At 40.2% G+C, this 265,933-nt stretch overlaps 1 protein-coding gene across 2 annotated transcripts; it reads right to left on the reverse strand.

The window, feature by feature from the left end:
* Positions 1-39,957: 39,957 nt before the first annotated feature.
* Positions 39,958-241,772, reverse strand: LOC145536040 (dedicator of cytokinesis protein 11). 2 transcript variants are annotated; one of them, XM_081564420.1, is made up of 53 exons: positions 241,582-241,772; positions 189,772-189,888; positions 189,606-189,695; positions 188,884-188,966; positions 187,648-187,717; positions 185,952-186,047; positions 171,232-171,366; positions 168,662-168,839; positions 168,178-168,257; positions 166,620-166,703; positions 161,903-162,043; positions 160,480-160,692; positions 150,638-150,760; positions 148,964-149,046; positions 145,813-145,935; positions 145,534-145,610; positions 142,535-142,719; positions 142,378-142,443; positions 140,571-140,663; positions 138,455-138,578; positions 133,602-133,723; positions 132,926-133,012; positions 130,695-130,784; positions 125,263-125,381; positions 123,652-123,721; positions 123,446-123,571; positions 122,315-122,386; positions 121,386-121,532; positions 118,294-118,377; positions 114,309-114,420; positions 111,488-111,666; positions 104,138-104,254; positions 102,457-102,532; positions 101,535-101,644; positions 99,629-99,740; positions 91,169-91,235; positions 89,835-89,882; positions 87,813-87,955; positions 86,481-86,596; positions 83,363-83,500; positions 79,599-79,781; positions 75,762-75,875; positions 73,065-73,280; positions 72,919-72,976; positions 64,080-64,186; positions 56,424-56,546; positions 53,550-53,663; positions 52,867-53,013; positions 48,316-48,526; positions 47,751-47,941; positions 47,211-47,311; positions 45,609-45,747; positions 39,958-40,445 (listed from the first exon to the last, which is right to left on the reverse strand). In XM_081564420.1, the coding sequence occupies exons 1-53, from the start codon at positions 241,681-241,683 to the stop codon at positions 40,323-40,325; spliced, it is 6,225 nt and encodes a 2,074-aa protein (XP_081420546.1). In that variant the 5' UTR covers positions 241,684-241,772; the 3' UTR covers positions 39,958-40,322. The 2 variants fall into 2 exon arrangements, with proteins under 2 accessions (XP_081420546.1, XP_081420547.1); XM_081564421.1 differs by having other exon boundaries at positions 45,605-45,747.
* Positions 241,773-265,933: the final 24,161 nt, after the last annotated feature.

A 265,933-nucleotide genomic window follows, 5' to 3' on the forward strand; every position in this document is an offset into this window, starting at 1 on the left:
TTGTGTCTCTTCCTAGAGAGGATGGCCAGATCCTGGCTGTCTGCTTGCGCTCAAGAAGTTGTCCCGCTGTGAGAGTGTGGGTGTCACCACACTAGGAATTTGTGTATGTACTAAGCAGAGCCTGGAAAGAGGAACCATTTGTACTCAAACATATTGTGGTCAGAAGAAAACTTTGTCATCATTGTTATGACAGAACTGCAACTAAATTTAGCAAGCTACATGTTTTGTGTGTGTGCGTGTGCGTGTGCATGTGTGTGATGCCTTGAGAAAGTAACGCATTATGTTTCCAAAACCGAAAACTCCCCAGACCAAAAAGAAAACCTTCTTCTCACCTGGTATTTGATTGCCATGATGATTCCTCACCTACTTACTTCATATCTTTGCTTTTTCTGTGTCCTGTGTTCAGTTCAGTCGTTCAGTTGTGTCCGACTCTTTGCGACTCCATGGACTAGTGCACACCAGGCTTCCCTGTCCATCACCAACTCCCGGAGCTTGCTCAAAGTCATGTCCATTGAGTCGGGGATGCCATCCAACCATGTCATCCTCTGTCATCCTCTTCTCCTGCGTTCAATCTTTCCCAGCATCAGACTCTTTTCCAGTGAGTCAATTCTTCGTATCAGGTGGCCAAACTATTGAAGTTTCAGTTTCAGCATCAGTCCTTCCAATGAATATTCAGGACTGATTTCCTTTAAGATTGACTGGTTGGATCTCCTTGCAGTCCAACGGACTCAAGAGTCTTCTTCAACACCACAGTTCAAAAGCATCAATTCTTCGGCACTCAGCTTTCTTTATAGTTCAACTCTCACATCCACACGTGACTGCAGGAAAAACCATAGTGTTGACTCGATGGACCTTTGTTGGCAAAGTAATGTCTCTGCTTTTTAATGTGCTGTCTAGGTTGGTCATAGCTTTTCTTCCAAGGAGCAAGCATCTTTTTATTTCATGGCTGCAGTCACCATCTGCAGTGATTTTGAAGTCCCCAAAAATAAATTCTCTCACTGTTTCCATAATTTCCCCATCTATTTGCCTTGATCTGATGAGACTGGGTGCCATAATCTCAGTTTTCTCAATGTTGAGTTTTAAGCCAGCTTTTTCACTCTCCTCTTTCACTTTCATCAAGAGGCTCTTTAGTTCCTCTTCACTTAGCATGACATTCTTTCAGGAGAAATTATGTCACTAGGGGAACACTGGAACTTGGTGGAGTTTTGCATGTTTTTCTGTTCTCTGGTGGCTTCTGTGCTTGGATTGAAATAAACTGCGGTGTTGAACATCCATATTTTGAATGAGCTTCACACAAATATGTGTGTCTAATCTTTTTTAAAATTAATTAATTTATTTTAATTGGAGGAAAATTATGATACTGTGATGGGTTTTGCCATACATCAACATGAATTGGCCATAGGTATTGCATGTCCCCCCCAGTCCTGAACCCCCTTCCCACCTCCCTCCCACCCTATCCCTCTGGGTTGTCCCAGAGCACTGACTTTGGGTGCCCTGCTTCATGCATCGAACTTGCACTGGTCATCTGTTTTACATATGGTAATGTACATGTTTCAGTGCTATTCTCTCAAATCATCCCATAATCTTTTGATAGCAATTTTGTATATACTTTTATTCTTCACAGTAAATGTTAAATAGATGCTCTCAGTATTTTTTGAAATTTGTTCCAAAATTGCAATATCAACTTACAATGTGAATGAAATGCTATACATCCCTGTTAGCATGTACAGTAACAAAAGGCCTCTCTGTGATTCATAAGTTCTAACACTAAAACTATATATAATGTATTATAACTATCTTCACCAAAGAGAATGCTTCTGCCAGTGTGGAAAACAGGAGCAGTTTAATTTCTTGAAATCCACAGAAAAGATGTGGAGAAGAAGATGAGATAAACATATGCTGGAGGGGACTTCCCTGGTAGTCCAGTGGTTAAGAATCTTCTTTCCAATGCAGGGAACGTGGGTTCCATCTTTCGTCAGGGAATTAAGTTCTTAAGTGCCCTTAAGCAACTAAACCTGCATGTTGCAATGAAGACCCAGTGCAGCCAAAAGCAGTAAAACCCCAAAATATATGCTGGAGACCTGGTGCAGGGTGAAACACACCTAGAAACGTGAGACAGTTTTAGGAAAAAGTAGGAAAAGGAATGGAAGAGAAAGAGGGAGGAAATGGGAGAGTGGGTATTAGAATTTTTTTATATTTTTAGGTGCATCAGGTTTTAGTTGCAGCACTTGGGATCTCTGACCTTCATTGTGGCATGCAGTTTTTTGTTTTTTTTTTTTTATTTTAGTTGCAGCAAGAAGGATCTAGTTCCCTGACCCGGGATTGAACCCAGACCCCCTGCATTGGGAGCATGGAATCTTAACCACTGAACCACTAGGGAAGTCCTGGGTCTTCCAGTTTTAGTAGTCAGGTAAGAATTTGATTTGAAGTGACTCTGAGGGGGTTTTACTTCCCCTAATATGTTTTAGGCCTGTGGCTCTCAAATTTTTTGATCTCAGGACAACTTTAAACTCTTAAAAATTATTGGGGACCCCAATTCAACTTTGTTTCCCTGTGTCCCACAGGTGTTCATCCCAAGGGCACTCCTTCCTTAACAGCCTGCACTCTGAACCTCCTCAGGAGCTTAAGCTGTTACAAGTGTCGAGTTCACTTCCTGGGAAGCTTAACCTGTGACCAGTGTCCAGCCCAGGATCTCTCATATTTATGCAATTTCGTTTCCTCAGTTACAGATATACTTGACTTTAAATAAGTAAATTTAATAACATGTGTGGGGATTATTTGTCTTGTAAACAGATTTTTTAAATCTCTTGAGATAGTTCTTAGATAATACAACTTATGAAAAATATGGCATAATCCTTAGAAAAATGCAAATCAGAACCACAAAGAAGTACCACTTCATACTCATTAGGATGGCTATAATTTAAAAAGAAAGGAAAAGAATGAGTTTTGACAAGGATCTAGAGAAGTTGGGATGCTGGGACACTGCTGGTAGGAATACAAAATGGTGCAGCTACCGTGAAAAACAGTTTCGCAGTTCCTGAAAAAGTTAAACATATAGTTGTCATTTGATCCACCCATTTTACTTCTAGATATAAATCTAAAAGAACTGAAAGCAGTGACTTTAACAGATATTTGTACATTCATGTTCATAGCAGCATTTTTCACAATAGCTGAAACATGGAAGCAGCCTAAACATCCCTTGACTGATGGATGGACCATCAAATTTGGTATATCCATACAATGGAATATTATTTACTCTTATAAAGGAAGGAACTTCTGACACATGCTAAAACAATGATGAACACTGAAGACTTTATGCTAAGTGTAATAAGCCAGTAATGAATGGACAAATACTGTATTATTCCTCTTATCTGAGTTATCTAGAAGAGTCAGATTCATAGAAACAGAAAGTACAGTGGCAGTTGTCAGAGGCTGGAGGAGAGGGAAGAGTGGGGAGCTATTAGTTAATGCACACAGCATTTCAGTTTGGGATGATGAAAAAGTTCTGGAGATGGATATTAGTGATGGTTGTGCAACAATGTGAATATACTTAATGTCAACGAATTGTATACTTAAAATGGTTAAAATAGAAAGGCTTGTGTTACGAATACTTTATTATGAAATTGTTTTTTAAAATTAAGTATAAATATGTCTGGAATCTTGCAATACATAAGTAAAGTGGTTGCATAAAAGAGTTAATGAGTCATACCTTTTTATTGCCAAATAATAGTTTGTTGTAGGCATATTCATTGGAAGGACTGATGCTAAAGCTGAAGCTCCAATACTTTGGCCACCTCATTCGAAGAGCTGACTCATTGGAAAAGACCCTGCTCATGGGAAAGATTGAGGGCAGAAGGAGAAGGGGATGATAGAGGATGAGACGGTTGGATGGCATCACCGACTCAATGGACATGAGTTTGAGCAAACTCCTGGAGATTGTGAAGTATAGGGAAGCCTGGCATGCTGCAATCCATGGGGTTGCAAAGAGTCAGACATAACTGAGCGACTGAACAACCGCAACCACCTTAAAAGTATTAAGCTAAGTGAGAGAAGTTAGTCACAAAAAACCACATATTGAAAGATGTCTGGAAGATGCAAGTCCTTAGAGACAGAAACTAGTTTAGTGCTTGCCTAAGGCTGAGAGGAGATGTGGGAGGAAAAGAGGAAGGGCTGCTAGTGGTGTTAATGGACACAGGGGTTTTGAGACAGGATAATGGTAAGGTTTTAAAGTTGATTGTGGTGATGATCATACAACTCAATGGCTATACTGAAAATCATTAAATTCACTTTATATCTCATTAAAGATTTTGTTAACAAAAAGATTAATGAAAACCAAAATCATAGAAAAGTCTCTTGAGGAATATCTTTCCTGATTAACCTAGGAAATTAACCTTTTGTGCCTCCGTGTGGAAAGGTTCATGGATTTTCTTGTATTTCCCTTCAATCATTCAGTAAATACTTATTGCAAATTTTCTGTGGGCAAATAACACTATTGAATGACATAGTGATCTATAAAAAAAATATTGTCTTAAAACATGGTGTCTGCCTTTCAGAAGCTTTCTCTCTGATTAAGGAGACAAGCCATACACATGCGAAATGAAATTAATTAAAGCAGGGCCACATTGGAGTTCAATTATTGACTCATGTCCATTTGCCACACACAACAAACTGAAAGCATTATTCCTGTAAAATTAGCGATACTGAAAATAAGATTTCACAGTGGTTAAGAGCAAGGGCTCTGGAGCCAGACTGTCTGGCCTGAATCTTGGCTCCATCTTTTACCAACTGTGTGAACTTGTGCAAGTTACTTAACTTCTCTGTGCCTCAGCGTCCTCCTGTTGAAAATGGGATGATTATAATAATAACGGCGCCTACTTCAGAGAGTTATTGTGAGGATTAGATGTGTTAATACAGATAAAGTGCTTAGAACAGATCCTCACACATAGTAAATGCTCAATGAAAGTATTAGGTACTGTTATTTCCAGAAAACTGTGGGTAACCTCTTTGATGAATATTGAATATTTGTGTGGTGAAAAGCTTTAAACCTACATTTTAAAGATATTTCTTAACAGAGCTGCAACCCTATGCTGGAGATTTTGGCAACACATATGGCAGGGTGTCATTCAGGATGCCATACTTTTATTGGTTCCAGGCATCTACAATGTCCCGTATCCTGACTGAGCATGAAGTACAGGCTCAATAAATATTAGAATTCAAAGAAAAATTTAGATTAAAATGTTAACATTTTGGATGAGGCAATTATGTAATTTTTTAGCCATTTTTAAATTTTTTTCTCAAAATGACTGGATTACTTTTCAGTTCAGTTCAGTTGCTCAGTCATGTCCATCTCTTTGTGACCCCATGGACTGCAGCACACCAGGCTTCCCTGTCCATCACCAACTCCTGGAGCTTGCTCAAACTTATGTCCATCAAGTCGGTGATGTCATCCAACCATCTCATCCTCTGTCATCCCCTTCTTCTCTTGCCTTCAATCTTTCCCAGCACTCTTTTCCAATGAGTCATTTCCTCACATCAGGTGGCCAAACTATTGGAGTTTCAGTTTCAGCATCAGTCCTTCCAATGAATATTCAGGACTGATTTCCTTTAGGATTGACTGGGTTGATCTCCTTGCAGTCCAAGGAATTCTCAAGAGTCTTCTCCAACACCAGAGTTCAAAACCATCAATTCTTCAGCACTCAGCTTTCTTTATAGTCCAACTCACACATTCATACATGACTACTGGAAAAACCATGGCTTCGACTAGTTGGATCTTTGTTGGCAATGTCTCTGCTTTTTAGTATGCTAAGTTGGACATAGCTTTTCTCCCAATGAGCAAGCGTCTTTTTATTTCATGGCTGCAATCACCATCTGCCGTGATTTTGGAACCCTGAAAAATAAAGTCTCTCACTGTTTCCATTGTTTCCCCATCTATTTGCCATGAAGCGATGGGACCGGATGCTATAATCTTAGTTTTTTGAATGTTGAGTTTTAAGCCAACTTTTTCACTCGCCTCTTTCATTTTCATCAAGAAGCTCTCTAGTTCTTCTTTGCTTTCTGCCATAAGGGTGGTGTCATCTGCCTATCTGAGGTTATTGATATTTCTCCCAGCAATCTTGATTCCAGTTTGTGCTTCACCCAGCCCTGCATTTCGCATGATGTACTCTGCATATAAGTTAAATAAGCAGGGTGACAATATACAGCCTTGATGTACTCCTTTCCCAATTTGGAATCAGTCTGTTGTTCCATGTCCGGTTCTAACTGTTGCTTCTTGATCTGCATACAGATTTCTCAGGAGGCAGGTAAGGTGGTCTGGTATTCCCATCTCTCAAAGAATTTTCCACAATTTATTGGGATCCATACAGTCAAAGGCTTTGGCATAGTCAATAAAGCAGAAATAGATGTTTTTCTGGAACTCTCTTGCTTTTTCTATGATCCAGGGGATATTGGCAATTTGATCTCTGGTTCCTCTGCCTTTTCAAAATCCAGCTTGAACATCTGGAAGTTCATGTTTCACATACTGTTGAAGCCTGGCTTAGAGAATTTTGAGCATTACTTTGCTAGTGTGTGAGATGAGTGCAATTGTGCGGTAGTTTGAACATTCTTTGGGATTGCTCTTCTTTGGGATTGGAATGAAAACTGATGTTTCCAGTCCTGTGGCCACTGCTGAGTTTTCCAAATTTGCTGGCATATTGAGTGAAGCACTTTCACAGCATCAGCTTTCAGGATTTGAAATTGCTCATCTGGAATTCCATCACCTCCTCTAGCTTTGTTCTTAGTGATGCTTCCTAAGGCCCTGTTGACGTCACATTCCAGGATGTCTGGCTCTAGGTGAGTGTTCACACCATCATGGTTATCTGGTTCATGAAGATCTGTTTTGCATAGTTCTTCTGTGAATTCTTCCTACCTCTTCTTGATATCTTCTGCTTCTGTTAGGTTCATACAATTTCTGTCCTTTATTGTGCCCATCTTTGCATAAAATATTCCCTTTGTATCACTAATTTTCTTGAAGAGATCTCTAGTCTTTCCCAGTCTATTGTTTTTCTCTATTTCTTTGCATTGATCACTGAGGAAGGCTTTCTTATCTCTCCTTGCTATTCTTTGGAACTCTGCATACACATGGGTATATCTTTCCTTTTCTCCTTTGCCTTTCACTTCTTTTCATAGCTATTTGTAAGGCATCCTCAGACAACCATTTTGCCCTTTTGCATTTCTTTTCCTTGGGGATGGTCCTGATCACTGCCTCCAATACAATGTCACAAACCTCTGTCCATAGTTTTTCAGGCACTCTGTCTATTAGATCTAATCCCTTGAATCTATCTGTCACTTCCACTGTAAGGGATTTGATTTATGTCATACCTGAATGGTCTAATGGTTTTCCCTATTTTCTTCAATTTAAGTCTGAATTTTGCAATAAGGAGTTCATGATCTGAGCCACAGTCAGCTCCCGGTCTTGTTTTTACTGACTGTATAGATCTTCTCCATGTTTGGCTTCAAAGAATATAATCAATCTGATTTCGGTATTGACCATCTGGTGATGTCCATGTGTAGAGTCTTCACTCGTGTTGTTGGAACAAGTTGTTTTCTACGACCAGTGGGTTCTCATGGCAAAACTCTGTTACTATTTGCCCTGCTTCATTTTGTACCCCAAGGCCAAATTAGCCTGTTATCCAGGTATCTCTTGACTTCTTACCTTTGCATTCTAGTCCCCTATAATGAAAAGGACATGTTTTTTGGGTGTTAGTTCTAGAAGGTCTTGTAGGTCTTCATAGAACCATTCAACTTCAGCTTCTTCAGCATTACTGGTCGGGGCATAGACTTGGATTACTATGATATTGAATGGTCTGCCTTGGAAACGAACAAAGATCATTCTGTCATTTTTGAGATTGCAGCCAAGTACTGCATTTCAGACTCTTTTGTTGACTATGAGGGCTACTCCATTTCTTCTAAGGGATTCTTGCCCACAGTAGTAGATATAATGGTCATCTGAATTAAATTTGCCCATTCCAGTCCATTTTAGTTCACGCCTAAGATGTCAGTGTTCACTCTTGCCATCTCCTGTTTGACCACTTCTAATTTATCTTGATTCATGGACTTAACATTCCAGGTTCCTATGCAATATTGCTCTTTACAGCATCAGACTTTACTTCCATCACCAGTCACATCCACAACTGGGTGTTGTTTTCACTTTGGCTCTGTCTCTTCTTCCCTCTTTCTGGAGTTATCTCTCCATTCTTCTCTAGTAGCATATTGGGCACCTACTGACCTGGGGAGTTCATCTTTCAATGTCATATCTTTTTGCTTTTGTACTGTTCATGGGGTTCTCAAGTAAAGAATACTGAAGTGGTTTACCATTCTCTTCTTCAGTGGACCACGTTTGGTCAGAATCTCCACCATGACCTGTGCATCTTGGGCAGCCCTACACGGCATGGCTCATAGTTTCACTGAGTTAGACAGGCTGTGGTCCATGATCAGTTTGATTAGTTTTCTGTGATTGTGGTTTTCATTTTGTCTTCCCTCTGAGGGATAAGGATAAGAGGCTTATGGAAGCTTCCTGATGGGAAAGACTGACTGTGGGGCAAACTGGGTCTTGTTCTGATGAGGAGGGCCATGCTCAGTAAATTTTTAATCCAATTTTCTGTTGATGGGTGGGGCTGTGTTCCCTCCCTGTTGTTTGACCTGAGACCAAACTGTGGTGGAGGTAATGAAGATAAGGGCAATCTCCTTCAAAATGACCCATGCACACACTGCCCCACTCAGTGCCCCCAACCCTGCAGCAGGCCACTGCTGATCCACACCTCTGCCGGAGACTCCTAGACCCTCACAGGCATGTCTGGGTCAGTCTCCTGTAGGGTCATTACTCCTTTCTCCTGGGTCCTGGTGCAAACAAGGTTTTGTTTGTGCCCTCCAAGTGTCCGCTTCCCCAGTCCTGTGTAAGTTTTGTAGTCAAATCCCTCCAAAGTCAAATTTTCTGGGGGTTCTCAATTGCTTTGCCAGATCCCCAGGTTGGGAAATCTGTTGTGGGTCCTAGGATTTTCTTAACAGTACAAGAATTTCTTTGGTATATGTTGTGCAGTTTGTGGGTCATCTGCTCGGTGGCTGTATGGTGGGGTTAATGGCGATCTCCTTCAAGAGGGCTTATGCCACAAGCTGTATGACCCAGGACTACTTTTATTTGTTATATACTTTATTGTTAATATTTCAAGCCCACGGAAATATATAGAGACACATGTGGTGAGTGCACATATACCCATTACTTAGCTTTATTAAACTGTAACCCTAGGAACTTCCCCAGTGGTTCAGTAGCTAGACTCTGTGCTCCCAGTGCAGGGAACCAGGGCTCAATCCCTGGCCGGGGAATTAGATTCCACATGCCAAAACTAAAAGTTCAAATGCCACAAATAAAAAAAATCACACATGCCGCAACTGAGGATCCTGCATTGCACAACTTAAAGAAAGAAAAAGATCCCTTCTGCTGCAATGAAGACCAGGCTCAGCCAAATAAATAAATTTGAAAATCTTTTTCAAATACAATAAAAAGTATGGCTGGAGCTTTTAAATAAAAGCAACTCATAAATAAAAGGTCACTTTAAATAAATAAATAAAAATAAACTGTAACCCTGTGCCTTATTTACCTGAGTTTCCTTTCTTAAGAATTAAAATGTTACAGAGTTGACACCCTGTATGCACCTTTCTCAGTCTCTCAGACACCATCTCTTCCAGAAGTGCTGTTATCTTGAGCACTTTTGTATTACTACTACAGTGAGGGTATTCATAAATAATATAGGGTTTTCTGCATATTTTAAACTATATACACAGAGAATGAACTTATGCTTGGAAGGGATAGTTAGGGAGTTTGGGGAATGGTATGAACATACTGTTATATTTAAAATGAGTAACCAATAAGGACCTACTGTATACATGGAACTCTGCTCAGTGTTATGTGGCAGCTTAGATGGGGGGGGTGGAGTTTGGATACCTGTGTACATATGGCTGAGTACCTTTGCTGTTCACCTGAAACTATCACAATGTTGTTAACTGACCATTTCTCAATACAAAATAAAAAGTTAAAAAAACTATATACAAATAGTAATCTGTACATGTATCATTCTGAAACACTTTTTTCATTCAACACTTTCTGAGACTACTTCATGTTGATACATGTGTCATGTTGATACATTTTTCTTGCTGTAGAGAATTCCAGAGTGTGTATGTTTACTTATCCTTTCTCTTGATGAAGGACATTTATATCCTTTACATCTTTTCCCTATTACAAATGGGGTTGCTTTGAAAATTCTTGGGTATCTGTATAGATTTCTCTAAATGTCCATCTAGAAGAGATATCTGCATCTTCAACTTGACCAGATGTTGCCAAATTGCTCTGTAAAGTACTTCTATTCTCACCAGCAATGCATGGAAGTTTCCATTGCTTTAATCTTTGCCAAAAGTTGATATGTGTTGTGCTTTTAAAAGTTTTGCCAGTTTGATGGATGTGAAATGATATCTTATGTAAAGCCCTTAGAATGTTGCCTGGCACATAGCAGGGTCTCAGTAAGGGTGAGTTACTATTTTAATGACCATATCCATAATCAGTATGATAATCAATATGGGTTGGGCACCTTTTCATTTGTTTGTTGGTCATTAAAAGTTTTCTGTAAGGTATCTCTTCATGTCTTTTTCCCATTGTTCTACTAGATTGCCTTTTTCTTATTGATTTATAGGATTATTTATATTTTCTTGCACTAATCCTTTGTTTCTTATGTATTCTACGGCATGTCTTTACCTTCATTTATGGTGTTTTTAGTCATTCAATTATGTTTTTTAATTTAATATACTCAGATTTATCATTTCTCCCTTTGGGTTGTGCTTTTTATATGTTATTTTTAAAAATCCTTCCCTATTAGTGGGGCCTACCAGGTGGCAATAGTGGTAAAGAATCCACATGCCACTGTGGGAGATGCAAGAGAAGAAGGTTTGTTCCCTGGATCGGGAAGATCCCCTGGAGAAGGAAACAGCAATTCACTCCAGGATTCTTCCCTATTAGTGGTTATGAATTCCCAAGGGAACTCTATTTTTCTGGACAGAACCCAGGCCTAGGTAGGCAATCTTTCATTTAGTCTCCTCTGCCAGTGGACACATGTTTTTCTCTAATTTTCCATTACACTGAGGGAATAACTAATTAACGGTCCAATGCTAGTATGAGGGTCTTGGACCCAAAGCCTTGGCTCCTCTCTCTGTATGTACGTTGTACTAAATAGTATTAGGTTCAGCTGAGAGCTGAACCTGATACTCCAAAATAATAGAGTCATCAGTAAGAGGAAAATTGTCTCATATACCAGTCCAAACAAAGGCAGTCCATGCTGGCATAGAGTGTTTATCTTCACCATGTCCTTAGGTACCCAAACTCTATCTTGTTGTTCCAGTCTATGTGGCCTCTGTATCTCAGGTCACTTCATAGTCCAAGAAGGCTCTAGCTTTCACTTTGACATTCCAGCCAGCAGAAAAGAGCAAGAGGTCAAGAAAAAGGGACATGGCAGCTATCTTTGAAGGAAGATTCTCAGTAGCTTCCAAATGACATTTTCTTTAATATCCCATTGGTCAGAACTTAGTCATGGTGGTCTTTATTCTGGGTGACTCTGTCCAACTAAAAAGTAAGGAGTTCAGTATTATATACAGAGGAGAATGGATATTGGGGACCTAAGTCTTGGCCACAGAGATCAAATCTCAAGTCATTAGATGACAAGTTGCCCATATACTACTCTAGTTTTTAGTTCTCTCATCCTTTCTGGTACCTTATTTTCTTGTACTCTCAGCTGTGCCTTTCAGACAGTCATTCAATAATTATTGATTGAGCATCTACTATGAAGCCAGGAACTGTTTTCAGAGCAGGACTTTTGTGAAGAAGACAAAAGCCCTGCCTGCATGAAGCTTACATTCTAATTGAGGGAGGCAGACCCCAAGCAAACCAGAAAATGCAAGACTGTAATGTCAGAGGGTATGAACTGGGATGGAGAAAAGTAAAGCGTGTTTACTAAGGGGATGAGGACTGCTGGGAGTGGAGCGAGTGGTTATTATTTCAGGGAAAGCTGACATTTGGGTAGAAACCCTAATGAAATGAGGAAGAAAGCTATGGTGTTATTTTGGGTGAGAGCATTTCAGGCAGAGGTAAGGCCAAGTGCCCTGAGGTGTAAGTGGACACAGTATGTTCAAGGAACAGCAAGAGGGCATGTGTGGCTAGAGCTTGGTGGGAAAGTGGAGAGAGAGAGAGAGATCAGTGGTACACCAAAGATGCCAAAGCACCAGATCAGCCAGAGCATAGCAGGCTTTTGTTTTTATTGGAGTGAGAAGAGAGATCATTGGAGGGTTTAATCAGAGGGGAATGCCACGATCTGACTGGTGTTTTATTTATTTATTTTGGCCTCACCACACCTCATGTGGGATTTTACTTTCCCAACCAGGGATTGAACCTGCACCCCCTGCAATGGAAGAGTGGAGTCTTAACCACTGGACCACCAGGGAAGTCCTTGTCTTAAGTTTTATGAAGGCCACTTCAGCTGTAGAGTTGAGAATAGACTCTAAGGTAGTAAACGGTGGATGGGGGAGATAAGTGAGAAGACTACTGTGGTTGGCCAGGTAGGAGATGACAGTCACTCTGATTAGGATGGTAGTAATGAGGTGGCATCCCTGGTGGCTCAGTGGTAAATAATCTGCCTGCAATGCAGGAGACAGGAGACCCGGGCTCAATCAGTGGGTCAGGAAGATGCCCTGGGAGAGGCCATGGCAACTCACTCCAGTATTCTTGCTCAGAGAATCCCATGGACAGAGGATCCTGGTGGGCTACAGTCTATTGGGTCACAAAGAGTTGGACACGACTGAAGTGACTGAGCAGAGCACAGCACAGCACAATGGAGGTGGCAAGAAAGGGTAAAATTAGAGGTATATTGTGAAGGTTCAGCCAAGAGTATTTGCTGAAGTATCAAGACAAGGTGTGTGTGAGACAGAGAGAGGTGGTAGAACCAAGTCTTAGCTTTCTGGCCTGAGCAAACATTGAGTGGTGATATCATTTACACAGAAGAGGAATTCTGGGAAACAAACAGGTTTGGGGGATGGAAATCAAGAGCTCTGGTTAAATTTCAGATACATAAGGGAAGACATCATGGTACAGTTGAGCATAGGATTTGCACGTGTAGAGATATCTGGGTTGGAGATACGCCTGTGGGAGTCATCTGCAGATACATGGCCATGAGGAGGGAAGGAGATCAGGAGGAAAGGCATCATGGAATTTGGGAGAGTTGGTAATAGGGAATATAGGGACATCCTCTTCTGATTCATATTTTTTCAGTGAAATCAGGAGAGAAGTCATTTGCTGACAGTGGTAGAGAAGAAACTGGAGGTTTGAGGAGAGGGAGAAGTGAAAGTGAAAGTCGCTCAGTCGTGTCCGATTCTTTGTGCCCACAGACTGTAGGCTACCAGGCTCATCTGTCCATAGAATTCTCCAGGCCAGAGTACTGGAGTGGGTAGCCATTCCCTTCTCTAGGGGATCTTCCCAGTGTGAAATATCTATGTGTGATGTTGTATTTTATACAACATTTCTAGGTGTTTCTTGTGGGAGGGAGTTTTGTGTTATCCAAGGAGCAGTTTGCTGTCATAGCTCACTTTTATAAAGAGAGGAAAAGGTCATTTAAAAAGACATGTAGACATTTTAAAAGACATTCTAATCATCCTATCTATCCTTGGCAACATAGAAAAAAGAAACAATCAGAAATCGAAAATGTTTCTTGCAGACTTTCAGTTGCCAAGAGGGAGTGGGCTGGGGGAGGGAAGTCTGGGAGTTAGGGATTAGCAGAGGCAAACTATTATATATAGCACGGATACACAACAAATTCCTACTGCATAGCACAAAACTATTTTCAGTATCCCATGATAAACCGTGTGGAAAAGAATATGAAAAAATATATATGTGTGTGTATAACTGAATCACTTTCCTATACAGCAGAAATTAACACAACTTTGGAAATCAATCACACTTCGATAAATACTTTTTAAATCTAAAATGTTTCTTAAATTCCAGCAAATGAATAAAATCAACCAAAACCAAGCTTCAACCAAGAGCCAACAAGTTCCAGTACAAGATACACCATGCTAATTCTCCAGCAAAACAGGAACACAATCCTGAACATTAAAAGGTGGGTTGCCCGAAGCCATGATAAACCCATAGACACCCCAAAACTCACTACTGGACACTTTATTGCACTCCAGAGAGAAGAGATCCAGTTCCACTCACCAGAACACAGACATAAGTTCCCCCAACCAGGAAACCTTGACAAGTCATTAGTCCAACCCCACCCACAGGGAGCAGACTCCACAATTAAGAGGAACCATGAACTTCCAGCCTGCAGAAAGGGCACCCCAAACACAGAAATCTAAACAAAATAAAAAGGCAGAGAAATATTCAGCAGGTGAAGGAACATGATAAAAGCCCACCAAACCAAACAAAAGAGGAGGAGATAGGAAGTCAACCTGAAAAAGAATTCAGAATAATGATAGTAAAGGTGATCCAAAAAATCTCGAAAACAAAATGGAGTTACAGATAAATAGACTCGAGACAGGACTGAGAAGATGCAAGAAATGTTTAACAAGGACCTAGAAGAAATAAAGAAGAATCAATCAATAATGAATAATGCAATAACTGAGATCAAAAGCACTCTGGAGGGAAACAACAGTAGAATAACTGAGGCAGAAGAGAAGATAAGTGAGGTGGAAGATAGAATGGTGGAAATAAATGAATCAGAGATTAAAAGAGAAAAAAGAGTTAAAAGAAATGAGAACAACCTTAGAGAACTCTGGGACAATGTTAAATGCCCCAATATTTGAATCTTAGGTGTCCCAGAAGGAGACAAAAAAAAAAAGGGCATGAACAAATACTTGAGGAGATAATAGTCGAAAACTTCCTTAATATGGGGAAAGAAATAGCCACCCAAGTCCAAGAAACTGAGAGAGTCCCAAACAGGATAAACCCAAAGCAAGACACCCCGAGACACATATTAATCAAATTAACAAAGATCAAACACAAAGAACAAATATTAAAAGCTGCAAGGGAAAAGCAACAAATAGCACACAAGGGGATCCCCATAAGGATAACAGCTGATCTTTTAATAGAAACTCTTCAGGCCAGAAGGGAATAGCAGGACATACTTAAAGTGATGAAAGAGAAAAACTTACAACCAAGATTACTCTACCCAGCAAGTATCTCATTCAGATATGAAGAAGAAATCAAAAGCTTTACACAAGCAAAAGCTGAGAGAATTCAGCACCACCAAACCAGCTCTTCAACAAATGCTAAAGAATCTTTTCTAGACAGGAAACACAGTAACAGTTTATAAAAATGATCCAAAAACAACAAAGTAAATGGTAATGGGGTCATACTTATCAATAATTACCTTAAATGTAAGTGGGTTAAATGCTCCAACCAAAAGACAAAGACTGGCTGAATGGATACAAAAACAAGACCCCTATATATGCTGTCTACAAGAGATCCACCTCAAACCTAGGGACACATACAGACTGAAAGTGAAGGGCTGGAAAAATATATTAGATGCAAATGGGGACCAAAAGAAAGCAGGAGTAGCAATACTCATATCAGATAAAATAGACTGAAATAAAGACCATGATAAGAGACAAAGAAGGACACTACATAATGATCAAAGGATCAATGCAAGAAGAAGATATAACAATTATAAATATTTATGCACCCAACACAGGAGCACCTCAATACAAAGGCAAATGCTAACAAGTATGAAAGGGGAAATTAACAGTAACACGATGATAGTGGGGGACTTTAATATCTCACGCATACCTATGGTTAGATCAACCAAACAGAAAATTAGTAAGGAAACATAAGTTCTAAATGATACTAAGGACCAGTTAGACCTAATTGATATCTATAGGGCATTTCATCCCAAAACAATGGCATTCACCTTTTTTTTCAAGTGCACACGGAACATTCTCCAGGGTAGATCACATCCTGAGCCATAAATCTAGCCTTGGTAAATTAAAAAAAATTGAGATCATTTCAAGCATTTTTTCTGACCACAATGCAGTAAGATGTCAACTACAGGGAAAAAAACTATTAAAAATACAAAAATATGGAGGCTAAACAACACACTTCTGAATAACCAACAGATAATGGAAGAAATCAAAAAGGAAATAAAAATATGCATAGAAACAAATGAAAATGAAAACATGACAACCCAAAACCTATGGGATTCGGTAAAAGCAGCGCTAAGAGGGAGATTCATAGCATTACAAGCTGACCTCAAGAAACAAGAGAAACATCAAATAAACAACTTAACTTTACATCTAAAGTAACTAGAAAAAGAAGAACCCCAAAGTTAGTAGAAGGAAAAAAAATCATAAAAATCAGAGCAGAAATAAATGAAAACAAACAAACAAAGGAACAAAGGAGACAGTAGCAAAAATCAAGAAAACTAAAAGCTGGTTCTTTGAGAAGATAAATAAAATAAACAAACCATTAGCCAGACTCATCAAGGAAAAAAAAAGAGAAGAAGCAAATCAATAAAATTAGAAATGAAAATGGAGAAGTCACAACAGACAACACAGAAATACTAAAGATCATAAGAGACTACTGTAAGTATATGCAAACAAAATGGACAATTTGGAAGAAATGGACAACTGCTTAGCAAAGTATAACCTTCCAAAACTGAACCAGGAAGAAATAGAAAAATCTTAACAGACCCATCACAAGCACAGAAATCAAAGCTGTAATAAAAAAAATCTTCCAACAAACAAAAGCCCAGGAAGATGGCCTCACAGGTTAATTCTACTAAAAATTTAGAGAAGAGCTAACACCTATCCACCAGGGCTTCCCTGGTGGCTCAGACAGTAAAGAGTCTGCCTGCAGTATGGGAGACCCAGGTTCAATCCCTGGGTTGGGAAGATCCCCTGGAGAAGGAAATGGCAACCTACTCCAGTATCCTTCCCTGGAAAATCCTGGTCGCAAAGAGTCGGACATGACTGAGCGACTTCAATTCACTTCACTTCACTTCACTTCACTTCAACACCTATCCTACTCAAACTCTTCCAGAAAATTGCAGAGGAAGGTAAACTCCCAAACTCATTTGATGAGGCCACCATCAACCTAATACCAAAACCAGACAAAGGTGCCACAAAAAAGAAAACTACAGGCCAATATCACTGATGAAGAACATAGATGCAAAAATCCTCAACAAAATTCTAACAAACAGAATCCAACAATATATTAAAAACATCACACATCATGACCAAGTGGGTTTTATCCCAGGGATGCAAGGATTCTTCAATATTTGCAAATCAATCAATGTGATACACCGTATTAACAAATTGAAAGATAAAAACCATATGATTATCTCAATAGATGCAGAGAAAGCCTTTGACAAAATTCAATACCCACTTATGATTAAAACTCTCCAGAAAGCAGGCATAGAGGAACATACATCAACATAATAAAAGCTATATATGACAAACCCACAGCAAACATTATACTCAATGGTGAAAAATAGAAAGATTTTCCTCTAAAATCAGGAACCAGACAAGGGTGCCCACTCTCACCACTACTATTCAACATAATTTTGGAAGTCCTAACCACAGCAATCAGAGAAGAAAAAAAAAAATAAAAGGAATCCAGATTGAAAAAGGAGTAAAACTCTCACTGTTTGCAGATGACATGATCCTCTACTTAGAAAACCCTAAAGATACCATCAGAAAATTACTAGAGCTGATCAGTGAATATAGTAAGTTGCAGGATATAAACATAATATACAGAAATCCCTTGCATTCCTATATACTAACAATGAGAAAACAGAAAGAGAAATTAAGGAAACAATAACATTCACCATTGCAATGGAAAGAATAAAATACTTAGGAATAAATTTACCTAAAGAAGCAAAATACCTATATATAGAAAACTATAAAACACTGCTGAAAGAAATCAAAGATGACACAAATAGATGGAGAAATATACCCTGTTCATGGGTTGGAAGAATCAATATAGTAAAATGAGTATTCTACCCAAAGCAATCTATAGATTCAGTGCAATCCCTATCAAGCTACCAATGGTATTTTTCACAGAACTAGAACAAATAATTTCACAATTTGTATGGAAACACAAAAAACCTCGAATAGCCAAAGCAATCTTGAGAAAGAAGAATAGAACTGGAGGAATCAACTTGCCTGACTTCAGACTATACTACAAAGCTACAGTCATCAAGACAGTATGGTACTGGCACAAAGACAGAAATATACATCCATAGAAAAAAATAGAAAGCCCAGAGATAAATCCACGCACCTATGGACACCTTATCTTTGACAAAGGAGGCAAAAATATACAATAGAGAAAAGACAATCTCTTTAACAAGTGGTGCTGGGAAAACCAGTCAACCACCTGTAAAAGAATGAAACTAGAACACTTTCTAACACCATACAGAAAAATACCCAAAATGGATTAAAGATCTAAATGTAAGACCAGAAACTATAAAATTCTTAGAGGAAAATATAGGCAGAACACTCCCTGACATAAATCACAGCAAGATCCTCTATGACCCACCTCCCAGAGTAATGGAAATAAAAAAGGAAAATAAACAAATGGAACCTAATTAAACTTAAAAACTTTTGCACAACGAAGGAAACTATAAGCAAGGTGAAAACACAGCCTTCAGAATGGGAGAAAATAATAGCAAACGAAACAACTGAAAGAATTAATCTCAAAAATATAAAAGCAGCTCATGCAGAAAATAAAGGAGCCAATCAAAAAATGGGCCAAAGAACTAAACAGACATTTCTCCAAAGAAGACATACAGATGGCTAACAAACACATGAAAAGATGCTCAACATTACTCATTATCAGAGAAGATGCAAGTCAAAACCACAATGAGATACCATCTCATGCAGGTCAGAATGGCTGCCATCAAAAAGTCAACAAACAATAATTGCTGGAGAGGGTGTGGAGAAAAGGGAATCCTCTTACATTGTCGGTGGGAATGCAAGCTAGTACAGCCACTATGAAGAACAGTGTGGAGATTCCTTAAAAAACTAGAAATAGAACTGCCACACGACCCAGCAATCCCACTACTGGGCATAGATACTGAGGAAACCAGAACTGAAAGAGACACATGTACCCCAATGTTCATTGCAGCACTGTTTACAATAGCCAGGACATGGAAGCAACCTAGATGTCCATCGGCCAATAAATGGATAAGGAAGTTGTGGTACATATACACAATGGAATATTACTCAGCCATTAAAAAGAATATATTTGAGTCACTTCTAATGAGGTGGATGAAACTGGAGCCTATTATGCAGAGTGAAGTAATCCAGAAAGAGAAACACCAATATAGTATATTAATACATATATATGGAATTTAGAAAGATGGTAACAATGACCCTATATGCAAGACAGCAAAAGAGACACAGATGTAAAGAACAGACTTTTGGATTATGTTGGGAGAAGGCGAGGTTGGGACGATATGAGAAAATAGCATTGAAACATGTATATTACCATATGTGAAATAGATGACCAGTCCAAGTTCGATACATGAAGCAGGGCACTCAAAGCCAGTGCTCTGAGACGACCCAGAGGGACGAGGTCGGGAGGGAGGTGGGAGGGGGCTTCAGGATGGTGGGACACATATACACCCGTGGCTGATACATGCCGATGCATGGTAAAAACCACTACAATATTGTAAAGTAATTAGCCTCCAATTAAAATAAATTTTTAAAAAATCTAAAATGCTTCCTGAATTCCAGCAAGTGAATAAAATCAAAACAGAATTGGTTTTCCCCTTTCTTTATATGGGAGGCGTGACATCAAAGAGTGATTTGCCTAACGTCTCTTGCTCCCACCAGGACTTATTGACTGTCACCCTACAGACAGGGTGAACTCCAGGGATGTTTGGCTACTGGTCTCCTCTCCAGGGAAGAACACTGCTGTTCTCCAGTGCCGCACTGAAAGCGTAGACAGGACAAAGTACTAGAAAGTGAGGAGCAATGCCTCAGCTGTCTTGGTCAGATTAGCTGAGTCCTAGCCACCTAAAGATGGTATGGCTCCGAACCAAAGCAGGCCTGAGTGTCCCAGTATGGAGCCCAGTGGAGATTAGGGGCCGACGTTGGCCAGGTGGCCCTTGAGGTTAGACAGAGCCATCATGTACTCAGGAGCTCTCTCCCATTCTCTGCTTCATAGTCACTTTCACATGGACTAGATTACAGAGCATCATTCCCCCTCTCCCCCCAGGCCACCTCATGAAACACTGACAGACATTAACAGATTTTTTTCTACAGTGCCAGATGTAGGAAGAGACAAACTCTTCTTTAGCTTATCTTTCACACTATGAGGAACTTACCCTGGAAAGGACGTGTACTTCTGCTTACCATAGTCATGAAGGATCTTTCTTTGCTGTCTTCAATTTTGTTTAATTGTCCATGTCAGGAAGCCATGTGGACAAGTGGTGTAGATATGGACAAAGATCTCACATGGTGTACATATGGATGAAGATCCGAGACGTGTTCAGGAAGTGAGTTCTGTAAGACTTGCCTGATTAGAGGTGGGAAGGAAGGAGCGTGAGGTTTCTAGACCAACCAAATCCAGCCCATTTATTTCTGTACGACCCAGACCTAAGAATGGATTTTACATTTTTAAATAGCTGGGAAAAAATCAAAAGGAACCTATCATTTTGGAACCTATGAAAATTATGTGAAAACTTTTTAGTGCACCTAACTGAAGATTGATTGGAACACAGCCCCACCCATTTGCTACATGCTATCTAATGACTGCTTTCATTCTGCAATGGCAGGGCTGACTAGTTGTGACAGAGATCATATGGCTGGCCAAACCTCAAGTATTTCCCATTTGGCTTTTTACAGAAAAAGTACGCTGACCTAGGTGACTCGTGGGTTCCTGGCCTGGGTAACTAGATGGGAGATATTGTCATCACTGAGACAGGGAACACAGGAAGAGGAGCAGGTGTCCAGGGAAGAGCAGGAGGTCAGGTGGGGGCATGGTGACCCTGAGGTGCCCATGGGTCCCCAAGGGGAGAAGTGCAGCAAACAGCTGGGTATAGGCTCTAGGACTTAGGAGAGAGGCCAGGGCTGGACACCAAGCCAAGAAATATTGACACCCTTCCTGTTCTACCTACTGAAGTATTTGTGCCAAACCCCATAGTCTTCTTCCCACTCTTTGGGTAAGGAGCTGAGAGTTCCAGGTTTGTTCTCAGGGCCAGTGTTTGCTTTAGCCATAAAGCTGTCATTTCTTTTAGAATCCTAAAGATGTGTGGCATGATGTGGGTGAAGACTAGAGGGCTTCTAAGAATTTATTTGAGAATTGGAATGATCTTCAGTTTAGTCTCCAGTCTTCCTAGGATGTAAGGCTTTTTCTTGTTGAAATTACAGCTATATAGTGAGGAGGGCATAAGTGGATCTTTGGATTTTGTTGGTCTGGGTTGTGCTTTGGCAGAGAGGAGGAAAAAAAACCAAAATGTGGAATTTTTGCATTCCTGAATTCACATGGATTCTTTCTGAAAACAGTTGCTTTTTTTTTTCCACAATAGATAAATAACATTAGAATATTACTCAGCCATGAAAATGAAGAAAATAATGCCATTTGCAGCAACACGAATGAACCTAGAGATTGTCATATTGAGTGAAGTGAGTCAGACAAAGACAGATATCAGATGATACTGCTTATATGTGGAATCTAAAAAAAATGACATAAATGAATTTATTTACAAAATATAGTCACAGATGTAGAAAACAAACTTATGGTTACTAGGGGGGAAACCAGGGTTGGAAGAAGGAAAAATTGGGAGACTGGGATTGATGTAGACACACTACTATAATAGATAACTAATAACTAATAAGGATCTACTGTATCACACAGTGAAATCTACTCAATACTCTGTAATGACCTATATGGGAAAAGAATTCTAAAAAGAGTGTATACATGTATATGTATAACTGCTTCACATTGATGTACACCTGAAACTAACACAACATTGTAAATCAACTGTACTCCAATAAAAAAATTTTAATGAAAAAAATCATTGATTACTCTGGGCACCATTTATTTCTTTGGTTTGAACTCTTATCCAAGGCAGATGAACTTAGGCAGCTTGGTAACAGGGACAGAAGTGGGTTTTGCAAGGGCCTGGAGAAGGAGGCTGGGTACCATCTAGCAACTGCCTTCCAATGTCAAGGAACTGAAGATTTCCTCCTCCTTCCTTCCTCATCATTTTATTCTCCTGCATCTCTCTTTTTTTTTCTTGATTCATCTCCATGTGGTGGCTCAGAGTGTGAATTTTTACACCAGATTCTGTGGGTTCAGATTCCAGCTCACCACTTGTTAATTGTGTGATCTCAAACAACTTATCTAGCTTCACTGTGCCGCAGCTTTCCCAGTCATAAGACAGTGGGTGATATTAGTAATTGCCTCACAAAGTTGCAGTGAGCATGAAATGAGCCCGTGTATGCAAAGCACTTATAACAGTGCCAGGCAGACATTTAAGTACCGTTTGAGTTATTATTAAGGCCATCATTCCTTTCTACATGCTTTTTTGTCCTTTCTTCATTATTTACTGTCCTGCAATCCTCTCACTTGGATAACTGCTTAGGCATGGGTTTTCCTTCAAGAGTGTGGCAGTTGTGATTTTCTTTGATGTGGAAACTCACAGAGGAGAGTCCTCACCTGAGTAAGTCAGTTTCAGGTGTCAGTGACCTTGGTAAGAAGCCAGTCTCTCAAACGAAAAAGAAACAACCGACTTTAACTCGGCTGGAGAAACTTCACTGGTATATCTATTGGGACACTGACTTTCCATCTTCACCAAGAAGATGTTACAGTGGCTAGGAGGGACCTCCTGGGGTGAGAAGTAGGTTGTGGGTGGTGAGAAGCAGGCAGAAAAAGCGAGGACCACAGGTTAAGTTGTCCCTGAAGTTGTGCCAGTCTTTTTTAAACCTAGATATCTCAGATGTGTACTTCCTTCTTGCTCCTTCTCAGAGTTTAACAAAGATATCCCCTCCTCCTCCTTTGATTGGCACTGTTTTAATTTATGTTTCTTTCATAAGAAAGTTGAACATTTGTTCATATATTTATCAACCACTTGCATTTTCCCTTCTGCAGATTGCCTATTTGTGTTCTTTACCCATTTTCCTAGTGGAAAATTCATCTTATTGATTTGCAAGAATGCTTTTTATATTAAGGATATTTATCTTTAATCTATCATAGAGCTGCAAATATTTCACTGTTATTTTTCTTTTGACTTTACTCACAATATTTTTAATTTAAAATTAATTTGTTGCTTCTCCTTTTCAACTTCTGAATTCTGTCTTCCTCGGAAACATCTTCCCAATCTCAAGATTGTACACATAGTAGTACATGTTCAATTCTAGCACTTTAAGGGTCTTGTTTTTGGACCCTTAAATCTATGATCAATTTGAAATTTAATTTTGTGTAAATAGTAAGGTGCGTGCATGCATGTGTGCTCAGTCATTTCAGTCATTTCCAACTCTTTACAGCCCCTGGACTGTAGCCCTCAAGGCTCCTCTGTCCATGGAATTTTCCTGGCAAGAATACCGGAGAGAGGTGCCGTTTCCTTTTCCAGGGGATCTTCCTGATCCAGGGATCAAACCCGCATCTCCTGCATTGCAAGCGGATTCTCTACTGCTGAGCCACCAAGGGAGTGATCCCTTAAATTTTGTGCAGATACTTAGCTGATTTTTCTAACACTGTTGAATAATCCCAACATCATTTATTGATTTATTTTTTGAAATTAAGCCTTTGTCATATAGATTTTTACATGTATTATTCTGTACATCCTTCTGCCTGCCTATTTCCATAGTAGTAAGTTTACAGTTTAAAAAAAGTATTGACTTTTTAAATTTTTTGAACAGTTTAAAGTTCACAGCAAAATTGAGAGGAAGGTACAGAGATTTCCCACATACCCCCTCCCCCAACACATCTATAGTCTCCCCCATTATCAACATTCCCCACCAGAGTGGTATATTCTTGGACAATCTATAATGATATATATCCATCATTATAATATCATATGGAGTATTTTCTCTGCCCTAAAAATCCTCTGTGCTCTGCCTACTCATCTCCCTCTGCCCATCTTCCAAACAGCAACCACTGATGTTTTTACTGTCTCCATAATTTTGCCTTTTCCAGAATGTCATATATTAGAGTTGTACAGTATGTAGCATTTACAGATTGGCTGCTTTCACTTAGTAATATGCTTTTAGGGTTCCTCCGTGTCTTTTTAGGGCTTGACAGCTCACTTCTTTTTAGGGCTGAATAACCTTCCATTGTCTGAATGTACCTCAGTTTATCAGTTCTGCTACCGAAGGACATTTTGGTTGCTTTGCAATGATGAATAACTATAAACATTCCTGTGCAGGTTTTTGTATGGACATAAGCTTTCATTTCCTTTGGGTAAATTACTGGATCGTATGGTAAGGGGATGTCTAGTTTGCAGAAATCTGTCTTCCAAAGTGACTGTACCATTTTGCATCCTTATCAACAACGAATGGAGTTCCTGCCACTCCACAGCCTTGCCAGCATTTGTTGTTGTCAGTGTTCCAGATACTGGCCCAGTCTAACAGATGTGTAGTGGTATGTCGTTTTAATTTGCATTTTCTTGATGAGATATAATGTGGAACGTTTTCGTAAGTGTTTCTTTTTTTGCAAATATGTTACCCCAGTCCGTGGCTTGTCTTATCATTCTCTTGACATTGTCTTTTTACATTTACATTTACAGACTTTTTACATTTTAATGAGGTTCAGTTTATTAATTATTTCTTTCATGGATCTGTTTTTGGTGTTGAATCTTAAAAGACATCACTATACTCAAGGTCATCTAGATTTTCGGGTATGTCATCTTCTGGGAGTTTTGTGGTTTTGTATTTTACATTTAGATTTGTGATCCACTTTCAGTTAATTTTTGTGGAGGGTGTAAGGTCTGTGTCTGGGCTTCTCCAGTGACACCAGTGGTAAAGAACCCACCTGCCAATGCCGGAGATGTAAGAGACAAGAGTTCGATCCCCCGGTTGGGAAGATTCCTTGGAGGAGGGGCTGGCAACCCATTCCAGTATTCTTGCCTGAAGAATCCCATGGATGGAGGAGCCTGAAGGGATACACTCCATAGGCTCGCAAAGAGTCAGACATGACAAAAGCAACTGAGCACACACACGCACATACATGCAAGGTCTGTGTCTAGATTTGTATTTTTTCCTTGTGCATGTCCAGTTGTTCCAGTAGCATGTGGCAAAAAGACTATATTTACTCCATTGATTTTGTTCCTTTGTCAAAGATCAACTGACTATATTTATGTGGGTCTATTTCTGGGGTCTCTATTCTGTCCCATTGATCCCTTTGTCTATTCTTTCATTAATGCCACAGCCTTGATTATTGCAGCTTCATAGTAAATCTGCAAATCAGGTAATTAGTCCTCCAACTCTGTTTTTCTATAAATGTCCAGTCTTAATTAGGTATATTATTCTTTTTAATGTCTGCTAGGCCAAGCCTCTGTTTCTTATTTCTCTTTTTCCAGGTAGTCTCTTAGCTATTTTTACATCTTTATTCTCTCTGATTGGCTTCCCTGGTGGCTCAGACAGTAAAGAATCCGCCTGCAATGTGGGTAACCTGGGTTTGATCCCTGGGTTGGGAAATTCCCCTGGAGAGGTAAATGGCAACCCACTCCAGTATTCTTGCCTGGAGAATCCCCATGGACAGAGGAGCCTGGCGGGCTACAGTGCACGGGGTCGCAAAGAGTCGGACATGACTGAGCGGCTAAACACAATGCATTCGCTCCAATAAACTTTAGAATCAGTTTTTTCAAGTTAAAAAAAATCCTTTTGAGATTTGCATTGGGGTGACATTGAATTTAGATATTTAGGAGAGAAGCCACAGCTTTGTAATGGTGACAAGGAAAACACATGCACCTCCAGTGATTCAGTAGATGGTCTTCCCCACCTAATGCTTTTTCCCTTCAGGGCTAATATCTTAGATACCTGGGGTTTTTTAGAGGAATTAAACTGCTTTATAGGTGACAGCAGTGATACAACTGGAAATGTTTGGCCAAGTTAACAAGTTGGAGGGTCACTAGTATTAAGAAAGACTTCACCAGGAAGTGCAAGGGACAGCCACAGAGATGATGAGGCAGACCAGGAGCATCCTCAGATTCCTAAGTACACTCCACCTGTACACCAGGTGCCAGGTTAGAAATGAGGGTCAGGCAGCCCACTCCTGCTTGTGGTATGCAGGCACGTGGGCGTGTGTGCTAAGGTGCTTTCAGGCATGTCCGACACTTTGGGACCCTATGGACTATAGCCCGCCAGGCTCCTCTGTCCATGGGGTTCTCCAGGCAAGAATACTGGAGTGGGTTGCCATTTCCTACTGCAGGGGATCTTCCTGACCCAGGGATGGAACCCGCATCTCTTACGTCTCCTGCATTGGCAGGTGAGTTCTTTACCACTAGCGCCACCTGGGAAGCCCAGTGTGCAGGAACACAAGCGGGTTAATAGTTGCAGATGAAGGTAAAAACGTCCCTAGTAGGAAAGAGATTTCCCAGTGGACTTACTGATGGGATGACCAGGAAAAGGGTCCTTGAGGATGAACCAGCCAGTGGAGCAGCCTTCAAGGAGTCCAGTAAGGCAGGCGGTAGTGCAACTTCCGCACTCCTGACCATAGAGGCCAGGTACATTTTTGTTGTGGGTGGCTGCCTGTGCACAGTAGGGTGTATAGCAGCATCTCCAGTCTCTATCCCACTTCCCAAAATGTCTCCAGTCATTGCCAAATGTCTTCCTGGGGAGGTGGGCAGGGAGGATCAATCCCAATTAAGAACCACTCTTCTCAGATCTAAGGGACCAGGGAGCAAAGGAATAACCAAAGAAGTGAGCATGTGTGAGGTTGGCCAGCAGGGTGTTGGTGGGGAAGGTCAGGGTCTAGGCAATGCAGTCTTGGCCTGTAGGCCTCCTGCAAAGGGGAAGTGCAAGATACCCACCCCACTCTGCTACCTCCTGGAAGAGGGGGTGGGATGATGAGGTAGCTGACCTCCTAGGGATGTCCCAACATCGGATCAGGAGGAGGAAGCAGAGCAGGGCCAGGGACTGATTTGCTGAGAGCCATCCAAAGGAAGCGGAGAAGGCAACGGCACCCCACTCCAGTACTCTTGCCTGGAAAATCCCACGGATGGAGGAGCCTGGTAGGCTACAGTCCATGGAGTCACTAAGAGTCGGACACGACTGAGCAACTTCACTTTCACTTTTCCCTTTCATGTACTGGAGAAGGAAATGGCAACCCACTCCAGTATTCTTGCCTGGAGACTCCCAGGGACGGCGGAGCCTGGTGGGCTGCCGTCTATGGGGTCACACAGAGTCGGACACGACTGAAGCGACTTAGCAGCAGTAGCAACAGCAGCACCCAAAGGAAGAAATCCGTGCTGCAGAATACCTGGCAGGGAGGGAGCCTGAGGGTAGAGAGGTATCCATCTGCGAGATCAATTTCAGATTTGGGGTGAAGAGAGGGAAGCTACAGCCAGTTCCATCTCAAGACATTTCCCTAGCGAGGCTTGTCAGATCCTGACTAACTAAATGCCAGTTTCCCCCAAGTTGCAGTGGCTGCAGAAACTTGCTGAAATGCCCTTCAGTGAGATGAGCTGGAGTTATGGGTCATGGTTGTGGGAACTGATTCATCCAGACAGCGAGCACTGAGCAGCTAGTGTGAGGAGAGCACACAGCGCAGAGAGGTGGGGAGCTCTTGGAGAGAAGAAGAGACTGAGCAGAGGAGGCCAGGATCCAGAAGGCACTGGGAGGGAAGGGCCAGCACTTGACTGCTAGACACAGAGACTGTAGACCTCCACTTCAGGTCCCATCACCCGAAGTGAGGATGAAATGTCTTTAAACAAGATTGGTTGGGCGAACTTTCCCCTAAAGGATTTCTCTAGCTGCAGAGAAATGGGTAGGAAATGGGGAAGGGAAACTGAAGACTTTTTCATCTTTTTTAAGAGAGCTGGTTATCTGTGAATGTTGACAGAAGAAATCCAAATGAAAAACATACATTAAATTCAACTGAAGGAGGCTATGGCTTTAGAGACTCTCTAGAGAGGAAATACTGAGAGAGTAACTCATATCAGTTCAATCGGAAACCAAAAACCACTTCTGTGTAATTCTGATAGTGGAAGGAAGCCCGAGGAGAACAGCAGAGAGGCCCAAGAGTTTGGGGGCATAAGAGACGGATGGCTGATGCTCAGATGTGTGTGGAAGCTACAACGATCAATAACTGGCTACTGTTCAGGAAGAAAGACACAGGGCAGGGTTCATATGCAGTCAGCATGTGCCAGTATGGCAGTGTTGATCGCTATCAGCCAGCATCTTTGTATATTTTGTCGGTAGGCTTCCGTGGTGGCTCAGATAGGTAAAGAATCTGCCTGCAATGCAGGAGAGCCCGGTTCGATCCCTGGGTAGGGAATGTCCCCTGGAGGAGGGCATGGCAAAACACTCCAGTATTCTTGCCTTGAAACTGCTGTGGACAGAGGAGCCTGGTGGGCTACAGTCCATCGTGTTGCAAAGAGTCGGACATGACTGAGTGACTTTCACTTTCCATAACAAAGGAGGATGTGGTGGTGGTGGTGGTGGTGGATTACCTTATTTTCAAAAACAAAACATTGTGTAAATACCCCAGATTACCTCTTTGAACATAATTTCTCTTGCATGTGACCTGAATTGTATTCAGCTAACCCTGTCTGTACCTACTTGGGGCTCCGGTGGAACAAAGTGCAGCCTAGTTTCCTCCCAGAAGCCTTTCACTTTCACTGTACTTGTTCTGGTAGGGATAATTCTGTCCGCTCAGCCCTTTCCCTTCACTCAACCTTTTTCATTTTGTGTGTTTGTGTATCTAGATTTAGTTTGGGCTAAGGAGGGGAGATCTAGTACTATTATCATGATATGGAAGCATCACTATTATCATGCTTCTGAAGCATCTCAAATCTTGATTATGGCAAGGAAGAATTATGGAATAATTCAGTGCGTGAGCACTATAGGACCTGGTCAGCTTTGCACTGAACAGAACTCCACGTCTATATTAGCTCTGCTTTTGCTTCTCAGTATCAAACATCCAAATATAACAGTGCCAGGCACTATGACTTACATCTCTCAAACGGATACAGAATCCAAGACCCGGTCCAGTTAATGACAGAAAAAGGCCACCCTTGGAATAACTACTAGATTATAATTATAATCTCTTACCTGTATATCCCAGGTGGCTCAGTAGGTAAAGAATCTGCCCACAATGCAGGAGACGCAAGAGACTTGGGTTGGATCCCTGGGTTGGGAAGATCCCCTGGAGGAAGGGATGGCAATCCACTCCAGTATTCTTGTCTGGAGAATCCCACGGACAGAGGAGCCTAGCAGGCTGCTGTTCATGTAGTCGCTGCATGAACATGAGCGGCGGCTGCGCGCTGCCGGAGCGGCCGAGAGGCGATACCCCACGTCTAGCGGCGGCCGAGAGGAGATACGCCACGTCAAAGGTAAGGAGCAGCGGCTGCACTTTGCTGGAGCAGCTGTGAAGAGATACCCCACGTCAAGGTAAGAGAAAACCAAATAAGACGGTAGGCACTGAGAGAGGGCATCAGAGAGCAGACAGACTGAAAACCACAATCACAGAAAACTAGCCAATCTGATCACATGGACTACAGCCTTGTCTAACTCAGTCAAACTAAGCCATGCCGTGTGGCGCCACCCAAGACGGACGGGTCATGGTGGAAAGGGGTGACAGAATGTAGTCCCCTGGAGAAGGGAATGTCAAACCACTTCAGTATTCTTGCCTTGAGAACCCCATGAACAGTATGAAAAGGCAAAATGATAGCATACTGAAAGAGGAACTCCCCAGGTCGGTAGGTGCCCAATATGTTACTGGACATCAGTGGAGAAATAACTCCAGAAAGAATGAAGGGATGGAGCCAAAGCAAAAACACCCAGTTGTGGATGTGACTGGCGATAGAAGCAAGGTCTGATGCTTTAAGAGCAATATTGCATAGGAACCTGGAATGTTAGGTCCATGAATCAAGGCAAATTGGAAGTGGTCAAACAGGAGATGGCAAGAGTGAACGTAGACATTACAGGAATCAGCAAACTAAAATGGACTGGAATGGGTGAATTTAACTCAGACGACCATTATATCTACTACTGTGGGCAGGAATCCCTTAGAAGAAATGCAGTAGCCATCATAGTCAACAAAAGAGTCCGAAATGGAGTACTTGGATGCCATCTCAAAAACGACAGAATGATCTCTGTTCGTTTCCAAGGCAAACCATTCAATATCACGGTAATCCAAGTCTATGCCCTGACCAGAAACACTGAAGAAGCTGAAGTTGAACGGTTCTATGAAGACCTACAAGACCTTTTAGAACTAACACCCCAAAAAGATGTCCTTTACATTATAGGGCCTGGAATACAAAAGTAGGAAGTCAAGAAACACTAGGAGTAACAGGCTAATTTGGCCTTGGAGTACAGAAAGAAGCAGGGCAAAGGCTAATAGAGTTTTGCCAAGAGAACGCACTGGTCATAGCAAACACCCTCTTCCAACAACACAAGAGAAGACTCTACACATGGACATCACCAGATGGCCAACACCAAAATCAGATTGGTTATATTCTTTGCAGCCAAAGATGGAGAAGCTCTATACAGTCAGCAAAAACAAGACGGGGAGCTGACTGTGCCTCAGATTATGAACTCCTTATTGCTAAATTCAGACTTAAATTGAAGAAAGTGAGGAAAACCACTAGACCATTCAGGTATGACCTAAATCAAATCCCTTACGATTATACAGTGGAAGTGAGAAATAGATTTAAAGGACTAGACCTGATAGACGAGTTCCTGATGAACTATGGACGGAAGTTCATGACATTGTACAGGAGACAGGGATCAAGACCATCCTCATGGAAAAGAAATGCAAAAAAGCAAAATGGCTGACTGAGGAGACCTTACAAATAGCTGTGAAAAGAAGAGAAACAAAAAGCAAAGGAGAAAAGGAAAGATATAACCATTTGAATGCAGAGTTCCAAAGAATAGCAAGGAGAGATAAGAAAGCCTTCCTCAGGGATCAATGCAAAGAAATAGAGGAAAACAACAGAATGTGAAAGACTAGAGATCTCTTCAAGAAAATTAGATACCAAGGGAACATTTCATGCAAAGATGGGCTCAATAAAGGACAGAAATGGTATGGACCTAACAGAAGCAGAAGATAAGAATACACGGAAGAACTATACAAAAAAGATCTTCACAACCCAGATAATAATGATGGTGTGATCAGTCACCTAGAACCAGACATCCTGGAATGTGAAGTCAAGTGGGCCTTAGGAAGCATCACTACAAACAAAGCTAGTGGAGGTGATGGAATTCCACTTGAGCAATTTCAAATCCTAAAAGGTGAAAGTGCTGCACTCAATATGCCAGCAAATTTGGAAAACTCTGCAGTGGCCACAGGACTGGAAAAGGTCAGTTTTCATTCCAACCCTAAAGACAGGCAATGCCAAAGAATGCTCAAACTACTGCACAATTGCACTCATCTCACACACTAGTAAAGTAATGCTCACAATTCGCAAAGCCAGGCTTCAACAGTATGTGAACCGTGAACTACCAGAGGTTCAAACTGGTTTTAGAAAAGGCAGAGGAACCAGAGATCAAATTGCCAACATCCACTGGATCATCGAAAAAGCAAAAGAGTTCCAGAAAAACATCTATTTCTGCTTTACTGACTATGCCAAAGCCTTTGACTGTGTAGATCCCAATAAACTGTGGAAAATTCTTCAAGAGATGGGAATACCAGACCACCTGACATGCCTCTTGAGAAACCTGTATGCAGATCAGGAAGCAACAGTTAGAACTGGACATGGAACAACAGACTGGTTCCAAATAGGAAAAGGAGTACGTCAAGGCTGAATATTGTCACCCTGTGTATTTAACTTATATGCAGAGAACATCATGAGAAACACTGGCCTGGAAGAAGAAACACAAGCTGGATGCAAGGTTGCAGGGAGAAATATCAATAACCACAGATAGGCAGATGACACCATCCTTATGGCAGAAGGGAAGAAAAACTAAAGAGCCTCTTGATGAAAGTGAAAGAGGAGAGTGAAAAAGTTGGCTTAAAGCTCAACATTCAGAAAACTAAGATCATGGCATCCGGTCCCGTCATTTCACGGCAAATAGATGGGGGAAACAGTGGAAACGGTGGCTGACTTTATTTTTGGGGGGCTCCAAAATCACTGCAGATGGTGATTGCAGCCATGTAATTAAAAGACACTTACTCCTTGGAAGGAAAGTTATGACCAACCTAGATACCACATTAAAAAGGAGAGACATTATTTTGTCAACAAAGGTCCATCTAGTCAAGGCTATGGTTTTTCCAGTGGTCGTGTATGGATGTGAGAGTTGGACTATAAAGAAAGCTGAACGCCGAAGAATTGATGCTTTTGAACTGTGGTGTTGGAGAAGACTCTTGAGAGTCCCTTGGACTGCAAGGAGATCCAACCAGTCCATCCTAAAGGAGATCAGTCCTGGGCGTTCATTGGAAGGACTGATGTTGAAGCTGAAACTCCAATACTTTGGCCACCTGATGCGAAGAGCTGACTCATTTGAAAAGACCCTGATGCTGGGAAAGATTGAGGGCAGGAGGAGAAGGGGACAACAGAGGATGAGATGGTTGGATGGCATCCCTGACTCAATGGACATGAGTTTGGGTAAACTCCGGGAGTTGGTGATGGACAGGGAGGCCTGGCGTGCTGCGGTTCTTGGGGTCGCAAAGAGTCGGACACGGCTGAGCGACTGAACTGAAGTGACTTAGCATGAACCTGTGTATCTACCCACTGAATACAGCCTTGATTGTCCATATAGCTGGCTTACAATGGTAGATCAAAAAATTGTGACAGATGGTCGACAATTCCCAGATTGTAGCCCTTAACAGTTCATATGACTTACAATGGTAGATCAAAAAATTGTGACAGATGGTCGACAATTCCCAGATTGTAGCCCTTAACAGTTCATATGATAGCTTCCCTTGGTTTCCTATCAGAGGCACACACTCACCATGCCAGATAAGGAGTCCAGAGCATGTAAGACTCTCAGCCCTAGGCAATCTACAGAATCAGTGATTATTACAAAATGCTGCAATATGCAAAGAACAAGACTTGTTGTTCAGAATTTGACTGAGGTTAGCTTCAAAATTTTTCTAACACGGGGATGAAGCAACTAGAGTGCAAATGTTCTGACAAAAAAATAAAAAGCTGCTTTACTGAGTTTGAGTCTAAGGCAAAAAGATAAGGGGATCAGAACCAGATAATGTTACTTGCTTTTATATGCACTCTATTATTATTTTTCCTTTGCATAGCTTATTATAGTGATTGGTTCTAATGGTCAGCATTCATGTAATAGTTAAAATGAAGTTTTTAACTTCCTATTAAAAACCCTGCCTAGGGTCCTTCCTTCACACACACATGCTCATTCCTACCCATCCTTCAAGGTTGTCCTCCTTCAGGAAGCCTTTTGTTTTACATCTACAAAAGCTCTGCCTATTCAAGCAATTGTCATGACCAGTGATTTGCTATCAGCAGACTGTCTCATATCTCCTTTTGTGACTGTCTTATCTGCCTCTACCATAATCTCTTTAAGGGCTGGGATATTGTCCACACTGCCTTGCCCATACTAAAAGCTCTAGAAGCATCTGTTTGTCTAAATTGGCTTTCTTTCCCTGAGACTGCTCAAGTACTTATTCTTTGACAGTTCTTTTGGGTTTCAGAGAAACAGAGATGAAAAATCAGAAGATTCCCTGGTGGCTCAGGCAGTAAAGAATCTGCCTGCAATGTAGGAGACCCAGGTTCAATCCCTGGGTTGGAAAGATCCGCTGGACAAGGAAATGGCAACCCACTGCAGTATTCTTGCCTAGAGAATTCCATGGACAGAGGAGCCTGGTGGGCTATAGTCCATGAGGTTACAAAGAGTCAGACCCAACTGAGAGACCAACAATTTCATGCTTAGCTGACTTACCTTCTTAGTAAAAAAGTGGAAGAGAGGAAACTTTTTGGGTCTCTGTACAAAGCTGCAGCAGGAGAGTATAGGAAATAGTCTATAATAGCTGAAAACACTGTGGACTCTGAATTAGGATGCTTTGTTTTCATTTCTAATTTGATATGTATCTTGAGTACATTTCTTAACTATTTGTCATCCATTTCCTTATATGTCATAGAGTACATGTCATGTTAAGAAATGTACTCTTTATTAGTAGAGTACATTTGTCATCTATTTCCCTATATATCATACAGGGATCATATGATTACTGGGGGAATTGATTGAATCGGAAAACAGATGCAAATCATGTTGCAGGGAAATTCTTCAACCTGATAAAAAGCATCTATGAAAAACCCATAGCTAAAATCATACCAAAAGGTGAGAGATTGAAAGCTTTCTCCAAAAGATGAGTAATAAGGCAAGAATGTCTTGCTTTAACCACTGCTATTTAACATTCTACTGGAAGTCCTAGCCAAGTGCCAAGTGAGAATATGAAACAAAAAGAATCAAGATTGGAAAGGAAAACATAAAACTCCCTGTATTTTCAGATGACACAATCATATATAGAAAACACTGAAGAATCAATTTAAAAAACTATTAAAGCTAATAAATGCATTTAGCAAGGTTTCAGGATACAGGTCAATATGAAAAAGCCAGTTGCATTTCTAAACAATAGCAAAGAATTGGAAAAAGAATGAAATAAAACACAATTTGAAATAAACTCCCTTTATAATAGAATTTAAAAGAATAAAATACCAAGGAATAAATTTAAAAAAAGAAGTACAAGACTTCTACACTGTAACCCACAAAATATTATTGAAAGAAATTAAAGAAAACCAAATTAACAGAAAAACATCTTATGCTCTTGAATTGGAACTTAGTATTGTTAAGGTGGCAATACTCACCAAATTAAATTATGGATTCACAGCAAATTCTACCAAAATCCCAGCTACATTTTTTTGCAAAACCTGACAATCTGAGTCTAAAAATTATATGGAAATGCAAGTGACCAGAATATCCAAACAGTCTTGAAAAAGAACATAGCTGGAGGACTTGCACTTCCCAATTTTTTAAAACTTAATATAGAGATATAGTAATCAAGACAATGTAGTACTGGCATAAGGACAGACATATAGATCAATGGAATAGAACTGAGAGCCCAGAATAAAACCATACATTTACAGTCAACTGATTTTTGAAGAGAGTGCTAAGACCATTCAATGGGGGAAAGTAAGTCTTTTCAACAAATAATACAAAGACAACAGTATATCCACATGCAACACAATGAATTTGAACCCTTATCTCAAACCATAAACAAAGTCCAGCTTGAAATGAATCAAAGACCTAAAAGTAAGAGTTAAAACTGTAAAACTCAGAGGTGCTGACAGTCCCCATGGCAGCTGCGCTGGAGCCCGGGGACCCTGGGAAGGGGAAGGTAGATTTAGAAGATTATGTGACATTGGAGTAGGAGGATTTAACTTGGTAACTTGAGGATGCTGGTTCCATTGTAGGTATAATTATGCAAAGCTAAGAATCCAGGAAAGACTTGCCAGAGAAGGAAGTAAAAACAAGATTTTATATGAAAGTGCTCATCTTGATCCTGGAAGAAAACCAATCAGTGGCAGCAGCAGCAATTGAGCATAGAAAACCCAGCAATTGAGCACGGCAAACAACTCACTTCAGCATGAACAAAGCTGAGATGAACTACAGAAAACATTTTATGTACCATAAGAAGACTTGCAATCAAGTAAATAAAGTATGGGTAAGTTGTAAAAAAAAAAAAAAACAACTATAAAATTTGAAGAACATGTAGGCATAAATCTCCATGACCTTGGATTAGGCAATGCCTTCTTAGATACAACATCAAAGCACAAACAACAAGAAAACATAGAGAAATTGGATTTGATAAAAATTAAAAGCTTTTGTCTCAACAACACCATTACAAAAGTGAAAAGTCAACCCAAGGAAATATATGGAAATCATATAGCTGATAAGAAACGTGCATCTAGAACATATAAAGAACTTTTGCAACTCAGTGATCAACAGACAAACCAGTGTTTAAAAATGGGTAAGGAATCTGAATAGACATATTTCCAAAGAAGATATAAGAATGGTAAACAAACACATGAAACAATGTTCAACTTCATTAACCATCTGGGAAATGCAAACAAAAACCCCAATGAGATACCACTTCACACCTACTAGGAAGGTATAATCAAAGAGGCAGATAATAACAAGTGTTGTTGAGAATATGGAGAGATTGAAATCCTTATTTAGTGCTGCTGAGACTGTAAAGTGGTGCAACTACTGTAGAAAACAATCTGGCAGTTCTTCAAAAGGTTAAACATAGTTACCATATGACCCAGTAATTGAACTCCTAGGTATATGCCCAAGACAAATGAAAATATATCCATATAAAAAGTTGTAGGCAAATGCTCATAGCAACATTATCAACAATAGCTGAAAAGCAAAAATAAACCAAACGTTCATTAACTGATAAACAAACAAAATATGACATATTCATACAAAAGGAGTTATTATCCAGCCATAAAAAGGAGTGAAATTCTGATACAAGTTACAACATGGATGAACCTTGAAAATATCATGCTAAATGAAAGAAGCTAGTCACAGAAGGCCACACAGTATGTGATTCCATTTATAAGAAATGTCCAAGGATACAAATCTATAGATACAGAAAAGTTGATTACTGATTGTCAGGGGCCGGGGACTGGTTGGTGGGCAATGGGAGTGACTAATGAGTATAGGGTTTCCTTTGGAAGTGATGAAAATATTCTAAAATTAATTGTGGTGATGGTCACACAACTGTGAATATACTAAAACCCACTGAATTTTTAAATGGGTGAAATACATGGTGTACAAATTACAGCTTAATAAAAAGGAAAACAGAAGACAAGAAAGTATGTTGGAAAAAGTCTTAAGATGCCATACACAGAGGCACAATCTTTGAAGAATTTAGTCGCAATGTCAATCTGGAGTTGGATAGACATACATACACACTTTTCTTAGAGGAACCATTATGTGGCTAGAGACTAGAAAGAAAGCATTGTCACTGGAACAAGATGAACAAAGCATTCTTACTGGCCAACTCCCAGGACAGGGAAATAGTCCTGTGATACAAACCCATTCCCCACCCTTAATCACCTTTTACTTTACTCCTCTCCATGTTTTCTGATAGCTGTAGTAGTATACTGTTAGTATAAGACTGAAGGTAGCCCATCATTTTGTGTATGAGCAGCCTGAAATATGTATCTCATTATTATTTTCAAGAGTTAGAAAATTCCTATGATTTCAGTACATTGCTCAGGTTCTGCATTACAGATAAACTAGCATTTATAATCAAAGGATTCGGTTTTTATTATGCTGACCTATTTAGTTTGTTAATTAACCAGTGAGTCATCTCTAGTTCTACGATATGTTGGTCACGGTTCCAAGGCTGTTGCTACCACTGCTGCTGTTTCATTGTTAAAAAGTTGTTTACACTATTTCTATAGGCAGTCAAGTCATATAAATATGGTAACAATAACAATACCATCTATGGACATGATGCCATTGGTGCACTGGTTACTCAGAAAATCTGCATAGAATTGGTTACTTTCTCTATGGGTTATCATTGTTGTGATAAGCTAACACTACTAATGGTGACTTTATTCACATTTTTCAAGCTGCTCAAAGACTATCAAAACAGTAGTTTCCAGGGAACCTGGAGTCAAGCTTAATTGCAAAACTAATCAGTATAGCAGAAATGTATTCTTTGATGTGAATTCATCTATAGAGGCCAAATCACTTCATGAAATCATTAAACTATATAAACAGTAATAACTAACATACAGTGTTTCAAGGCATACGTAGCTGGCTTTCTCTAGTCTAACCCACCTTGTTCTCTCTATATACCTTTCTGCCCTCAGTTTGAAAGCTGGTGAAAAAAAACCTAGGGAAATTGTGCCACGACCTGGAGGCCTGTGGCTGTAGGACACAAAATTATGTCCTTTCTTCTCCATTTTTGTTCACATCTATGGGCTTAGGGACTCATAATTAGATTACTGCAATAACTATCTAACTGGTTTCCATATGTCCATCTCTCTCGGACTCAAAGGCATCTGGCAGCAATATAAAGGATTATATTTATAAAAATAATATTTAATCAAGTAATCTCTCCATTCAAAAACCTTGACTGGTTTCCTCTTGTTCATTGAGTAAAGTCAAAATACTATTATTCTGGTATTAAAGGCCTTCCAATATCTAGGTCTGAATTTTCTTTCTAGATTTAGCATCCACTACTCCCTTGAACAAAACTGGTCCTTTCACCATTACCCTGCACTTTTACAAAATCTTTCTAAACCTTTGTGCGTGATGGTCCTGCCTAGAATAGCTTCTCATCTTCGAAAGCCTGTTCAAGGCTTACTTTTCTCCATGAAGTTATCCCTGAACATTAAAACTCACAGCAGCTTCTCATTCCTTGAATATGATATGAGTTATGGACAGTGTCATTCATTTGGCAGTCCTCATAGACAACTTATCTTGTCTTTTATTGTTAATTCTTGTATTATTTAATTTCGTGTCTATCTTGCCGCCTCAACTAGACTGCACCTTCCTTGAGGGCAGGGGTCATTTGTTATACTTTTTAAAATGACCCACAGGGCACAGTACTATACTGGGGGATAAGATAGGGACTGGTCATTGAAAAAAACAGCACTCAAAGTTTCCCCAAGACACCTTACTCTCAGAAGGCAGCACTCTCTCTCAGTGAGTTTTTTTAAATATATGTGCCAAATATAATAGTTCTAAAGGTGAAACTAGCTCTTCATGTGACTCCAAAATATTAAGGAATTAATGACTGCCTCTGGAATTTCTGAATCCCTTATTAAAATACAAAATTAATCTTTTATAAGTAATTTCATGCCCGGCTGAAAGCTTAAAAATGACATGTATGCCCAAGCCAGGTGCATAATAATCGCTAAGATTTACTTGATCACAGAGTATTTAAAAAGCCAAAGCTCCAAGCAATCCGCTTATATTTAGTGTCTGTTTTCTGGGTTTTTTTTTTTTTTTTCTGTCTATAAGATAGGCTAAACTACATAAGAAAAATAAATCTAGGACTTAAAGTTTACATGAAAGGCAGCCAAAATTATATGGATAGTTCAAGATAAAAATGTTCTTCACATCTTGGTTTCTCCTGAATTATTTAGTTAATCTGAGGTTTCTTCATAGTTAGAGATGTAATCCTTAGCCAGCAGCTGCTAAATACATGGTGGTTATGTATACTCACCCAAGAAATGCTGTGATCATCAACTTCAATCAATATCCTTATTAACCTTGTAAACTGAAGAAAATCATCATTACAAAATCCCTACCCTCAGATTCTGCTGCTAAAACACTGAAGTAACTGCAAATCTCAGAGATGTTTGTTTAGCTTTATGGATAGCCTCAGCTGATGAAGCTTTGGCAACAAAGGCTGCTTGCTAGGCAAACCTAAGCCACAAAGGAATCCCTTGTCTTGCATGTTAGAGAGACCACTGACTGGAATACCTAGCATCATTGGATCAAAACTTGAAGGATTGGTAAGCCTGGTATTTCTATGTATATCCTTTCTTTGTGAAATTTTCCTTTCTACATAATGCTTTTGTTTCCTTTAGCCCCGTCTAGACCACTGGAAGGCAAGGTTTCAAATTATCTCCTCAGTTGGAAGTATCCATGTTTTGTGAAAATTTTATCAATTTTTTCTCCAAGGATTAGTGTGAATATATATATATATACTTTATAAATTAGTTTATCTATTTTTTATTAGTATGATAGTGAATTTAGCTTCCTGTCAAGAAAAATGCCAAGTTCAAAGTATTATTTCCTTCACTTCTAATTACAAAGAAGTTTTACCTTTTATTGTGTTCCATTATACAATTTTACACAGTACCAGTAATATTTTAAGCAACAATTAAGCAAATTGAATTAAAGTTTTTGAGCTCTACTTTTCAGTATATAGATTTACCTAAAAAAGTACAAACTAAGCACAGTGGTGCAATTTTCCAGGCACTTTCAAGTTGCTTAAATATTTACAAATATGTAAGCACCCCGTATGAAAGCATGAAAATTTTGGTGTCAGGAAGAAACACTCTGTGTATAACAAATCTTTAAATTTTTAACATTTGCACAGCTCCAAATATTCCTGAGAAAGTTCAGTCTTGTTGTCACTTGACATCGGCATGTCCTCATATTTCAGCAGTGTATCTTGGGGAACCATAACTTCGGTCACTCGATGTCCCACTAATTGCACAAAATACATGCAATGTGTTGCTCATCCAGGGAGAATGCATTGGGTCTTCTTGTATTATCTAAAATGAAAGAAATGGCATGTTTACCAAGAAGCAAAATAGCCACGGCCAAAAAAAGTATGTGTATATGAAATCACAGGCATATTCCAATTTATCACTGACACTTAGCTATTTAAAATGATATAAAGCAGAAAGAGCAAAGAAAAACATTACCCACTCAAATCTTCAAAGCTGTATCACAAAGGCAGCATATCAAAAAAGCAGAAAGGATCTGGTTACTCATTAAGAAAAATCAAAGGTTGTAAAATGCAAAATTCAACAGAAAGTGAGAGGTAACACAGTCTTTAAAAATGTTTTTAACAGATGGTCATAACAAGAGTCTAAACAATGAACTTTTTATATGAGTTTATAGATCATCTTCTAAGAGTGGTCCTCAAGTTCACTGGGGGGCTTTTCAAATATCCTGATACCCATGCCCTTTCCCTGCAGACTTGGTAAATAATTTTAAGTGAAGAGAAAATAAGTCAAATTTTCAAATGTATACCATAATTATGTAAACTAATTCATGCAAAAGATTTTTCTTGGAAATGAAGAACTTCATAAATATATAATCTTATTAGTATAGATGTTTTAAAAATTACCCATTTTGTGTAATCAAAAGCAACTGATATCTCATGCATGGATTAGATGAAAGAATAGCATACACATCACATCCAACCTCTTTACTGTACAGTCCCAACTTAAGTTTCAAGCTTTCAATACTAGGTTCTCCAGTTTGCTCTGAAACTTCAGTATTAAGCCTGAAAATTGGCTTCTTGTGGCAGAAATGGGTCATCTCATTTGTGCTGCTGCAAATCATGTCTTATATAAAGTCCGTAATAGAAAAATTTCCTCTTATAAGAGCTTGAAGAAGTTTTAAAAAGAACTTCATATTTTGGTATAGTGTAACAGATAACACTGAAAAGGGCCAAGCAATATCCAGGCCATATCTTTTTGTCAAGTCATCATTTATGGAGCTAAACAGGTAACTCACATTTCAGTACACAGCTATATTTTATCTTATTTTGTATTATATTTTCCTTTGGGAAATAATATATCTCAAAGTGTCTGACTAAAAAAAAAAAGGTCTCTTTAATGAGACTGGTATTGGAAATCCTGATTTACAAAAATTCACTAAAAAGTCAACATTTGCCCAAGCCAAGGTACACCTAAATATGATACATCATGACAATACAGATTTCATAAATATGAACCAATAGAAAGTAAGACTTTTCTTGGTTACCTTTCAATATGTAATATAGAATATAGAAGAACTTAAAATATAGGCGAATATATAATATCAAGGGTCTAAAATTTGGTCTCTAGAACTAAACATAATAGCCATGGTTTATAGAAATTAAATGAGAAAGACAGGTGGGAAATATGACAGCAGATTCATAAAACCCAAATTTCAGGGTGTTAAAAAAGAGACAAGGGACTTCCCTGGTGGTCCAGTGGATGGGACTCCACGCTCCCAGTGCAGGGGGCCTGGGTTCAGTCTCTGCTTGGGGAGCTGGATACCACATGCCAGAGCTAAGACATGGTGCAGCCAAATAAATTTTAAAAAGAGAGAGAGAGAGACAAGCGACTCCAAAATGGAGTCACTTGTGCTAAACCCATATCACCTGAGAATTAATATCAACCTAACTGCAGTTTCAGTCTTTTCCACGCAGGTAATCTTAACTAGTCAAAAATGTACATGTGTTACTTTCAAGTTTGAAATTTCCTGGTCAGCACTAGTGAGGTAATTCACTGGACAGACCCTTGCTGTACCCCAGAGGAAGGTGACCTTGCCTGAAACAATCAGGTCTCTTTTAGAATAACTTCCTTGACCTGACTCCTTCTACCTGTAAAAGACATCCATTTTCTACGGCTCTTCAGAGCTCCTTTCTATCTGCCAGATGGGATGCTGCCAGACTCATGAATCACTGAATAAAAGCCAAAATCTTTAAAACTGACTCAGCTGACTCTGAATAAAAAGCAGAGACATTACTTTGCCGACAAAGATCCATCTAGTCAAAGCTATGGTTTTTCCAGTAGTCATGTATGGATGTGACAGTTGGACCATAAAGAAGGCTGAGAGCCGAAGAATGGATTCTTTCAAGCTATGGTGTTAGAGAAGACTCTTGAGAGTCCCTTGGACTGCAAGCAGATGAAACCAGTTAATCATAAAGGAATCACCCCTGAATATTCATTGGAAAGACTGATTCTGAAGCTGAAGCTCCAATACTTTGGCCACTTGATGCAAAGAGCTGACTAACTGGAAAAGACTGATGCTGGGAAAGATTGAAGGCAGGAGGAGAAGGGGACAACAGAGGACAAGATGGTTGGATGTAATCACCAAATCAATGGACATGAGTTTGAGCAAACTCTGAGAGGTGTTGAAGGCAGGGAAGCCTGGTGTGTTCCAGTCCATGGGGTTGCAAAGAGTCGGACATGGCTGAGTGACTGAACAACATCAGATGAATTTCGTTTTTTTAACAAGGAAAAAAGAACTGTATAGAATGACTGCTCTAAATATCTTGATCACCATAATAGCAGTAAATTGAATAATTTGCTTTAAATTTGAATAACTTAGAGTTCAAGGCTAGGTCATACAGTTGCATGCAAATTCTATAACTGTAATATACCAGTGAAGTTGCTCAGTCATGTCCAACTCTTTGCAATCCCATGGACTGGAGCCTACCAGGCTCCTCCATCCATGGAATTTTCCAGGCAAGAGTACTGGAGTGGATTGCCATTTCCTTCTCCAGGGGATCTTCCTGACCCTAGGATCAAACCCAGGACTCCCATATTGCAGGCAGATGCTTCACCATCGGAACCACTAGGGAAGCCCCTATACCTGTAATATATATTGGCTTAAAATGCAATAATTGTTTTATACTTTTGTAAAGGAGGAGTTTTGCTGTTTTTTCCTATGCACAATGGAGAACAGAACCCCATAAACTGGACAGTTTCTAGGAACAAATTATGTAGTATATTTGATTAAAGTATTCCCCAGATGGCTCAGATGGTAAAGAATTCACCTACAATGCAGGAGACCTGAGTTTGATCCCTGGGTTCGGAAGATCCTCTGGAGAAGGAAATAGCAACCCACTCCAGTATTCCTGCCTGGAGAATTCCACAGACAAAAGAGCCTGGTGAGCGACAGTCCATGGGGTCGCAAAGAGTCGGACATGACTGAGTGATTAACACTTCAACATACCCCAGAACAGTGATGGTGAAGAGAGGCATATCCCCACTGTACTCAGGCGCTGAACCTGAGATAGAGACAATAAAGGAAGTGGAATGATTCCCTGCCTGCCTAGTCCTGATCACCTGACTGCTTTGGGAAGGAGACAAAAAAGGACCTCGGAAAACTAAGCAGCATGGTTTACACTCACTCCTAAGTGGGCTAACAGAAGTAAAGATGACAAAAAGAGGAAATAGATCACTGATTCCAGACTCCTCAGGCCGGCGAGATTCCCTGTCATGAGAAAAGGAGAGTAGGAGACTGGGATGACTCATCTCAGTGAAAGATGGGATGATGAAAGTCTAGCTGCCTGGCTTCTCCATACTGAGAAGATGACCATGGTTAGAAAATTGGACTCCTGGTCACGCAGTGCAACTTTGGACTACGTGCGATAAATTTCCCATAGTCCTTTCTAAGAGAAAGTATACAAGATACCATGAGAAAGGTAGAGCTTGGAGTCAACTAGCTCCTGTTTTCCTTGAAATCTCTCTTCTCCCCTCCCCACCATTACACTGCAGTCCTTTGGCATTAACCATGGTCAGTCTATTTGTAAGTACACCCTCCATGTGACGATCTCACCCAGGGGAGTGTCTTCAGGCAAGCAGTGAAATGCTCATACCAGGACATAGGAGGCTCTCCTTTCTTGAACCAGCAATAAGAATGTGTTCTCTAAAGGGCTGTAGTTATCCTTGTTTCTTTCAAGGGGTCTTAATTTCATAAAAAATTGAGAGTCTGAAGAGTTTCTGAAGCAAATATTTATCTTATTGGCTGTTTTCCTTCTTAAGGAAAGTAAAGAGACAGTATGTAAGCTCAATAGGCTCAGGCACTGAGGGACCAGACCATCAGGCCATGACTTTCACATCTGTAGTGAAGCTGTTAAAATAGCTGGGTGACAATCCACATACAGAGTGGTTATAAACACAGATTTCAGGAGCCTAATATAGGAATGACATTTACCAGGATAATTCAGGAGTACTCTGGTTTTAAGGTAAGTAGATATATACCAGTCTTAACTACTTAATTATGACATAATTTGACTGTAAGTGGTAGCAGATCTTTGCTTCTATATGTTTCAGATTGTGTTTTACTAAGTTGGCTATAATTGTCATTAACAGTCAGTCAAATATTAAAATGCTAGGTATTATGAAAAGAGAGTTTTGCAGGCTATATGGGTATTAAGACAATTCTTGAATTTTGGAACTCACTCAGGATCTCACCTAAACGATAGTACAGTTGTCCCTCGGTATCCCCAGAGGATTAGTTCCAGGACCACTGTCCCCCTTTCCCCCATGGATATTAAACTCTGAAGATGCTCAAGTTCCTTATATAAAATCACACACTATTTGCATATAACTCATGCATATCCTCCCCTGTACTTCAAAATCATCTCTAGATAATGTATAATAGTTAATACAATGTAAATGCTATGTAAATAGCTGCCTACATGCAGGAAATTCAAGTTTTGCTTTTTTGGAACTTTCTGGACATTTTTTTTCAAATATTTTATCTGCAGTTGGTTGAATCCCTGGATGTGGAAGCTGTGAATATGGACGGCCAACTGTATCCAGTTTTTTACAGCTAAGACAGGGATATTCATTTAGGGATCTGGCTACTGAGCCAATCATTGCACTTCTCTAGGACTCTTCTTGAGAGACCTTAGCCATGCTCACAGTAGATCAACTCAGACTTGCACAGCTACTCACTTCTAGTGGCACTGTGGTGCAAAGAACAAAATAGTTTAACATCTGAAACAACTGCTAAAGCAACTGTCAGTGATTGCTTCAAATCTGATTTGCATTATATCATTTAAATGGGTAAAGAATATAAGAACAAATTTTAAAATAACAGACTAAGTAATTTCAAGGTAATACTATTTCAAACTAATAGGTTTGCTAAGTAACACTTTAGGGACCCCAGATCATGTTTTCATTTTCAGTCACCCTAATACTTGCCTGTTCATGAATAATGTCAGACAATTCTTTCACCATGTCTCTGAAATTTGACTTGAGCCCTTCATGGTACTCAATCTGATCTTCTTTTATTAGCCGCTCATTTAGTTCCAGTGCAATGCTGCATGCTTGGATGAACTTCCTATAGATGAAGATCAAAGATAAAGTTTTTATTACTTATTACTCAAAAGTCTCACCGACAATTTAATATTTACTTTAACCACGGCTTGCCTAGAAGAAAGATTATAATCCCATATTTTCTCACTGTGTTTTTGCTAATACCATCCTCCTATGTCTGAAATATCTTTTCTTTTCAATCTTTGCCTTCTGGTTTCTTATCTCCTTCAAAACCTGGCTCGAAATATATACCCTCTGGGAAGCCTGGCTGCTCGGTCACTTGATATGATATCAGCTATGCTTGCACTTTACATTAATTAACATCTGTAGATAATGTCATTTATTGAAAAATAATTTATTTGGGGCTATGTACCCAGTACAGTGCTGGGTACGTATAGGCATGAAGTATCTGCCCTGGGTTGGTAACAGTGGGGACAGAGAGGTTATGACTTATCATTAAAACTTTATCATTATTTCATATGTTTACGTTTCATGTCCATAATTAGAATGCAAATCTTAGAGGAAAAAGTACCTCATTGACCATTTGTGCTGTATCCCTGTCATAGCAAAGAGTAGAATCTTTTTGTATATGCCAGGTATTAACAAATATTGAATGAATGAGTACTAAGTAAGTAAGTGTTAGTCACTCAGTCATGCCTGACTCTTTGCAACCCTGTGGACTACAGCCCACCAGGCTCCTCTGTCTATGAGATTTTGCAGGCAAAGATACTGGAGTGGGTTGCCATTTCCTTCTCCAGGGGATTTTCCCAACCCAGGGATCAAACCGGGGTCTCCTGCACTGCAGGCAGATTCTTTACTGACTAAGCTACAAGGAAACGAGTACTGGTTACTCTGTAACCTGAAACAGCTGACAATACAGAGATAGGAAAAGTAAATGAAATAAGTCAGGAGCAAATGAGTGGAAATTATCTTTCTAATCAGTCTGTTTCACTCATCTGTCTCTCTTATTCTGAATGTAAGTTCTTTTATATAAGAAACAGATTTTTTCCACTGTGTGACCTTTCAGACATGCCTTGGCTTAGAGGGATGCTCAGTCCAGAGAAGATTATCGTAAGCCATAGAATAGCAGAATCCAAGGGGAACTAAGGCTACAGGATAGAAGCAAACCTATCCAACCCTTCCTACCCTAAATGGTCTGGAAAAGCTGTGACATAAGGTCAATCAGGCAAAGGAGGAAATCACATAACAAATGTAGGCTTGTGTTTGTCTCACAATATCCACAGCAATGAAGTAGTTGTCATATTTAATGCCTTGGGTCACTAGGACATTGTTACAGTTCTGCAGCAAGAAAGAGATCACACATTTCCTCACTACCTAAAATACCATTAGAAGGTAACTTAAACGTTATAAAAGGAAACAGATATTTTTTTTAGAAGGACATTATTTGGTGAATACTTTGGTTTCACTTAAGACAATGGAGTAAAAAAAAAAAAAAGTGGTCTGATCTGAAAACTACAAAGCACTTACCTAAACATGTCTTTCAACTCATTTACTTTTTTGGGTGGATACTTGCTAGCTTGACTGTCATTTAAGAAAGCCCTTGCATACGCTAATGGACCTGCATTTACCTAAATTACAAAAGGAGAAAAAGGAGAGTTGTTAGGATGTAATTAAAAGTAATTTTTTCATTTCTCTTTTTCAAAAGAATAATATAGTAAAAATCCATACCTGAGAAACATATTTACTATTCTTACTATAAATTTATTTGAAAAAGATTAACTAAAGCAAATCATCTGCCAAAATTATACTCTAACAAGTTAGTTAACAATTTTTCCTATCTGAATATAGGGCTCGGCTATAGTCAGAAGGATTTATGTTAAAGCTCTCTGACGTAACAAAAAATTTACAGAAACTGAACATAATGTATTTATTAAATTAATAAAAAATGTAGAGGTTTTTGCACCCAGTCAGAGTATAAGACAATTACAATTAGTGCTTGTTCTGTGCCCTTATGAAAGCAAGAGGAACAACAAGAAACATTTAGTACATGGTTAGCAACCAACATACCTGCACTGAAACACAGCCCTGCAATTTAAGTTGGAGCTGAATCATGTCCACGTCAGCAGAAGAGCAAAGCTTTTGCAGCTCTGCAGTTTTATCTTTTATTTCATCAGTGGCAACATCAATTGGCTTTAAATGAATCTGCTGTTCATAGTTTATAGGGATCCTCTTCTTCACATATGGAAACGAGTTTGAAGCTATTAAATATTAAGATTGACAAATAAGTTTTTAAGATAGTAAATCAATTAGCCAAATTAAAGAAAAAAATCTATTGTGCTTAATTCTCCCCATATTTTCTCTGGAAAACCCCTTAGAGACCAAATAGGTGCTTTATTACTTCAGGACTGAAGGAGAAATTCTCTGTGAGACGACTCAGACTAATCATGAATTACATAATCACATATGGGAAAGGAATGGTTTATAACATAGACATGTTTGTGTAAGCGAGTGACTGAACAGCAGAACAATAAATGATTAAAATTTTAGTTACATTTTCCTGCTGACCAGCTGCTGCTTGTATGTACCGAAAAAGATCATGTCAAACAAAGAAGTTATGCCAAGTCCTACTTACTAGTCAAGATTGTACGGCGTTTGCACTGTTCTTCTATACAACCTTGCTTTTTGCCTGACAGTGTATAAGGAGCCTCAAAAACAAATCTGTTGATATTATGGTTTCTTTCAAACTCAGTTTTTCTTTCTGTGAGTTCTTTATCATCAAAGTAGGGCTTCACATAAGTGACTTGGATATGAGCATATTTGGGATCAAGCTCTTTGACATTTACCTGGAAGGTAAGAAAGTTTTGGGTTTTATTCAACAGAAGGGAAAATGGGGTACAGGTAAGCTGCTAACACCTCCGAGATCAACTGAGGAACAGTGTCATTGAATACACTGTGAGATGAATACACACTTGGAAGAGGTCTTTGCTCTTTCTTCAAGGATTGTTTCCTTCTGATTATTAAGAAGTTACAGAAACCAATTTGGAGATTATAGAAATGTAGACAGAAAAAACTGCAATGCTACCACTCAGCAATGACCATCATTTACATTCTCATATATTTCCTTGTAATCTTTTTTTCTATGAATATGTATTTATTTACAAACTGGTGATCATGCTGAGCATTGCTTTATAATTTGCTTTCCTAAAAATATATTAAAATGGCTAACATCACATTTGAATTCCACCTCAAAAAATACCTATTACAGAGAGGATTCTCAGAAGATGGCAGAGCACCAGACATCTATCTTCTTCTAGAGACAATAGTTACACCATCATTACCTATCTGATGGAACAATTTTGGAACTCTGGAGGCTATTGAAGACTTGCAACTTCCAGGGGAAGACTTGGACAGAAAATTGTCTTAATTTTGATTTTGTTCAATTTTAACCCTGGGCACAATGGCAGCAACCCATACCTCATCCCTCAAGTACTAAGGCAGACAGTTGTGTGCATATTCCTAGAACAGCCTGTGGGAGCCAGGATGAACAAAGACCCTGTCTTCCAAATATTGTGAATCTGTGCTATGACTGCTGATTGCTGCTTCTGATCACAGGGGGACAGTCAAAGAGGCTGTGGCCATTTTTATACCACCTTTTCCTTTTGTTGCAATGCCCTCTCCCTCTGCCTAAAGTGACTTTCAGGGGATTTAACAGACCAGCACCTTTCCTCTCCCCTTCATTTTCCTCTCCATCCCCTCTTAGGAGCCGGACATCTACTACTAGGCTGTTCAAAGGCAACCGCATAAATGAGGGTGACTAGAAAGTCACTGCGCATGCTCAGGGGAAGGCACAGGCTCAGAAAAGACTTGAGAAGATCCCAAGTTTACACCTCAGGCTGATTCTTGGCACAGACACAGCTTACAACAATTAAAAACAAAAACAAAACCCAGGAAACTCTGGGACAGGGAGAGAATCTGATTTCCAGAGAGATCACAATATTAAATTCAAATGTCCAGTTTTCAACAACAACAACAAAATTGCAAGGCATACAAATAAATAGGAAAGTATGGCCCATTCAAACAAGAAAAATAAACCAATAGAAATTATCACTGAAAAAAAACATGATGGCAGATCTCCTAGAAAAAGACATTAAAACAACAGTATTCATGATCAAAGAACTAAAGGAAGTTGTGGAAAGAGTCAAGAAAACTATGAATCAACAAAATGGTGATATCAATAAATAGCTAGAAAATCTAAAAGGAAACCAAAAACTTTTTTCAGAGCTGAAAAATACAATAACTGACATGAAATGTATCCAGAGGGATTCAAAGGTAGATTACAGCAGGTGTAAGTAATAGTCAGCCAACTTGAAGATCAGATCAGATCAATGATCAATCAGGGGAACATAAAGGAAAAAAACTGAAGTGGGACTGATGCTATGGAACCTGCGGAACATTATCCAGCAGGTGAACATACACACTATGGCAGTGCTTGAAGGAGAAAGTGAGAGAAAGGGGCAGGAAGAATATCTGAAGAAATAATGGGTGAACACTCAAATCTTATGAAAGACACAAAGCTCAACAAACTCCAAGCAGGGTAACTCTAAGAGACCCACAGTGAGACACATTAAAATCAAATGTCAAAAGCCAAAGCCAAAGAGAGAATTCTGAAAGAATCAAGAGACAAATGACTTGTCACATACAAAGGATCCTGAGTAAGATGGTCACATTTCTCATCAGAAACTTTGGAGGCCAGAAGGCAGTGGGCTGTTATATTCAAAGTGCTAAAAAAAATCCATTAATCAAGAATCCTATATAGTTGAAGTTAATTATATAAATAAGGCAAAACATAGAAGAGAAATAAAAAAGAGGTCAAGACTGATTTTAACGTTATAAAAATGAACTAAGTATATGGTAAAACATTCAAAAAGTACACTTGAAAAGTAAAAAATGTTATTTTTCTCCATAAGACTCTAGACCCTCTCCTTTGAGACACCATGGTTAACACTTTTGTATCATTCCATCTATGGCCCATTCATATTGATGTATGGCAAAAACCATCACAATATCCTAAAGTAATTATCCTCCAATTAAAATAAATAAATTAAAAAAACAACTTTGTGTAATTCCAGAAGTTTCCTAAGCATACACAAGTGAGTGTATGTAAATATCAGTTTTCATAAATGTAATCATCCTGCCCATAATGTCTGCATCTCACCTTTTTCTCTCAAGAATATATTTTGATTGGTTTATATCCAAACTTATAAATATTTTAAGTAGTTTAGTTATATCCATTATGAAGGTAGTACCATGTCCTTAACCATATGGACATTAGATTGTTTCCAGGTTTTTGCTCTATACACTTAACAGCAATAAACATCTTAAACATACATCTTTATGTGTGTACATCTACAAGATAAAATACTAAACGTGAAATTATTGGGTCCAGGAAACATACATTTTAAATACTGGAAGATATTGCCCACTGTTCTTTAAACCGTTTGTGCCCTTAAGCAGATTTTGTTCTTTGGCAAGTAAAAGAGTGTTTAAAAATTTTAACTCCATACGTTAAGAAAAAAGAAGGATGTTAAAAGTAGCAACTGCTTCTTTTATCTGTTGCCTACAAAGAGTGACTATAATATTGTGTTTACAAAGAGTGTCAGGAGTCCAGCTGCCTGATGGTGGTTTGTCATTAGTGCCTGTTGGCCAGGTTTTCAGAGGCAGAATAAAGTAGAAAACTGCATGTTTTCCTGCAAGCCTGGCTTCCTATTAACTTTCCATTTATAGTATCAGTAGTGGCCAGAAGCCTAAAACTTGCTGGCTACAAAAGAGAAATTTTTCTGTGGTCTTAATTCAATAAAACAACACAGAAGACTGAAACTGATAAGCAGCAGAGAGGTTTTGCCAAATATTAATGAACTTTGGACCTGCCAGTATACCTATTTTTAAATGTCTAAGGCATATGTTCAAGATAAAATCATCTCCATAAGATATAGGTAAATTTACAAAGTGAATAGATCATTTTCATGGTAGAAAATGAAGTGTCTTTATCATCGCCAAGGGCTTTTCACTCTGGCAATGCTGCCTGTAAGCTATTAAGTGTTTTGCAGAGCACCATGAACATCATAGTCACTCGGTAAGTATTTCTGGGGCCTGCAGATCTTGCACTGTGGTAAAGGTCTTTCCTACTTAAAATTCAGCTCTCATCCTGAACATGCCCATGGTGACTAAGGAGAATCAGGCATTCCAATCCCATTGTGATCTTCTGCAGTTCTGTCTATAAGGAACTATGTATCTCTAAGAAACAGCGCTCTTGCTGGATCCTTTCTTATCCTTGCCTTGGCAGGGTCTAGTGGGATGGATCATCTTTACATCAAGGCATCACTCCTAAACCTACATCACTGCAAATATAACTACTGAACTAAGGCTATCTTAAGAGTGAAATGTGTGTCCAAAGATGATTTAAACAAAAAAATCTCACGTATTTATTTATTTTTATTTTTGGCTGCACTTGATCTTCTTTGCTGTGGCTTGTGGACTTTCTCTGGTTGCAATGAGCAGTGAGTACTCTCTAGTTGTGGTGTGCGGGATTTAGAGCGCCAGTGCAGTAGCTGTGGCGCACAGGTTTAGTTTCCCCACAGCATGCGGAATCCTCCTGGACCAGGGATTGAACCCATGTCTCCTGCATTGGCAGGCAGACTTTTACCCACTCAACCACTAGGGATGTCCCACCTAAGATGATTTTAATCGTACACTATGAAATTGACAATCATGAGGCACAACAGTGGTAACAATAATGACTAACATTATTGAGCATGTTAGCTTCTATGTTGATATTGAAGGCTTTCTTATGTACCAAGAACCCTAATAACTTTCCATACATTAACTAATTTAATCCCAACAACAACTTTATGAGGAAGGCACTATTATTAAGTTCATTTTACTAATGAGAACAATGAGGCACAGAGAGGTTAAGTAAATTCCCCATGGTCACACAGCTAGCAAGTGGCAGAGAATGGAGATCTGAATCCTTCTCTCTGATCCAAAGCTCCTGTCCTTTCTTTCAGGATCTGAAAGACTCTATTTCCCATGCCTCTCCTCCACCAGCTAAAAAAGGAAAAAGTCAGAAGCAATGTGCCACATTTGGAACTAATAAATAATGATTTAAAAATGCAGGACATGTTACCTTGTCTGAATCCTGAATTATTTTGACATTCTCTGTACCAAATTTTTCACCATAAAGTTTAACAAGTCTCAGGGAAATCTCTGAGAGGCCGGTGAGCTTTGGCTCTTTATAGATGTACTCCTTTCCATCCTCTTCTTCAAAAAAAGACTATTATAAAGTTAAACATACATTAATTTATAAGTATTATGAGCAAATACAGCATTTAGAGAACATCTACTAAGTAATCAGCAATAATGTATTTGAAATAGATTTTAAATAATAGTACTAAAAGCCACGTGCATATGTTGTAGCTGAAATAAATGAGAACTTTCAAACTCACAGTCATATGCGCATATCATTGGCCTGAACGTTTTTACACTCGATTTTTCATCACTAACATACTTACCTGATTTTTATTTCAAAACGTTCAGTACTGGATATTAAATAAACATTTAAGAAGCTTGACTGAAAATGAAACTGAAAGAAACATTCAAATCTTATATGCTGTCCTCTGACCTAGTGGATTTAGATATGGAAACCAAACTGAACATTACATTGAGAAAAGTGTCACACCTGCTGTTGTGACAGGTGCTTTATCTAATAAGACAGAATCCTAGAATCAGTGACTGCTGCTATGGTAATCTAATCATTCAAAGGTGAATGTTTAAAAACGAACACAACTTGATGAACTAAAGTATACTTACTTGGCCATAAAAGGCAACTCTGAAGTAAGTGCCTAAAAGTCTTTTCTTTGTGTGCATAACCTCCAAAATTTTTGTGTAAGCTCCATGAAGAGTTCTATAAACTTGAGTAAGTTTCTGAAAATATGAGAATAAACAAATCAGCTTCATCTTTTGGTTAGTTACAAAATGTCTACGATAAATGCATAAGGGGAAAAAAGCAATACTATTTCCTTTTCAAAATGGTTTTCGTGGGGTCATTGGCACTCCCTTCTCCCATGGTCACAGTTAGAAAAAATGCCTTAGCAACTTTAGGTGAGAAGGTAGAGCTTAAAATGGTCAAATAACACTGTAATTCTAAATATCATGCTTCATGTCATTCATATCTCAATGGTAGTATATACGTTAAAAATACTGTGTCATTGACTACTTTTTTCCTTATGTCTGAATTATTGTAACTGAAAGAGAAGCAAAATGCTTTGCTAGAGCCCTAAGGTGGAGACATGGGAATAAACAATCATGCGAACACTTTAGGAGAGGAAAGTAAAATGTAGACACAAAAATAACAGTATAAGCCTAAGTGAGGAATGCTTTTATAACAAGTTCACATACACTTCCAAAGAATATATTCTTCTACACACTCAGAAAAAGGGAACATACTATGCAAAGAACATTACCTAGAATGTGAAAAGAGAACATACAAAACAGGAGAAAATGTTTGCAAATCACATAGCTGATGTTTTCATATCCAAAAAATATAAAGAACTCTCATAGTTCAACAACAAAATGACAAACAACCCAATTTAAAAGTGAGCAAAGAGCTTGAATAGACATCTCTTCAGAGAATGTATAAAAACGGCCAGCAAAGACATGAAAAGCTGTTCAAAATCATTAGTCATTAAGGAAATAGAAATCAAAACCACAATGTGACACCACTTCACATTCACTAGGATGGCTATAATAAGAACCTCAAAACACAAGTGTTGATCAGATGTGCTGGTAGGAAGGTAAAAGGGACAACAATTTGGTGGTTTCTCAAAAGTTAACAGAATCACTCTGTGACTCAGCAATTCCCCTCTTAGGTATTAATCCAAGATAAATGAAAACGTGTCCATACAGATACGTATACATAACAGTTTGCAACAGCACTGTTTATAACAGCCAAAATGTGGAAACAATTCAAACATACAAACAAATTTTGGCATAGCTATACCATGGAATATCATTCAGCCATGAAAAAGGAATGAAGTTCTGATATAGGTTACAACTCGAATGAACCTCTAAATATTATGCTAAGTAAAAGAAGCCAGACACAAAAGGTCACATCTTGTATTCATCTTTTTTATGACACATCCAGAATAGGCAAATCCATAGACGGAAAGCAGATTAGTGGTCACCAGTGGGATGAGGGAGGGGGTGAAGAGTGATTCCTTGAAGGAGATGGAGTTTTTCCTGGGATGATAAAAATGTTTTGAAACTAGAGAGAGGTGGTTGGAGCATAATATTAAGAATGTGCTAAATGCCACTGAACTGCAAACTAGAAAATGGTTCATTCTATGCTGGTGAATTTCATTTCAATACTAAAAGAGGAGCATGAAGCAGATGTTCTTTCTTTCAAATTCTTTCCATACTATTTTCTGAAGTTGAACTCAATTTGAGGGAAGTTTTCCTTCCTTTATGGCTGCTGTGGCTGACACTTTTCAGCCTATCCCATAAAGAACACTGAAAAATTACTTCATCTCATGCAGGATGCTTCAGAATCTACAGACCCTTGCCTCTCTACAGGAAATAGGAGTGGTAGTTCCCCAATAGAACCTATTGTTTCCTTTAATGTGTAGGGAAGATATATTTTTCTTTTTTCCCTATTAGTCAATTGAGTAGCAAAACGTTCCCTGGGTTTCTAATAACCTTGTCTTCAATTTAAGAGTAAGAGAGTAGGTATTTTGGAACTTTTACAAAGGTTCTTAGGATGCAATGCTTTGACAGAAAGAGCAATGCCAATTCTTGTCTTGTCTCATAGGCTATCTTTTGTCATCTATATAACATAGATTTAATTACTTAACTCTTCCTTTTTAATATAATCACTTGAGCTGCACTATGATTTTTTAGGCATGTCCCCATATACAGCAAGAGCAGGGCAAAGAGTAGGAAGACCTAGAACCCAGGAAGAAAAAGTGAGTTTGATAAGAGCCAATTTGGAGAAGAGATTAGAACACTACACAGATGACATTAAATGTATGTTTTCAGTCTGGGACACTTCAACAATGAAAGACTACTTGCTATATATATTTGAGGATAAACTGCTTTGCTTTTAAAAATGGCTTGAGTCCTAAATCACCACTTTCCAGCATTAGCAGGGGTAGAAAATTATGATATGGACTCAGAGTCTTCAATATAAAAAGTCCTGTCGAGTGCTGGTGGCAACAGCTATACTACTATTTTTCAGTAATTCCCCGTGATCAAAGATTTATGTGGCAGACAAAACTGGAAAAGCTCCTCATAAAAGGGTAATTCCAAGTAACTTATTATCCCCCCACTATCATCTGTTAGCAAATTTAACCTCACCATCAAATTGAAAAGAAGTGATTCACACCTATCTCTCTTCCCTGACTACATGGAAATCCAGTAACTTTTTTTGCGTGTGTGAAGACAACATGGATTGTTCTCTGCTATGAGTGGAGAAGGGAAGATTGCTAGATAAAACTGCTGTGAGAACAACTGGCATAATGTTAATTTTAATTTATATTTTAAACACTGCATCCTTAATTTCATTTGGAGAATTTAAATGAATATAAGGTAGGACTGGAATTTTAGGACTTCTCAGAATTTTTTAAGGATCGTAATTTAAGACCAATATAAAATATATAGGTGAATGATGCAAATGTTTCAATTTCTTACCTCAAACTCTCGACGTTTCTCATAAATCGGAATGATCAACTTGGAAATTTCAGAAATTACTTCATAACGCTCTGCTTTCCATAAGCCATCCACACATTGTTCTAGCAATTCCAGCAAAACTTCCTGCGTTGAGAAAACATGCAGTCAAGAATTAGAGATACTTGAGCTCTGGGCAAATGTAGTTTGAACTATTTCAAATGAATAAAAAACAGAATGTACTAAATTTAAGGAAATGCACAGGAGTACAGTTGTGTAACTATATATTCTAAATGACATGCTTGAAACACTTGAAATTGAAACCACATTCTTAAAAGTATGAAATGAATATTGACAATAGTAAACTACTATTTACTTTGTTTAGTACGTAATAATGATGTTAACCAAACTTACAAATGGTAACATGTTGAGAAGTACCTTTAAAAGGGGATACGTTTTACCAAACTGAGGATATTTAAATATCTAACAGGGTAAATTCCACTAAGCCTATACATGTCCATGATTTTTGCTTTCTACTAAAATTATATTTACACACAGTTAATAGAGCCTTAAGGTAATTTCACAATTTTCAAGCTGCTGTTATCAGTAACATCAGTGTTCATTAAACCGATGCGATCTTGGTCAACAACGCTACCTTCCTAACTGTTGCTTCTAAAACCAGTGAGAATGATAGTATAATACCTCAAGATAGAGATCTCTGACCTTGCCACAACAGCTACTATAAAACAACCATCATAGCATGTTCTCAGCAATGAAGATGATGCCGATTATTCATGCTATCTATATGTCTTAACAGTTTGTTTCTGTCTGAAAGAGATGAATTTCAGGCCTATAAAACCGACTGCTACAACGGCTCTTAATGTATGTGCTCTAGTCAATTCTGAATTCATCTTCTTTCTAAACAAGCTCTTTCCCTTGTTTTTCCCACCTAGCCAGGGGGTCATATCCTATAGACTCTGAGCTAGAAAATTAAAAGCAATTTTGACTTTACTCTTTGTTATAGGTTGAACTGTATCTCTCACAAAGATAAGCTGAAGCCCTAACTCCCAGTGCCTCAGAATGCAACCTTATTTGGAAATAGGGTCACTGGAGATAATGATGAGTGAAGGTGACATCACACTGGAGTGACTTACTTAACTGGAGTGATTTACTTAACCGGAGTGTTTTACTGGGTGAGGCTTACTCCAAAAGAACAGAGACGAACAAGGAAAACACCATGTGACTACAGAAGCAGAGACTAGAGTAACGTAGCTATGAGCCAAAGAAAGACAACACCAACAGCTACCATCAGAGCTAGGAGGAGGCAAGGAAGGCTGCTACCCAGAGTCTCAGAGGGAACATGACCATGCTGACACCTTGATTTCTGACCTCTGGACTCTAGAACTGTGAGACAATCAAGTTCTATTGTTTTAAACCACCCAGTTTGTGTACATTGTTATGGCAACTCTAGGAAACTAATCCACTCTCCATCTTGACTCATCTTCTAAACAGTTCATTGCCAAGTTCTGCCACTTTCACTTCCTAAATAGTTCTCAAATCTGACCCTTCGTCTCCATTTATACTCTCATTGCTAAGATTCAGGACGTCATTATTGTTTTCTAACAGATCTTCCTGCCTCCAGCCTTGCCACTTTCAAATCTATCCTCCGCAAATCTGCCAGAGGGTTTTGATTAAAATATAAACCAGACTATATCCCTCTTCCCTTAGAATCTCATGATGGCTCCCCATCATTTGCAGAACTAAGGACAAATTCCTTCATTTGGCACACAAGGTTTGCAGCGATCTGGCTGATATTTTATAATATCATCATTCATCAAGCTCAGCCTTCTACTTCATGCTCCTCCAGCAGTGATGAACTACTATTAGTTTCTCTGAAGCACCAACGTATTGTCTTAACTTTGTGCCTTTGTCCATTCTGTACCCTCTTGTCCTTTAATCCCTTTCACTTAGTTAAACCTGTAAGAAAAGTTAGATTTCACCTCTTCCAGGATCCTTCTCCTGATGAACACAGAGCAGCAACACAAGAGACCTATTTTTCCTACTATGATAGTACATTGGGTGGACATTTATCACTATACTTGCCCATTATGTATGTATCTGACTTTACAAATAGGCTGTGACTCTTTAAGTGTAGGGAAAATATATTTATTATATTGTTTCTTTCAGTCACTAGCAGGGTGGTAGTAAATAGATGTTCATTAAATGTGGCTACTTGAATAATCTATATATTAACATTTAATAGTTAAATTTTCTATCAACAGTAGAAAGGAGGAGCTTTGGGGAAATTTTAAAAAATCTATTTAAAACTAGTAATGTTTGTCCCAGGAATGTAAAGTTGGTTTACAATTAGGAAAAAATCCAATGTAAACAGAAAGGGCCATGTAAACAGAATGAAAGAGAAAAAATGTGATGTCTAACAATAGTTGCAGAAAAAAATTTGAAAAAATTTAACATCTCTTCACAATGTTAAAAAAGAATCCACCCAAAACAGGGAATCAAAGAGATTGTTCTCAACCTGATAAAGAGCATTTACTAAAAACCTGCAGGATGAACACTCTTCTCCTAAATTTGGAAACAAGTCAAACTGTCTGCTCTTATCATTTCTATTCAACATTATGCTGAAGGTGCTAGCCAGTGCAATAAGGTAAGAGAGAAAGAAAGAGAGAAGGGAAAGAGATCAGGAAGTGTAAAACTGTCTTTCTGTGCAGATGACATAATGGTGTATGTAGAAAATCCTAAGGAATATGCAAACTACTAAAACAAGTAAGAGGATTTAGCAAGGTTGCAGATCATAAGATCAACATATAGAATCACTGTATTTCTGTATACTAGCAACAACAACTTGAAAAATAAGATTAAAAAACCAAATAATGCTATTTCCAATAACATCAGAACATCCATCATCTAACAAAATATCCAGAAAAGGACTTCTACTCTGAAAAAGCACAAAATATTGCTGGGTGAAATTAAAAATCTAAACACGACTTGATTGAAAGACTTAGTATTGTTCAAACTATCCATTTTCCATGTAGTGATATATAAATGTAACAAAATCTGGACAAAGCTTCCAGCAGGCTATTTTGAGGAAAGAAAAAAGATGATCTGAAATTTTATATGGAAATCAAAGGATACAGAATAACCAAAGTGACTTTGAAAAAGAACAAAGTTGAAGGACTAATACTATATTATTCCATAACTTACAAATTTGCAGCAATCAAGACAGTGTGATATTGGTATCAACATGGTCAAATAGATCAGTGGCACAAAACAGAGTCTAGAAATAGATCACAAACATATAAAGAACTGAAATTTAATTAAGGTGCCAAAGCAATTCAGCAGGGGTTAAAGAAGTTTTATTTCTCCCCAAATGGTGTGGACTATGTAAAATACCTGTCTACAAAAAATGAATCTTGACCTCTATCTCATTATATGCTCAAAAATGAATTCTAGATTATAGACCCAAACATAAAACTCAGGAACAAAGTTCATAGCAGAACATATCAGACAATATCTTCACAATCTCGAGGTAAGCAAGGATTTCTCAGACCAAACACACACACACACACACACACACACACACAAATAAACCATTAAAAAAGAGTAAATTGGACTTTATCAAAACCAAAACTTTCTACTCAATAAAAGACTTAGTGAAGAAAATAAATAAACGAATCAAACACTGGTAAATAATCTGCAGCACATATATCTGACGATGGACTTATACCCAGAATATAGAAATAACTCCCATAAATCAACAACAACAACAAAAATAATGCAATTTCTAAAATGGGCAAAAGAATTGAACAAACATTCCACAAAAGAGAAATGAAAGACAAAGAACCACATGAAAAATGCTCAACAGCATTAGTCATTAGAGAAATACAAATGAAAAACACAGTGAGATACTACTTCATGCCTAATAGGATGGCAAAAATATGAAAAGATTAACAACAGCTAATGTTGGTGAGGAAGTGAAGCAGCTGGAACTCTCATCCATTGTTGGTGGGATATAAAATGGTCCAACCACTTTTAAAAACTCTGACAATTTCATATAAAGTTAAATATAAAACTTCCCAATGAACCAGCAGGGTATTTACTCAAGAAAAATAAAAGCGTATGTCCATAAAAGGTCACAGATAAGAATGTTTAAAGCAGCCTTATTCATAACAGTCCCAAACTGGAAGCAATCCAAAATCCATCCACAGGAATGGGTTTTAAAATGTTATATCGAGAGAATAGAATATTTAGCCATGAAAAAAAACTTATGATTTACTCCACAACATGGATGTATCTCAAAAATTTTATGCCAACCAAAGGAGACAGATACAAAAGGTAGATACTGAATGATTTCATTTTTATGACACCAAATACTGTTAAAACTAATCTACATCAGATATTGGGGCTGGGCAGACTGACTGGAAATGGGCACAATGGAACTTTCTGGGGTAATGGACATGTTCTATTTTTTTGTTTCTCGTGGTAATGTGTTACCGTGGTGTTATATGGGTGTAGACAACTGTCAAAATTCATCAACCTGTCCACTTAAGATGTGTGCATTTTACTGTATGTTAATTTATCTTTAAAACTATTTCAAATCAAAAGTCAGAAATGCAGTCTTAAAAACAAATTAAATTATTAATGGGTTAATTCATCTACTTAAAGAAGCCACTAAATGAACAACAGTTTGTATCTTTCATTGCAATCAAACTTGTAAATCAGCGGCAGTTATTTTCCATTGGCGAGGGCACGAGGAAGAAGCCCCATTATGTAATCTGAAACATAAAATGGCACTATGGAGAATATGATTCCATCTGTATACCTCAAATGAAAAGCACACATAAATTATTACTGTAGAACACAAAAGAGTTCCAACAAATGTGTTTACATAGGAAACTGATTACAGTTCTTGACTAATAAGAAATATTACTACTTTCCCTTGGAGTACAAAAAAGGGTCAGGCTTAAGGCCACTTCAATGACTAAGCTGAAGCTGCTGTTTGGAGAAAAGGACATAACTGCAGTTATGCTAATCCATTTATCTCCCATGAACTCCCTGGAATCTTTCTGCTGGGAGCCCACACAAACTAGAGATCTTAGATGAAAATCATCTAAGTCTAACTAAAAGCCAAAAAATGAATTAATTTACCCCAGGCTTCACAGTCAAGCAATGAACTGGGATTAAAATTCAAGTATCCAATTCTCTGTTATGATTCATTAATCCAGCAAACACGTTTTAAACATCGACTCTTCTAAGTTCTGGGAGTAAAAGCAAAGTTTACTATCCAGTTGGTCAGTGATAAGGCCTGACATTTATGAAGCACCTAATGACTTATAAAGAACCTTCATGTTTATTGTGAAGTGACCAGGATAGTATTATTGTCTTCATTTTATTATTTTTCACTTCAGAAATATTTATTGATTTCATATTATGTGCTAATCATTTTGGGCTTTCCTGGTGGTACAGATGCTAGAATATGCCTGCAATGCAGGAGACCAGGTTTGATCCCTGGGTCTGGAAGAGGCCCTGGAGAAGGAAATGGCAACCCACTCCAGCATTTTTGATGCTAGATGGGGTTCTACTGTTCTGAATCTTTTTTCTTTTTAATTGGAGGACAATCGCTTTACAATGTTGTGTTCATTTCTGCCACACAACAAGAATCAGTCGTTAAGTGTATATATATCCCCTCTCTCTTGACCTCCCTCCCACCCCGAGATCCTACCCCTCTGGGTCATCACAGAGCACCGGGTTGAGCTCCATGTGTTGTACACCAACTTCCCACTAGCTATCTATTTTACATATGGTCATGTATAAGTTTTAATGCTACTCTCTCAATTTGTACCCACCCTCTCTCTCCCCCCACTGTGTCCACAAGTCTGTTCTCTACACCTGTGCCTCAGTTATACTGATGAGGAGAGAGACTCGTAGAGAAGTAGTAAGCAAAAAAAAAAAAAAAAAGAGGTAGGAGGTAAAGCTTTGAGGCATAGATCATTTCAGCTAAATGAACCAGAGCTAGCTTGAAATTGCTTATATTTAAAACATACAGTTCATAGAGTACAAAGTGTGTCTCTATCACTTTAAACTGCTGCTTTTTATGTTTCTTCATACAACCTTAAAAAAAATCATTTCTATGTGCCTGCAAGCACTTCAGTCTCCCTCCTTTTGTTGTTTCTTTTTTTGGTCTTCACATTCCTTAAATGTGAACGTCACTGTGATTCAGTTCTTGGTTCTCTGGTCTTCACTTGCTATATTATCTCCCATTATCAGTGTGCTTTGCTTCTCACACAGCTATGACTTCCAGATGTGGCTCTGCAACCCTGATCTCTCTCCTTAGATTTAGTTCTTAATGTCTAATGACCTGATGCTGTTTCCATTTCAATAACATTCTACTGATACTTCAAATTCAACACTCATCAAAAGTGGAATTTATCACCTTCCCTGTAAAATCATCCATCCATCCTTTTCCTATAAATATCCAAACCTGGAATCTCAGTGCTACATTTGACTCTTCTCCTACATAGCCAGCAAGTCTTCCTCTTTTCCTCAGTGTTCCCTGAACCTGTCACAAGCTGGGTTTAGGCCTGGCTGCTTCACAACTGGAGACTTAACGGCAGCCCGCACTCCAACCTCTGCCCCCAGCCACCATCCATCAACCTCCAACACATTTCCACATTACCACCAATTTAACCTTTCCTCCTCCTTCATTGCATATTGTTATTATTCTGCTCAAAAATCTTCGACAGCAACTCAACATTCTAATCAATAAAGTCCAGACAGTCAAAGTTTCTCAAAATCGGACCTCCACTACTATCTTCCCTATGCGAACCCAATGGCTTAGCCAAATGATCCATTCACTCTTCCCCAGAAAACAAGCCTTACACTTTCTCACCTCTTAACTTTTATCCCAGCTATCCTCCGCTGCTGCTGAAATGACTTCAGAGTATCCTCATTCTTTAAACCTCTCTCTAATCCTAACTCTCCTCAGCCCAAAGGTATCTCTCACCTTTGACTGCATATTGTCTGTATTATTCAAATGGCACTGTCTTGCTTTTCTCCATTTTGTGTAGGTGGGTGGTCTCTTTAGGTAGACTCTGGAGGTCAGGGATCAGCCATATCTAATTATTTTATAGCTCTTCTATCACCAAGTCCAAAGCCTTATTGAGTGAGTGACAACTGCAGCTGTTTACTATCCATATGAAGCTCAGAGCAGAAATTTTCCATCTTTGAAACATCTTTAAAAGAGGAGAAGCAGCCTCCTCTCCTTAGCTGTTACATTGTTAACTCTATTTTTCATGGAGATGTCTCCAGAGTATTGTGACTGTGATCTGGTTACTGGGAAGGTGATTGGATGATGATACATGGTACATTTCTAAAACCAGGCAGTAAGAACTGTTGCAGAGATAGGGCTCCACATTCCAAAAAGGGACATCTATTCCCTGAGTAGTTTTAATCCTTATAGTTCATCAACCCTTAGTTACCTTTCAAATTAAGTTAGCTGTAATGATTTCTTTTTTTTTAAATTTATCTATTTTTTCACTTTACAACATTGTATTGGTTTTGCCATACATTGACATGAATCCAGCATGGGTGTAATTTCTTAATGTAAATATATTTAAAGAAGTTAAATTTATCTAACTGGCAATGTAGGCCCTGGAGTCTTACTTCACTATAATGGACATCCATCATTCCAGCATCCTCTTTCATTGCTCCTTCTTCATCTATGTTGGGAGTAATTTTCTTGAAGGCTGAACATCCATTAGGGAATAATTCTGTGCAAATAAAAAGCAGTGAAGTAAATTTACTTTTTAAAAGAGTTTTTGTAAATGAAAGACACACTTACATGGATTACCTATCCTTAAAAATAAACACATATTTTTGGTAAGAACAAAGTCGTAAGGGCAATTTTCTGTTACAAAAAAAAAAACCCTTTTTTTACCAATTCTATCTATCTAATATACATCCTACCAGTCTTTTCCCCAAATGATGAGCTCAAGGTACTTACAAATAAGTTTCATTCTCTGACTATCCCTCATCTGCAATGCCTACTATAGTAAAAGTTTCCTAATATGATCTAAAAATTATTAACACTTGATCCAGTGTATGTTTATCATCTGTCACCTAAACAAAGAGGACATGTACTTTTCAGGTAAATATTGATGAGCTTTTGTAATCATCTCTAGTTCCTTGTTTTACTGGAGAACTGGAAAAGTGGCCTAGGACTTGTAAAGAGAGGCAGGAAATAAAATAGATGCCAGGGATGAGGCATCCTTAGAGAAACAGGATGGGGCACTGGAAGAACCAGAGCTTTTGGAGTTAGACAGACCCAGTTTTTATCATTAACTGTGTGATTTTAGACATGTTTTTCTCTCTAGGACTGTATCTGTGAAACAGATGACAACTACTTATAAGAATTCAATGAAATGTAAAGTGTTTAGAGCAGTACCTAACATACAACAAGTGTTTAATGAATTTGTTTTACAAAAGCTACCAATAATTAAAACTAGGTTCCTCAGGATAAAATTAAGTAATTGCTAGCAGTTAGTATAGTAAGTGACTGCAGTTGGACTGCTGGGAGGTAAGAAGTGAGCCCAAGCTGAGAACAGCTGCTGTAGGATTGTGGGCCAAATTGTTACCATCAAACAAGAGTCTGGGGATAGAAGGCTACATGGTTGTTCTAAAGATTTTGCACTTAGGAACATGTCCAAACACTCTTGCTGTGGTTGCATTTACCCCTATATAAGTGGGCTGTCACTTTAAAGGAACATTCAGTCTCCTTATAACAGAACCTGTTAGTCAGTAGAAAATCACTGGTCGCAAAGGAGACAAACAGCTTTTGCCATCTACTGTTCTACAATCTATAGTGATGCTTAGAAATGATGATGTTCTCATGACTAAATATTTGGTAAGCTTCCTGGTGTTAGAAGGAGAAGGCAATGGCAACCCACTCCAGTACTCTTGCCTGGAAAATCCCATGGATGGAGGAGCCTGGTAGGCTGCAGTCCATGGGGTCGCTAAGAGTCAGACACGACTGAGCGACTTCACTTTCACTTCTCACTTTCATGCATTGGAGAAGGCAATGGCAACCCACTCCAGTACTCTTGCCTGGAAAATCCCATGGACGGGGGAGCCTGGTGGGCTGCCGTCTATGGGGTCGCACAGAGTCGAACACGACTGAAGCGACTTAGCAGCAGCAGCAGCTGGTGTTAGAGGCTGGGGAAGGAAGAAGGAAGGGTTAAGAAAGCCAAACCTCATACTGAGATTTCTCCGCATTCTGATGGAAAACGGGTCATGTATCATGGCTTGGTCTATGGAACACTCGTTGAGTGCATTGTGACAACTTTTTGAAATTTAGGAGAAAACATCCCACTTGATTCATAAAGTGAAGGGTTAGGCAGTTAAGGAAGAGGGCCCCAAAACTTGAGTGAACAAAGAATGTAGTCCTTAACAAAGAAGAGTCAACCCCCTGAAGGCCTCAGGCAGCTACATCCATGACTAGGGGAAAAATTCTGTCTACTCTGAGGATATTATTATTTTAAATGATTCCCACATCCAGGGTTTCTAGAGAAGGCCGGGATTTAGGAGAAGATAAAAAGGGGCCAAAGCATCTCAGGAAAGGGTCTTTCAGTGTGTATCTCAAGTAAAGGAAGGGTAAATTATGGTTCCTGTCATAAACAAACAGGTTAAGAGCTACTTTTGGACTTTATGGTCTACATCATCTGGTATAAAGACTACTCTTATGGATTTTTTCAGCTTCAGCGTCCACTCTTCTTGCTAAGTGCATTATCTTGATTCCTATGCCCAATGATGCATCTCCAATTAGAGAAGCACATATACATACACATACATACACATATCCATATATATAAATATACATGTCCTTGTTTATTTAAGTTATCAACACCCACCAAACTATCCAATGGTAAGAGGACTCTTTTTTGTGGGTCTTCAAAATGCTTGGGGAAAACTTTGATTCCCTTTAGTCTTGTTTCATTTCGTCTTGTTTCAGATGAAACAAGTTACTAAATCTAGGCCAGTGTATACGTGTGTGAGAGCTCTTCTGTAGCCCTATGTAGCATTATATCACATGGTCTTAAAGGGTCTGCTTTGAATCTTTCTGGCATGTGACCTGGATTCCTGATTCTGCCCTTTAGAACTGTGGCTTCTGTTTTCCTGATGTTATCCTAGGGAAAGCAAGATGCAAACTGTCCAACTAGATGACTACCTTGAGCATGAATGGTCCCATGAACAAAGTGGAGGAGAGTTTGGAGGGTGGGAAAGCAGTCCAACCCTTGCTGAAATAAGACTGCTATCGAGTGGAGGGCAGAAAGGGAAAAGGCTGTAACTGGGAAGGAACTGAGGAAAGGAAAAGCTACGCAGAACTGAAGCTGTCAGACCCTGGGTATAAAGACTTGGGAAAGGGACCAACATTGCCCTATAAGGCATGAAAAGAACAGACTCTATGGGAAAGGAAATTCCTTTTCCTGGGGTGATGGAGGAGCTCTACAGGCCTGAAGCTTTGCTGAATCTCGGATGCTTTGTGGTGGTGGAAGAATGCACACTTGACTCTTGTCTACCCTGGGGGAAAACAGCTGTGCACTGTCTCAGGAAGAGAAGAGGAAGAGGTACATGAGTCTATAGTCTCCAGAGAATGACACCTAGAACATGTTGAGGTTTGCAGACAAAGTAGAAGTAGGGAAATTTAGATCTGTTTTTTGATTATGTATTTTTGGGAGTGGGAGTAACTAACACCTCGTATCACCGCTTAGAGGTAACTTAGAAAAAGGGAAGAAAATGAGATCCTCAAGATCTCTGGTGCAAAGAGCAAGAGCTCTGGCTGAAAGAAGTTTGAGGGTGGGGGTGAGGCAGGGAGCACTGTTCCTCTCTCTCCACTTTCCCTTTCAGTTGAGTGCCTGAAACATGAAAAACAGGATCTAGAAATGGCCCCTCTCTGGTGTTCTGTGGTCACTTTGGGATGCCCGGGGACCACGTCTTTGCTCACTCAGGCAACCAGCCAATGGGACAAACTATATTTTTTCTTAAAAACTCTAAACAGGAGAACATCTGTCTCCAATGCGTCAGCTGTAGCATTTCATTTCATCTTGATGAAAAAGAAAGCTTTATGATGACTTCAAGAGAAATGGCATAGAACTTTGAGAAAACTGAAAAATTTTGGCAATTGATATGTCAGAGATTTTGTCTTAATCATAGAAGGATATTTGATAGAAAGCAAAGGGTTCTACAATTGTTCCATTATTTTTGATAAATAAGTTTGTCTTAAGTATAAATGGAAATTTTTCTCTCATTCCTGCACTTAAATGTACTTTTATTTACTCTGTGAATATCCAGGTCTTATCTAGGTTATGGATTTCTCAGACTGGAAGACAGGTTAACAGATTAAGAGTTTAACTTGTGTTTTAACACTAGTGGTTTACCTTGGCAAAACAATCATACTTTAAACACAAAATTAACAAAATCAGTTGTTTTGGATCATTGGAATGAAAGAAGCTAAGGGAGGGAAACCCTAAGGATTTTACTATTGCCAAAATTTCAGAATAAGATTTTCTAGTTTAAGTGAGTAGAATTTTCCAGGCTTAAAAATAGATGGTACCTATAAATAAATATGTAAACTTCTCCTAAATTTAACATTATTTTTTGTTAAAATGCAAAACATTGTTTTTTTTCCTACTCAGAGAAGGGCTCTTTGATTTCTACGAAGGATAAATTCTGAAAACAAAAAACAACAACCCTTGAAGGTTTTGTGAAGTAAGTATTTAAATGATCAGTTAAAAGCACTGTTTCCACTTCTTGAAACATGTGACATTGTTTGCTGTTCAGGCTGGCTGCCTCAAGCTAATGTCCAAAAAAAATTCACAGCAATATTTATATATTTTAGTTCCTATTTTCTCCAATCCTATAGTTATAATTCTAAAGCTTAAGAACTGATAATGGAGAGAAACAATTCTTGATTTTTGCTTAGTTTTAAGGTCTTGGCTCCTCTGAAAACATTCTAAGGAAATACTTTAATACAGTTAACTATTTTCAGTATCTAATGGGTGTAGGTTTATACTCAGCAGACATAAAACTCTTATTTCAAATTTATACTAATTGAAAAGATGAGATAATATTAACCTGATATATCTGAAAGACACACCTAAAACCTTATTTAGTTGTGTTTAGGGTTCTCATATTTGTTAGTTTATTTCTGACTGCAGGTGTGCGATTTCAGTATTTTGTTTTTATGGCAATTTCACAGGCATACCAGTGATGTAGGGAAAACAAGCCTCAAACAAGGCCTTCTTTTGATACTTAATCTTGTTCTCCACTTTAAAACCACATATGTACTAAAAAGAAAATATTAGAGCATGTCAATTTCAAACATATGATTGTTGAAAAGAAATTCAGTACCAAACAGAAGGTGGTTAATTTAATATGCAAGTAAAAGGAATCATTTTAGTTATGCTATTTTGTTTGTGAAGAAAAATACCTGGGTAACAAATTCTAGAATTAAAAAATAAAACATGGTGTGTCCTCATAGCCAAAACCAGAGTGATATGACTCCCACAAGATGGTTTCATTCTGCAGTAATGTTACTCATTTGACTGCCTTCAAGGAAATACTGAGTTGGCCAAAAAGTTCTTTTGGGGTTTTCCAAATGCTATGCTAAGTCGATTCAGTCGTGTCCCACTCTGTGCGACCCCATAGATGGCAGCTCACCAGGCTCTGCCGTCCCTAGGATTCTCCAGGCAAGAATACTGGAGTGGGTTGCCATTTCTTTCTCCAGTGCATGAAAGGGAAAAGTGAAAGTGAAGTCGCTCAGCCGTGTCCGACTCTTAGCGACCCCATGGACTGTAGCCTACCAGGCTCCTCTGTCCATGGGATTTTCCAGGCAAGAGTACTGGAGTGGGGTGCCATTGCCTTCTCCAAATGATGTTACAAGAAACCCAAAGGAACTTTTTGGCCAACCCAAGAGCTTGGCAATTATGATCGACAGTGGGAGATTTCTTTGCAGTGCCCAATGTCAATCAATTTTTTTAAACTTTTTATTTTGTATTGGAGTAGAGTCAAATACGGAGAAGGCAATGGCAACCCACGCCAGTACTCTTGCCTGGAAAATCCCATGGACGGGGGAGCCTGGTAGGCTGCAGTCCATGGGGTCACTAAGAGTCAGACACGACTGAGAGACTTCACTTTCATGCATTGGAGAAGGAAATGGCAACCCACTCTAGTGTTCTTGTCTGGAGAATCCCAGGGACAGGGGAGCCTGGTGGGCTGCCGTCTATGGGGTCGCACAGAGTCGGACACAACTGAAGCGACTTAGCAGCAGCAGCAGCAGAGCCGAATAACAATGCTGTGACAGTTTCAGGTGGATAGCAAAGGGCTCAGCCATACATGTATGTGTATCTCTTCTACCAACTCAACTGTTTTACTATTTAAGTAGTTGTTACTGTAGTCAACAATACTAATTTGGCAAAGAGAAGCTTCCAGGCAGATTCCTGAATTAGACTTATCAAATCCCGAGCCCTTTAAGACCATGACTCCTTTTGTGGATGCCCCTCCCCAGCCCTACAACCAGCCCCAGCTCTATTGAGACATAATTGATATCGAACACTGTGTACATTTAAGGTGTATGTGTTGATTTGATACGTGTATATATAGTGAAATGATTACCACATTAGAGTTCATCACGACACATAATTACCATTTTGGACAGAGTGAAAACATTTAAGATCTACTGTCTTAGCAACCTTTAAGTATATAACAAAATCTTCCTCACTATAATCACTATATACATTAGATATCCAGAACATATTCATCTTGTAAGTGGAAATTTGTACTCTTGGACCAAAATCACCCTATTTTTGGCACCCCTCTGGCTACCACCATTCTACTTTCTGCTGCTACAAGTCTGGCTTAAGATTCCACGTGTAAGTAAGATCGTACATATTTGTCTTTCTCTATCTAAGATTTATTTCACCTAGCATGATACCCTCAAGGTCCATCTGTGTTGTCACAAATGGTAGGATTCTCTTCTTTCCATTGACTACATGTGCCATGTCTTCTTCATCCATTCATATAGATCCATTTCATGTTTCCATAACACTAATAAGCATCCTTTCACTTCAACAGGAAGAACTTTTCTCAGCATTTCTTGGAAGACAGGTCTAGTGGTGATGGACTCCCTCAGCTTTTGTTTGACTGGAAGAGTGGTCATCTGTCCATTACTGAAGGACAAATTTGCTGGATGGAGTATCCTTGGTTGGCAGTTATTTTTTTCTTTCAGAATTTGAAAAATATCATCCTACCCTCTCCTAGGCTGTAAGGTTTCTGCTGATAGTATCCCATAGATCATATAGGCTTTCTTCACTCTTTATACTTCGACTTCTCTTCTGACTCAATAATTTCAAAGGTCTAGTATTTTAATGCAGATTCTTTCTTCTCCTTGATCAATTCTGTTTTTAATATTCTCTATTTCAGTTTTCACTTCATTCATTGAATTCATAAGTGCCAGAAAAAGTTAGGTTCTTTTTATGAGATTTCCATCTCTCTTTAACTCCTCCTTTTGTCTGTGTATTATTTCCCTGATTTTATTGAATTTTGTTTTATTGTAGCTCATTGTGCTTCCTTAGAAAAGCTATTTTGAATTCATTATTAGATAAATTGCAGATCTCCATGTCTTTCTTACTACAAGATTATTGTGATCCTTTGGGGGTGTCATATTTCCTTCCTTTTTCATGTTCCTTGAAATTTTGCATTACTATCTTCACATTTTAAATGGCAGCCACCTTCAACCAATTTTAATGACTGATTTTGGGTGAGAAATACTTTCCATCTGTCCTGCTAGGAATTCTGAGGCTTTCACAGACCTTCTATGGATACACCTGCTCTGCAATTCTGGCTCCCGCATATGACAGAATTCATAAGCACATATGTCTTTTCTCCACAATGCAACACACTAGGCCAGATGCTAACAGCCTCCCATTTGATTTGCCAAGGATGATGCTACTTGTGGTCTCTCCCTGGCCCACAAATTCTGGCTGGCTTTCTGCACATGCTCAGTAACCATCGGCCAGAGCTGGCTCTCACTGCCTTCAGCAGCAAGCACATAGATCCAGCTACAGGATGGGGGAGAGTGTGGTTGAGGTACATGGAGTACAAGGGGTGCCTGTGGGCCAGTAGGTGATCCACAGGCTAAATATCTCTAGGGATTTGTTGGAAGGCTTTTTCATAGAGTCTATGATGTGGTTAGTAGGGTCTCTGTGCATGTAATGCCCTCTAAGAATCCTATCTGCTGCTCCCTCAGCCTCTTCCTGCCTCCCACTCATTCGGCTCACGACTCAGAACTCTGGATGGAGCAGGAGAGAAATGGGCCTCTTTGGGAGCATCCTGTGCTGCTGGGAAACACAGTACCCATTCATATGCTCTCACTTTTCCCTGCACTAGAAATCAAGGGTAAGAAAGTCTCTCTTGGCACTGAGCTGTGCCACCTTGTGGAAAAGGTGACATGAATAAATCAAACTGTTCCTCTTACCCTCTCCAGTGCATTCAAACCTGTATAATTTTTGCTCCAACAGCATGCCGGAACTTCTCCACTGGACTTCTGGACTTCCCCCAAGGCTTTCTTGTCTGTGGGTGATTATCTAAAGAAGTGTTCTCCAGGAGATCCTAGACTGTAGGTGAGAGGGGCTGGAGCCAACTCATAGGCCACTGCAAGGTCCACAGACAGGACACAGGTCTGTCTGCCTATTACCCGATGCATGGGTGGGTAACATTCCTCTCAGGTCCCTTGGCATGTGGGGCTGGATCCCACAGCTCCCACAAAGGCACTTCATCCATGTATAGATGCCAAATTGTTCTTGAGATGGGTATACAAACAAACGACATCTTATAGGGCCATCTAGCTAATGAATGGACTCCCTTTTTTGTCTTTTAAGCATCTTTTAAAATATATTTCTTTCTTTATTTGCCTGCACTGGGTCTTAGTTGTAGCAGGTGAGACCTTTAGTTGTGGCATGCAGGATCTGATTCCCTGACCAGGGACAGAACATGAGCCCTGCACTGGGAGTGCAGGGAAGTCCTCTCAACACCCTTTTAATACCAAGATACTGTTATACTAAAATGGCTGTACAGATATAATTCATGGACAGTTGTTGGTAAAGTTGGGGCAGACAGGGGAAAATAAGTGATGTATGTTATCCAGAGCTTCCCATAAGCCCTGAGAAGAATTTAATCTGTGGCAGTCTTCCAGGGAGATAGTCTTGGAAATTGGGCATCAGGCCTGGCCCTGTACTATTTAACTTATTCTTACACTCTTAATGAAAACAGAAGGCAAATGAACAATCCAGTTTTCTTTTAGAACGACTTCTGTTTAACAATGAGTGAGATGAAAGGTGAGCATATTTTCAGAGCTCAATCATATGCCATTCATAGCCGCAAGCTACAAAGATAAAACTCCTCGGGTTAACTGAAGTTCTCCCTGACTTGAAGAACAGAAATATCTTACTTTTCCGATGAAGAAACTCTGCAACCAAAGCCGCTACGTGGACATAACACATTGCTGCCTGAAAAAGGATGACAAAGAAGAACTATCAGACTGTGCTCCAGGGGTTTGTGAGGGCTTCTGTTTAGAACAAAGTCATAAGTAGTCACCTCTGAAAAATCTCCATTTTTTATATGAATCTTGGCCATGCTATCAAGCCAGGTTTTCCTGAGCTCTGGGGTACTTGCGTAGGACTTGGCTAAGCTATATTGGAGATCAATTAGCATTTCGGGGTCCTTCTCATGCTCCTTCATTTGAGCTGTGGCCATAAGAACAGTACGGATTCTCTTGGTCAAGTCTTTGACTTCTGAGGGAAAAGCAGTTGCCTAATATCAAAACAAACAAAAAAGACATGTTTTTCAATGTTATCGGTGTGCTCTAAGCCTAAGCATCCCATCCTGGGAATAACATAGAACTTTTACCCCTTGTCAGAAATCTTGGTATTCGGTTCTTGGTTCTTCATTTTAAATTAATTCTTTAAACAATATTCTACTATCTCAGGCTTCAAAAGCACTGAGTTTGATGGCAGTATATTCATAACACATAAAAGCACGGACTCTGGAGCCAGACTACCTGGTTTCGGACCCCGCCTCCTCTGCTGTCAATTCAATTGCCATGAAGGTAATCCATATTTGTCATTACTGCGTAATTTTAGTTTCAATAGTATTAAATTAATATTTATTTAATAATAAACATTAGTATTAATTAAATAATTAAATTATTTAATAATTTAAATTATCAAATAATAAATATTGGTATTAATTAAAAATTAATATCTTACTATGTACCAAGCAGTGGCCGAGGCACTTTACATGTTTAAAATTTTATTTTATTTTATTTATTTATTTTTTTTTATAAATTTATTTATTTTAGTTGGGGGCTAATTACTTTACAATATTGTAATAGTTTTTGCCATACATTGACATGAATTACATGTTTAAAATTTTATAACAACATTAGGAATTAAGACTATTATAATTCATTTCACAAATGGGAAAACCGAGATACACAGCAGGTATAAGTTGTTTGGCCAAAGTCGTGAAGTTGGTAAGTGATAGAGACAGGAATGACATCCAGGCAGTTGGGCTACAGAGCTCATGACCTTAGTCACTCTTCCATCGACCCACTAACATATGCATTAACATGAAAACCAATTTCCCATTATGCAAATAAGAGTTTATGAATCACAGAACACTCTGTGAAGAGCTTAAATAGATCATTACTCTCTCTTAAAGGGCTGTTTTTGTCTTCAAAAATACGAAGTTAGAGTTTCCTATTCACCCCACTGGAGTAATCACAATTATATGTAGGGTTCTGAGAAGAGGAGTAGGGACAGGTACAGGCCTTAAGGAGCTTTTCAATGTGAATATCACCAAAGGTGGAGAAAATGATTTTCGAAAGAGTCTTCTTTAAAGATGACTTTTAAAAATTATTATCGATATGTGTGTGTGTGTGTCTCTCTCTCTCTCTCTATATATATATATATATAAAAAGTCTCTTCATATACATTAATAGAGATTTCATTTACTGGGAGAAATCTATACCTTTGTTGTAATAGAGTTTATTGGTAATGATTGCCCTACCCAAATAAAACTGTCATTTCACAAATGAGTCATGAAAATGATTTCCTATCAAGGAGGGCTAAAACAGACCTCATTTACTTTGAAAAAGTTGGCAGTCTAACTTTTATATAACATGGAATTAAGGATGGTAAAAAATGGAAAATACTCTTAGGGTATGAATAAAAGATGCTAAAGGACATAAGCTCTTTCTGCGCTCATGGGATTAGTTGGAGCAGTATACTGATTTCCTGAGGAACCAGTAGAACTGGCTAAAAAGTTCTACTTTCCCAGCCTGAGAATGGCTGGCACCATTCAGTGTTTTTTGTTTTTTTCAGTCTAAGCAACACTCCTATGGGAATATGTTTTGGTAGAAAGATTCTACATGTCCCAAAAGTCAAGTATGCTATGACTGCAAACTTTTTTTCCAGATTTTACACAAATTGTAAAATTATGCTGGAAGATGACCTTTCCCAAGAATGGGGACGATTCCTCTGGGAGGAAACGTTCTCTATTGGCAAAGGAGTCTTCTTCCCTTCAACATGTACATGATTGAAGAACAGGACCTACTCTCCATGCAACAAAACAACAAATGAACTTTTACAACGTTTTAGGTTTTAAGTATATAGGTAGGTCAGAGGAGTGGTGTTCAGGGTCGTGGGTTTGGCCTCAGCCAACGGTTACCTAAGAACGACAGCCTTGGACGTGGGTTTGCCAATGAGTATCTCTGGCAAGCCCCAGTTAACAGATGATTCTTTAAACTCGGAATATCATGTAGTAATGAATCCCTTCTGTGCCATTTCTTATCTGCTGACAAAGGATCCAGCAGCTATTAGCAACTCTAGAAAGTAATGTTTTGTGAAATTTCCAACTCAGTGTTTAATTAACCAATCTTATAAATGGTTACAATGGTTGAGAAAAAAACCCATTTCTTTGCTGAGTAAGTTTAAAACTCAACCCCAGAAAAAATTCAAATCCTATCATAATTAAGTACACACCGTATGGTCATTCATCCACCCATTCAACTAATACTAAATATTTACTGGGTACCTGGCAGTGTTCTAGGTATAGGTTCTAGGTTCTAGAGGTATAGGGGTGTACTAAACAAAGCCTTGACTCATGAAGCTTATATTCTATACACTTGATACTATATAAAAGTTGTGAATCCAGTGCACAGTTTACCTTGAGAAGTTAAATTCCCCTGACAGTGAACATGGTTCTAATTTTTCACTTAAAGTGAGAACATACCTTCATAGGTCTGTCACTGTTTGCAAAGTTATTGATAATGAATAAAGACTCCTGAAATCTCGATCCTCCACTTAGTGCTACATCTGCTATCAGCTGGCTTACAGCAATTATTATCTGTGGAAAGAAGAAAACACCATCTTTCAAATGTCTTTTGAAAACATGCTGCTTGTTTTCATCAACGTACAAACCCATAGGTACTCATATGAAATGCTTCTTTTAAAGATACTGGAGTTCCAACAAAATCTATTTTCTTCTTACATGAGGGGTTTAAATTCTTCTATTGAAACAGCAATGTTAGGGGCTTCCCTGGCAGCTCAGTGGTAAAGAATCTGCCTGCCAATGCTGGAGACATGGGTTGGATTCCTGATTCGGGAAGATCCCACATGCCACAGAGCACTGCGCCACAACTAGTGCGTCTGCACTCTAGAGCCCGTGAGCTATAACTACTGAGCCCACATGCCACGGCTACTGAAGCCAGCGTGTCCTAGAGCCCATGCTCTGCAACATGAGAAGCCACTGCAATGAGAAGCTGGCACACAGCAACGAAGAGCAGCCCCTACTCATTACAAACAGAGAAAAGGCTACACAGCAATGAAGAATCCAGCACAGGCAAAAATAAACAAAAAAAAAATTTTTTTAAGCTAAAGACAAAGTCATCATTAAAAAAAATATCAACTTCAGTAAAGTGGCAAGACACAAACAAAATTAATACAGAGAAATCCCTGGCATTCCTATACACTAACAACAAAAAATCAGAGAGAAATTAAGGAACAACTCCTTCACTACTTCAACAAAAAGAATAAAAACCTAGGAATAAACCTACCTAAAGAGACAAAAGACTCAAATGCAGAAAACTATAAGACACTGATCAAAGAAATCAAACACAACACAAATAGATGGAGAGATACACCATGTTTATGGATTGGAAAAATCAATATTGTGAAAATGACCATACCCATACTATGCAAAGTAATCTACAGATTCAATGCAATCCCTATCAAATTACCAATGGCATTTTTCACAGAACTAGAAAAAAAATTTTTACAATTTGTATGAAAACACAAAAGACCCGAAATAGCCAAAGCAATCTTGAGAAAGAAAACTACAGCTAGGGGGATCAATCCTGCTGACTTCAGACTATACTACAAAGCTACAGTAATCAAGACAGTATGGTATTGTCACAAAACCAGAATTATAGATCAATGGAGGTTCCTAGTTTCAAATTTTATTGAGATTTCCCTTGGTTTGATGTGAAAAATCTTCCAAACTCATAGCACAGCTAGACCTGAAACCGTTTTCATAATTAGTGAACTGATACAATGGTAGATACAGGTATCTAACTTCAATATGCTTGCTAGTTAATAGTTTTGACAAAGTCGGGAATAAATGACATTTCTTTGATGGTTTCTTATTTCTTTTCACTAGACTATCTCGGTGTGGTGGACTTCCAACTCCAGTGCCTCAGCTCTCTTCTTTGTTTCTGACTCAGTCAGTTCAGTTCAGTCGCTCAGTCATGTCTGACTCTTTGCAACCCCATGAATCGCAGCACGCCAGGCCTGCCTGTCCATCACCAACTCCCGGAGTTTACCCAAACTCACGTCCATCGAGTCGGTGATGCCATCCAACCATCTCATCCTCTGTCGTCCCCTTCTCCTCCTGCCCCCAATCCTACCCAGCATCAGGGTCTTTTCCAATGAGTCAGTTCTTGGCAGCAGGTGGCCAAAGTATTGGAGTTTCAGCTTCAACATCAGTCCTTCCAATGAACACCCAGGACTGATCTCCTTTAGGATGGACTGGTTGGATCTCCTTGCAGTCCAAGGAGTTTCTGACTAGGGCCTATCTAAATAGTTTAGACAGTAGTATATGTTATGTTATAGACTATACAATAGTTAGACAGTAGTATATGTTATAGTCTATACATTACATAATGGTAACAGTATAATGCCATGTAATGGTGCTTTTAGGCCTCACTGATGGCTCAGCAGTAAAGAATCTGCCTGCAATGCAGGAGATGCAGGAGATGTGGGTTTGATCCCAGGGTCGGGAAGATTCCCTGGAAGAAGGCAAGGCAACCCACTCCAGTATTCCTGGCTGGAGAATCCCATTAAGAGAGGAGCCTGGTGACCTACAGTCCATAGGCTTGCAAAGAGTCAGACACAACTGAAGCAACTGAGCATGCATGCATGGTGCTTTTAAATCTCTCAGGCTCCTTTCAATGAATGCTTATATGATTCAGGCTAAGGTGTTAGTGGCCAGAAGCTTTACCCCGGTCCTGAGAAGCAAGATACTGTAGGAGTTGGGTGCAGGCTCTTGAGTCCAGCTGACCTAAGATTCAAACTTTGACTTTATCAATTATGCACTGAATGGCTTTGAGAAAGTGAATTAACCCTTCTGTGCCTCACTTTCCTTAAAGGCAATATAGGGATAATAACAATACCTACATTATAGAGCTGTTATTAGGATTTAAAAGATCATAATCATAACACTACAACTTAATCAGTTTATTTAGCACTTAGAACCATAGTCTGCAATTTATTAATTCATTTCTATTTGAATATAGGACTTGAGACAAATTGATGTTTTAACACAGAAGAATGGACCGTAACAGGGAAATTCAAAAATATCAGCACACTAATTGCAGAAATGCTTTGGAGGAAGATGGTATTCAAGTGACATTTCTATGAAAGCAAATATTAGACACCCTAACATATAATGCTAGACCTAGTATCCAAAAATAACTAGATACAACATTTTGCAGAAAGCATATACTGCTATCAGATTTTCACATCTCTGATGATGTTTCTAAAAAGCTACTTATGGCCATTTCCTTATTTATAACCCAGTCTTCAACAAACAATTGCAATAGGACAGACCATAGCAGTGAAGACAGAAATATGACCAAGCATTTCCCATATTACAAAGAGGGCAACTGAGCCAAGAACTCCCAATTGTGTTTCAGTTCAGACCTGTTTCATCACATACGCAAAAAATTATGGAGATGTTGAATAACAACTGCCACACACTAAGTGTCTATTATGAGCTAGGCATTTTGTGCCTGGCACTATAGACACTTTATTTTTAACCCTCATTATAAATCCCAGAAACTGAAACATGGCCTCATTATACAGATGAGGCAAATAGTTAAGACGAACTGAGTAACTTCCCTAGAGTCACATAATAAGTAAGTAGCGAAGCTATGATTTAAGCCCAGGTAGGTCTGTTGCCAAAGTCCATGTTTTCCACTAAACTTTGAGACTTCTTTCACTTTTTAACTAACTGGGCATGCTGGAGCATGAAAAGACACAAGCACTTTGTTTCTTAATCATCTTTTTAATACTCACCATAACCATATGAGGTAGGTAGGGATATTTACCACTCTTTTACTTATGAAGCATCTGAGGTACTGACAGACTAAAGAAGTCCTTGCAAAGGTCACACAGTGTGTGATACTCGTGGAATCTGGAATCTATGCTCTTAATACCTCTGTTCTCAAGCAGTGTTCTCCAGTAGAAATAGGATATGAGTCATATGTGTAATATTAAATTGTCAAGCAGTCACATTAAAAAGTAAAAAGACACAAATGAATTTTATTTTACTTAAACCAATATATCCAAAATATCATTTCAACATATAGTCAATATAAAACAATTGAGATATTTTACTTCTTTGTACTTATTCTTCAAAAGTCAATGTGTCCTGAATTCAAACTAGGCACATTTCAAGTGCTAGATGGCCTCCTGTGGCTAATAGCTTTGTATTAGACTGGGGAGCTCTAGATCTTAATGTAGAGAGGCTAAAGGTTGAACAGAAGAAAGAGAAGCTTCAGTTTTCACTGACCTGCAGATGTGTCCTTAAAAAGGTTTTCCTTTTGGTGTACTCAAAGTTGTTTCTCATCAGAAGATACAGAAGTGCAGAGGCTTCATTCCTGGTTGAGCTAATCTTTGACGTGCAGCACTTTAAAACCTCATAGCAAAATGCAGCACACATGTTTACCCTTCCTTTGAAAAAGGCCGAGGGAAACTAAACAATAGGAAAAACATAAATAAGTTCTGAAGACCCCATCACAGAAATCAATCAACTATCAAATGCCTACGCTATTCTCTCTAAAACTGTGCTGGGTGCTTTGAGGATACAAATCAACATAAAATTAGGGCACCACTCTGGAGAACCGAAGCTAGATAAAAACATGAAGACCAGCATGTATTAATGAATGACTGAAATGATGCCTCATTTCATGATGATGGTCTCAATTTGAGCCATAAATATGGGAAGGCCAATCTGCATTACTTACTCTTTTGCTTTATATTTAAACAGTTCCTTATATTATAAACTTCCAAATGCTGGGAAAATTATATCAAGAATCTGTTCAGCAAATAAAGTTGATCTTTTTTTTTTAAAGTTGATCTTTTAACAAAATGGAGTATAGATGAAGTGTACACACACAAATATAAACGTGCATCCTATACTCATAAACAGTGTTGAGTAAAACACAGTTTAGCATAGAAAAAGTACAATAGTGGACTATCTAATCCACAAAACGGGCAAGTGACTGCTACTTTTGGAATGTATTCACTCTGCTTTGTGGAAAATAAGCTATATATAGAACATAGGCTTATTACAATCTTCCATGCTTACATGTCTAGGCAAGCGAGTACTAAGCTGCTCCAGGGTACACAATGGATTTTTTCAGGGAGTGTGAAGCTAGATTCTTTCAAAATCATTCTCAGAAATACTGGATTTAAACCCATATTATAGGAATCCACATAAGGCTAGGGCTTTATTTCAAAATAATCTCTCAGAAATATTGAATTTAAGCCCATATGATATCTTCTTTTTATCACCTTAACATTAAGTACAATGCTTCTTACTGTTTATGCTTCATTTATTAATGAACACTTAATAAATGTTTTCTAGTGGGCATTGAAAAAAATCTCATCAATGGTTTCACCAGATTAAATAAATCTTGTTGGGCAAGATACTCCTGTATGAAAATACAGGAAGGGAAGGCACAGTGGTAAAGTAGTTAATCTGCTATAGGAAGTCTATCTATCACTTCTCTGAGTGGGCAATGACCAAAATTATCAACGACCTTGTAATTGCCAATTCCAATGGACTCCCTTTCCACCTTATCTTATTAGGCCACTCCGTATTGCATAATAATACTGATACTCTCTTCTCCTTTGGCTTCTTTCTTCCTACTTCTCTAACTGCTCCCTTTCATCTCCTTCATAGACTCCTCTTCCAAACACTTCTATGTTGCTTTTCTCCAACATACTGCTCTTAACTTTTTATTGTTGTTCTTGCTCTTCCTGTACAGACTCTCCAGGGGAACTTAAACCACTCCCATGGCTTCAACAACCACTGGTGTGCTGATGATCTCCCTAATTCACTCCGTTCCAGCTAAACTGACCTTTCAGTTCCCAGAATTTCAAGCTCTATCACTTTTCCCTAGAATGTTCTTCCTTGAGCTTTTCAAACAGCTGGCCCTTTTTCATGTTTCAGGTCTCATTTTAGAAGTGACAAACCCAGATTCCAACTATATGACATTCTGGAAAAGGCAAGACTGGGGGACAGTAAAAAGACTGTTGATTACCTGGGGGTGGTGGGTAGGGGAGTGGTGAATTGGTGGAGATTTTTAGGGCAGTTAAAATACTTTGATACTAAGATGGGTACATGTCATTTGTCCAAACCTATGGGATATGCACCAAGAATGAACCTTAATATACACTGTGCACCTTGCAAGACTGTTGTTGTTTAGCTGCTAAGTCGTGTCTGACTCTTTTTGCGACCACATGGACTTTAGCCTGCCAGGCTCCTCTGTCCATGCGATTTCTCAGGCAAGAATACTGGAGCGGGTTGCCATTTCCTTCTCCAGGCAATCTTTCCAGCACAGGGATTGAACATGCATCTCCTGCATTGGCAGGCGAGTTCTTTTTACCACTGAGCCACCAGAGGAGCCCACGAGGAAGATTACTATGTGTGAATGTAAGATCATCAGTTGTAATAAATGCAGCACTCTAGTGGCAGATGTTGATAATGGGGGAGACTGTGTGTATGTTTGCGGGGGTGGGGATATATATATGGGAAATTTCTGTATTTCCCGTTGGATTTTGCTGTGAATTTGAAACTGCTTTCAAAACATAAAGTCTTACTTTAAAAAGTTAAAATATAAAAATAAGTGACAAACCCATCAAAAGTAACCTCCACAAATCATTATTCTCTATTTCACCACCTTGGTTCCTTCCAAGAACTTGTTCCAATTACTATTTTATTTACTTATTTATTTTCTCTCCCCCTTCCACCCACTGAAATCTTCACGAGAGCAGAGATTATGCTTCTGTACTATATTCAAAGAGATATTCCCATACCTGCAACAATTTTAATACAAATCTAATTATGTTGCTTTCATGCTCCCTGACACCTAAAAGATGAAATCTAACTGAAAAACATGAGGACACAACCATCTGGTCCCCATTGACCTCTTCAGTCTCATCTCAATTACTGAGTCCAAACTAAATCCTAACTTGAGTGCTGCAGAGAAATGTTGCTCAATTAGTGTTTCCTGTCCTCCTGTCTACCCTCAGTTCTCTATAGGCTTCCTTTATCCTAATGGTATTTGTAGATGTGCATCAATGTGTGCTTTCCTCTACTATACGATAAGCCCTCAGACTGTATCTTTGACACAAAGTCTGACACCAGTAATTACCCATCCAGTCACTGTGCATTAAATGAATTATTTCTGAATCTCATTCCCTTAGTTTCTTGTCATACGCTTCCACTGAACTCAGTTTTTCATTTATTTCTTTATTCACAAAATTGCATTCAAGAATGGCAATTTAAAAATAAACCTTCAAAATCATCTACTTTTCTATCAATTTGGGACAATAAGTTGCTATACAAATAATGACAAAATAAGTTGCTCAGCTAGCCTATTCCACAAATCAGTTAACTCAATCTGTCTTGTTGGTGTTACACATACCAGAGTGGAAGCCTAGACTGTGCCTTTCCATAATTTTAACTCCATCTAGGTTTCTGATGCTTAACAGACCAGAAATGAATTTTTCCTGAGTCATATTTGTTCCTAAAAACCTAGTCTGAGGTTTTAGTTTACATGACGAAAATGGCCTGAAAATCTGGAGCCCACAGATACAATTAGCACTGAAAGGAAGGATTCATTCATCTGAACATGTATTAAGTGCCTACCACTTGCAAGATATCATACAAGGCCCTGGGGTTTTGTAACTTGTCTCTGTGTTCAAAGTGATTATACATGAGTGCACTCATAGTTTATATATCTTCAGCATGATAATACTTTAAAAAGAAACCAAAGAGAAGAAATATTGGCAGTTGATAACTCTACCATGACACTCCTCAAAGGAGCCTACTGGGAAAAAAAAAGGAATAACAAGATGAAATTAAAAGCACGTGGTGATTTTAGGGAATTTGTGGTCAGGTCCTTTTTCTGTATTTTGCTGTTCTGTATTAATGTTTATGAAGGCAGGATTTAATGGCTTCATTATCTGAGGTTTGGAGATCCTGTTCCCCTGATCTTTCTTACCAAGAAGCAAGGCCACTTGCAGCCACAAAGATTTGTTCCTTACCTTACTAATGAATGCTCGCAGTGAGGCAAAAACATGTTTCAGCGACACTTCAGACTGCCCATTTTTAAGAAAAGCAAGATGAATATCAAATACTTTTTTCATTAATGGGTTGTGACCATCATTATTTAAAAGTTGACTCTAGAAAACATAAAAAAACTTTTTTTACAAATAGTTTATGCTGCTTCCCCTAAAATGAGAGAACATTTTATACCTGTTCATCAAACCACTGCTTGCAAAATAACAATAAGAAGCTTAAAATAATCTAAAAACATTTGTGCCATCTTTCAACTTGGAAATCTCAGAATACTATAAAAACTAAATCCATACTTAACAGCCTACTTTTAAATAGATGAAAAAAATTATTTTTCCACTATACCACAGCAAATACAGAACTATTATGGGAAGTGTATTTTCTATTAACCAAACCAAATTGCATCTTAATTAAGAAATCAGTAAATTAAAAATGGATACACGAAAACTAGCCTTTGTATTTCTCTGATGGAAACAAAGTAATGTAAGAATTAAGGAAAACATCAATTCTATTTTAAAAGTTTATTATCCAATTTGTTTTTAAATGTATGTTTAGTGTATGTCTAGCCACTGGCGACAATTAAACCCTCTAAGAGTAGAGATAATAACAGGTATCACAATTGAAAGACTACACAAACTGTTTAAAGGTTCCTTAGATACTAATCAGGAATAGGCTGCAGAATCTCTTTATGAAATATTAAATTTGTTCTGATTAATGTGCAACTCAAATTCATTTTTTATTGTGCCAGTAAATAAGACATTTTATTTCAAAGTTTGCACTCTTATTCCTTCCTTCTGTTCAGATATTTCTTAATTTATTTAACATACATCTCTTGGTAGATGACAGGCATTATCCCAAGTGCTTTAGAAATATGAACTCACTTTTTTATGGTGAGACTAGAGGTGGAAAGGGGGACTGCATATGGGCACCAAGGATCTTTTTGCGATGATAGGAATGACTGGATTGTAATGACTGCACAACTCTGTAAACTTACTGAAGTAGAGATATAAAACAAACTAGAAATTGTAGAGAAGTATCTATTGGTTTGTGATCTTTTCTGTTTAAAAAAGAATGCATTGAATAATGTCTTCAGCTCTGCTTTCCTATCCATAAAGAAACTAATTAGCAGGTAACAAGCTGGCCATAAGTAACAACAAAAAACCAAAACCATATGCATATTTGTAACAGATTTAATGGTAACACTGATAGCCAGAATCCCAGAATGGTGCTCCATCTTTCTGGCTCCTCCCTTGGTCTACTTAAAAGCATGCTGCTGCTGCTGCTGCTAAGTCGCTTCACTCGTGTCCAACTCTGTGCGACCCCACAGACGGCAGCCCACCAGGCTCTGCCATCCCTGGGATTCTCCAGGCAAGAACACTGGAGTGGGTTGCCATTTCCTTCTCCAATGCATGAAAGTGAAAAGTGAAAGTGAAGTCACTCAGCTGTGTCCAACTCTAGCAACCCCATGGACTGCAGCCCTCCAGGTTCCTGTGTCCATGGGACTTTCCAGGCAAGAGTACTGGAGTGAGTTGCCATTGGGTAGTGGTTAGAAGCAAGGACTCTTGTGATAACTGGCCAAGATCAAAATCCTCATCTGCTACTGACTACCTATCTGACATTAAGTTCCCTGTGAGCTTCACTTTTCTCACTTTAAAATGGGAAAAATAATAGTATCTACATCACAAAGCTAGTGTGAGGATTAAAGGTGAGTTAATATTTGTCCTTTTAAGTTTATTGAGGTATAATTTACATACAAAATTTACCTATTTTAAATTTATGATTCAATTATTTTTAATAAATTTACAGTTGTGCAGTCATTACAATTCATTCATTCCCATCATTTCAGAAAGATCCTTGGTGCCCATCTGCAGTCCTCTTTTCTACCTCCAGTCCCACAATAAAAAATGAGTTAATATTTCTAAAGCACTTAGGATAGTGCCTGTCATCTAACAAGAGATGTATGTTACATAAATAAGAAATGTCTGAATAGGAGGAAGAAATAACAATGCAAACCTTGAGATCAAATGTCTTATTTACTGGCATAATAAAAAATGAATTTGGGTTGAATTTTAATCAGAACAAACTTAATACTTCATACAGAAATTCTGCAGTCTATTTCTCATTACTATCTAGTTCAGTTTTCCCTTATAAGACTCTTTGAAAAGCATAGGCCGGGTTTCCATAGTAAATCTGGAGGCCTGAAGCAATTAATTGAATTACTTTGAGAAGGGGAAAGAAAAGAAAAAAAATCTGTGTAACTCAGACGAAGAGCCAGCAAGAGTTTTCACTTATGACTTCCCCTACTACTGTTACCTCACATTATGGTTATATGGGCTCCCCTGGTAGCTCAGATGGTAAAGACTCCACCTGCAATGCCGTAAACCTGGGTTCACTCTCTCAGTTGGGAAGATCCCCTGGAGGAGGAACTGGTAACCCACTCCAGTATCCTTGCCTGGAGAATCCCAGGGACAGAGGAGCCTAGCAGGCTACAGTCCATGGGGTCGCAGAGTCAGACACGACTGAGCAACTAAGCAAAGCACATATAGTGTTTATTCAAAGCACTCTAACATCCATTATCTCATTTTACACCTTCAACAACCCTGCAAGGTAACTGCTTTCAATTTCTTCTTCTTATATTTTTTAATCCTAGCAATAATGATTTCTACTGAGAGGCAAGCATCTGAGTAAAACCAATCAATCCCTGACAAGGGAGGCCAACCAGCCAGCCAGTCTGCCTGGACATCACCTGGCTTGACAAGACACCTCACCTCAACAGGTATTTGGACAGGCTGACTCAATCATAATTTAGGCTAAAAATGACTGGATATTTCCTTAAAAGTATGAAAAACCCTGTTTTTACGCACAAAAATAACAGAGAAGGGAAATAAAGAACAAATTATTAACAGTCCAACTCTCTCATTTTAAGGATGAGTCTCATGACTTCTTGAGGTCACACTAGGTCTGCCACTCAAGTTTTGTAACTACTCACTAGGAGCTTTTATACTGCACTAAGCTTCATCTGTCAAGTTAATTTTTGCATATTTTCTTTACAGTGATACCAATTGAATTCTAACGTTTCATTTTTACCTTGAAACACTGAGTGAAAAATGATATGGTATCTAGCACTGTTAGGGAAACTTCCGTAGCAGTATTTCCTTCAAGAAGTGCCTGATGGAAAATGTCTGCTTCAGTTGTTGAAGAACCTGAAATTTAAAAAAAAAAAAAAAGGAAATTAAAACTGTATGACACAGGGATTCACATAACAGTTTTGAATGATTTTTCTCTCTCAAAGACTCAGAGAGCGAGATAAGCAAAAAGACACCAGGCTCTCAATACCTGCAGACTTAATGAGTTTCACTGTACTTACTCCTTAATCAAATACAGTCTGGGTTAATCAATTCTGCTATTTTTTACTTCAGCTCTGTACCAACAGCTCTGCAACAAATAAATAGGTGCCAACTTCTTTGTAGACAAGATGTGAGTGATGAACTAGGTATGGAACTAAGAAATAACATGGGAGGCATTTTAGGCTGTGCTGCTAATTATATGTGCAAAAATGAGAAATCATACAAAAGCAGCTATGTTACGTACAGTGGTTCCCTATGGCCTGATGTTTTCAATGATGCCGATGGTATGACTTGTTTCTAAATCAGAAGGAAAACAAAACATCTGGGCCAACTGAAAGACATAGGTTCTTTACATTGTTACAAGTGACAAAGAACAAAGCTGAAGGCTGTACCACTTGCATTTTTTTTAAAGGTCCTGAATCTAGTAGCTCAGCATCCATCTGCTCAAGACATTTGTGTTTATTATTAGTTCTTATCGCAAAGCCAGTTCTGCTGGCTTCCTCTTATGCAACCTTCAAAGGACTGTATGGAAATAAATTTTTTCTCACTCTTTGACTTTTTATTAAGATTTGCTTTTCAGAGGATAGCTTTCATTTATATAACCCTTTAGCTTCCTCTTTGTCTTATTCAACTTGTCAATATTTCAACCTGTGTGAAATACGTCTCTGTCAAAATAGTATTTCCAGTGCTCTGATCTCTGCAGACAGCTCAGCATGGGTAATCCCTTAAAAATCACTGAATGAACAATAGTCACTCTAAACAAATATTACATATACTATTATATTCAAATGTCATTATTTGCATTAAAGTATGGATAAAAGATATTGAATGTAAAATAACATAAGAATAATAATTCAATGGGAAAATTAATTTCCTTCATATTAAACTAAGAACTCACTATTAACTAAAATTGCTAAAAACAATCCATGCATATTTGATCTTATATTCACATATGATGAAATAACTGTAGAGAAACAGAGATGTGAAATGATCTCCAGCTGTACTGGTGTATTAGGTTAAATAGTATTAATGTCTGTTTCAAATGGGTACCCTACCCACATTTTGCACTTACTGTGATTAAGTGTAAATGAACTTTCTAGGCTACTAAGATGCTGAAGCCGGGCCTGCATTATTCCTGATCTGTTTCGAAGAGCTGGCATGGTTTGCGATTTTCGGTCTACTCCAAAGTGTTTTGACAGCCAGGCATCATGCACCCTAAAATAAATGTTAAAGTTAGGAAATGGATTACTCTAATACTGTATCGCGATGTTACATTTTTTTAAACTAATAAATGACTAGGTTTCCACATAAACACTGTGCTATCCTCAATATTCTACCAATTATTATTTGGCTTAAATGAGACATCACTGGAAATTGTATGATGCTTACTGTATATTTAAAATACCTTATACTACAAGAATATAAGTAAGGAATTTAGAGAGAGTTTCTTACTTTCCTTCCTCTCCTCAAAAATATCAGACAGTGGACAATATATCAGAGTGGACAAATATCAGAGTGGACAAAAAGATTCCATCTTTATCTCAGGAGATAAGGAAAGGCAAGAGTCAGAGAAAACAATGAGAGGGACACTCAAGAGTTGACATGGCAGAGGGTGGTTTCCTGGAGTCAGATATTTAAGAATGAGCACCTATCTAACCTGTTTCTGGACCGGAGTTAAACTCGGATCAGAATTTTTTACTCTACAAAGATGTCTATTTGCACATTTTTATTTTATTTTCCTTTAATTTTAGGGTTTCATTAAAAAATTAACAACTAGGTAATTCAGGGACTGAGAAAGAAGAAGAGTTTGTCCATTCTCTCGTAAACACAGAGGGCAGGTCACCAGAATCTTAGAGGTTAAGGTTCATGGTGGTAGTTACCATGCCAGTTCCCAACGAGCTCCCAGTGCTGGGAAGACAACAGAAATCGTCACCTGAATTATTAGGATGTCCCAGAGTCTCAGCAATAAACCTAATCCAAACCACCTCTTTGGGCTTCCCTCATAGCTCAGTTGGTACAGAATACGCCTGCAGTGCAGAGACCCCGGTTCGATTCCTGGGTCGGGAAGATCCCCTGGAGAAGGGATAGGCTACCCATTCCAGTATTCTGGCCTAGAGAATTCCATTGACTATATAGTCCATGACACCACAAAGAGTTGGATACGACTGAGCGACTTTCACTTTCTTTCAAACTGCCTCTTTAGTTTTTGGAAGTGCCATGAAATTTACTTTAATAAAGAAAATAATTCTATTTAAGTTCCTTTAATGACTAACTCTACCTCTGAAATATATCTTATCAAAATAAGCAAGTAATCTTTTCCTTAAGATCCCACAAACAGTTTCTTAATTATTTATTTCACAAAGACTTACAGCAAAAAGAAGAAAGAAATATAATGCATGTTGCAGTTACTGTTGGGGATTTCTGTTTACATTACTAACTGAGGTGAATATTGATAGGTTGTAGACAAAAGTCGGAGAAGGCAATGGCACCCCACTCCAGTACTCTTGCCTGGAAAATCCCATGGATGGGGGAGCCTGGTAGGCTGTAGTCCATGGGGTCGTGATGAGTCGGACACGACTGACTGACGTTACTTTCATTTTTCACTTTCATGTATTGGAGAAGGAAATGGCAACCCATTCCAGTGCTCTTGCCTGGAGAATCCCAGGGATGGCAGAGCCTGGTGGGCTGTCGTCTCTGCAGTTGCACAGTCGGACATGACCGAAGCAACTTAAGAGCAACAGCAGCAACAGTAGTAGACAAAAGTACACACCTGACAGTTGTCCTCTCTTGACAATTTCTTGCCCTCCCCTGGATCTAGCCTTTTCTCACATCCTTCAGAAGAGACAAGCATCTGTTCTAGGATTAGACCAGAAACTATGCACGTCAGTCTAACCATTACCCTTTGGAAAACTTCAAAAAAACTTATCACTTCCCATCAGGTTAATTTCACCTTTGAGTTGAGAAGCATTAGATAAATCATGAGTATCTTAAGGCTAACTCAAAAAGAAGCATCTAGGTTTTACATGGCATGATTAAGACTGCCCTCTGTTGGAAGAGAAGAAAAAAGCGGAAATTGCAGTGCTGTGGGAATTACCTTGCTATATTTCTTTTCCCCATGTATCTAAAGTGGAATAAACATACTCTAGAAAGAAAAAACAGTAGCATGTTAGTACTATATTACCATACTTCGCATTTTAACAAATAATATTTGAAAATTCATGTGTTACAAAGAATGGCCTATTTAAAATCATATTACAATAATATGTTTTGGTATACACAAATAAGTATACAACCACCAGCCATATTATATCACTCTACATTTATCTGCTACAATTACTTCAGCACAAAAACGTCTCAGGTCTTCACATACAATTCTAATGACATATTTTTAAAAAACGTATCAATGCAAATCATCCTTTGAGCTTTATAGTGTGTGTCACAGTAAAGGTCTGTAATATAGTCACTAACACCTAAAAAGGTTCTTAAGCCCTAAAAATTGTGGCAACTGCTATATTTTTTATAATGGCATTAAGCCACTTTCTAGTACAGAAAATCCCAAACATACAAAAGTAGAGAGGACAGCAAATTAAACCCCACGCACCCAGCACCCACCAGCTTCAACAGTTATCAACTCATGACCACTCTTGTTTAACTTCTACCCCAAACAGGTCCTTTCCTCTCCCTCTACACTTACTACCTCCTCTATGTTTTTAAAGTAAATCCCCAACAACGTCATCTATTTTCATTAGTGAATATTTCAATATAATTAGAGTAGTTTTTTTTTAAATCCTGTTTTGTTTGCAAATATTTTCTCCAAATGTTTTGCTGGACATGCACATACAATATCATATATGTGTACTATTTATTTTACAATTTATTTAGAAATTACACATCACTCTAATTTTTCTTTTAGCTTTCCAAAAAACAGCTCAGCAAACAATATAGGACAACTTCACTCCCTCCACTTAGGAAAAACTGCTAGCTTTTTTCCCTCAATTACCTTGGAATATACACACACACACACACACATTTCTGAAGTGTGTAGAATTACTCAGCTCTTTCTAAGGGTAAACATTCTAAACTCCAACATTTAAGGGGCTCCATTAAGCCAGCATCTGCTCTAAATGAATGATTAGGACAGCTGGTGCCACTTCCAGTTTTCCAGATAATACAAAGATTCCTGATGGTCTGCAAAGATGGGCTATTATTAGCTAGAGTTTTCTATAATATCACAAATATTTCATTTCCACGTTTTTCTTCTATGTATGAAGAAGCTATATATCAACCTATGAACTATGAAAATAGTTTAATGTTCCTACATTATTTACAAATACACTGATGAAAACAAAAAAGGAGTAATATTTCATTAACTATAAACATTAAGCTCCCCAAAATAAGAGGAAATTTTATGAAAATAAGACAACTTACTCTAGAAGTATGAGAATGTTTATGAGCTCCTGGGGAGATACTTTGTTCCAGTAACTTAAGAGTGTATCTGAAAATGGAATAAAGTGTTACAGCTTGAAATAGCAGAGACCATAAATTTATAAAAAAAAAGAAAGAAAGAAATAGCAGAGACCATAACAGCAAATATTAATAACACAATGAATTCCAAAGTACCAATAACTTTAGTTTCAATAACCATCAACTCATAACCAGTTCTGTCTCATCTGAATCCTGCCCTCTTATCTCATCTCACTGCCCAATACCCACACTACACTCTATTGAATTAATTCCAAATATACTGCTTAATCTGTAATTATTTTCAACTTTAACAACTCTTTTTATTTACTTTATACATGTTCTTTTCGATGGCTTCTCATCCCTGAAGACAGGAAGTGAAGTAGACCTGGGGTTTTTCCTAAAATTTTATGCAAGATGGTGCATTTATGTGCATTGTTCCGAAGGCAGGGTCAAGCACCTTTGCCTGCTACTCAAAGGGCTCGGGGAACCAAAAAGTTTGAGAACTTGAGAAGAAAAGTGATAACTTATTTTCCTCTTTCTCTTTGGATTATTAACCCTGAAGTCCTAGCAATATACATACATACCACACAGATTCATGGAACAACGATTTTAGATATAAAAGCCCCTAAACCTATCACATATACTTCCCTTTTGAGCTGTTCTTTTTTTTAACTTCAAACACACTCACTGAAACTTTTTTAAAAGAAAAATATTACCCCCACTTAACATTCCATTTTTTAACCTATTCAGATATTGCTAATGGTGTCAGCAGTTTCACTTCTAAATTTTAAAAAGCAAGTTTATATTGTAAAGTAATTAGTCTCCAACTAACATAAATAAATTTATTAAAAAAAAACAAAAAAAGTGATCAGTTACAGAATTGCCAGTCTCCCGAGAGCCTCTAAATCTCGGAATGGACAACTAGGCAATGTTGCCTAAATGGAGGGGTGACAGGGAGGAAAGAGTGCATGGCTTTTGACTTCATGTCTAACTTACCAATGACCATGGGTATTTGTGGTTTTCAATGATTATAAAATACTGACTGTCAGGAATAAAGATGCTACAAAAGGGTCAAATTAACTTGTTTCAAAAATAAAGCAAGGGGTAAGTTCCAAGCGCCCCCCCCCTTTTTGTGACGCACTTCAGCTCAGAGGGGCTTTCCCAGAAGCCACTGCGTTTCCGGTCTCTCTAATCCCCATTCCGGCACAGGGTGGCTTAAGGTGCCATCTTCCCTCCCTTGTGCCTTTGCTCTTCTCGGCAAAAGGAGGCTGGTGTCGCCTTCCAGCCCCCTACCTGCGTCCTGTCGTCTACCCCTGAGCCATCTTTGATCCATCCTCTCGCCCGCCGGGTGCCCTGAGACCACTTCACAGGTCTGTAGAATGGGTGAAACTCCTGTTTGGTCCGCGGCCCAGTTCTAGTCAACGGCCCTTCCGCCATTTTTTGTTGGTATCTGTCTCCAACTGTTTCCCAATCCCAGTCAGGGAATCAAGATGGAGGAGGGAGAAGTGGGTGGGGAAGACAGGGAAAGTGGGCAGAGGTCTTCCGAAGAAGATAAAATACAGGTTAGCCTCTGTGATGTGTCTTCTGAAGATTTTAAAGAAACCTGGATAACACTAAAAGAGCTCCATGACAGAGAGCTATGCCGACTTCAGGGAAAACTAACCAGTTTGAGGAAAGAACAATTGTCAGACGGGAGGCAGACAGGCTCCATATCCAGAATTAAAGATTTGACGGAGCAACGGAGAGCCCTGAATGACACTATCGATGACCTGCGAGGTCAGTTAAACGCCAAAGTATGTGATCACTGTACAGTAAACGAAACGTACAGGAATACGCTACAGCAAGAATTTTATGATATCCAGCAACAAAACCTGAAGTTTATTGGTGAGCTCACAGCAGAAAGTAATAAATTAAGAGAAGAAAACAAGCAGCTTTTGGCTAGGCTCAACAGGAAACAGCAACAGTTTCGCCATTCTTTTTCTGATAGTGATGACGACTTCGTCCCTGGGTCTCAAAAGAGCGAGTCAGTTATTTCGATGAGGGACCCTCCGCCTGGACCTGAGAGGCGTGTGGCTGTCAAACGGAAAACGCAAACGAGTACCAAACAGATGAAATCTAGAGGGAAAAAGAAACAGCCTCACCGTTCCAAGTTTCAGGTTCCATTTTGCAGTCAGGACCTCTTTGAGGTACCAGAGAGCCCTGAGGAGAAGATTTCCACTAACAGCAGTGAGCCTATCGCAATAAGCAGTGGCAGTCAGAAGTCATCTAGCACTGTTTCTTCAGCACCTACACTCGGCCCTCAAACAGTGTATGGAATTCAAGATGACTCCAGCCTTCCTGATGCCGGGCTTGGCCATCCACAAAGCAAATCAATTTTCACACAGAGGACCTCCCCACAGAGGATCTCCACACCACAGCCTGGAACTGAGACTGATTTCCCTTGGAGCCTTTCCAGTATTTCTCCAGGAGAAGAGCCACCTACTGAAATATTATCTGAAACTTCAGAGGAAAGTGTGATTGATTTTAGCAAAAGCATATTTTCTCCTGTTACACGGAGAGACGAAAACACCACTATACGTCTATGTCCTTTAGACTCTACTTCAAGACCTGACATGCCAAGAAGACCATCATTTGATGTTTTTCAGGTTGGAATGAGAGAGAGCAGTAGCCAGGCATCCTACAGTGAACAGTCCACAGCAAGGAAGAAGACCCCACAGAGGATCTCCACACCACAGCCTGGAACTGAGACTGATTTCCCTTGGAGCCTTTCCAGTATTTCTCCAGGAGAAGAGCCACCTTCTGAAATATTATCTGAAACTTCAGAGGAAAGTGTGATTGATTTTAGCAAAAGCATATTTTCTCCTGTTACACGGAGAGACGAAAACACCACTACACGTCTATGTCCTTTAGAGTCTACTTCAAGACCTGACATGCCAAGAAGACCATCATTTGGTGCTTTTCAGGTTGGAATGAGAGAGAGCAGTAGCCAGACATCCTGCAGTGAAAAGTCCACAGCAAGGAAGAAGACCCCACAGAGGATCTCCACACCACAGCCTGGAACTGAGACTGATTTCCCTTGGAGCCTTTCCAGTATTTCTCCAGGAGAAGAGCCACCTATTGAAATATTATCTGAAACTTCAGAGGAAAGTGTGATTGATTTTAGCAAAAGCATATTTTCTCCTGTTACACGGAGAGACGAAAACACCACTATACGTCTATCTCCTTTAGACTCTACTTCAAGACCTGCCATGCCAAGAAGACCATCATTTGATGTTTTTCAGGTTGGAATGAGAGAGAGCAGTAGCCAGACATCCTGCAGTGAACAGTCCACACCAAGGAAGAAGACCTCACAGAGGATCTCCACACCACAGCCTGGAACTGAGACTGATTTCCCTTGGAGCCTTTCCAGTATTTCTCCAGGAGAAGAGCCACCTACTGAAATATTATCTGAAACTTCAGAGGAAAGTGTGATTGATTTTAGCAAAAGCATATTTTCTCCTGTTACACGCAGAGACGACAACACCACTATACGTCTATGTCCTTTAGACTCTACTTCAAGACCTGACATGCCAAGAAGACCATCATTTGGTGTTTTTCAGGTTGAAATGAGAGAGAGCAGTAGCCCGGCATCTTGCAGTGAACAGTCCACAGCAAGGAAGAAGACCCCACAGAGGATCTCCACACCACAGCCTGGAACTGAGACTGATTTCCCTTGGAGCCTTTCCAGTATTTTTCCAGGAGAAGAGCCACCTACTGAAATATTATCTGAAACTTCAGAGGAAAGTATGATTGATTTTAGCAAAAGCATATTTTCTCCCGTTACACGGAGAGACGAAAACACCACTATACGTCTATGTCCTTTTGACTCTACTTCAAGACCTGCCATGCCAAGAAGACCATCATTTGGTGCTTTTCAGGTTGGAATGAGAGAGAGCAGTAGCCAGGCATCCTGCAGTGAACAGTCCACAGCAGGGAAGAAGACCCCACAGAGGATCTCCACACCACAGCCTGGAACTGAGACTGATTTCCCTTGGAGCCTTTCCAGTATTTCTCCAGGAGAAGAGCCACCTACTAAAATATTATCTGAAACTTCAGAGAAAAGTGTGATTGATTTTAGCAAAAGCATATTTTCTCCTGTTACACGCAGAGACGACAACACCACTATACGTCTATGTCCTTTAGACTATACTTCAAGACCTGACATGCCAAGAAGACCATCATTTGGTGTTTTTCAGGTTGAAATGAGAGAGAGCAGTAGCCCGGCATCTTGCAGTGAACAGTCCACAGCAGGGAAGAAGACCCCACAGAGGATCTCCACACCACAGCCTGGAACTGAGACTGATTTCCCTTGGAGCCTTTCCAGTATTTTTCCAGGAGAAGAGCCACCTACTGAAATATTATCTGAAACTTCAGAGGAAAGTATGATTGATTTTAGCAAAAGCATATTTTCTCCCGTTACACGGAGAGACGAAAACACCACTATACGTCTATGTCCTTTTGACTCTACTTCAAGACCTGCCATGCCAAGAAGACCATCATTTGGTGCTTTTCAGGTTGGAATGAGAGAGAGCAGTAGCCAGGCATCCTGCAGTGAACAGTCCACTGCAGGGAAGAAGACCCCACAGAAGATCTCCACACCACAGCCTGGAACTGAGACTGATTTCCCTTGGAGCCTTTCCAGTATTTCTCCAGGAGAAGAGCCACCTACTGAAATATTATCTGAAACTTCAGAGGAAAGAATGATTGATTTTAGCAAAAGCATATTTTCTCCTTTTACACGGAGAGACGAAAACACCACTATACGTCTATGTCCTTTAGAGTCTACTTCAAGATCTGACATGCCAAGAAGACCATCATTTGGTGTTTTGCAGGCTGGAATGAGAGAGATCAGTAGCCAGACACCTTGCAGTGAACAGTCCACAGCAAGGGAGAATACTAATGGAGCTACAGGTGCAGCCCGTGATGCTGATAAGCCACAAGATGAGACCCAGGCTTGCACTTCGGGGTCTTCAATAAAGAGAAAAGTCAAGATACAGTTAGAAAAGTGGGGGAAGTAGCTTTCTCTCCACCTCTCTCTTAAGAAGACTGCTTTTCTTTTCCAAGAGGACAGTCTTCCTGTCAATTCAGACCATTTAAAATTTCATTCAGACTATGTAACTGATAATTCCTGACTTTGAGTCTACTTCCCAGAATATAATATCAGGCAATAAAAAGTTGGGCAAATGACTATGACTTTGAAACAGTGACTTATTGCTAGTTAATAAAATTCAGCTACAAAGAAAGAAACTTAGTTTTCAGAATCCCTCTACTTCTATATAAAAGTGTAGAGGTCTATCTAAGTTGCTAGTATCTGTGAGTCAGTGCGTGCCATGCTGAGTTGGTTTAGTTGTGTCCTACTTTTTGGAACACTATGGACTGTAGCCTGCCAGGCTCCTCTGTCTGTGGGATTCTCTAGAAAAATACTGGAGTGGGTTGCCATGCCCTCCCTTCAGGGGATCTTCCCCTCCAGGGATCCAACTTAAGTCTTTTAGACTCCTGCATTGGCAGGCAAGTTCTTTATTACTAGTGCCACCTGGGAAGCCCTTATGAGTCAATAAGAAGGCTTAAAGAAAAGCCAAGAGAACACCTAAAAGGCGTGGACTGTAAGAGTTCAACCCTGAAATACATATAAAGTGAAACACTTACTGGACGTGACAAGGTAACTACAATACATACACTGAGAAAGATTCAGAAGCAGATATTTTTCAGAATAAAATGAGTATGACTTTATAGATAATATACAGCTTGACTTAAATTACAAAAGAGGTGACACAGACTGTATACTAGTTATTAAAATTTGCTTTTAAAAATCAAAAAGTGAGAGCAGAAAAAGGAAAAACCTCACTAACAAAGACCAACTATTTAGCAAGCAAGGTCAGCATTTACCAGAGGAGGCCTCAAGAAACAAAGCAGTTATGGTTTTACCCATAACATAAAGCAGCCAGTGGCTTGTCACTGGTTATCACAGTGTGTGTGTATGCACACATGTGCATGCGCTTGCATACATATGCAAGTGTGCACATGTGTACCTGAGTGGAGGAGGGGAGAACTACTCAGCAATGCATGTCCCTCTCCTCCTTCCTTTCTTCTCTCCTCCTCCTACCACCCTCCTTACTTTCACTGGGCTGTGGTGGTATTCAACCCCTTTTTTCTTTCCAGTTTGTTTTTTTCCTTTGTATCCTTGGGCCTTTAGAAAAAAACAAAGTTATTTGAGTGAATTCACGTGCCATTAAACTCACCCTTTTAAATAGAGCACAATACAGTAGTTTATATGGTATATTTAAAAACTTGTAAAGCCATCACCATAGTTTTAGAATATTTTCATCACCCTTAAAAAAAGCTGATACATAATCGCAGTCACTTTCTACATCCCCCCACTTTTTAGCTTGTGGGGAGACAATAAGCTGTGGCTGTGGTTGTTAATTTGATTCATTATCTCTTGGAATGAAATACCACCAGGTTTGAAAATTATTGCCCTTTACATGTTCCTTTTCCAAAACATGGAAGCTTATATCATAGTCTCAATAATCTTTGACTTTAATTCTAAATCATACTCTCTAAGTAGTTGAAGATTCTAGTTTTTAAAAGTGTTTTATTAATGTACTTTAGAATTAACTATTCATATCTAGCTTTTGATGTGTTTCAATCTCTCTGGCAAGTTAACTATCAACTCATTTTATGTTTTTATATCCTGCATTATTACAAAAAATTTTTAAAACAATACTGAAAACAAAATATAGAAAATAAGTAAAATTTACTGTATCATGATTTGACTTTTATTCCAAATCATACATTGTTAGTACTTGAAGATTCTACTTATTTAAAGCTCTTTTATTAATGTATTTTAGAATTAACTATTCATATCTAGCTTTTGATGTGTTTCAATCTCTGTCAAGTTAACTATCAACTCATTTTATGTTTTTATATCCTGTATTATTACAAAAATGTTTAAAATATTATTTACTAAAAACAAAATAGAAAGTAAGTAAAATTTACTATATTATGATTTGACTTTTACTGTAAATCATACATTCTAAGTACTTGAAGATTCTAGTTACTTAAAACTGTTTTATTAATGTACTTTAGAATTAACTATTCATATCTAACTTTTGATGTCTTTCAATCTCTCTGGCAAGGTAACTATCAACTTACGTTTTTATATTCTGCATTATTAAAAATGTTTAATATTTAATAAAAACAAAATAGAAACTAAGTTAAAATTTAACTACTGTATTATGATGGTCAAAACCCGAGTGCTTTTATGTTCTTCATTTTTGCTTGCTTTTTGTTAAAAGAATATTTATTTGGCCACACAGGGTCTTAGGTGCAGTATGTGGGATCTATTTCCCTGTCCAGAAATTGAACCTGGGACCCCTGCATTGGCAGTGGAGTGTCTTAGCTACAGGGACGTCCCTGAGTTTTTTGTTTTGTTTTGGGGGGGTCTTTGGGGTGGTTTTATGATTGTTTTTTTGGTCCTCTTTGAGCAAAAGTAGAAAAGGAAGAAAGAGGAGGAAATTGTGTAAACAAAGGTGATACTTGGAATGAGATATAACCTGATTTTACTTCCAAAGGACATGCAGTTTATGAAATCCTTTGCTTATATTCTATTATATATGGTAAAGAGGAAATGGTAAATTGGCAATAATAAAATTATACATCAAGGTAAAGAGAACAGAGCCTGGAAAAGAACCTGACACCATAGAAATCTGTATAATGGTCCTAGGAAGATAACAACAGCATTCCTTGCCCTCAAAGAATCCTTCCTGTCTTTTTGTTTGCTTTTGATTTTGTAAATCCTGGGTCAAATAAAAGATATAGTGTTAAATATGACTTTTGGTTATTGTTATTTTCTTCTGTTTACATTGGTCATTCAATGCATTCTATGCTCTGCAGGAAAAAAATACTCTAGCACTTCTAAAACTATTGCCTCACTTTAGTAAGTAAGTAAGTAAGTGTTAGTCGCTCAGTCGTGCCCGACTCTTTGTGACCCCATGGACTGCAGCCCACCAGGCTCCTCTGTCCATGAGATTTTGCAGGCAAGGATACTGGAGTGGGTTGCCATTTCCTTCTCCAGGGGATCTTCCCAACCCAGGGATCAAACCCGGGTCTCCTGCACTGCAGGCAAACTCTTTGCTGACTGAGCCACAAGGGAAGCTTTAGAAACTAATTTTAAAGAAAAAAATTATTTCAAAGAATCAAACCTGTATGATGGAAAAGAATTTATTTTAAGTTAAAATATAGGAACATTCTAAGGTCAAAGTCTTCAAAGTTCTGTTTCTAATGTGCCTATGTCTTACATGCAGATGATGGTCAAATATTTGTTACATGAACTTGTGAACTTGTGAGGATGGAGTACAATCTATGATTAATATGCTGTTAACTCACCTTCAGAAATCATTTTTACTATATACAAATAGCACATCAAGAGGCTTTTGATTTCATATTGATCCAATCGGTTATACTGGGATACACTACTCCTTGTAGAACTCTGCCGAGTCTGTAATACAAAGATAGGGCTTTTGTGAAACAATGCTGGTATTTTAGCTTCCAGTAGCCTTTAACTCAATAACTATTTTAATTAGTCCTGTTTGTGAAAATTCTAAGCATGTCACAGATACCACATTTGGAAGGTGAATGGGATGAATCTTTATTGCTACTGCACCTAGTAATATCACTGGAAATTATCTTGCAGTCTTCATCAAGATATGGCCATGAATATACTGTGTATGTTTCCTTCCCTAAGTCCTGTGTTTTAGTAAGGAAACGTTTTAAATCATATGTGGGTATTCTAGGAAAAATAGCTTTTATGTCAAAGAGAAACTTACATTTTAAACTTTTTAACTTTAATCTCTCGTTAAGAGTTTATTAAAATTCAACTTCTAAATAATAGTTCAGAAAATCTATCTTAAAAGGCAGCTTAATGATATTACAAGATAATTTTACTAAGAAGGACCCATTAATACTTCAAAATTAGAGCCGCTACAAAGTAGTGATGTTCCTATTATTTAGTGACTTTTGTTAAAATATCAGTTAAGCATGACAAGATCTGACTTATTCAGGTATTTATATGAATACAGTAATAACAATCTCCTAAAGAATTTACCCTTGTTAGAAACCAGTGCTTTCAGCAGAGCTAACCTGGGCTGAAGCTATACACTTACTAATGTAGGATTTACTAAGAACTTTTACTTGGAGCAAAACATCTAGGTTCTGAATGCTTGCTAGCTGTGTGACTACTGGCAAGTCATTAATCTCTTTGTCTTTTGTGTGCCTTACCTATGACAGTGTCTGTTGTCTTATTTCTAAATGGTGTGAAATAAGAACTTTATGATTAAATAAAGTCCATGGGGTCGCAAAGCATTGGATATGACTTGGTGACTGAACAACAACAACAATGGGCAAAGACTCAAGGGAGTACATATAGAGTATATATAGAGTGGTTCTTAAGGGGGTGATTCCCAACCAGCAGCAGCAGCATCACCTGGGAACTTAGAAATACAAATGAGCAGCCCCCAGACTGACAGAAACAGGATGAAGCTCAGCTATCTATTTTTATAAAGTCCCCCAGATGATTCTGATACACAGTGAGAACACCGTGATCTACGAGAAGTGCTGAAATTAGAAAACTTGGGTTTAGGTCTGGCCCTGCCATAGTTGTGTGGCTGCCCTCAGTCACAATCCCAGATTTCATTTGTAAATTGAGAGTTGGAATTTATTATTTTTATGGACCCTTCTAACTAATTTTATATGGTTCTATGATTTTATGTAGCAGCATGACAAGGCTTTACTGGTCTAAAATGAGGTTTCTCTGTCTCAAGGCTGACATATCCCAAACTTGAATGTTAGGCTTGAAACAATCTCATGGAAAAGTTAGAGAATATATTCTGATTAAGTGATTCTGGGATGTTGAGATCATCAATTTGGGGACCTAATTTTTTCCATCCCAAGTTAAGGTCATTACTCTTGAAAAAAAAGCTGAATTAATCTTGCCAGGGAGTGATGTAAGTGATAAGGATAATTAGGCATTTTAAACTTGAACCTTCCCTCTCTCTAACAGGTTTACAGATTCAAAGTTAGAACTCTGAAAGATGAATACCTTATCCTCTATAAACAGTTTTTAAGATATCCAAGTAGCAGCTACCAGGATAGGAAGGAACTGCTACATTATGGGATACTTTTTACAGATATAGTATAGACTACAGGAGAGTAGAGAGCCCCTTATTTACATAAAAAGAAAGATTGTCATAGTTAAAACATCACCAGGGTTAACCTATATATTTTAGGGTCTTACATTTTCACCAGTGCTGCCCTGATCTGGAAATCCGGTTGCTCCTTCTGGGATGAGGGAACCTCTTGAATCTTCCCTCTTAATTCCATGTCCATTTTGAAAAGACCCACAAGCTGGAAAAAGCCAAGTCCTTGTTAGCAACAGGAAGAACTGTCAAAAGTAGTTTGAAAGATAAGTACTGGGTTAATTGGACTTCCCAGGTGGTGCTAGTGTTAAAAACCTGCCTGCCAATGCAGGAGGCATAAGAGATGCAAGTTGGATCCCTGGGTTGGTAAGATCTCCAGAAACAGGGCATGGCAGCCCACTCCAGTATTCTTGCCTGGAGAGAGGAGGACAGAGGAGCCTGGCAGGCTACAGTCCATAGGGTCACAGAGAATTGGACATGACTGAAGTGGCTCAGCACCGGGGTTAATTTAGGTAAAGTCACATTTTAAGAAACAGATCTTGGTCTCTAAAATGTGAATTTTATATACTATAAATAAACACCGTAGGAAGCCAAATAAAGTGTAAGCGATTTTTTTCACCTCAAAACACTTTTAACATGTATGAAATGACAAGAAATTCCTTGGAAGTCATAAAATAAAGGCAAACAATGAGAGATAATTTTATAGATCAGGAAACTTTGGCCCAGAAAAGGGAATTGTCTTGTCCAAGACTGCAGACATATAAGAGGATTGGAAACTAGTGTTTTTCTCATTATCCTCCATTTTCTTAGCATACTAAGCTACTTTTTATACAAGCTGAGACAAGGAAACCTAAGCAAAGACATGGCTACAAAGTGTGAGTCAGATTTTAATTAAACTTTAGTAGAGATCACGCTATGTATAGCTTTTATCACAAAATATTTCAAAAAATATAGAGAAGTATAGGGTACATTTCTAGACAGCCATGCCATGTATAATCTTTAAAGGAAGGACTTAATTACCAGTGTCTTTGTCAGTGCTCAGACTCCCTCTATTTGTAGGTGAAGTGAAACCACATGCAAACTCATCCCTGGATGCCTGTAACACAATGTGATATCTCTGTCACTTAAACAAATTTGTACACTAGGATAAGAAATCGGAATTAACAGAATGAAAGGGTACCCCAATTTTAAACAAAGCTCACTGTGAAAGTCTAAATCAGGTATCAGTACTGGTATTTAGGTGACTTCTCTTTTAAAAATGGATCCGAGTATACTGTTATAACTATGACCTCTGGCAAAGTGATACAAGTCTAGGTGGCGGTAAAAGCTGCAACTTGTGTGGTCTGAACATGGTTCCATTCTCCTCCTTGAACCAAAGGCAGTACTAGAAGGAGAGGTGTGACCAGAGGCCCTACATGAACTTGAGCTGCAAAAAAAAGAACAGGTAAGTAAAATATTTCCACATATCACTGGCGAATGTTGTGGAGTGAGCCTAAGCATGAGTGACTGTGAAGAAAGGCTCGCTTGACACCAGGTAGGTGATGCAGCATCTGCATTTAGCTGATTTACATAATTGGGAGTTACAGGCAATCAAGCACTCAGTGAGGCTTAAAAGCACCTTTCTCAGGAACCTAGGGCAGGCTTGACAAATCTGCAGACATTTGTTATGGGGAATTTCCAAAGGAAGCTGTGAGGAACACAGTTTTACCTGCCACCCACTCAGCTACTGAACATGTGATGGGGATCTTTGGCCATACAAAGCATGGAGTGGGGGTAGGGCAGGAGTTATTCACCCTACTGGGCAAAGTATAAAGTATACACCAAAAACAAAAAAAAAAAAACAAAGTATACACCACGTTTTAAAATGGTGACTGGTCAAATGGAGCATGTCTGGAAGACTGTAACCGAGAATGTAAAGGGTTTGAAACAACAAATGATGAAGTGGAGCTAGCTGTTCTGGAGAAAAATTTAGAAGGGACATGTATGAAGGGGTATTGTGTGGAGGTAGAAGTGGATGTGCTCTGTGTACCTCTAGAAGGCAAAATCAGGACAAGTGGATAGAAAATCATGTAGATCAAATGCAAGAAGGAAAGTTTTAAATACAACTATGGCAAAAGGTTGTTTTTGCCAAGTGGGAGACTGGTCATCTCCAACGTTCCTTGCAACTCTAAGATTCTAAGGGGAGAAGGAAAACACAGACGAACTATGATGAGTTAAAAGCCACTCACCAGAAGTGCTGAAACAAGGCTGTCAAAGGGAGGGAGAAGCGAAGGAATATAGTTTAATCCCTGGAGCCTAACATTTTGGAAAGTGAATGTTTTGTTCAGTTTTCCAGTTGAATAAATAGATGAAGGCATATAACAGCAGCAAATCTTAAAAACAACATACTGAGCACAAGGGATTCTTGGTGTTTCCTTGGACCTCATTACTCAAAGTGTGGTCCTTAGACCAGAGAGAGCCAAAAGTTTGTTTAAAATGTATAATCTCAAATTCCACCTCAGGGCTACTACATTAGAATTTGTCTTAATTCCCCAGATGATCTATATGCACATTAAGATTTGAGAAGTACTGCTACAGGAAAAAGTATACATTTAAAATGTTGTAAAAGGTGAATTATTGAGACCATACAGCATATGACCCTAATTCCAAATGCAGTCAATAAAACAAGATAAAATACCAACAGAAACACATGACTACTTACAGAATTAGGCATGGCTGCACAAGAATACAACGTATCTCGACCTGCTAATCGCTGTATATTTTCCAAAAGCAGTCCAACAAATGGGAGGTACAACTGTGCTATTTTGGCTTGTTGGTTCTGCAAAATAATTATCAAAAGCTTAATAGATATATAATATGTATATATTACAAATCAAGTTGGCTCCATCTATCTGTTTAAAGACTAAAAGTGAGCTAATATCCATAACAAATCAATGAAGCATGAGTCTATTTATACTCCTAGTCTCAAAACTAATTACCACAGAACTTTGTTGGTATTTGGATTTATATACAATATAGTCAAATCACATCCCTCAAGTATCATTACATAAAAGGCAAAAGTTTATTTTTTTAAATAGCAGTTGACTTATAAAGCAGATCATATTAGTCCTGTCCTTTAACTCCAGTGAGGGTTGAGTATGATAAGAGCAAGAATCACGTCTGTCTTGTTCACTGCTTCATCCTCTGTGCCTAGGCACATAGAATATGGTCACTATACATTGACTGAATGAATGAATAGATGGAAGAAGTAAAAAAAATTCCTTCCAGAAATAAGTTTTGCTTTGAGTCAAGCTGAAATTAAAATCATGTGATCCTGGCCCTCTAAATCAATTATACAAAATGGGAGATTGATATCTTTGTAAATATCCAAGTAAACCTGGACAATGGTAGTCTTAATTAATGTGGTACCTCTTATACTAATTTATGTAGTATAGACAGTCCTTGCCAGATGTGTATAATCATTCAAATCAGCAAAAAACAGTGGTAATGGCACATGAGCTCCCCTCCATATGTCAGCACTCTGGGAGACTTACGTAAGGCATCTACGGTACAATGGTTAACCAACAGAATTTAGATCTAAAGTATCTCTTAGTTGCTTTAATTTGCATTTATTCTTGAAATTGAACAATTTTTCATATGTTAATTGGCCATTTGTACTTCTCTTGTGAATCTCAGGAACTCTTAATATATAACATATATGTTCTAATATATAACCCTAATCAAGAATGTCTCTATCTCTAGGAGATTCTGGTTCAGTAGGTCTGGGCTGGGTCCCAGGAATTTGCCCTAGATGGTTGTGCGCAGAGGTTTGAGAATCACTGATCTAGTTCAACTTCCTGCTCAAGACAAGAGCAACCTGCACCTGCATCTTTGACAGATGATTAGTTTTTAAACTTCTTAAACACTTCAGCACTTTCAGAGGTTCTGTTAGAAAAGTCCTTAAGCTGTTCTACCTGCTAGATATAGTTCGGCCCTTTGGATCTACAAAGAATAAGTCCACTTCTACTTTATACAGCAACCCTTTAAATATCTGGGGACACATCACGAATTGTCTTAATTCACTCTTCACAAAGCTAAATAGCTGTTATTATTTTATTTTTCATATGGCTTTGGTTTCAAGAGTTTCTACCATCATCATCACCATTTTTTGGCAGTTCTCTAATTTTCCAGTGTCCTACTATGGTTTTTCCAGTAGTCATGTATGGATGTGAGAGTTGGACTATAAAGAAAGCTGAGCACCGAAGAATTGATGCCTTTGAACTGTGGTGTTGGAGAAGACTCTTGAGAGTCCCTTGGACTGCAAGGAGATCCAACCAGTCCATCCTAAAGGAAATCAGTCCTGGGTGTTCATTGGAAGGACTGATGCTGAAGCTGAAACTCCAATACTTTGGCCACCTGCTGCCAAGAACTGACTCATTTGAAAAGACCCTCAGGCTGGGAAAGATTGAAGGTGGGAGGAGAAGGGGACGACAGAGGATGAGATGGCTGGATGGCATCACTGACTCAATGGACATGAGTTTGAGTAAACTCCGGGAGTTGGTGATGCACAGGGAGGCCCGTCGTGCTGCAGTCCATGGGGTCGCAAAGAGTCGGACACAACTGAGGGACTGAACTGAACTGAGCTGACTTAATATTTGAGAGACAGTCTAGTCTAGGAGCACAGATTTTGAATTTTAGATACACATGAATTCCAACCCTCCTGTTACTAGTGACTTGATTGTGATCAAATCGCTTAACCATAGTTTTCTCTTTACTAAAAAGAGGATAATAACAGTAATATAAACTCATATGGGCTAATATTTAATACAGTGCCTGGAATATACTGAGTCCTCAATAAATTTTAGCTATGATTATTAATATTATAGCTTCTAAATGGGATTTCATTTCAGTTCAGATAGTGAGTGATTACTAGGGAAGGAGATACTACACCCTTCTTAGGTGAACAGGAACACATGCAGGAAAAACACATGCAGTCAGGGCAAATACATTAAAAGTTTTGCTTGCACGAAAGACAGAAAACCATCTAAGAATCTATTAACAGAAGACAGGTTAAATAAATAAAATAAGGTGTATTCATATGATAGCATACTATGCAGATTTTTTAAAAATATAGATCTAACCTTCAGAATATATTGTCAAGTGAAAAAATAAAAATACGTAATGGTTTCTATTTTATATGTGTGTGTGTGTATAGGCTTGTGCATGAATAAAACAGAAATTTATATAAGAAACTGATAAACAGGAGTTGCTTCTAGAGAGAAGAACTGAGGCATGGAGGTAAGGAATGAGAGAGAGGCATTTTGATTTTTTTTACCATGTATGTAGCTTATTATTGTAAAAAAGGGGAAAAAATGCCCACAGTCCAAGTAGAAATTGCAATTCTTTGGTTGTCAGTACCATTTGCAGTGAGTACAGGAACTGATATAGGCCCTGGAATAAATGTTAGATGTTGAACAATCTGGTTCTGAGCAGGAAAGATATCTCATGGTATGTATAGCAAATAAGGAGAGCTCCCAAAGCAGTTTAAGAGTAGCATGTAACAGGGACCAGTGACATCTCCATAATGTCATTAGAAGAAAGGCTGAGGAGTGGCAACATGGTTGGAATGCAGGCCTGGGTGGGATACTAGGACATGTAGTCTCAAAGGAGCCTTTACACAGGAAGCATTTTTTCTTGACTGTATTTTTACCTGGGAAACCAGGTGGAAATTACGGGGGTGTCATCCCCTCTCTCTGCCCTCACCTTGGTGTCATTCTTATGGTGAACATGTTTTAAGTGAATGTATTTGACAAATGACCTCTTACTCAGGCCACCTGTGAGCTCTTTGGATCAAACAGAGAAAGGAATTGAAGCTCTGATAGAGCAGGCCCATGAAACAAAGTTTTATTGGGGAGAATCCTATACTCAATTAAAACCTGTCAAAAGATTTTGAACAAAGAAGGGGCTTTACAAATCCCTGAAAGGGTCATGTGGTGGGTATTTCAATGTTTCCCATAGTCTAAAACCGCAAAGAAAACCCATGCATCTATGGGCAACTTATCTTTGACAAAGGAGGCAAGAATATACAATGGAGAAAAGACAGCCTATTCAATAAGTGGTGCTGGGAAAACTGGACAGCTACATGCAAAAGAATGAAATTAGAACACTTCCTAACACCAAATACAAAAATATACTCAAAATGGATTAAAGACCGAAATGTAAGGCCAAAAACAATACATGTCAAATACTCAAACAGGCAGTGTTATTTAAAGATAACAATAGTGGTGTGTGTGTGCATGTATGTACATATACTGTTCTCAGAATTTTAAAAAGTAAATAATGTGCAAATACGTGATATAAAATATTTAAAATTCTATCTCTTACTAGTGAAATCCCATTTTCTTTCACTTTCCTCTGAAGACACAAGGAAAAAAAGGACAACTTCCTGCTTCAAGAACAGGAAGTTCATTTTGTACTTTACCCACAAATTTTTTGAAATCACAGCTAAAGACATTTTCCTTCACATTGCATAAGACCCTTTTCCCCACTACTAATAGGCACAAACAGACCCCAGTGGTAATTGGCACTTTTAAAGATTTGACAAAGCTTGGTTGAAATGGAAGACTAAGGTATCTTTTCATTTCATACATTATACTGGTTAATTTATGTTAAGTCAACACCAATATTCACAAAAAAGAAAATGATACATAATAGAGCAGACCACACTAAATGTGAGTATGTTATTATAATGTGAAAAAACAATGCAAACTGCGGTACATAATAACATCTTAAACCTAAGGCATTTAAATCTACTTTAGGCTAGAATTACATGAAGAAAACTAGCAAAATTTGCAAGTAAAACAAATCTTTGTAATTAAAGAATTATAATCGGATATAGCTGGCAGGCTTATTCTTTTTTTTTTTTTTAAGGACAATTGGGAATACTGTAGGAAAAGAATAAAATCCATCTCCAAGTCAGCTTTCCAAAGTAATGACAAAATAAACGACATGATGACTTTATTTAAATTTGAATGTAAAAACAAAGTAACAAATTATTATGAAACAATATGATATTACCTTGAGCCATCTGGTACCAAGTAAGTAAGTTCAGTCAGTCAGTCAGTCCAGTCATTCAGTCGTGTCCTACTCTTTGTGACCCCATGGACGTCCCTGTCCATCACCAACTCCTGGAGTTTACTCAAACTCATGTCCTTTGAGTCGGTGATACCATCCAACCATCTCATTCTGTCTTCCTCTTCTCCTCCCACCTTCAATTTTTCCCAGCATCAGGGTCTTTGCAAATGAGTCAGTTCTTGGCATCAGGTGGCCAAAGTATTGGAGTTTCAGCTTCAGCATCAGTCCTTCCAATGAACACCCAGGACTGATTTCCTTTAGGATGGACTGGCTGGATCTCCTTGCAGTCCAAGGGACTCTCAAGAGTCTTCTCCAACACCACAGTTCAAAGGCATCAATTCTTCGGTGCTCAGCTTTCTTTATAGTCCAACTCTCACATCCATACCGGAGAAGGCAACGGCACCCCACTCCAGTACTCTTGCCTGGAAAATCCCATGGATGGCGGAGCCTGGTAGGCTGCAGTCCATGGGGTCGCTGAGAGTCGGACATGACTAAGCGACTTCACTTTCACGCATTGGAGAGGAAATGGCAACCAACTCCAGTGTTCTTGCCTGGAGAATCGCAGGGACAGAGGAGCCTGGTGGGCTTCCGTCTATGGGGTCACACAGAGTCGGCCATGACTGAAGCGACTTAGCAGCAGCAGCAGCACATCCATACATGACCACTGGAAAAACCATAGCCTTGACCAGACTGACCTTTGTTGGCAAAGTAATGTCTCCGCGTTTTAATAAGCTGTCTAGGTTGGTCATAACTTTTCTTCCAAGGAGCAAGCGTCTTTTAATTTCATGGCTGCAGTCACCATCTGCAGTGATTTTCGAGCCCCAAAAAATAAAGTCAGCCACTGTTTCCACTGTTTCCCCATCTATTTGCCATGAAGTGACACCACGATCAGATGCCACGATCTTAGTTTTCTGAATGTTGAGTTTTAGGCCAACTTTTTCACTCTCCTCTTTCACTTTCATCAAGGGGGTCTTTAGTCCTTCTTCACTTTCTGTCATAAGGGTGGTGTCAGCTGTATATATGAGGTTATTGACATTTCTCCCGGCAATCTTGCTTCCAGCTTGTGCTTCATCCAGTCCAGCATTTCTCATGATGTGCTCTGCATATAGGTTAAATAAGCAGGGTGACAATATACAGCCTTGACGTACTCCTTTCCCTATTTGGAACCAGTCTCTTGTTCCATGTCTAGTTCTAACTGTTGCTTCTTGACCTGCATACAGATTTCTCAGGATGCAGGTCAGGTGGTCTGGTATTCCCATCTCTTTCAGAATTTTCCAGTTTGTTGTGATCCACACAGTCAAAGGCTTTGAAATAGTCAATAAAGCAGAAGTAGATGCTTTTCTGGAACTCTCTAGCTTTTTTGTTGATCCAAGGGATGTTTGCAATTTGATCTCTGGTTCCTCTGCCTTTCCTAATCGAGCTTGAACATCTGGAAGTTCACGGTTTGTGTACTGTTGAAGCCTGGCTTCGAGAATTTTGAGCATTACTTTGCTAGCATGTGAGATGAGTGCAGTTGTGTGGTAGTTTGAGCATTCTTTGGCATTGCCTTTCTTTGGGATTGGAATAAAAACTGACCTTTTCCAGTCCTGTGGCCACTACTGAGTTTTCCAAATTTGCTGGCATATTGAGTGAAGCACTTTCACAGCATCATCTTTTAGGACTTGAATGAGCTCAACCGGAATTCCATCACCTCCACTAGCTTTGTTCTTAGTGATGCTTCCTTAGGCCCACTTGACTTCTCATTCCAGGATGTCTGGTTCTAGGTGAGTGATCACACCGTTGTGATTATCTGGGTAGTGAAGATCTTTTTTGTATAGTTCTTCTGTGTATTCTTGCCACCTCTTCTTAATCTCTTCTGCTTCTGTTAGGTCCATATCATTTCTGTCCTTTATTGTGCCCATCTTTGCATGAAATGTTCCCTTGGTATCTCTAATTTTCTTCTAGAGATCTCTAGTCTTTCCCATTCTATTGTTTTCCTCTATTTCTTTGCATTGATCACTGAGGAAGGCTTTCTCATCTCTCCTTGCTATTCTTTGGAACTCTGCATTCAAATGGGTATATCTTTCCTTTTCTCCTTTGCCTTTCACTTCTCTTCTTTCCATAGCTATTTGTAAGGCTTCCTTAGACAACCATTTTGCCTTTGTAAGTAAGTTAGGTTATTCTAAATTCAATACAATTTGCCATCTATTTTTGCAACCCATAGGGTTTAATAAGATTTGAATATACCCTTTATCCTCATATATGTTAAAGGTGTAGCCATTAGCAGCTACAACTATGGCCTTCACATGTAGACACTGTGTAGTATATATAAGATTTATAGCCATGCATCTATTTTTTTCAGTAAGAAGATAAACTTCATATTATATATTTTATATTTGACATACTAAATACGTCTTATTATTAATCACTTAATAATAATATTTATTTAGGGAGATATATTTAAGGATCTATATTAAGGTGGGTATTTGAAAGTATGCACAGGGCTATAACCATGTTTTTTTTTAATTCTAATCAGTTTACATAACAAATAATGAAGGAGTTATGTCATTCTTTAGGCATGATTTGAAAAACCAGTGATTTTCTTCAACAGTTAACTGAACAGTATTTTTAAAACCTAAGAGCTTTCCTGATGGTTCTGCAGTAAAGAATCTGCCTGCCAATGCAGGAGACGTGGGTTCAATCTCTGGGTGGGGAAGATCCCCTGGAGAAGGAAATAGCAACTCACTCCAGTATCTTTGCCTGGGAAATCCCATGGACAGGAGCCTGGTGACTTAGTGACTAAACAACAACAGTCATTTGAAATAGAAACAAAACATTACTTGTAAAAATAAATTACTCAATGCTCATGTTATGTTCCTTACTAAAAACTTCATCTTCAATGTAAAATCCTATTAGAAACTAGCTAATGTGATACTAGTGATAATACAAACATCCTTACCTTGTGCTGGTATCTAGTGTCAAATGCATGTTTTATCAAAAGATTCTTTATGACAGAGATAGCTGTATATCTGATCTCATAATTGTCTTGAAGAGCAATGGAGGTTTCCCTCAGAAGTAGACCAACCAAGAAGTGATGCTTGCAATACTCATCTGATAAACTGTATTCAAGATTTGAATCTGCAGTACAATGAAATTTAAAACTCATTTATAAAAATATTCAAAAATCACTTTGACATCAAAGTACTATATTACTTAGTAATACGTGATCATGCTAGCAAGAACTATATTTTTACTAGAAACAAATATGAACAATTCTTTTATCATATAGAATAAGCATGCAAAATTTTACAAGATACAAGCACTCATCATTGGGGCCAGATGATAGCCTTAATGACAATTTCAGTTGGTAAAGTAGTTCCTAGAATTGTTTTTTTCTCCTAGATGCTTTTCAAATCTTAGGATAAAACCTAGAATGAAAGAATACTAGATTTGGCAATGTTTTAACACATTTCTTCGTATCTGAAGAGATTTAGTTACAACTAAAATATGGACTAATTCTATACAACAACACTTGATTCACTCATCTGTTTATGTTTGTGAAGCAGAAAGAGAAACTAGACAACTGCATCATTATAACAGTATAAACTATCGAATGTTTTACTAAATGTTACATATTGGCCCCAATACAATGGGGTAAAAGAACGGTAAGAAAAACCTCATCTCACTCAAATTCATTACACACATACAAATCTTTTATTTCATAAAATGACAACTTCCAGCTATTTTCTTCACTTCCTTTTAGATCTTCCATCCACCTTAAATCCCAGCTGCTAATATCCTGGTTGGGACCGCCTTATAACTACTCAGAAGGAATTGTGACCAAGCACAGTCATTTCTACAGGAAACTTCTGCTACCTTTATTTCCTTTCCCCTACCCTTTAATTTTACTGAGGCCACAAAGGATATGTTTTCCGTTTCTTTTGTAGTCTCTTTAAAACTTAATAGGATGCTATATATTCAACTAGGATTTAATAAATGCTCAATCAGATTTAATCCTAAATCCTCACCCCTTCCTTTCCCTGAATTCCTCAAGCTATCAATAAATGATGGGGGAAGTATCTGAGCTATACATGCTCAGACTCTATTACAATGAGGGAATGGTTGAAAAGGGGTGGTTGGGTTTTTAAATATTTTTCTCCATTTTCACTGGCAGCCATTCAATCACTAAAACCACTGCTCAGCACTGGTCTCTACTCCCCGAGAGACCAAGACAGCTGATGTTCTTTCTGCCATTGGTCATGGTCTTTCGTGAATCACAATTACTTTCTATGCACAAGGGTCAGTACAGACTAACTCAGGTTGCCTTATCTGGGTTGACTGTACAATGGCCGTAAGGTTTTTTCACTTGCTGCTGCTGCTAAGTCACTTCAGTCGTGTCCGACTCTGCGACCCCATAGACGGAAGCCCACCAGGCTCCCCCATCCCTGGGATTCTCCAGGCAAGAACACTGGAGTGGGTTGCCATTTCCTTCTCCAATGCATGAAAGTGAAAAGTGAATATGAAGTCGCTCAGTCGTGTCCGACTCTTAGCGACCCCATGGACTTGAGGGATTTGAAGAAAACCAATAAGGTAGTTTCATCCACACCTTCGAAAACTGTGGCCAAGAAGTCATTAAACAGGGTCAGAGAGAAGGGAGGTAAGCTTGGGAGAGATGACATACACTTAAAAAAAAGATACCCATCAGTCCCAAAGCTGGTGTGGGCCAAAACATGTTTTCTGAGGATGGTGTTTTAAAGTTGATTCTTCTAGCCATCAACATTGAAGTTTATTTTTTTCCTTTTATCAAAAAAAAATAATTTTTTTGGAGCATAGGTTGCTTTACAATATTGTGTTAGTTTCTGCTGTACACCAAAGTGAATCAGCTATATATATACATATATCCACTCTGTTTTGGATTTCCTTCCCATTTGGGTTGTCACAGAGCAGTGAGCAGTGTTCCCTGAGCTATACAGTAGCTTCTCATTAGTTATCTATTTTATACATAGTATCAATAGTGTACATATATACACTGGAATATTACTCAAGCTGGTTTTCAGAGTAAACAAATACACTGCCTCCTAGGTTTTCTGGATGCATTAAATAAAGCCTCATCTTGGCTAGGGAGGATTTGAAAAGCAAACAAGGCCCCCATCCATCTTAGCCATTCATGAAATCAATTGTTTTTAAAAACAGCAAAACTACTTTAGAGTGAACCGAGTTAAACCTACCTACTGAAGTCAAACGGTCCACCGCAAATGAAAAAAAATCTAATTAATATATGAAAAGAAAAGGGACAAACAAAAAACATAGTAACATAAGAATAGTGCTACACAACAAAGCATTCAATAAAACTAGCAATGGAGATAATTGAAGGCATTCCATAAATTTAATACATACATATAACTATTTTATTCTGCCTTTATAATTCTCTTTTGAGGTTCCATCCAGCAGAAATGCATTTATGTTTTTTTTTCAAAATTCAGTCTCATATAAGAATCCAAACAGTACTACAGAGAGCAATTTTATTAGTATCTGATGTCTGTGTTTAAGCAGCAATCTATGTAACACACTTAATTTCTTCACACTATGAATACTACCACTGACAGTATGAAGGAAATGCAGAGTACCATTAACAAACTGTTAATGTTCTTCAGATAGCAACAATTCTGAGATTACCTCTAGAATCACTGGTTTAACTAGAAAACATTATACTATACTAGCACTAGCAAAAAAAAAAAATGAAAACACAATTCCAAATGATGGAAAACACAAATACATACCTTGAACTCGCTGAAGTTTAGGTTTGGCAAAAGCCATTGGCAAATTCAGAGGAATGTAATGTTCATGATTGCAAATTGTTTGCAGAAATTCAAACTTGTATTCAGCCAGAACCTAAGCACAAAGAAATTATACATGAACTCCTATATAGTAGGCATTTACTATTTTAATAATTTAAAATATTAAATTTGAATGGGCTTCCCAGGTGGCGCTAGTGGTAAAGAACCCGCCTGCCAATGCAGGAGACACAAGAGATGTGGGTTCAATTCCTGGATCGGGAAGATCCCCTGGAGGAGGAAATGGCAACCCACTCCAGTATTCTTGTCTGGAGAATCCCATGGACAGAGAAGCCTGGTGGGCTATAGTTCATAGGATCACAAAGAGTTGGACAAGACTGAGCAACTAAGCATACACATTCTAAAATAATTAAATACAGACTGTTAATTTTCAAAACAGAAGTGTTTAGTATTTTAGGTATACCTTGAAACGTGACCTCTGCAGTAAAGAGTGAACATTGCAGGCTCAAGACTTCTCTCCTTAAAAAGGCCTGCTTGTAAGCTTGGTCACTGGCTGGCAATTGGGAAATTGGATTTTTTTTAATTATGTAAGTTTCAGATACACAACATCATAATTTGACATCTGTATACACTACAACGTGATCACCACCACAAGCCTAGTCACCATCCATCATCACCGAACAGTTCACACCTCCTTCACCATTGTGCCCACCCCTCAAACTCTTCCCCTCTGGTAACCACTAATCTGTTCTTGGTATCTATGAGTTTGTTTTTGGTTTTTTCGTTCACTTTTTTTTTAGACTCCACATGAGTAAAATCATATGGTATTTGTCTGAGTTATTTCACTTAATACCTTTAAGGTCTGTCCACGTTCTAAAATGGCAAGATTCCATTCTTTTTACATCTGAGTAGTAATCTGAGTAGTCTATATATATATCCACTGATGGACATTTAGGTTACTTCCATATCTTGGCTATTATAAATAATGCCACAGTAAAATAAACATAGGGGTGCATATAATTTTGAATTAGTGTTTTCATGTTCTTTGAATAGATACCCAGAAGTAGGAAAGTTGGGTCATATGGTAGTTCTATTCTTAATTTTTCAGGAATCTCCATACTGTTTTCCATTGTGGCTGTGCCAATTAACAGTCCCACAGTGTACAAGGGTTCCAATTTCTCCACATCCTCTCCAACATTTCTTTCTTCTTTTCAATAATAGCTATTCTAAGTTTGTGAGGTGCTATCTCATTGTGGTTTTGATTTGCATTTCCCTAATGATCAGTGATGTTGAACATCTTTCCAAATGCTGTTGGCAATCTTTATGTCTTCTTTAGAAAAATGTCTATTCAGATCTTCTTCCCATTTTTAAATCAGGTGGTTTTTGTTGTTGTTGAGTTGTATTACTCCATGATGGATATATGATTTGCAAATATCTTCTTCTATTCAGTAGGCTGCCTTTTCCTTTTGATGATTTCCATCACTGTGTGGAAGTTTTTTGGTTTGATGTAGTCCCATTTGCTTATTTTTGCTTTTATTTCCCTTGTCTTTGGAGTCAGATCCACAAAAACACCTCTAAGATGGATGTCAGTGAGGCTACTGCCTACATTTTCTTGTAGAAATTTTATGATTTCAGGTCTTACATTCAAGTCTTTCTGCATTTTGAGTTAATTCTCTTTATGATGTAAGATAATGGTGTAGTTTCATTCTTTTGCATGTGGCTGTCCAGTTTTCCCAACATCACTTATTGAAGAGACTTTTCCTCCATTCTATGTTATTTGCTCCTTTGTTGTATATGTGTGGGTATGGCTTTCCTGGTGGTTCAGATGGTAAAACATCTGCCTGCAATGCAGGAGACCTGGGTTTGATCCCTGGGTTGGGAAGATCCTCTGGAGGAGGGCATGGCAACCCACTCCAGTATTCTTGCCTGGGGAATGCCCATGGACAGAGGATACTGGCGGGCTGCAGTCCATGGGGTTGCAAAGAGTCGGACATGAGTGAGCGACCAAGAACATGCATATGTGTAGGTATATCTCTGGGTTCTCAGTTTTGTTGTGTTGATCTGTGTATCTGTTTTTATGCCAGTACCATGCTGTCTTGATTAATATATCTTTAGTATAGTTTGCAATCAGTGAGCATGAAACCTCTAGTTTTGTTCTTCCTGTTTTTGGCTATTCAGCATCTTTTGTGGTTTCATACCAATTTTAGAATTATTTGTTCTATTAATAGCTCTGTGAAATATGCCACTGGAATTTTGATAGGGAATACACTGAATCTGTAAACCACTTTGGGTAGTATGAGCATTTTAACAATATTAATTCTTCCAATCCATGAATATGGAGTATTTCCATTTATTTGTGACTTCTTCAGTTTCTTTCATCAATGTCTTATAGTTTCAGTGTACAGGTCTTTCACCTCCTTGGTTAAATTTATTCCTAGGTATTTTATTCTTTCGGATGCAACTGTAAATGGAATTGTTTTCTTAATTTTGTTGATAGTTTGTTATTAGTATATAGAAACGTCACAGATTTCTGTATGCTGATTTCGTATCATACAACATTACTGAATTCATTTATTAGTTTGAACAGAGTTTGGGTGTGGTCTTTAGGGTTTTATTATCACGTCATCTGCAACTAGTGACAGTTTTACTTCCTCCTGTCCAATTTGAATGCCCTCTCATTCTTTTTCTTGACTAATTTCAGTGGCTAGTACTTTCAACATTATGTTGAATAAAAGTGGTGAGAGTGGGCATGTTTGTCTTATTCCTGATCTTAAGAGGAAAAGAGCTCAGTTTTTCACTGTTGAGTATGATGCTGCTGCTGCTGCTGCTGCTAAGTCACTTCAGTCGTGTCCGACTCTGTGTGACCCCATGGACTGTAGCCTACCAGGCTCCTCCGTCCATGGGATTTTCCAGGCAAGAGTACTGGAGTGGGGTGCCATTGCCTTCTCCAAGTATGATGCTAGCTATGGGTTTATCATATATGGACTTTATTATGTTGAGGTATGTTCCCTCTAGACCCACTGTTGAGTCTCTTATCATAAGTGGATGTCAAATTTTGTCAAATGTGTTTTAAGCATCTAAATTTCTTTGAACTTCTGAAGGAGTTTGAAAATACAACTAAAGGTATATATACAGCATATTCCAGGAATACATGCATTACATCAATTAAGATGATCGTTATTATTTTCATCCTTCATTTTATTAATGTGATGAATCAGGTTGATTTGTGGATGATGAACCATCACTGTATCCCTGAAATAAATCCAACTTGACCGTGTTGTGTCATACTTTAAATGTATTATTGTATTCAATTTGCTAATATTTTTTTGAGGATTTTTGCATCTATGTTCATCAAGGATATTGGCATGTGATTTTCTTTTTTGTGGTGTGGGAAATTTTATCTTGATATCAACATTCCCTACAAGGTAAGGTTGTGCCTTCTGTGCCAGCCTGTTCAGCACTGCGCAAACAATGTGATTGATGGTGAACATCTGCTTTCCTGTCTTTCCTTTCCAAGACTCTGGAATTATGACCAGCCTCTAATACATAACTAGCCCCAACAAAAATCCTAAGTTCTGAGTCTCAAACGGGCTTCCCCCAAGAGAAATATTGCACACATGTGGCTCGATTTTCACTGCTAGAGAGAGGAAGTGCTCAGTGTGCCCCTTAACAGGAGGGAGGGTGCTCAGGAAGCCTGCATGTAGATTGCCAAGGACTCCACTTAATGTCTTTCCCCCTTATTGATCCAGCTGAGCATCCTTACTGTGTCACTGTAATGAATCTTAGTCATGAGTATGACTATATGGGACCCTCAAAACCCTATCCATTATTCTCTGCTTTGAGGTACAACTACACTCAAAGTACCTAAATGAAAACAGCAGCTCCAAATCCTCCAGAGGAGAATACATGTCAGCCTTGGTCTCACACTCTAATGTTTGACACCCACTATAGTTATGCCCTTGTAACTTACCTTAGGATCTTTGGGGCTGAATCCAGATATATAGTCATTTATCAAATTGAAAACAAATCCTCTATCCATTAGGGTCAGACAGCGCTATAGGAACCAAATCAAAACGAACAGTTAGTTACCTAATTCTAACTCTGTCAAGTTTTTAAAATTCAACACATTTAAAGTTTTTTCCACATTAAGGGGATGACATTCTCACTTTTACAGATAACAGAAAAACTTTCAAAGATTTACACGACCTTAAAGAGATAAAGAGCTAATGACTTATCGTTGGAATTGGGACTCAACTGTGTTAATCAAAATAAGATGTATATATATAACATCTTATTTTGAAAATAAGATATATATTTTCTTATATATATATGATAAATATTTGAAATATGCATACACACACATATATACACATTCAAATACATATATGCATATATATACATATATATATATGTAATCTATTTAGCTATACTGCCTCATTTCGGTTCATTCTCAGAGCTCAAAGTGAACTATAGGGTGGTCAGTCAGCTATTGAAAGGGGGGCTTGCCTATGTGAACATTTCAGGCCAAAAGGGAAGTTTTTCTTTAAGTTCTGTGAAGTCTTGGCCTATAAAACATTATTCTTGTGTGATAGCCATACTAGTTATTCATATTTTCCTCCTGTCACTTTCCTAGTTAAGGCTTTCATTACCTTGCAACTACACAACTGCAGTTATCCTCCTAACCTGTCTTCCTGCCACTTTTCTTTCCATCTAACTGCTTCCAGATTCATCTGTAAGTCCTAGCCCTAATCATGTCATCTTTCTTCCCAAAAGCTTTCAATAGTTCCCTGTTGCCTCTAATATAATTTCAAACTCCTCAGCTTGGCATTCAAGGAAACCAGTCTTGTCCCAACCTTCTTTTTCCCATTTTATCTATTTATTATCCCCTCAAGATGCACTATGCATTCCCACTTCCAAGTCACTGCTCATACCAGGTCTAGCTAGCAATTCTATCACTACTTCTACAGAATCCTGCCCATTCTTCAATGAAGCCCATCTTAGATGAAGCCCATCTTCATTAATCTACAGGGCCCTTGCAACACTTTATAGTAGCTTGTATTTTACTTATTATTTTGCTGTTCTAACCTAAAGAGGATAATATGTTGTTTATGTTCCCCATGGTACCCAGAACATTCCTGTGAAATAGAAGGAACTCAATATTTGATTAACCAGCTGTTTGCATCTTGTCACCTCTCCTTTCAACTTTCCCTGCCTCATCACTTCTCACCTGGATTAATGAGGTAGGCTTATATTTACCACGCATCCAACATCATTTTGATGATCTATTGGGTTTCAGACAATGTATTACACTCTAGAGAAATACAAGGCAAATAAGTAGCCCATGGTCTTTAATCTTGTCCAATGGTAAAGACAAATAAATAATGAAAATACAGCACAATAAAAAGTTACAGAAATATGGAAAGGACGGGTAAACAACAGCAGAGGTGATCAGCCCTGTGTGGGAAGGTTAGGGAAGAGCTGAGCCTAAAAGATAAATGGACTCTGCCAGGCAGATGAGGGGGATGAACTAGTCTTCAAACTGGTTGTCTTGACTCTGGCTTTTTCCTCACTTCTTTCAAAGGCTTTGGTAGATAGCTCCATGGTATTCAGCTCAAAATCTAGATTCCTTAGCCTGACACTCATGGCCTTTCATCATTTGGCATCAGATGGCCTTTCCACTTCTGCCTCCAGACAACCTAAATTCTGCACAATGACTTTCTTGCTCATCCCCAAACGATTCTTGAACACACATATCTCATCTCTGTTTGTGAATCCTCTACCTACAACACTCTCAGCCCTGTCTTGGGAAACTGTTCTTCTAGTCTCTGTTCATACTACCTGGTCATAATCCCTCCCTTTCTTGTTTTCCTATTGTATTTTGTTGTTTGTATTTTCAGTATAATAGTCATCACACTTTATCATGTGTATGTATTTGAATATAATTACAGAGACAGCCTCTCTCATCTTTGGACCCTCACATAGAATACAGACAAATATTTGTTGACTTGTAAGGAGGTCAATACTGCTATTAAATCAACTATGTTCTACTCCCTAGCATAGCAAATTTCAAGTTTTAACTCCATGAAAGAAACTGAGATCTTATATTTCAGATAGTCTCACCTTTACTTTAAAAAGATATGTGGTTGGTTTTTAATACACAAAAGGGCCCATGTAATAGTGTTAAAACTTTATTTTAGTTCTAGCAAAGAGAGGTCTTACATCAGAAAATCACTCTGGAGATCTGAAACCTAGTGTGAATTTTTAATTAAAAAACAAGGGTATGTTAGATATTAAAATTGCTTGGCTAGATTATTGACTGCGAGGTTCTTAAAATAAGGTTGAGACATGATGAAGGGCTCTGAGAAGATGGGGAGTGGCAAGAAGTAAGAACTAAGTGCATTACAAATCTAGGCCCCTTCTCTGCAATAAATCAAATATTGCTATTACCCACTTTCTAGAACAATTGCATTCCAGCATTGCCCCTTACATACTGAAAATGACAAAACAGAACAGCGAGAAATGTACTATCTTTCATAAGTGTAACAGTTTCTGATATGTCTCAAAATAATCTCACTGACCTAAATTAACAATTTTCATTTACATGTATTAGCAACAAGTAGATCGTGATTATATCAGCAACGTGTAGAATGTACTTTTAGTTCAAGAGTTACAAACTCAAAGGCCAACAGGGTCAGAGAAATGATTTACATGTATAGAGTGTCAAGGGTTCTATTAAAGAGTGGTGCGGACCATGGCAACCTAGAAGGTAAATGCCCCACCTAAAGGCATTCAAATGAATATATTTGAAAAACAGCATGCAAAAGCAGTAAGATGTTCCTCCTGGCTAAGCCTCCTGTGTGGGACCTCTGATTTAATTAATTAGCCATTGGAGGTGGGGAATCAAACATGGCTATTTAACTGAACTGATGGATTAATTCAATCAGAAGTTCCTCCAGCAGCCCAGCCAAGTCTCTAGAAAGTGGGTAATTTTTTTCCTTTGGCTTTAAAGACCATACTGGTGAAGAATAATTCCTTACCATGTTCTGGATGCCTTTAACTCACCTTCAAGAAGCTAGCCAAACTATAATTGACATTTCTGGACTCATCAGGAATCTCGGCATAGCGAATAGTCACGTGGGGAATTATTGCAAGAAGCAGTGAATGTAAGACATGATGATATGCCTCAGAAAACCTCTGGCCCCTTGGAAGCTTCAATTAAATTGGCATAGGAAAAAAAAGAGTTGTAAAAGGTCTAAATCAGTGTTTTATTTTCAAACACATACTGTATATAAATGTGTTTTTAACTGGAGTATACTTTTTTTCCCAAATTAAAAAAAAAACATGGCTAGTTCAATATATACTTTAGATCATTACAGCACCTATCTGGACCTGTAATACTATAACTGACTGAAATCATGAACAAGAGTAGGTCATTCTGACCCAACTTGGGAACCGTGCTCCTGAGATACAGACACATCCATTTTTCATTCCATCTTTTTGCCTATAGCTAAAATTTCTTTGTACTTCTGAAGGAGTTTGAAAATACAACTAAAGGTATATATACAGCATATTCCAGAAACACACACATTACATAAAGAGATTTGGGGTTTTGTCTTTTTTACATAAAATGTTTTTAACTTTGTACATGCCTTCAATCTTTCTAAGAGAATAGTTCTTTCTGATTTGGTACATGTTCTCCTTCCTAATGAATATTTTCAATGTTGACATTTTAAAACCACAAGACAAAGGGAAAGCTTCAAAGATAATGTACTTAAAATGGCAAATACCTCACAGGGAAGAATCTATGTGGTGAGCCTCTGAAGATGAGACTTTGAAAACATATGAACACCTTTGTATTTTTTTAAAGAAAAACTGAAAAAATCTACAGACTGAGAGTCCTTCAAATATAAAAGGATTTGCATGCCACAGCTACCCGTGAATAAGATTAGCTTTCTTTGTCTATGTTAAATATTATTCTTGAGCCTACTTACCTTAATTTTATTCTCTTCCAGCAAGTATGTGGCCATAGACTTCGCAATAATTTCAAAGAAAAACCATGAGTACTAAAATAAACAAATAAATACAAATCAATCTGTAATTGTTACCCAAATCCCCGAAGCTTATAAAAGGCTGACAAATTACTATGGATTTTGTCTCTGAACTTTAACAACATTTTAAAGTGATCGCTACTGACTATCCAAGTCCCATAGAATATCTTCAAATTGTGTTGGCAAAAAGGTAATAGTATGCCTCAGGGCTGGCTGATGATGTACAAAGGATATTTGGTGGAGAGGGGTATTTTATCACTGACACTGCTTTGATTTGCCTACATGTGGTGATAAGAACAAAGCAACTTTTAGTTTCCTTTATTACTGCTTTTAAATTCCCTATGGACAATGAATCATATTACAGCCTGCACCCAGTGAGGGACCCAACCCTGCCCTTCGTACAACAGTGGGGCCAGCCCACGTAGCAGAGGTGTTTGTTAAGTAGAATTTGAAGGGTACAGGGAAGTCTCAAGCAGATACCTGGTGGCTCAAATGGTAACCTGCCTGCAATGCAGGAGACTTAGGTTTGATCCATGGGCTGGGAAGATCCCCTGGGGAAGGAAATGATAACCCACTCCAGTATTCTGGCCTGGAGAATCCCACGGACAGAGGAGCCTGGAGGCCTACAGTCCATGGGGTTGCAAAGAGTTGGACCCGACTGAGTGACTAACACCATTACTAATAGGAATAGTAAAAATTATGACAATAAGAAGAGCCACCATTTGAGTGAGTGCCTACTATGTGCCAGAAACAACATGTTAGATGTTTTACTTGTATTTCAGAAATGAGAAAGTGGATGCTCAGAACTGCTAACAGGCCCCAGGTCACAGAACTATTGTGTGGTGAATACAGCATTCTCGCCCAGATCTATACCCTCCAAAATTCTATAATGCATTTGACTGAGAGCAAGGGGTAGGTGGGGAGGGTGAAGGAAATGAAGGATTTCTGTGGAGAACTTGGGGGGAAAGGATGCATAGGCAAAGTGCTGGGCAAAGAGGGAGTCACTTGAGGAAATGATGACAGACTAGACCTAGAATGGGAGGGTATCAAGCAAGCATGTCTCTGTGTCCTCACCTTTAGCAATTTGTTTATTGCTAAAAAGTCTGCAGACTGTTTCAATATCGCTATAATTGTAGTTGCAAGGGTTTCATGTACCAGCTGGGCCTGAGGAGCACTGGGTTTTTCAGGTCGGAAGTTATACTACAATCAAAGAGAATGAACCATAAGACAAAATTCTCTCATAAGACAAAATGCTCAGAAAGAAAGCTTACTCCACAAACCTTAATGAAGGATCTTAAATAATTATCCAACCCTTCTTCATGGCACTTTGATACGATATGTAAGAGAACCCTGAAACAACATTCACAAAAGTCAGCACGTCAGACCACAATGAAACACTATAGTTTGATTGTTAGATAAAACCATCGTATCTAACCCTTAAAAATACCTAACACTGTCTAAATAGTGAAAGTATTAAATGGCATCTTAGTTTGGATCCAACAAAGATTTCAGCATGTAACATGTTCAGGGCTTTGTAAAATACATTTCTTGTTTCCAAAGAAGGATGTTTTATTTTGGCAACCAAGATATTTCTTTTCATCTCCTTTCTAAATCGCATTTGAAGTATATTCATAGCTACCATATAGTAAAAAGCCTTCAGTAAGATAAATACTGAAATCCCCTCTAGTAAAAATCAAAGGAAAAGAATAGGAAAAAATGTTAAACATGTCAACAGATGGGGGGGAGGGAGAGACAGAGCAGGTATAATGAGATGAACTAAAATTGGAAGCAAATCTAAGATTCATAGAAAGTTTTAAAGTTATGAAGCCAGCAGTGGTTCTGCAAGTTTAGCATGCATCAGAAACACCGGGAGGGCAGAGTGCTCACCCCTCTCTCAGAGTTTCTGATTTTTTAGGTCTAGGGTGAAGTTCCATGATTAGCATTTTTAATAAGCTTCCAGGTGTATCGATGCTGCTGGTCTGGGAATCACGTTTTTTGAGAACCACTGGACTAGAATAATGCTTCTTCAATTAGCAACCAGACTATCCCCAGTAGCAGAGAAGAGCAAACAGTATGTGGGTGTGTGGAGCCTGAACCCTGAGGCTCCAGAGACACTGTGGCAACAGCAGAAGCAGCAAAGCCAGAAACACCCAGCAGTGAGCTTATAATTTTTTTAAACCCCTGTTTTATTTTCAAAAATTAAGTGCATTCTGCATCCTACTCTACAATATATCCTTGTTTGTTTTCATATAAAAAGAACACTCTTATTCTTTCGAGTAAAAACTAATGGCCTAGGGCCACTCTGTCCAGTGTGAGAGCTGGTAGTCACAAGTGGTGATGTAAACAAATTAAAATTAACTATTGTGAAAAATTTCGATCCTCAGTTACACCAGCCACATTTCAAGAGCTCAACAGCTAAATGTGACTAATGGCTACCATATTGGACAGTACAGGTATAGAACATTTCCATGACTGAACAAAGTTCTATTGGACAATACTGGTCAAGGGCATGATTCTCAAACTCCATTGCATTAGGGAATCATTGTGGAAACTTAAAAAAAAAAGAAAAACACCAATGCTGAGTTCTGCCCTCAGAGATTCAGGTTTAACTGGTATGATGTATGGTCTGGGAACAGATATTTTAAGAAGCTTCCTAGGTTGCTCTAACATGCAGCAGTTTTAGAGCCCCTGGTTGGGGAAAACACAGTAAACTTATCCTATGGTTTCTGGTACCATCTATCCCTGGAGATGTGAGTCCCTCAGTCTGAGAAGAAAGAAACTAGAGAAACGTTTATTAGGTTTCTGCTTTTTGGGTTCTCATTTGGAAGATAAATGAAGAAATGCAAAAGGAAACAAAAGTTGATTCTTCATATTGTAACACTGAAACTCACATGGTGCAGTTGAAAGGAACGTCATCTTCATGGGTCATGTTTGTGAGAACTTGGAAGAGTTGCATAAGAAGTACAGGTAGAAACTGTATCATGACTTGGATCTCCATGGCATGCAAACACTAAAATAAGTCATTATTAGTTATGAAAATCAAAGTATGATATAACTTGCAAAGGTGAAACAACCAAAAATTAAGTAATGACAAATACATTCACTAGAATATAAACTCACTTTAAACACATGTTTCCAGGGATAAGGGACTTTGTCAATTACTTTATACACATCTCTATTTTGGCACTCAGATTTTGTTAGTTCCTTTAATATTAAATACTCTATTGAAGATAACAAGTATAACTGGGATCAAAAGGTTTTAGAATAAAGGTGACTAACTCTTGGTAAATCAACAACTGGGCTGGGGAGCAGGCATGTTTGGAGGTACTGCAGACTGGCCTACCAGCCCCCAGCATTCCTATGTTTTATAGGGGAAAGTGGGCTATCACTTTGCAGTGAGAACGGGATTCAATAAAGTGTATTTCTATGTATGGCTGGCTTTACACTGGCTCCATCCACAAACTGAGGCAGTTCTGCATTCTAACATCCTCACAATACATTTCTTCAAAGTGCTAACTAACACTCTACCTCTACTGATTGGCATGTTAACATCAGAAAGAAGAAATATATTCGTGTATACAGAGAAATGATACAACCAGCAAAATATTGGGTTGGCCAAAGAGCTCGTTAGGGTTTTTCTATACAGCTTATGGAGAAACCCAAACAAACTCTGGACCAACCCAATAAGTAAAATGTCTTTCTTCTTCCTTCCCTCCTTCTTTCATTCACCCATTCATTCACTCACTCATTCAGTCAATTGGCCAACCAAAAACCACGTCACTGAGCACCTTCTATATCAGTTCAATATTTAGTGCCCTGGGAAAGACAGAGATGGTCAGACAAGTCTGTATCCTAAGGAACACAATATTCATCTTTCAGAGTGCCCCATGTTTCCATCCTTATGCTCAACCTCCCTTCTCAGGCCTCTCTCATCTCAACAGTGACCTGTTAGCTTTCCGGGCAGTTTCTCTTCAATCAGATGCCTAATGCAAGAAACTGAGCTCAGGGAACCTCTAGTCCTTCCTTCAGGTTTTTCCGAATGTTTTGCCCTCCCTCTTCTACCCTTACAGCCATCATCCTTTTTTCAGGACTATAACCTATAACCAGAATAGTCCAGTAGTTTTCCGTTAATAGTAGGGCTATGTACAGTTTCTCCTCAACCTCAGTATATTTAACTCTCACTTCCAAAAAATCAATCCTCCTCAAGTACTGGTTACATCAGGCCACTTTCTGCCACCATCAAAAATTTTTTTGATTGCCTCTCCATTAGCTAGGGCAGTGGTTCTCAACCAGAGACCCCTTCACCACCCCATCCCTCCAGGCCATCCAGCAATGTCCAGAGACATTTTCAGTTGTCATGACTGAGGAGGTGCTACTGACATCTAGTGGATAGGCCAGAAGTGCTTCTAAGCACCCTCCAATGCATAAGACAGACCTTTACCATAAAGACCCATCATGCCTCAAATGCTAATAGTGCCAAGTTGGAGAAAACCTGACCCAGGCTATTAAGTCTAAGTTACTTAAAACCCAACTTACATTTTTAGCCTTAACATTCACCATTCTTCATGAGGCCAAACTGGCGTCTTGACTGCTCTGCTCCTTGAAATTGTCAAATGCATGCCTACCTTTGTGCCTTTGTTCATATTTTTTTTAGCAAAGTCCTAGACACCCTTCCCAGTCAAGCTCACCCCCACTTCAGTGAAGCCATTCATGCACTCATTCAATAAAGGTATACTGAATAAAGGTATACCGAAGGGGCTCCCCTTGTGGCTCAGCTGGTAAAGAATCCACCTGCAATGCAGGAGACCTGGGTTGGGAAGATTCCCCTGGAGAAGGGAACTGCTACCCACTCCAGCATTCTGGCCTGGAGAATTCCACGGACTGTATAGTCCACGGGGTTGCAAAGAGTTGGACATGAATGAGCGACTTTCACTTTCACTTTTTTCACTTTTCATACTGAATGAACTTCCAATTGCCAAGCACATCAAATGGACGTGGTTCCTACCATCAAGCAGTTCACAGACGATGGAGGGAAAACACATGGAACTGAATCGCTGTGACACAAACAGTAAACAGTACACAGTAAACACACAGAAGAAGAAGCAATTGCGTCTGCAAGTGAGGAGGGAATGTCACACACTTTTCAAGGTTAACTAGGATCACATCAGGTAGAAAAAAAAGAGATGGGCATTCCTTGCAGAAGTGGTCTCCCTGCACCAGTACTGTTTCTCTACACAGACAATTTATTCTCCACCCAGCAGCCAGAGGGTTCTTTTTGAAAGGCAAGTTCGACAATGCCATTTCCCTCTGTTACAAACAAAACCAACTGACACGAACAAAGAGCTCTGAAGGGTTCCCCACCCTCCCCTCATCTGGGGCCGTCCCCCAGCTCCTCGCTGCTCAAGGTGCTGTAGCTCTGCTGTCTTTGCTTTTTTCCCTGTCTTTCACATATCCCACCGCAAGGTGTTTACACCTGCTGCACCAGTCTGTCATCCTTTGACGCAGTTTTAGCATCTATGGCTGTCTTCCCCGCATCAGCTCTTTTCAGCTTGAAATGTCCTCAATTCCTCAGACAGGTCTTCCCTGACAACTCCATCTTGACTGTACTCCTGGTCGCATTAGAGCCGATTAACCTGTTCTATTTTCTTCACAGTACTCATCGCTATCTAATGGGACTTCTTTATAATCTCTCTACCCCAACTGGAGTAGGTATGTTGTCTGAACTATTCCCATTATATTCCCGGCATCCACTACAATATCTGGCCCCATGGTAGGTACTCAATAATTATTTGGGGGATGACTGAATAAATGAATAAACTAAGGAATCAAAGGGATCAAGATGGGAACTCTCCAGTCTCAGTGGTTCCACAGTTTTGTGAACTCTGAGCATTTATATCCTGTATCATGCATTTGATATTTAATTACATATTGCTTTGGACGATCATTTGTACTACTGACTTATATTGTCATTTGACTTAAGTGGGCCCCTCTCGACTGGTCATAAGATCCCTATGGAAAATAGCCTAAGTTATTCTTCTTTGCAAGCCACACAGCATCTAGGAAAATACTGAACACATAATAAGCTCAGCATGTGGATGGTTAGATGGAGTGATTAAACAACGTCATTTACAAGGACAAGAGACTGCAAGGTTTGATAAAAAGTACACGGGGCTAGGAGTCAAAAGACCCATCAAGAGACATGCTCGGCTCTGATCTACTAACCAGCTGAATAGCCACTGGCAAATCACTGCCCTCAGGCCTCAGTGTCCTCATCTGTAAAAAAAAAAAATATCCCTAAAGATCCCTTTTAGCACTAACATTCCATACAGGAGTTTGGCACGTTCTAGAATCACATGGCATTTCATTCATTGCCACTAGAGGGCGAGCATAGGTCACAGAAATAATAGAAATTCCACACCCTTAAAAACACAAATATGAATACCTTTCTTCCCCCTCCATTCTAAGAATATCAATACAGGAAATTTAATTTTGTTAAAACTTTTACAAAGCTTCCCCAGTGGAAGAATAAAGCCAAGGATCTGAGTAGACAAGGCATTCACATATAGAGCAGAATTCTAGACATGACCCAAGATAAGGACTTGAAATTAGATGACTTACTGTACTTCTTAATGCTATAAGAATAAAAGCCACCATTTATCAGCTACCTGCCTGATTCTACCTTTCCAACAATCTGTTTTCTGTATGGCAAGCAGGATGATTCTTTAAAAACCAAAGTCACATTACATCACACTCCTTTGTTCACAGCTTCCCATCTCATCATAGCTTATGAAGCCCTACCGGACCAGTAACCCAGCTATCTGTTCCAATGGGGTGGCCTATCCTCCCATGTACCAGCCACACTGGAACCCCTCCTGTTTCTGGCACACACCAAGCAAGCTCCTTGGGGCCTCTGCACTTGCTGTTCCCAGCCCTCACCCAGAATTCCACACAGCTGGCACCCTCCTTTCCTTTAGGTCTCTTTACTGGAGAGCTCCTCGTTGACAATCTAAAAAAGAGATCCTTATCACTCCTTATTCCCCTTCCCTATATTTCGGTTTTCTTTATAGTACTTGTTATACCACCTGACATAAGATACACAGTTGACCCTCCATCTCCACATGTTTCACATCGGCAGATATGGAGAGCTGACTGCAAGGGATTTGAGCATCTCTGGACTTTGGTATCTAGGGAGGGTCCTGGAACCATGACTGCATATGTATATATTTATTCATTTATGTGTTTAGTCTCCATCTGTCTCCACAAAAAAAGTAAGCTCCTTGAAAATAGGGATATTGTCTGTTTTCTCCACTTATCCTCCCCATGTTTAGAATGAAGCCTGGCCCACAGGAGGTACTCGAGAAAAAAGTGTGGAATGAATACCACACAGCAGATGCCCTGTCTCACTGAGGCCTCACAACCACCGTACAAGTGGGTATTACTGTTATCTTTATGATACAGAAGAGGAAACAAAGGCATGGAGAAGTCAAGTAACTTGGTCAAGGTCAATCACAGAGCTAACAACTGACAGAGCAGGGGTACAAGCTCAGTTTGTGATTCCAGAACCCATACACGTGTTACCTCATTCACACTGCCTCTCTGAAAGAAATGAGTACTTTTGTTCATTTCATATATCATTCATTATTAACATATGTTGAAAGGGAAATTCTGTAGAGGACTTCATTTAAAATCAAAATTCCTCAGACTGGCCATGGCTGATCTACTGAAGGAACATCCAAGAGAAAAGCTACTGTCAGCTGGGTCTTATGACATGTGCTTTGTCCCACCATGTTAGGGAATAAATGGAGTCTTGGATTCTCAATACTTTTGACAAAATATGGTGTTTCTTATGACTCCTATGCACCATGCAGCAAATAGGTTCTCTCTTTATCAGCTGACCCTTTTGATACTCTTTCACCTACGGACCCAGGAACCATTTCACATTTTATTCCAAGTAAAAGTGACTCCATTTCTCCTGGCCTTTTTCTCCACAGCATTCTCTACCTTTACTGGGCTGTCAGCAAGATGAGAAAAGACCAGGAAAAATCAATCTATGGACCCGAAATAAACATTTTCATGAGATTTTTTTTTTTTAAAGTATGTTGTTGAATTCTGGCTAAAACATTTTCTTCCTAACACCACACTTCTGTTGTGTGCTTCTAAACAGCCACTTGATAGAAAAGGACATAGTAGAATGTGCTCTCTTGAGGAGTTGCAGCCAAAAGTATTTTCAAGTATTCATTTTTTTTTTTGCCCCCACATCAAAAATGTGGCAACCAAAAGACAAGAAAAACAAACCTTTCACAGAAAGCTGCTGTTCATTTACCTTTAAATATTTAATGAGCTCCCCGGGAACTTCTTTCGAGCCTGACTGAATCAGCTGGCAATGCTGGAAGAATTTGTGCACATGCAGATCCTGAAAACCAGATGGACACAGCCATATGAAATTTGATTCATTACCCACAAAACACAGGTTCTCCACTTCTACCACCCGTCCTCCCACCCGGAATCGTGCAAGCCTGTTTGCCCGGGTCTTCTAATGACCTGACTCAGAATCTACAGCTACCAACACAAGGTTCCTCCTTGAGTCCCCGAGTCCTCTCAACCCACACACAAAACAGTGAACCAGGCCCATTCAGCATGCATCTCAGTGCACCGGGGAGGCCACCATTTATGCCCAACTAGTCCAACATTTGTTTCCTTTTTTCAGTAGTGTCATCTCTGAAGTTGGGCCGCTTCTATATCTTAATGGAACAAGCAGGAAGGGAGTCACCTGACCCCGCAGCGGCCAGCATCCAACTGTCCTACGTGAAATCTACAGACACTGAATCTGTGGATAGCATAGACTGTCTCAGGAACCAGAATCAAGAAATTCCAGATGAATTGAGAAAGTAGAATTGACATATATACACAAGCATGTGTAAAACAGATAGCTAGCGGAAGCTGCCATATAGCACAGGGAGCTCAGCTCTGTGCTCTGTGATGACCTAGAGGGATGAGAGTTGGGGTGGGGGGGAGGCGCAGAGGGAGGTCCGGGGGGGGGGATATATGTATACATATAGCTGATTCAGGCTTCCCAAGTGGCGTCACTGCTAAAGAATCCATGTACAATGCAGAAGACGTGAGAGACTTGGGTTCAATCCCTGGGTTGGCAAGATCCCCTGGAGGAGGGCATGGCAACCCATTCCGGTATTCTTGCCTGGAGAATCCCATGGACAGAGGAGCCTGGTGGGCTACAGCCCATAGGGTCACAAAGAGTCGGACACAACTGAAGCAACTGAGAACGCGTGCATAGCTGATTCACAATGTGGTACAGCAGAAACTAACACAACAATGTAAAGAAATTATCCTCCAATTTTAACAAAAGGGATTAAAGAGAAAAAAAATGGAAATCCGATTTTGACCTGCTTCCTCTAATTATTATCTGTGGGACCTTGGGTAAATCTTTTAACCTGACTGAGCCCCTGTTTCTTTTCCTATAAGAGGATGGAATAGCCAAGGAAACCTGAGAGGGCTGCACCGAGGAGCGTGGACTTCACCTTCTCTATCCATGATTTTTCAAATGGTGCTTGAGGTGTCTCACAGATACTTGATTCTAATTTCAAGGATGCTGAGTCTAAGAGCAAACTGTAGTAGCTAACCCTGATCCACTGACTGCCAACTTCTGTGTTCAGCTCCAGTCTAACCATAAGAAAAACATCAGACAAATTCCAACAGAGGGGCATCCACAAAGTACCAGTAGTCCTGAAAACTGACAAGGTCACCCAAAACAACGAAACATTTGGAACTTGTCACCGCCAAGAGCCTAAGGGGATGTGACAACTAAAAGTAACATGTTATCCTGGATAGAATCCTGAAACTGAAAAGGAGTACTAATAGGTAAAAACTAAGGAAATCTGAATAAAGGCCAACTTCAGCTAATGATTATGCCTCAATACTGCTTCAAGAGTTGTAACAAGGGTGTCACACTCATGTTAAATGTTAACACTAGGGGAAACTTTGGGATAGGGGAGCCTGGTGGGCTGCCGTCTATGGGGTCGCAGAGTCGGACACGACTAAAGCGACTTAGCGGCAGCAGCAGCAGGGGAAACTTGGTATAGGGCATATGGGAGGTGGCTGCACTATCCTCATAATTTTTCTGTAAATCTAAAACAGCTCAAAAAAATAAAATACATGGTTTAAAAATGGTGATAATAGCCTCCATTTTTTTCAGTTTTGGAAGACTTAAAATCAGTCAATGGGAATAAAAGGATTTGGTAATTTGAGAAGAATTTAAAAATTTGAGCTATTATTAAGAATGGTGTTATTACTTATGAGAAAGTGTTTCAGGCCACAACTTCTCTAAGGCTGTAGAAATGAATATAATCTATTTTAATCAAGAAAAAACTCAAGTATTAAAATTGACAAAATTCAGGGACTTCCCTCACAGTCCAGTGGTTAAGACTCCTCACTTCCAAAGTAGGAGGCACGGGTTTGATCCCTGGCTAGGGAACTAAGGTGCCACATGCCACGTGGTGTGGCAAAAAAAAATTGACAAATTCATGGGATGCAACTTACTTGAGTGTAAATGGTAGACTCCAAGTGGCTTTTGATCTTCAACAAAGGCTTTGCACCATCTACCCACTTAATATCCACATTCGATTGCTGGGAACGGAAAACATACACGTGAGTTTTTGTACCACAGCAATGGACAGATGAGCAATATATGCATTTCAACATTTTTCTCAGAAACAAATGTGCTAGTTTCAGACATAGGGAATTACTGGAGAAAATAACCTGCCTTTAGAATAAATGTATCCTAAATCATTTTGAAGTTCCCATCCTTTGCAGGTGGATACTTTCCCTAATGACAATAAAAATGACTATATAAAGGAATTTTTTTATCATGCACAAAATCAGAGTCCCATTTTAAGTTACTGGAATCAACTGACATGAGGTTGCTTTGTCAAACTATGATAGAAACTTCCTAACACCCATTTTCCATACTTATCTTTGTTGTGGACCAGCATCAGCCCTCAAACCACACTGAGTAGCTATCAACCACACCAAACCATCCAATATACCAACAATATTCTATTTTTTTAACATTTCATCACATATGCAAAACTGAATCACTTTGCTGTACAGCAGAAATTAACATGACATTAAATCAACTATACTTCAATAACATTTTTTAAAAGGGAAAAATAACATTTCATCATGATTTCTTCAACAAATACAGATATTTTCCTACCCTTCTGGATTCTGCATCATTCAGATTCAAGTAGCCTGGGGGAAGACTGGCGGAAACCGGCAGCTGCTGCTCCAGTGTGATGATTCTACCATCCTTCAGTAAAGGTACCCAGGCAAAGCCAACTGCCAAGACAATAATCAACCATGAGAAATGAAGTCGCAGATGCAATTAGCTACACAAATGTCTGGTCACTGGGGAGCAGGGTAGGGCTGGTGATGCTGCCAGGGGTTTGTGTGTGAGAGTCCAGGTGTTGGGCATCCAAGCGCTGGGGGGAAAAAATGAGTTTGGATGGCTTCCTAATCCTAGCCTGGCCACTAACAGGTTATTCACGCTACCTCCTTGACTATAACAATGGGAACAATAACACCCAGCTCTTCTATAGAACAGAGTGATTGAAAGACCAAAGTGAGCTGATATACCAAAACACTTGAAAGCTTTTAAAGTGCATCTGTTTCATTATCTTGACATACTAGGGGAGCATTTTGGTAGACTTATTTTTTAAAAGATTCAGATGTCTCTTGTCTACCCTTACAGTCTCGTATCTGAGACTATAATCAGACAGCAATCACCATGTTGCAAAATTTCTTCCAGCAACCCTAGGGTAAGTAAAGGACTATGGAAAATGAAGGTCACAAGTCGGGGTTACGTTCTATATTTATACACAGCAGTATTTGGTTGGGCAGTTTTCCTGATTACAGAAGGAAGAGGGGTAGCAGGAGAATACAGCTACAGCACAGTACTTACAACTGGAGTCACCGAGAGATTTTCCTCCCCAGTCTCTACATTTCTTAACAGTTCTACCCCAAAGAGCCTCTTGGCTTCTTATTAGAAAACTCATCATATTCTAAGCTAAAAAACCAGAGCCATCTGTGTTGCTCAAGTCAAGCGGTGTCAGTATTTCCATTATAGAGATTACTCTGGACTTCAAGTGTTTATAACTTAGCTGTAAAAAGGCTTGCTCTGAACTGAGTTCTGGCATATGAGGGAGGGTGTTGGCTCGAGAGTCCTTTTGAAAGCCACTGCTTTCTGATGCTTTGAAATTCTTTGTGTGAGTGTGTGGGGGTGTGTGTGTGCGCACACACGTGTGCATGTGTTTACAGTGTGAACACAGAAGTCAACACAAATCTGGTTAGAATGTTTTCATTCACGTGTTTAATTTGGCAAAGCTTTAATTCTTAAAGAGACTGATACATTGCATTCTCCAAGTAGACTGAATGGCTTTCTCAGATGCCAAAACACGCCTGCAGGGCATCTTCACTAGTACAGCTTCAGAAATGCTTTACCCAGGGCTTTTCTTTTAGAAAAAGCAGAGGAAAGTAACAGGAGCAGAAGAACCATTCAAAAGGACTCTGTCAAAGTAGTTAAACTGAAAATTAGACAAATGACAAAAGGTTTCCAGTCCAGAAAGCAGGAAAAGGAACAGATATTTCTTGTTTTTCAGCGATATTTTTTCCTTACATAAATTTTTATTGACATATAATTCAGATGCCTTACAATTAATCTATTTAAAGTATACAATTCAATGGTTCTTAGTATATTCACAAAGCTCTATATCTATTGCCACTACCTAATTCCAGAACTTTTTCATCACCCCCAAAAGGAACTCCATACCCCTCAGAAGTCACGTTCTATTTCCCCTTCTTCCAGTCCTGGACAGCCACTGATCTACTTTCTGTCTCTATGGAATTGCTTGGGCAACATTTTTGCACTGCAAATCAATCAGAGCACGGCCAAGTGTGTCTCTCAGTCAAAACTAATCTAGAACTCTTGGAAGCTATAAAGGTACAATGTCAAGCACACACCATCTGCCTCAAAGGTGTGAAGCCACTTAAAGGATGGACAGTTAGAAGTGATGAGTGCTGGGGAGGAGTTTGGGATTAACAGATATACACTACTCTATATAAAATAGATTTTAAAAACTAGTACCTGCTGTATACAGCACAAGGAACTATGTCCAATACCCTGTAATAACCTATAATGGAAAAGAATCTGAAAAAGAACGGATATGTGTGTATATATACATATGTATGTATAACTGAGTCACTTTGCTGTACACCTGAAACATTATAAACCAATAATATTTCAAAAAACTTTAATATATATATTTTAAAAACTGATGAGTAGCAAGAGAATAACCACCTCATGCTCTACTGAGCATTTTGCCCACTTCTGTCTAGGATCTGCATAAGGCAACAGTTGTTTGTTTCCTCAGGAGGTACACTGTCACAGGTTCTCATTATTCTGCTAGATTTCTCCTCAACCTGCAAGGTCACTACCCTAAATGAACTGCAATTTCTATGGGGATCTAGAACATGACCACACTATCCACAAAGGGACTCTCCTAATATTTAGTACTGCTGCCTGCTGGGCATCACTCAGATGTGTCACTAACACTGCAAACTCAACATCAGTCAAAACCTACCATCTCTAGGCACAACTCTGCTACTTGGCAATACCTTCTTTCCAGTTTTGAAACTTCAGTGCTAACTTTGAATCATCTCTCTAGGGGCCAATCACTTGCCAGGCCCAGTATATTCCTCTGCAATTGTCTTTTTCTCCACCCTCACCACCTGCCCCCCACCCATCCACCATTACAGCCCCACTGTGGTCCCCTTCCTCTCCTGAACTCCTGAAATAGCCCCCTAACTAGTGTTTCTTCCTTCCTTCCTTCTTCCTGCTCCACCTCACCTCACCCACTGCTGCCTGATTGGATTTCCTGCAAAACAGCTCCTACTGGTGTTTATAACCCTCCATTATTTCCTATTGGTAACAGAACAAAATCAAACCCACAACCTGGTATTCAGGGCCTTCCACCATCTGACTCTTCCTTTTCAATCTGGCATCCTATGCTTGCCTCCCCAGTTCCCTGTGCTCCAGTGCTATGGAACTACTTGGGGTTCCCTGCCCAGACCCCTCAATACTTTGCCTCTGTACCGGCTATTCCTTCATCCTGGAATCCTCTACCTTCCTGTCATGACTGCATTGTCAAACTCTATCCCACCCTTCAAGGCCTTACCCAAACACCATCTCCTCCTGGAAGCCTTCCCTAACTCCCAGCCACTTGTCCTCCCACCAGTTGAACTGAATAATTTTATGCGATGTCAGAGAATAACTTGCTCTTCTCAGATATCACATAGCACCATTTTATTGGTAACTACTACTTTCTATCTTGTGTTATAAATGTCTACATAGATCTTGTTTCCCCCACTGGACCATGTGCGCACTGAAGATGAGATCAATGTTCGATGCTCTACTGTCTTCTCCATATTACCTACTACAATATCTAGTACATGATAGATATGCAGACATATTTGCCGAGTGAATAAACAAATTTAAGATGGGTCTAGGCTAATGACATGGAAGCAGCCTGAATGCCCATCAACAGAGGAATGGATAAAGAAGATGTGGCACATATATACGATGAAATATTACTCAGCCATAAAAAGGAATGAAGTTGTGCCATGTGCAGAGACATGGACAGACCTAGAAGCTGTCATACAGAGTGAACTAGGTCAAAAAGAGGAAAACAAATATCACATATTAATGCATATGTGTGGGATCTAGAAAAATGGTACAGATGAACCTATTTGCAAAGCAGAAATAGAGACACAGATGTATAGAACAAACAAATGGACACCAAAGGTGGGAGGGGGTGATGGGAAGAATTGGAAGATTGGGATTGACATATATATATATACTACCTTGTATAAAATGGATTAACTAATGAAAATAGACTATATAGTACAGGAATCTCTATTCAATGCTCTGTGATGACAAAGAGGGGATATATGTATACACATAGCTGATTCAATTTGCTGTACAATAGAAACTAACGTAACATTGTAAAGCAACTAAACTCCACTAAAAACGTTTAAAAAAAAGGAAGAAAGAAAGAAAAAGATTGGCACAGGCTAACTTGGATTTGAATCCCAAAGCATGCTGACACTGACATAGAAGATGTGGCATGGGCCACGTCCATAGGACCTGTCATATTCTCCCAAGGATGCTTCCCATTGGTCTATCTAAAGCCTTGAGGAATGAGACCACAACTGGGGCTTCCCTATCAATGCTTATCCAAGTTTGTTAAATCTATCCTCTTCTCACTAAAATTCCAGTCTCCCTCAGGTTCAAAAATGCCCATGGCTCTGGGCTTACTTTCCTCTTCTCAATGAATAGAGCTGGAAGATTCTGCTTGCTGGGCCATTCCATACAAAAGAAATAACAAAAATATAGCATCACAATATGGGTTTCTCTTGGAGAAGAGCAATATTACTTTATGTTGCCTACAGTAGTCTAAGCACACTGGCAAGCATTTGGACATGACGTTGAGTAGAAATGATGATAAAATGAACGTGTGATTCATATTTTAGCAAGGAAATTTTAACTCAGAAATGCACTTTTTGGTAAGGGGAAGTGGTCTGTAGGTCGATGAAAAGGTTATATCCTAAGACAACTCCCTTTCAAATAGCTCTAGAGAGAGACGTTTAAAGAATGCACGGATATATGTATACCTATAGCTGATTTACACTGTTGTACAGCAGAAATTAACACAACATTGTAAAGCAACTATACTCTAATTTTTTTTTTAATTTTAAAAGATACACACTTACAGATAGATCAGATAGACATAGATATAAATATAGATAGATACGTAGATAGATAGAAAGGATTATAAACAAGGACTTGTGGACAGCACAGGCAATTCTACTCAACACTCTGTCTTAAGCCATAAGGGAAGAAAATCCAAAAAAGAATAGATGCATATACATGTACAAGTGAATCAAGTTGCTGTACACCTCAAATTGTAAATCAACATTGTAAATCAACTATTCTCCAATAAAGAACACACGTACCTGGAGTTTCAACTGTGTCCTGCTTTTTGGTTGTTCCCTTTGTGTTAATTTCACAACTCACGTGATAAAAAGTGAAAAGCAAATGATGTTTCTGATGCAGGTGAATGGGAAGCTCAATTTTTATCTGAAATGAAAGCAAAATTATACAGAGCATGTTGTTTTTCATCGTCAAGTGGGACTGTCAGACCTTTAGCTCTGTTTCATTATACTTTTACAATGACATAATTTTCTAAATCACAGGTCAAGTGGTCAAATAATAGATATCATTTAAATATATTCCAAATGCCTTTTTGGTAAAGTTTCAGTTTGACAATAATATTCTCTTGGGTTGTGAGGGCTGATTTATTACTCTTCCTAGAGAGTCCAGTGGATTCTCCTGGATTCAACTTTGCAGCAGGATTTTCTGAAACACTGGATCAAAACCACATCCTTAAAGCCCAGGGATACTATGTAACTCAATCTGAGTCAGTGAATCCAATCCTTCTACAATGTGCACTGAATTTGAAAACATGCCTTTTTTTCTTTTCAAAATCATTGCCCTCCTCTGTGTGAAAAAAAAAAAAAATTAAGCCTTTACGAATAAATGAGCAAAAAGTCACTGAGGTATTATGGAATCCATAAATTACAGTTGTATAAATTTATTTAGAGCAAAAACACAGCTTTACTCTTGAATAAATAAAAAGTATCATCATGACACATGAATCTCATGCTAAAAATTACTACTTTAATACAATCACCTCAACTAATTTGCCAATCAGAACCCAAGTGAATGTTTGTAATGTCTCCTGGGAAGGATGTGGGAGACAGATCACAGATTTAATTGATTTAACGCACATGCGTGGACCTGCCCAGGAACCCATGCAAACATACACGCTCACAATCACTTTCCTGGCTAATACATAGTGAATGTTTGAAAAGTCCATTCTGGCTTCCTAACAAGGATTACTACATGAACAAGCTTTCTCTAATGACTGGCACTGGTTATAGAGAGGAATATATTAAACAGCTTGGTGATGGGACATCTGGCCTAATTATCATTCACACAAGACATGGCTTTGGTGTGATAACTGATTTCTGTCGTAGGTATATTTCACCACAGAATATGCCTATTCACAGTATCCAGACCATCTGGGTATCTAATGCTCTGCTGCACATAAATATGGACACACTCCCTCCCTGGGTGGCAAAAACACATTCCCTGCAAAGGTTGGGGCACTGGACTGAGCAGGAATGAGCGAGTCCCGGGCTGGGGTTTCAGGGGTCCATATTACAGCAGCTGGGCCTGGGGAACCGGGGACAGCAGGGTGGGGGGATGGTTTCTGACCAAGCCAGGGATGGACACGCGGAGCCTGAGAAGCAGAAAAAGCAGAGCTCCTGGCCTGGGATGCACACCCAGGTTCCATGGAGACACATGGTTATCAAAGGCAGCCTGCAGATTTGGATAAGCTGGCTATGCACAGGCTAGAAGAGGTTTTGACAGAGACACTTGGAGAGACGCTGGGAAGGACACAGACACGCAGAGATAGAGAAGTGGGAGGAAAGAGAGCCAGGGACAGAATCAGGCAACCTGACTGAGGACAGGCGCTCAGAGGCCGGGAGATGGCCTCTGTCTACACTGCGCTGAGGCATTCGGTGCAGCCGATGGGATTCTGGGGGCCCAGCCACACCGCTGTGTCTCTCAGAGCAGTTCACTTACAGACAGGCTGCACCCTCCCATGCAGAACCACAGGAGGTAAGAGCTAGGAGGGCCTTCAGAAAACCCCTTCCAAATGTCTTATTTTAAACTCTGGAAATTGGAGACTCAGGGAGGGGGAGTGACTTGCTCAAGGTCATGGAGCCAGCTGATGTCCCAGTGTGGGCTAGAAGTCCCGTTCCAGTCTGGTGTCTGTTTCCCACGTTCTCTCACGTCAGAGCCCCCTCCATTTGTGGGCCCAGCCTCCACTGTCACCAAAGGGCACCAAGCAGGCCGTGGCCGTTCGTTCTGATGTGACATTTTCTATTTTCATGGGACTAACCATTCAGGGATTGAAGGTGCAGATGCCAGACTGGAAATGATTCAAACCGAAAAGAAACAACCACCACAGTGTTTCCTCAATGAGAAAATAACGTATTTTACCTCATCATAGAACTCTGGATTTTGGTTGTGATGCGAGACAACAGCATAAGCGTTTGTGGTAAAGACAGACCCTGCAGGTTTTCCATAGATACACTGCAAAAGAAGGAAACAGAGTCACCACTCTCCATGCTGCTCTTTAAACAGGAAGCAAGGGAACCACATACAGTTACAGGCATCTGTGAGCACAGGGTCATGGCCAAGCCCACCCGGCTCTCACTGTGAGCCTGTAAATTCCAAATCATTTCCAGTCACTCCAGACACCCCCAGACATCGCCTAACTTGGCTCCATGGATGCTGCTGTATTTCCTGCCACCAAAGAAATATAATTTCAACCTAGCTGACAGGAAGAGGCTGAACACTTCTAATCATCTGGAAGGGAAACACTCTCCTGCCAGGCCTGGCAAGCTTACTTCTCTCATGCTATTTGCACTTCTTAATATGAGAAGCTCCTCCTCGGTCGGTCAGCAACATGTGCTGAATGCTCATTGTGCAGTCGGCCAGGTAAGGAGTTTTAACAGAACCAACAGCAGATCCATTCCTACCCTCGAGGAATTAGAAAATGAACGGCCATTAGGCCCACACGGGCTTACTGTTCTCTCACTTTATGAGCCACACTTTCAGAGTCAGCAGCTTGCTGCTGTACCAATAAAATGAATGGAAGGCTTTCTACGGTTCAGTGGAAGGATCAGATTTCATTTCTAGTGGGAATTTTTCACTTCCATAGACCTAATACGTTCAAGGATGAATATGGAGTCGACAAGTCAGGCACCTAATGGCCTCACTCAGGTACTTCAGAGCCAGCCTCCAGGCCAGCTAAGAAATGAAACTGACACTCACCTGCTCTCTTGAAATATGGTTAATGAAGGCAATTTGCAGGAACTGCAGAGAGGTAACCTAAGAGTCCATAAGTATACAAAAGGATAGTGCACGGGGATGAAGAAAAAACTATTCTCAGCTCCACTGAAGGAAGAATCAGAGAACCTACACCTCATTTGAGCCAGCTAATCCTTATTTTGACTTAGGTTTCTCTGTGAAAAAAATCTCTTCTCAAGGATAAGAGCTATTAAACATTCAATGACTTAATCGGGGATATTCCAACCTCTTTTCCTAAGTGGAAGACTCACTATCCATCTGTCTGATACAGGCTCAAGCTAGAGATGTGGGGAGCCAGATAAACACTTTGTGATGGCTAGATGTTCGGACTTCTCTCTCAGCCCTCTGATTCCTGGGCTAAAGAGCCAAAAGTAAAAGGTGACTATAAAGAGTGAAACTGTAAGGGCACCGTGAACTGACAGGTATTTTAAGGATCGCAATATCAGATACTGAGATGCTTTCCTAGATCACTCATTCAAGTATGGAGGCACCATTTGGCCAGCCACAGACTCGAAGTCATATCTCAGCTCAAAGCAGTCATGCTGTGCTACTGTCAGCTTGAAGCCCGTTCAGGTTTCAAGCAGAAAGGAGTTTAAACTCCCCTGATGGTACCACTATAGGCTGTCAGGAGAAAATGACCTTGTGATTGGGCATTGAAGCAAGGCAAAATCCAAGTGAAGCAAAGGCAAAAATTCTGGCATATGCAGCTTACCCTTTTTTAAAGCTATATATACGCTCCTAACACATTGTGTCATTTCTTAATATTTAACTCAATCTTACTGGTAATGTTTAAGAGTAGAAAAGGCAATATTACATTTGTCACTTTACTACATTTTCTTTGACATTTAAGCACATGAAACAGCATATGAAACTACCTAGTACCAAAATGTCTGTCTCTATGAAAAATGCATGTTTATCAATATCACAAACAAACCTTTAGAGCGCTAGCATCACTTTCATCCGAATCCCGGAATTCCACACAGACGGCAATGTTCCTTGCCTAAAAACGATTCATCATTCAAAATGAGTCGCAAAAAGAGAAGACTATAAACAAGTGTAACACCCCAAAATGTATAGTTTACCCTGTTTACCTTGGCAAATGTTTTCTGGCTATCGTATTTTAATTGCAAGGGATATACATATAGATGGTTTTTGTAAATGGTAAATGGGTAACAGTATTTTGTCATTTCTGGAACAAACTCTTCAACTTCCACAGTAATATTTTGACAATTCTTTTCAAAGGGCTTCAGGGGGACATATGAAGAAGTAATACAATCTATAGCAGAAAAAAAACAGGCAAAGATGCAACAATTGTTAACACATCCCTGCATTTATAAAAAAAAATATACCTGGATTGTATTCTCAAAAGAGCAGTTTAACAAACAGAATTCTTAGTGATTGACAAAAACTCATACAGCCACTTCAAGAACCCAGAAGAACAAGTAGGAGTAAGTAGACTGATGCTGATTTTAGTGAAACCCTTCAAACCAGATGCAGATTGCTATTTCATTCTCAACGTAGACTGATTTGCCAAATATAACACATCATAATTTTGACAATTTTAAACTCTGTGAAGAAATCCATTACATTTTTCCTCCTGCGACTGCAATTTAGCTTTTCACTGCAATTTTTTTATTGGTATCAAGGAAGTAACAGTAAATTTATGCCAATTAGCTCATGGCTAGTCCCTCTTAAAAAGTTAACTTGGTACAGGTGCAAATTTTCACTTAAGGGATAATGGCAGCCTTCTGAAACTACAGATCTTATGATGTGTTACCAGTAATAAATTCAATCCTCCTGAATGTGGAAAATGCAAAGCCTTAGAGAAGTATAGCAGCACATGTTATTGAGGTAGCCACTTGCAGTAAAGGTTATTCATACACTTAAAGAGGCTCTAAGACTGCTGATCCTTGCTGAAGAGTGATACTGATGGAGACGAAATATGCAGAAGAGTCAGATCTGAGGACATAATATTTTTCATTGGGTTTGGTTTTCTATGATAGCAATACTTACAATAGAATATGTGGAGGAACATAGTAAAGGTCCACAGATAAAAGTCATCATTTCACTACCCAGAGTTAACTACTGCTAATATTTTGGCATATTTTCTTGTAGTCTTCTTCCTATGCATGTCTCATCTAACAAACACAAAAATCTCACTGTATAGAGAACTTTATCCTAGTTTTTGGTATTTTATCTGATATCTTATTTCATGAACTCTTTGTAAACATCATTTTGCAGAGCTGCATAAAAATTTCATGGTATCAGGATCCCATAACTGAACTGAACCACACATGAACTGAACCATGACTGGACCATACTGACAGTGTCGTACTCTTTGGTTGCTTTTAATCCCCTCTGTAATATAGACAACACTGCAAAAAAAATATTTTTATGCATAAACTCCTGTCTACACTTCAAGTTATTTCTTTAGGAAAAAATAATTCATTGAACTCTTAAGATGTTTTAACATGCCAACTGCCACTCTCCTACTTACAATCCTTTTGTGACTTCTCATTGTACTTGGGATGAAATTCAGTTTTTAAGGAGTTACCATGGTTTTCTCAATACTCTGTATGATGTGATTCTTCCTGCTTCTCCTACTTCATTTCCTATCTCCCGTGTTCGCATCACACACTAGACTAGAGCCTCATTGGTTCCCTTTGCGTCCATACAAACCAAGCTAGCACCTCAAGATCTTTACATGTGACACCCTCAGAGTGGAATGTACAGTCCCAATCATTTCATGCTGGCTGGGCCACATGGTGAGCCTTCCTAAGCCACCCTTTTTGAAAGTAGCCCACCCAATCAGAGACAGAAATTATTCATTTGCTTTCTTGTTTAAATGTCTGTCACTCCTTCTAGAGTGTAATCTCCATACTTTCAAAGCACCTAGTAAGTATTCAATAAAGTTTATCAATAAATGCTTATTTGGTGAATAAATGGATAGATAGAATGTCAGAATTAGAATGCCTTAGTTACAGACATTCATGGACGTCTCTTGCCAAACTGTACTCCTACTTGTGATGGGTGACGGTGCCTGGCCAAAACTAAGCCAGCATGAGACACTTAGAGTTCATTTTTTGCAAACTTGATAGATGAACAAAAACACCACAATGCTGAAATATTTACATTTGTGTTACTGGCATAATTACGGAGACTGGATGTTTTCTAATTATTTAACAGTCATTTTATTTCCTGCAAATTGTCTTTTATATCTTCTGTCCATTTTTCTCCTGGGATCACAGATTCTTGTCTTTAGACAAGAAAAGAAATTCTCCTTTTGGATCCCTTCACAGATGAAATTCAGCCAAGGCAAAAGGAACAGAAACTGACTGGAACACACTCACATCATATATTATACATGAAACAACATCTGATAAAAATCAACTTAATTTACTTCCTAATCTCTAACTAATCACCATGTGTCCTGGGTTGAATAGTGTCCCACCAAAATTCATGTCCACTGGAAACTCAGAATGTGACCTTATTTGGAAACAGGGCCTTGGCAGATGTACTTAGTTAAGATGAGATCATAACAGATTAAGGTGGGCCTTAAATCCAATGACTGGTGCTCTTAGTAGAAGACCATATGAGGACAGAGGCAGAGACCAGAATGATGCAGCTATAAGCCAAAGGATGCCCAGGCTAGCCAACAGCCACTAGAAGCTAGGAAGAAGAGATTCTTCCTCAGAGTACTGAGAGGGAGCGTGGCCATGCCGACACCTTGATTTTGACTTCCAGCCTCTAGAACCACAAGAGAGTAAATTCGTTGTTTTAAGCCACCCAGTTTGTAATACTTTCTTACAGAAGCCCTAGGAAACAAATACACCATGTAAATTTCAAGAAAAACATTAGGAAGATAAAACACCTGAACTTCAGGGACTTCCCTGGTGGTAGTTCAGTGCACTCAATGCAGGGGGCCCAGGTTCGATCCCTAGTCAGGGAACTAGATCCCACATGCCACAACTAAGAGGTCACATGCCACAACTAAGACCTGGCACAGTGAAATAAATAAACATTAAAAAAATAAAAACCCTGAGATTCAAACGTAGCCTTTTAGATTTATTTGCAATATGTAAGTTCTTACTTGAAAAATCCACCGGAACACATTCTACTGTGATGTTTAGCTGCCCAGGAATAATCTGCAATTTGGTCTTCTCTGGCCTAGATGTAAAATAAGAATATTTTATATTTAAAAAATATGATTACTAAGTGCACTGGTTACCATTTATTCAAGCTTCCAAATGCTTCCAAATCCAAATGCTCCAATATTTGATTTTTCCCACATATGACTCACATTCATCATTCAAAGAAATTATAATTCATCTATGATATTGATTTACTGCAGTAACTCTAAAACACTTACTTCTTGTATTCCGAGAGCAACTTGAGAATGTCTTCATTGGAAAGCTTGCTACTATCTTGTTTATACAAAGGAGAAAATCTCCCATCCAGATCCAGAGAGCCTTGAATATCTTTGAAAATGGGCCTAAAAGAGCAACAGGGGTTTTTTTCTTAACTCAAAAGTATGGATAAATTAAGATCAAATATGGGATGGGAACATAAAATGGTGAAACCCTTTTGGAAAATAATTTGGCAGTTTCTCATGAAGTTAAGCATACACCTACCCTCTGATCCTGCGATTCAACTCCTAGGCATATTTTCACATGGTCCTTGAATGTTCATAGTAGATTTATTTGTTATAGCCCCAAACTGGCAACCACCCAGATATTCATCAACAAATGAATGGATAAACAAATCGTGGCATATTCTTACAATGGAATACTACTCAATGAACAACTGATACAACATTATGGATAAAATACAAAAACAGACTGAGAACAAGAAACCATAGGCAAAGTTACATACTGCATGATTCCATTGATATGAAGTCCAGAATAGGTAAAAGTCATCTAAGGTCAGTGGTTGCCTGGGTGGGAGTGGATGGCTGATTGGACAGGGATGTGAAGAACACCCTGGAGTGATAGAAATGTTCTAGATCTTGGTTGGGGTGGTAGTTATATGACTATATACATCTGTGAAAATTCATCAAGCTGGACATATAAATGTACATTTTAATCAAAGATAAATTATATCTCAGTGAAGTTGATAAAAATTGAATTAGATCTTTAAGATCAACTTATATAGTTTATAATATATCTATAAAATTTCTAAAAAAAAAAAAAAAAAAAAATTTCTAATATGAATTGGAGTTATTCCCTCCTCCTTCTCTTCTTTCATTTTCCAAGTAGCTGTTTTACCATCAGAACAGGAAGTAATATACAAACACCCAACACACTGGAAGCAACTATGGCCAAAAGTACAATCTCCCCTGGCAAAGCCTCTGAAAAATGTGGTTAAAGGCACTAACTATCATTTCTACTTCTAAGCATACCTCCTTTATTTTCAGTAAACAAGGGTTTATCACACAGCTTTTAAATATCCCAGCCAAGCCTTTAGAGTGAGTTCCTGTTGCTGTTAACAATCAAAATAATTTAAGAAGAAAAAAAACAGCATAATTCCACATCAGAACTGGGGATTAAGGCTTCTAACTTTGAAGATTTTACAATTTATTTTTCTACAAGCACATTAGCATCAAGCAGTTACTGATGTGGCCTAAAAAGGGGTGGACATGTGCCACGGGGGTCTATAGCGAGCTCTGAATTCAGGTGCTGTTAGTTCTGAGACCTGCTTACACACATGCCATGAGAACTTAGGCAAGGATTTTTTTTTTCATTTCTGTGACTCAAATTCCCCATCTCCAAGATGGGGGAGGATAGTACTTACCTCTAAAAGAAATACACATTAAGCACATAGACCTCTGCCTTGTACGTGCATGTGTGCTAAGTCCCTTCAGTCATGTCTGACTCTGAGACCCTATGGACTGCAGCCCACCAGGATCCTCTGTCCGTGAGATTCTCTAAGCAAAAATACTAGAATGGGTTGCCATTTCCTCCTCCAGAGGATCTTCCCGACCCAGGGATCAAACCTGTGTCTCTTATGACTCCTGCACTGGCATGTAGGTTCTTTACCACTAGCACCACCTGGGAAGCCCACCTTGTACAGTTAGCACTTAATTACCATAAATATTGGATTGGACAAAAAGTTCATTCTGGTTTTTAAAACCTGAACGAACTTTCTGACCAATAGTAACAGCAGCAGCCACTGGAGCATCACTAAGCATGTTTCACCTTCTGGAACAGCTAAGTATACCACCTTCCACCACTCTTTGCCCTTGACCTATCCTTGGCTAGCATTTCTTACTAGTTGGCAAAGTGCAACTAGTGCAAACAAGGTGCCTTTTCATCTACCAGCATATAACACATTTTGAGACCCTCTCCCAAGTGAAATGATTACAATATAGAACAGTTACTGAACTTAAATCTCCTACCCTTATGGTACTCCCCAGCACCCACTGAACATAACTCATTGAATTATTCAGAACATACTGCCCTTTCCCCAGAAGTTCCAGTGAGCTGTACAGGCTGTACCATAAACAAGTCAGTGAACTTGTACTTCAAAGGGCATATAAGCGAGAAATACAGTTTCAGTCATCACTGTAGGTAGACTGGCAAGATTTAGAGAAAAATCATGTAAACCACCATCAGATATGTGGTACAATTAACACATTTCCCAATATACTAACCCTGAAGAGGTTGCCAAATTTGTCATCAGAAAGCAAGAAAATCTACTAAGTAATCACACACATGCACTGAGCAACTACATTTTTTGCCTTCTAGTTTTTAGTATGTTTTTCAGGATTACTATATGATGGCTTTTAAGAGCATAAACCCAGCCAACTCTAAAATATTGGGCATATTGTACATAATTCACTGCAATTTCTGGTTTTCTGGAAAAAAATTCCATCACTTTAGCAAATAAGCTCTGTTTTAAAATGCAATAAAATTAAGTGGTGTCAGTCAGATCGGTAACCCAAGCCAAAGAAAATTTCCCTGAAGCAAGACATTTGAAAAATGAAAGGATCTTTGAGGCACAGCAAATTCTAAAAGAAAGAATTTTTACATGCAGCTATAGACTGAATGTTTGTGTCACTCCGCTGCCCCAACACCCCCGAATTCATATGTTGAAATCTAACCCCAAGGTGATGGTATTTGTATGGCCTTTGAGAGGTGATTCAGTCATGAGGATGTAGCCCTTATGAATAGGATTAGTGTCCTTATTAGAGGCCAGAGAGATAGCCTGCTCTCATTTCACTATGTGAGACTACAAGGAGAAACTGGTTGTCTAAAACCTGGAAAAGAGTCCTCACCAGAACCCAACCAGGCACCCTGATCGCAAGTTTCTAACCTCAGAAATTGTCAGAAATGAACGTTTGTTGTTTAAGCCACCCAGTCTAACTTGTTATGGCAGCCAGAATGGACTGAGACACATCCCAAGTGTCCCAATATATAACTGGTTTGAAACAAACAGACTTCTGAATGCTGCTGGCAAGGACAAAAGCCCTCAACTTCACACAGGAGCATGAATAGATGGGTCAGAAATATATTTGTACAAACCTGGCAGCCCAAGCAAAGGGCATTCTGTATTGTCCAAGGCGGCTACACACTTGCTTAGCTGTCCTGTGCACCTTCTGGGCCGTCTAGGGTTAGAAATAAAAAGATACGCTCAGATTTGCCCAAACTATCAGAGACTCACCCAGAAAAAATAATTTCCCCAACTTACTGATATAAAACATCAAAAGCTAGGGAAAAAAGATACAGAAACAGTTATAAATAAAACACAACACACATCAGCCACCCACTTTTCAAGATGAAAATATTTCCTAAGGTTATGGATTTTCTCATCAACAGAGCCCTTATCAAGATATCAGAAGACAAACAAAACAGATGTAGGGCATGTTTTGTACTGAAGACTGGGAAAAAATTAAGCAGTTTTAATGTCTATTTCCTTTCACACACAAGCAGGCATATACTTATCATTCTTGGGTGAAGTTGGTTCTGGGTACTGCTGACCTTTTTACTCCCAAGATAAAAGCCAAATGACCAAGAATCAATGCAATTAGTTTAGCGTGGGCAGGAGCTGCTGTTTGCACAGGAACTGGGAGATGACAAAGGAGATAAACTGCCTATAGAGTCTAAACAGGCTGTGAAATGCTGCCTCTATGCTATCCCTAGGGATACAGAATGCTGAAGGGTTTTATCTATATTGTTGAGACTCCCCCCCTCCACAATTAGTCATAAGTCTCCTCAGCATCTCCCACTTAATAAACACTATTTGGATCCACAACTAAAGGCCACATACAACAGACTGACTCATAAATACTCAGAAGCTGGATTGCTGCTAATGAATTATGCCATGAATGCTTTCTGTCTTTGGGTCTGACTTTTCTCATTTATAAAATGAGAGAGGATTAGATCAATAATTTCCAAAAGTTCAGAATTCATGATCCAGAAATTTGGAGAATTATCTGGGTTGCTGACTTTTACGGTTGCCATTTAAAGATGTGTGCTGTGCTTAGTCACTCAGTCGTGTCTGATCCTTTATGACCCCGTGGACTGCAGCCCACCAGGCTCCTCTGTCCATGGGGATTCTCCAGGCAAGAATATTGGAGTGGGTTGCCATGCCCTCCTCTAGGCAATCTTCCCAAATCCCTGCCACTTCACCCACCAACGTTATGAGAAAGACAGACAGGTGTGATGTTTAAAAAGTAGGAAGGGCAAAAATCTCAGAATAAATTCCTTCAAATTGAATACCCTGAAGCTTCATGAATGGCTCACAATCTTGTCTTTCTTTTCTTATTTCATCAGAGACAGGAGTAAATTTGAGTACAGTCTAGCATTTGGAAACTGCAGGACTTGGGTCATTTTTACCCTCCTTTCTCTGACATCTTTGGCTGTATGCAGGGCTGGGAATAAAGAAAGAGTAGCTATTTCCAAGGATACAATGTCAATGAACAGATGTTGCCTAAAAGCCTTTAGCTCTGATTTTGATAAACAAGCAAAAATCAGACTGCCATGTGAAAAGGGAAAAAAAGTCACTTTCAAGGTTAAACATGCATACTCACAGAGCACACAATATTTTCAGAATATATTGCATGTTGAAAGAATGTTGGCGTTTTTTTTGTTATTGTCTTTATTTTTAGAGGTATCACTGACAGTATCATTTGAAGTATCAATAAAAGGCAAATTCTGCATTTGGCTGAAATGCTCACAAATGATCTTCATAAATACCTTTGCCGGGTCGGAATTTTTGATGTAGGGTTCCGCACAGTGTGTGATGTTTCCTTGGAGAACTTTTTCAATTCTCGCAACCAGGAAAATTTCAGGATGTGGATTCGTCACTGAGAAAATTCCCTGGAAAAAAATCCTTTCTGTTAGATTTTTCTTCAATGTAATCTCATGCATACAGTTGCTTGGTTAGTGATTCCTAGTGGTGTGTTTAGCACAGAATATTGATATTCAACATAGGATCATGTCCAGGGCCCTGGTAAGAGATAGCATTTCCATTCATACAGTTTTCAAAGGTCCTGATTGATGTTCCTTTCAATATAGATTTTCAATTTTGTCACCAGTCTCACATCTATTAGTCCCCAAAGTGTCGGTGTCACCCTGACTGCTTAGCCTCTTGTGTTTGGCAGTGTATGCAAGGAGCGTCCTTAGGCCTAATCAATACAATGTGTATTGTTTGGCTTAAAGTAGCACGAGCTAAAACAGCACGCATTTCTGAAGTGGAACAGGACATGCATTTTTAAAGGTAGCTGCCTGTAACTCCAGTGCAATTCACTCACCCTTAACTACTACTAAAGGTAGCTAAGAAGGATGAAAATACTTTACTGTTCTGCATAGAATAAAAACTAAATCATCCTATAGAAAACACTCCTTTGCTGCAGCATAAGAGCTCTGGGGCTCTCAATGTAAAGGTAGAGGACAGATGATCCAAAAACTCCTTTTGTTCCAAAACACTTTGTTTCAGGGACTAATGTAGATGCTACCAAGTTCCATGTGGAACAACTATACCATCTCGTGTCCAGCTCAGCTCTTTCCAAATACAATATCTTCCAAATAGCCCGTTAGGTGGTGATGTCTGTTGCTTAAAGGAGCATCACACATGTGAATTCGAATGGAAAAATCTATCGTTTGGACTCTACCAAGTTTTATTTTGTCTGCTTGGTATATTACCGACTGTGTTAAGATAGTATGTTCAGTTTTCAAAGCATTTCAGACCCATGAGCTCATCTGTTCCAGATAGAACTCTCTGAGGTAGACAGGAAAGAAAACTGAGTGGAGGACACTAAGTAATCCCCCCAAATCCAAATGGCTTCTAAGGATCCTGGATTATGGCTGATTCACCTTCGGATTCTCAAGCAGCAAGGATGAAAGAAAGTGGTTATAAGCTGTTTGAGGAGTCAAATTTCCTGGGTTCAAATTCTGGCCCCACTATTTATGGGTTTAGATAAAGTCACATCCTCTCTATAGCTCAGATTTCCCATCTATGAAATGGGCTATCATGAGAGGAATAGCTATTTTGTAATCTTCTTGAGTGGATTCAATGAAGTAATGCACATTAGGTAAGTGGTTATTACCAGAGTAGCCAACATCTCAAAGTCACAGAACCTGATTTTCGGTTCTGCCAGCAGCATGCTGCCTGGGCTATGAGATGCAGCTGGCAGACTGCTGGAGCAACCCACAGAAAGCATGCTGAACAGTGCACCCTGAGCGCAAGCTCAGGCTTTCGATTCTCACATAACTGTGCTAGACAGCTTTTGTGCACCCTCTCCCTTAGTCTTTGGGAAGATCCCCTGGAGAAGGGAATGGCAAGTCACTCCAGTATTCTTGCCTGGGGAAATTCCATGGACAGAGGAGCCTGGCAGGCTGCAGTCCATGGGGTCACAAAGAATTGGCCATGATCGAGCCACTAACATTTTTCACTTTTTTTCTCATCTTCATAAAAACTCTCAAACACAGGCACTACGATACACACTTCTTACAGGTTAAGAAACTGAGGCTTACGGAGGTTCGTGCAGTGAGTAAATGGGTGATGATTGCAGTCAGGGCTTCCAGACAATACAGCCCAGGCTACAGAGCCACTCAGCCTATCAACACAGGCTCCCATTGTCTCACCTGATAAAGCTGGATGAGAAGAGCAATGCTGCTGACTGCCGCAACGAACATTCACTGAGCACCTTCCGTGCCCAGTACTCCAGCCGTTTCCCTACACTGATGCCAGAAACGAACATGCTTGTGTCAAAGGATCTGACAATTTGATCCGAGGAAGCTGCTTTGGCTGTGTGATCCCCGTGACTACTGCTCTCACTAGCGGCCCGGCTGTGCTGAGCCAATCCAGCGGATTGACACAGGGCCGAGTGCTTTCTGGGATGGGGCACCTTAGATGCATGAGGATGCTGCAGCATAGATGCTCATCGTTCAACTAACCAGGGTTCCGAAGCAGGGGGACACTCTCTGAGGCAGCTCTGCCTTTTGCCCCTTAGCATCCAGCTCTTCCCCACCTCCCAGAACACAGGGGGATTGGCTAGAGAACACCCTGGAGTCCCAGGTGGGCTGGGAGTCTGGCTCTTCAGGACAACGCCCTCCTTTCCCACCCAGGAGGCATGGCTCTGCCTGCCTCTCTTCAGGGTGACTGTCACCCACGTCACTGCCCCCTTCCCTCTACGGAACGGGCTAGCTGTCCCCACTCCAGCTCCCAGTGCTTAGCCCCCCAGGGCATGGCAGGGCATGTGGTAGCAATGCCCCCTTTTCGCTAGCTCCACGCGTGCTGCCCCCCAGTGGGGAGCACACAAACAGACTCCCAAGAGTCAGCACCTCCCCCACAACCCCACCCTAGGTCATCTTGAGGGACCCAGGGCACTGAGCTCTGTCCGGGCACCTGGGAAGGAACTGTCAGGCAGCTGAGAGTGAAGTGACTGGTCACAGTAGCTGGTTGGTGTCAGGAAGGCAAAACTATTCAATGTGCTCAGCTTCTTCCTTTTCCTGTGGTCACCTGTTGCTCCTCAGGAAGCCACTACAGATAAAGACTCTCCAAGAAGCAAATGGGGAGAGCCTAGAATAGCCCCCAAGCGCCACCATCCACCAAGCCCTGGGAGTCGGTGGCCTCTTCCTATAGATCCTGCTGCTGCTTGAACAGCCTTGCTGAAGGGGATGGGGCCTTCACACTTTCCAGGAGTGCTAGGGAAGCGACATGTCCCTCACTAGGGTGACAGGGAAGCAGAAGAGTGGGGAGGGGGAAGCTGCGCTCTGGGGCCTGCTAGAGCCAGATTCAGATCCTGTTCCTCATCACAGTAACTCTGGGACCTTCTATGAGTCACCTGGTTGCTCTGTGCCTTGGTTTCCTCATCTGTAAAATGGGGATAGGAATAGGACCTATCTACTTTACTAGGGTGTGCTAAGAATTAAATGATTTCATACTAGGACTTCCCTGGTGGTCCAGTGGCTAAGACTCCACACTCCCAATGCAGGGGGCCCGGGTTCAACTGCCACAACTAAATATCCCACATCCCACATGCTAAGACATGGAGCAGCTACATAAATAAATATTAAGAAAAAATAAATGATTTCATATGGATAAAGTATCTAGAGGAAAACTGAAAAAAAATATTGCTGGAAAAAAAATCTGTGAGCTCAGATGAGTGTTCAGATCTCCTAATATTGTCTCTCCCTATATAGTACTGGATCCTAGTCCTAAATGGAAGAAATTGAAGAAAAAGACTTCTTCAAAAGGAAATGTTCAACTATTTGAAGTAAATGACCACTTCCTGATATCTTTACTGGATATGGGAAAAGACTACAAAATGATCAAGCCATCTAAGGCCACTTCCATCCATTCTCACCTCTGCAGCTCTCATCTACTCCTTTGAGGCCTCCCTCAGGTCCCACAACTTCTGTGCCGTCTTCTAAGTCAACTCTCAACCCCTGAAGCCTCCTCACATTCCAAACCCCTCCACTCCCATTGTGTTATACATCAGTTCAGTTCAGTCGCTCAGTCGTGTCCAGCCCTTTGCGACCCCATGGACTGCAGCACACCAGGCCTCCCTGTCCATCACCAACACCCGGAGTTTACTCAAACTCATGCCCATTGAGTCGGTGATGCTATCCAACCATCTCACCCTCTGTCATCCCCTTCTCCTCCCGCCTTCAATCTTTCCCAGCATCAGGGTCTTTTCAAATGAGTCAGCCCTTCGAATCAGGTGGCCAAAGTACTAACATTTCAGTTTCAGCATCAGTCCTTCCAATGAACACTCAGGACTGATCTCCTTTAGGACGGACTGGTTGGATCTCCTTGAAGTCCAAGGGACTCTCAAGAGTCTTCTCCAACACCATAGTTGAAAAGCATCAATTCTTCAGTGCGCAGCTTTCTTCACAGTCCAACTCTCACATCCATACATGACTACTGGAAAAACCATAGCTTTGACTAGACGGACCTTTGTTGGCAAAGTAATGCCTCTGCTTTTTAATATGCTGTCTAGGTTGGTCATAACTTTTCTTCCAAGGAGCAAGCGACTTTTAATTTCATGGCTGCAGTCACCATCTGCAGTGATTCTGGAGCCCAAAAAAATAAAGTCTGACACTGTTTCCCCATCTGTTTTCCATGAATTGATGGGACCAGATGCCATGATGTTAGTTTTCTGAATGTTGAGTTTTAGGCCAACTTTTTCACTCTCCTCTTTCACTTTCATCAAGAGACTCTTTAGTTCTTCTTCACTTTCTTCCATAAGGGTGGTGTCATCTGCAAACCTGAGGTTATTGATATTGCTCCTGGCAATCTTGATTCCAGCTTGTGCTTCATCCAGTCCAGCATTTCTCATGATATACTCTGCATAGAAGTTAAATAAGCAGGGTGATAATATACTGCCTTGACATACTCCTTTCCCTATTTGGAACCAGTCTGTTGTTCCATGTCCAGTTCAAACTGTTGCTTCCTGACCTGCATATAGGTTTCTCAAGAGGCAGGTCGGGTGCTCTGGTATTCCCATCTCTTTCAGAATTTTCCAGTTTGTGATGATCCACACAGTCATCAAATGCTTTGGCATAGTCAATAAAGCAGAAATAGATGTTTTTCTGGAACTCTCTTGCTTTTTCGATGACCCAGTGGATGTTGGCAATTTGATCTCTGGTGCCTCTGCTTTTTCTAAAACCAGCTTGAACATCTGGAAGTTCACAGTTTACGTACTGTTGAAGCCTGGCTTGGAGAATTTTGAGCATTACTTTACTGGTGTGTGAGATGAGTGCAATTGTGTGGTAGTTTGAGCATTCTTTGGCATTGCCTTTCTTTGGGATTGGAATAAAAACTGATCTTTTCCAGTCCTGTGGCCACTGCTGAGTTTTCCAAATTTGCTGGCATATTGACTGAAGCACTTTCACAGCATCATCTTTTAGGACTTGAATGAGCTCAACTGGAATTCCATAACCTCCACTAGCTTTGTTCTTAGTGATGCTTCCTAAGGCCCTGTTGACTTCAAATTCCAGGATGTCTGGCCCTAGGTGAGTGATCACACCATCATGATTATCTGAGTCCTGAAGATAGTTTTTGTATAATTCTTCTGCGTATTTTTGCCACCTCTTCTTAATATCTTCTGCTTCTGTTAGATTCATACCATTTCTGTCCTTTATTTATCTGTCCTTTATTTATCTGATCCAGATGAGCCCTGAGAGTCCAGGAGACTCTGGCAGAGGCGTGGGTCAACGATGGCCTGCTGCAGGGTTGGGGGCACTGAGTGTAGTAGTGCATGCATTGGACCTTTTGAAGGAGGTCACCATTATCTTCATTCCCTCCACCATAGTTTGGCCCCAGGTAAATAACAGGGAGGGAGCACAGCCCCACCCATCAACAGAAAATTGGATTAAAGATTTACTGAGGATGCTCCGCCCATCAGAAAAAGACCCAATTTCCCCCTCAGTCAGTCACTCCCATCAGGAAGCTTCCATGAGCCTCTTATCCTTCTCCATCAGAGGACAGACAGACTGAAAACCACAATCTCAGGAAACTAACCAATCTGATCACATGGACCACAGCCTTGTCTAACCCAGTGAAACTATGAGCCATGCCGTGTAGGGCCACCCAAGATGGATGGGTCATGGTGGAGAGTTCTGACAAAAGATGATCCACTGGAGAAGGGCATGGCAAACCACTTCAGTATTCTTGCCTTGAGAACCCCATGAACAGTAGGAAAAGGCAACAAGATAGGACACTGAAAGATGAACTCCCCAGGTCAGTAGGTGCCCAGTATGCTACTGGAGATCAGTGGAGAAATGACTCCAGAAAGAATGAAGAGACAGAGCCAAAGCAAACACAACACCCACTTGTGGATGTGACTGGTGATGGAAGTAAAGTCTGATGCTATAAAGAGCAATATTGCTTAGGAACCTGGAAAGTTAGGTCCATGAATCAAGGCAAATTGGAAGTGATCAAACAGGAGATGGTAAGAGTGAATGTCAACATTTTAGGAATCAGCAAACTAAAATGGACTGGAATGGATGAATTTAACTCAGATGACCATTTTATCTACTACTATGGGCAAGAATCCCTTAGAAGAAATGGAGTAGCCATCATAGTCAACAAGAGAGTCTGAAATGCAGTACTTGGATACAATCTCAAAAACCACAGAATGATCTCTGTTTGTTTCCAAGGCAAACCATTCAATATCACAATAATCCAAGTCTATGCCCCAACCAGTAATGCTGAAGAAGTTGAAGTTGAACGGTTGTATGAAGACCTACAAGACCTTCTAGAACTAACACCCCAAAATGATGTCATTTTCATTATAGGGGACAGAATGCAAAAATAGGAAGTCAAGAAATACCTGGAGTAACAGGCAAATTTGGCCTAGGAGTACAGAATGAAGCAGGGCAAAGGCTAATAGAGTTTTGCCAAGAGAACGCACTGGTCATAGCAAGTACCCTCTTCCAACAACACAAGAGAAGACTCTACACATTGACATCACCAGGTGGTCAATACCAAAATCAGATTGATTATATTCTTTGCAGCCAAAGATGGAGAAGCTCTATACAGTCAGCAAAAACAAGACTGGGAGCGGACTGTGGCTCAGACCATGAACTCCTTATTGCCAAATTCAGACTTAAATTGAAGAAAGTAGGGAAAACCACTAGACCATTCAGGTATGACTTAGATCAAATCCCTTACGATTATACAGTGGAAGCGACAAATAGATCCAAGGGATTAGATCTGATAGACAAGAGTGCCTGAAGAACTGTGGACGGAGATTCCTGACATTGTACAGGAGGCAGTGATCAAGCTAAGAAAAAGAAATGCAAAAAGGCAAAATGGTTGTCTGAGGAGGCCTTACAAATAGCTGTGAAAAGAAGAGAAGTGAAGAGCAAAGGAGAAAAGGAAAGATACCCATTTGAATGCAGAGCTCCAAAGAATAGGAAGGAGAGGTAAGAAAGCCTTCCTCAGTGATCAGTGTATTATACATATCAGCACTTAATTACATTCTGCCTAATTTTGTTTCCTGAGGTCTTCCAAACAGACCTAGGTTCAAATCCTGCCCTCACCACTACTGGCTTTGTCATGGTAGGCAGCTTACTTAGCCTCCCTGATCTGCAAAACAGTCATAATTATATTTTACAAGACAATCATGTTTACATGAGACATCAATGGAAGATTCTGGCACACAAGAGATATTCAAAAAATGTTGATTTTGTTCCAACCTGGGTTATAAGTGGCATGACATCTGAAACTACAATTTAAACTTCTTGCGTTGAACAGACAGCTGAACACATTTAAGTAAGGCAGCAAATACATCATTGGCTTACAAGGACTTATTTGGCATTGTGTGGCAATTTTTCAACATATAATTCAATAGCAGGTTCTAAAATACTTATAATACTGTTTTCCTCAATCTCTTTTAGAAGCACAGGCTGTCCGAGTGGAATGTTCATATATGTGACAACCACAGTCGAGTAACAAACCAAGGGAATGAGGGGTAACGTGGGGAAAAATGATCCGAGATCCACAGCCCATAGAGGGGAGTGACAACACATGTCAGGTCCCCTACCATTGGGCAATTCGTATCGATGAGTGTAATCTTCGACCCCGAAATGCCCAATGCTTCTAAGGAGATAATACAAATGAGTGACAAGGATGTAATAATGCAGCGTTATTTATGATATGCCAAAATTAGAAATATCCTAATAAGCTAAATCACCATATTATTCTTTAATAAGAATGTAACTGATCCAGAGAGTGATATAGGATGATAAACATGATGTTGAATGAATACAGTAGGTATAAAACAGCAGGACTATAATACAGTTTCTAAGAGTACACATAATGTATATGTGTTTACATACACACAACAGAGATATTTAGAAAAATGTTGGCCAAAATGTTAATAGTTATCATTTATGGGTGGTGATTTTTTATTTTCTTCTTTAGTACTTTTTGTATTCTTTGAATTTTCTACATAATAATGTATTTATCTTTATAATCAGGAAAAAAAGTAACTTTTTTTTTAAATCGGGGAATAACTGTTTTACAACGTTGTCTTGGTTTCTGCTATACAATGCGAATCAGCCATAATTATATATACGTCCCCTTCCTCTAGAGCCTCCCTCCCCGCTCCAATGCCACTCGTCTAGGTCATCACAGAGCGCCAGGCTCACTCCCCATTTTATACAGCAGCTTCCCACTAGCTATCTATCTTACACATGATAGTGTATATATGTCAGTGCTACTTTCTCAATTCATCCCACCCTCTCCTTCCCTTGCTGTGTCCACAAGTCAATTCTCTACGTCTGCATCTCCATTCCTTCCCTGCAAATGGGTTCATCAGTACAATTTTTCTAGATTCCATATATATGTATATATATATATATGTGTGTGTGTGTGTGTTAATATATGGTATTTGTTTTTCTTTTTCTGACTTACTTCATTCTATAGAACAGGCTCCGGGTTCACCCACCTCACGACAACTGACTCAAATTTGTTCCTTTTTATGGCTGAGTAATACTGCATCGTATACATGGTTGGTGGGAATGTAAACTGATACGGCCACTATAGAGAACAATATGGACATTCCTTTAAAAACTAGGGATACAACTACCATATGACCCAGCAATCCCACTAATAGGGCATGTATCCTGAGAAAAACACAATTCTAAAAGACACATGCTTCCCTGATGGCTCAGCTGGCAAAGAATCCACCTGCTATGTGGGAGACCTGGGTTCGATCCCTGGGGTGGGAAGATCCCCTGGAGAAGGGAAAGGCTCCCCACTCCAGTATTGTGGCCTGGAGAATTCCACGGACTGTACAGTCCATGGGGTGGTAAAGAGTTGGACACGACTGAGCGACTCTCACTTTCTTTTCCAAAGACACAAGCACCCAATGTTCACTGCAGCACTATTTACAGGACAGAGAAGGAGTAACATTTTTACTTGGGGTAAAATAAATCTCCTTACACTGTGAGCTGCTTTGTTCTGCTTCTTCCTGCTTTAGTTCTCTGCAACACTCTAATTTCCTTTCCGTTGCAAAAGTCTAGAAGGCAGACTATCAGTTCTGCTCTGCCTAACCTCTTAAGGCCTCTGGTCTGATCAGAGGTCAAAATGCAAGGGAACTGTTCGGCTCCTTCTAAAGGGGATTCTTTTTATCAGACAGGATGGCTGTGACATAAGAACTCCCTGTGCAAGGAGTGTTTATGCTCCATTAAAGCTACCTACTCGAAATGGGAATGGGGGAGGGAAGGTTATTTTAGGGTCAACTTCTTCTTCAAAGAAAACAGCCTTTCAGGTACTCATTGCCTTGCCCAAAAGTATGTGCATGAGTCCAGGGGTATGTCTGTGTCATCTGCATTCCATCTCACAAAATACTTCCTTTGAGATTCCCATCACATCCCACTTCACTAGGGTATTATTAGCATATTTGCCGTTTTCCCTTTTATCCCCTCCAACTTCAGTCACCAGAAAAACAGCTATACACAGACCCTACAAAAGATGGAATGCCCATGAAAACACTGAAACACTGGCCTGAAACTATAAAAGAACCCAAGGGTCTTTCTGTTTGCTATATTGAACATGCTACCAAGGCTAAAAGATTCCTTACCTGCTTTATGTAGCGTAACTGAGATTCAGCAATTCCATGAATGAAAGACTCAGGTGAAGAGCCTCTTGGGGTACCATCAGTAGCTGGTTGGCTTGAAGGGCCCCACAGCATTTCACGGACAGATGGGGGATTCAAGTCTACATGGAAGTCAGCTGAAATCTTACAGTTGTTCTTCACATCAAACAAGGCAAGATTAATAAAAAAGGGTTCAACCTGGGAATGAAAACCATTACATTTTTAAACGATGACTTTTATTTTAGGTGGGATGGGGGAGGGACACAAATTACAGAAATTTTTTTTTTATTCTTCAAGTTTCTGTGATTACAGTTCCTTTCTGCATTCAACATTCAGCTAAAATTGTATTATGGCTCATTTGCATATGAGAAAGAGCTTTCTAAATAACAGACTCTCAAATTGTAACTTTTGTCCAGTGTAATTTCATAAGTTATTCATTTTTTTAAATGATGAGTAGAAATCAGAAGCCACACTTAAAGAACATCAATTATTCTATGAATAAATTTTATTTCTCCATAGCCTTATTGAAATTACCTAAAAATAATGCCAATATTACACAGTAGAAATAAATCTTCCCTTTTTCTATATTACAGCTTACTGGATTATACATTTAATAAGTCATAATCAAATTACTTGACAAAAGCTTTGCCCCATCAGCAGTTTTGGAAGACGTGATTCCTCTCTACAGATGGCATTTGAAAGCTGGTCACAAAGAGAAATTTCATGCCAGATGGCATAAAGATTAACCCTTTACACACCAAGAGTCTGCTAGTGCATCTCAAATACTTCATAAGAGAATAAATCATCACTGGATACTTTTCAAACATAAACCAGAACTCCCTCCCCCCCTCCAAAAAAAAAAAAAGGTGAACAGAAAATGCAGTCTCTTTGGTGATTTTACATTCATAGTTTCAAGTATTTCTAAGCAGCACAAATGATCCGTGACAGCTAATAATTAGAATTTTCTGTGCAGAACACAATGAATTCACTCTATGAGAATAGTGAGTGAGACAAGCTGACAGCACAGCCTCTGTGTTCCTCCATGGCTTTGGTGTTCCTTATTCATGGCTATGAGTCAATTTCACAGAAATCATATTCTCTAGTAAAATTTACAAATTTGAGGATTTTCCAGGTTCTGGAGATATGTCCCTCCTGAAGGTCAAGAGCCTACCTACTCTGTCTGCTATTTTGAATAGGTAAGACTTTCATGAATCCTCTCAAGATGAAAACATATTCCTATCTTGGCAAAAGAAAGACGAATGAAATTCTTCCATGTCAAATTTATTATAACATGTAGCAATGGAATTTTCACCCAATAAATTAGTTCTCAGCAAAAAAAAAAAAAACAAAAGAAGTAGTTTCTTTAATGTACTGGTTTAAGAGAGAGAGAAGAAAAAGTCATACATACGTTTGTGAGTGGTCCTTTTGCATTGTCTCCAACTTGACCCAAGATATTGAACATTAAATCATGGCAATTTACCATGAAACGTTTATTCCACTTTTCCTCAAATGGCTTTATATCAGGTTCAATTCCTGAAAAGTCCAACCTCTAAAAAAACAGATAATATGAATCATTTCTCTTCCAAAATAGAATTCACATGAACATAGATCTCTAAGTAAAAATTGCAAAATCTAACAGATCTCTGTCCATTCTTCATTTGAACTCTTTTAATTTTTTCATTCAATGAGCCTTTGTAGCGTTCTTACACTAAGGTTCTAACACTGATATAAATCCTTGCCTCGCTCCTGACTCTGCTCCTCTGATTTCATCTCCTACCACTCAAGCCTCCCCCCTCCCTGTTTCAGCTCCATCAGCCTCTTTGGTTATTTTCCAGCACACCAAGTACACTCCCACCTCAGGACCTTTGAACTTGCTGTTCTCTCAGGAACTCTCTTCCCCCAAGATAGACGCATGGTCTACTCCCTCATTTCATTCAAGTGTCTAATCAATTGGCAGTCCCAAAGAGAGACCTTCCTTAACTCCCTATATAGAATTATATACTCTCTGACAGCCTATACTCCCTTTCCTTAATTAATTTTCTAACATTATTTTTAACATTTACTTCATTATTTATTGTTTGTCCTCCCCACAAAATACTGTGTTCCAGGATGGTAGGAATTTTGTTTCTTTTCTGAGCTGTGCATGAAACAAATTTGACATGAATGGATATGGGAGGCAAGAATAACACAGTGGCCTCTAAGTTGGAAGATTTAGTAGAAATTCAGTAGATTGTGATGTTATAAACTTAGTTGTGAAATACAAATGAATAGCAGATATAGGGGGAGGGCGAGTAGAGACAATGACTTCAGTTTAGGATATGCTGAGTTTGAAAGGATACAAGTAAGAGGTTGTAAAATAGGAAAGATGTGGGTTGGAGATCTGGATTTCAGAATCAGTGGCAACTAGGGTGAGGAGGATGGAACCCTGGGGACCACCTACACTGAAATGATGGACAGAGGGTGAGGCGTGTGCATAGGAAACTGAAAAGCTTCTAACAGAGCTGGGGGATGAATCCTGGCTGCCACTGAGATATATTTTTTAAATTATTGGTACTTCAAAATAAAGTTTAAAAAAAGATACTGGGAGTCAAGAAATTCCTCCCAGCAGGGGAGGAATCTGTTCCCCCCCTCAAAGAAACTCACTGAATCCCCCCTCAGCTCACCCAGCTCAGGCAATCTGAGTTCATCTGTTCATTCCAATTGTCTGCACAGACGCACGTTCTGTTCACAAATGGAAGGAAAAGTATAGACTGGGCACAACTTACTATACTTTCAATAAGACCAGAGAGAGGATAGATGGGAAGTGACTGGATGAATCTGAGGAGACTATATTGCTAGTATGGAAAAGTCAAGCCAAGAAACACAAGAATTTTTCTCAATTGCCTGTAATTCAGGCCAAAACAGGTATTGTGCCTGAAGAGTCTTAGATAATTATAGCTGTTCTGACCTTGACTGCGTCACTGACAAAACTCTCCTTAAAAGGGCCTAAAGTATAATATTCGTACCTGAAAGCATAATTTTTCCCCCCAGAGTCTATTTATCTACAAATGTGTGGGACTAGACAGCTCCCTCTTGAATACTTATCTATCTGTGGAGCCAGCGGAGGCAAGTCATTGCCATGGAGATCAATTCTAATTTCCGCCCATTTATCTGCTCTCCTTTCAAGCTTACTCAGACAGTGGAATGTGAAGGAAAACTGTACTAAACCACTCCAGCCTCCAGTTCCTTTCTCTTCTGAGGCCTGTGAGGACATACGGCCTTCCCTAGGAGTTCAAAGTCAGAACCATCTCCTTCAGTCAGTGTTTCTTTATTCTCTACAGTCAGTGGTAGAAAACTTGTCTCTGGACACTGAACTCTGGCCAGAAGGGAAGGCTGATATTATAGGATGGCACTGCCTACCTAGAAATGTACATACAACCTGGATTTCTCTGTGGTAAAATTGGCCTTCCATAATCAACACTGAATTCAATTTTTGCTCAAACTTTCATCCCTACTGTAAATTTTTCTCTCACTGTAGCTCACTGATAAACAAACATAAAATCAGTGCTGTTCCATGACCACAAAAACACTACACCACAAATTTTTAAAAGACACTGGATGGAGTTTCAACCACAGTCAATTGGCTTCTTTGTATACAATCAAAGAGTCTGACATGTCCAATTAGAGTGCAATCAAGATGGCGGGGGTGGGGGTGGGGGACACGGGATGACAAGGGAATCAAAGGCTCAGACATGGTTCAAACGAGGAAATTTCTGAATGAATATCTTAGAACTAACATTCCCAAGGCCTGCTATACACTTTCTAGAAAAAAAATTATAGAACTTACACAAATAATATAATAGCGCTATGGGGGAAAAAAAGATGAAACATTTAAAATAAATTTTCCCCAGATAATTTTTTCATGTGGTATTTTTATTAAGGAAAAACTTCTCCATTATTTATAGACTACATACTTTTTCCATTTCAGACTAAAAGAATTTTAGTTAGAAAAATGTTTGAAACAAAAAGAAACACAATCTATCTTCCCAAAATTATTTTATATTCTATTGATATATTTTCACTGAGAAAAAAACCCATAATGCTTACATAAGGCATACTATTAAAAAATCCCATAGATTTTAATTAGAAATCTCATGTAGAAAACCCCTTCATGTATCACAGCCTTGTCATGGCAAACGGGCTTGCGTAACTCTGTGAATCTATGAGCCATGCCATGTAGGACCAACCAAGACGAACAGGACAGGGTGAAGAGTTCTGGCAAACCGTGGTCAACTGGAGGAGGAATGGCAACCCACTCCAGTATTCTTGCCACGAGAACTCCATGAATGGTAGTAAAAGGCAAAAACATATGAAACTGGAAGATGAGCCCCCCATATCAGAAGCTGTCCAATATGCTACTGGGAAAGAGCAGAGGGCAGTTACTAATAGCTCCGGAAAGAATTAAGAGGCTGGGCCACAATGGAAACAACACTCAGCTATGGATGTGTCTGGTGGTGAAAGTCATATCCAATGCCGTAAAGAACAATATTGCATAGGAACCTGGAATGTTAGGTCCATGAATCAAGGTAAATTGGAGGTGGTCAAGCAGAAAGAGGATGGCAAGAGTGAACATCGACATTTTAGGAATCAATGAACTAAAATGGACGGGAATGGGCGATTTAACTCAGATGGCCATTATATCTACTACTGTGGGCAAGAATCCTTTAGAAGAAATGGAGCAACCCTCGTAGTCAACAAAAGAATGTGAAATGCTGAGACATTACTTTACTGACAAAGGTCTGTATAGTCAAAGCTATGGTTTTTCCAGTAGTCGTGTACAGATGTGAGAGCTGGACCATAAAGAAAGCTAAGTGCAGAAAAATTGATGCTTTTGAATTGTGGTGCTGGAGAAGACTTTTGAGAGTACCTTGAACAGCAAGGAGATCAAACCAGTCAATCCTAAAGGAAATCAATCCAGAATATTCATTGGAAGGACTGATGCTGCAGCTGAAGCTCCAATACTTTGGCCACCTGATGCAAAGATCCAACTCATTGGGAAAAAAACCCTGATGCTGGGAAAGATTGAAGGCAAAAGGAGAAGGGGTGGCAGAGGATGAGATGGCTAGATAGCATCACTGACTGAATGGACATGAATTTGCACAAACTCTGGGAGATAGTGGAGGACAGAAGAGCCTGGCTTGCTGCAGTCCATGGGGTTGCAAAGAGTCGGACAGTACTTAGCAACTGAACAACAACAATATGTAGAAAAACCGAAAAGAAAACCAAAAGATTCATCTTCCCTCAAGTAATTTATTTTCTTGTGAAATATTTTCCATTAAGAAAAATATCTGTAACATTTAGACACTGTAGAAGTTTTCCATTTTTAAAAATTGGTAATTTAATTGGAAAATATCATGGAATTACCTAAATCAGAAGAAAATCTGAAAAAGAATAGATACATGTATACGTATAACTGAATCACTGTTGTACACCTGAAACTAACAGAACATTGTTAATCAACTATACACAAATATAAAATAGAAATTAAAAAATAAAAGGTAAAAAGAATCATGGAACTAAATATTAACTACATATTTAGTAGTATCTTAGTACTCAAAGTGCCTCACTCTCATGAAAGAGACTAAAATACACATGTGCACATAAATTTGCACTTTCCTGGACCGCTTTCCATATGAAGTGAGATTAAACCAGACATGAAAATTATCCCAGTTCTACAGGCCTATATCAAAAATGGAAAATAAACATGTCTCATATGACTTGATGTTCCTTATACTGTAGATTTTCACTGATGCTGGATCACAATTGTATTTAATGTGTTAAAAGCACTGAAACCATTGTTAAAGATTCTTTAATTTATTGATTTTGAAGAGTAAGATGAAGTGAGAACAATATAAAGAATTGGGAGGAATATATACATATACACATATATACAGTTCCAAACTATTTGTATATTTTCAGCCCTCCTAGTGAAATTAGTTATTAAGCTACCTATTCAAAGCAACCAAGACAAAAAAATATAAAGCAATAAATATATGCCCAGTAGTTCAAAAATCAGTGATTTCAACATTTCAGACACTGTTTATCTGAATAAACAACAATTATTAAAAGCAATATATCATTAATACCTGAACTTCTGAATCAAAAGAAAAGAGATTCTGTCTTCCATCTCCTCTACTGAGCTTGTTTAGTTGTTCAGTTTCTCTTCCATACTAAAATTGAAACAGACAAATATATATATATATATATATATACACATATATATATATACACACATATTGATCATTACTTCATTTCCTTCAAAACAGTATTAAATGCTATTTAATGATCTAATTTATGAGAAACTAGCAACTTGACACAGCTTCAAATATACACTCTTTTCCACTTCCAAGTACTTAAGGTGGATAAAGAATGCTTGCTGGGCAGAGAGTTACAGTAACCATGACCTGTGCTATTAATCAAGTCTTTATACTTTCTATACACTTTTTTTAAGACCAAGAATATTATTCAACCCACAGTACAAAAAAGAAATACAAGAGACTTGTGATGTAAAAGAGAATTAACAAGAGAACTAATCCATGGTGCTACTCATCCATGATATATATATATATATATAATATACACACACATATATATATATATCCATGAGTATATATGTTAGATATATATGTATCTTATATACAATTCTGATTCTATCACTTTGGGAAAAAACATAATGGGCTCTATGGTCTGAAATGACAAAGACTCAAAGGGAACACATTAAAATCTACAGGGGATCATGAGTGTGTTTCAGAATTTTTGAAAATATATTAACACTGAAGCTTAAGAGAACGGTAAATTTAAAATAGAAAAAAGTAATGTCTAAACTTGTATAAGTTCAGGAGGAGGAATAAAGTAAAAATATAAATAGGTTCGGCAAGGATTTAAATGGAGAAGTAGGCTATAACGCCCTAATCTAGTATAGAGTCCACAGAGTAAAATATGTAACCTAGTAAGATAGACATGATAATCACCTCTACACTTTCAAAGCTGGCTCATTTCAAACACCAAAGAACAGAGTAATCAACATAAATGATGTCTGTTAACCAAAATCCTTATCTGATAAAATTATTCATATACATATAGATAGGCATTCACATACACACAGACTCTGATTTTCATATGAAATTAACATATACAAACCATTAAACTGAATATCATGTTCAATCTGCATCAATAGCTCCTTGAATGAATAATATTTAGTGTATAAATGACATATAGTAATTAAACTGAATGTGGAGAAGGAAATAGCAACCCACTCCAGTATTCTTCCCTGGGAAATCCCAGGGACAGTAGGAGGCTGGTGGGCTACGGTCCATGGGGTCCTAAAAGAGTCAGACATGACTTAGCGACAAAACAACAAGAACAAAGAAATAGCAAATAAAATTAATATTTATAAGAATCTAGTAGCATTTCTTAGAACCTAGGGAAAAATATAACACTTTCCAAACTGTTAGTTGGTACTGAACAGGTCCAACTTGAACAGTGTACTTTTCTTTTGTAATCTCTACCTGTTTCACTAATTTGTTGTGATTTTTAACTTAGAAATGACATCACCAAATGGACTCCAGCATTACAGCCTTAATATGCAGGATTAGCATCCTGCATTGTCTCACTTGAAGGCAAGTTGCCATAACAAAGATGTACCTTCATCAGTTCCGGATGCATGCTCCTTTCCAAACTGGCCATGATGTTCTCGGCTTTTCCTTGGCTGCTAGTTTCATCATCTGCAAATTCATTAAAAGCAGATGTTCTAAACCATGCAGACCATTAACAATCACCTAAGAGGAATATCCTAACTATCTCTCTCTCCCACCCCAACCTCTCCTACTAGATTTATTACAAAGAATTTTGATTATGAAAGCACTGGGAAAACTTTAATGGACTTTTGAAAATCTGCCATGAATCCCCTATCTGTTTTCAGTCTGGTTATATTTCATATGTCAGAGCCAATGGAGCATCAACTCTTTAAAAAAAAAAAAAAAACCCATCAACCTCCACAGTCACTTTTAATGAAGAAGTAGGTCAACCCTCACGATTGAGAGTTGTGTATTCACCCTACACAAAGGACATTCCCATGGATTAAACACAAGGCCTTTACCTCAATAATGAATCATTAAAAAATTCTGACCTTGTGCTATTTCCACCGTCTCCTTTTTCTCTTGCACTAAACTGTCGGTATTGATCTGAATAATCTTTTTCAAAGTTATCAACCATTCCTCCATTTCCTGCTCAGTTTCAGCAGCCAGATAATGGCTATACTTATCTAACATCTTGAGTTCAAAAGCATGACGGCGCATTTTGGGGCACTGGAGGGAAAAAAGAAAAGGCATGTGTTCAGTTAGTTTAGTTACCCTTTTAATATTGGATTTCATTAGTTTATTTTTACCTCAGCTCAGCACATATGTATGTCAATACTTTCAGCAAAGAACTGCTTCTTTCAACAAGGAATAGAAATTCCAAGACAATGTAAAGACCATGTCAAACATCTTTTTTATTCCCCTCAGTATTGAGCACTGGAGAAGGAAATGGCACCCCACTCCAGTATTCTTACCTGGAGAATCCCATGGACAGAGGAGCCTGGTGGGCTGCAGTCCATGGGGTCGCAAGAGTCGGACACGACTTAGCGACCAAACCACCACCAGTATTGAACACAGAAGTGTAAGCACAAAGTTGACATAAAATACTACATGTTGAGTGGGTATTATCATTTAAGGCCTTCTGACATCCTTCACATTTAAATAATCAAACTAACTCGACAAAAATAAGCCAGTGTTTTACTATTTCCACCCTGCTGGAAGTTTTCCTGGCATATTTATAGATTTTCAAAAGCAGCTCTTAGAAACAAGCTCAAATGTGACCTGAAATAAATCTGGTAGTTGCTTTATATCACACCATAAAATACAATATCACTATTTAATTCATTTTCATCACAGTATGAAAGAAGCATAAAAGAAGACTGTAGTTGGCTCATGTTAAAATGTGGTTCTCAATAAAAATGATGGAAATGGCCTAGGCTGAATCCTAGCACAAAGAAAAGCCTCTTCCTTTCATCAAACATGATGACACCTTCTTTTATATTACCGCTTTCTCTGTCATGACAAAAGAAATGACACACTGTCCCCGGATCCCAAACCTCAGCATTAATTTCAAGGAAGGCTCATGAATCAATAATTTTCCACTGCATGGTCATTATTCAAGAAGGATCCAAGAAAGTTCCTCCTTCTCATCTTCAAAGTATAGTAAAGAAAGAAATTAAACTGCTGTAGCAAGTCCTAAAGATTTATACATTTGAAAATATTTGGGAGGAGGGAATCATAAATAGAGGGGAAGCAGAGCCTGGGAGCCCCAGTAAAGGAAGGTCAAACTGGACTAGAGCTAATTGAGAAAATCTGGGAATTGTATGTGCCTTCTTCTTTCCAGTAAGATAAGAAAGCTGTCACACATATATATAGGGTTGGCCAAAAAGTTCGTTCCGTTTTCTGTAATGTTATTGAAAAAAAAACAAATGAACTTTTTGCCAATTCCATATATAAAAGAAGGCACCTTCTATTCACATAGATCATTGTATATTTTGTATTTTAAAGTGTTTTTTAATTTGCTTCTCATGACAATCTCACTTAATAAAGTGAGGAGATATTATTAATCCCACTTTACACTTCTGTAAACTAAGATTCAGGTAGGTTAGGGGTGTTGAACTGACATCTCCTGCCTCTCAATCAACACAGTGCCCCTTCTAGTCGACCAGGCTGGGCTGGCTCTGTAGTCTCGGCTCCTATTGCTGGGTCAATCAACTTCCTCCTTAATCATCTCTCTGTCCTCTACTCCCCACCCTGTCCATACTAACCCTAACATCCATGCTCCCTCAGTGGCTCAAATCAGCAAACATGTATTAAGCCCCTACAGTATATACAACTTTCCTAATTGTTATAAGGGGCTCGGACATGAATATGACATGGTCTCTATAACGGAAAAAGGAATGGGAAGAATTCAGCACAATGGTAGCACAGGGGAGCTGGAGCATAGTTCCACTTAGTAGGAGTGAGTGTGGGGAAGAAAACAAAAAATGTTTCAAGGCCCATTTGAGCCAAGTCTTAAAAGATAAGGTTCAAACAGGAAGTATGTGCTGGGCAGAGGAACAAATATAAGAAAGGCATGTGTGTGTGACACTCTGTGGAGTGCTTAGCCTGGAGTGATGAGAGCACAGAATGTATGAGGGGGATGCCGGGGGTGGGGGGTGGGGTTAGTAGGAAAAGTCAAATCACTGTGGGCCTGCAATGCCCTGCCTGGTAGGATCTTTAGAGCTCACTCTGCCAAGACAGTAAATCAAGAGCCAAAAGGTTTTGAACAGACGACCGAAGGACTCCATCTATATCTCAGGAAGATGGAGTGGAGCATGACAATGCGGCAGAAGACCTCTAGGCAAGAGAGGATAAAAGAGAGAACAGGAAGAAGACAGTGAGAATGGAAAGAAGGTGAGGGATTCAAGAGGCACTTTGGAGCAGACTCCAGAGGATCGGGAAAGCACCTGAATGGCGGCACAGAGGGAGAGTGGGATTCTGAAGAGGATTCTGAGTGTCTAGTGTACACATTTTGGTTGGCGGTGAGGCAATTCATCAAGGCAGAAAAATACTGAGGTTCTAAATAGATCAACAACCCTCTTCCAGAAAGAGAAAGAAATATTACCTCCATGAGCCCTACCTGAACAACATCGATGCAAGCATCCAAGTAGATGCAACCTTTAGATTCTTTTGAATTTTTCTCATCTTTATAGGAATTGAGAATATATGAACCATCAGGAAGCTGAGTTAAGTAAAAATACCGTCTCTTGAACACCTATGGGGGAAAAACCAACAGTGACACATTTGTTACATATACATGGGCATCTGAACAAAAAACCTTGATGGGTTTGCCACAGACATTATATCTGGATAATTTGCAGACAACTTGGAGAAGTCATTAGAAATCACCATGATCTTCACTTTCTTAAAATGGAGAGCTTGAAGTCAAGTGGTTTAACTCTCAGCCAAATATCTGGAGAAATTTTAACTCTTTAAAGTTTATAAAGCATTTATGTATATGAATCACTATCCATTTCACTACAGCATCCTTTTCCTGTTTAATTGCAAACCATAACTGGATTCTTATTATTTCATTCACAAATCCAAAGTTTCATTTCCAAATCCAAGTTGTATGTGTATATATATATATATATACACACACTTAGATATACATTACATATATATATATGTAATATATATATACACACACACACAAACACACCCTGTATCATGTATTTATATCTCACCTGCAGACCTTACCGCACTCACTTATGCGGCTCCAGGGTCCCTATTCCTGAGAGTCCAGCTTAGACAGTACTCACAGGGAAACACTGAGCACCATCACTTGTTACAGGTTGCTGTTGAAAGCCCTGTAGGCTGAGATCTGCGTTAAAAGGCCCAATGGGATTAGGCCATCCGTTTGAAATTAGGGATTAACAGTTAAGGAGTACCCTTGCTGCAACTCACAGTGAAATCCACAGGAATTGGAGAAGAGCTGGAAGACAGCCTGATGCATTTATTCTGTCCCTCTGCATGTGTACATGCTCAGTCGCTTCAGTTATGTCCAACTCGGTGACCTTCTGGACTGTAGCTCGCCAGGCTCCTTTGTCCATGGGATTTCTCCAGGCATCAATACTGGAGTGGGTTGCTGTGCTTCCTCCAGGGGATCTTCCCAACCCAGGGATCGAACCCACATCTCTTAAATCTGCTACACTGGCAGGCAGGTTCTTTACCACTAGCACCACCTGGGAAGCCCCTCTAGGCTTCCTTGGTAGCTCAGTTGGCTAAGAATCTACCTGCAATTCAGGGGACCCCAGTTTGATTACTGGGTTGGGAAGACCCACTCCAGTCTTCTTGGGTTTCCCTGGTGGCTGAGATGGTAAACATCTGCCTGCAATGCCGGAGACCTGGGTTGGATCCCCCGGTTGGGAAGATCCCCTGGAGGAGGGCACGGCAATCCACTCCAGTGTTCTTGCCTGGAGAATCCCCATGGACACAGGAGCCTGGCGGGCTGCAGTCTTTGGGGTCACAAAGACTCAGACGATGCCCCTCTATTCTCCCTTAAAAAGAGTCTTGGACCTGCTGAAGGAGGTGGGAAAGGGGGATTCAGAGCTCTCTGATGAATCTATGCTTCTGTCAGTAAGCCACAGACTGCAAGATATGTCTAGTATTTGTTATAGTAAAATTCCCCAGGACAAGAGATCTAAAATGATTTCAGGGTGGGAATGGGGAGACAGACTAGGAAATAGCCTCTTGATGATCATATTGAAGAAATGCATTCCTATGCATCTTGTCTTACAGAAGTCAGTTTTCAGATTTAAGCTTGCTGTTTTCAATAACCCATATGACTATCCAGTATGATCTCTGACTATTTTAAGAACTTTAATTAAGGAAAGAGTAGTATTTGGCAAGATTATTCTTGAAAACTACTTAACTTCTGGCAAAGTATTCAAAATATCAACAATTTATTTCTCTATGGCATGAGTAGGCAAAATATAAAAATACATTAAAGGGTATTTCCTTTAAGGAAAACCAGTAAAAAAGAAATCATACGCTTGTAGTTATTTTTGACTTATTCAAATACCATTGATTTTGGAATGAATGACAAAAATATACCAGTATGAGGAATACCCTAACAGGTTAGACTGGTAAATGCTTATAGCATCTATTTCAGGGAGGGACTGTGTGGGCTATATTCAATCAGAAGAAAGAAGTTCAAGCAGAAAAATACCAGTTTGGTTTTCAATGCCAATCCAGTAAATATTACTACATTACAAAGGTATAGAAAGTATGTGTGTGTGTTGTCTGTGTGATCTCATTTTACCCACATTTAAGTTTACTGCAACTCTAACTGAAGAAATCTAGATTCACATACAAGGAAAAAGTTAATCATAATGGTCATTATATATGTGTGTGTATATATATATATATTACTTATTTTTATAACAATCGTTCATATCTGTTATTAAACTGATGGAACCAGAAAACCTAAAATGACACAATGAGCTAATTTCAAATGAACAGAATACCACTTTTTAAAAGTTATCACAAAAACTATGTATGAATTCAAACTATAAATTTTCCAGGCAAATCTTAACAGAAAAAATCACAACCAGATTAGAATCTGAACCATGATCAACTCTAAAACTCAAGGTTCATAGACTCAGTGGTACAATCTGTAGAATCTACTGGCAGAGTCCTTAGCCAGTACCAGAGGAAGCAAAGATACAGAGCAAATCAGTTGTGGCACAGAGTCAAATTATAGCCTGCAAAATTTGTTTCATGTACAGCTGCCTCACCAAGCAAAGATGCTTCGTGGCAGCCAGCACTTCCAGTATTAGCAAGGCATGATCATTACAATAGAGATGGAAAGGGATCTGAAATTAGTCAATCACTTCCTGTAACACTGCAATTATGTCTAAATGTGACACTGAGGTAGGTATGTAGCTTGCAGATCTGGGAAGAGAGCAGATGCCTGGAATCACAGATCTTGAGTCTCACCCAGCACTCCTGCTCCCCAGCAGTGCAACTGTCCTCAGGACTTGCCTTCTCTCCATTTCCTCAGTTGTAAAGTGATGGGATCAGACTACATGATCTGTAACCTCCTTTTTTTCCATTATCTACATATAACTTCATTGGAAATGAACAAATAACACACCTACCTTCCCAGCTGGGGGCCACAACCTCCAAGTGATTTCCTACACAGGCTTAAAGCATACAGTTTGCACAGTAAGGAAGTTTCTTAAAAAGTCATTTCTATAGACATTAGACTGTCCCCACAACAGATCCATAAGATCTCCAAGATTTCTTCTCATTCAAATATTTTATGATATTTGTTGGGTTTCAACTTCTGGAAAGCTTTTAAGATACTTTTCAAAGAAGAAAGGAATATCTTAAATCTCTCAGTTCAGTTCAGTCACACAGTCCTATCCGACTCTGCAACCCCATGGACTGCAGCACGCCAGGTTTCCCTGTCCATCACCAACTCCCGGAGCTTACTCAAACTCATATCCTTCGATTCGATGATGCCATCCAACCATCTCATCCTCTGTCGTCCCCTTCTCCTCCTGTGTTCAATCTTGCCCAGCATCAGGGTTTTTACCAATGAGTCAGTTCTCCGTATCAGGTGGCCAAAGTATTGGAGCTTTAGCTTCAGCATCAGTCCTTCCAATGAATATTCAGGACTGATTTCCTTTAGGATTGACTGGTTTGATCTCTTGCAGTCCAAAGGACTCTCAAGAGTCTTCTCCAACACCACAGTTTAAAAGCATCAATTCTTTGGCACTCAGCTTTCTTTATTGTCCAGCTCTCATATCCATACATGACCACTGGAAAAAGCATATCTTTGACTAGACAGACCTTTGTCAGCAAAGTAATGTCTCTGCTTTTTAATGTGCTGTCTGGGTTTGTCATAGCTTTTCTTCCAAGGAGCAAGCATCTTTTAATTTCATGACTGCAGTCACTATCTGCAGTGATTTTGGAGCCCAAGAAAATAAAGTTTCTCACTGTTTCCATTGTTTCCCCATCTATTTGCCATGAAGTTGAGAGAGGGCAACAGGCAGGAAGGCCAAGGGTCTCCAAACGGAGGAAATAGGCTGCAAGTGTCATACATTTTATCTATCTTAATCAGCAGGAGGAAACAAACTAGCGATATTTTTTCCCTTCTCTATACAAATTTAAAAGAGGTTTCTCTTCTCAAACTTTGAGTTAACCAATGCATTTTTCTTATGGAAATGTTTGTCTTAAGCTATGTTAATGTACTGTGCATTTACCCCAAACGCTGTCTTCCGCCTATTGGCTCAGAACCTACTTGACAAACCAGTATGTTATACTCAGACATTGTTCCCCTAATCTATGTAAATGAAACTATTTGCATGATCTGCCTTTCTGCAAAATTCAAGTCAATCGTTTTATGACCCGGAATGTCCGGTGCTCAGATTATTCCAAAACACATCTTATGGATGAGGGGTCTGGTGTCACTCTGAGTTTTAAGACATTCCTTTCTTACATTAACAAACTGCTAGTGACTATATAACATCCAGCTGAAGACTAGCAGGGGGTTGCTCTTTCTGCCCCCTTCTGATGCCTGTGTCAGAAGCTTTCTCTGTCTCCTTTATACTTTAATAAAACTTTATCACACCAAAGCTCTGAGCGATCCAGCCTCGTCTCTGGCCCAGGATTGAATTCTTCTCCTCCAGAGGCCAAGAATCCCGGCCGTTTTTTTGTGGCTCAGCAACAACCTTTCAAAGTGATGGGACCAGATGACACGATCTTCATTTTTTGAATGTTGAGTTTTAAACCAGCTTCTTCACTCTCCTCTTTCATTTTCATCAAGAGGCTCTTCAGTTCCTCTTTGCTTTCTGCCATAAGGGTGGTGTCATCTGCATATCTGAGGTTATTGATATTTCTCCCTGCAATCTTGATCCCAGCTTGTGCTTCATCCAGCCCAGCATTTCACATGATGTACTATGCAAATAAGTTAAATCTCTCATATGGAATCAAAAGGGAAATCAGAAACATGACTTTATAAATTTATATAAATTTAGGGTTCCCTAGGTGGTGCTAGTGGTAAAGAATCCACCTGCCAATGCAGGAGACATAAAAGACTCAGTTCGATCTCTCAGGAAGATCCCCTGGAGGAGAAAATGGAAAACCACTCCAGTACTCGTGCTGGAAGAATCCCATGGACAGAGGAGCCTGGCAGGCTATAGTCCACTGGGTTGCAAAGAGTTGGACATGACTGAGCATCTGAGCACAAAATATACTTATTTATTTGGCTGTGCCAGGTCTTAGTTGCAGCATGCAGGATCTTTAGTTAATGGCATATGAACTCTTAGGTGCAGCATGTGAGATCTAGTTCCCTGACAAGGGACTCAACCCAGACCCCCTGTATTGGGAAAGCAGAGTCTTAGCCACTGGATCAACAGGGAAGTCCCAGAAACATGACATTTTTTAATGTTGCAATTTAAGGTACAGGTCTACATTGTTATTTTTTTTCTACTTTGAAAAGAAGACAGCTCTTAAAATAATGACTATATAGAACAGTGGTAATTACTTATATCATACCTTTCATCTGATAGACTCAAGTTCTTTGTAACCAAGAGCTAATTTTTTTAATGTCACTTGGGGATTAGCATCTCTATCCACATGTTACCTAACAGCAAACTGAGAGACTAAGAGCTCACTCAAGTTCACACAGGTAAGGTGATGGCAGAACTAGAATCACAATCATAGGAGAATAACAAAGAATCCTGCCTAATCCTTCCAATGGCTTCCCATTGAGGTTAGAATAAGACCTGAAATCCTCCCCATAGCCTAGGATGATGTGCATGCTCTGGTCTTGGGTTACCTCATGGACTTTATTTCTACTAAGGCAGCTACACTGGCTTACCTGCTATTCCTCAAACAAAAAAGCCTCCTTTGGACCTTTACGCTTTATGTCCCCTTGGCCTGGAAGTCTCTTCCCCCACATATCCACAGCTTCTTTCAGGTCTTGGCTTGACTCTTACCTCCTCTGAAAGGCTTTCTGTGACTACCTGCCCTCGTGGCAGCATCTTATTTTATCTTTTTCATAGAATCATCACTATTCAAATATATCTTTTCCATCTATGTATCTATTTGCTGTCTCTTTTAAAACAATTAAAGTCCACATCTCATCCACTGCTATAGCCCGAGTACCTGTGACAGTGCGTGGAACGCAATAAAATTTTGCAAAATGAATGAGGAATGAATGAATAATTCATTCACCAGTGCAGATTCTCCAGTAGTTTCATCCAATAGAAGGGTGTTTCTCCTGTAATGCCCATATTCTTCTTCCTCTTCCCCCATTTTATTATGTTTCCTAAATGGTGAACACAGCTGAAAATTCCCCACTTTACTCAGTGAGACACATGAATCCTGACCAATGGCCCACCCACACTACCCAGAAGAACAAAACAGAGTTAGCCAAAGGAGATAATTCTCTGGCATAAGGTTCTGCCAAGTATCTCGAAGGCCCTGAGCTGTTTGGAGAACAACCTTTTTGAACACCTACTCCACACGACCCTTTCTGGAGCAGGAACAAAGGGCTTCTATCACTCGGGTTGATTCAATCATGGAAGGCAGGAAGGTTTGAGCACCTAGTATTCTCAAATTAGGAGAGCCTTTTATCATTTTATGTAACAAATCTCAAGAGTGTTTAATAACCTATGTGTGTTCCCTAGAGGGTAATTATGTACTGCTAAATTCAATGAACCAGAAGCCCTGAGAAAGGATGGTCTGAAGGCTTTGTTCAAGTCAGGTGGGCCAGGAGCAATGTAGAAATCAGGAGGGGGAAATTTACCTGATTCATGTCTCAGAATAGGAAAGAAGAGGCAGCGAGGAAAAGAAGGAAGCAGGAGAATCGGAGGTACACTGGGTCTGAGAACTGTTCAAAGCAAAGATGAAAGAAATAATGGGGAAGAAAATCCCATAACTATCAGAAAATTGAGTTGCTGTTAATTACACCAGAATGTTGGGAACATCATCCTGCTAAAGCACCCCTACCCATAGGTTGGCAACCTAATATATCACTTATGACTCTCTACCATAGCATCTTACAGTCCTACCAGGTTTTAATACACTACATAGGTCTACCCTCTGGACAACTGGTTAAAAATCAAATAGCTTTACTTACATAATTCTATCATATCTGGGCCCTGGAAAATTTTTTAACTATTTAGTTTGAAGCAAAGAGGGGTCTACAATCCACCCTTCTCATCAGAGACAAATTAATTTATTGTCTTTCTTGGGGCATGTCATGACCCTGCTCAAATTTCCAATGACCCTCAGTTACCCACATACGTGGTAAGGCTCCCATGCCTGATCTGACATTCAAAGCACTCCCACAGCCCTACTAATAATATAAAATAATACCGACCTGTGACATCTGTGGAGTGCCTACTACATTACAGTTCTAGCTAAGTGCTTCTCTCATATCAGTGAAATCCTCATAATGACCTTGTGTGGTAATTACTATTATCATCTCCATGTTGCAGCAGAGAAACTGAGGCCCAAGCAGAGAGTAAAGGACCAAATCAACTCTATTTCCCATGACTACCCAACTTCACCTAATATACTTGCCCTGTACACACTGCCTGCCATGCTCACCTCCTTTCTGATCCCCTTCCTTGGCATCCCCACCTCCTTTAAGAAGCCTTCTCTGGGACTTCCCTGGTGGTCCAGTGGCTACAACTCCGGGCTCCCAATGCAGGGGGCCTGGGTTCGATCCCTAGTCAGAGAACTAGATCCCACATGCCACACCTAAGAATTTTCTTGCTACAACTAAAGGTCCCGCATGCCACAATGAAGACAGACGATCCTGTATGCTGCAACTAAGATCCAGTGCAGTCAAATAAATAAATATACATATACATGTGTGTATTACATATATATATATATACACACACACATATATATCTTTTATGTAGATATCTTTATATATATATATATATATATATATATATATATATATATAAAAGAAGCCTTCTCTCACACCAGTTCACAGTGATCTGGACTCATAAAACAATGGATCTCTGTACCACTTTTAAACAATATATCATTATTGTGTGTTTCATCTCCCCAAACAGGTTTCAAACTCTACACGATACACCTCTTTTTCTTTCTACCCTCCACAGTGCCAACACCTTGTACTAATAAGGTATTCCATACACATTTGGTGATGATGAATTCATTGATTCCTAATAGTGTCTGGCACATAAGAAGCCCCTAATAGGGACTTCCCTGGTGGTCCAGTGGCTAAGACTGAGCTCCCAATGCAGGGGGCCTGGGTTCAATCCCTGGTCAGAGAAACAGATCCCACATGCCACACCTAAGAGTTTGCATGCCACAACCAAACATCCTGCATGTCACAACAAAGATCGAAGATCCCGCATGCCACAACTAAGACCCAGTGCAGTCAAATAATTATTTAAAAAATAAAAAGAAGCCCTTAATAAATGGCTTTAAACATTTACCAATGAATGAGAGAAAAGGAAACATTAAAAAAAAAACTAATTAGTGAGAAATCCCTTACCCATTAAAATAAGTGTAATCTGTCAGCTGTGAGAGACGGACTGGGAGACTTGAGCATACAAGGTATTAGTGTATCAAAAATAAAAGCTTCCCTCTACCCTTGTTCCAATAAACACAGTGACCTTGGCCTCCCAGCAATTATTTTAATTTCATATGTGCTTTTTTAGGTAAAATCCTCTTTTGATTTGTTGTTCTCCCAGTGCAGAAGGCAAAAAACCCTCCTGTAACAGTGAAAGAATAAGTGAGAACTCTTAGACTCTTGGATATATAACAAATGGCTCTGCTTTGTGCAAAAAGAAAGGGCACCAGAACTGAGTCATACATCAAGCAGTTGAACTTGCAACCCCGATAACATACCCAGACACTTCGATGTTTAATTGCTAAGAAAGGAGAGGAGGGAACTTGAGGAATGTGACCAAATTGAGCCAAGAAGATGCCTAAAGGTGGGTGTCCCAAACGGTTGGCCAAGAATCTGCAACAGATTTTTTTTTAATGAAAAACCACAGTCAAGATCAGATTCTTCCTTATTCCATATATCATTATATCCCTCAGGAAAAACAGTTCTAAATACCACAGGAAGGTCATGTCCAATATCAGAGCTATCTAGTCCACACTAAATTCCTTCACTGATATGGAGAGACGCTGAAAAAAGCAGATGTCCCTAGCAACTAGCTACTTGGGAAAGAGAGCACGGACGTTTCTGCAATGACTGGAGTTTCTGCCCAAGGGATCATTTATTGTCTATGCTATCTTTAAACTGCTCTCCGGAACTTTCCCAGGAACTGAAGAGTAGCAGTGGGGTGTGTTCTCATGATCTAGAAGGTACAAATTGAGGAAATTAATCACCTATGACAAGGCTTGTCTTGTTTTAACATGAACACTGAGCAAAAAGCAATTATGAGCTGATTCAAGTGGTCACTGTGCCCAGACAACCAACAGAGCTTCTGGGAGAGCTGCAAGCTGCCAGCCAGCATCTGTCTCTGTGAAAGGACACGCTCAGGCACTGGAGAACTGTGACTTGGGGAGGGACACATGTCATTAGCAGCTCTCCTGTAGCCTGGGTTCCTCGGGGCTAGTTCTTAGCCAATAACAGGGAAGCTCAGCAAGCACTTCTGGGAAAATGACAATTGTAGAAAATGGTGCAGACTACATCCCGTCTGACCTCACTGGCAGAAAGGTGGATACTGGAGGAAATACAAAGGTTTATTCCCTAAATATGGGGTCTTCCAGTCTTCCAATAGGAAGAGCTCAGCTCAGTTGTCACCAGCCTTTTTTCCCTAGAGCCCATCCATTGCCCTCAATGTTCTTACAAAACTGTCTGGCAGCTAGCTAGGGAGGCTGAACTTTCTAAAGCAGCCCATGTACAAATTACTTGGGCTACATTATGCATATTGCATTAGAGGTCATATGCTTGCTTTCTCAAAAGCCCTTATAAAGTAGGAGTCTTCTGATTCTCTTTTATCTACTGGACTTTGTGGAGTCTTTTCTAATCCTCTTTCCTTCATTTTTTTTTTCTTTCTACCTTCTCACGTGATTCTATTTCTTCCTTCCTGGCTATTAGATGGCCTTATTTCTGAGAGGCAACATGGCCAGGAAAAAGACTCAGACTTGTTGATAACAATAGCTTTAAAGTGGTTATGCATAATTTCAAACAATCCAAAGGACTGATTCTACATAGCTTTTAATAAAATCCAGAAATTTTTAAGTGAATAAAGATCTGTAAACTTCACCTCCCTCTGAAAGATACCCAGCTGCCCTGTTTAATCCCTGTCATCCCCAGAAGGCTCCGCCAGCCAGTGTCAAGACACAGCGCATCAAAGACATGCAGATAAAACAGGAGGGCAGACGCATGGCTCCCGTAGGCTGTTATTTGCCAGTGAGTCATGATTAATACCCAGAGCCTTCTGCTGTAGCTTCCTGGTTAGCCTGCTGTGAATTTGCAGGGGCTGTCAACACGCAAATTTTCTGATAGAAAAGGTTCTTTGCTCTCAACTCTGCGAGCGCTAGCCCTGTGGTGAGCTCATTACTGAAGCCACCAAAGCCTGTCACCAGCATGGGCTGGAGTTCCTAGCAAGTAGGGGACTCTGCATGTACCAAAAGTCAAACTACCACCAGGATCAGGAAAATGACTCAACCAACAGCATACCTGAATCATCGGCCCATTCGCTCAGGAGAGGAATTAATACTCTTCACATCAAAGATTGGCACAGTAGAAGGAAATATATAGAATTTTCCCTTTCGGAGTGTCTCATTAACTCTAGCCCTCTGCCTCGGTTCTTCTGTCCTCTGCCTGAGCCAATCCAGGCCTGATGTGTATGATTCCCCCACCCTCTACAGGGCACCTAGGGATACGAGCCTGAGGCCTCCAGTGCATCTCAGTTTATTGGCCTGTACTTCTGCTTTGGCCCTCACTCCAACTTTAGCCTGATGACTATAAAACTGCTACCCACGCCCCATCTTCCCCCTGCCTGTTCCATACACTCACACGCCCTTTGTTTATGTAGGGAGAAAGAGCACAGTAAACACTACGGGTTTCCACTAATTTCAACGATGCTAAACCAAGTAAGTGTTAAAGCACAATTTTTATAGGAAAAAATATCTTGGTGAAATCCTTCAGATACCTTTAACTGAATCTGGCTGGACCTTCCTTTCATGCCCAGTCTAGCCGTGAGAAAATCTGGAAATCCACTACTTATTGCTATGGTTTTAGGAGGTTAAAAACCAGAAGAACATAGGTTGTATATTCAGCTCCCAGAAATCCAAAATGGAGACTCAGAATCCACAATAAAGAAGAGCCGGGATAAATGAAACCCATAACCAGAGACAATTCCCAAAGCTCATTATGGCCTTTATATTTCAAATTATTCCCCACTCATTTTTTAAAAAGAACTGTGCAGCACATGTGACCAAATTGATTTACTCTTCTTTTCCTTTCTCAGCCTACTGTTTGGTAAAGGTTTTGAAAAGAATAGGTGTTTTTATGTTATGTGAATTACATCTCACTTTTTGAAAAAGAAGAAGAAAGAAGTGGAGAAAATATGAACAGCTGGGGATAAAAAAAAAAAGGAGAGGGGAAGCAAAGAGCCTAGCTCAGCAGCAGCATAGAAACAATTAGCCGGAAACAAGCAGCAGCTGTCCCCTTCAGCCAGGCCACGTGGTCACCAGGTCACCTCAGACCCACCACCCACTTCATGAATTTATGGTTCCTGCCTGGCCTTTGTAAGTAGTGGAGTTTTAAACCTCAGGGGGAGATGATACAAAAGCTGAACAATCAATCTTTGACTAACTGAGTGAATTGCTTTTCTATTTCCATTATAACAAGTTACGATAAATTTAGTGGCTGAAAACAACATAAATGTACTATCTCACAATTCTGAAGGTTAGACATCTGACATGGCTCTCACCAGCCTAAAATTAAGGTGAGAGCAGAGTTTTGCTCCTTTCTGAAGGCTCTAGGGAACAATCCACTTCCTTGCCTTTCCCAGATTTCAGAGGCTGCCCGCATTGCTCGGCCCTTCCTCCATCTTCAAAGCCAGCAACAAAGCATCTCTCTCTGACCCTGCTTCTGCCCTCACATCTCTTTCCCTAACTCTCCTCTTTTGCTTCTGTCTTCCAGTTAAAAGGACCCTTATGATTACATTGGATAATCCAGGCTAATCTCCCTACTAGCTGATAAGTGATTTTTTTTTAACTCCTTTGCCATGTAAGGGAACATTTATAGATTCCAGGGATTGGGAATGGATGTCTTGGGGGGGGGCGGGGGGGCGGGGAGGCTTTATTCTGCCTACCACATCAATCAATCTGTAATTCATGAATTATAATAGAAAATTTGAAAGCATACACCTTTGACAGACAACTGCATTTGGATTTATAATATATAAGCTCCTTAAAAAGTAATATTGGGACTTCCCTAGTGGTCCAGTGGTTAAGACTGCCTTCCAATGCATGGGATGCAAGTTCTATCCCTGGTCGGGGAACTAAGATCCCACATGCTGCAGAGCAACTAACCCACATGCCACACCTAGAGAGCGCACATACCATAACTGAGTCCACACTGTAACTAAAGAAGCGTGTGTGCCGCCATGAAGAGCCCACATGCTGCAACGAAGACACAGCAGAGCCAAAACAGAAAAAACTAAAGAGGAATTTCTTTTTTAAAAAAAGTTATATGTAAAACAAATTATAATTTAAAGTCATTATAAGTGAAAGTGTTAGTCACTCAGTCATGTCTGACTCTTTGTGACCCCATGGACTCTATGGACTGTAGCCCACCAGGCTCCTCTGCCCATGGAATTCTCCAGGCAAGAATATTGTAGTGGGTTGCCACTTCCTTCTCCAGGGGATCTTCTCAATCCAGGGATGGAACCCAGGTCTCCTGCATTGTAGGCAGATTCTTTACCATCTGAGCCACCAGGGAAGTCCCAAAGTCATTAGACTAACTCACTATTGAAACGAATCCTGTGGTGAATGGTTTTGTAAAGATATTAACTCCCTGATGTCTTCTTTTAGGAATCCAGATTTTCATACATTTACTTAATATCAGACTAAAGCTTAAGTATGGGTTAAAGCATTTTAATATTTTGAGAAGTTAGGGAAAGAGAGTGGAATCAAAAACCAAAGAACCATTTTCTAAGAAACTGCCCACAATTATCACCTTCACATGGACATTTCTGAACCTGATAACTCTGACAGGAAATATAATAAAGACTTGAATCTCACTCACTCAGCTAGGGAGCACCAACAACATGCTGGTTAAGATCACAGGCTCAGGCATCTGCCTACCTAGGTGTTGATCCTACTTCTGAAACCTCGAAGCTATATGACCTTGGGTTTATCACTGAATTTCTTTGTGCCTCACTTTCCATATGTGTCAACCAAGAATAATACTTCTACCTGTATCTTAGGACTGCCATGAGGATTAAAAGAGATACAGAATATGAAACATTCAATATGGTGCCTGGCACAGATCAAGTCATCAATAAATGGATTTTCCTATCCTCACCATGTGCCAATGCACAGGTTTAGGTGCGAGAGACATATAGGAAGTATTCTGTAACTTAGATTCATTATTTTCAGCACTTGAAAATGAAAGTGAGAGCAGGACATAACCACTAAATGGAAAGCAGCAGGCAAAATATTAAATTAAGATAAAACTTGAGTCTTCCCTTGGTAGACACCCATGGTTTCTGCTTGCAGGCTATGTGGAAGAAAGAATGACCTTTTTTACTTAATGGAAGTGTGAATCACCCTCGGCAAACCACATGATGTTATATTGAATATCCGAAAGAACAGTTATATTTGGTATCAGAGAATAATTTGGTTTTCTGCTCAGAATCTTCAAGTAGCTTGTTAGTTTTACCTTTGAATTTTAATGGCTCTCTACCACCTCCTGAACAAAAGCCAACTTCATGTCTGAGGCATTCATGGCACAATTTGATCCCTCTCAATGTTTCTAAGTTCATCTTGCACAAACCCCAAGCACAAAGTTGCTATTCTGGCCAAACTACAAAACTAGTTCTGACAGGACTAAGGTATGCCTTGGTATAGTAGCTAATTTGGTATGTTTTTTAAAATCTAGTTTGGAGGTTTCTGGAGGCCAGGAATACCATCTTAGATATCCATACATTTTCCCCATAGTGATCAGCATAGAATGAGCTGCTGCTGCTGCTGCTAAGTCGCTTCAGTCGCGTCCGACTCTGCGACCCCATAGCCGGCAGCCCACCAGGCTCCGCCGTCCCTGGGATTCTCCAGGCAAGAATACTGGAGTGGGTTGCCATTTCCTTCTCCAGTGCATGAAAGGGAAAAGTGAAAGTGAAGTCGCTCAGTCGTCCGACTCTTAGCGACCCCATGGACTGTAGCCTACCAGGCTCCTCCATCCATGGGATTTTCCAGGCAAGAGTACTGGAGTGGGGTGCCATTGCCTTCTCCGATGGAATGAGCAACTTATTAAATTTGTTAAAGAAAGAGTACCCTATTCTTCTACTCAATTTACATTCATTTCCACACAGGAACCTTTGATGCCTTTTTTTGTTTCAAAGCTATTTTCTTCATTCAACTGACAGCCTCTTTTTCAAACACCTTGATTCAGAAGATAATAATTACATTTCTTTAAAAAGGTGCACTTCTAAATTTATCTAAGGTTTCAGAGTTCTTCAATTCCATACTTCTGTGAGAATCCTCTCACTAAAGAATTTTTTTTTTGCTGGGGCTCCTTGCTAAAAAATGTTTAAAAAGAAATATTGCTTCCAGAGAGGCTAGTCATGGCACTATTCTTAAAATGATGAAATAATAATAATAATAACTTCCTACCTTCATGGTAACTGTGATGGTGCTATTGACATTGGCTTTATGCAACCAGCCTTGTTTGATCACACCACCCTTCTGAGAGCATAAAGATGATGAATCCTGAAACAGAGGGAAAACCATCAGTGAAACAGCAGCTGGCCCATTATCCAATCAAACAATTGGGGAGCACGAACCAGGCCCTGCCCCATTTTGCAAAGCAAGAAGCTCCCTCTCCCTGCATCCCCTCACCCCCCCTTGAAGATGCCTAATTAAACTTGAAATTGTTAACAACAGGATGAAAAGCTCTGTGCTGAGAAATGGAATATTTCCTGCCGTATCAGTAAACAAAGGGTGTCAAAGTCAACAGCAATTGCAGCCACCAAGGATGGTGAGCTGAACCCTGAGGGAACCCAGGAAGGAAACAATATCGGCCATCTAGCAGCCATCAGAACCCTGAAGGAACCCAGGAAGGAAACAATATCGGCCATCTAGCAGCCATCAGAACCCTGAAGGAACCCAGGAAGGAAACAATATCGGCCATCTAGCAGCCATCAGAACCCTGAAGGAACCCAGGAAGGAAACAATATCGGCCATCTAGCAGCCATCAGAACCCTGAAGGAACCCATGAAGGAAACAGTATTGGCCATCTAGCAGCCATCAGAACCCTGAAGGAATCCAGGAAGGAAACAATATCGGCCATCTAGCAGCCATCAGAACCCTGAAGGAACCCAGGAAGGAAACAATATCGGCCATCTAGCAGCCATCAGACTGTAGCCACTCCCTACAGTGAGCCCTGAGGAAATTCAGGATACTGGCTCCAGGTAGCAGAGGTGCATATCAAAGGAATGATGTCAGTGAGACTCTTGCATCTTCCCATATATAGAAAAGCCCTAAATTCCTTAACTTGGTTTTCTTTAATTAACAATCATCTTTTGATGTTCAGAATTCCTGCCCTTCACCACAAAACTTCTAAATAACCTGGCTCCTCCTCTTGCTTCCACTGAGCAGTTGTTTCAGGGTTACTTGAGATGCTGTCTCCCGGTCTTGAAGTCCTAAAAATGCCGACTGAATAAAAACGTAACTTTCAGGTTGTGGATATTTTTTAAGTCCACAGTGCCATGCACACAATAGACACTCAATATTTACTGGATCATATGGGCTGTCTTGTGGGAAAGTCTTCTGCATTATGTAAACGGTCAAACTTCACCTCAAAATGTCAAAGACATCTGGGTCCTCTATCCCAAGAGGGATCTATCAGGCAGGAGAGTCCAGATGAATCACCACACCACATGCCCAGTGCGGGAAAAGCAACTCCACACGTGTGTCCCACAAGTGGGAAAATGGGTTAATACGCACATCACAGCTCATTTCACTTTATTTTTCCTAAACTCCATTTGGAAATACAACAATGTTAATTTTTTTTTGTTTTTTTGTTTGTTTGTTTGTTTTTTTAAATTAGTTTATTTATCTATTTTTTAACTTTACAATATTGTATTTGTTTTGCCATACATTGACATGAATCCACCATGGGTGTACATGTTTTCCCCTTCCAGAACCCCCCTCCCACCTCCCTCTCTAAATTTTTTTAAAAAAACACTCATTAGCTTGAAAGTTTGCCCTAGATTATTCATAAACAATTCTTTCCCTCATCTTTTCTCAGGGAAATCTCTCTCAACACAAGGGACCTTGAAGAAGCCAGTGCAATTGCCCCCATCTTTACCTCATCCTTCTCACAGTCCTCATCAATCTCAAATACATGATTGGGAATCTTTTCTGGTCGCAGAGACTTGCTGAAAATACAAAAGAGTTGTCTTAGACACTGAGCAGAACAGAAAAAAAGAAACCAAATCAAGCTGAGTAGACTTCTTTCTTTCACAAGCAAGAAAATGCCAAGACATAAGAAGGAGGAATTTTTTCTCCTTTCCAAACTCAGATTCTCCGCTCTGGCATTACCTTCTGTAAAAGGACTCCCACATGGGCAGCCAACCTCAAAGACATAACTAGGCCCAAATTGCAAGGAATGCACGCCAGAGCTGTCAGTGGTGATGGGACCTTATCTTTCCCAGGCCAAAAAGCAACCCCATGTCATCCTGGCTCTTCTGTCTGTTTGCTACATGATCCTGGACTGACCATCTTAGGACTCAGCTTTAAAGGATATCTTTAAGACTCAGTTTTCTTCTCTGGGAAAGTGCCTTGAAAGCTACCAAAGCCTAGACCAAGTCTTATTCCTCCAAAACATCTCCCACGTGATATCCTTTGAGGTTAATAATCTTATGGATGAAAAGGGGAGGAAAGTGAGCGTTCAAGTGACTGAGTGACTAGCCCAAGGTCACCCAGCTAGGAAGTGGTAGAAATAAGATTTGAACCCTGACAGTCTGGCTGTTGGGCCAGAGTGCTCACAGCAGCCTTCCAACTCAAATGAAAGAGATGCACTTAAAAAAAAATTATCTACTTATTTATTGGGCTGCATCAGGTCTTAGTTGTGGCACACGAGCTTAGTTGCCTCACAGCATGTGGGGTCAAAGTTCCCCAACCAGGAATCTAACCCATGTCCCCTGCATTGCAAGGCAGATTCTTAACCACTGGATCACCAGGAAAGTTCCAAGAGATGTACTTTTGTCAAGAGATGTCTGGGGCCATCAAACTGAGCCAAATGTCTTCTAGCTTTTTCACTGACAGCACTAGAAAACGCTCACAACATTATCCAGAATCAAAGAAGGATGATTTTATGGTCAATATACACACACCAAAGCCAAGAAGTGAACATGTCCATTTTGGAAAAAATTTCAATAAGCAAAAATATCCAATTACCCAAAACACACTTACCAAACATGCTGGTTGTTTGAGGTTTTGCTTTATTATCTGTTATAATTGAGAAGCTTCACAAGTGGCTTGAAAAAATGTAAAATGTTTAATAACTCGCCTCTTGAAAGTTTCTCTTAAATTCTAAACTTACCATGGCAGCATTCGAAAGTCTCCAGAGAAGTCTTCATACTTGTAGTTCACCACGTGCCAATCTGTGCTATAGGTTTTAATACACTGAAAGAAAATAGGAATCTTTAATTTGAAATGTAGGAAAGGTACATGCACACTATTTTTATGTCTGGTAATAAGCTGATGGGGCTTCCCTGGTGGCTCAGGGGTAAAGAATCTGTCTGCAGTGTAGGAGACCAGGGTTCGATCCCTGGGTCGGGAAGATCCCCTGGAGGGCATGGAAACCCACTCCAGTATTCTTTCCTGGAGAATTCCATGGACAGAGCAACCTGGTGGGCTATAGTCCATGGGGTCACAAAGAATTGGACATGACTGAAGCGACTAAGCAGCAGCAGCAGCAATAAGCTGACAGACTTAAAAATCACCTGGGGAATGCTAGTACTGAGATCTTCCTTTGGGGATTAACTGTGTCTTCCTAAACCAGTTGGTGGTAATAAATCCCAATTCACATGTTCTCTTCGACTCTCTGACTTCAAGTCCAAAGAGTATTCAAGTTTATAAGAATACAAGCCACTTGTGAAAGTATTTAAGCTGTATCCTCTATGTCACATTAAACAGACTTGTTATGTAGGTCAGTTAAATTCCAGTAATTTTGTTTTCCATTTACACTAAGAGTATTTTAAATACAGTATTTATTAAATGAAGGAATAATGACTTTTCTTCCGTGGCCTCTGAGCCTCTTACCTCTTTGACAAACAAACTCTGGGCCCTCTTCTCACCATCTTCCGGTACAGTGGACTGGACCGTTCGGCGTTGACGACTGATCACTGAGATCTAGAAGACATAGAATATTCTTGCTATACGAACTAGCCTGAAAAATGCAATTTTGAAGAAGTACTAGTGGACTCACAGATATATCTTCCATTGGAAACATAAGCAGGTCTCGGAGCGGGTCGCTGTAAATCTGAGTTTTTCTTTGGGCGATAACATTCTCATAGTCCAAGGGCTCAACAACTTTGGTCTTTTCCTTTATAAGAGACAAAAAGAAAGTAATACTGTCAAACAGACTGAAATTCCTTGTCATGTGTCCAAGATACATTATTTAACCAAAGGGATTACTGATAATCAGCACTTAAGGGAGACACTTTTATGAGAGAAACCATCTCTATAATTAGACACACACACCAAATACACACACACACACACACACACACACACACACACACACACACACACACACATTTCTCTGCTAAAGGCAAGAGTTCAGGAGAGACAGCCCTGTACTCTGCTTGTCCGTGTACCTCCCAACAATTTATTGAATTTAAGGCAAAACAAAAAGTGGCCTATTTAGAAGCCTGTGAGTTGATAATGAGTATGCACTATTCACTGGGTAACTGAAAGGGAGAGAGTATCAACATTCCTGTGCCCACTCGGTACCAGGCACACTGTCCAAAGGATGCCTCAAGTTCTGCCATAGCCAGGGCAGGTATGGGTCCTGGAGATGATTGATTCAGTGGACAGGGCATGAAAGGATGAGGTTCCAGGTGGCAAAGTCAGGGGGTACCTGTGGGACTTGCAGGTGATGCAGCCATTGACAGTAGAGTCCAGCCCGAGACTAAGGTTACAAGGAGCAGGGTTAGTGACTCTGAGAAATCCAGGATGTGATTCATTTAATAAGAGTGATAACAGCATTTACTAAGCCCTTTCTAGATGCCAGGCACCATGCCAAGTGCTTTCTCTACATTTTTTCACGTAAGACTTATAATAACCCTATGAAACAGGTTGAATCTTTGTCCCCACTTTACAGATGAGGAAATCCTGGACTCAAATCAGGTTAAGTAACTTGCCCACCTTCAGAGCTGCAATTTAAACCTGCGTCCGACTCCAAAGCTCTGTTCTTTCTACTTCATGCAGCCTTCCCTTGCCTGAGAAATGAAGAAAGATACTAAAGAGCAAGGGTACTGAACTTGGAATAGGATCCCATCTCCTACCTTCAACAAATCTAAAAAGATGCTAACACAAACAGTATAGAGGTGCCTCAAGAAATTAACAAAACTACCATATGATCCAGCAATCCCACTTCTGGATATGTATCTGAAGGAAAAGAAATCATTATCTCAAAGAGATAGCTGCAGCACTCCCAAGTTCACTGCACCATTATTCACAATAACCAAAACATGGAAACAACCTAGGTTCCCATCAAGAGAGGAATGGATTTTTTAACAACATGACATATATATATACACATACATATATATATATATGGAAAGGTTGTTCAGTCACAGAAAAGAAGGAATTCCGCTGCTTGAATAAATCTTGAAGGCATTATGCTAAGTGAAATAAGTCAGACAAATATTATACAGTATCACTTATATGGTAGAATCTAAAAAAAAGTAGAATGGTGGTTTCCAAGGGCAGGGGGATGAGGGAAAATGGGGGAGAAGTTAGTCAAAGGGTACAAACTTTCAGTTATAAGTTCTGAGGATCTAATGTACAGCATGGTGACTACACTGTATTATATACTTGAAATTTGCTGACAGTAGATCTTAGACATTCTCACACACACAAAAAAGGTAATCATGTGAGGTGATAGATGTATTAATTAACTTGATTGTGGTAATCACTTCCCAATGATACATATATATTAAATCATCACATTGTAGCTTTTAAATATATACTTTGATTTTTTTCAATTATATCTCAATAAGTCTGCTGGAAAAAAAGATCTGAACAAAGATATACTTTATTTCAAGTCAAATTTGGATTTATCGACCCATGAGATTAAATCAAGCTGATTATCCCTATCATGTCTACAGATATCCATGTAAAATGAGTTGAAACAAAAGAAAAAAACTCTTAGTTTGTGAACACAGAGATTTTTCTGATAGGAAAATTTGACCCCCTTGTCCCACATCTACCATGTTTCATGGACCCAATGAAAGAACACTGTGAATGCAGTTTCCAGCCCTAACAATCAGAGTGTGTGATCCATTTCTCAGAGAAAAATGAGAATAAAGTGAATAAAGCCCCATCGAAGAAGGCAAGACTTAGTGAAAAAAATTTCAAAGTCTTGCTTTTGGTGCCAACTATCTTCCCATACAGATTGCAAAAACAGTCCTCAAATTTCAATGTTTAACCTGTTGGATTAGCATCTATTAATCTCTCTGCATAGTAATTTCGTAAGTACCTACTCCAAGTAACTTTGAAAAAGAAAAAATCCTCCTTCAGCTTTCTAACGTAGTTGTCAAATTAATATGCTAAAGGATACAGCAAAATGAACCACTTATTTACACGTGCAGTATATGCACTCTAAAAATGAAACTTGCAGTTCTCCGTGTTTTAAAGGCCACATATTCATGTTACAGAAAACAAGGTTTCACTTTTCATAGAAAACTGAATCAACTAAGCATTCTAGATCTTTGGTCCTATTTCTTTACCAGCGGTAGCTGGAATGCAGAAAAAGGTAGAGTGGCTATTCTGAGTCCCACAGATCTTCCCCTGAAAGAAGATCTAGGCCTGTGAATCAGGCTTCATCTGTTTAAAAGGAAAAAGAGAAGGACTAAGGGCTCCCTCCCATCAGCCAGCTGCCTCTGATCTGAATTTGTTTCTCCAGCCCTCTCCCAGGCAGTAGAAGCCCAAACTGTCAGGGGAAGAGGAAGGCTGCAGCAGGAGTCAGGGGAAGAGGAAGGCTGCAGCAGGAGTCAGGGGAAGAGGAAGGCTGCAGCAGGAGTCAGGGGAAGAGGAAGGCTGCAGCAGGAGTCAGGGGAAGAGGAAGGCTGCAGTAGGACTCAGCCCAAAGAACCACACCCTACATTTCCCTTCCAGTAGGATTCAGTGTAACTGTTGGCATCAGAGACAATGAAAACCTTTGACTTTTGGGATAATCATGGTTTAATAGTAGCTCTGCCTGGCGGTCTATGTATAATTTTTAAAAATTAATTTGTATTGGAGTATAGTCACTTTACAATGCTGCGTTCATTTCTACTGTACAGCAAAGTGAATCAGCCATGTGTATACAATATATCCCCTTGCCTGGCAGTCTAGAACATAAAACGCTTATCTAACTTTCCTATTTGGCTTTATCATTTGATGATCAGACTTACGGGGTTACCCTAAATAAAGCTTCTATCATACACAAAAAGGGTCTTCCTCTCAGGTTTGGGCACTGCCTTCCCACCAGTTCGTGCACTGACTGGCCTGAACAGGTGCTTTCTCATAACACAAGAACACTGTGTTATAATCAACAGTACTTTATAAACATCCAAATCATAGCAAGCTCCCACTGTATACTTCTCTAAATTCTGTAGCAGCATTAAGTAAAAGGCAAAAGCATTTATATAATCTGGAGAGAAGCAAGCATATGTTTCAGTCTTCTCTTCCTATGTAGTGACAGGAAAACCGTCAGCCTAAATTTGGAACCTACTCAGTTTTCACCACGTAGGAGAAAAAAGTTTGCCTTTCAAAGTTCATATTCACTGATTCCCGAGGGCTCTTGAAATAACTTGCTGGTTATATTATTAGGGGTTTGGGGGTTGTTTCACTCCAAAATGACTTTGCAGTTTTAAGAAAACACTTTCAATATGTATTCTGTTTCTTTTTTTTTTTTTAATTTAAATTTACTTATTTATCTATTTTTAACTTTACAATATTGTATTGGTTTTGCCATACATTGACACGAATCCGCCATGGGTGTACATGTGTTCCCCTTCCTGAACCCCCCTCCCAGCTCCCAAACCTGTGAAATAGACAAGGAAAATACTGTTTCAAAGGTACACATGAAGAAACTGCGTCAGAGGCTTAAGATCAGCTGTCTATATCCAATGGTAGAATCTGGATTCAAATCCAGGTCTTCCAACTACTGATCCTTTTTCTGTTCTTAGTGTGCGTCCGTGCTCAGTCACTCCAGTCGTGTCCGACTCTTTACGACCCCATGGACTGTAGCCGGCCAGGATCCTCTGACCATGGGACTCTCCAGGCAAGAAAACTGGAGTGGGTTGCCATGTGCTTCTCCAGGGGATCTTCCCAACCCAGGTCTCCTGCATTGCGGATTCTTTACCCACTGAGCCACCTGGGAAGCCCCTCTGTTCCTAACAGTGTCTCCCAACTCAACTTACTCACGTAAAAAGTCTTCAAAGATTTTTGCCACAACTTCTGCACTACTATATACTTCATATTTTTCTTCAAATCTCTTTTCCATTGAAATGCATTTATTGAAACAGTAAACTTCGTATCAGTCCCCCAGAGGAAACTAAGTCAATATTTTCCTAATCCCTAGTACAATAAAATTTTAAATGTCAATCTCTGTACTGTGGTTTGGGACACAGTACACTCTTCCAGACTTGGGACACTAGGACCAAATCTAAATAGACTTCCATGTATAAACCCTCAAACTGTGAGGAAATGCACAATTCCACAAATTACGATAACTTTCTGATTTCTAACATAGGTGGAAATGACAGATTGAAAAAGGGAACTCATCAGTACAGATTCAGATACAATCTGCTTCTTGGTACAAAGGGAGGAAGGTACAAAGACATATCCTCATTGGGAATCACCAATAGCATCAAACACTGAAGACTTTATGCTTTAGTGGTGGTCCCTGTATACCTACTGTACAGTGTGACTGACCATTCATCATCTTAACTTATGTATCTATCAATGTAAAACCAAGTTTGCAATCTTAAAATAATATGTAAATATGTATATGCAAGTATATACTTAACCCTCCAACCACTCATGTATTTAAAAGGGCACAGGGACTTCCCTGGTGGTCCAGTGGCTAAGATACCACACTCCCAATGCAGGGGGCCCAGGTTCCATCCCTGGTCAGAGAACTAGATCCCACATGCCACAACTAAGACCTGGAGTAGCCAAATAAATAATAAATAAGTAAAAATAAAAGTGCACATTACTAGCAAGCTGGTTTATGCTATATCATTGGAAACCGTATCATTTCAATTTCATTTTTAAAAAGTAAAGTTGCAGGATATAAAATTAACACACAGAAATCCCTTGCATTCTTATACATCAATAATGAGAAAACAGAAAGAGAAATTAAGGAAACAATACCATTCACCATTGCAACAAAAAGAATAAAATACTTAGGAATATATCTACCTAAAGAAACAAAAGACTTATATATAGAAAACTAGAAAACACTGATGAAAGAAATCAAAGAGGACACAAACAGATGGAGAAATATACCCTGTTCATGGACTGGAAGAATTAATATAGTGAAAATGAGTATACTACCCAAAGCAATCTATAGATTCAATGCAATCCCTATCAAACTACCAATGGTATTTTTCACAGAACTAGAACAAATCATCTCACAATTTGTATGGAAATATAAGAAACCTCGAATAGCCAAAGCAATCTCGAGAAAGAAGAATGGAACTGGAGGAATCAACCTGCCTGACTTCAGGCTCTACTACAAAGCCACAGTCATCAAGACAGTATGGTACTGGCACAAAGATAGAAATATAGATCAATGGAACAAAATAGAAAGCCCAGAGATAAATCCACGCACCTATGGACACCTTATCTTCGACAAACGAGGCAAGAATATACAATGGAGAAAAGACAATCTCTTTAACAAGTGGTGCTGGGAAAACTGGTCAACCACTTGTAAAAGAATGAAACTAGAACACTTTCTAACACCGTACACAAAAATAAACTCAAAATGGATTAAAGATCTAAACGTAAGACCAGAAACTATAAAACTTCTAGAGGAAAACATAGGCAAAACACTCTCCGACATAAATCACAGCAGGATCCTCCATGACCCACCTCCCAGAATATTGGAAATAGAAGCAAAAATAAACAAATGGGACCTAATTAAAATTAAAAGCTTTTGCACAACAAAGGAAACTATAAGCAAGGTGAAAAGACAGCCTTCAGAATGGGAGAAAATAATAGCAAACGAAGCAACAGACAATTAATCTCAAAAATATACAAGCAACTCCTGCAGCTCAATTCCAGAAAAATAAACAACCCAATCAAAAAATGTGCCAAAGAACTAAACAGACATTTCTCCAAAGAAGACATACAGATGGCTAACAAACACATGAAAAGATGCTCAACATCACTCATTATTAGAGAAATGCAAATCAAAACCACAATGAGGTTCCATTTCACACCAGTCAGAATGGCTGCTATCCAAAAGTCTACAAGCAATAAATGCTGGAGAGGGTGTGGAGAAAAGGGAACCCTCTTACACTGTTGGTGGGAATGCAAACTAGTACAGCCACTATGGAGAACAGTGTGGACATTCCTTAGAAAACTGGGAATAGAACTGCCATATGACCCAGCAATCCCACTGCTGGGCATACACACCGAGGAAACCAGAATTGAAAGAGACGCGTGTACCCCAGTGTTCATCGCAGCACTGTTTACAATAGCCAGGACATGGAAGCAACCTAGATGCCCATCAGCAGACGAATGGATAAGGAAGCTGTGGTACATATACACAATGGAATATTACTCAGCCATTAAAAAAATACATTTGAATCGGTTCTACTGAGATGGATGAAACTGGAGCCCATTATACAGAGTGAAGTAAGCCAGAAAGAAAAACAACAATACAGTATACTAATGCATATATATGGAATTTGAAAGATGGTAACGATAACCCTATATGCGAGACAGAATAAGAGACACAGATGCATAGAACAATTTTATGGACTCTGAGGGAGAAGGTGAGGGTGGGACATTCTGAGAGAATAGCACTGAAATATGTATATTATCATATGTGAAACAGAACACCATTCCAGGTTCGATACATGAGACAAATGCTCAGGGCCGGGGCAATGGGATGACCCGGAGGGATGGGATGGGGAGGGGGGTGGGAGGGGGGTTCAGGATGGGGAACACATGTAAACCCATGGCTGATTCATGTCAATGTATGGCAAGGGCCACTACAATATTGTAAAGTAATTAGCCCCCAACTAAGATAAATAAATTTATTAAAAAAAAAAGTAATCATAATCATGTAATATTTCTCTGTCAACAGTGCAAAATCAGCCTGGGTTACTTCTGTTTAGATATTACACCAAAGGTCATTCATTCGCTGGTAAATTTTTGACTTTAGAAACTAGTTCTCCTTAAGAATGCTAAGAATGTCTCCTCTGCAAGTCTGCAGTGAACACTGCTTGACAGAATCCCTTCTGTATCACACTGGGAGAGAGAGCAGAGCAGGCAGAAGGCTTAGCAGTGGGGCATGGAGCCAATTCAAAATCTCCCCCTGCCACCTCCTTCTCCACATTAAGTTTTGGTGCCAGAAGGAGAATGGCAATGACTGGTTTAAGAAGGAGAATGATGGAGACCAAAAGTTAGAAGCTGATTTTCGCAGTATTGTGATCAGACTATGGTTTCAATGGCATCTGAACAGAATCATATTGAAAATAACAACCATCTTAGAAAAGAAGGAAGACTCAAACAGAGGGGGTTACTCTATGCATCTCTCCTTCCCACCCGTTGCCCACTTCCCTCCCTTGGGAATGATTCCAGACACCTCCTAAGGGATTTAGCTCCCCTTTTGTTTCAGACATTTGGAGCAAGGTTTGGAGGGCTTTCTCCACAGAGATCTCAAAATAACACTTTATGCTCAAAATGGCCCACTGGGGACATGCTGCTTCCAGCAATGCAGAAAAGAATGTGGGTTGGGGGGCAGAGCACTCTTATCAAGTCCCTGCTAAGGTCCAGGCCTTGTGCTAGCCCTGAGTGGCTCAACTGGTAAAGAATCTGCCTGCAATGCGGGAGATCTGTGTTCAATCCCTGGGTTGGGAAGATACCCTGGAGAAGGGAAAGCTACCCACTCTAGTATTCTGGCCTGGAGAATTCCATGGGCTGTATTGTGGGGTCGCAGAGTCGGACACAACTGAGCGACTTGCACTTTCACTTCACTTTGAGAAGCTCATGGTCTAGAGGGGGAGGTTGATAAAGCCAAGACGGTTAACTTGATCACAGAAACTGTTATAACTTGAAGCCCCATTTGGCTTCCACACGTGTCACACCCTTTGATATCACATTTTCTTCCAACAAAACGACTGCACAAGTGTTCTTGCACATTAAAGTGTGCGAGCCCATCTATTCATATGTACAGCAATCAGAAGAATTCTCCTGTATGGCTACACATGGTCTCGGATCATTTCATCTTCTACTTTTGTTGATAAATTCTGTAAGGTTGGAGACTAGGTATCTGTCAAGAGTGGTGGGACAGTAAGGAGCAGCAAAATTTGAGCTGCAACTAGCAGAAATGAGAAACGTCACCACTGTAGACTAGAGATTTCTAGAAGGGGACTCTACACAGCATGGCAACAAAGAAACCATAACTCTGAGGAATTTTTTATAAGGTTCATGTCAAGAGTATCTGGCTTTATTATGCCCTTGTCTTTTGTCAATCATATGATTACTTTTCACCAGCTCATTTCTTTCCCTCTTTCCAAATAGGAACTCAAGTACCAAAGGAGCTTTGATATAAACTGGATGATGCTAGTGGAGGGAAGGCCATCTTTTCAGTTAATACAACCGACTTGGCAAAATAGACATGAACATATTTTAATAAAGATTATTTTTCAGGACAGATCTTGGCACAAATACCCACTTACAAATCTCATTCAAGACACTGACCTTTCTTACAGCTAACAAACAGCTAAAGGGAAAATCATACTTTTCATGAGACCATGGGTCATGCTCATTCCTAATTTCCACCTTGGCTCTGTGACAGCCCAACCTCCAACCTCTCTCATCCACAGCCCTTAAGGTCTTTCCCAACTATTGTGGCATTTACTCACATAGAGCTGTAATTGCATTGTGGGTACTTTGCATATTAGCCTCCTTAGTGAGATTGTAAACATCTGGAGGAGAAAACAATGTCTTGTACATTAGCTATCCCTTACACTGAGCATTAATATACACCAAGTATTTTATATCTATTATCTCACTTAATTCCTGCAAAACCTCTGCACAGGAGGTTCTTTTATTATGCCCATTTTATAAATGAGGAAACTGAGACTCAGGCAGGTCCAATGCCACATATTAGCAGAGCTGGGATTCAAATCTGTATCTACTTGATGGACTCCAGAACCAGTACTCCTAACCATAATCCACACAAACAAACATAAAACATTTCCCCATCCTCGAACCTCCCATGTTTAATTCACTTGGACAGACTTGGCAATTTAGGATTTGCTGGCGCTGACTCAAACTACACTATCTTTTTTTTTTCTTTTTTTTACCAAAGTGAGATCTTGCCTTCTCATCGCCCTGATGATGCTGAGCATGACTGGCTTATGGAGTTTGTAATTGGATAAGGAGTTTTACATTTCTTAGTTGTTGCTTCCAATTTAGCATTTGCCATCAATGAGTAGGGATTAGCACCTTAGGTCTTTTACTTTGGGGACAGGAGTTGGCAGATTCAACTTCAAATGGGTAAGAATCAGATTACAAAAAAACAACAGTAAGATGTTGTCAAGGGACCGTGTCTAATTCACCTCCATATCCTCCACAGAACCTAGAAGAGAGTTGTGAGAACCACAAAGCCAGACAATAAAACAGAGACTGACCTTACACGTATGCTTTCCCAGCCCAAATGGCAGCACACAAGGAGAGAAGGACAGCTCATTGATCGCTAAGGCTTTCAGAATTCATTTTCAGATCTCAGTTTTAATTTGATTTTTGATTCTGAGAAATCGGCAAAATGAGGTTCTAAAGGCATTTAAATCTGAGGAAAAAGAAAACTCATTTTTTTTTTTCCTCTTTAGAGTTTTTGCCTAGGGAGGAATTCTTTTTAGATGCCAAATTACTTTTGTAAGTCTATTTGGCTATTTATACAAACTCAAGAACTATTTTTAAAAACCTACAAAGAATTTATATTATTTTTTTAAATCACAAAATAGACAAGTCTTGATATATCCTCTATGATTAATTCAGACTCGGTTAACAAGTGTTTTCATTACAGCCAACTCAAATATTATGCAAGTAATATAGATTATCTACAGATGAAAAAATAAAATTTTGATGAACTCTATACCCCAGAACTTGATTTTAACCGATAATTATAAGTTTACTCAATATGCTGGCTGACAGGTAGGAAAACTGATTTGAATCCAGTCACTCCCTTACTTTTTGTGTTCACTTTGTGCTAATTAGTATTTAAATGACTCAAAGATAGGACAAAAAGAGGTAAAAATGAAAAGAAAGACTTGAATAAATTGAGAGAATAGCAAAGTAGCCTTTTAAAACTAGAAGAACACTTTGTATTCTTTAGTAAACCATTATTGACAAAAAGAAAAATGCAACCTGGTTACACCTAATGGCTTTCTTTTGGCTTTCTTTCTAACCAACCAAAGAATTTAACAAGTTCACATAGACATACAAAATTATTGCAGATAATTCATTCATGCAAGAAGAAATTAGACTATGTGCCTATCAAATCATTTAAAACCCGCCTCAGATCTTGGTTCCCACTCCAGTAATAAATGACATAAAAGAAATCTTGTTGACTTTTTCCTGAATTTGACAAACAGAACCATAACATACCTTGCATTCTTAAGCAGAACAAAATGTAAAATGCACTGATGTTTGACAGGTATACGGATTGAGCCATCTAGATTACTTACATTCTATGAAAACAGAAAAACCCAAAGGTCCTGTTTGTGTCATCTGAACACAACAGGACAAGTCTATTTCATTAAAAAAGCTCTGTAATCTATAAATCAGCAACTCATCATTTTCCATACTGGATCCAACCATTGGTCTACCCATTCCATTAATTTGCTTCTGACAATGGAGTAAAGAAAACTGATGGGCCCCATTTTGAAAACCATCTTTAAAGGAGCAGAGACACACCTTTCTACAAATATTTTCATTTTCCATAATCAGTCATCTTGGATCTATCCATTAATTGAAATTCTCTCTGCCTTTTTTTTTCTCTTTTTGTGGGGAGGGGGAATTGGGGGGTGGACTTCGCTGGTGGCTCAGACAGTAACGAATCTACCTGCAATTCAGGAGACTTGGGTTCAGTCCCTGGGTTGGAAAGATCCCCTGGAGAAGGAAATGGAAACCCACTCCAACATTTTTGCCTGGAGAATCCCTTGGAGAGAGGAGCCTGGGGGGCTACAGTCCACGGGGTCACAACGAGTTGGCATGATTAAGCGACTAACACTTTCACACTTTTTCTCTCACACTTTCTGCCTTTTTTGAATATTTTCAGTTTATACCACTTTATAATACATTCTAAAGCTATGTAAAATAAAGTGAGAGCTCCTTTGATTTTTCTTAAGTTTACCTCTTTAAAAAAAATCAGGAGATGCCCTACTTCTTGGTATATATAATTATTTCAGTGTACGGTGACCTGAGCCATGTTTATCCTATCTACCCACTTGTGATTAAAGAAGCAGAACTTCTTCCAGTAGGTTCTGCCTTTTGGTGACGTGAGGCAGGAGTCTATACATCATGCTGCTTATCATGCCCCGTATGTTACTGTCCTTCCTACATCCTGGGCGGACTGTTCGCAGTGTTCAGTCTACAGGCACTCCCATGCTGCTTTAGCAGAGCATAATCAAGCTCAGAGCCTACTCTCAGGTTAGTAAGTTTCAATGACCTCTCCAGCTCTTATCCGTCCAGAAAGTCATCTCTCACTTTCTTGTCCACATTTTGCAGGCTCATGGGGTCTCACTGGGGCACAGCTCCTGGGAGCTTGGCGACTGCAACCCTTAGGAAAGGCTGTTAAATCAGACCAGCATCCTTCGGGTAACTATCCCTTGGCTACTCAGCGTTTTTACACATCTTCCTCTAAGCAAACAAACAAACAAAAAATGCCTATCTGTAATCTTTGTTTCTTTCTTTAAGCCAATTCCCTCCTAACCAGTTTCACTTCCTTATACCTAAAAAAAACCCTCCACTATTTAGGAAGAGGAGTTCCCAGTACAGCAACCATGGCGCCCCTCACTAGAATGGTTAGGTGTCAGTGTGTGAGGAGCCCACACTTCAGCCAGAATCCACTGATAGGCCTGGTATAAGAGTGAGGCTTGCTGCCCTGTCACTCCCTGAGGGCTCTTCTGGAGCTCTTACAGAAACACAAAACACACAGCTTAGTTCTGACAGTCACTGAGCACCCACCCTGTGCCAGGCAGTGGGCTACAGAGCTGAGAAAACAAAGACGGGCAAGATGTGGGTGCAGCCCTTCAGGAACTCATGAGCTTGAGAGGGGAGACAGACCTCCTCAACAGAGAGTTAAAATACGATGGGATAAGGGGATACAGAGAATGCTGTGGGAATGCAGATTAATTCCATGGGTGAAGGAGGCTCAGAGAGGAGGTCACATGTGTGCTGAGCCTTGAAGGACTGAATAAAACTGCCCATGGCAGGCAAGGTGGAGAAAGGCATGGCAGGCAAACACGAGAGCAGAAGTAATAGAAGAGGATGAGAATTCATGTGTTCAAGGGACCTGGGGACACAGAATAAGGAGAAATGGTCGCGATGAACTGGAAAGGCATGATTACGGAGGACCACAGATGCCAAGGCCATGAGATTGGACTGCTTCCTAGTATAGGCGAAGGGGAGCCAGCAGAGGTTTCTAAGCAGGGGAATGACATGAACAGATGTTTTACTCATATTTATGCACGGAAAGCCAGGAGGTCAGCGCTAATGGAAATTAATCCATAAAATGACAGCATAGGCTGAAAATTTGCCCCATTGTCTACATTTTCCAGGAGCAATACACGGAATTATGGAAAACTACTCATTAGAGCTGCATACAAAACTACTGAGGAAAATAAAGTGAGGGTTCCGTTTCTGTGAGGAGCTTTTCTTTCACAGAGAAAGAAATGCTTGCTTACATCTTCCTTGTGTGACAGAGATTAATTTGCCTGAACATTTTATTTTGAAAAGATCAACTGCCAATTTGCACTTCATGTGTTTCCCACACCTTTTCAATGGCTAATTTGATTCGAAATGGTTAAATTTTCAGCGAAACGTAAGGTGGATCACAATATTCCTTTGTTTAAACCCCTTTAAGGGGTCAACACAGCCTGCAGAGTTGGTGATTTGCAAAGCAGAGAAAAATGTTGGGTAAACAATGGGAAGGACTGAATAAAAGTGTCCTACATTTTCCTTGAGAAATACAGAATATATTAATATAATTAGCAATAAGTTTTCTTAATTAAAAAAAAAAAAAACCATAGCCTGCAGAAAAAGGCTTGCTCTGGTTAGTAAGGCTTATAAGATCTGGCCTCCACTCCCAGCCTCTGACCCCACCCTCTAATCCACACCCCCCACCCCCCACCCCCCCTACCCTGTGGGCAGAGCTCCTAAGGGCCGTGTTATCCACCTTTGCTGCTCCTCTGCCAGTTCTGCTCCTCTGCCAGTTCTCACAACCCCACTGCAAGACTTCATGAAGCTGCCCATCTTTCTAGCTACAAATGGCCACTCCCTCCTACCCAGTGCTACCCACCTCCTTAAACCCAGAGGTAGTACCTGTACCTCCTTCCCCATCTTAGTCCCATGATGAAGTGCTATGGTACCTATTTCCTTTTCCACCTCTCCCCTCACTAGAATGAAACCTCTGTGATTCGAGGGTCTTTGTCTTATTCTTGGCTCTATCCCCATCACCCTCAAATTATTATCTTAAATGACTGAACGAGCAAAGTATGAAACCACTGTGATTATCTTTCTAATCTCAACATTAAGATTTTCTGGACTTCCCTGGTGGTCCAGAGGATAAGAGTCCACCTGCTAATAATGCAGGGAACATGGGTTTGATCCCTGGCCCAGGTAGATTCCGCATGTGGGGCAACTAAACCCGTGCGTGCCACAACAACTAAGTCCAGGTGCCCTAGAGCCCATGCTCCACCACAAGGGAAGCCAGCACAATGAGGAGCCTGTGCGCCACAACTAGGGAAAGCCCATACGCAGCAGCCAAGACTCAGTGCAACCGAAAAGAAAATAAAAAGATTTTTTGCCTCTTCCCATCTTTCAAGAAGATCACAATCTACAAAATGCTCACTGAAATACACACATTTGAGTAGCTGTCCAAAGCAGCCAGACTACTGAACACTTTAATAACATGAATCACCACTCATTCTTTTTTTTTTTATATAAATTTATTTATTTTAGTTGGGGGCTAATTACTTTACAATATTGTAATAGTTTTTGCCATACATTGACATGAATCAGCCATGGGTTTACATGTGTTCCCCTTCCTGGACCCCCCACCCACCTCCCTCCCCATCCCATCCCTCTGGGTCATCCCATTGCCCCGGCCCTGAGCCCTTGTCTCATGCATCGAACATGGAATGGTGTTCTGTTTCACATATGATAATATACATGTTTCAATGCTATTCTCCCAGAATGTCCCACCCTCACCTTCTCCCTCAGAGTCCATAAAATTGTTCTATGCATCTGTGTCTCTTATTCTGTCTCGCATATAGGGTTATCGTTACCATCTTTCAAATTCCATATATATGCATTAGTATACTGTATTGTTGTTTTTCTTTCTGGCTTACTTCACTCTGTATAATGGGCTCCAGTTTCATCCATCTCAGTAGAACCGATTCAAATGTATTTTTTTAATGGCTGAGTAATATTCCATTGTGTATATGTACCACAGCTTCCTTATCCATTCGTCTGCTGATGGACATCTAGGTTGCTTCCATGTCCTGGCTATTGTAAACAGTGCTGCGATGAACACTGGGGTACACGCATCTCTTTCAATTCTGGTTTCCTCGGTGTGTATGCCCAGCAGTGGGATTGCTGGGTCATGTGGCAGTTCTATTCCCAGTTTTTTAAGGAATCTCCACACCGCTCTCCATAGTGGCTGTACTAGTTTGCATTCCCACCAACAGTGTAAGAGGGTTCCCTTTTCTCCACACCCTCTCCAGCATTTATTGCTTGTAGACTTTTGGATAGCAGCCATTCTGACTGGTGTGAAATGATACCTCATTGTGGTTTTGATTTGCATTTCTCTAATAATGAGTGATGTTGAGCATCTTTTCATGTGTTTGTTAGCCATCTGTATGTCTTCTTTGGAGAAATGTCTGTTTAGTTCTTTGGCACATTTTTTGATTGGGTCGTTTATTTTTCTGGAATTCAGCTGCAGAAGTTGCTTGTATATTTTTGAGATTAATTGTTTGTCTGTTGCTTCATTTGCTATTATTTTCTCCCATTCTGAAGGCTGTCTTTTCACCTTGCTTATAGTTTCCTTTGTTGTGCAAAAGCTTTTAATTTTAATTAGGTCCCATTTGTTTATTTTTGCTTTTATTTCCAATATTCTGGGAGGTGGGTCATGGAGGATCCTGCTGTGATTTATGTTGGAGAGTGTTTTGCCTATGTTTTCCTCTAGGAGTTTTATAGTTTCTGGTCTTACGTTTAGATCTTTAATCCATTTTGAGTTTATTTTTGTGTACGGTGTTAGAAAGTGTTCTAGTTTCATTCTTTTACAAGTGGTTGACCAGTTTTCCCAGCACCACTTGTTAAAGAGATTGTCTTTTCTCCATTGTATATTCTTGCCTCGTTTGTCGAAGATAAGGTGTCCATAGGTGCGTGGATTTATCTCTGGGCTTTCTATTTTGTTCCATTGATCTATATTTCTATCTTTGTGCCAGTACCATACTGTCTTGATGACTGTGGCTTTGTAGTAGAGCCTGAAGTCAGGCAGGTTGATTCCTCCAGTTCCATTCTTCTTTCTCGAGATTGCTTTGGCTATTCGAGGTTTCTTATATTTCCATACAAATTGTGAGATGATTTGTTCTAGTTCTGTGAAAAATACCATTGGTAGTTTGATAGGGATTGCATTGAATCTATAGATTGCTTTGGGTAGTATACTCATTTTCACTATATTAATTCTTCCAATCCATGAACACGGTATATATAGATTCAATGCAATCCCTATCAAGCATCACAACATCATATATGAAGCTTTCATAGAATCAGGCACACCTGCATGAAGAAATGTAAAGTGTCAGGGGGTAGAAAATCATGTTGGTTGGGCATGTGAATTAGACTTGAGAGAAAGTTGATGACTCCAGCAAAACTCTTTTTGTGCTGGTAACAGTTCTGCCATTGCCAAACTTCCTCCTGAGCAACCTCTCTCTCTCCCCATCCCTCCCCTCCCTTCAGCTCACATTTTCTCGGTGTGCTGAAGGTGCCTACAGGTACATTTTCTGGCTTTCTTCCCTAAAAGTAACCCAAAGCGGAATTCATCGCACATGCAAAGAAGCACTAGCAGAAGCACTCCCAAAGCCCTTATCCAAGCACCCCCATTTTGCGATGCTCATCTGATGCAATGACACTGCGAGACCCCAGACTCAGCACAACCCTCCCTCTACAAGCTTCTACCTATAACATGTGGCTGGACCACTGTCATAATGATCGAACTCTCTTTCCTAGAAAAGAATCTCCCCATGTTGTCCCCAGGACCATCTCCAACTAGGCTAACATCCCCCCTTGCCCAGTCTCTCCATATGACAGCGCATTGCTGTCCTGTGTTCATTTTCATTTCAACCTGGACCCCTTGGTCAATAGCCCTCTCACGAGTCCCTTGTCATTCGGAACCACGTCCATGGCCACTCCTCAGCACTACATCAAACCCCTCCTTGCTCGTCTTTGCTGCCGCAGGAGAAAATCCTGACTAGGTGCTCAGGGCCTTCATTTACGGGGATAACAAATCCTTGGCTCAGCTGGGCTCTCAGTCCCACCCTCAAGGACTTTACTTACTCCTTGTTAGCTCCCCGCGACCTAAAGAACAGGACACTTGAGGTTCCACAAATGGAAAATCCCCTCTCTCTTACAATAGCATCCTGCTTGATTTGCATAGCTTGATACAAGGGCTGCTCTAATGAATCTGCGGTCCCCACTGGCACTGACAAAATTCATATAATCCTGTATCCTTCCATATTGATTTAGCAGTCAACTCCTTTCTGGGTGCCACTTTCTCCACTCCTAATTTGGTCCTAATCTGGAGTCTCTAAATGATCCTTGGATGGGCTACATGGGATCTGTGAAAGTCTGAAATTATACGAAAAATGTATGAACACCTTTATAGGAAAAGGACCCAGAGCTTTCCTGTACCTCAAAGAAGTGTGTGATCCAAGAAAGGCTAAGATCTATTGCCTTACTAACTGCATATAAACAGGTCGCATTTTTTTTACATAAGATTTATTGATTTTGTGTAATTATAAAGCAATACATGAGACTTCCCTAGTGGTCAGTGGTGAAAAACCTGCCTGCCAATGCAGGGAACACAGGTTTAATCCCTGGTGGGAGAAGATTCCACATACCATGGGGCAACTAAGCCCATGCACCACAACTACTGAGCCGGAGCTCTAGAGCCCACGAGCTGCAACTACTGAAGCCCACACACCCTAGAGTCCATGTTCTGCAATGAGAAGCCACCACAATGAGAAGCCTGCACACTGCAACTAGAGAGTAGCCCCTACTCTGTGACTAGAGGCAAGGGCATGCAGTGATGAAGAACCAGCAGAGCCAAAAATAAATACTAATTTAAAAAAAAATTTTAATTAAAGCAATATATATTCATTGAAGGATCTTTAATCTAAAAATGAAAGAAGGAAATAAAAGTTGCTTAGAATTCCATCATTCAAAGAGGACTGCTATGAGTGACCATTTTGATGTTCCTCCATCTCTTTTCTCTTTTTTCTCCTTTTAAACTGGATTCATACTATTGATTTCTGATAGTTACAGTGTTCCAAATAACATGAAAATCTTCAGAGTGCAAGGAATTTGGGACCAGTGTTCAAAAACTCCTTTGATTTCCAAGTGCATCCACCAACAAATATTTCTTGAGCACTGCTATGTGTGTGACATACCACTCCAAAAGTCAAGAAGTAAATAAAGCCTTATCCAAGTTTTCACACAAGGTGTTTAAAAATTCTAGGGATTTCAACAGTCTGTGTAAAGCTCCAGCCTAAGAAAAAGAACATTTTAGTTTAAAATGACTGGACCTATATCAACCAGAAAAAAGGGAGACAGGTGGCAACAGTGAGTTAATTATAGACTTGGAAGAATGCAATTAAAACTACTAGAAGTCAGGATTTTTTAAAAAATGGTTTTCCTTTACTATCAAAACAATTTTCCTTTATCACCTAATGATAAAAAAAAAAACAGGTGATTAAAAAAACACATGAGATGGGACTATAGAGTAAAGGCCCAGGTTATCTCATATGACTCATAAACTCATTCTGAAGAAAATTCCCTGTGTTTTGAGCAATGACATTAGGAAATAATTGTGTGGCTTTCTATGGTGACTGTTCAAAGGACAGCACTTTGCTTATGGAATTCTGCTGTGTTTAAAGAGGATGATGAGTGTAATTACTTCACTGCCACTGCTTACATATTTCACAATCAAGATAATTCTGGAAAAACAGGATTATTGCTTCTTTGCTTTAAATACATATAGGCAAAGGACAAGCCAACTGAAAGACTTCTTATCTCAAGTCCACTCCCTCCAATATAATTTTCAACTCACATTTAAGTATTATTCCATTTTCGAGCAGGAAAGCAAGTAAGTCTCTTTGCACAATTCAAGGCTGAACCCAGTGAAATGCTCTACAGCTTTCTCTCTCAGTCACCCCATCCTGTGCTAAACCACTGAGCCTTTTCCTCATTCCTCTAACCATTGGAAGTCTCTCTGAGGGAGTGATCCAGGCCTGACCCCATCAGAGTTTGCCAGAACATACTGGAATTGACTGGAGAAGGCACAGCCTCTGGTTACGGCAAAGGTTCAGCCTTGCTTTCTTGTCAACACCACAACGCAACTGCAGCTTCTTGCAGGCTCTACGTGAGGTAGTCATGCGGCAAGCAAGCAAAGGTAGCCCCACTGCAATGCCTCAGCGTCTTTTTCTTCTTCAGGGCCACAGCCCCTTTCAGAAGGCCCTAGGGCAGCCAGTGGACAGGATGGTTGAGAGTGGAGGATGCAAGAGTTAAGAGCCCTTTTTAGGTCACCACAGATCACTGAGCAGTGATAAAGAACCCAACTGCCAATGCAAGAGACATAAGAGACACAGGTTCGATCCCTGGGTCAGGAAGACCCCCTGGAGGACGGCATGGCAACCCACTCCAGTATGCTTGCCTGGAGAATCCCATGGACAGAGGAGCCTGGTGGGCTATACTCCACAGGGTCATAAAGAGTCGGACACGACTGAAGCAACTTAGCTAGCTAGTGAAAGTCGCTCAGTCGTGTCCGACTCTTTGCAACCCCATGGACTGTATCAGTTCAGTTCAGCTAGCTAGCTAGAGCACTGAGCAAAAGGAAATCCAAAAAAAGAGGCAATATATGTATACATACAGCTGATTCACTCTGCCAAACAGCAGAAACTAACACAACATTGTAAAGCAACTATAATCGAATACAAATCAATAATTTACAAACTCTTGGACTTTCCTGGTGGTCCAGTGGTTAAGAATCCGCCTGTCAATGCAGGGGGCATGGGTCCAATCCCTGGTCCAGGAAGAGCCCACATGCTTGGAGCAACTAAGCCCATGCACCCCAACTACTGAAGCCTGTGTGCCCTAGAGCTTGTACTCCAACAATAAGAGAAGCCACCACAATGAGAAGCCCATGCATCGCAACTAGAGAATAACCCCTGCTCACTACAACTAGAGAAAGCCCCCTCACAGCAACAAAGACCCAGCGCAAGCAAAAAAAACTGTATTTTTAAAAAGTAAATATGGTCAAATGAAAACATTAAAGATTTCTGTATTCTGAATGACAAAATTATGGATGATTTTTTCTTCTTTTTTCTGCTTTTCCCCCAATTTTTCTAGCACAAACATGTATTGCTATTATAATCCAAAAACATAAAATCAATTTTATTAGCTTTTTATTACGGTAAAATATACATAAAATTTACCATTTTGACAATATTAAGTGTACACTTCACTGGCATTAAGTACATTTACATTGTTCTCCAACCACCACCATTATCCATGTCCAATTTTTTCATCATCCAAAACAGAAACTCTGTAGTCATTAAACCCTAACTCCCCCTTCAACCCAACCACTGGGAACCTCTGATCTACTTTTTGCCTCTATGAATTTGCTTATTTTAGGTACTTCATACAAGTAGAATCATATAATAATTGGCCTTTTGTGTCTGGCTGATTTCACTTACCATGATATTAATATTTTCAAGGTTCATCCATATTATAGCATGTGTCAGAATTTCATTCCTTTTAAAGGCTGAATATGATTTCATTGTACATATGTACAATGCTTTGTTTATGATGGATATTTGGGTTGTTTCCACCTTTTGACTACTGTGAATAATAGGATACAAACACTGATAGGATGTGTTGATAGGAACACTGGTGTACAAGTATCTGTATGAACCCCTGCTTTTTCTTTGGGGTTCACAACCTAGAAGTGAGATCGCTGGATAATACAGTTGTTAGGGGAAGCACACTGACTGAAACTACCCACCCTGGCCAGGCACCATAGTAACCATTTACATGAGATTTTTAATGACAGGAGGTCCTGGTAAGGAACACGGAAGTAATAAGCCACCACCAACCGGAAGAGTTCAGGAAAGGTCAAAAGGAAACACCACATGTCCGACCACCTCCCAGAATCCTTCTCACTGGCATCCATCTTGGCTGAACAAGGCATGGACTTGGAGTCCACAAGGAAGGACTCGGAGTCAAAATGACTGGCCGGAAACTAACCCCATCACTATAAAACCTAAGACTGTGAGCCATGTGGCAGAGCAGTTCTCCTAGGTTCCTTTACCCTACTTCTCTCCACCTGGGCACCCTTTCCCAATAAAATCTCTTGCTTTGTCAGCACATGTGTCTCCTCGAACAATTCATTTCTGAGTGTTAGACAAGAGCCCAGTTTCGGGCCCTGGAAGGGGTCCCCCTTCCTGCAACAAATGGTGACTCTGGCAACAAATGGTGACTCTTATTCATTGCAACTGACATCCTGACCACTCGGGGTACTCAGAGACCAGCTTGCCCACCAATGGACCAGACCCAAAGGCCGCAATTGGGACCCTTTTGTCCCTGTCTCCTCCTGACTAGGACAACTGGCCAGAGTGTCCTGACCGGGTAAGGAACAAGAAACTTTATTGATCTCTCTCCTCTTCCCTCTCTTTCCTCTCGTTAACCCTTCCTATCCTACCCCTTTTTTCTTGTTCCCCAGTCCTGGATGCAGGAATTGGTCGAAGGGCCTCAGCCTGAGCTGGGGATTGGAGACTGATCACCTCATCTTGGCAGAGAACTCGAATTCTGCTTCTGTTCTGGTCTGGTTTCTGGTAGGGCCAAGTTCCCGTCCTCCTTTCTCTGCAGGCCCGGGGTAAAGTCCCGTAATGCCTGGATATCTGCAGGTGGCAGGAGACGTCTGTAAGGCCACCCCTTTTACCCTCCTCTCCCGCCTCCTCACCCCTCTTATTTCAACCTGGCTTCCTCTCCTCCCTTTGAAATCTTTGAAGACCTGAGATATTTTCATTTACTCTGTTAGTACTTGGATCTGGAGTTCTATCGGAGAAGGCAATGGCACCCCACTCCAGTACTCTTGCCTGGAAAATCCCATGGACAGAGGGGCCTGGTAGGCTGCAGTCCATGGGGTCGCAAAGAGTCAGACACGAGTGAGCGACTTCACTTTCACTTTGCACTTTCATACATTGGAGAAGGAAATGGCAACCCACTCCAGCGTTCTTGCCTGGAGAATCCCAGGGACGGGGGAGCCTGGTGGGCTGCCATCTATGGGGTCCCACAGAGTCGGGCACGACTGAAGCGATTTAGCAACTGGAGTTCTATGTCTCTACAGGAGGTTTTCTGAGAGACTGTAATCTTGTATTTAAGAGAGTATATGATGAGGACTGCCATGTCTGTGTGTGTTTTATACTGTGTTCTGTGTTGTGATTTTTGATGGCTGTTCTGCTTTGTCTGGCCACCATTTGGTTTAGACCTGTGGCCATTTTGTTAGAACTTCATTTTCTTTCTCTGTGCCTTGAGACCAGGGCTCTCAGGAACATTTATCTAGACCATCTCTAACACCTGAGACTGAGGAAAACTGGGGAAAAGCCTTTAAAATTTTTATTTATTCCAACTGTTATTTATAAACTAGTAAATTTTATATTATCTTATTCATGACTAAGCTTAGAAAATGAAGCTAGATCTTGTGTTGAGTCTGTCTGAATATGTCTCAGTGTGTCTTTGTCTCTGGATAATATTTTTGAGATTAATTTGTAAATGAGCTCTATTTAATTGGCTTAAAGAAAAGTAAGCATTTACAAATCAAATAATTCTAAATTAATAAATTCCAGGTTCATGTGAACTGGGAAATATTCAGTATTAAATATCTGATATTAATGTTTATTGATCTATCTAATGCAGATGTCTCTTAGAGTAATTAACATTAAGTAGAATACTTTCATTGTACCTAGGTTTACTATGTTAAATATTATCATATCTGTTACAAGTTTGTCAACAAGGAAATTACCTTGAGTGAAGAAACTTCTAAAAAAATGTAAATGAGATATGAGCTTTTAGATAAACTCTATTAAAGAATAATTATGCTTTAAGGGAATATCTGTCTAAAACAGTCTCTCCAGATTGGGATAACTTAAATTTCTAAAGGTTGTGCTAAACTAAGTGTTGGAAGTCTATTGAATAGCTAGGTCACTTCCAAATAAAGTAAGATTTTGAAACATTTACTACTAAACACTAATTTCCTTTTACAGAGAAACTTAAAGAGATTTGGGACTATAAATGAATAATGTTTGGTGCCATCCTAAAATATTCCAAGAAAGCAAAAGTTTTAGAAATTATCACTGGTATTTATGCTCAGGAATGTATAAAATGCTAATATAAAAGTTAGTTCTTGGTTGCTAAAGGAAAGTAAGAAGTGTGTTTTCAGTAAAAAAAAAAAAAAGGTATAAAAAATACTGAAAAGAGTTATGCATGATCAGTATTTTCTAAAATTGGATTACAATTAGTTAGATAAATGGATTTTGTTAGGAATGACACAGCCATAGGAAAACTGGTTAGAGCCAACTAGGTCCAAGATGGCAGAGTTAACTTTCACAAGACATTGAACCTCTGTTTATACGCCCATTGTGACAAATCAACAAGCTAAATGATACACCCATCAGCACTGACTAAATCTGACCAAATGTTCTAAACCCTTTTAATTGATTTTTTTTGATAAAACTTCCTAAATCGAATTCTGTTAAAGTTCCTTTGACCTCTAGCTAACTTTGGGGTGTTTCAAGAGGGCCCCTGAAACATCCCAAAGAGAGATATTAAACTAATTGTGTTTATTTGGTTGGTTAAATTACATGAAAAATATTATCAAATGAGTAATAAATCCTCTCATGTTATAATATATGGTAAATATTACTAATATAGATATCCTAGAAATTATATGGCATTCTTAACATTCTAATATGTCCTGGTATTCTAATGGAAAACCTAATGACTTCACAAAAGTTAACGTAAGGACTGAATGAACCAGCGAATATGCTTATAACTTTTATGGTTTCTATCTGAAAAATTACAGGCTTGAATTTTGTGTTTTCCAGGAGTAGGGAAAAACTTCCTCTCAAACTAATTATGACAGCAATTTGGTAAAATTGTATGTCATAAACAAAACAATTATATTTTCTCTGTATCTGACTCCTCCAGAGATTGGAAACTCTTGGGTTTCCAGTAACTTTATCAGATGAGTTAGGAAGGTTATCTCACTAACAGGTACAAAAATCTCAAGGAATTTTTGAGACCTTAAAAAGGGAATTCACCTAGATTTGTTAGGCAAAATCTGTGATAAGCCTTTGGTGTGAGTTTCCCAGCCCTGTTTTATTTTAAAAGCTCAGTCTGAGACTCTATACATATTTCAGCAAAACAAAAAGTCTGATCAATTATGGTTATATAAATCATCAGGCCAAAATTACTGAGAGCAGACCTATTTTGAAAACAAACTAGGCTTAATTTGGTTGCATTTGATAAAAATGAGGGTAATTTTAGGGAGAAAAAGATGTTTCAATAAATGTTAAATCCCAGTTAATGGAGGTCTGCATCTAGTAAGACTCATTTCCTAGATAGTTCTTTGCTGTTATGTGATATTAATGTAAAATTTAATTGAATTCTTAAAGAACATCCTAAGTTTACTTCTGAAGCTTATCTCAGTAATCTATATTTGGATGAAGATCAGATGCCTCATGAGCTGCAACCAGGACTGGAAAAAGACATAATTTAAAGGACTGTCTCCAACCTGGATGAAAGGACCTTTTTATCAGGTACTCCTAACTGGCTAATACACAGTGAAATTGAAGGGAAACTGATTCTTAGATTAATTCCCACTTCCAAAGGCCCCTACACTAGACTGCTCTAAAGAGAGGCCAGCTGACCTGATCTCACCTTAAAATGATACTTAGAGGAAAAACTACACTACACCAGGACGAGAAGAAGATGTTATCAGAGGCAGACAATTTGCCCAAGATGCTGGACCTGACTCGTATGATCATTTATAATGTTTTCTTGACTTCTTAGACCTTTACATATAAATCAAATGCTTTTCTATCATAGGTCTGATCCTATGCTAGTTTTAAAAATCAATCCAATTGTTGGGTTTGTGGCCAATTATCTGTGTCTAGTTCTGGGTTACCTTGGTAAATTTCTCTTCTTCAAGGCTCTAACTGGTTGGCCCTGAGAAAATTTACTTAAAAAAATTTATAGTCATATTCAGGTCACTATTGATATTACTAGATGGGATCCCCTCACCCGGCCAATTAATAATGCCTGCTCTGACTCTGGCCATAAATTTGAGTTTTCTTCTATTACTCAAGCTGAATCAGAAAAACAAGCAAAGTTTCAGCAAAGGAAAAAAATCTTGCACAATTATGGGATAGATTTATATAGATAATACCAGGCTATGGTAATTTAGATTTAAAGTCTCCTCTACGTTGAAAACAGTTAAATCATACTAAGGAAAATCGGTCGAGTAACACTAGAAAACTGGGCTATATGCTGTATAGACAGTGCCAATATATAATTTCCCTGGAAGATAAACATTTGTACAGAGTAGACTAAGTCAGATGACCTGAGATATACTGGGCTACATCTAATGGAAGCTCTTAAGTCTTACTTATGACTTTACTAATACTGCTGGCTATGTTATTTGTATTTCACCTGTTTTACAAAATTGCTGTTTCTTATACTGCCAAATGCGTGACTGAGGCCTCTGATAGGGTAATATACAGTTCCATATGAGATCGATGATGTTAACAGTATAATGCTAGATATGGGAAGACGCAACAAGAGGGAATGTTTTCCTGGACCAAAGGGCTAATAAGACAGATGGTCCAGAGAATTTTGGATACTGTTTTATGACCTAGTCTAGTACCAGCACATTGAGTGGCCTGTCAACAAAATCTTTGCCAAACCTGAGAATGGACATTCTCAGCACCATGGGATAAAATGGTCATGAAATGCGCCCCCTCAAAATTATGGTCAAGTTTATGACCAAGAAGGGGCTCTGCCAACTAAAAACTGACAGTTGCCATCTACCTCTACAAAGATTAAATCATGGCCACTGCAGCTGCTGATCTTCAACACCCCTAAGAAGAGTTCAGGGTGGAAATCAGGAATGAGACTCTGTGCTCTGGAAAAAAAAACTGGCAGAACAGGCCTTCAGGTAGTTAGATCTTTTCAGGAGAAGATTTTATGAGTCCCAATTCTTACATCTTCTCATACCTAGAGAAACACTGACATCGTTAATGGTGACATCTGCTTTGGCTATTAAGGAGAATTTTACAATTAAAAGTCAAAATAGAGTAGCTATGGTTCAGACATCCTGGGAAATAACTAGGTGATGTTATGGGTGTAATTTCAGACTAGACCCTGTATTGCTAAACACTTGAGTTTTCTGAGTTGTGTCAGGCTTGGATGCCACCATTCTCAAAACAATGTCTGCTGGCAGCTAGTAACAGCAACCATACCTTTTATACAACTAGGCAACTGGTTACCTGGCTACAAGCCTCCCTGAAGTGCCAGGTCCAGACAGGGTTTCAGGCCTATTCCTCCAAAAAAAAATGAGATTTATTTTGTCTATTAAAATTCCAGTTATCACTCCTCCAACTACTTCTAATTGGGTCTGTTACACCAAAATGGCAGACCAAGGGATTGAGATTTTAATCATACAAGACTCAGATCTAGGACTTGGAATTCAGGAATACTTCCAATTCAATGTCTATTCCCCAAGCTGAGGCAGTCCTATGCCCCATTTTGACAGGAAGTTCTCACAGTCAAAGTTGCCCAGTTCCCTTAATTAAAACTGAGCAGGACTCTGTGGGGCTCTGGAGTTCAGATCTGTTCTGTGTTCTCCATTTCTTGTCTGTAGGATATAGGCTTCGTTCAGCCTCCTTGACCTTCCCTGAGTTCCAAAGGGTGGATTCAAACAGTTGCTAATCAGGGAAGGGAGGGGATATAGAAACAGAGGAGGAACAAACAAATGGTGGTACAGCCTCCAGACAGGGTCCTGGTTCCTACTCAAAGAAATATGCATAACAATGTCTTTGAGTTCTTCTACAGAACTGGAGCCCCCACCCAGGTGGAGGATGGTAACTTCAGACTAAACACAAGATTCCTGGAGCACAGCTCTGTTGCCTCACCACCAATCAGAAAAAATCCACACACCCTGCAGCTCTCACCCCAAATGTTGCCTTCTGTTTCTCAGGACCAGTGATGACTGACCATCCTGTTAGGTCTCCTGTTTGGCCCCTGTCTATTTCATCTCTGAGAGGCGCCAACAGTTTCAAGCTAAATTGCTGTTATTACAAGGGTGAATGCTGGTTTCAGGCAAAGAATACCTCGACTTAGATCAGGTAGAGAGAGATTTCTGCTCTGCTAGGCAGGCCTACGCCCGTGCACAGCAGGAAGAAGTTAAGAAGAAAGAGACCTCCGCCCCAATTCCCAAGCAGTATGAAGTCTTGAGTATGAAGTCTCTCAGGGGGTAGTTGTTAGGGGAAGCACACTGATTGAAACTGCCCACCCTGGCCAGGCACCATAGTAACCATCTGCATGAGTTGTTTTATGACAGGAGGTCCTGGTAAGGAACACGGAAGTAATAAGCCACAACCAACCAGAAGAGTTCAGGAAAGGTCAAAAGGAGACACCACATGTCTGACCACCTCCCAGAATCCTTCTCACTGGCATCCATCTTGGCTGAACAAGGCGTGCACCACCAGGGAGGACTCTGAGTCAGAATGATTGGCTAAAGACAACCTGGAAACTAACCCCATCACCATAAAACTCGAGACTGAGCCATGTGGCAGAGCAGTTCTCCTCGGTTCCCTTACCCTACTGCTCTCCGCCTGGGCGCCCTTTCCCAATAAAATCTCTTGCTTTGTCAGCACCTGTGTCTCCTCAGATAATTCATTCCCTAGTGTTAGACAAGAGCCCAGCTTCGGGCCCTGGAAGGGGTCCCCCTTCCTGCAACACGGTGATTCTACATTGAACTTTCTGAGGAACTGCTGAGCCATTTTCCACAGTGGCTGCACCATTTTACAGTCCCACCAGCATTGCACAAGGGTTCCAATTTCTCCTTATCTTCTACATCTGTTATTTTCCATTTCTTTGACAACAGCCACCCCAATAGGTGTGAAGACGTATCTCACTATGGTTTCGATTTACATGTGCTTATTGGCCATTTGTTTATTTTCTTTGCAGAAATGTCTACTAAAATTCCTGGCCCATTTTTTTATTAAATCAAGTTGTTTGTTTTTTTGTTGGTGAGTTGTAGGAGTTCTTCATATAGTCTACATATTAATCCTTTATCGGGTATTCTGTGGGTTGCTTTTTTTTCCTCTCCTGATAGTGTCCTCTGATACACAAAGGTTCTTCATCAACTTTATTTTTTGAAGAAAGCACAGGTAAAATTTTTAGAGGGCAGACCAGACAGTGTAAAGTATAGACAGAGATGGGAATCCTCATGCTTCTTTTTAGACTTCCTTTTTACAGGAAAAGAAACAAGAACTGAGGTCATCTCTACGAGGTAACAACTCACATCTCCTCCCCCAGCTTGGCTTCTCCCTAGGCAGCTAGTGCTGTAGGACACTGGTGTGCTAGTGAGAGTCCCAGAAAGGGAACTCATGCTGGAGGTGGTAGGTGAGCCCAATGGGGATGCACAGGGTGGTGGAGACATGGGATTCTGTAAGACTTTTAAGGTCCGCCAGTTCCACCAGGCAGACATTTCATGCTACCCTTTCTCAGGATGGTTCCTGACTATATACACTCAAGCTTCTCACATGGAAGATAAACACACAGATTTGTTACTACTGAATGGAATGGACTGTTTAACTCCTCATTGTGAAAAGTGACACCCAAGCTCAGTTCCTTCTTGAAGAATCAAACTCTTCAAGTGACATCCTCTGTAAATTGCAGTCATTTTGCCTTTTGTGTATCTCTGCCCTTCATTTCTTTTCTCCCTCCTCCTCCCTCCCCACCTCCCTACTCCTGTCAGCAAAATGGGGCTTCTAAGCAACTCTTTATCATGTGAGAATTTATTTTCCAAGCATTTCTGAAGTTTAATGAGTTTCTACAGGCAATCAATCAGAAGAAGCACCACATACTCATTTTCTTCTTGGGATCCTGGAAACACTCAAATCCCCTGGAATGTGAATACATGAAGTCTAAATTTCAGGACAATTGTGAGGCTAAATCGTTGAATATCTAAGACTGCAGATCCAGTAAATTATTTCCTGCTCTACAAAGTAAGCTTTTGTTATCAAAGATATTCTCAATTATAAATCACTGATCCACCAAACAATTCTTTCATAAGAAGACAAATATCTGAAACTTTCCCCCTAACACGGAAATATACCTCATACCCCAGGGCATGAATCAAGTACTGTACACACATTCATTTAGCAAAGAACCAAATCGGAAGGATATCTGTAGGAAGCCTCCCTCCACCTACATATTCCAAAACAACTGGCTTAGAAATTTCATCTTTCTTCTTAGGAAATCCCTTTTTTTGGTAATTAAATCATTAGGGGAAAAAAAGACCTCAATTCCTTTAGCCTGTGCTCACATGCTCTACCTTCAAAGTCATCACATTATGGAATGGGTGGAGGTTAAAGAAAACATAAGAGGGGAGGAAGAAAAATAACTCATCTCTACCACAATTCTAACATTTACTGAAAGCTAGCTAAGTACCATGTGCTGTGCTAAATGCATTACATGTGTTATCTCATTTTATTCTCACAATAATCCTGTGGGGTAGAAAATACTACCATGACTCACATTTTATCAATGAGAAAAATTGAAACTAAGGGAGGTGGGACAAGAATGGTAGGCAGAATTCCATGATGCCACCTAAGATGTGTAGCCCCAGCCTACTCACCCTGTATAATTCCCTCCCCTTGATTATAAGCCAGACCTGTGAATATTATGAGCTATCATTCCCCTGATTAGGTGACTAATAAATTGACTCTGAGGTCACCAAAAGGGAGATTATTTTGGGTGGGCCTGGCCTAATCAGATGAACCATAGGAGAGGAAATAGGCCCTTCTTAAGAGAGGGAAATTCACTCACTGGCCTTAAAGAAGCAGACAGAAATGTTATGAGTGGTCCACAGGGCTACACCTGAGGCTCTCCTCTAGGAACTGACAGCCACCCCAAGCTGTCAGCCAGCAAGAAAATGGGTCCAGTCAGTCCTACAACCACAAGGAACTGAACTGTGCCAACTTGAAGGAGCTTAGAAAAGGCCCCTGAGCTTCCAGACAGGAACACAGTCCTGTCAACACGTGTGAAACCCTGAGTAGACTCTAGCTGTGCCCTGCCCACACTTCTGACCCAGAGAAACTGAAATAAGTGTGTGTTATTTTAAGCTGCTGAGTTTGTGGTCATTTGCTATGCAGCAATAGAAAACCCATTCATTCAGGAGTCAAAGCCAGGACTGTTTAACTCTGGCATGAACACTCTTAACCACTACAGTAGTTTCAGTGGCAGTCTCACAAATTCTTAACCATTTTTAATTCTTCAGAAAAAGTAGAGACATCAATTTTTTCAACATGTTTTGGCAGCATCACTCAACATGTGGGATCTTAGTTCCCCAACCAGGGATCAAACCCATGTCCCCTGCAGTGGAAGCTTGCATTCTTAACTACTGGATCTCCAGGGAAGTCCCCGAGACATCCATTTCTACCGAACAGTCATGGGTATGATCTTTTCCTCTTCTGATGCAGTTTTCAAGTTTTAAAAATGTGCGGGATCGATCCCTGGTCAGGGAGCTAGATTCTACCTGCTGTAACTAAGGGTTTGCAAGCTGCAACTAAGACCCAGAGCAGACAAATAAGTAGAATAAAAATATTTATGTTTTGATTGTATTCTAGTACAAAAACACATAGTGGCTTAAGATCTGGGGGAAGAATACATATATTCAATCAAAAACTGCTTGAATGCAGTATGATGACAGGTAAAGTGAAAAAATAAGTAGACTGGAAATCCTTAGATTTTATTTACCAATGGCACCTTGTTGAAGTGGGCTTGGTTTTTGCAAGGCTCCAGGCTGGGCTACTTATGAATCCTTTCCTTCTGACTATTGCATGATCTACAAGATCTGTCATCGTGTGCCTCTGAGGAGATGACAACCCATCACCCCTTCTCAGACAGCCCAACTCAAAACTCACTGAATAGGACCGGCCAGAGAATTTTCTGCCGGAGTGAGATCAGCTTAAAGAGCAACTCACAGAATTGTCCACTGGAAATGCTTCTTGGAGGGCATCAGTCAACAGCTCATGTTTCATGTTCTTTCACTCACGAACACACCCAAACTACACATGGGGGCAAAGCAGATGAATAATAATAGCTAATGCTTATGCTAATAAGCATTTATTAATAGCTAATACATAATGCTTATGTAGCCGATGCCAAGCATTTACAATGAATTCTGTTTTTGAGGTCTCACGCTTACCTCACAAAGTAGATATTATTATCACTGTCTGTCCCATTTTACAGACCAAGAAACTGAGACTTCTTTAGAAAGTGAAGTAACTTTCCCAACATTCTCCAACCAGAGAGTAGCATTTCAACTCAGATGCTGATACCACAGCTCACATTCTCATCACTTTGCTGTATCACCTGTACTTCTGCTCTCCAACTACATATTTTTTCCACCCTTTACAGGACCTAGCAACGAGCCTTCACATAGGAATGCTCCATAGATATTTCCTAATAATGATAATGAATGAGGCTCATGCTGGAAGGCCTAGGCAAGGTTTCCAGACCCTTCATCATTGGGAGAAGATGGGAGACCAGAGGACTGAAGTTAATACAGGAGAAGGAGGCGGGCCGAAGGCAGCCCCTCACTTACGTGCGTTCCAGTCTCACAGTAAGTGAACAGAATCGTACTCTTAGAACTCCAAATATATGTTGACTAACTGTATACAGGAAGATTTGATTCTGGCGCTAAGATCATAAAAATCAAAAGGAAAACTAACTCAGTTTTCCAGAGTTTATTTCTCCCTTTTGGAAAAGTTTCTGTGACACATCTGGAAGTGATTTTCTAACACACTAGCTCCAATGAGTCATCTACACTATTAAGCAATGATTCCATAGGGTGAACCCTGATCATATTTTTCCATTAAGTGGCATCTACCGAGGTCAATGAAAGGCAATGCCTGACCCAGACTTGGACAACCTCACCCTCCACAGCCCCATTTTATATTGTAAAGAACGTCGGTTTTAACAGGTATAGGAATGCAATCTATCTCCCAGCACTAATGCAAGACTTGTTCTAATACCCTTAGTTTCCTTTCACTGCAGAAGATGGATCCAAAGACTGCTATGGGGGAAGCAACACTCAGTAAAGCTGGCAGAAGAAATGTTATTGGGTCATGTGTAACCACGAGGCAGTCAGAAATGCAGGGGTCAAGGTGGGCAAAAGAATAAGACAATCCATGGTATACAGAATTCAACTGGAGCACAAGACTCTTAATGCCACCAACAAAAATTTCCCAAGGAATATTCTAGAAAGGACTGCCAATCCACCCCTTGCCCTTTCATCCACATCCTAATACAGTGGCTCCAACATCAACTTTTCACCCATATCGTAATTGGTTTCCTAATATTTAAAACCTCTAGTATCGATGTTTAGAAGTATAACTTAAGTCCATTTCCCAGAGTCTTCTGACATTTGGATTTCTTTCAGATTACAATGAAAGAATGAGTCATGTTCTTTCAGAGACCAAGGAGCCACTTACAAAGGCTATTTTAAATCTTTCAGGTGACAAGGGTATTATTTAGTTCCCAGAAACAATAATTGACTAAATGGCTTCCTCAGGCCTGAAGGAGTTAATGCAAATTCTCAGAGCGATTCTTCACTCCTAGGCACCAAAACAATCAGATTGTAAATGGCAAAGCAACTGTCTCAACTTCAAAGCATTAAATCCCTACCTTACAAAAGATAAAAATTTGCGGGTGGTCACTTGCATTACAAAAGGATTGTTTGCTTTGCCAAAGAATTCCAATCAAACGTATTCAAAAATCTGATTCCCCTAATGTATGCTAAATGATATGATTTGCACATGAGTGTCATTGAGCAAACACAGCTGTACCAAAGCTTGAATTTAATTACAGGTACCTCTTCACGTGGTTCTCCAATACCCATTTCATTGCCTCCAAGGTCGTACAGTGAGGAGTTGACCTTACAATTTCTGACTCATTATTCCCCTATTCTAACAATAAAATTGCTTTGCTTTTTACCTAGCACTTTTCGTCCAAAGCCTTCAAAGTATTCAATCCACATTTGTTAAGTCTTCACAATTTTACCACACAAGTTGGCAAGAGAGGTAGGAATGCAACCTTCCAAACTACCAGGGATGGGGGGCGGGGAGGAAATTAGGACCGTTAACAGGCAAAGAAAAAAAGAAAAAAAAATTAAAGATCCACAGAAGCACAAAAGAATTACGTTTATTTTTCTAAAAATAAAATATTTCATGTGTGGTGTTTTTTTAATAGACTAGTTTTTCAAGCAATTTTAGGTTCACAGCAAAACTGAAAGTACAGAGAGTTCAGTTCCCATGTATCCCCTGCCCACACGTACAGCACAACCTCTCCCATCGTCAACATCCCCCACCAGAGTGGTACATTCGTTACAATCCATGAACCATCACTGATGCATGTTAATCACCCGCAGCCTATAGCTTACACTAGGGTTCACTCTTGGTGGTGTACCTTCTACGGGTTTGGACAAATACATAACAACATGTATCTCCCACTAGAGTATCATACAGAATCGTTTCACTGCTTAAAAATTCCTCTGTGCTCAACCTATTCAGGCCTCTCTCTCTGCTACTTTTAAGTTATGAAAATACTCAAAGCTCAGTTTAAAGACAACAAATCAATTTTTATAAGCCACTTTTATATTATGATCAGAATGGGTGCTAGAAATAAAATGGAGCATGAAATGTGGTGGGGAAAAGACAGAGGACAAAAGCAACCAAAAAGAAATGAATTCAAGCATGTGCATACTGATAGAAAAAAAGGGGAGCACATAGGACAGAGGGAAAAAGAGATCCTGCCTATCAAGATCTGTAGCATCATCTAATTATCTGAAATGTCAGAGGCAAGACCTTCCATTTCCAAGCTCCTAATTCATCCCCAATTCTCCCATCCATTTGTTTTAAATCCACAAGAAATCTAAGATGATTTTTAAATAACAGAACAAAGATACAGCCTATTGTAATCTGTAACCTGTTCAAAATCAGGAAAATGGCAACCATAAATCCTTGCAATATCAATGCATATCACCTGTTACTAGTTTTACTTGAAATTTAAGTCTCTCTAGTGATTGATTATATTAATGGCAGCAAAGGATGACTACAGTATCGACAAACCTAAGACACAGGTCACACACAAGGAAGGTGAGAGCAATTTTAATTTACATTTCAGAAAATTCAGGGTAGGCATTTCTGCCTCTCAAAAATTGTGAAGATAACGTGAAACATTAAATAGATATATGCAGATCTACAGGCATATATGTGTGAGTATGTATACATAAACCTTGTGAAACTTCACTTTATAGAGAACCCACTATGATCAAAATTAGGGGAATACTTAAGCAGATTGAAATGAAAAGCAAATGGGAATTGAAGTCTCAATTTCTAGACCATCCTAATTTTATTGATTCAAGAGAGAATGTGAGAGGTGGAAAGCAACAGACAAGCAGCTGTAAGATTATAGGAGAAACTATTTTAATAATAACAGCACCATGCTAATTACTATACAGATACTATGTCATACACATATGCATTTATACGTGTCACTGAACTATAGCAAGCCTGAAAAGTAAGTATGGAGCTTTTCTTGAATCCTATCAACACTTTTTCCGATTACAGAAATAATACATTTTAAGAACAGAAAATGTAAAGCAAGAAAAAAATTTACTCATAATCTCAGCACTCAGAGATACATACTGTTAATATTCTCTATACCTACATGTATTATAAACACAGGCATTCCCTTTGAGAATGTTTCTTTGAATATAACGATAATACTAACAATACTAATACTAACAATACTAATAATGATACCAACAATACTAATAATACTAACTATTCAGTGCTTCCTATGTTCCAGGCATTATTTGTTCCGTTGTATTCTTTTACTCAATCCTTACAACAACCCTGTGAGGTCAGAACTATCTACCATTGTCTCCATTTTACAGATGAGAAAACTGAGGCACAGAGTGATTAAGCAACTAAAACCATATATTATCACATATGCATTATTTTTTAAAAATACGATCATACTTTGCATGCTGTTTCATACTCTAAACTTTTTCCCATGTCAACAATAAACAGACATGTCATTTTATTGACTGCATGGTTTTCTAGTGTGTGGATATACATTTTGCCAATCCCTTACTTTTGAACATTCAGGCTGTTGAAGCTTGGGGCAGGGTTGTTGTTTTTTGTTGTTTTGCTACTGTAAACAACTCTGCAAGGCACCCCGAGGTTGATACTATTTCCACTTTATAAATGAGCATAAGGCGTTTCCATACAGTTTAATAGCCTGTCCAAGGTAACACAGAGGGTAAGAGGAATCACTGAGCCTTTCTGGCACTCAGACAACTATGCATTAGCTCCTTCTACTCTCCTGCCTGCTCCTTAGGCATTTACATGTTAATGGACAAGAGAAGTTGTCAACCATAGATAGTTCTGAGGCTGAATGAAATCAATCCTCTCTAAAACTGGAGAACCAGAGTGGTAGGCTGAAAAATTCTTCCCCCACCCAGATATGTCCCCATCATAATCCCTGGAACTCCCAAATGATACCTTATGGCAAAAGGGTCTCTACCATGTTTGAGTTCATAAGGGTCTCAATATAAAGAGATCAAGATCACTCTGGATTATCAAGGTGGGCCCTAAATGCTATCACAAACATCCTTACAAGAAAAAGGCAGAAGGAATGAGAAAGAATGAAATAATGCCATTTGCAGCCTCAAGGATGGACTTAGAGATTATCATACTGAGTGAAGTAAATCAGAGAAGAAGAAATATGGTATGACATCCCTTATATGCAGAATCTAAAAAGAAATGATACAAATGAACTTTTTTACAGAAGAGATAGACTCACAGACTTAGAGAATGAATTTATGGTTGCCAGGGGTTAGAGTGGAGGGAAGGGATAGTTAGTTTGGGATGGGCATGTACACACTGCTATATTTAAAATGGATAACCAAAAAGGTCCTATTGTATAGCACAGGGAACACTGCTCAGTGTTAATGTGGCAGCTTGGACAGGAAGGGAGTTTGGGGGGAGAATGGCTACATGTATATGTATGGCTGAGTCCCTTCACTGTTCACCTGAAACTATCACAACATTGTACATCAGCTATACTCCAATATAAAACAAAAAGTTAAAAAGAAGAAAGAAACAGGCAGAGGGAGATTTGCCACTACCAAAGAGCAGGCAACATGACCCACAGAGGCAGAGACTAGAGTGATGCAGCCACAAGACAGGGAATGCTGGCAGCTACCAGAGCTGGGAGAGACAAGGAACGGAAGCGGCCCTGAATTCTCCAAAGGAAGTGTGGCCCAGTGATACCGCTTTTGGACACTGGCCTCCAGAACTATAAGAGAATTAATTCATTGTTTTTAAGCCACCAAGTTGGTGGTAATTTTTTACGGCCGTCTCAGGAAACCAATACAAGAAGCGAGAGGCTCTAGGCAACTTGTTCCGAATGTGTACAGTTGGTGGGGGAGATGGGCAGTGAAGGATGGCCATTTGACCTAAACCCTGCAAGACAGATAAGATTCCCTTTAGCAGGGAAGGAACTGGAAGGGCCTTCTAGGAAGAGGAATCAGCACATGCGAAAGCATGGAGATGAGAAGGTTTAGTGTTTTGGGGGAGCAGTAGTCACTGGACCACTAATGGTCCAGTGCAGCTGGAGTACAGGCAACAGGAAGGGATACGATGGGAGAAGAGAATCCAAAAGTGGGATGGGCCTTCCTGGTGGACAGGAAGGCCTGCTAAGAAATCTGGGTGCTCATTTCTAGTAATGTGGAGCCAATGCAGGTAGAATTGAGTTTGGGGATTTTGTCATTTTCCCTCATCCTTCCTGAGAGGTAGCAGAATGGGAGGTCAGTTTCTAGCTATTTCAAGACAGTAACTGCTTTGCTTGTTGCCAAGATGATCCACTCTGGTATGTCATATTCCTAGGGACATGAAGACAAGATCCTGCCTAAGGGATTTCTCCAGGGGAGAGACAAGAACCGTCACAGTGGGGCAGCCCTGCTCCATTCCACCCGGTGTCAACTGGGAGGACTCTGGTGCCCCCCAGGAGACACTATGCAATAACCCCTGTTGCTATGAAATGTGTATGGCCTCTGCCAACTCATCACCCCAAGAAAGCAAACTCCTCCATTAAATTGAACTGCAGGAACTTCATTTGTGTCTCATGTGGAAGGTTTCACTTTTGAAACGCCTACTAAGCCAAAGGCCACTCTTTCCCAGTGAAACGCAGCAAAAAAAAAAACAAAAAAAAAAACACAAAGTGACGTAAACTGGGCTCTGGAGTTGTAATTATATCATTTCTTAAACTCTTCATTCTTATTCCATAATTCTGCAGACAGAACCTCTGCTTCTTTTAGTTGGAACTAAATCCAAAGCCAGGACATTTCAAGGGACAACCTTGCCAGATGTGTAGCTCCACGACATTCCCTTAGCATCCAGGCCATTGAATTTCCAGAAAAGAAATCCAGCCATCACTAGCTCAGGCCTTTGGAATTTTCCATCCTTGGCTAGAGAAAAGGTTAACAAAAATAAACACAGCGATGGCCTTGTCCCATGGAGAACACTTTATGGCCAAACATGGAGGAGAGGGAAGGAAGAGGTGAGAAAAAGATGAAAAGGGGAGAGTAAGAAAGTGCCCACAGTGGAAGGAAGTTTCCAGAGCACGGGGCTGGAGATGGGAAAGTTGTGGTGCGACTGGAGCTAGAGAGCCAGATCTACAGAAGCTTTTTCTGGAGATCACAGTACAGAGAGTGAGCGCCGCTGGGAGCAGCAACTGAGGAAAGTCAGAATGAGGGGGGAACAGTCAGGGGACAGTTGAAGGTAGAAAGAGAAAGAAAGGAAATCTGATAGGGAGAGAATGAAGTCAGCCAAAGGAATCCAGCTCCAGTGGGCGCTGAGCTCAGAGCAAGTCTCAAGGCTTCGGTGGCAGCCTCCATGACATTCCTGTCTAGCAGAGTTTGCTGCCTTGAGAAATATGGGTCTGGATTGGTGTGAACTGTGGCCCTTCTTCTACAGGAAGATGTAGAAAGTGAGGGCCAGCCAACCCTTGACTCCCAAAAGAAATCTGGCCTCTGCAGGTTTCAAGTCTTGAACCGTCGAGTTGGAGAACTGGGTCCCAACGACCATATACAGCAGAGAACTGCACACAAGTGTCCTGCACACTCCTTCACTAAGTAATTCGGGGTCTTGAATTATGCGAGTTGACAGGGTGCACTGCTATCATCTCCTGAATGTCTACTAACCCCTGCTCTGGTCCCACCCACAACTGTCCTATTTGCCTAGTACGGTTTCTACAGGGGTGGATTTCTTCCTGTCTGAATCTGAAGATATACTGGCTACTCTCATTAAATATTGTTAATATTTTAATCTCTGGACTCCTGGTCTACTATAATGAGGGGGAAAAAATCCCTTCCTTCCATCTTAACTTATTTTTATCCTTTAGTTTCTTCAGATTAAGTCTTTGTCTCCCTTCCCCCACCCACCCCCAACTTTGCTCTAAGTAGATTTAATCCATTAAAAAGAAATCAGTGGAAATAGATTCTCTGCTTCTCTTCAATTCAAGCAACAGTTCTAGAAGCATTTCCCTTGGGATTTTAGCATGACCCAAAACAAAGTATCTATCTTTTCCTTCAGCTCAGGCAGCTTGCTATCTCTCACAGCTCAGCTTGCCTCTCTCTCTCTCTCTCTCTCTCTCTCTCTCTCTCTCTCTCTCAATCTCTCTACTCTCTCTCTCTCTCTTCTTTCACTCACTCACAAACAACACATTTGCTCTGTAGTTGCTTCTGGTATATACCACACTCCCAGATGTTCCAGAGTCCTGAGGCATCAACTCTGTCACAAAGCTCATTGATCTAATGCCTACTGCCCATAAGCTATGAAATTCAGATGAGGGTCAGTAAAAAAAGAAAAAAAAAACCCAAACTAGAAAGAAGTCAGTAAAATAATGTGAAATTGACCGCAATAAAATAAGCCAGGTTGAAGGGCAAGAGCCTGTAACATGAAAATGAACATCCATTTCTAAAGAAGATTTAAATAGGATTACAGTTAATATCCTTTCACATTCTAGAGATAAGCAGTATATAAATACATTAGGAAAAAATTTTTATGATAATTCCACTGAAAACATCTGAATTTTTTCATGGAGATGGCTTATAAGGAGAATTGGAACAGTTTTCCTATTAAGCAGAAAGGAAAGGAAAAATGGAACAAGAGAAAAGGATGATGGTTAATGTATATTTTGTCTATAAGATTTTTAATCAAAATCTGGGGGCTTCCCAACTCCCAGATTTACATAATTTTTTTTTAGTACATTTCAACCAGTTATTCAAGGGCCTGGAAAAAGATAGGCCAGCCCTCAGAGAAATATAGCCGTGGCCAATTAGAACTGATGTAAAAATAGAAAATGCAATCCACATCGATGATAGAGTGCTTCTTCAGGGCAGTCGGGCTCTCTGCCATCAGCTCATCATGGATATTGTCATAGCCAGTGTTTGGAGGGCTGGTGAAAATGTGATCAGCCAGGAAGCTTTTGCGGTGTGTCTAAGATGGCAGTGACTGGACTTGGTGAATGAGAGAGGAAGTTTCAATTTCTCTCTCAACTGAAACCATCATGAAGCCAGAAGGAATCAGAGAGATTTTCCAGTCCTTCTCTCTGCTTCTCTAATCATGTGTTTTAGAAACCCATTTCTGGGAAAGAGTCCATCAATTACCTTGAATATGCAGGAGGGCCATGGCCAGTCTAACTTGACCATCAGGATGGGTGAAGTGCCTCTCCACAGGACAAATGACAGGTGTCTTGGGCTTGTCAGTAAAACAGTTATTTGCTGTGATGTGAAACCATCCTTTTCTCTCTTAAATACACACACACACACACCCTTACCTCTACACACACACACACACACACACACACACACACACACCCTTACCTCTACACACACACACACACACACACACACACACACACAAGCTGAGGGTGGAAAATTCCATAGGCCTGAACTGGCCAAGTGCCTGCTAAGTGTCTGGCCAGCTTGTATCTTAAAACACCTCAAGTCTGAAAGCAGTGCCCACTTACAAGAACTCCAGACTGAGAGGCTTTTGTGTGGGAAAATTTTTTTTTTTTAATTATGAAGAATTTAAGAAAACATCCAAACTGAAATTGCAGACTGCAAACCTATACTGCTTTCTTCCGGCCAAAATTCTCAAAAGGGATTGTGCTTTCTCATTCTAACTCTGTGAAGATTTCTGCACCTGGTTCACAGTGTGCCAGTCTATCAGACCCTCCTCCAGACCCTATGGTGTTCCTCGTCTACCATAAGATCACCATTCCTCAAATTCCAGCAATGCCTGAGCACTAGGCAGATGCCCCCTTCTTATTTACTGGAACTTGTGACTATGTTATACTACATGGCAAAGGGATTCTGCAGATGTGATTAAATTAAGGATTCTGAGATGAGATTACCCTCACTAGTTATCCTGGTGGGACCAATGTAATCATGAGTCTTTCTAAGTGAGGGAGGGAGGAAGGCAGGAGAGTGAGAATCAGTGAAAGAGACATGATGACAGAAGCAGTATCAGTATGACACCATGTGAGAAAGACCTGACCAGACATTGCTGGCATGAAGATAGAGGAAGGGGCCATGAGCCAAGGAATGCAGGCAGCCTCCAGAAACTGGAAAAGGCACCATAAGAGCTTCCCCCCTAGAGCCTCTGGGAGGGAGTGAGGACTTACAGATACCTTGGTGTTAGCCCAGTGAAACCCGTTTCAGACTTCCAACCTCCAGAACTGTGAGTTTAATAAACCTGTGCTGCTTTAGACACTAAGTTTGTGGTGATGTGTTCTAGTGGCCAGAGGAAACTTAACAGGCCATGCGTCAAGTGCACATGGCCATGCGTCAAGTCAGCAGGGCCACCACTAGAACTCCTCATGGAAGTACTCTGCCTCTTCTGAGTTCTCTAAGCAGACCCCCTGCTAAGCTCAAGCTATTGTGCAGTCACGGTGAGGGTAGGGCAGTCCTCCTCAGGATCAGCAACAAGATGAGAACCCTCCTAGAGGAACTGGGCACTTGGCTGGCAAACCAAGATAGAGGGTTAGATACAGGGTCAAGCCCAGGACACAGGGACAGCAACCCCTGGGGACAAGAAAGAAGATCAAACCCAGGGACCAGCAGTGGATTTGACAGGGCAGAACCAATAGCCTAGACGACTTAAGGCTCAGCCCCCAAGCTCTGAATACAACGAGTTTTCCAATGTCCCCTGCTTAGGGCTCTGCACCTGGGGTGATGCCAGGCTGGCAGTGTACATCTGAGTAGCTCCTGCTCCACGCAGAGGCAGCAGGGTGAGGGAGCCGGGCATCAATCACAGAACTAAAGTGAGAAAGCCCTGCAGAATTCTCCTCTGACTTCCCCAGTGAGAATTCAGCCAGACCGTTTCATTTTGTTTGGAAGGGGAAGACAGAGGCAGAGCTCCTCTGTAAGCAGTCACGTGGATCACCAGCAGTGGAGGAGTGATTCTCCCCCGGGGTCAGGTTAGCAGGGAGTACCTTCTTTGCGCCACAAGCACTAGAGCATGAGCTAAACACTCTGCTGGCAGAAGAGAGCTGTGGCTCCTATAAGCTTTCCAATAACTATTTGGTTCAGTGTTTGCAACAGTTGATGGAGAGCCCTCCTGGATTTCAGTTCTTTCTGGGTGGGAAGTTAGACAACTTAGAAGGTGGTATTCCCTCCTTTAGGTCTCTAGGAAATCATTTAATGGACCGAAGCCTTCAGAACTTGTTAACCTATGAAAAGAAACTGGTTTTGCCAACAACACTCTTCTACTCATGCCATGAACATTGACAACAGGTCCTGTAAGGCGTAAAGCTGGCAGTTTGACAAGTGGGAAAACTAAACCGCTCATATAAAAGGCATGGAGAGAAATATATATGTTGTTATTTTTGGACAGCACTAACCTGCTTGAAAAAAAAAAAAAACATAAAAAAACAGTTTCCTGAAAATGATCCCATGTACCTCGGCTGAACCAGTGTCCTGGAGATATTTTTTCCCCCATATCATTATTCAAACAGCAAAGAAAGGAAGAACGGCCGATGGCAAACAGTTCTCAAAATCCTTTGGCTGACTTCGGCAAGGAAAAATCTATACTGATCTTGCCCGCATTGCTCAATAACAACACCACCCCTCTTTTTTTTTCTTCTGTCCTCACCTTCTACTTTCCCATTAAAGAGACCTAAGCTTGTTCAGAAATAAACACTGTTTCCCAATAGGAGGACATCATCACCCAAACCACACTAAAAGAGATTCCTCCACCAAATCTATTGTGGAATCTGGCCCGGGAGCTAGTGATTCTTTACCTGATTATGCCAAAGAAATTGAGACACCTTGAGTTCATTACCTGTTCTGTCATTTAGCAAACATGGGTGGCCTACAGCCTGCCTCACTTGAAACCATGCCTCTGTCCCCTTCTGATGGGAGAGAGGTGACGACAATGCAGTATGCATTTCATAGTGACCTGGAAGAACATGCGAGGGAGGTCAGAGACATAGCTGCAGTTTTTTTAAACTCTTCCTAAGATCAGGGCTATAAAAATACAAGGTCTTTTCATTGTCCAACCATCATTTCGTACAAAGGCATTCCCCAGCCTCCTGACACACTTCACCAAAGCACTTCAAATAAAGATGTTCTGTCTCAGAGGCTTAGAAGAACACTTGACTTCTTAGTTAAATCTCACCCAGTCCAATCTTTCAGTCACTAGGGAAAACAACAGGAGGGAAAAGCTGAAGTATCAGAATACCTTCAAACATTTCTCTGCAGCTTGAAACATAACACAATCTGACATAAGCTGTTGAGAAAGGCCAAAACATAACTTCCTATCAACAATAAACTCAATGGGCAATAAAAATAAGGCGGCAAAGAGTGGCAGGAAATCATTAATAGCAAATTTTGGCATGATTGTGCGAGGCTCTGCATAGACAATAGGTAAACCTCACGTCTCTGGAACAATTGGCCTATTTTCTACCGTATCGACAACACTGGAAACCTGTCCACACCATTCCTAATAGAACTTACCCTGCTACTGCAAAACCAAGATAACTGGGTAGAAAAGGACATCAATTTCTTAGGAGACCTTTAAGCTTGAAACGTCCCCACTAAAATTACATGTTTCCACAATATATCTTTAAAAAGGCATTTGAACGTCAATATTCATTTGATTATTTTTGAAGTAAGGATGAATGCATGAAATGAAGATTAATAAAGTTTTGAGAGGGAAAGGACGGGGTGTTGAAGTTCTAGTCTTCCATACAGAGCCCAATGCTCTTCTAGCCACACTTTTGCAGGAACCGTGATAAAGAGCCAGTCATAAGTTCCCCAGACCAGAGAACCTTCCCCGGACATGGGATGGGATGTTCCTCCCCACTAGAAGACTAGCCCTCCCACTCATTCATCTGGCTAGTCTGAAAGCCAGAATTGCCAAAAACCCAGAGTCCTACCTCACATCCACTGGGCTCTCTGATATGACCCAGTTCACCTGAGAATGGCGGTTCCCCAGGACCCCATGGGCAGCCAGCTTATTCTGCCAAGAGGGAATGACTCTTGGCTCAGCCATGTATGTAGCTCACCCTCTGGGGCATTATCTGGAGCAAGGAAATAAAAAAGCAAGAGTAGGGATTCCTAACCTTCAAGCTATGACAAACCTAGACAACATATTAAAACGCAGAGACATCACCTTGCTGAGAAAAGTCTGTATAGTCAAAGCAATGTTTTTTCCAGTAGTCATGTATGGATGTGAGAGTTGGGTGATAAAGAAGGCTGAGCACCAAAGAATTGATGCTTTCAAACTGTGGTGCTGGAGAAGATTCTTGAGAGTCCCTTGGACTGCAAAGAAATCAAATCAGTCAATCCTAAAGGAAATCAACCCTGAATATTCATTGGGAGGACTGATGCTGAAGTTAAAGCTCTGATACTTTGACCACCTAATGTGAAGGAAAAAGACCCTGATGACTCATGGAAAAAGACCCTGATGGAAAAAGACTCATGGAAAAGACCCTGATGCTGGGAAAGGGTGAAGGCTGGAGGAGAAGGGGGCAACAGAGGATGAGATGGTTGGATGTCATCACCGACTCAATGGACATGTGTCTGAGTAAGCTGTGGGAGTTGGTGATGGACAGGGATGCCTGATGTACTGCAGTTCATGGGGTTGCAAAGAGTCAGATACGACTGAGCAACTGAACAACAGGGTTCCCTGGTGGCTCAGCCGGAATCCACCTGCAAATCCACCTGCCAATGCAGGAGACGGGGGTTTGATACCTTGTCTGGGAAGATCCCACATGCCATGGAGCAACTAAGCCCAAGTGCCACAACTACTGAAGCCTGTGTATCTGGAGCTCATGCTCCACAAGAGAAGCCACCGCAATGAGAAGCCCGAGCACCACAACCAGAGAGCAGCCCCCATTTGCTGCAACTAGAGAAAAGCGCACAAAGCAATAAAGACCCAGCATAGCCAAAAACAAATGAATATATAATTTTTTTTTTAAAAGGCAAGGGTACCTGCTTCCCTTCTACACATTTACTGTTGTCTGTTGACTTGTCACACATACACAAAAGACCTCTTGCATACCATTAAGCCCAGGAAAAACAATGCAGGCCAACAGTCATTCAGTGCCCTCCATGTGCCAAGCCCTGGTCCCCAGTGCTTCACATGCAACTCGCTGAAGCCTTTCAACAAACCCACAAGAGGGTTATCAAGGCCCAGAAGGTTAAAAAACTGGCCCAAGGTCACCCAGCTAATAATCTGCTGAGCTGGACTTTGAACCCGGGCCGTGAGCTTTCAGAGCCTACTCTGCCCTACTAAACACGCGTCACAGGCAACGGGGCTGAATGCAACTGTCCCTTTGCCCCAGTTACTGCTCTGGGAGCCTGCAGGGTGCGGCCCTGCAAGAGTTGGAAAGGCATCTGGCTCTGAGCTGATATAAGCGACAGGCCAACGTTACTATGAACCCCGCTGCAGTCTGACAAAAGCTGAAGGAAACCAAGAGATCTAAATCCCAAACAGAGATGTATCATCAAATGACCGTTAGGATTTACAGAAAAGGGGAAACCGCTCTTGCGCTTTCTCCTGCCTGTGGTTTCTGGCCTTCCCTTCCGTGTTTCAGAAAGAAAGAAAAAAGAAAACGACAAAAAAAAAACAACTAATAACTTTTCAACATACTTACTTATGATTTTATGTGTCAGAAGAAAGCAAAAGCAGAGAGGTGAAGACATCTCTGAATGGAATTCCAACAAACAAGCAAGGGGGGCTCCCAGGGTGGAGCGCTGGGGGTCTAGGAAGATAGCAAGGACTTTGGCAGCTCACAGAGGTCAAATCAAGGAATGGCAAGATGAGTGACACAGGTAAACTGTATACAGATTTCTCAGCGTCAGACAACTGCCATTTACTTTCTCCATTCTTATTTAAAAAAAAAAAAGGTGTCTGTAGTTCAGTAAATGTGGGCAGTGAAAAGAAGAACACTTAATTAGCAGAGGCTCACTGAACACTGTTGAGCCCAGAAAGGACCAAACTCTTGAAAAACCCGTAAGGATCACAAAAAAGATCATCACAGGGCCCTGGGCAGAAATGATGTAACTAGCTGAAGAGAGAAGCCATACCACCATCTTCTCTATTTCAGTCATTTGCATACATCTCATCTCCCTTCCGGGCCTGAGAGTCCCTCCAGGGCAGGAAACGTGCTCTCCAGCCTCTCGGGGGAAGGAGGCTAGTCAGGCTGAGCCCGTGGAGAGGAGGCTGCCCAGGGGATGACCTAACTTCCCATGAAGTCTAGAGAGGCCGCTACTCACTGCCCAGCCTCCCACTTTCCTAATCACCCCCGAAGATGCCAACTTCTTCAATCAGCTAATCTCTCCTACAATCTCACCTCACCAGCTACTCAACCCTGGCTCTTCCTCCCCTTCCTGATCCCATCTGGGACACTCTTCTGGGCCCTCAACAACCTCACTCTTTTGCCAAAACACAACACTACACACTCTTTCCTTTCCCCTCTCATGGAACACGCTGACCCTCCAGGTCACCCGGGTGGACAAACCTCAGCCATCTTGACTCCACCTCTCCCCTCTTTCTCTTCCTCCCATTTCTTCCTTTCCCCTCTCCTACGCCCTCTTCAAGACATCACTAAATCCTGTTGATTTTATCACTCCTCTTCTGCTTTATCTCCATTGTCACTGCCTCAGTTATGCCTTTGTTGTCCCTCTTCAGAGCCACAGAGCTACATTTTAACTAGTTACCTGGCCTCCAGGCACCCAGGACCAGGTCCCATCCTCCATATTGTTTCCAGTGTATCTGCTGCCCCCTTCTTGGCTCATATCCAAAATGGGTATGAAATACTGTTCCCTTCTTTACTGTAATCTGTAGTAGACCCTTCCAGAATAGTTTTTTGTTACTAGATTTCTCTTTAACCTTTATGAATCACTTATACATCAGACACTTTCCAAATATTACCTTCTTTGACCCCAGGAGACCTCCACAAGGTTGGGACAACTATCTACAACCATTTCACAGATGAGGACAACAAGATCTGGTTACTTGCCTCAGTTCACAATGCAAGCTGGTGACAGAAGGCAGATTCAAGTCTAGGTCTGACTCCTGAACCTGGGCTCTGCCTTCCTTATTTTAAGGAGGACACTGAAACCTTGGAAAGGAGCCCAAACAAGATGAACGTGATGGTAAAGCATCTTGAAACCAAATCATGTGAGGAAGGAAGAAAATGAAGGCTGTTTGGCTTTGGGAAGAGAGAATTTTAAAATGCCATGGTGGCAGTCTCCAAATATTTGAAGGGTTGTCATGTGAAAGAGGAAGCAAACATATTCTGTGTGGCTCCGAACGGCAAAGGTGGGCCTAGCCTAGCAGTGGAACTTACAGAGAACACATTTCAGCACAACAGTCTTACCCAGCCCTCTCATAGGCAGAGAGCGGCTAAGGAGAAGCTAGTCACCATTTGTCAGGGGTGGTACAGAGGACATTTCTGCCTTGAGTAGGCAAGTGGCCTAGATCTGTGTTTCTGTGCACTGTGCACATCAAAATCACCTTGGTTGTTTTTAAAAATACAGATGCCTGGCCCCACCCCAGACTTATCGAAACAGAATCTTAGGGCTGGAGACCGTTAGTGCGAGGATTACAAACCAGGAAATAAGTCTGTAAGAAGGTTCACTCGAATCCTCAAAAGAAGAAATACAAATGGCTAATCACACATGCAAACCTGTTCCACTTCAAGACTAATGAAAGGAATGCAAATTAGAAGAGTGATATGCCATTGATCACCTATCAGATTGCAAAGGTTAAAAAATATTAATTGCCAGTGCTGCTATGCGGGGTGAGGGGAGGAACACTCACACATTCCGGTGATGAAACAGCAAATGGTAATAACATTCTGCAGCGCAATTCAACAGCAGGTTTAAGGGGAACTTTCAATGCTAAATATGTATCTAATGTTGAAGCAAGCAATTCCGATGCTACAAATTTATCCTAGAGGGACAATCTAGCAAGTTTGAAAGTGCCTGCTCAAAGATGTGTGTTCAAATCCATGTTTATACCTGCACTGTCCAAAAGAACTTTCTGCAGTGATGGCAGTTTGCTCTCTGTGCTGTCCTACTTGCCAACTACTACACACGTGTGGCTATTGAGTACCTGAACTGTGGCAAGTGCAGTTTAGGAGCTGATTTTTAATTAATTTTAATTTTTTAATTAGTTCAAATGCAAATATAAATAGCCACAGATGGCCAGTAGCTACTGTCTGGGAGAGCTTGTGTTCAGAATGCCACAAAATTATAGCTTCTCAAGGTATCAAACAATAAAGGATAATTACCTATAGTCCACCCACAGTGCAATTTTTGGCAGCCGTTAAACATGATTATCTGGATTTATATTACTGATGTCAAGCAATGTTCTTAAAATATGGATAGGTGAAATAATTATTTAAAAGCTCGTATGATAAATTTGTTTAACATGTTCAGCTTAAGAAACAAATTCTACTATTTGGTGTTTCTAAGTAGCCTCTGCACTGGGCTTGCAGACAGATCCTTCCTTTTCCAAACCTGGAAAAGCCAACAGGAGCAGCGAGACTATTTCATTGAGAGCTCAACTACGTCTCTCAACTGGGGAGAGAGAGAGAGAGAGAGAGAGAGAGAGAGAGTGAGTGAGTGTGTGTGTGTGTGTGTTAGTCACTCAGTCGTGTCCGACTCTTTGTGACCCACCATAGACTGTAGCCCGCCATAGACTGCAGCCCGCCAGGCTTCTCTGTTCATGGGATTTTCCAGGTAAGAATACTAGAGTGAATTGCCATTTCCTTCTCCAGGGGGTCTTCCCAACCCAGGGATCGAACCCAGGTCTCCCACATTGCAGGCGGTCAAAACTCATTGCAACTGGCTTTATTATTTTGTCCTCGATTAAGTATATTGCACAAATTCCCCTGGGAAGAGGGAGCAGGGGAGCTGATTCATTTTCAGGCCTTCCCTAAATGCGAACGTAAGGAACACTCCTGGGTGTGTGTGTGTGTGTGTATGTGGAGAGCTTTTCTCTACTGGCCTTGTGTGCAATGGGGCCAGCCTGGGAACCGTGCATGCATTGCCCTGCCTCAAGGGGCTACAACCCATAATATCTAGTGACTCTTTCCTGATCCTTCCGTGCACAAGGAATTGAGGGTATATTCAGCAGCAGCAAGCAAACAGTTTTGAAACACCTACAAGGTGACCTTCCCAGGCTGACACAGGGACTCCTCCCGAGGGCAGCCAGAATACAAAAGGTTTATCAAATGGCTTTGTTCCCCCACAGGCACAAACAGCTCCATCCTGAATTCTAACAAAAACAGCGCTAAAACTCTGCATGCTAAAACTCTGCATTCTAAAATGTGTGTATATGTGTAAACACTTTTCAGTTCATCACATACACTCTCAGGTTATAATATTCCTTCCCAAGTCTCTCTTGAGAAATCTCTGCCAGTGGTTAATTCTGTAATTATCCCTTTGCTTGGGTTAAAAGTATCCTTCATAAAAATGCCAAACTTACAAGAAAATGCAGCCACAAAACGGTCTTTCTTTCTCTGCTTCATTATGTAGTTAATAGATTCGAGGAAGTACTGATAACTGAATGAAGGTCTGAATACACAACTACATGCTATATATAGCCCAGGCCTTCTGAATTTTTCAAACAGTGAACAAAACTGAATGATGTTAGCAATATGCCAAAAAGGGTATAACTGTTTTTTTTTTTTTTTAACAAACCACCTAAACAGGAAATTCTGTATATTTGTTCAGCTTGGTGGGTTTTCCAACTTTTAGTAAAAGATACACCACAAGAAAGCTTGATCTGCAGCAGGAATGACTCCATATTGGAATCTAATGAATGTGACTCCATGTTGAAGCCCTAACTTGAGTGTCGTGGGTTTAGAGCAGCAAGTATAAATCCCACCTCAGCTGTCACGTATAAACATTTTGGGTTTTAAATCAGAAAAGAATCAGACTTTATGTCGGCAGCTGCAATGTGCATGGTCTATTCACTCTCCAGTCACGCGTGGCTTTGCTTAATGAGCTCTTGGGGTCAGGAAAGCAGGGGCCAAGAAGGAGAGCCATTTAGGAGAGTATACTCCTTTACGATTGTTTCCTCATTTCTTAATTGACTGAACCACTTTAAAATAGCATTCACTAAATGTGCTATGAATAATCTATAATTGACTTATGTATATAATCTGGGTATCCTCCTGACAAACACATATGTACACCCAATCCAGGCTGGAACTAATGAAACAAATGATAATAAAGTCATCCACATTCACTCATCATTTTAAGGCATCTAGGATTGTGTCTTGCACACCATAAGGACTCAACAGATATAGATTTAGATTCCTAGAATCAGTTCTCCCCACCTCCCAAAATTTCAGTGTGGACTACATACCAAAGTAGTAAATAAATATTTCTGTGCCTTGCCTGTTCAAGTCTGTGGCCTTGGTCCCAAGTAAGCTAGGTTGGCAGCATCTCTTGTTGGAGTCTCTTCCCACTAACAGTTTTTTTGAGCTTTGCCAAAGAGTCTGTGGCTAGGAAGGTACCTGTGTTACCCCGAATTCTTTTTCAAACCCAAAAACCTGGGCAAGAATGCTAATGTTAACTTTACACTGCTGAGGGTGGCAGGTCAAATGCTGGTCAAATCCCAGTGGAGGTTTGCTGAGGCCCATTTATTCTCTTGAGACCATCTGTCCACTTCACAGGGTGTGGTACAGGGCCAGCCACCCCTGCTTAAGTGAGATTTTTCTTTCTTCCTGAATTTAGAAAAGGGTTTCCTGTGCTAGGGAGATTGAATCACTTGTTAACAATCACCCAAGATAAGAGCCTGGTATAAATTCCCTACACACAGCTTGCCTTCCAATCTTAACCGGCTGTGCTGACAATCGAGGTTCCAATCTGACCCCAACAGGACCTCATTCTACAATCAGTGAGACACACAATAAGCCAAGTCCATTAAAACAACATTAAAGGTCTGGGTTTTTAGCTGTGCTAAACAGCAGGATTAAACTTTCAAGGTTCCAGCCAGGATAGAGAGATTTCTTTAAAGTCACTTGGCTTTGCACAGTTGTAGCTATTACAGATCAGATCTTTATCTCAAAGGTACATATTTTGCCTTTGATCCTCCTCCAAAACTCCCACTAGTGTCAACTTTCTCCACAGTTGGGATCAGGTCCCTGGCCTCCTTTTTATTTTTATTTTTGGCCTCCCTTTTATGTTGGTTTTATCACAGATACTACAAGATCAACAGAAAAATTACAAGGAAAAGCTGTGAAGTTCCCTTCTGATGAAAGTTGTTTTAACAAAAAGAGCTCACTCTTAAATGGTGAAATTTAAACACAGAAGATAACTTGCTGTAAGGTAGAGGGACTGGAGAGAGACGAAAACGAACAACCAACCAACCAAAGCAACAAAACAAACAGTAATTAACCAGTCTGATTGCTTATTTAGGTTTTGATCGCTGGTCCAGGAAATTGGCAACAAGCGTCTTGAAAATAGAAGGGGCCCATTAGTACCCGTCCGCGGAGCTCGCGAGTCTGACAACCCGAGGGTGCAACGGAAAGGTTCCCAGGGGGTCAGCGAGCTTTCCAATCCCCATCCCCCAGCCCTGAGCGGTGGGGCTCTGAGCCCAGGTCCTCCATCCCCGGACTAGCGCACACCATCTTCTCCTAAAACCCCATGGGCCCATCTCCTCGCCTCTGGAACGCTCCCGGGTCCCAGGGGACACCCTGGCCCTGCGGCTGCAGAGCCCGCGCCCACTCGCCCCGGAACCCCGTTGTCTCCAATCCGCTCCTTTCTGGGCGCCAGCGCCAGCAGCGCCCCTCTACACCCATCACCACCCTCTCCCTAGTAGCAGGAGGAAGTCGCTGCGCTTCCTCTGTTCTCACCGCCCGCTGGAGCTTGGGCGCCCGGGGTTTTTTGGGTGGGGTTCTTTTTTTGTGTACACGGTATGTGAATGTATGTGTATGTGTGTGTGTGTGCGCGCGCGCGCGTGCGTGTGTGTGCAAAACGCTCGTCGCATCCTTCCGCCTAGGCTGCCTCAGGTGCGACCAGGAGGGAATCGGGATCTCGCCGCGCCCGGGTCGCAGGCTCTTTGTGCCGGGTCTCGGGGAGCGGGGTCCGCTCTCCAGCTCACGCTCCCCTCCCGGGCCCCGGTTCCGAGCCCGACGGCCAGTCGGCGTCCAGCCGGGCGCACGCCTCTTCCGCCGTGCGGGGCAGCCGGGCAGCCGCGGCGCTGTCAGCGGCCGCCTGGGACTCGGACCCCCAGCGAGGGGTGGCCGCGGCGAAAACTTACTGAAGCGGAGAAAGAAGCGGGGAGAGCACCGGGCGGCCGCAGGCTGCGCCGTCCCCGTCCCGGCCCCGCGCGCGCGCGGGAAGCCACCCGGTCGTCCTCACCTGGAGCGTGTCCCCCGGGACCCCTCGGTCACTCACCAGCACCACGGAGCTCCGCACGGCCTCCGACACACTCTGCCGGAGCTCGGCCGCCGTGCCAGGCTTGCTGAGCCGCTTGGTGAATTTGCGCACTTCGGCCATGGCAGCGGCGGGCAGGTCTCGGCGGGCGTGCTCAGTGCGCCAAGCCGGGGCGGCCGCGGCTGCTCCCTGTGTTTACACGCCGGCGGGCCGGCCACATCGCAGCTCGGCGGCGGCGCGGCTCCCGCAGCCCCTCCTCCCGCCCCCCGCGGCCCCTCCCTCCTTCGCTTGCTCGCAGTCCTGCCCCACGGCAGTGGTCGCTCCCTCCCCTAGAGAGCCCGAGCTCCGCGCTCGAGCTGCCGGAGGAGGAGGGTGTGTCTGAGGGGAAGGGTGTGCGGAGGGGGAGGGAGCGCGGGAGGGGGGCCCAGGGTCACGAGGGAAGAGGGGGGAAGTGGCAACCGCTCGGGCTCCGCCCGCAGCTGATGTTGCTGGTGCAGCCGCATCCGGGAGGGGAGATCTGGCTGCTTCATTTTTTGTGTGTATTTGGGGGGTGGCGGGGGGACACGGAAAGTCGCCAAGTGAGCGGCACGCTCTACTCCAGCGCTCCTTTCCCGCCCGTTAGGCTGCAGTGCCCGCACGAGGCCTGGGGAACTCTAGCCTCCCCCCACCCCTCAAGCCCCCAGCGCAGGGGCGCCGGAGGGGCTGGGGAACGACGTGGAGCGGCTGCCTGTTGTGTGCTTCGCCCGGGAGGGGTCGCGCCTATGTCAGAGGTCGAAGGAGGGAGAATGGTTTTCCGGCCAGAGCGATATGTCTGGGTCACCTCAAGCCCACACCGTTTTCTTACCCATCGGTCCTCCTCACGTTTGGCGGGGAGGGCAACCTCAGAGTGGAAAGTTGCTGTAGCGAACCCACCCCCCCCACCCCCCAGAGCAGGGAACAGCTGGGTGGTGGGGGCCTGAACCTGTGGCACGTTGTCTAGTTGGGCAGAGACTGCTGGGGGCCGGGGCGCGGGGCACATAGGAGGGTAGTGTTGGGAAGGCAATTACCTGGAGTCCAGAGGATTTACTGATCTTCTAGAAGCGTTTACACACCCTCCTATCACCTCTCCATTTCCCACTCCTTTCCTTATCCTCTTCACCTTCCAAGAAATTGTTTCCTAAGAATCAACATATTCTGAACCGAGATATAAAATAAAGATGCTTAAGACAGAAATAAATCACAAACTGGAATCAAGACTGCAGGGAGAAATACCAACAACCTCAGATGCAAATGGCACTGCCATTCTAATGGCAGAAAAAGAAGAGGAACTAAAGAGCCTCTTGATGAGGGTGAAAGAGGAGAGTGAAAAAAGGTGGCTTAAAACTCAACATTCAAAAAATGAAGATCATGGCATCTGGTCGCATCACTTCATGGCAAATAAAAGGGAAAAAAGTAGAAGCAGTGACAGATTTTAATTTCTTGGGCTCCAAAATCACTGTGGATGGTGACTGCAGCCAAGAAATTAAAAGATGCTTGCTCCTTGGAAAAAAAGCTTTGACAAAACTAGACATCGTATCACTTTGCCAACAAAGGTCGGTATAGTCAAAGCTATGGTTTTTCCAGTAGTCATGTACAGATGTGAGAGTTGGACCATAAAGGAGGCTGAGCGCTGAAGAAGTGATGTTTCCAACTATGGTGCTGGAGAAGACTCTTCACAGTCTCTTGGACAGCAAGGAGATTAAACCAATCAATCCTAAAGGAAATCAACCCTGAATATTCATTAGAAGGACTGAAGCTGAAGCTCCAATACTTTGGCCACCTGATGCAAAGAGTCGACTCATTTCTCATTGCAAAGAGTCACCTGATGCTGGGAAATATTTAAGGCAAGAGGAAAAGGGGGTGGCAGAAGATGAGATGGTTAGATGGCATCACCAAATCAATGGACATGAATTTGAGCAAATTCCGGAAGATAGTGAAGGATGAACGAGCCTGGCATGCTGCAGTCCATGGGGTCACAAAGAGACAGACACAACTTAGTGACTGAACAACAAGATAGAAATAAGGATGTGAATCTTGAAGTACTTGTGACCCTGTAAAACTTCCTCAAGTGCAAAGTGAGGTTCTGCTAAGTGCAGCAATTTTGTCTGGTTACTTAATGTGTTGAGAGTTTGAAAATGGCCAGTAATTTCTGTGGAGCCATGCAGCGCTTCTAAGTGGAACCTACCACTGCCATAAGGGCACGTTCCCCACTTTTCCCATCTTCAAAGACCAAGCAGTCACACCTACATATAGGGCATGCATGATTGATGGCTTCTGTGAATCCAGGGAAGGCCAGATCTCTTAGCAGCATGTCTATTTCAGCAGTCATCACGTTAGTCCCAGTAAAGCATAGACAAAGGTTCCAGAGAGTTTGGGACCTGGAAGTCCAGTAAAGGTAAAAAGCCTTTTATCACTGATCTTGGCATCGCACAGTGCATGTGTGTATAAAATTTGTTAGTCGCTGAATGTTGGTAGATCAGCCTGAATTCACGCCTCTGTTCCATGAGCACCTGTGTGTTCCATACTGTTTGTTACCTCCACAACAGCCATAACACTTTTTCCTTGCTAAGGCAGCCCAGATTTGTTTCTGGTATCAGCAGAGCCATGGGGCTTAAGAAATGCAGACCCAGCTCCAGGTAATGAATTATGACTGGTTAAATCTATTTCAAATCCTAAAAGATGATGCTGTGAAAGTGCTGCACTTGATATGCCAGCAAATTTGGAAAACTCAGCAGTGGCCACAGGACTGGAAAAGGTCAGTTTTCATTCTAATCCCAAAGAAAGGCAATGCCCAAGAATGCTCAAACTACCGCACAATTGCACTCATCTCACACGCTACTAAAGTAATGCTCAAAATTCTCCAAGCCAGGCTTCAGCAATAAGTGAACCGTGAACTTCCGATGTTCAAGCTGGTTTTAGAAAAGGCAGAGGAACCAGAGATCAAATTGCCAACATCCGCTGGATCATCGAAAAAGCAAGAGAGTTCCAGAAAAACATCTATTTCTGCTTTATTGACTATGCCAAAGCCTTTGACTGTGTGGATCACAATAAACTGTGGAAAATTCTGAAGGAGATGGGAATACCAGACCACCTGACCTGTCTCTTGAGAAACCTGTATGCAGGTCAGGAAGCAACAGTTAAAACTGGACATGGAAACTATAAAACTCCTAGAGGAAAACATAGGCAAAACACTCTCCGACATAAATCACAGCAGGATCCTCCATGTCCCACCTCCCAGAATATTGGAAATAAAAGCAAAAATAAACAAATGGGACCTAATTAAAATTAAAAGCTTTTGCACAACAAAGGAAACTATAAACAAGGTGAAAAGACAGCCTTCAGAATGGGAGAAAATAATAGCAAATGAAGCAACAGACAAACAATTAATCTCAAAAATATACAAGCAACTTCTGCAGCTGAATTCCAGAAAAATAAACGACCCAATCAAAAAATGTGCCAAAGAACTAAACAGACATTTCTCCAAAGAAGACATACAGATGGCTAACAAACACATGAAAAGATGCTCAACATCACTCATTATTAGAGAAATGCAAATCAAAACCACAATGAGGTATCATTTCACACCAGTCAGAATGGCTGCTATCCAAAAGTCTACAAGCAATAAATGCTGGAGAGGGTGTGGAGAAAAGGGAACCCTCTTACACTGTTGGTGGGAATGCAAACTAGTACAGCCACTATGGAGAACAGTGTGGAGATTCCTTAAAAAACTGGGAATAGAACTGCCATATGACCCAGCAATCCCACTGCTGGGCATACACACCGAGGAAACCAGAATTGAAAGAGACGCATGTAACCCAATGTTCATCGCAGCACTGTTTACAATAGCCAGGACATGGAAGCAACCTAGATGTCCATCAGCAGACGAATGGATAAGGAAGCTGTGGTACATATACACAATGGAATATTACTCAGCCATTAAAAAAAATACATTTGAATCGGTTCTACTGAGATGGATGAAACTGGAGCCCATTATACAGAGTGAAGTAAGCCAGAAAGAAAAACAACAATACAGTATACTAATGCATATATATGGAATTTGAAAGATGGTAACGATAACCCTATATGCGAGACAGAATAAGAGACACAGATGCATAGAACAGTCTTATGAACTCTGAGGGAGAAGGTGAGGGTGGGACATTCTGAGAGAATAGCATTGAAACATGTATATTATCATATGTGAAAGAGAACGTCATTCCATGTTCGATGCATGAGACAAGGGCTCAGGGCCGGGGCAACGGGATGACCCAGAGGGATGGGATGGGGAGGGAGGTGGGTGGGGGGTCCAGGAAGGGGAACACATGTAAACCCATGGCTGATTCATGTCAATGTATGGCAAAAACTATTACAATATTGTAAAGTAATTAGCCCCCAACTAAAATAAATAAATTTATAAAATAAAATAAAATAAAATAAACAAAAAATAAATAAATAAATAAAAATAAAAGTACTGATAACGTCATAAAAAAAAAAAAAAAAAACTGGACATGGAACAACAGACTGGTTCCAAATAGGAAAAGGAATACGTCAAGGCTGTATATTGTCACCCTGCTTATTTAACTTATATGTAGAGTACATCATGAGAAATGCTGGGCTGGAAGAAACACAAGCTGGAATCAAGATTGCCAGGAGAAATATCAATAACCTCAGATACGCAGATGACACCACCCTTATGGCAGAAAGTGAAGAAGAACTAAAGAGTCTCTTGATGAAAGTGAAAGAAGAGAGTGAAAAAGTTGGCTTAAAGCTCAACGTTCAGAAAACTAATATCATGGCATCTGGTCCCATCACTTCATGAGAAATAGATGGGGAAACAGTGGGAACAGTGTCAGACTTTATTTTGGGGGGCTCCAAAATCACTGCTGATGGTGATTGCAGCCATGAAATTAAAAGACGCTTACTCCTTGGAAGGAAGGTTATGGCCAACCTAGATAGCATATTTAAAAGCAGAGACATTACTTTGCCAACAAAGGTCCATCTAGTCAAGGCTATGGTTTTTCCAGTGGTCATGTATGGATGTGAGAGTTGGACAGTGAAGAAAGCTGAGCGCCGCAGAATTGATGCTTTTGAACTGTGGTGTTGGAGAAGACTCTTGAGAGTCCCTTGGACTGCAAGGAGATCCAACCAGTCCATCCTAAAGGAGATCAGTCCTGGGTGTTCATTGGAAGGACTGATGTTGAAGCTGCAACTTCAATACTTTGGCCACCTCATGCGAAGAGTTGACTCATTGGAAAAGACCCTAGTGCTGGGAAGGACTGGGGGCAGGAGGAGAAGGGGACGACAGAGGATGAGATGGTTAGATGGCATCACCGACTCGATGGACATGGGTTTGGGTAAACTCCGGGAGTTGGTGATGGACAGGGAGGCCTGGCGTGCTGCGATCCATGGAGTCGCAAAGAGTCGGACATGACTGAGCGACTGAACTGAACTGAAAAACAAAATCATGATAACCTCACTCTCCTTTACCAGTTGTCATTGTTCAGTCACTAAGTCGGGTCTGACCCTTTGACACTCCATGGACTCCAGCACGTCAGGCTCCTATGTCCTTTACTAACTCCCAGAGTTTGCTCAAACTCATGTCCATTGAGTTGATGCCATCCAACCATCTCATCCTCTGTCGTCCCTTCTCCTGCCTTCAATCCTTCCCAGTATCAGGGTCTTTTCTAATGAGTCAGCTCCTCGCATCAGGTGGCCAAAGTATTGGAGCTTCAGCTTCAGCCTCAGTCCTTCCAATGAATATTCAAGGTTGAATATTTATCCTTTACTAGAGTAATGGTCTTAGCTCCCATTCAGTTTGGGCCAATGAAATATAAAAGAGAAGTGTGGGAGGAGAGCTCACACAGTTTTTTAAAAAGAGAAGATATTTTTAAAAAGAACTGTGCAGAGAGACTTCTGCACCCCTTCCCCCCTGAGAGGTGTCTTTTCTGGCGATGCATCAGCTCTTGGCAGCCATTTTCCAACCACAAGGGAAGTCCACGACCATCAAAGAGGAGCAGATCCAGAATCCAGACAGCATTGAACGGTCGAACCAACCTTACCTAGTACTGCCTACCTCTGAGAAAAGTAAACCTTTACAGTTTACGCAACCTTTAGTTGAAAACTCTGTTTCTTTCAGCCAAAAGCATTGCTACTACTACAGACTCTGTTGTAGCCATTAGAAGTATACAGGGTTGAACAAGACAGGCAAGGTCCTTCTTCTGGTGTAGCTTACCTGCTAGTGCTAGCAGATGACCAAGTTAATTTCAGAAAGTGAAAAATACTATGTGGAGGATTATTAAGTTAAGATGATAGAATAGGGAGTAACTGGAGTTGAAGACCTACTTCATTTTGTTTATTAAGCTTCTTATTTTGTATTGGGGTATAGCTGATTAGGGCTTTCCTGGTGGCTCAGACAGTAAAGAATCTGCCTGCAATGCAGGAGACCCTTGTTCAATCCTTGGGTTGGGAGGATCCTCTGGAGAAGGAAATGGCAACCCATTCCAGTATTCTTGTTTGGAGAATCTCGTGGACAGAGGACCCTGGCAGGCTACAGTCCATGGGGTCACAAAGAGTTGGACACAACTAAGCGACTAACTGGAGAAGGCAATGGCACCCCACTCTAGTACTCTTGCCTGCAAAATCCCATGGACAGAGGAGCCTGGTAGGCTGCAGTCCATGGGGTCTCAAATAGTCAGACACGACTGAGCGACTTCACTTTCACTTTTCACTTTCATGCATTGGAGAAGGAAATGGCAACCCACTCCAGTGTTCTTGCCTGGAGAATCCCAGGGACGGAGGAGCCGGTAGGCTGCCGTCTATGGGGTCGCACAGAGTCAGCCACGACTGAAGCGACTTAGCAGCAGCAGCAGCAGCAATTAACACTTTCACTTTCACATAGCCAATTAACAGAGTTGTGATAGCTTTGGGTGACTAGCAAAGGGACTCAGCCATACATATACAGATATCCATTCTCCCCCCAAACTCCCCTTCCATCCAGGCTGCCACATAACACTGAGTAGAGTTCCCTGTGCTATACAGTAGGACCTTGTTGGTTATCCATTTTAAATATAGTAGTGTGTACCTGTCCATCCCAAACTCCCTCCATTTTAAATATAGCAGTGTATACCTGTCCATCCTGAACTCCCTAACTGTCCCTTCCCACCACCGCCCCCCAGCAACCATAAGTTCATTGTCTAAGTGAAGACCTACTTTAGAACAGGTGGTCAAGGAAGTCCTCTTGGAATAGGTGAAAATTGTTAGATTCTTGAAGGAAAAGAAGCAGCCAGTAGAGATCTAGAGGTAGAGCGCTCCGGGTAGAAGCAATGACAGATACAAAGGCATGGAGATGGGGGCAGACTTGGTGTGTTCAAAGCCAGAAGACAAAAAAAAAGGCCAGCATGGTTGAAGCATAGGAGGAAATGGAGTGATAGGAGATGGAATCGGAGAAGTAGGCAATTTCTACAGAGCCTTGTGAGCCATGGAAAGCATATGTCACACGGATGGTATGCAAACACCATCTGGTCATTCTGTAGGCTCCTCGCTTATTCTTGAGACTGTAGGTTTCACTCTCTTGCTTTAGGGCTTCTGTTTAATTACACAAACATTGAACATTGTACTGTGCACTGAGAGAGGCTGCTGGATGAATTAAATACACTGTCTATTCTCTTTAGGGAAAAAAAAGTCTTTTGGAGAATGTATTTATGATACAAGGAAGTATGTGATAAGGACCATACTTGAGGTGAAAAGGAAGATCACAAGATCACATGTGATTAGGAGTATTGAAGGCTTCCTGTAGGAGGGGGTGTTTGAGTTAGACCTTGAAGATGAATAGGATTTGGGCATGACTACACTCTCGTAATAGGCTTCCCCAGTGGCTCAGTGGTAAAAAAAATTTGTCTGCAATGCACAGAGACAACAGGAGACACGGGTTCGGCGTTGGGTCTGGAAGCCCTGGGTTGGGAAGACCCCTTGGAGGAGGGCATGACAACCCACTCCAACAGAGAAGCCTGGTGGGCTACAGTCTATAGGGTAGCAAAGAGTTGGACGTGACTGAAGCAACTGAGCACACATACATGCACGCTCTCATAATAAAGGGAAATTGTAGAGGCAATCCTACAGCTTCCAACAGAGCATTTTATTGGGTGATTTCCACATTTGTTAAGTATCTTTGATTTCATCACAAATTTACCTAATGTTTAATTTCATGTTGCTGCTGTTGCTGCTAAGTCGCTTCAGTCGTGTCCGACTCTGTGCGACCCCATAGACGGCAGCCTACCAGGCTCCCCCGTCCCTGGGATTCTCCAGGCAAGAATACTGGAGTGGGTTGCCATTTCCTTCTCCAGTGCATGAAAGGGAAAAGTCAAAGTGAAGCCGCTCAGTCGTGTCCAACTCTTAGCGACCCCATGGACTGCAGCCTACCAGGCTCCTCCGTCCGTGGGATTTTCCAGGCAAGAGTACTGGAGTGGGGTGCCATTGCCTTCTCTGTAATTTCATGTTAGCCCTATCCTAATTGAACTTGAGATTCAAGTATTAGAAATGCCATTGAGCCTTTTGACCTAGATGTTCCACTTCTATGAATCAATGCCAAATAAAAACTCTCTCATGTGAGCTGAGATGTCTGCATAAACATACACATTGTATCAGTGTTAATAATAGCCAAGCATTAGAAACAATCTAAATATCCATCCATAAGGGCCTACTTTATCCTCAATCTCTAGATCAGTGCTTAGGTGCTCAAAAATATTTGTTGAGTGAATGAATGACTACATGGACATAACATGATTCATTCATACTAAGGAATTCTCTACAGCTATTTTTTAAAATGAGGTATATATGTATATGCATGCATGCTAAGTCACTTCAATGGTGTCAGGCTCTTTGAGACCCTATGGACTGCAGCCTGCCAGGCTCCTCTGTCCATGGGATTCTCCAGGCAAGAATACTGGACTGGGTTGCCATGCCCTCCTCCAGGGGAATCTTCCCGACTCAGGGATTGAACACAGGTCTCTTACATCCCTTGCATTGGCAGGTGGGTTCTTTACCACTAGTTCCACCTGGGAAGCCCATATATGCATGTACTTACATGGAAAAACTTCAAAAGCAAGTTCCAGAACAATTCTAATTGTGAAAAAAATTATAATTGTGTATGTGTCTGTTTATCCCTATATATGAAACAGTGGGGGCCTCATGGTGGGGTCCTGGGAGTGGAGAGCAAGAGGACTTTAACATTTTACCACCTGAATGCTGCAGATTCTTTGAGAATCAGACTCAACCACCAGACTTGTATGTCCAATTCATCATCCCTATGTGGATGTCTAATAGACACCTCAAATTAAGCATGCCCAAAACCTAACTCCTATTCTTTCTCCACAAATCTACTTCTTCTATAATTTCCTATATCTCAGTGCATATGACAATTCTTTTCTAGCTGCTCAAACCAAAAACCTTAGAGTCATCCACCTCTTATTTCTTACACAGCCCTCATCTAACAGTGAGTCCTGTTGACTCTGCCTTCAAAATACATGCAAGAGGGACTTCCCTGGCAGTCCAATGGTTAGGATTCGATCCCTGGTCAGGGAACTAAGATCCTTCATGCTAAGTGGTATGGCCAAACAAACAAACACAAAAATACGTTCAAGATCTAAACACTTCTCACCATCTCTACCGATACCACACCCTAGTCTCAGCCACCAGCATCTCTTGCCTAGATTATCTCAGAGGCCTCTCGACTGACACCCCATCCCCCACCCCGGCTTTCCCCTGTGCCCGGCTACAATCTATTTGTAAAATACCAGCCAGTCTTTCTAATCAGTCCTTATGCCCTGCCCAGTTTGTACTTTGAGTGACCTGCAAGATCCAGTGTATTAGTACTTTCTTGCCATGCTACAAATTACCTCCAAATTTAGCAACTTAAAAGAATACACATTTATAATCTCACAGTTTCTGTGGATCAGAAATCTGAGCATGGCTCAGCTGGTTCACCTAGATGAGGATCTCTCACTCGGCTATGATCAGGGCATTGGTTGAGGTCTCACTCATCTCAAGGTTCAACTGGTGGGTTAAGATCTCCAGCTAAGCTGGCTCAGTGGTTGTTGGCAGGATCTGGATCCTCACAAGTTGCTTGGCTGAAGGCCTCAGCTCCTCACTGGCAGTTGGCCATAGGCTGCCTTCAGCTGTTGTCCACATGGGCTTCTCCATAGGGCATTTAGAACATGGCACCTGGCTTCATCAAAGTGAGCTACCGAGAGAACGAGAGACTACCAGAAAGTGGAAGCTTCAGCCTTTAAGAACCTGATCTTGGAAGTGACACCCCTTCAGTTTTGCCATCTTCTCTTCATTAGATCCAGTCCCCAGTCAGGAGGAGGGTTACTCAAGGGGTTTTGCACCAGGAGGTGGGGACCATCGGGGACCGTGTCAGAAGCTGCCTGTCACAGACTAGACCACCTGTCATACTACATATCCTTTCCCATAACTCTCTGATCTCATCTCCTATCGACCCTCCCTCTTGTACTCTGTGCTGGAGCCACACAGGCATCCTTATGGTTTCTTGAAATGGCAGGCATTGCCCATCATCAGAGCACTTGCTGTTCCCTCTCCCTGGAAGGCTCCTCGCCACATAGCTTCATTGCTTTATTCCCTCAACTCCTTTGGGTCGTGCCCAATGTCAGCTTCTATTAGGTCTTCCTTGACCTCTCTGTTTAAAATGGTAACCCTCCCTCCTATCTAACTTACCCTTCTTTACTTTTCTCCAAAGGGCATATCGCCATTTTATGTGCTGTATATGTATTTATGTAGTTATTTTGTTTAGCGTCTGTCTTTCACACTAAAATTTAAGTTCCATGCATGCATGCTGTCACTTCAGTCATGTCCAAGTCTTTGTGACCCCATGGACTATAGCCTGCCAGGCTCATAAGAATACTGAAGGGTTGTATTCAGGATAGAAGGGTTGTCATGCCCTTCTCCAGGGGAATCCTTCCAACCCGGAGAGGGAACCCCCGTCTCCTGCAACTTCTGCATTGCAGGCAGATTCTTTACCCACTGAGCCACCTGGAGAGATCCAAGTTCTGTGAGGGCAGGACATTTTGTCTGCTTTGTTCACTATTCTGTCTTCAATGCTTAGGGCTGTGCTGTCCAATAGAAATAAGATGCAATTACATATGTAATTTTAAATTTATTAGTAGCCACATTAAAATTCAGTAAAAAGAAAGTAGTGAAATATATTTTAAGAGTGTATTTTCTTTGACCCAATATATCCAAAATGGTGTCATTTCAACATGAAATCAATATACAGGCAGACCTCGTTTTATTGCACTTTGCAGATACTGCGTTTTTAAGTCAATTGACAGTTTGTTTGCATTAAAAGAATCCGCTGTTGCTATTTTTCCAACATTTGTTCACTTCATGTCTCTATGTCACGCTTGGCTAATTCTCACAATATTTTAAACTTTTTCTATTTGTTATGATGATCTGTAATCAGTATCTTTGATGTTACTGTTGCAAAAAGATTACAACCTGCTCTGGGCTCAGATGATGGTTGGCATCTTTTGACTATAAACTACTTTTAAATTAAAGTGTGTACATTGTGTTTTAGACATAATGTTATCGCACACTATATATAAACTGCAGTATGATATAAACATGACTTTCTTTTTTGCCCACACCAAGTGGCATGTGGAATCTTAGCTCTCCCACTAGAGATTGAACCCGTCCATGTCCTTTGCATTGGGAGCATGGAGTCTTAACCACTGGACCACCAGGGAAGTCCCCAAACTTGACTTAGATATACATTGGAAAACCAGAAAACTCATGTGATATTTGCTTTATTGCAGTGGTCTGGAACCAAACACACAATATCTCTAAGGTATGCCTGTAAAAATTGTTACTGAGATTTTTGTTTTTACTTTTTTTTTATAGTAAGTCTTCAAAATCTAGGCTTCACCTTACATTGTTCAGATACTAAGTTTTCATTAGAAATCCATGATCTGTATTTAGATTCATAGTACTAGTTGAAAGAGTAGATTCACACATCCAAGTTGTTTAAAAGTTTTCCAATAACTGTATCATATATTTAGTTTTTATATTTAAATATACATTAGTTAAAATTAAGTAAAATTACAAATTCAGTTCTTCACTTGCACAAGCCTCATTTCACATGTGGCTAGTGACTACTAAATTGGACAAAACTGGCTTAGAACAGTGCCCACTCAATAATTAATTAAAATATGCAAATTTATTGTGTGAGGCTTTTCCAAAGAGAAGATATTTATGGTTAGTTAGATAAATAAAGCAAAATGAAAACAATCATGATGCCATGTCCATTTCTTTGTATTGAGGCATTTGTAGCAAGCACACTGTAATTGTGGAGAGCTGTAGAAACTCCAAAGCACATTTATATCCATTAGCTCTTGCAATCCTCAACACAGTCTTGAGAGGTATATAGAGCCAAGGCTATTTTTCCCATTTTACAGATGAAGAAACTGAGAAAGCTAAGTCCTATGTTATTTGGCAGAGCCAGAAACAGAACCCAGGTCTTCTAGTTCTTTGCAGTACACCAGATAGTGTCAGGTAACCAGAATGGCCTTGAGAGGAACTCCTATCTTCATCTCATTATGGATCCATCATCCATGAATTTTTAGTGATGGTGTGTGATTGGATACAATAGTATATGCAATATAGGGGTATCTGAAAATGTTAAGAGCCCTGTTACAAGTATGAGACATTCTAAATTATATAAACCTTATTGTGTGTACACTGACAGCCTATTGCACCACTTGGAATAATAGGAGGTTTCTTATTCCCCAGTCAAAGCCACAAACCTCACCCTCTTTGTTACTTTTTCTGAATCCACCTCCTTCAAAGAATGTAATAAAAATCTTCTACCCATAAATTGTTTGTGGATTTAAGGATAACCTTTTCCCCTACTGGAGGCTAATGATATGTCTCTGAAAGTGCAAATGTAGGGGTCTTGAGTATTTCAAAGGTTGTAGAAAGTACTAGGTGTTACTTTGTACTGTAAATGCATGTTCCTGAATGGGAAACTCGTGAGAGACTGAATGGTCCAGGCTAGGGCCGGAAGATGAGGGTTTGACGCTGGGCAAGATGAGTGGAAACCATCTCTGGTGCAGAGTTGAAAAGAGCAAAGGACGACTTTCAGAGGCCTTTAGGGGCAGATAGATTGTATCAGAAAACTGCAGGGACTAGGATCAGAGCAGGGACAAGCACAGGGAAGGCAGACACTTGGAGCTGGAGCAGGTTTTAGAAATCACCTAATGACTAGATTCTAGTTCAAACTGCTTCACTGTATAGGAGGCAAGACGGGGTTAAATTCAGACACAGGAAAAGAAAACACTTAGGAGAAGGGGCTACGTTACAGGCCAGAGAAAGCACCTGGCCTGACACCTAGTAGGAGGACAATCAACATTTACTGAACAGAAACTTTCCTGGTGGTCCAATGGCTAAGACTCCACTCCTAATGCAGGGGGGCTGGGTTTGATCCCTGGTCAGGGAACTAGATCCTACATGCTGCAACTAAGAACCAGCACAGCCAAATAAATAAATAAATATATATTTTTTAAAAGTTTACTGAACAAAAAGGACCTTACTTCTGCTGATGCCAAAAAGGGCTCTTCATGGTAATAAATGCAACCAAGCCTGGAGGGCACACTAAGGGGAGAGGAGAGGAGTGAGCTTTTACTGAGCTCCTACCATATTCCAGGCATCGTGGTGATTACTGTGATCTGACCACCCTGGAGAATTCACAGGAACACAACAACCCAAATGGTCAGGGCCTGTGAGAGGGTTTATAATCAACATGAAACAGAATAGCATAGTGGATATGCACTAGGGCACAAGAGTCTAATTGAACTGGTTCAACTTCTGGTTTTCTACTCTCTAGCAAAGTAAGCATAAGCAGCTCACTTTCCTGCATCGGAAAAAAATGGGAGTAACAATTAGTAACTGACTTTCATGTTTATGGAAATTTAATGAAAGAAAGTATCTGGCACAAGGTAAGCTGTCAAATAAACATTGGTTGTCTGTGGCAGAGGTTGTTTCCCAAAGATGCTAGAGCATGATCTCCCATCCCATGTGCTCTTATATATATATATATCTATCTATCTATCTATCTATATATCTATATATATAGATATATATTTATAAATAAATATATATAAATATATATATATATAAAAGCTTGTTTATTTATTTATTTTGTCTGTGCTGGGTCTTCGTTGCTGCCCCAGAGCGTCCTCTAGTGGTGGTGTGAGGGCTTCTCATTGCAGTGGCTTCTCTTGTTGTGGAGCACTGGCTGTAGAGTGTGAGGGCCTCAGTAGTTGTGGCACATGGGCTCAGTAGTTGCAGCAGTTGCAGCTCCTGGGCTCTAGAGCACAGGCTCAATAGTTGTGGCCCACAGGCTTAGCTGCTTTGAGGTATGTGGGATCCTCTTGGACCAGGGATCAAACCCATGTCCCCTGTATTGGCAGGCAGATTCTTTACCACTGAGCCACCAGGGAAGCCCCAACAACAGGACTTTGATGCTTTGGCCTCAAGGCAAGACCAGCTACATAATTTTCTGGGCTCAGTGTGAAGTGCAAATGCAGGCCCCTTACTTGAAATGTATTCAAAATTTTACTTTTACACTTACAATGACAGGAAAACATTAAACCAAGCATGGGGTCCTTCTGAGGGTGGGGCCCTGTGAGGCTGTCCAAGTAGCACACCCATGAGGCCACGGGTCTGTGTTGCCCCTCCCAGAATCCCAGTGGGCTTGTGATCATGGCAGAATGACACAATGCGACTTCTGAGGAGAGACCATAAAAAGTGAGACATGGTCTATCTGGTTCTTTGTTGATACCCTTTTGGAGCCCTGAGCTGCCTTTATAAGCAATCTATCTGTCTCCAGGATACCATGCATGGAGGAAGTCCAGAATGACCCCTGTGGAGAGGCCACATGGAGAAACCCTGAGGCTACATGAAGTGAAAAGAATGCCTGAGCAATCTCCTGCTACTATGGTGCCCCTGCAATTCCAGCTTCAATCACCATGTGACCACAATCACGTGTGAAATTTAGCAAGAACCATCCAGCTGAGCCCTTCCTGAAATTCCTGACCCACAGAAACCATGAACAATAATAAAATAAGTGTTGTTCTTCTAAGTTACTAAGTTTTGGGGTGATATGTTATGTAGCAATGGATAACTGGAACACTATCATTAAAACAAGGAATTAAAACAGCCAGTGACAGGAGCAGAAGTGATATAGCAGAATGAAAGGAACTGTGTCTGAAGTGTGAAACTTGTTTGGCTCCTGTCTCAATCAAACTAGCTTTAAGAGAATTTTGAGACTATAGGAAATATTTGAATCTGGACTGGGTATTAAATGATATTAAGGAATAATTGTTCATCTTGTTAGATATGACCATAGCATGATGACTATGTTAAAAACAGTCTTTATAGATTTGAGATCCATACTGAAGTATTTACAAATGAAATGACATGACCTGGGATTTGCTTAAAAATGCTTCTGAAAGTGCCAAGATCATTCAATGGGGGGAAATGTAGTTTCTTAAGCAAATGGTGCTGGGACAATCAAATTTCCACGTGCATAAGAATAAAGTTGGATCATTTTCTCACTCCATAGATGAAAATTAACTCAAAATAGATCCATAATCTAGTTATAAAACTATTAGAAAAAAATAGACATATATCTTTAAGACCTTAGATTTATGGACTCTTAGATTTGACACCAAAACCACAAGCACCAGAAGAAGAAGATAGATAACTTGAACTTTATCAAAATTAAAAACGTTTGTGCATCAAAGTACATTATCAAGAAGGTGAAGAGTGGGAAAAATATTTGAAAATCGTATGTCTTTTAAAAGTTTAGCATCCAGTATAAAGAATTCTTACAACTCAACAAGAACAAGACAAAAACTCAATCAAAAAATAGGCAAAAGACTTGAACAAACATTCCTCCAAAGACATACAAATGGCCAAGTAACACATGAAAGGATGCTCAACATCATTGGTCATTGAAGATATGCAAATTAAAACCACAATGAGATACCACTTCCCATCCACTAGGATGACTGTAAGGAAAATAATAATAATAAAGAGATTGAGCTGCTGAATCTACTAGCCCTGCACTTCGAAATTCTGGTTGTTCAAGACCATATGTATTCTCATTGGTTAAGTAACGTTTTTAGAAATTTGGGTATAGTTTCTTTACAACATTGCGTTAGTTTCTGCTGTACAATGAAGTGAATCAGCCATATGTACATATTTATCCCCTTCCTCTTGGACCTCCCTCCCACCTCTGATTCTACCTCTCTAGATCATCAGAACAGTATGAAAAAGATAGGACACTGAAAGATGAACTCCCAAGGTCGGTAGGTGCCCAAAATGCTACTGGAGATCAGTGGAGAAATAACTCCAGAAAGAATGAAGAGACGGAGCCAAAGCAAACACAACACCCAGTTGTGGATGTGACTGGTGATGGAAGTAAAGTCAGATGCTATAAAGAGCAATATTGCATAGGAACCTGGAATGTAAGGTCCATGAATCAAGGCAAATTAGAAGTGATCACACAGGAGATGGCAAGAGTGAATGTTGACATTTTAGGAATCAACAAACTAAAATGGATTGGAATGGGTGAATTTAACTCAGATGACCATTATATCTACTACTGCGGGCAAGAATCCCTTAGAAGAAATGGAGTAGCCATCATAGTCAACAAAAGAGTCTGAAATGCAGTACTTGGATGCAATCTCAAAAACCACAGAGTGATCTCTGTTTGTTTCCAAGGCAAACCATTCAATATCACAATAATCCAAGTCTATGCCCCAACCAGTAATGCTGAAGAAGTTGAAGTTGAACAGTTCTATGAAGACCTACAAGACCTTCTAGAACTAACACCCAAAAAAGATGTCCTTTTCATTATAGGGGACTGGAATGCAAAAGTAGGAAGCCAAGAAACACCTGGAGTAACAGGCTAATTTGGCCTTGGAGTACAGAATGAAGCAGGGCAAAGGCTAATAGAGTTTTGCCAAGAGAACACACTGGTCATAGCAAACACCCTCTTGCAACAACACAAGAGAAGACTCTACACATTGACATCACCAGGTGGTCAATACCAAAATCAGATTGATTATATTCTTTGCAGCCAAAAATGGAGAAGCTCTATACAGTCCACAAAAACAAGACCGGGAGCTGACTGTGGTTCAGATCATGAACACCTTATTGCCAAATTCAGACTTAAATTGAAGAAAGTGAGGAAAACCACTAGACCATTCAGGTATGACCTAAATCAAATCCCTTACAATTATACAGTGGAAGCGACAAATAGATTCAAGGGATTAGATCTGATAGATGGAGTGCATGAAGAACTATGGACAGAGGTTCCTGACATTGTACAGGAGGCAGTGATCAAGCTAAGAAAAAGAAATGCAAAAAGGCAAAATGGTTGTCTGAGGAGGCCTTACAAATAGCTGTGAAAAGAAGAGAAGTGAAGAGCAAAGGAGAAAAAGAAAGCTATACCCATTTGAATGCAGAGCTCCAAAGAATAGGAAGGATAGGTAAGAAAGCCTTCCTCAGTGATCAGTGCAAAGAAATAGAAGAAAACAATAGAATGGGAAAGACTAGAGATCTCTTCAAGAAAATTAGAGATACCAAGGGAACATTTAATGCAAAGATGGACTCAAAAAGGACAGAAATGGTATGGACATAACAGAAGCAGAAGAGATTAAGAAGAGATGGCAAGAATACACAAAAGAACTATACAAAAAAGATCTTCATGACCCAGATAATCACGATGGTGTGATCATTCACCTAGAGCCAGACATCCTGGAATGAGAAGTCAAGTGGGCCTTAGGAAGTATCACTATGAACAAAGCTAGTGGAGGTGTTGGAATTACAGTTGAGCTATTTCAAATCCTAAAAGATGATGCTGTGAAAGGGCTGCACTTGATATGCCGGCAAATTTGGAAAACTCAGCAGTGGCCACAGGAATGGAAAAGGTCAGTTTTCATTTTAATCCCAAAGGAAGGCAATGCCAAAGAATGCTCCAACTACCACACAATTGCACTCATCCCACACACTAGTAAAGTAATGCTCAAAATTCTCCAAGCCAGGTTTCAACAGTACGTGAACCGTGAACTTCCAAATGTTCAATCTGGTTTTAGAAAAGGCAGAGGAACTAGAGATCAAATTGCCAACATCCATTGGATTATCAAAAAAGCAAGTTCCAGAAAAACATCTATTTCTGCTTTATTGATTATGCCAAAGCCTTTGTGTGAATCATCACAAACTGTGGAAAATTCTGAAAGAGATGGGAATACCAGACCACCTGACCTGCCTCCTGAGAAATCTGTATGCAGGTCAGGAAGCAACAGTTAGAACTGGACATGGAACAACAGACTGGTTCCAAATAGGAAAAGGAGTACATCAAGCCTGTGTATTGTCACCCTGCTTATTTAACTTATATGCAGAGTACATCCTGAGAAACACTGGGCTGGATGAAGCACAAGCTGGAATCAAGTTTGCCAGGAGGAATATCAGTAACCTCAGATATGCAGTTGACACCCCCCTTATGGTAGAAAATGAAGAAGTGACACCCCCCTTATGGTACAAAGTGAAGAAAAACTAAAGAGCCTCTTGATGAAAGTGAAAGAGGAGAGTGAAAAAGTTGGCTTAAAACTCAACATTCAGAAAACTGAGATCATGGCATCTGGTCCCATCAATTCATGGGAAATACATGCAGAAACAGTGGAAATGGAGACAGACTTTACTTTTTGGGCTCCAAAATCACTGCAGATGGTGACTGCAGCCATAAAATTAAAAGACACTTACTCCTTGGAAGGAAAGTTATGACCAACCTAGACAGCATATTAAAAAGCAGAGACATTACTTTGCCAACTAAGGTCCGTCTAGTCAAGGCTATAGTTTTTCCAGTGGTCATGTATGGATGTGAGAGTTGGATTATAAAGAAAGCTGAACGCAGAAGAATTGATGCTTTTGAACTGTGGTGTTGGAAAAGACTCCTGAGAGTCCCTTGGACTGCAAGGAGGTCCAACCAGTCCATCCTAAAGGAAATCAGTCCTGAATATTCATTGGAAGGACTGATGCTGAACCTGAAACTCCAATATTTTGGCCTCCTGAAGCGAAGAACTGACTCATTTGAAAAGACCCTGATGCTGGGAAAGATTGAAGGCGAGAGGAGTAGGGGATGACAGAGGATGAGATGGCTGGATGGCATCACCGACTCAGTGGACATGAGTTTGAGTAAACTCCGGGAGTTGGTGATGGACAGGGAGGCCTGGCGTGCTGCAGTCCATTGGGTCACAAAGAGTCTGACACAACTGAGTGACTGAACTGAACTGAGGTCATCAGAGAGCAAGCACCGATCTGAGTTCCCTGTGCTATACAGCAGATTCCCACTAGCTATCTATTGTATACATGGTAGTGCATATATGTCTATCTCATAAATAAATAGAAGGACGGGAGAGAGAAGGGAGGGGGAAGAAGAAGAAAATAGCAAGCATTGGCCAGGATGTGCAGGAATTGGAATACTCATACATTGCTTGTGGAAATATAGAATGGTACAGCTGCTGTAGAAAAACTTTGGCGATTTGTAGAAAAATTTTGGCGATTCTTTAGAAAGTTAAACATGGAATTACCATATGATCAAGCAATTCAAATCCTAGGTATTGATATATATCCAAGAGAAATGAAAGCATATGTCCATACAGAAACTTTACATGAATGTTTATAGCAGCATTATTCATAATAGCCAAAAGGTGGAAACAGCCCAAATGTTCATCAGTAGATGAATGGGTAAGGAAATTTTGGTCTAGCATATAATGAAATATCTTCTCCATAAAAAGAAGTACTGATAAATGTTATAATTTGGATGAACCCTGAAAACATTATGCTAAGTGAAAGAAGCCAGACACAAAAAGTCACATATCATATGATTCTATTTACATGAAATACCCAGAAAAGGCAAATCCATAGAGACAGAAAGCAAATTAGTGGTTGCCAGGAGTTGGTGGAGGGGGATATGGAGAGTAATTGCTTAATGGACATAGAGTGTTCTTCTAGGATGATGAATAAGTTCTGAAACTAACAGAGAGATGGTAGTTGCATTTTGACTGCACTAAATGTCACTGGATTGTACATTTTAAAATTATTAACTATAGAATATTATTCCAGTTTTAAAAAGAAGGAAATCCTGTCATGTGCTCCACATGGCTGAACCTTGAGAACATTATGCTAAGTGAAATAAGCCAGTCACAAAAGGACAAATAGTGTATGATTCCCCTTACATAAGATACCTAGAGTGGTCAAAATTACAGGAACAGAAATAGAATGGTGGTTGCCAGAGCCTGGGGAGAGGAGGAAATGGGGAATTGTTCAATGGGTATACAGTTTCAGTTTTAGTGGAAGAAAAAGTTCTAGAAATCTGTTACACAACAGTGTGATTGTAGTTTACACTACTGATAAATACACTTAAAAACGATGAAGAGAGTAGATTTTTAAAAATAATTTTATTTATTTTTGGCTGTGCTGAGCCTTTGTTGCTGCACAGGCTTTTCTCTGGTTGTAGAAAGCGGGGGCTACCCTCTAGATGTGGTGTGCAGGCTTCTCATTGCAGTGGCTTCTCTTGTTGCAGAGCAAGAGCTCTAGGGCGTGCGGGCTTCAGCACTTGCAGTTCCGTGTCTCTAGAGCACAGGCTCAATATTTGTGGCACACGGGCTTAGTTGCTCGAGGCATGTGGGATCTTCCTGGATCAGGGATCTAAACCGTGTCTCCTGCATTGGCAGGCAGGTTCCTATTCACTGAGCCACCAGGGAAGTCCAAGAGTAAATTTTATATTATGTGTTTTATCACAAATAATTTTTAAATAAAAAACTGGCTGTATGTTATACAAATTTAAGCTTAAAAAATACTACAGAAAAAAAAATGGGGGCATGGTGGTAGATGAAACTAGATTAGCAAAAAGCTGATAATTGTTGAAGTGGGTTAAGGGTATCTGAAGATTCATTATACTGGTCTTTCTTCTTTTGTGTATGTTGTATATAAAATTTTCCATAATGAAAAGTCAAGAGAGAAACGGTGCTTGTAAAACTATATCTATATAATACATATTGTCTGGTTTCAGGAATTTCTCTAAAATTACTCTAAAAGTCTAGAGTAAATCATGCCCTGACAAACTGCCTATGTCTTCTGATTTGGCATGGATCAGGTGGCAAAAAAATAGACTGCCAAGGAAAACAGAAAGTGTTGGGAACACTGATGCCTAAGGGAACACACTCATATAATTGTTCTTATGTGATAATCTGCCTTTTAAAATGGCGTGCTATGCCCAACAGCTACTAAAAGTCCATAAAAGATCACCAAGAGAAGGAAAACATGACAGTCAGAGAATTAATGCATAGGCAGCATTTGTCAACTAAACATCTTACTAAAATCTATTGTCCTCATCCGTGACTACAGTTTCTGTGACACTCAGAATTATGTGTTAAACAAATGTACCGCCAGGGCTGCCATACTGAATACTGAACAATTCTAGAGAACTCCAGTCACATCCTAGGCTATGTGAGTGGCACCCCCTAGGGATGTAGACGGACAACTTGTTCAGTCCCATGCAAGTGGTCCGATGCTGTATTAACTCATTCTCCTCACTCCCCAGGGATATTTTGGCTGGGAAAAAAGTTATAAACAAATAAACAAAATAAACAAAACCCAGAGTCTTGGAGTGCTCAAATGAAGTCTTTTTTTTAAAGCTTCTGTTATATTTCTTTAATTCATATAAGTGCTACTTTGTGGTTTTTAAAAAATATTTTATTTATTAGTTAGTTTGGCTGTGTCAGATCTTCATAGCTGTGCACAGATTTCTCATCAATTAAGGTGTGGGCTCTTAGTTCCCAGACCAGGGATCGAAACTGCGTCCCCTGCATTGGAAGGCCATCCTTAACCATTGGACCACAGGGGAAGTCTCTCAAATGGAGTCTTAATCTAACAAAAACAAAGTTAGAATGGTATTTAGTCAATCAGTAAAGATAACCCTGTATGCGAGACATCAAAAGAGACACAGATAAATAGAACAGTAATATGGACTCTATGGGAGAGGGCGAGGGCAGGATGATATGGCAGAATGGCATTGAAGCATGTAAATTATCATATGTGAAACGAATCGCCAGTCCAGGTTCGATGCATGATACAGGGCGCTCGGGGCTGGTGCACTGGGATGACCCGGAAGGATGGGATGGGGGTGGGTGGGAGGGGGGTTCTGGAAGGGGAACACATGTACACCCATGGTGGATTCATGTCAATGTATGCAAAACAAATACAATATTGTAAAGTTAAAAAATAGATAAATAAACTAATTAAAAAAAAAAGCAACCACCACTGCCGCCCCTATACTGACTATTTGTTTCCCAAATTGTCTCCATAGCACAAATAACCATCTGACACATTATATAATTGTTTATTTTTTTTAATATCTATATCTTCCTTGAATGGAAATTCAGAGAATGGATTTTTATCTGTTTTGCTCTTTAACCTAGTAGAGTATCTAACATATAGCAGATGTTCATTAATAATGATCTAATAATGAATAAATGATTTGTTCCTAAAAAAAAAAAGAATTTCTAATTACAAGTGAATAATGTCCATCTATAGATGAATGTATAAAGAAGATGTGGTACATATGTCCAATGGAACATGACTCAGCCATAAAAAGAAATGAAATAATACCATTTGCAGTGACATGGATGGACCTGGACATTGTCATACTAAGTGAAGTAAATCAGAAAGAGATAGACAACATATATCACTTATATGTGGAATCTAAAGAATGATAAAATGAACTTATTTACAAAACAGAAACAGATTCACAGACATAGAAAACAAACTATGGTTACCAAAGGGGAAAGGTGGAGGGGAGGGATAAACTGGGAGTTTGGGATTGACAAGTATACACTGCGTTGTGTACTTGGTCGCTCAGTCATGTACACCTCTTTGCAGCCCCATGGACTGTAGCCCACCAGGCTCCTCTGTCCATGGGGATTCTCCAGGCAAGAATACGGGACTGAGTTGCCATGCACTCCTCCAGGGGATCTTCCCAACCCAGGGACCAAACCCAGGTCTCCCACATTGCTGGTGGATTCTTTACCGACTGAGCCACCAGGGAAGCCCTACACACTACTATATTTAAAATAAATAACCAACAAGGACCTACTGTATAGCACAGGGAACTCTGGTCAATATTCTGTAATAACCTAAATGGGAAAATAACTTGAGAAGGAATAGATATATGTATTGTTGTTGTTCAGTCACTAAGTCGTGTCCGACTCTTTGCAACCCCATGGACTGCAGCACACCAGGTCTACCTGTCCCTCACTATCTCCTGGAGTTTGCCCAGGTTCATAACTATGAATACTGCCTTGTCGTGGTGAAGGGGCTTGCGTAACTCAATGAAGCTATGAGCAAGTTAGACCTCTTACCTGAGAGAAGTTAGACCTCTCTCCTGATCCACACACTTGTATAATACATCCAAGTGTCTACTAAACCAATCATACCTGAATTTAGTAGAGATGTATTAAAATTAATCTGCCCCAAACAAACCTTCTCTTCTCCCCGTACAATTGTTCCAGAGGCTTACGCATCTCAGTGAATGGCAACTCCGTGTTTCCAGTTGTTCAGGCCCAAAACCTTGGAGCCAACCCTACATTTGTCTCACAGCTTACATCCAGTCCATCAGCATATTCTGCTGTCTCTACCTTCTCTGTATAATTTCTGACCATTTCTCACCATCTCTGCTGCCGATACTCTGGTCCGAAGGGCCATCCTCTCTTACTTAGGTGCTCCTTGGGTCTTCTTGCTCACAGCCACCACTCCTTCAGTTGGTTCACAGCACCGCAGCCAGTGCGGTGCTGTTCAAAGGAAAGTCAGACCACAGCAGTCTGCTCAAAACTCCACTGACCCCTCATGTCACTCAGTGAAAGCCACAGTCCTGACAGAGGTTCCTGCCCTCCAGTGACCATTCTGCCCTTCTCACTATCCTCATATGGGAACTTCCGGCTTGGCTTTCCTGCTGTTTCTCAAACAAGCCAGGCAGGCTGCAGCCTCCAGGCATTTGCCCTTGCTGTCCCTTCTGTCTGGAATGCTGTTACCTCAGACATCCCCAAGGCTCCCTCTCTGTCCATTTTCAACCTTTGCTCAAATGCCACCTTCTCAGTGAGACCTTCCCTAAACACCCTATCTAAGCTTGCAACCCAGCTCCACCCTCAGACTCCCTGTTTTTTCTCTTCCCTCTCTGTTTTATTTTCTTCCCAAAGCACTCTATTACCTATATATTTTCTTT

Source organism: Giraffa tippelskirchi, chromosome X, assembly GCF_054371585.1.
Source record: "Giraffa tippelskirchi isolate mGirTip1 chromosome X, T2T-mGirTip1v1.2.pri, whole genome shotgun sequence".
Classification (NCBI taxonomy): domain Eukaryota; kingdom Metazoa; phylum Chordata; class Mammalia; order Artiodactyla; family Giraffidae; genus Giraffa; species Giraffa tippelskirchi.

Coding starts and splice junctions, on each gene's coding strand:
- LOC145536040 (XM_081564420.1), bottom strand. CDS start 241,683: ATGGCCGAAGTGCGCAAATTCACCAAGCGGCTCAGCAAGCCTGGCACG. Junction 89,883..91,168: donor AACATTCTCATACTTCTAGA/GTAAGTTGTCTT, acceptor TTTTCTTTCTAG/AGTATGTTTATTCCACTTTA. Junction 47,312..47,750: donor AGGGCTGTGTTTCAGTGCAG/GTATGTTGGTTG, acceptor TTTGTAATTTAG/GTAAATGCAGGTCCATTAGC.